The 257,971-nt window shown below is 34.1% G+C and overlaps 1 protein-coding gene across 1 annotated transcript; it reads right to left on the bottom strand.

The window, feature by feature from the left end:
- Positions 1–42,326: 42,326 nt before the first annotated feature.
- On the bottom strand, positions 42,327–186,768 carry LOC120613179 (IQ domain-containing protein M-like). The gene is made up of 6 exons (XM_039875771.1): positions 186,741–186,768; positions 101,920–102,002; positions 99,851–100,118; positions 69,459–69,552; positions 65,251–65,339; positions 42,327–42,496 (listed from the first exon to the last, which is right to left on the bottom strand). The coding sequence occupies exons 1-6, from the start codon at positions 186,766–186,768 to the stop codon at positions 42,327–42,329; spliced, it is 732 nt and encodes a 243-aa protein (XP_039731705.1).
- Between the last annotated feature and the right edge of the window lie 71,203 nt (positions 186,769–257,971).

Here is a 257,971-nt window from a genome sequence, read left to right as displayed (position 1 = left end):
TAATTAACCCCAAGATTCTTGAATTCATTACAATGGTCCATACTTTTATTTAATTCAGCAGGATATTGAGAGCTATCTTAATTACCAAAGTCCAAAATATGAAAAGAGGTGAGTGATCAAAGAAAACTGCTGCCTCTTTAAGTCAAATATATAACAACTAAAATGTTATTAATATAAAGGTATTAGAAGCATGCTGTGGTAAATTGATTGCACTGATGGCCCATTAATGCCTCCTTATATCCCTGTTTTTGCAATATGATTTTATAGCTCTGCCCCTCAAGAGATGGAAGTCTATTTACCCACCTATGAGACTGGGCTGGCCTTGTGAATGCTTTACCAATAGAATTCTATGGAAATGATGCTGTGACAATTCTTAGCATGTGCCCCAAGAAGCTTTACACAGGTCCATTCTTTTGGAATCCTACATCATTATGAGAACAAGCCGGCAATCCTCTAAAGGATGAGAGACCACATGAAGAAGAGACAAGTCATATGCAACTCGAATGAGTTGTACCCACTGAGTGATAGCTGAGTCTGGACTAGATCATCAAAATTACCTCAGGATGAATAATAGTAGTTGTTTTAAGCCACTCAATTTCATGATGTTATTATAGCAATAGAAAACATATACTTATGTTGATACCCAAAGGCTAATAAAATAACTGTCAAATTGATTTTTAAAAATATTTTTATTTCAGAGTAAATTATCTCTGTCAAGTAGTGACACTCATGTCACACACTTTATAAGATATTTTTTTTTTAAAAAAAACCTTGAGGTCTGTAAATGTCCTGTGTAATATGTTCTTATTTCAAGATGATCAATGACTAAATCCTTGTGGGATGAATATGTATGTCTTTAGTAGAGGACTCCATTTCTCTCCGCTCTGATACTATTGGTTATTATACCAAATACATACTAAATATATATTATGCCATTCAGTCGTATCTACAAGTGGCTTCTGCCTTTCTCACGCTTGCCCAAAATTCTTGATACAAGTTACAGCTCATAAATTTTGTCTTCTGAAATAAACATAAAAAGAATGATAGCCTTATAAAGAAATGCATTTTCTTAACAATTTATAGTAGAAAGAAAAGACATATTACTACAGGCTTTTCAGTTTAAACTGATATAACCATAAACCTGCTGTAACTCTAACTTCATGTCTCTTTAATCCAAGATCCAAACAGAAAAAGAATTAATTACCTAGGATGGAATAAATTATGACTAATATTAATTTTTAATTAAAAATATGAGAAAACTCCATTTCTTTGTGAGAAACTACTTATAAATGTCAATTTATTTTATTTTACTTGAACTCACTAGAATGAAACATCCCTTAAATGGCATAGAAATGGTTCCAATTCACCCCTTAGAATTCTAGGAAAAAATCCTAATGAAAAATTTTAATACAGATCATAAGTTAATAAATTATCAGAAGTAATAACTTTATAGAAATAAAGAGCATATATTAATTTATTGTATTTATAAAATAATGTAGTATAATAGTATACAGAATGGCTTTATTGAATTCTTTATATAAGTATTTGTTTACAAAGTTTTAAGAAAAATAAATACTATTTTATTTCTACCATGATATAACTGAAAATCTAATTTGTATTCATTTTCCATAAAGATATTGTGTTTAAAGGCAAGTCATTTAACTAGTTGTGGTAGCTCCTTTTAAGGAACATGGACTCACTTATTATGTGAAAATGATGACTGCTAAATACTAGATAAACGACCTAGTTTCTCCTCTGTTGCTTAAGGAATTCCTACCTGATAGAATGTCACTTCCTGACAAATAAGGAATATTGGGGAAATAGAGGATATTAAAAAGAAAAAGAGCTGCTTACACCATTCTATATAATGTAGGTAAAACCTGGAAGAGGAAAATAGAATGATTCTTAACTCCTAACTTCAATAGAACTGACAAGAGCAATAAAAATACCTCTACCACATAAAATCATTTTAAACAATATGACAATAGGGAATTTATTAATCTAAACAGAAGTTACTAATGTCTTCGTATTATATGATTCTAATTTTGCTAACCGTACAATAAGGACATTTTTATATTTTGATCAACACTTCTTATTCCATTTATACTAATAAACTGGCCTGATAAAATATCAAGCTAATGATATTGAATCAAAAGTTGCTAAACCAACTTTTTAGTCAAAACTGTGCCTTATGAGTACAACTTAACTGCAAGGTAGAGCCGAGAAAACAAACTGACAACTTGTCTTCCCTCTCACAAGTAAGTATACACATAATATCTCACAGTCAGGGGAAGAAAGACATCTTTTATCCTCAGATAAACAAACATAGGTAATTCTCTTTAGAACTAACCTCTAAAAGAATTAAGATCTCCAAATGAAGTTACATGTACAAAGATATTCTTTATTGTTTCATTTATAATGGGAGAAATTCAGTATAAATAGCTAAAGAGTGTTATATCCAATAAATAAATTATTGCAAAGTCATAAAAGTGATACTTATGAAGATTATATAATAAGAAAATGCTTATGATTTCAAAAATGATACATAAAATGAAGATATTAAATTATATGCATTATATGATTGCAACATTATTTTTTAATGACATATATAAATAAGGCCAGAAAGAAGCATGCCAAATATTATTTGTGACTGTGTTAATGCAGTGTTTCTGAATCAAGGGTGGTATCAGAAACACCTTAGAAGTATTTCCAAGGCACTCTTGCTCAGGTGCATCCCTCATAAGATTCCGATTCATGAAATCCTCTAATAAAATAGATGCAAATCCCTGACTGTACACTAGGTTGTAGAGAAAACTTTAGGTGGAAAGAAAAAAATATTATTTGCTTCTTGTTTTCTATTTTGTTCAGATTTTCTGAAACAGACGAATATACATTGTGTAATATAAAGAAAAATAAGTAAATCCATTATTATTAGTAGTAGTAGCAATTTACTTCTGACACACTTTCTCCTTCAATCCTCGAAATAATTTTATTGAACAAATGTTGCTATTCTGATTTTATATACTGATGCTGAGATAAATTAGGTGACTTCCCAAGATCATGAAGGTGTAATCAGCACAGTAAGAATTCAAAGCCTTCCTTGTTATGTGTGTGATAAAATCAAAAAGGACAAAATTATGTCATGACTTCAGAAAAGCTGGTATTGGCAGTCCCCATTCCTCAATGGTTAGGATAATTTGGGTGACAGGTTTTAGGTTTTTGTTCTTTTTCGGAACAGATACAGCCAGACCATTTATACTGACTCTATTACACAAATGTTCAACTTCATGAAGGGTACAAGAATGGGTTGTAAATAGATGAGATTTGGGAAATATAGTGTTACTATAAAATCTATGGAGGCTAAGTAATCTCCTCTTAGAGAATAAGTAGGAACTATGTTTTGTTTACCCTTCCAAATGTAATTTTTAAATTTACCTTCCTTCACAATGTCTTAATATAATTCTAATATGGAGAGAATTATCGTTTTTATAGATTCTTAGCCATTGAAGAGTCTCTATAAAATTATTTTAGAAAATATTAATGAAGATAAAAATGTGAGTCATTAGAGGCTAGACATAAAACCAGTTTTCACCAGAGAAGAGACCATCCCCTTTGTCCTTGAGCCACATTCTATGAAAGTCATTCTAAGAAAGACTGAGAAAAAGACTGAGGCTGAATAGCTGAATTTGACTTTTTTACTTGAAGTTTGACAAATCTATGATCAAGGTATCAAATCAATTAGTTTTCAGTGAGAAAAGAAATCATTAAGCAAGACTGTATGTGAGAAAAGATGCAATAAGTTAATTAATAAGTTAATCATGTCTAAACATTAGACACTGAGTTTGGCAAACATTTGAACAGGGAATTTCCTTTCGGCTGCTAATGCTTATATGGTAATATACATTAAACACTAAATCAGTTTTTAGAGTTTGGTTCAGATATTGCTACTAATTAGTTTTGGCTGATATTGAAGTATTTTGTATGCTCCATTTATAAAAGCACTGTTTGCCCATCTGTTCATAGGTTGAGAGTGATTAAAGGATACTTATTTTGGCTGTTGCAAAAGCCAAATACTTTTTAAGCTGCAAATATGTGACAAAACCAGTTCGGGTTGCCAAGTTCAGAAATACATTAAAAGGGATTTGTGATGCTTCCCTCCCTCAATTCCTCTTCCAACCTGCATTATCGAAAAGTAAATATCACTGCTTTCCTGATTAGACTGGCATGCCCGCTTTGTCTACATGCTTTGCAATTTAGTTATAATTTACACAATTTACTCTGATTTGGATCCTCTGCTACCAAGCTGTGTCAAGTGCTTTCATTTCCTGTATGTGCGGCCTTGAAGTAGAAACACGTGATGCTCTCGTGCTTTGAATGCAGGATTGGAAAGCAACTTGGGTAACGCATGAAACAAGTTTGTGGCCTACTTTAATCCCCTATATGAGATCTGCTCAGTTTGAAAGCAAGGCATTAAATTCAACATGGGTGCTACAGATTTTTAGGAACAGGGATATAATACATTTCCATGCATAATATTGTCTAAATATTATTTAATACTCCATTTCCAAATCTTCCAAAGAGTTTGGTACTTTCTGCTAGCAAAACGTGTTTACTTCAAAAATCAAAGTGGGAAATCCTCCTGAAGTGGAAGATAATACTACTTTAATTTAGACAAAATTTTTAAATTGTTTAAACATCTAAATAACATGTGTTCTGTTCTGTGCTTTCTACACTGTTTTTTGTATCCTGATCATTCCTCACAATGCTAGTCTGCCACAACACCCACCCCTGTGCCCTCGACCCCCGCCAAAAAAAAAAAAAAAGAGACTTCCTATTTTTTGCTGCTCCTAGTTCCACAGCAATCTTTTATTTTAAACTAGATCATATTAATGGGTGGAGGCTGACATTCTATTTAAAGAGTATTTGCCTTAAACAGTTTATTATCTGAAGTGCTCTAACTAGTACTTATCCGGAAATGTAAATGATATAAGGGACTGAGAGGATTTCTTCTTCCTGGCCTACACCTGATTTTCTTCCAAAGAAATTCTCCCAGCCCAGTATGTCATATCTACAGAAATATGAGTTTCCCCAACACTCTCTCAAAACAAAATAGAGATTTTAAAATTCCAAATTCAGTTAAAAAAAAAAACACAGTTACTCTTTCTCTCACTAATATAAAGAATCATTTTGGAAGAGCACTATTTACTAGGAATTAAACTGAAATGATCGTTTCACATAATAAAAAAGCAAAAGCAGAAAGGAAATACTATTTTTGTTCAAATTTAATTGATTCTGACTTTATGGTAACCTATGACATACTTTCAGGGAATTATTTTTAATTCAAACATTTAAAACTTCTTTTTATTATACCTACATGTTTTATCATTAGGGCACTGAAAAAAATTACTTTTGAAGACACTCAAAATGACTAGAGTGTTTATGCCAAAAGTGTAATGAAAGCTGATATTTCTATGGCACAGTGACCAGAATTGTCCATTTTTATGAGCTTATATTTGGAATATATATGGAATATAGGGAACATGATGAGTTGTCTACTTTTCCTCAATATACCAATTTATTTCTCTTGGGAAACCCTCTGCTCTCAACCTAAACTTCAGTCGGTTATGGAGGATTCTATGAGTTATCAGTTGGATGATATGTGAAGAATTAAAGAAATTAATAGGGGGGCCAAGAGCCAGAGTATATACAAAAAGAATGTCATCCCATCCCAAACTCATTTCCTTTATTTTAACTTTTTTTATTATTATTGTTTTATTATGTTTTACTAAACTGCTATACCAGAAAATGATACATAATATTTCTGAATTTCAGGAAGGCAATTTTCAAGGTTCTCATAAAATCTCTGTAAACAAAGTGGAGAAATATGGGCTGATAGGGTAGTCTTAAGTGATTAGGTGGATAATATTACTAGCTGAAATAAGAAATATAAGAGAAGACTTGGAGAGGGGAATACATAATTATTTCAGTTTTGAGAGATGATCATTGGTAACCAGTGAAGTTACCCACGAAGCAGTAGAAAGTTTGAGATAGGAGCTATAAATGGCTAGAAAGAAAAGTCATTACAAGGCAGGAAAAAGACCCCCAAAAAACTTAATTCATACATTGAACAAATATTCATTCATTTATTCACTCATACCTTCATTCATTCATTCATTCATTCATTCAATGTAAGATGATCTTCCAGCACTGAGGATACCCAAGTAAATAAAACAGAAAATTTCCTGTCCTCATGAACATATATTCTAATGAGAGAAACAGAAAATGATCACAGTAAACAAGTAAAGACTATATTAGAAGGCAATGTGTGCTATGGTAAAAAAATAAATGGTTGGGGAGTACTGGCAGGGGTGGAAGATGAAATTTTAAAGTATGTCATGGCAGGTATGAAATTATTGAAAAGGTAACCCGTGAGCTAATTTATCTGAGGTAAATATCACAAGGAGCTAAATCCAATGTTGACATGTGATAGCTCTACTTGAAAAGTTCTGCAGTTGGTTAATACATAGGATTGTACAAATAATTTCTTAGACCCATGAGGATAATTAGGTACAGTTCCTCCATCACTGTAGTTAGCACATCGCTTTATAATTATCTCTGAGTGTATCTCCCCTCCACACTTTAGATCCTCTGAGGTCAACTACTTTTCTTTGTACACTTGACAATATACAATAGATGAAGGGAATAAAGGGAATAAAGAAAAAGAAAAGGGGGAGATAAAAGAACAGAATGAGGACACATTAAACTAGATGAGATGGTCTCGGGGTTTGCTACTTTTGAGTTTTATTTATTTGCACTCCAGTTATGTGACTCTTTCAGGATTTGCCTTGGGCTGGTCATATCACCTGAGCTGGAAGGTCAGCCAGAATAATTCTCCAGGTGTGTGCGTGTGTGTGTGTGTGTGTGTGTGTGTGTGCACGCATGCGTGTGTTTGTAATAAGAGACCGTTCCTTTTGGTAAGAGCAGAAAGTAAGTCAATTACAAATACATGGAAGCCAGCCATTTTTCCTTACCACATGGTAAAAAAGTCTGTAATAAGAGGTATTAACCAAGTAGGGGCAAGCAGAGATTAAAAAGAAATGAAGGGAGAGTATATCCTGAAGACATTATTTGAGTCCGCTGAATCTGTTTTGCTGAGATGTTAAATGGACATGAAGCAAAGATGCCCACCATACTCTACATAACTGGAATCTCTGCTTATGTGGGCAACCGATTTAAGTACCATTTTGCTTAAGCTAATCTGAATTACTATTGTAATGAAGATATATACAATTCATTAGAATTACAATTCTAATGAAGATTTTATATATATATTTTATATATATATTTTATTTCCACTAATTTTATATATATATAATTTTATATATATAATTATATATATAATTATATATATATAAATTTATATATATATATAATAATTTTTTATATATATAATTTTATATATATATAATTTTATATATATATATATATAAAATTAGTGGAAATAAATCGAGGGACTTAATCTAAAAAGGGAAAATTGGTAACTAGGATGACTTCAAAAAGACAGAATCAGAACTAATGGGTACCAGCTCAAGGGAGATATGTGTTGAACTTCACACAGGAAACTGTCCGAAAATCAGGGCAGTCCTTAGGATTCAATAGGATGCTACTTGAAGGGATACATTAAAAATCCCTAGAATTTTCAAGTAGAGGCTATGTCAATACCGTGTTATAGAGGCAATTCACCCTTTGGATATAGGGTTTTAATAAAAATCTCTAAGGTTCATAAAATTTTGAGAATCTATAATTTTCCCAAGGCAAACACAGAAGCAGAAGTATCACTGGAGAAATATTATCCACTATAAATTTATTTTCAAAAAATGCTTAGGCTAGGTACTGACTCAGAAAAAAAAAAAAACTGTTCACACAAGATATCTAACAATAAACAAGCTAAAGTTTCATTAACAGGTAACAAAACTTTAGAAGAGACCAAAGAAAAGTAATTAGGTGGTAAATTGTAAAACTGTTTTGAGATCAAATAAGAGGATTTGACCCCTTCCCAGGAAAAGGTGGTGATGAACAAATACAGTGATTTTTAGAGATACAAAGGAAACGCTCAAGTACCTTCCTAAATCTCCAGACTGAAATGCGAACTTCATACTTAGATATACCAGTAAATGTACTATATTCTATTATATCAAAAAAGGAAAAATTTAGAATTGGTAGTGTAATTTTGCCTTCCAGTAATATATTAGTGAATCATAAACTGTTAACTACTATCCTTTCAGTTCCAGAATACTACAAAAGAGAAAGACGAAAGTATATAATTATTCTTCATCTGCATATTTACATGAACTATCTGGATGCTTGGAATCTTAAAGAACCTTTTGAAAAATAAAAAAGAAGAAACTTAAGTGTTCCAAGATGGTACACTTTACTTCATAGATGTTATATTTAAATAACATTTTTAACATCTAGAATTGAAACCATTAAATATCAAAAAGGTGAAAGGCTGATGACCAGCCTCTGAAATTATTACACTATAAATTTAATATTATGAATCAGCAATAGAATGTTTTTACTCTATGAATTAAAGTCCTGTCAGTTGTTCTATACTTCAAAATCAGTTGGTCATTTAAAAAAAATATATTATGTGCTTTAGAAACACAACAAAAGAAAAACTTATCACTGAAGTCATACTAGTCTGCAAGAGATTAACAGCTGACTGCAGAAACAGATCAAAAGAGAAAAAGCATTTTATTAAAGGAATGCAGTAGGTTATATAAAAGGAAAAAAGAGATGTTTGCACTATAGTTAGAGGCACCAAACAAATTCAAGTGGACCTCAAGGAAGACTGTTTATATAAAAATGAAATCTTTCTAACAGAAAATAAAAGTATAGTGTCAGAGTTAATAATGCAGTGGATCACAATGAATACAACTCCTGGCTCACAGTCTTCTTTTAGAGACGGAGAATGAACTCTGCATAAGCTAATGCATTACTTTCCTTTACCTAATAATATAAACCACTTTTGAGACTTTATAGTAAAGGTACCATATCAAAACAAGAGGAAAATGGGTCAGGCCTAAAGAAGTTAATGAAGAGATTTAAAAAAGTGATGCTAGCAAAAGACAAGATATCACCTTACTGTAAAACAGCATTTAATATTTACCTTTATGATAGTTAAAAAAATAAACATATATGCTATAATTTATGTACACATTTCATTCTTTAACTAAAAATTAAGCGTTATATATTTGGTTTAATTCTTTCTGGTTTAGAAGTTTTGTAAAGGTATTTTACTATAAAACACAGAAAACTCAGAAAAATGTTCCTTTGCCAATTCTAATTGAACTGAGATCGCTTGGCTTTTTTGAGCCAATTAACAAAACCCTCCTTTTCCTTAAAAAGTTTTAGGCTTTCATGACTATATTTTAATCTTAGAATGTCTAACGATCCTCTGAAACTCATGGAGTCCTAACAATTTCAAAATTTATTATTTAAATTGAAATGTTAAGGAAGTAGAACCTTTCTTCAGAAATTAAATAATTTTGTTTTATAAATGTTCACCTATGAAAATTATACTCTATAAATGTTGGACAAGAATGTGTATAAAATAATTACAGCAGAATTAGAAAATCAAGGCAATAAGAACATCTCTCATAAAAATACACAAATATACATATAAGAATAAAAAATAAAATCAACTAGCCATTGTGTGGGATTTGCAACCTAGCAAATTCATCATAAATGTGCTCGATTTGAGCATATAGCTCTTTATTTGATAATGCTGTTAATAAAAACTCATATGCACATTTCTGCACATACTTGTACATATTTGCACATATTTCTACACACTACTATATCAGCGTTTCCTCTCTTTCTAAATTCTGACATCTTCACAGTTGAAAAAACAAGAAGATAAACCAAAACAATATGTGAAAATTTGCCTTTTAAGTTTTATGATCATTGAAGATTAGCATAGAAATAATGATGACTGCCTTATCTACCACTACTTATCCATATAAGGCAACAGGTTCCATTCTCTACCAAGAATAGGAGTGGGTGCTCAAATCTGAAGTAATTCCAAATCAAGTGCAGCAGCAACATTTTTTAGTTGGCTTAACTTCCCATCCCCACCTTCTAACAGCCAAGTGACCGCCTCCTTAAAAACACTGCTGAGTGGGTGCATGAACCACTCCTATTTGCCAACTGAAGAGGGTTCCCGCAAAGCTGTGGGTATGTGTAAATGAATTCCAACATCTTTTTTTTTTTCCCCTATAACTAAGAACAGAGAGAGAAAAACAAACTTTTGTATTTACTGTAGTCAGGCAATGGTAATCTGTGTGTGACATTTTTATCCTCGAAATGCAAAAGTACTTCAGAAATTGGCCAGTACCTTATTGAAGTTGACTGATGACTCGATGGAAGGTTATAATATACTCTGCCTAATGCAGAATCTAAAGAAACCTCTAGCTGAAAATATATGAGAAATTCTTCTCTAACGAGAAAAATCCTTCAGCTTTAAAGAGTCCCAACATTTGGATTCTAAAGTATCATGGAACCTCTATGTTAGAAATGGTGCAGGATTTTAAGAAATAAGAAAATCATAATATTGTTTCATTTAAATATTTTCAATGAAATGTATCTGTATGTAACACATATAGTTTTATATTGTTCACTATTTTGCTTTATTTTCACATTGTTTTCTTTTCTTCTAAATTTCCCTCTCTCTTTCTCCAGTATTCTATTCTAGAAACACTTTTTAATCAGTAGAGCAATTCTTAGATTTACTAATTCATTAAGTTTCAGTCCACTTCTTTTAAGTAATTATCAGAAAGGCTGTTAAATTTAAGGTACAAACAGCCTAAAAGTAGCATGACTGAAGTTGAGGGTTGGATTCTAATCAAGTTCTGCTTTTTTTCTTTTTCCTTTTGTGACCTTGAGGAAGTCACTTCATCTTTTTGAATCTCTGTTTTCCCAAGTAGAATTTAAAAAGATGGAATCATGTTAACTCTAAACTTCCCTTGAGCCATCATTCTCTAGCATATTTAAGATCTCCCTGGAAAAATTAGCTAGATATCCCTACAAAACTTTTCCCACAGCTCTTTATGCTGCAACATATGGTAGACTGTAGAGGAAAATGTTTAGCATTAAGCCTAGCAGTCAGCCTGGCTCCAAGAAAATAACTAATAATAAACACTCATCTTTTAGACTATACAATTTTTTATCACTGAAAAGGCTGCACTAAATTTTAATTTAGTAACATCTACGAGGAAAAAATACTTCCCAATCAAACGAAGCAGGTAAAGAATATATAAAAAAAAGACAAAAAGATAAGCTGCTTTTCACACAATCAAATACTTTGGAAAATAGTTTACATGTGACAGTTGCTATTTTTTTCTTTAAGGTCTTTTTGTGGGAAGATTTTTGATAACAAATTCATTTCCTTAACACACAGGTGCTATTCAGATTTTCTATTTATTCCTATATCACTTTTGGTATGTTGTATTTTTTTTTAAGAATTTGTTCATTTCAACTTAATTGTTGAATGTAGTTGGCTGAAAGTTATTCATACATTCTCTTATCTTTTTAATGTCCATAGGATATATAGTAATGCCACCTCCCATTTTCAATATTGGTAATTTGTATTTTATCTCTTCTTTTTCATATTCAGTTTTATTAGGAACTTACAAATTTTACTAATCTTTTCAAAGAACCATCTTTCATCCTTATGAATTTGCTTTATTGTTTCTCATTTGTATTTAATTGCTTTTTGTTCTTATTTTTATAATGAATATTACAGGTGCACTTTAAATATATTCTACAGTTGTTGGATGTAGTCTTCTATAAATGTCAATTAGGTCAAATTAATTCATGGTTTGTTCAAATTTGCTGTATAGTATTTATTCTTTTTTTAAATTTTCCTATTACGAAAAGAGGCATGTTAAAAATTTCCAGTAATAATTATGGAGTCGTTCATTTCATTTTTTAATCCTGTCAATTTTTGATTTCTGTTGAAGCTGTATTACTAAAGCATACACATTTAGGATTATTATCTAATTCTAACTGACCACTTTATAATTATGAAATGTCTTCTTTATCTCTTTGATGTTATTATAACCACTTTACTACCCTTCTGCTAGCTTTTCATTATCATTCTCTATGCTTGTACTTCCAATTAATGTCTTTTTATAAGCATCTCTTATAGATGTTATAGTGTTGATTCTTGCCTTTTTATTCATTCTGAAAAGCTCTTACTTTTAATTGCAATGTTTATTCTGTATATTTAATATAAATGTTAATACAGTTTAGTTTAAGTCTACTATTTTTCTATTGCTGTTTATTCACACCATATAACCCTCTTTTCCTGTCTTTTTTTGAGTCAACCAAATCATTTCTGGTATTATATTTTAACATTTCTATTATTTTTCAGGCCTACCTTTTTATATTAGTGGTTGTTCTGGAAATTACAATATGTATTCTGAAATTAACAAACATTACTTAGAACTAATACTATTACACATAAAATGAAAGAGACTTGCAAGAGTATAACTCCATTTCTTTTGCCATTGCTGTCATATATATTTGCATCTCTTTAACTTATAAGTATCATAATAATGTCATAATTTTGTTTAAAATGGTCAATTTTAAATAAATTTTTAAAATACACATTCTGTTATATTGATCAACATATACTTTTTTATTTTCAATGTTCTTTCTTCTGTAGATTTGTTTCTATCAGATGTCATTTCCTTTCAGTGTAAAGAGCTGCCTTTAACATTTGTGAAGATCAGCTGTCAACAAATTCTCATTTCTTTAATTCGGCTGAAAATGTCTTTTTTCATTCTTAATGTTGTGGGATAGTTTCATTAGATATAGAATTATCAGTTGATTTTTTTCTTTCAACACTTTAAATATATAATTTTATTGCCTTCTGGTTTCCACCATTTCTGATGGAAAGACATCCATCATTCTTAGAACTGCAACCCTCTGCACAATGTATATTTTTGCCCTCTAGTTATTTCCAAGGTTTTTTCTTTGCTTTCACTTCTCTACTCTTTGACTTTGATGTGCCTCTGTAAGTGCGTGTATGTATTTACCTTCCTTAGAATGTGATGGTCTCACATATGTAAAGATGTTTTTCAGTAAATCTGGGGAAAATGCAGGCATTATTTCTTTGACTACTTTTTTTTGCCTCATTGTATTTTTATTTTTTTGCTCCTGAAATTCCAATTCACATATGGTAGGCCCCTTGATGTTAACTTACAAGTCACTCAGACTCTGTTCATTTTTTTTCTCAATTATTGTTTTCTCTTCTTCAGATTGGTCTCTTTTGATCTATAAGTTTAATGACTTTTTCCACTGCCTTCTCCAATATGTTATTCAACTCAGTCAATGAAATTTTCATATCGAATATTATATTTCTCAGTTCTAGAATTTTCATTTGATTTTTAAAATAGTTTCTATCTCTGCTCTGGGATCCCCTGTTATTATGGACATCTTTTTTCTTTTCTTTTCTTTTTTTAAGTACTTGAACATTTATACTAACCGCTTTTAAAGCCCTTTTCTGCTAATTTCAACATCTGGATAATTCTTTCTTTGATGTAAGCCAAATTTTCCTGTTTCTTAACATATCTAGCCTTTTATTCACTATAGACTAAACAATAAACATTGCAGAGACTCTGGATTCTGTTATTGTCCACGAAGGAAATTTTATACTTTTATTGTAGGTAATAGCTAAATTACTGATTTATCATCTTGAAGTTTTGAAGCCTGGTTTTATGCTTTTATTAGGATAAATCAGTTTGTTTTGAACTTATTACTAAGGTGAATCCCTTAGTCCTGGGATATAGTCTCTACTCCTTAGGTGCTAGCCTTTTAAACTTTCCATGGAAAGATTGATGTGTTTACTCAGTCCCTGTCGTTTGCATATAAACTCTAATTTTTATCTCCCTCCATGGCGAACAGCCACTGAAAACTCTGCCAAGGCTTTATATTTCATAAATATAAGGAAACTATCTTTTTCAGTCTGTCCTTAGCCCCTATATAGCAGGTGCTTAATGTCCATTGTTAGATGAATCCACTATGAAAGACTGAAAGAAAATTCTCCAAACAGGACAAGATACATATCTGCTTTTCTTTTTCCTCTGGAAATTGTTCATTTATTCAGTTATATTTTCTGAATATCTACTATATCCTAGGGATTTTCCAGGAACTATAAATAGACGTGTAGACAGAATCAACAATCCCTTCTCTCATGGAGCTTAAAATTTTAGTCAGGAATTGTTCTGACACACTTTTGCTTATTGCATACAGTGATGACTCTGTAATTAAAGAACCTAAGTTTAAATATAGCTCCATTACCACCTAGCTGGATGACCCTAAGTAAAATATTCAACCTTAGTTTTCTCATCAGTAATATAGTAATAATAAAATACGTACATCATTATGCTGTTATGGGAGTTAAATGAAAGTACCTCATACAAAGTAAAGCACATAATAAGCACAGAATGCGTGCTATTACTAAATTTATTATGAGACTAGCTCTTAGATAATATTCTATCTTAAATTAGATATTTATTTATTAGCCATTTAAATAATTGCATTGCATTGTTTCATAGTCAGATTTGGCCTAGATTCACCATGGACTGCAATTCCACAGTACGTGAATCTTAGAGTCTAATGGATTTGGGAATTCAGATCTTTTTTTCAAATTTTAGGAAATTAATATAGCACATATACCACATATTATGTAAAACTTGAGCAGAGTCTGGGGCAGTGTTCTGCCATCAAACACATTAACATTAGTTAATGTGTATGTGAAACATGAATATTCACATAAAGTGGGAAAAGCAAAAACTATGAATAATCATAATCAATCACTTGTCACCTGAGGTCAGGTTTTGATGCTAAATTTTAACATCACCTTAGGTGTTATCAACTTTCAGTTTCTGGAGCTTTCTGGATTTTCGAATTGTGGATAAAGGATATGGACCTTATACAGCCATGCATTTTAAGAAATTAAGAAGAGAAAAAAGAAGAATTTCAGGTAAGAAAAGGTAGCCTAGAAAATAGATTTAAATAAACCATTTTTTACTGGTGAGCTAGGTTTCCAAACTGATTGCTTTTAACAAACTTCAGTCTCCAAGGTTTACCCTTTTGCTATTTGCATCTATATGGCCTAGCACAGTGCTTTGATGAATTAATGAATGAATATATTACTTGTGTAAGAAAACACAAGTGTGAAAGCTGTTCTTTTCAGAAACTTCACTGTTAACTTCCCATAATCCTTTCTTTCGATCTCACTCTCCAATCTATCTCACAAAGTCAGCAATTTTTTACAAAAGTTTGTTGACAAATTTGCTTCATAAAGTAGCAAAGTAATCTTAAGAATTCTTCATAGAGTTATTGAAAGGCACTTACCATAGAGAAATGTGGTACATAGTTTCTTATAAACAAAAAAAAATCATGCAATATTGTTTACACTGCTTTTCCTAGCTACTATATAGTATACTTCCCAGTATATTAATTATTAATATACTGGGAAAAATAAGAATATTTATCTCTTTGTCTTAGTCAAAGTAAATGGTAATATTGAAAAAGATATATTAAAAACCTACACTTCTTTAAACCTAGAGACTTAAATTAGGATAAAACTAAAGCACATTAATTTATACTTTCCTGCTATTATATAAAAGATATACCTGGGTGGTGGCTCTGGTTCTGTCTGGGGAGATCTTTTCTCTTTTTTCATGAAGGTTTTCTACAATAAGAGAAAGAAGAGTTGACATAAGAAAATAACTTTATTGTCTGTAAATTTTAATTTTTTTGATGTTCTGTTATATTATCAGAGGAAGAAGAAACCATTCCATTATAATATATATTATAAGCTGAAACAATAAGATAAATTTGTAAGTACACTCAAAGAACTATGATGACGGAACGGCCTCCAGCATCTTGTGACTCTCAGGAATACAAGTCCTACTGATCATTTCAGTGAGCAAATACCATAAAAATCTATTACAGATAATAATTTATTTATTTACTTAGTTGTCCTATGTTATAAAAAGTTTACAAAATATACAGTATATATGAAAGAGGAAAACATGAATATCAGGGAAAATATGTATAGAACAAATTGAAGGGAAAATATGTATAGAACAATATCAAATATTTTCTAATATTTTTGATTGATACATGTTTATTTAATGTTTTGATGTTTATATCAAGCAAGAAATTTTTTTTTTACATTCTATTTTATTATTAGTTTCAAGTATATAGTACATTGGCTAGACATTCATATAGTTTATAAAATGATGCCCCTAATTACTCTTTCTCTCCTCTGGTTCTCCACCTAGCCATTATATTAATGATAACTGCATTCTCTATGCCATGCTCCCCATCCCTGTGACCATCTATCAACTACCAATTTGTACTTCTTTAACCCTTCACCCCTTCTCCCAGCCCCCCAAACCTCCCTCCCCTTTGGCCATCACCAGATTGTCCTCTATATTTAAGAGCCTGTTTTTGTTCTTTTAGTTTGTTCTTTTTGTTCCTTAGATTCCACAATCTAAGTAAAATCAGATGGTATTTATCTTTCTCTATCTGACTTGTTTCACTCAGCATAATAACCTCTAGGTCCTTCTATATTGTTGCAAATGGTAGGATTTGATTTTTTCAATGGCTAAGTAATATTCCATTGTAGATGATTGGATAATTTCTTTATCCAATCATCTGCTGATGGTCATTTAGTTTGCTTCCATATCTTGGCTATTGTAAATTGTGCTGCCATGAATATTGGGGTGCATATATCTTTATGAACTATTGTGCTGCCATGAATATTGGGGTGCATATATCTTTATGAACTATTGTTTTAGTTTTCTTTGAATAAATACCCAGAAGCACAATTGCTGGGTCAAAAGGTATATCCATGTTTAATTTTTTTGAGAAACTTCCATACTGTTTTCCATAGTGGCTGTACCAATTTGCAATCCCACCAACAATGTATAAGGGTTCCCTTTTCTCCGCATCCTCACCAACACTTGCTTTTTGATTTATTGATGATAGCCATTCTGACAGGAGTGAGGTGATATCTCACGGTGGTTTTAATTTGCATTTCTCTGATGATTAGCGACCTCAAGCATCTTTTCATATGTCTATTAGCCATCTGTATTTCCTCTTTAGAGAAGTATCTGTTCAGGTCTTCTGCCCATTTTTTAATTGGATTGTTTTTTGTTGTTGAGTTGTATGAGTTCTTTATATATTTTGGATACTAACCCCTTATCAGATGTATCATTAGCGAATACCTGCTTCCATTTGGTCAGTTGTCTTTTTTTTTTGTTAGTGGTTTCCTTTGCTGTACAAAAACTTTTTAGTTTGATGTAGTCTCATTTGTTTATTTTTTCTTTGGTTTCTCTTGCCTGGGGAGATATATCCAAAAAGAAACTTCTTCTACAAGTTTTATGGCTTCGGTTCTTACATTTAAATCTTCAATCCCTTTTGAGTCTATTCTTGTATATGGTGTAAGAAGGTGGTCTAGCTTTTTTTTTTTTTTTTATGTATCTGTCCAATTTTCCCAGCACCATTTATTGAAGAGACTGCCTTTACCCCACTGTATATTCTTGCCTCCTTTGTCATTTATTAAGTGAGAGTATAAGTGTGGATTTATTTCTGGGCTCTTTATTCTGTTCCATTGATCAATATATCTGTTTTTATGCCAGTATCATGCGGTTTGATTATGGCAGCCTTTTAGTATAGTTTGATATCAGGTAGTGTGATACCTCCAACTTTGTTCTTCTTTCTCAAGATTGCCATGGCTATTTCAGGTCTTTTATGGTTCCATATAAGTTTTACGATTATTGGTTCCATCTCTCTGAAAAATGCCACTGGTATTTTGATAGAGATTGCATTGAATCTATAGATTGCTTTGGGTAATATGGCCATTTTAATGATGCTGATTCTTCCTACCCATGAGCACCAAATATGCTTCCATTTATTTGTATCTTCTTCAATTTCCTTTTTCAAAGTTTTATAATTTTCTGAGAACAAGTCTTTTACCTCCTTGGTTAATTTGATTCCCAGGTATTTTATTGTTTTTGATGCAATTATAAATGAGATGGTGTTCTTAATTTCTCCTTCCTAAAGTTCATCATTGGTGTATAAAATTACCACTGATATCTGAATATCAATTTTGTATCTTGCTACTTTACTGAATTCATTGATCATTTCTAACAGTCGTTTGGTGGAATCTTTAGGGTTCTCTATGTATAGTATCATGTCTTTCTTCATTTCTTGATGTGTCACACAGATTTGGCTCTCAGATTTCTGGCTATCCAAGCGGTATGAACTGAATTGTGTTCCCCAAAATCCATATGTTGAAGCCCCAAATCACCAATGTGGCTATATTTGGAAATAAGGCTTTTTAGGAGGTAATTAAGATTAAAGGAGGTCATAGGATAGAAGCCCTACCCAAAAGGACTGGTGGCCTTATAAGGAGAGGAAGAGATGCCAGGGGCATATGTGAACAGAGAAAAGGCCAAGTGAGGACAGAGAAAGAAGAAGCCATCTATAAGCCAAAGAGAGAGAGGCCTCAGGAGAAACTAATTTTGCTAGCGTCTTGATCTTGGACTTCCAGCCCCCAGTACTGAGAAAATTAATTTCTGTTGTATATGTCACACATTCTATGGTATTTCACAATGGCAGGCCTACAAAGTAATACATAAAGTAATGAAGAAAACATAGTAGTTCTAACATTTACAATGTCTATAACATAAGCAAACTTATTTTTTCTGAAAAATTTCTTCCATGAATTCTTCAAAAAAAGTCTGGTATAATGTAATAGTCAGCTTTAAGAGCGTCTCTTCAAAATCACATCATAGTGCTTAATTGGATTTTAAAATACAATCCTTCAGTGTTAGTCAACAGTAGAAAGAACAATTCAGGAAGATATTCTACAAGATTTTAGAATAACTGGATCATTGCATCTGTGTGGCCAGAGATAATCCAAATGTTAAACTGATACCTAGAGACACTGATGGATTATATATCCACTTTGAAATCTGTCAAGACAAGTATTTAGCATAAAACAGCTTTGGAAAAATACGGTCTCAAAACAGAGGAATTTGAGGTAATCTTGATAAATCAGTAAAAGTTTAATGGATTTTGGATTGTTGCTGCTGTCTTCTCCCTCAGAATGTATAAGAAGTCACTAACAGAAAGTGTCTAGGATATTGATATATGGTATGCTGATGATACCCAAGGAAAATGTTTACTTTTGTTTTGTTTTTTAACTTACAATTATGCTTTTAACCACTATTTGACAATTGAAGCCAAAGAAGTCTCTTACATAAAATCTCAGAATATATAAAGGCTTCTTTTGTATATGATAATTTATATTTCATGCCATTTATTTTTAAGATCAAAGATTAACTTTTCTTCATAGTTATGTTAGAATGTGACAATAATGTAGAATGTAGATTAGAATGTAGGTGATGATAAAACATGAAGCAAGACCTATATTTTAAACATTGTTCTCAAGATGTTCCACAACACAACAGATATAAGGCTACAAAAATACTAATGGCTACAAAACTTAATTTTTAACCTGTATATTTCATTCTTTTGCACAAAACAATGTGCTTGGCTTGAAACCCACTGTCCTTATATGATACTATATTTACCCTTACCAGCTTAATTTTTTAAAACTGCTTCCTTCTTGGCCAGACTAACTGAATTAGTATGTTCTCCATGATGAAGGGTGTCAAATGTGAAGGCTGCTAAGTAAAACAGTCTCAGACAGACATTCCTGAGGACTTTTCTTACTAATATGTTCTGATTTTTTTCAGTTACCCTCTTAAAACTTCATTGCCTTTGCAACCTCCATTGTGTTTCTTTCTTCCTAGGTAACAGAATTAGAAACTTTTCCTTTTTTCTTTTTTGTCTCTTTTTTGAAAAAGTCAATAGCCATTCTTTTTTTTTTTTTTAAGCGTTCCTAGTTTTTTTCTAATTCCTAGCTTTCTACATACTAATATAAACAAATCTTAAATCCATTGTGGCTTGGTGTTTCAACTCCATTTTCTCTCAAAAATCTTTCCTCTCGGCTAGCATCTGCTTCTTAAACTTCTTCAAGATCCTGGGCTGTCTGTTACAATGCATCGTAAGTGACACATTCTTAATACTTGGCTGAAGATGTAAGTCATTTATTAAAACCTTGTATAAAAAAATTTTCAATTTTTTTAACAACCTGCGTGGAATTATTTCAGACCACTTTTCAGATTCCTTTCCCCCACATCTTTGATCAAATTCTACAATTTAACTGGTATTAAGGTTACCTCTGATAATTTACACAATATTATCACAATTCAAGTTTCTTTTTAGAAGCAGCTGTCTAATCCATCAATTCCTCTCTTTTTTCCAAATCTCATTTAGAATTTCTTTTTTTTGTTTTGTTTTGATAATGCGGCTAATTTCTTTCATAGTTTAATGATTAAATTCTCTCAGTGATTAACCACAGCTGAACTATGCAAGAAAGCCTTTAATTTTTATCTTAATGCAAGATATATTTCTATGTAACTACTATTAGTGTGAAATTCTGGAAAACGTTTGCTATAAAAAGGTAATCTATACCTGGCATATTACACCCCCAATACTTATTACCAAATTCAGTTAAAGGGTATTTTCTAAGCAGCAATGAATTTTCATAGTTTTAAACAACTTTGTAACCCTATCAGAAGCATATATAAACACACCATTAAAAGTAAAATGAAAGGTTTGTTTAAAAATAGGTAACTGTGAAGAGAAAATCATTAACAGCATATACGTGTAAACCTACAAATTATACATTAAAACATGTGAAATAAACTGAAATGCTTTTACTGCCAGGCTTAAACATTAACACTTGTGCTTCCTTAGCAGAAGTCAGTCATGTTACTAGCATCTTCTGTGAAATAGCAGTGAGCTGCATTCCTACACTGCTACTGCTTTTTGTAAAGAAATGGTTTAAACAAACAAACAAAAATGTCAATAATGTGCATACATGCAGAACCAGGAGACATCAAATGCACCATTCTGGGATTTTTCACAAGTCAAAATGTGCATTATTGAATCTTAGAGCTTCCAGGATCACCTGCAAACAATGGGAGGGTTTTCAAGCCATAGAACCAGCCTTAGGAAGTTGTGATAGGCCCAGGAAACCTATAGTTTCCAAAAATCTTCTCATAGAGCCAAGAAGTCTCTATTTTGGAAGATGCTCTCTAGGGTGGTATTTCCTTTACATTTCCTAAGAGAAGTGGATGGATCCCAAAGGTAATGTTGGCCACCAGTAATGGCCATAACCTCAGAGAGCCATTCGACTTTCGGATTAGAGGAGATTGAGAAGGCTACTCAACAAAACATAGGTTGTTCATTTACCAGTCACTAGACAAAGCTTATTTTAACCTCCAAGGGAAATCAGAACTATAGAAATTTTAAATGTAGAAATTGAAGCATAACATAGAAGATGATGCAAAGACTGATGAGAAGGAGGGAGCTCGACAGAGAAGTTTACATCCCAGCGTGTTCCTCTGAGTGTTGAAATCTGTTTGTAAAAGTTATAATAAGGCTGTTTTTTCCACAAATATGTCCATGGTAACAAATCATAGCATAATACTATAATAAATTTTAAAAACAAAAATGAAAGATATTTTAAATGTGTGGCTGAGCTGTCAAGTCAGAAGTGACAAGAAATGTTGAATTTACTGCTTTATGAGCTTTGGAGCCCATCTTTGCCTTGGGGATCATGTGGAAATTCCTGACAACCTAGAGCCTGGGTTTCAATGAACTATGAGCTGTACAGCTGGGAGACAAACACTAGAACACAGAGCATGAAGGAATATCAGCATTGAGAACACCCCTCAAAGAACCCGGGTACTGGAAGTATAGTATCATTGGAGGATAAGGCAGGATTTTAAATTGTCCCTGGAACTTACTGTTGCATTGCACACCTGAAACACTGGATTTTGTTAACCAACGTCACCATAATAAAAATAAATTAATTAATAAAAATAAAAATAAAAATGAATGAATTGTCCCTGGAGAGAGAAAGAAATAAATATGGAAAAAAAGAGACATTGTGAAACCATGTATGTCATGACCTTGGCTTTCGAGTGGAGAGGGAAAAAAATCCCCCCTAGTAATTTTTGATAGCAAGACCTCATTCACTACATGGATTCGGGGGTCTTAGTTCATACTATCTGCAGTGCTCCACAGCTCCCTCCCCAAAAGAAAGGCAAAGAAAAATTTAGACTAATGTAGACCCAGGTTAGTAGTGCTCTAGAGCACCTGGTAAAAGCAATTACCAATCATTTTTTGAAGAATACAGTTTAAATTTAGACAATTCTTACAATACCAAGAAAAATGAGCTCATAGTCAGAAAAGTCATTAAACACAAGAAACAATCGGTCGAGGAGTCAAAATAAATAATAAGTACACATTCAGAACCTTGAAGATGGCAATCCTATAATTAAGATATACAGAATGTAAAATAAGAATGAGCTTTCATTTTTATATGTTTAGAAAAATACGTTGAAGGAACTAAAAATTGTCAAAATTGACTAAGCTGATTTGGAAAATAATGACTAAACATTCTAAAAATAAAAAAAATATGATATCTGAAATTAGAAACTCAGGATGGCTTTGGCAATTTGGGGTCTTTTGAGCTTCCATATAAATCTGATGATTTTTTGTTCTATTTCTTTAAAAAATGCCGATGGGATTTTGATGGAGATTGCATTAAATCTCTATAACGCTTTAGGTAATATGGTCATTTTAACAATGTTGATTCTTCCAATTCAAGAACACAAAATATCTTTCCATTTCTTTGAATCTTCTTCAATTTCTTTTAATAGGATCTTATAGTTTTCATCATATAGATCCTTCGCATGTTTCATTAAAGATAGTCCTAAATATTTTATTCTTTTTGTTGCAATAGCAAAGAAAGTATTTTTTTCCACTTCTTTTTCTGACACTTCATTATTAGAGTATAGGAATGCTATGGATTTTTGAACATTGATTTTGTTTCCAGAAGCTTTATTGTATTTGCTTATTGTTTCTAATAGTGTTCTTGTGGAGTCCTTAGGATTTTCTATATAGGGAATCATGTCATCTACAAATAGCGACCATTTGACTTTTTCATTTCCTATTTGGATGTCTTTTATCTCTTTCTCTTGCCTGATTGCACTCTCTAGGTCCTCTGATGTTTATGGAGGTTCCTAAAAAAAAACTGAAAATTGATCTACTACCTGATTCAGCAATCCCTCTACTGGGTATTTACCCCAAAGACTTGAAAACCCATATCCGAAAAGATATTTGCACACTGATATTCATAGTAGTATTATTCACGGTGACCAGGACATAGAAGCAACTGAAATGTCCAATGATAGATGATTGGACAATTAAGCTGTGGCACATATATACAATGGAATATTACTCAGCTGTAAGAAGAAATGAAATACTGCCATTTGTGACATGTGGATGGACCTCGAGATAATTGTGCTAAGAGAAATAAGCCAGACAGAAAAAGTTGAAAACCACATGATATCACTTATATGTGGGGTATAAACCTAAAAGCAACAAACGAACAGGACAAACAAACAGAGACTCATGGACATGGACAATAGACTAGTGGTTATCAGAGGGCAGTGGAGAAGGAGGGAGGAGGGAGGTGGATGGGGTAAAAGGGGTCAAATATGTGGTGACAGAAAGAAATCTAACTATGGGAGAGGAATGCACAATACAAATTAGACTGTTAAATTGTCTAAATAAATAAATAAATAAATAAATGTTAAAAAAAAGAAATTAGAAACTTAATTAATAGCAAAAGAAAAGACTAGACACACAAATAAAGAGAGAACCAATAATCTAAAAGATAAATTGGTGGGGGGAAAGACTCAGGATATGGCAATGAGAAACTAAGAGATGACAAATATGAAAAGAAATAAAAAAGAAAGACAAAGAATGACAATTGAATGGAAGACTCACATATGTCTAAGTAGAATTTTATAAAGAGTTTTAATTAGAGTCTATAAACAAAGAATGGAAGACAGGCAGCATTTTGCAGAGATTTTTTTTCAGAATGTTGAAAGGCATTGATTTTCATATTTTAGGAAGACCAAGAAAACCTAAGTAGAATAAATAAAAACAAAGCCACATTTATACATCTCATAATAAAACAGAACAACAACAAAAAAAGAAATCCTTAGAAGTAGACAGAACAGAGACAAATTACTTACAAAGGCAAGACAAATGAATAAACATCTGATTTTTCAACAATAACAGTGGCAGCCAGAAAATAGGGGAATGATAAATTCAAAATGCTGAGAATATATGGTTAAAAAGGAGGAAAACATACACTATAAGCAGAAGTTTTCTGCTGATTGATCCTTACTAAAGATACTTCTAAAGGATATATACAGTTCAAGAAGGAAAATTATCCTATAGGTCTATGATGCTAGATATAATGGCAGGTAAAAAAATATATGTAAGCATATATATATAAACCTAAACAAACAATGAAGTATAAAATAAAATAACTCTGTCTAATTTCTAAGGTTAAAAAAAAGAGTGGGAACTAAACTCTAGTAGTTAAGGCAATCTAAGATTTCAGTATGAGGTAGAAAGAGGGTAAAGATAGTTTGAGTTAAATGTAGAATTAAAACCTACAGTTTAACCGCTTATAAAAAGTAAAAACAAGAATATAAATGCTAAACTAATACAAAGACAACTAGTAAAATGCCAAACTAGTACTAGGAAAAATGGAACGAGAGGGGAAAATGTGTCAATCAATTTCCAAAAAAGACAATAAAGGAGAAAAAGAAATAGATGAAATAGAAAGAATAAATAAAAAGCACAAAATAAAAAGGGCAGAAATGCATCTAAATACATTTTTTAAATGTAACTCTATAACGTTCACAAAGAAGAAGTAATGGTGCCCTGGAAAAAAGAAGTAATGGAGCGATGAAAAAAATTCTTAGCCTTATTTGTTATTAGGAAAATACAAATTAAAATCAGAAAGAAATATTTCATACCCGCCAAGTTGGCAAAGGTTAAAATTGTGACATATTTAGTGTCGCCAAATATATAAGGCAATGGGGACTCTCAAAACTGCTGCTGGGAATCGAAAACTGCTGTTGGCCTGGTAAAATTGAACTTATGCCCATTGGCCAGCATATCCATTCTACTCCAGGCTGCTTGTGGCTAGAGGCAAGCAATTATTCAGGTAGTCAATGATCGGTTACTGAGCTCCCATGCCCAGGCCTTGCCCACCTGCCTAAAGGGCTGAAATGACCAATATTCTGGCATCTATATAACTTGTTCTTGGTGCAACAGGGTGCAGTTTTATAATTGCTGCTGGGAATTCTTGCCCTAGAGAAACTCTTGCACCTATACTTCAGGGGACATGTAAAAGAATTAGAATTGCTCATAATAAGATATGAGTTTTAAGAAGCCAAATCTCTCTCAGCAAATAGATAATTAAATTATAATGTAATCATTCTATGGGATGTTGTGCATCAATGAAAATGAATAAATCATGGGGGGACCACATCAACATTTATGAAGATTGATGGATCTAGAGAATACAATGTTGAGCAGAAAGAGAGAGAAAACATTATGATTCCATATACATAAAATTAAAAAGAAGTAAAAGTGAAAAAAATACTAATTAGGGATATGTGTATATGTGCTAAAATTATAAAGAAAAGCAAGGAAAGGAAAAGACAAAATAGAGTTCTATTCCTAAAGCCTTGCAAGTATTTGTTTTAGTATTATTCTTTAATATATAGATATACAGATAGATGCATAGATATAAAATATACTGTTTTGTATAATTGCATGCGAACATAGAAATTTTAAAAATAATAAAGTAGAAAAATTCCTTAGCTTACGATAACTGCCTCTCCCCTCCAGAAAGAGAAGAATGTAAAGATTTCTGTTGAACCTTTGGGTTTCCCAGGTATATCACAACTTCCTAAAAGGTTACATGGCTTCAAATCTCTCCTGTGGTTTGTGTGTGTCCTTGGAAACTCTAAAATTCAAGAACATCAAGCAATGGAACACCTGTTGGAGGTATGAGCTTTTTTATTCTGAAGTTTTAAAGTGTATAAATCTGTAAATGCATGTGGTTGATTTTTTTTAATCAGCTAGCATTAAAAGTTCAAATATAGAAAATGAGTTTCTGTTTTACAATTTGGGGACATTTTAATCTCTTGTGTTTATATTAATGTTGAAGCTGATAACTATACACAAGGTGCTTATTTGATTTTGAATATGCATTTGTATTTAGGATAACCTCCCAGGTAGTTAATTTATTACTAAACAATTCAAGTATAAACTCAACAATATTTCAAAAATTTGAATTCAGTCCTTTTTATTTGTATATTAGTTTGGGACTTATTTGGATGCAAAAAAATTGTAAATGGTCAATTTATCATCATGAAATTTATACACTGTGTGGTAGATTGGAAATTGCATCACAGAACTAAATTGTTTTGACTAATAATTAGAATCTAGTATGTGCTTTATGTACATTTTTTTCCTCTCTTAACCAAGAATCTGTAAAATAGGTATTTTAATCCCCATTTTTTCTAAAGAAGTTGAGAAATTTAATATCTTTACCTTGATTACACAAGTAGGAGGTAGTTGGGATTCAGACTTAATATACTATTTTATTCAGAAGGTGAAATTGGTAATACACACAAAAAATTTTAATCTATGATAATAGAACACAGTGAACAAGACAGTATTGCAGTTGACTTTAGATATTTAATTGGTTGTCACTCAACAATATTGTTTTCCATTTTTATTTCTTTAGAAAAAATCCAATGATTTTGTAGGAAGTCAGTAGGAACTACTCATAATGAGATTTAGAATGGCCAATCAAACGTATCAGGATAAAAGGGTGCCTCAGCCCCTACCTACAACTTGACTAGCACTCCTCGTTTGGAGGACTTTTATAAGGAATTAGATAAAATAGTGCTTCTTAAACTTTAATGTGCTTATAAATCACTAAGACCTAATTCTTAGAGACTCAGAATGTACTTGGATGGATATGTCAGCTTATTGAAATTGTCCAGATTAATCCATTTGGGTGGAAGTTTTGTTATCAAAATATCTGGCATATTTCCCAGGCCAATTTTGACTTTCACTGTAATTCTATTTCATTATCTGAGAATGTGTTTCTGATATCTTTGATTGGTTATAATCTCACTCAACTTTCACAAAAAAAAAAAAAAAAATGTGTTCCTATCCCACTACATAGCTCTAAATTTAACATAGAATATCTGTGTTTCAGGTATTTGTCAGAAAAAAAAAAATTTTTTTACCTTGTATATCTTGTCACTTTTTATTAAAAGTTTACATAAAAGGTAAAATATTATGGGGAATTATTTAAAACAGTATTCCTCAAACTTTAATATGATTATAAATTACTACCGAGCTTGTTCAAATACAGATTCCGATTCAATGGATTTGGGGTAGGTCCTGAGATTCCACATTTGTAACCAGATTCCAGATGATAATGCTTGTGATCCATACAGTGGGAAGGACCTGAAGGATATTCCCCCACTCCTCAAGATATCCCAAAACTTGTCTCTGATTTAAACTAAACCTGCAGAGAAATGAACACTAGAACCATATTGCTTCCATATCACCCCACCACAACAACCCACACGCCTCCCCAAATCCTCCAACCCATAAAAGTGCTTTCACCAAATTTTGCTTTGGTCTTATAATCAAAATGAGGGTCAATATGTACAGTTGACCCTTGAACAATACTGGTCTGATTTGTGTAGGCCCACTTACAATACAGATTTTTTTCAATACTGTAAATATATTTTATCTTCTCTATGATTTTCTTAATAAGATTTTCTTTTCTCTAGCTTAATTTATTGTAAGAATGTATATATAATACATATAACATATTAATTATGTACTAATTTACCATTTAAGTTATTGATAAAGCTTCCAGTCAATGGTAGGGTATTAGTAGTTAAGTTTTTGTGGAGTCAAAAGTTATACTTGGATTTTCGACTGCTTGAAGGTCTAACCCCCATGTCATTCAAGGGTCAGCTGTAGTTTTCTGAAAGTATCTTTTTAGTACATTATATACCACATTTATTTTACAGTACCCTCTCCATAATCATCTGCTTTGTACATTTTTCTGGTTAGCTTTAATATTATGGAAATACTCTAAATCAAATAACTAACCATTATATCATCTTTTATTAGCTGCTAAGACTGCAGATAAATCTGTGGCTTTCATACAAATTTGAATACCTAACTAAATTTTAACTATCTTTTCTACTCTCTTTTCCATAAATGCTGATTTCTTAACTTATGTAGTATTTAATGTTGTATATATTTTTATAAGCTATCACAAATTCTTCATGAAAGGATTTTAATGAATTCTTTGATAAGTAATAAAGGTATTAATTATAGCTATAATTATTTGTATGTATATAATTACTATAAATTGCTATAATCAGCTCTTACTATAATCCAGTTATACTAAACCTAGTCCATATATGATTATCTAATTTTAATTGGTTATTAGTTTGTTTTTTCTTTGTGTACTTCTATTTGAGGTAGAAGGAACAGTAAAAATCTATGAAAAAATCCAAAACCAACACTTCTTTGGAAGATATTTTAGCAATATTTAATAAAAGACAGCTAAAAAGGGGGAGAGGCATACAAACAGTTCCACTTCAAGGAATTTATCCTAAGGAAATTAAGAATATGCACAAACATTAAACTACAAATATAGTGTACCATATTGCATTAAAGCTTTGCTCAATGGCCAAAATAACCAAAAATTGAGTTATATTCATAGATGAAATATTTCTGCCTTTGATTTAATGCTAAAGAAAATGTATTAATCAATAAGAAAAAATGTTCAGAATGGATTTTGAAAAGAAAAAAATAAAGTTATAAAGCATTTGTTGTTATAATAAGTATGATTGATTTCCTCCTTATTTTTGGCTCATCTAAGTTTTTTTCAAAATACTTGCATTGCAAGCATAATTTTAAAAAAATATTTTAACACATGGTAAAAGACAAACATTGTAAGACTATGGGATTATCATAAATATATGGTAACAGGTATAGGAAGAATAGAGGAAGTAAAATACAAAGACCTAAAATAATTTGAGATTTAAAAAGTTACTCCTGTGTTTGGTTCAGGGATAAAACCAGAATCAGATTAGGAATCAATTACTGAAGACAGAATCCAGAAACTGCCTCTTGTCACTGATAGAATCTCTGTCATTTGATAACTTTCTAACACAATAACTGAATGAGAGTAGGCGTAGCCTCCTGATTACTACCAACCAGGTTTCACCATCTGTAACCTAGTCATCAATACCAGGATCCACTATGACTCAAAGTTTTGAGTATGTGCCCCTGGAATGGGTCGTTCCTTTGCGGCTAGCCAATGAAAGCTGCCTTGCCTGCAGTCTCAAAAGGGGCCTTCTAATGAGAGTGTTGGAGGAGGTCAGAAAAAAGAAAAAGCGAAATCAACAAGAGAACTAACTGGCTGACAAAATGAGAGTGGTCAGTGATTCCAGATAAGAAGAATGGAGAAAAAGTCTATTTCAGAATAAATAATTAAAGACTGTACAGCTCTTTCTGGTCAATATAGAAAAAAATTAATTATAACAATGTTTATGCAGTGTCCTTATTATGTTTTCTTCTTCCTAATAATATCATGGCTGTGCTTTCCACTGCTTTGAGAACTTGGATCTCTTTTGTGTTCGTTTTAGAGGAAATGTCAAACAGCTTCTTATTCACTTATTCAGCAATATTTTCTGAACCTCTGCTTTATGATAGAAATTATTCTAGGCACTGGGGCTGTATCAGTGATCTAAAACACCTTCAGCCTGCGGAGCCAACATTTTAGTGAGGAAGGCCAGGAATAAACCAATAAAGGGCTACATAATGTACTGTTAGGTTAGAATATATGATAAAGTGGTGCTTTTTTAGGTCTCTCACAGGAGAAAAACTCTCACAGGAGGCACCATCTATCAGAGATGCATTATCACATCTGCCTGCTTCTGCTACTGGGAATCACATAAACATGGACCTTCCATAATTCTAGGATATCTTGCACCAAAAATCAAGAACAATGAATATACAATCATGATATTTTCCTATGCAATTAACAATATGTGCACGTATGTCCTTAACTCCATATCTTCCCCATCCATCTTCATTGACGACTACTACCACCATTATTACTAATACTAGTTCTACTTGTGGCTTAGAAATCCAAAAAGCTTTGCAAACCAACAAACTGTCCTTAATACATATGGAGGCAAAATTTAATTCAACCCGAGTTGAACCAACACACAAAGGCCTATATGGTAGATCTCATTCTCCCACTTTTTAAAAATATTCTTATGCTTTACTGAACAACATTAACATGTTTTGATTACAAGTTTGATTGCAGACCCACTTATCTTCTTACCTTTCTAAATTGCAAATTTTCTGAATTCCAAAATACATCTGGCCACAAGAATTTTGAATAAAGGATTACGGGTCTGTACAACCAATATAAACTACAAGTATTACTACTGTTGTTGCTTCTACTACAAAATATTGCCTTTGAGTAGCTCTATATTTGTTATTCTGAATACTTCTAACATCTTATTAGCCTAAAGTTATATAATAAAGAGAAAACTGTACCTAATCCATCTATAGTTTAATGAATACACATGACTTTTTAAACATTATTTAATGATCATTTAAAAAAAACCAAATTACAGCAAATCTAAGTCAATACAATATTAATAGTCACAGCAATATCCAAAGCCTTGACCATAACTTTGCATACCAGCACTTCCTATGTCCACTGGCCTTTTCTAGGTCTACTTATTATTACTACTAAAGTTTTCATTCATATTCAACATCTTTGGTGATTTTATTTGATGAAAACAAGCTAATTAGTGCTGAACCTTCCCTAGTTCATAAATTTATTCCTAAGAACATTAAAAGGAAGTCAAGGGAGACATGTTCAGTAACAGATGTTTGCCTTTTCTGGCTGCCTTTTTACAGTTTGTTCTCTTTCATTACTTTTTAAGAAATTTAGTTAATGTTCCCTTTACTAGGGAACAAGCGGACCTAGCTTCCCAGGAGGTTGGGGGAGGGGGGATTCCCCAGGGCGGGCACAGCCTGTTCACTCCCTGCACCTAATATCTGCTCAAATGCTCTCTGCATTCGACTTTTCATTCTTTCATCCAGGTTTTGGTAACATTCACACTCCAGCTTATCTCAGAAAGAATGCTTAGGCTGACTGGCAACTGTAGAACTAGAACTATAGTGGGTAGTACTACTAATGCAGATGGGCCTCATGCCCCTCAAATATCTTCCTCACATGAGAACACCTCAGAATAAAGGGTCAATATGATTCAGTAAAGAAAGACAGGTAAGTAGCTTCCAAAAGGAAATCCAGCGGGGTTTTTTTTTATAATAAAAGAAATGAGAAGTATAGGTTAAGATTTTTCTCTATAAAAGTAAACTTGATCCAAAAACACAAATTTAAAAGTAACCTATTTATTTACCTAACCCTCCACTTTAGAATATGACTTTGTGTGGGTGGGACTGTGATGTGGTTAAGGGTGATACACTGGTATATCTAAGTAACATTATATCCAAATCTTGCATTCTTCAAGAATGCTTTAAAAACTTCATAAGAATGTTGAATATAAGTCTTGACCGATTTATTGTGACTATACATATAATGGAATATTTTTCAGCCTTTTTAAAAGTAAGGAAATTCTGACACATGCTACAATATGGATGAACTTGAAAACATAATGCTAAGTAAGGTAAGTCAGTCACAAAAGGACAAATCAAAATCATAGAGATAGAAAGTAGAATGTTTGTCGCCAAGGCACGTGGGGAGAGAAGAACAGGGAGTTGGTATTTAATGCGTACAGAGTTTCAGTTTGGAAAGATGAAAAAGATGGATGCTGGTGATGGTTACATAGCAATGTGAGTGCACTTAATGCAACCAAATTGCATTTAAAAATAGTTAACAGGGAAACATACAGCAAAGTCCATTTGAGGACATGGCAAGAAAGCAGCTGTCTGCAAGCCAAGGAGAACGAGGCCCCAAGAGAAACCAGCACTGCTTGCACCTTGATCTTGGACTTCCAGCCTTTGGGACTTTGAGAAATAAATTTTTGTCATTAAAGCCACTCAATATGTGGTACTTAGTTATAGCACATACTGAGTGGCTTAAACAACAGAAATTTAATGCCAAGCACACTAATACAAATGACAAACCAAAAAGAAAAATAATATAGTGATATGAAAAGAAAAAAAGACAGAAAGGATGAAACAGACACACATTCATACCCAGAACAGAACACACAACAGATATAAGAAACCCAGACATATATAAAGATACTGTGAGACACGATGTTATAAAATAACATTTTGTGGTCTTTTAAGAAATTATTGCAAAAGATGTCAGAACCACAAGAGTTTCTTCTACTACTTACATAAAGACATCTTAGGACTTGCTTTGAGAATAAATGAACTTTAAAACCCTGATTCCATTTTCAAGCCACAGATTCCCATATCCCAGTTTAGAGGAACCTCATTCACAAACTCGTCAATGTATGGTCATAAAATTGCCCTTGGACTTTTTAGTCCTCTAATTGTCACACTCCTAACAGATGTCTTCATTCTCCACTGGCCTCCATTATATTTTCTTGATAGTCTAGGCACGATTAAAAAATTGCAATCACATTTGGGGCAAAGCATTGTGATGATTATTTGGGCTATTAGTGCTCTTTAAACAAAAATTAATATGTATATTTAAAAGTAAAAGTGATCAGCAAGTTTTACATAAGATATAACAGAATGAAAGCACTGCTTAAGAATAAAAGAATGAATTTCAAAAAAGAATCATTTAAAGAATAAAGTAGGTCCACAGTAAAATCGTAAATGTTATATCAAAATTAACCCAATAATTTGCCAGAAAAATGGTACTTCAACTCTATGTCCAGTTTTAAAAATACTTACAGTACAATATTCCCGAAATGATGATCCAGAGAAACTGTGAAAGCTGGATTCATGAGCCAAACGGGCAGACTTTAATGGCACAATTCTTCTCCAATCATAGAATGTTTTGTCTGTTAGAAATATCAATGTAGGTTAAAACAATATTTATCCAGGAAAAGTACACTGATCATACTGATTAATGTTACAAAGAGGAAAGTAAATCATCTTTATAGCCCAATTATTCTGTATCAAATCTCATCTTGTCATCTAATCAGAGAGAAATGAAGAAGTGATGGCATTGCAGAGAGAGTCTTCAATTAATTGGCTTCCTCATAATATAAAGCTATGGTGTTTTTATTGCGGACAGAGTGCCCATCAGAAAACTAATAGTTTCCTTCTTTTGACCCCCTTCTCTTCAAGAACATTGACTTCTTTCTTTAAAGGAGGCTTAAAGCAAAATCATAGGAAAATCTGCTCTCCTTGTTACATATGTACTTGAAAAGAAAATTCAGAATTATTATGAAGGCACAAGTTTTGAAACTGCAAAGTACTTAAGGTAAATAGGTTGAAGAGAAAAAGGTTAGCCAGCATATACCCATATATTTCTTCTGTCTCGGGCTGTTGTTAAACAGAATTTCTGCAAAAAACTTTTTTTTAATGATGAGGAGGAGATTTAAGATTTGTTTGTTTCTCAGCAATATCATTTTTAAAAGGGAAAATTTCAGTTTAATCCTGCCATCCAAATGAATCAAACTATTTTTACATTTCCATTTTTCTTTCTAGTACTTAATATACATGTATTCTTTCCTGACATTTTCATTTTAATAGAGTTATCCATAGACTGGTTTATTTCATATAAATTTGGAGAAAACTAAAAAGTAATAAATTCTTTTATTTCATTGCTTCAACTTATTTACAGGATCATAAGTTAAGTGTCCCAGAAAGAAGCAGAGTAGTAACATAAAATAATAAAAAAATTGATGCTATCTCAGAGACATCCTCATCAAATCATACATACAACCTACCCCATTTTAATTTTATATGTATTTTTTCTATTTCAGTCAAAAAGAGTCCCTGCTCTCTATCAAACAAGGAATATCTCTAGAAGAGGTTGCATGATAAATTGTATATTTCAATCACAATTCAATAAACAAATGGAATTCTTTAATGGAAGCAAATGTCAATAATGGAACATAATAGAAAAACTGAAAATATCAATATTCAAGAAGAGAATAGCAAAAAGCCATACATGTCATACTTTAATTGTGGACTTTTTTAAACTCAGGCAGATATAAAAGAATAGCATAAGAGTACTTAGATATGTATAAGCCCTCACATTTCTTATGAAGCTTTTAAGCTAATTTGAAGCACTCCTTGACTCACTAGCACTGTCTCTATCTGGCCCACCCACTTTCCTTAATTAACTTCTACAATAAGTGCTCTCAGATATTTTAAATAATTGGCTTCTTTTTCCAAACTCTTTTTTAAATGTATGAACTCTTCCAGGACAAGGACAATATCTTACTTGGAACTGCCCTGTGCTTCTAGTTCATTTGTAACGTGATCAAGGTAGTTACATAAACACTGTTGAACAAGAATTAGCTTCAGGCAAAAGGGACTCTTCCTGATCACTGAAGAGCCCAACCCAAAATGAAACTAAATTCTATACAACTTATTTTACCAGGAGAGCCCAGAGTATTTCATGTATTTTATCTTGTTTACCCACAAAACAAGACTCATGTAGTTGAGAAGGCCATGCATTATTTTCTCCAGTATATAGGTATCAGACTGAAAAATATAGCTATAACTTTTCCACTTCAGGAAGCAGTAAAGCCTCCACTAAAATCCTCAAGGTAATCATTCACACACTGATGTTATGCTAATGACTCCTCCTGAGAAGCCAGGCATAGAAGGTGACATGCCACAAATTCTGGTTTATTCTTCAAAGTCAGTCGAAAGTTATAAGCTGATAGTTTGAAGAAGACTGAAGTCATACATCAAACTAAATCTTAACAAAACCATCATGGAGCCAACAACCTTCACAGATAATGCCACAGAGAAATGATTCTGAATTCTAGGGATGTATTGGTGTAAGAGAGAGGGAGATGGGGGTGTGGGAAGGAAACAAGAGTAGGCTGTATAATGATAGATGAAAAAATAAGAAATCTTATCAGTAATTCCAGTTTATCAGCCAGCAGTATAGAATAAAATACTCCGAGATTAAACAAATCTGGTAAAAATGCAATATCAAAATTTAGAAAGAAACCAAAATGTTTCTATCAGGTTAACAAGGAGTTATTGCTAAATAGCTGCCAACTTTGAACATAAAAAATTCTCTTAAATAACTACCCATACTGATATCTTCCTGCTTTTCATTTTCTCAATACTTATTTAGACTCTTTTTGAAGAATATTACTATACCACTAGTTTATGTTATTTGTTGTCTTCTGTATATCTTACTCCCCACTATCTAGACTTAAAAGTCTTCCACTTGTTTTGTATTCCCTGCAAAAACTGAATACAATGCTGTGCCCCAAGCATATGTCCAATGTATGCTCCTGGACTCATGTGGCACTGATTGAAAGGCCAATCAGCAAAGCTGTTAAGAGCAAAAGACCCCATACAATGCAACTGACATAAATATCTAAAGGAATGGAAAAGCTTTAAAAACTGATTTTTAAATTCCACTTTTTATTTTTTAGAACCAAATATTTTTCACCAGACCATCTTCCCCTACTTTCTAGCATTATCTTGATGTTTTATACTGGTAATAGTCTTTAAATACATTTCATGGGCATGACGTTTTATTTCCTTTTTTTTTTTTTTCAAATGAATTTAGTTAACAATGAGCCAGTTATTACACAGGTGAGAGATATTTCTAAAATCTAATAGACATACTTGTTTTAGAAACTCAAATTACACAGATGACACAGAAAACTGATAAGGTTGTATACTACTGTGATATTGCCAAGAGAATGAGGAAAGAAAGAAGAGAAAGAGGAAGAAAGGAAAAATTCCTAGCTAGTTAAAACATTCATCCTTCTGCGATCTTTGTAGTGACAAAAATTTTCTCCATATCGCAAATGGATACATTTGTTCGAGTCACCTGAATATCAGTAAAAGATGCAAAAACAATAGAAATTTAAACTTCTCAAACATTCCATTTCAGAAACAAAATGTTCATGAGAAATAGTCTATGCAACTGCCTCCAACAGAGCCGAAGAAATCCAAATGCAAGTACAATGTATCTTTATGAGGACGTGATAGAGCCCAAGACACCACTGGGTTCAGTGGTCCTCTGTCCCTAGGGCCTCTTTTATGCCAAGTTTATTCTGTTTCTCTTTTATCAATTCCCTTGTAACAATTAATTCTTTGAGTTAATTGCACATGCAGTTTTAATCTGTAGGTAATTACAAACAATTAATAGTTAGGAGACAGAATTAGCAGTTCTTGGTTTGATTATCTATATAATTAAAAGGGGTGGTAAACTAGAGTTGACAAATAGCATCTTAATCACTTGAATAATCAAATCCCAGAAGCTTGCTGGGGCAGCTGAATTCCATCTGTTATATTAGTTCAAATTTTAGAATCAATTACTGAAATGTCCATTTAAATAAACTCATATTGATAATTTAGTCGAAAATGAACAATATGTATTATAAAAATTACTTAAACTATTTACCTTCTTTCATTTGTTTATAATGACCTGTTTCCAAAAGGATCCGATAAAAAAATATTCAACAGACTATGCATTATATCCACCAGTTAATATTTATGGCTCCCAAATATTATAAAACATCTCAGAAATATAAATAACTCCTTTTGTACTCAGCCTATTTAATACTTTTATTTAAGTGTGTGCTGAGTGACAGCAAATAAGACATACATTTAATCCTTTCTCTGACTGTCTGGTGGGACCAGTTGTTTGTAGATATAGGACAAATATTAAGAAGCAAGATAAGCTTAATGTGAGTTAAAAAAAACATATAAGAACTTCATTCTGTTTAGGATATAACACAAATCAGTGGCAGCACTGCTGCATAACATCTTTCTGAATTGCTAAGTATTTGAACAAGTTTGGCAGATGCTTCCAAACTAATAGTGAATAAAAAGCATTCTTAAAAAGTCATAATTTCTGGCTCAATACAGCTTGTTACCTTCAACTGTAAGGCAGCCCCATTGACAGCCCCAGTAAAATACTCTGACTATAAAGGAAAAGATGAAAATCTCAAGGTCACAAAAGATTAAGTCTAATCATTCACCAATTTGCAGATGCGAAAAAAAATGTATTTTTATTAGGATGGTGAAAGTGAATTGAGGAAAGCAATCAATGGCCTTTACATAATAATAAAACCCCCAGCCCACCTGAAAGATGTTAGAAAGAGACTTAATACCTCCCCAGGAAAATGTAAGTAAAAAAGAACAAAAAACATTTCTCCGTAGTATGGGTGCTATTTTTAAAAAGCCACTTCCTTCTCCAAACCATCATCTGTCACAGTCTACTTGAACACTACGACCCCAGGAAAACATCTAAGAAAGGAAGTAATCTTGATTGTAGCGCTGAGATTTGATATGGTCCTATTATTGTAAGCAAAGGGCTCTGAGCAGAGGGTAGGACTGGCAGGTCCAGACAACAATGCATAATGGGGGTTGTAATTTTTATGTTCTGAATAGCTAAAAATAATAAAGAATGAAGGAGTAGAATTAGAAAGGCCCTACTTCAACAGAGCCAAAGCCTTCCACATGGTTATTTGTAGGTTACTGGAGATTAAGCGGAAAAGTGGGCATTGACACCAGCTCATCAACTACAGAACTAAAAAAAAGTAACAGACGTACCCAAGTAAACAGAGCAGAGTTGAGAAAAATCCACGTTCTATTTGTAATTACTCACTTTGCATACACTGATTTCTCCCAGAGTAGACACACTAGGGCCTACTTTAGTCATGGCTATGCTGGTGAAAATTTTTGAGGACCTGGATTGCACAATAACCCTATGAGGTGGATGCTGAGCTCATCCCCAGTTGAACAGAGGAGAAAACAAATTAAATCACATGCCTAAAATTAGACAGCTAGTAAGTGGTTGTGCAAGCCCATGTAATGCTGAATTTCAAGGCCATATAACTGTGACACAAAAAGAAATGCTCCTGTGATAGACTGAAGAAACAATGGCCCCCAAGATACTCATGTGCCAAACACTGGAACCTGTAAATATTGATATGTTACAATAGGAGCTTTGCAGATGTGATTAGATTAAGACTTCTGAGAGGAGAAGATTATTCTGGATTATCCTGGTGGACCCTCTCAAGTGTCCCTCGAGAGAGGGAAACAGGGAGATTTGACTACAGGAGAAAAGAAAAAAATGTGATGACAGAAGCAAGAGATTGGAGTGATTTGAGGAAGAGGTCATGAGCCAAGGAATGCAAGCAGCCTTCCTTCGGAAGCTAGAAAAAAACAAGAAAATAGATCCTTCCCTAGAGTCTGAAGAAGGAATCAGTCCTGTGGACATCTTGACTTAGTCCAGTGAAATTGATTTTGGATTTCTGGCCTCTAGAACTATAAGAGAATAAATCTACATTGTTTTAAGCTCCTAGGTTTGCAGTAAATTGTTAGAGCAGCCATGGGAAAGTAATACCGTCTTCAATTCTGAAAATCTAGTAAAAGACTATAAGTCTTAAGTATTCTACTAGACCCAGAAAAAAATTTCAGGAAACTATTGGCATTCTCACTTTGTTATAACAAGTTAACTCTTTAAAGTAGAGACCAAAAGCAATAAGGAGGAAATAAACTAAGACTTTAAAAAATAATAATATTTGTAAGGGCAATAAAAATTAAAATAAGTTTTTAAAAAGGCAAGAAATATAAGGAAACAAAAAACAATGGCAGAATTAAAATGTACTTCAGCACTAGTAGGGATGTTAGAGACAGTACGGAATATCAAATGACTGGACTTGGCAAGCAGTCCTAGAATGCAGAATAAAGTATCCAAAGATGAAAATTATGAGAGAGAAGATTATAGATTAAAGAAGAGAAAAATAAATACCCATCAAATGAATCATACACATTAATGAAGATGAAACCAGAACAATTAGAAATAAAGAAAATGTACAATATTGAAAAATAATTTTCTGAGCTTAAAAAAAGATATGTATTCTCAGTATTGGGGCTCATTGTATTTTAGGAAAAATTCATTAATAGAGATTTGTATGCAAGTACATTCTGCAAAATTGCAGGAATAATAAAATTTAAATTATATGACTATGGAAAATTCATACATATTTAGAAAGAAAAAAATCTCAAAGGTGTAAAACTCAAATTTCTTCTAAGAAACAACAGGAAAAAAAAAAAATAGACGATAGAATGCCACCAACAGAATTTCCAGGGAAAAGAAAAGTTGCGAAACAGAAATTTTTTAACCAAATTGTCTTCAATGTATAAAGGCCAGACCAAAAAATCATTCTCAAATATACCAGTGCCCTGAAGATCTCAGAGAAATCATGAGTTTTTATTTAACAAACACTTATCTGAAGACCAAGACATGAATCAAAATTAAGTATAAACGAATTTAGAAATCATGATATGAGTACTAACATTCCTCCAGGAACCAGTGTACTCACTTCTAGTAGGACCACGTGAAGTCACATGGGTCCTGTAGCTGGGACTTAAAGCTTGGTCCTGCTAGACTCTATATCATAATTTCTTTTCTGCTTATTTTACTTTCCCAGGGACCGAACTAGTTGTTTCCTAGGGTATAAGCGAACTCACTCATAGTTCAGATGGAATGGAATCTTGTCCTATGATTATCAAAAACAATAATCAATAATCAATGTTTTTTCTCTCATGCGCTTACAATGGCTAAATGTTTGGAACATGTATCCAGAGACCCAGTAAACAAGAAAAAAATAATGGAGAACAACATAGCACCTATTTCATTTTCACGGAACCTAAATAATGACTTTTCTCCTTTTCAAAAATTCAAATTGAATCACCAGAATCATGAATTAGCCCCTCACAAAGTTTCTCTTTATGTCCTAGAACAACCTCTGAGTGTTTCTATGGAATTCTGTTGTTTAATATAATTTAATATAATGGCCTAGTGCCTTGGGTTTTACAGACTTTTTCTTTGACACAAGACCTTTTCAACAAAATAGTATTTGTCATCAGTTTGGTACTAGACATTTATAATTACTGTGTAATTATAAACAGATACATAAATCTTTGAATATAATTATGTAGCATAAAAGGTAAGGTTCGCTCTATGATGGCATCTTAGAATTAATACTATGACTAGGGCTGAAAAGAGAAGACTGATTTAATGTGGTGTGATTATTCTGAGGATAAATGTCTGGTTACAGGGAATATTTTGTACTAACAAATGCTTATACACATGGCTTTGTGTGTGAGTGAATGTGTGCTTGTGTGTGAAAGAGGTTGAAGGAGACACGCTCACACACACACAACTTGAATTGCTTTAAGTCATTAGTGTTTCAGTCTTCATTCTGGTAAACTCCCCATGCTGATTGTTTTGAACTGAACCACAGGTACAGTTTCCTTTTTGCCAAATGTCAAAACAGGTACACATTTTTAAATGTAATGCTTCTTAAATAGTAAAGTGTATGAAATTAGAAGTGCCCACATATAAAAATACTTGAGATCAAGATTATCTTTAGTGACTATCATCTGCATATCTCTGTAAGTTCAATTGTGTTTCTTAACAATCCCTGTCATATTACCAACAGAGGCAATAAAAGCTTCAGTAAAATTTCCATGACTAAAAAAATAAATAATTAATTAATTGATTAAATTAATACAATTTAATATAATTTAATTCTAAATTTAAATAATAATAATAATAATTTTTCCAGGTTTGTTGTGTACTGATGTTTGGACTATATGGATCTTACTTATTTCAGTCAAGGTTTTGATGTCCACACTCATGCACGCTTAGTGAATGAAAATATGAAAAAGATTTCTGGGAATACAATTTGTCAGTAAGAGAAGTCTTTTAAGTATTCATATTTTTATATAATATCAACTTCTAGGAATCTTTCATAAGGAAATAATCTGAAATATGCCAAAAGATTCTTTAACAAAGATATTTATTATAACACTATTTCTAATTGTGCAGAAAAGAGTTGACATAGCAAACTTGAGACTGCTATTCTTAGGAAGACAGCCTTGCAAAGTTGACCATTGGCTGGTATCTTGGAACTTGGCAGGTAAATAGTTCCCTACATCAATGGGAAACTTTCTCTAAAAGATAAGGGCATCTTACTATGCCCAGACTGTGCCAATAACATGGTTCATGCAGAATACTTGCTCTCCTAGAAATCGGAAATATTGGTACATGCTAAGGAAAGATTACTTTGGTGACCATGCCCCAATCAAAGCCTTGGGTTTTGAGTTCCTAATGAGTTCCCCCAATATACAACATTTTACACATGCCATGATTCATTACTAGAGGAATAACATGCATCCATGTGATGCCATGGATGAGGACTTTTGGAAGCTTGCTCCAGGTTTGTTCTGGACTTCACTCCCTGTGCCTTTTCCCTTTGCTGATTCTGTTTTGTATCCTTTCACTATAATAAACCTTAGCTGTAAATAAGACTGGATACTGAGTCCCATGGGTCCTCCTAGCAAATCACTGAAACTAGGCATGGTCTTTCTCTATGGGACCCACACACAATAACAACATTGGAAATAACATAAATGTCCAGTGATGGGGTATTGGTTAAGCAAATTATAGTACATACATACATTGAATTATTTTATAAAGACAAAAATTTTGTTTATGAAGTTCTTTACATAGCTATAATAAAGATAATTATAAATATTATATTCCTTATACTTTTTAATTATGAACAAAAATACATAAACAAAAGGACCAAATAAAAATTTGTCAAAATACTGAAAGTGATAGCTTCTGGTTTTGATCAAATTTCTGTCTGTATTCTATTTTTTTCTTTTGCTCCAAATGGGCTGAGTATGTGGTTCACAAACTCTAAGTACCAGACACACCTACGGCCGCCTTGAGAGGAAGATATCCTGATCGTTTTTTCCTCATACCACTTGCCATAGGACCTAACCCATGGTTTATTTGTGAAACCCATCTTGGTGCCTGAGCTTTAGAGGACTAAATTGGGAAGCAGTCCATGAAGCTGAAGCAAACACATTTGAGTTGGACATGAGTGGGTAAGTGAACTAAACTTGTTTGACCCAAACTCAGCCCATTTTGGTCTCTACACCACATGAAAATAATCTGACACAATCAAACCTTATATTTTAATAGTTTAAATGTTAATGATTGAAGAAAAGCGGGCTGTAGCGGAGAGGTTCAGCAACTTCTTCACTTTTCTCCGCAACAGGCTGATAATCCCAGTGCTGGGAAATCTGGATCCTAGAATGACTGCTGGGCTGAGGGGCTGGCTTTCCACAATGCCTTCACATACATGCTTGGTCCCTAAAGGAAATATGCACATGCCACTCTCTTTCAGTTATAAGAAGCCAAACATGAACATTTGACTTTCCAGAAGTTCTATAATGAAGATATATTTGCTTTGTAATATAAAAGGATGACTATGCTTTAGAAAACAAATCCTATCTACAAAATATTTCATCACAATTCTTTGGTGTTTTATTCACAGGTTATGCATGAACCAGAATTATTGTGCAAATTCTGGAATCAGCTGGCCTTTTTAGAAAACAAAAACAAGACTCTAATTCCCTAAGAAAGATTGTTAATTTTTAGTTATTTCCATCTGTCTTTGATGATTGGCTTGTCAGAAGATTGAAGTTCATTAATGTATCATTATCTTTAGTAAAAGCTCATTAAAGCAATACATTCATGGGAGGAAATAAGATTCTAGTGATAAAAACAAAAGGATAATTACAGAACAGATTTCAGCCCTGCTTATGTCTGTGTATTTATTCCAAATGTTTCATTCCACTCTTTTCTACTCCCCTAGTCATAGCTGGGAGAGAGCTAGCTTGTCACCTTGCAAGGTATAGACTATAGATAATAGGTGAGAACTTAATAAAATTACAGGCAGAATATGATAGAGAATTAAATTTTAAAAATAATGTAAGTTTAAAGAGATTCACAGAGACCTATAAAGCTATGGAAAATATCACAAACAAGATCAGTAAAATAAGCTAAAGACAAGAACTTCCCATTATTATGATCAACATCTTTTCAATCATCCTCAGAAAGGAAGCAAATATAAAATGTAAATTAATGCTTCTACTTGTGAAAAACATAAGTAAAAGTCTGAGTGGATGATGAAAATTCTGAATATCAATGTGCTAAATGTTATCTATTAAGCTCAGTAGCCATGTGGACCCTTTGCCATTATTACTAATAAATGAGAATTGACTGTACTAATAAAATAATTCACAGATGCTCTGTCTTCTTACTCCTACACATCGACAGATCAAATTCAACAAAACTGGTTCTTTCTAGAGACATAATATGTATTATTTTAGCAGCAACTTTAAGAATAATTAAGAACAAAATTAGGTTCATTTCTTAATTTATCTTGCTGGTTTTACTAACTACTATGTCTATATATGAGTCTCTTCTTTAGTTAAAATGCTCTACTTACCTTAACCTAAAAGAGTCCATCTTCACTCATTTGCCTATACCATGGTCTCTACCTTCGGTGGTTAATTTAATTTTATGTGTCAACTTCTCTAGGGCGCAGTGCCCAGATATTTGGTCAACATATCTGGATGTTGCTGTGCTGATATTTTTAGATGAGATTAATATTTGCATCTGCTTTGAGTAAAGCGGATCGCCCTCCATAATATGGGTGGGCCTCATCCAATCAGTTGAAGGCCTTAAAAATAAAAAAAAAGACTGACATTCCCAGAAAAAGAAATAATTATGCCAGCAAACTACCTTCAATTTAAGCTGCAACATCAACTTTTCCCTAGTCACCAGCCTTCCAGCCCACACTACAAATTTGAACTTGCTAGCCTCTATAATTGCATGAGTTATGCCTTAAAATAAATCTCTCCATACATTATGGGGTGAGGAAGGAAAGGGAGAGAGAGGAGGAGGGAGTGAGAGAGAAAGAGAGATTTTAAGGAATCATATATGGAGAGAGACAGAGAAGAAAAAATCTATCTAGATCTCTACATAAATATATAAATTGATAAATATATACATATAGGTAAATCTATATCTATCTATATCTACAGATAGATATGTATCTAAATTTATCTATAATGAGAAAGACAGAAAGAGAGAGAGAGAGAGATATCTTATCGATTCTGTTTCTCTGGAGAAACTTGACTACCGCACCTTCAAAACACATCCTAACCAGTCTCCACCTTCCCAAAGTGCACCAGCCTTTCAAGACCAAGCTGTAACTTCATCATCTTTTCCTCTTCATTCATAAAAGCATATTGGAATTAAAAAGAATGTGATTGGCATGAATACAAAAATAACTGTGAATCTACTCTAATATTTATTAAGTTAAATAATTTTCGAAGTTTTGTATTTTCGGTTTTAAAAAAATATGCCTTGCAATCACCTCACTGATATGATATGCCAACCTGAGAACTACTCGTCTCCATCACTGGGACAGAACATAACTCATGCTTGTGTTGTGGGTTATCTTTTGTGTGTTTTAACTCAACTACAAGACTATAACTTATTTATAAGACATGGCTGATGTCTAAAATTTGTTTGTATTCATATACACCTAGCATAAGCATTTTTTATGCTCAGTTTTCAAAATATTAAAAAATAAAACTTTAATTAGCATCTCCTTGCCTTCATAATTCAAATAACATTGCCACTTCCATTATGGACACTTACTACAAATGTCTTTATCCCTATAAAAGATGGAACTAAAAGTAATATAACAACTCTATTTTCATTTGAATGAAGACTCTATCAAAATATAATGAAAAATGAAGAATTTGAACAATTACTGGATATTAATTAATACTAGTAATTATTAATTTTTAGATGAGATAGTGATATTTTGGCTGTGCTTTAAAAAGAGATTCCTTAGATTTTATAACAAAATGGAAAAAATATTTATGAATGGATATCAAGGAATTTGTTTCAAATAATCTAAACTGAGAAGAGAACTGAATACTGGCCATGAGTTTATAATTGTTGAAACTGGGTGACGGGTACATGTGTATTATTTATTTTTGTATGTATTTATATTTTCCATAATAAAATGGTTTTTATCTATTTATTCCAAAATGCATAAACTTTCCCAATGCCAAGAAAAGTTTGAATTAAATAGCTAATCATTAGGAAAACAGAACAGGCCACAGAGCAAAACATGAATAACAATACTTTTCTATCTGGCAAGTTCTGTTTTGAAAAAGGAGGAATAGAGCTGGACATAAAGTGAAGGAAGCTCGGCTAAGTAAAATCCCCATCAAGTCCTTGCACTGTAGCTCTGCTGAAAATATTGTAAAATCCTAGGTCAGAACTTTCCTCTGTTAGAGCAGAGCATCAGATATTGTTTGTTATCTTCTCCGACTAGAATAGAAGCACGATGAAGTCAACTACTTCTGTTATGTTTACCAGTGTCTCTCTAGCAACGAGCAGAGTACACATAGTAGGTGCTCAAAAAATATTTGTCAGTGATTCCTGTATACAAAATATGCTGTCATCTGAACTACCAACAGAAAAACAGAAAAGAATTATAACTGAAAATAATAAAACTACTGTAATTTTGTTTATTTACTTATTATTTTCTTCTACATCAATTTAATTCTAATGTAAATTGTTTTTAAAAGACCTGTAGTATGAGAATCATAAACAGAATCCTATCTATTTTTAATTATGTACTATTTCAAAAACATTGAAAATTTTAAAAATATATAAATGCCATTATAAAAATTCATGTTCTACAGATTAATTTTAGAAAAATACTTTCATTCAGATACAATTAGATAAAAATTAGGGTAATTAAAATCATGAAAAACATAAGAATTCTTTTTAAAAGTCTGTTTTCTCTTTTTATAAATGAGAAATAAATAGTCTCATTTTTTAAAACACAATCAGAGAAAATGCATCAGTCATTTAAAGATTTCTCCATTTTTAACAAAATTTTGCCCAACAGAATAATTTTAGCCCAAAATTAGAAACCCAGAAAAAGAAAACTTTCCATTCAATTATCTTTATTCTATGCTTTAGACTTCTATTCCTTAAGTCAGATAAGCTTGCAAAATATTCTACAATATATGTTTAATTTACTACGGTCATGAATTATTAATTCCAACTTTTAAAACTTATGCCAGAGAAACTACCTTGGGTATAAAAAAGAGATTGCAAGTCTAGTTGGAATAGTCTTTTTAAAAAGGCAAATTTAAGAATAAGATCTTATTTTTTATGTTCTAAAAATTAGTGCAAAAGTCACTGTAAGTAAATTAACCAACATTAAAACTTGGACTATCTATGGACAAAGATAAATTTCAATGTGTATATTCAAGAAGAAATATTCCAAGCAGTGAGCACAGAGAAAAAAAATCACCCTCATAAAATGCTCTCACAGAGATTTGCTTTATAGGACTTATGGTATTAGTAATTACTATGATATTTAATAAATGGCACTTTGAAGAACTGCTTAAGCCCCAGTGAGTCTTCAAGTCAAACCACCTTGGCATTTATTTGTTTATAAGCAATAGAATTATAGCATATTTTGCCAGCATAGTTTTGCTACCTCATGTTTAAAAGATCCATATGTATGAAATGCCTGAAAGAAACATTCCTTATATACACTGTATTTCTCAGTGGACATAGCTTAGCACAAACTGATAAAAATGAAGGGTCATAAAATAGGAAATCGATTTTCATACCCATTGGTGTGTAATTGAATAGATTCTTTGAATAGTTGCTAAAAATTAATTCCGACTTAAAAGCAATGAAATATTTTACCTTTTGCAAAGCAGTCAGGAGTGACAAAAGTATTCTTTTCTCCCTTCTGCAAAGAAGGAAAATGCTGTGATCTCAACAGTTATTGCTTTCATCTATCTAAACTATAAACCCATCTCAGGCACTGCACAGGAAAATTTGGACCTCCTTCAAAGCTCAATCATCCAAATACATCAGAGATTCTCATTGGTTTTAAGTATATTTTAGAACACTAGAATATTGTTCCAGTATATTAAATTTGAAGAATGACTGACTTTGGTTTCCCTGTGAGTTAGGACACAGTAATAAATAGTTCTCCTTGATTTAGGATAGATTCAAAAATATATTCAGGGCACACAAACATGTCTACTGGTCCATAAAATTTGTATCACAGTTTGCTATCTGTATTCTTAATTAGGAATAATTAATGTGGTGGTTACCTAACAGAATTCACAAACAACATAGTACCTGCCCTTGAAGAGTTTATATTCAAGAGATTGGCATTCACTAAGAGTAACTACAAATAAGTGCTTGCCTTTTTATTTTCTTTTTTTTTTTCTCTTTTTTTAACTTTTGTTTTTTTAATCAAAGGTGTTATTTACCACAGCATTACTCGATCAGGCAAGCTACGATTACTAAAACATAGAGATAATAACATAGCATGGTTTTCTTCAGAGCCAAAGCAATTACACCTAGTATTTTAGTTCAATATATGGTTTCAGTTTTATTATCTACAAGCCCAACAGGTATTTATTTCATATTTACTAGGGACAGCTAAATACTGAGTGCTTACTATGTGCCAGGTATGTGCTTAGTGTTTCAAATACTAGATGAACAAGACATAGTCCCAGCCTTTGAGAAATGCATAGTCTAATAGGGAAAAGTAAATAAACACAATTCACTACTACTTTGTGGTAAGTGTTTAACAGATGCATGTCGTGAAAGCTCACTCAGAGATGAAGCAACTCTACCAGAGGAAGTTCAGGGATAGCTTCTCAGGTGATGAGCACTTGAACTGGATACTGAAGGATGATAGGTCTAGCAATGGGTGGAAGAGTTTCTGTTCCTCAGAGGCAGGCAGTAACAACAAAAGTGAGGAGTTAGGGCTCCAAGTTCCACATTCTCAGGGCACTCAAAGCCTCTTTGGAGATCCCTGAGACTTAAGTATGGAGCATTGTTTAGCCAGACGGAAGGGTGTAAGTGGGAGAACCCAGCCCAAATCTAGAAGTTGTCCATGATAATCCAGAGAGGCTGGTCAGGCAGGACAAAACTGGGTAGTCAGGAGCTTCTCAAGAAACCTAACACACTTTTTAACACTGTAGTCTCTTCGTAGCAGCTATAATTAGAGATGCCAAGTTCTTTAGTGAGTTATTAGCCTTTATATTCTTATTTTAAACCCTGAGTTTAAAGACTCTGCTTTCTGAGTATTGTATTTCCTAGCATAATTTTACAATAACTGGAGAGATGTTCAGGACTTACCCTTTGTATTTAATGGCCTCTCTGATGGTAAAGAGGTCTAGCTGTATGGTGACCAACCATCCCAGTTTGCCCAAGATGGCCTCTTTTTTAGCACTGAACGTCACAAACCCTGGGAACTTCCTTAGTCCAAGGCAAACTGGGCCAGTGGGTTACCCTAAGATTTCCCATTCCCAAGCCTCTAGCAAATTATGTACACAGCATTGCTTTTTCTAATATATCTATTCTTTTAAAAATCTATTATGAAATGCAACATACATAGAGAAAAGCACCAAAAAAAAAAAGGTATGGGTACAGCGTTTAATAAATAGTGAACTACTCAGTACCAGAAACCGTATATATGCCATCGCCCCAGAATCCTTCCTTCCAAAGTATTTTCCCTTCACCAAGAGCAACTATGTTCCTCATTTTTCTTATAAACATTTGTCTTTTTAAAATAAATTTACTAATAGTATTAAATTATAAAGCTTAGTTTTATCTTTTTATTTGAACTTGATCTACCAAAATACTTGTGTTTTGCTTTTAGTGCTCAACATTATTTTTATAAAACTTATCCATGCTATTGCATGCAGATGTAGCTTGTCCACTTTCTTGCTATATGTTCTTCCCTTGGATGCATTTACTATGATTTATTCATTATTGTGCTGTTGAAGACATTTGAATTATTTCGAGTTTGAGGTTACTATAGACTACACTGCTATGAGCATGCATATATGTGCATCCTGGTGCACGTATACCAGAGGTTCTCTAGGTCTGTACTAATGGAAGTGTGGTCCATGGATTAGCAGAATCCTCATCATCTGAAAGCTTGATAGAAATGCAGCTGCTCAGGTCTCAAACCAAACCTGCGGAATCAGAATCTCCATTTTTAATGAGATTCATTTGCACATTAAAGTCTGTGTGAGTAATATGAGGTACAAGGTGGGAAGCACTGCTCTAGAGCATATGCTAAGGTGTAGAATCACTGCAATTAAACTTCACTTGACAACAGCAGGGAATGAGAGCTTCTAGCCTTCCACAGCCTCACCGACACTTCGTACTGTCAATCTTTTACATCTGTAACAATCTGCTGGCTATAGTCAGGAATATTTCAGATTTTCTTCACATATTCCTAATCGTTAATACAGGTGAATTTCTTTTTATAAGTTTATAAGGGATTTTGATGTCCTTGTTTTAAATTTCCTTTTCTAGTCTTTTGTCTAGTTTTCTATTAAGTTGGTTTTTATTTTCTCTTTTGTTTGGAGAAATTTGTTATGTACACTAGGATTTGGAGAATTGTTGGTTATATAGGTATTAGAATTATTTCTCCCATTCTGTGACTTGTCTTTTTACTCTTTATGGTGCATTTGATGAACAGAAGTTCTTCATTTTGATATAGGTGAGTTATTCAGTTTTTTCATTTATGTTTGGTAACACCGTGCCTTAAGAAATCGTTTCATATTCCAAAGTACTGGATATATTTCTCTATATTGTCTGCTAAATTAAAAGACTCACATTTTTAACTTTTTTATTAAAATATAATTTATGCAGAAAATTGAAATAGAAATTCAGCTTAGTAAATTTTCACTAATGTCCTGGTAAACTACGACTGGATTAAGAACCAGAACATTTCTAGCAACCAGAAGCCCCTCTGACATTTTAGTCCAGTCACTACTCCCCAAGACTGAGCTCATATGAGAGAGTTGTCCAATTTCGCCTTTCTAGTATAATGTATTGAAAATTTCTTTTTTCCTACTCATGTAGTACCACTTCTTTAGTATATCAAACAAACTAACAGCCCCAGTCTGACCTGGTGATCATCTTCTCATAGCCCTTGCATTAGGGATGTCACCTTTCAGACCTCCTGCCAGCACTACTAGCAACTCCCTCTGCACATCTATCCTTTCCCAATGTGGACACCAGGCATTCCAGACCTCCCATCCACAGTAATATGCCCATTAGCCCTACACACCCTCATGTCTGTGTGCCTGCCCCTGGCTAAGGCTCCCGTGCAACCCAGAAGGTTGCTTCCCGCTTACCCAGTGACTGTGGATCAGCTCTGGCCCAGACACACAGTGAACTTCTCTGCCTTCAGCAGGCTACAGTTATACCTCCTCTAGTGAGGTCTGAATCCTAGCCCTCTGGTGAAAGACCCCCTCCAAGTTTTCCCATTCCTGGATATTCTCCCTCAGCCTTAGAGTGCCCTGTAACTATCTTACAACTCTTTTCTGATGGCTTAATAACTATATTAAACTTCCCTTGTTTAAATCACTATGTAGTATATGTCTCCTGCCACAAACCTAGTAGTGCCTGGAGTTATCAGAAGCTGGAACAGACAAGAAAGGATCACCTCTCAGGACTTCAGAGAGAGCCCGGCCCTATCAACACTTTGGGAAATGTTTTGGACTTCTAGCCTCCAGAACTGTGAGACAATAAATGTCTTGTTTTAAACTACTTGGTTGTGGTAATATGTATGGCAGCCCTAAAAAACTAATACATCCTACTACAATGTTATTTCTAATTTTATATCTTATTAGTTAGTAACTTTTGAAGAAGTTATAAGACTATCACTTAACATAAAAGTATACATAGGTAATAATCAGCTTTGTGTTAAACATTAATGTATGAGTTGTAATTCTTTCAGGAAGTCTTGCTTCCTGGCATTTGCTTTAGTTCCTCGAAATATTAGCGTGCCTTCTCATTTGTAATTTCTGGAGTAAAAAATACAGCTTTTGCCCCTTCTTTTGGAAATAGTCCAAAACCAATATTAAATATGAAAAATCAGAAAAACAAATTTCTTAGATGAAATAAAGAGACAACTATAACTCTGAAGCACATTATATGAGAAAGAGCTTCCACATAGAAATGAAAGTTAAATGAGACTGGAAGAAGAATTTAAAGACGCCCACAGTTGCAGATCTCAGACAAGGCAGAGAACAGCTCTCTAAAATAAGTAGCTACAACCTGAGGGCAAATCTCTTTGGGAAAAAAAAAATGGAACTAAGGTGCTTATTCTGATGGCAGAAGAACACTGGACCACCTTTTCACAAGGTCCCAAGAAGCTGGGAAGGTGGGACTCAATGAGAAATCACGCAAATGAGATATATTTTCAAGACTCAAACTCTTTGATGAGGGAGTAAATAAAGACAGATAGGAATGTGAGCTGTTCTTCAGAGTAGAAATAAAATGGCTGGGGAGAAGTAAAGGCAGAAAGAATTCATGCCCACACACAGCCCTGTGCCATTCACCTGGAGCACCGTCTGGGCACCACCATACACAAGCCTCCTGCAAGGGTCTGGTCCAGGAATAGATCATCATATTCAAAATGAGCAACAAAAACATTTTTTAAACATAACTGGCATAAAAGGCCCACGAAACTTCCAGACTCAAATAAAATAAAATGGAAAAGATGATACATATAAAGGGATGAATACCACAAGAAAAATGTTGCCAGAAAAAAAAAAGAAAAATATTGCCACAGACAATGCAAACATTTTGACCAAACACATTGTCTCAATGTTTTTGGAGGAGGAGAAAAGGTAATTGCTTCTATTAAAAAGACCCCCAATAAAGAGATATAAAAGCTGAAGGAAAATATAGTGAGACAATAGAAATAATCATTTGAGCTGTTGGATAAAAAAATTAAATCATTTGGAGAAATGAAGACAGACTATGGACTAGTCAATGAAAATAGGATTGATAGATATGGACGACATTTAACACAATAAAGAAGAAGTTTAAAAGAATTAAAAGAAAAATGATAGACACAGGAACTAGGCAAATGAAGAAAAGAAACAAATAGCACAAAAACATATTAAAGACATAGTTTAAGAAGCAATTACTGAAATAAAATAGAATTCAAATCTTCAAATTGAAGGGCATACTTTATATCAGGAAAGAATTTGTCACAGTATGATGTTCACTAAAACACATCTCAGAAATATTATTAGAATTCAAAAATACAGAATCCTTTGAATAGCCAAGCAAAAAGGACAATATATAAGAAGCAAAGCCCTAAGCTACAAGGTAATGGAGAAATGCCTACAAAATACTCAAAAATTAGTGTGACACAAATTTTTTATCCTAGTCTAAACGACACAAACAATAAATAATAAACCTAACCGAAAATTTGAGAGGGAAATAAAGTTGTAAATTATGTAAGTAGCTGATTTCAACATCTTTCATAGTCAAAGGGAAAGGTATCATTTCAAATTAGTAAATCACATTATCAAAAATAGGTATATTCAAAGTATGAAGGTATATACTAAGAGAAAAAACATATTTAATAAAGTTCGATGGTGGATAAAGGAGAGAAGAGGGAAAATTGTATATATTCTATTATTGTTCATGAGAGGGAGTCGGTCATAGTTATAAAGAAAATATATCTTCTCTTTATGAAATATGAACTGCTATGGGAATTGACCTCCTGTCGCAAACAACTAGAAAAGTAGATAAAAGATTTATTATAAATATATGGTAATTAGCAGAATGTGGTATTCTTCCAAGGCTACACAAGCAGATGTATGGAATGAAACAAGAGCACAGAAACAGACCTATGCATATGTGACATTTAGTATAAGACTGATGACAGATGTGGCCCTGAGGACCATTGGGTGAAGGAGGGACTTTTCAGTAAATATTTCTAGGAGAATTGAGTGTCTCTATGACAGGGAAGGGGTGGGAGGAGGCAGAATGGGGAAGGAAAGAAACTGGACCCTTCTCTTCCACCTTGTACAAAAATCAACTCCAATAAGATTAAAAACCTAAAAATAAACACAGAAACTATAATAATTTAGAAGACAATCATGTACGTTAGTTCAATGACCTCTAGGTAGCAAATAATTTCATGTTTTACAAACAAGATAAGAAAGAAATAGTCATAAAAGAAACATTGATAAATCCAATTGCTATATATTAAAAGACACGATTAAAGACTATATAAAGACAAGCTATGGAGCTGGAAAAAATTGGTTCAACACATGTAATTGACCAAGATGCAGTTTATGAAATTTTATAAAGAATTTTTACAACTCAATGAGAAAAAGGAGACAATTCAAAAGAAAATTGGGGGAAAAGTATTTGAACGGATTTTTAAAAAGAGGAAGTCCAGCTGGCTAAGAAACATGTGACTGAGAGTGCTCAATCTCATCAATAATCAGAGAAATGCAATTTAAAATTTAAAAATTTTAAAACAGTGAATCTTCACTGATTGGTACAAGTTTATGAGTTTAAAAATTCCAAGAGCTGAAAAGGATGGATGGGAAACAATGGGAGTGTTCATTCTCTCAAGTAGGAATGTGAATGAGTACCACCCTAGGGATACAGTTTGGCATTACTGAGAAGGTGAAGGTCCACCTAACCCACGAACCAGAAAATTGGCATATACCCTAGAGAAATCTTTACACATACACACCAGGAGACATGCACAATATGTTTCATAACAGTCCTAAAGTGAAAACAGCTCAAATGTCCATCAAGAATAAGCTAAAAACTTCACCATGTGTTCCTAAAATGGTATATTGTACAGCAGTGGACATGAACAGGTGGCAGTAGTCTGTAACTGCATGGACAAATTTTACAAGCAACACTGAGCAAAACCAGTAAGGCACAGGAAATAACACGCAGCATGATTTAGTTTATATAAATTTTAAGAATAGGCACAAATAATTCGCCATCACTCTAGGTGGTAAAACTAGAAAGAAGAGCATAGAAATTGTTAACACAAAACTAAAGCTAGTAGATAACTCTGAGGGGGAAATAAGAGTGATTTAATTGGAAAGAGCCAAGCTGGGAGGTTAGGGTGACAACTGGGTGTTGAGAATACTCTATTTTATGACCTGCACAGTATTTATACAGAGTTAGCTTTATAATTATGCATCACATCATACCAAGTTTTCATTTATTCAGTGATCTCTCTCAGTCTGTCATGATGTTTTTTATTCACTGTTTAATGTTGAGCTCCCTTGAACATGGGGACACTGGCTGGACTAGTGCCAAAGCTCACAGTTATGTGGGACGCGTGCACCACCCAGATCTTTGCTCCTGCACCCAAGCCATACCTGGGGCAGAGGGCAGCTGCAGTTACCTGGCAGTAGGTGGTGAAGACCCCATCCCTAGGGGACAGGGAGGGGGACAGGAGGTAAGACCAGTGAAGAACCAAAGCCTCCAAGCTTACAGCGCATGTTTGTTACCCTACCAGACTCAATTACAAATCACAAATTTAAAGGTAAAATTATTAAGAATTTCAGGATGGTGACCACAGAGCATTAAACTGCAAGTCCTGATCCCCTTCTGAGGGTGCTGTCCTTTGCGACTGTGGGGTCGCAGCCCATAAAGCCAGCCCTGCGCCATATCTAAATGTTTTCTGCACATTTCTGCATGTATATTATATTATGCAGGTGTACGTGTGAGGGATAGAAAAGAAGAGACCAGATCCCACTGTTATTTCCTCAGCAAGCTCCTGAGCCACGGTTCAGGGATAAGCAGAAGCAAAGCGAGATCTGAAGTGACTGTGCCGTTAACGTTTTAAACTGAATATCAGACTGAAACTTATTTACCAAAATGTTCAAATATCTGAATGTAGACCTGAGTGTTTAGTTGCTGTTTTATAAATTAAGTATTTATAATTAAGATCATGAGCAATTAATTCCACAGCACGCTAAGCAATTTGACATAATTGTCCTTGGCTATAATCCTGATGCCAAGAACCTCCTACTCACTGATAACAGTTCCTTCCTTTCCAGTCACTTGTAACTGAAAAAAATGTACTATGTTTGGTACATTTTTTTTTAGATCTAATAAAAGTAGATATAAATAGATTAAGCGATTTAATATATGATTTCATTCAGAAAGGAAACGGGATGGAAGTAAACCAAGTAGGTACTATGTTACCCTCATTTAATTCTTTCATAGTAATTATGAAAGGCAGATACAGATATCACATTCCTACTAAAACACACACACACACACACACACACACACACACTGACACACTGAGGTTAAGAAGGATAAATATTGTGACCAGGCTCATCCAGCTAGTAAGTTGATATAAAGTTCTGTCTGACTATAAACTTCTACGACCTTTCTTTGCTACTTCTTTTTCTCCTTTCTTTAAACATTACTGTCTATTTATTATGTGCCAAGGATTATCACAGAAATGAGTGAAGCAGACCCCAAAATCTTAGGCTGTGCTGTCAATACGGTAACATGTGGTTAGGAGCATTTGAAATGTAGCTAGTATGAATTGAGATGTGCTGTAAATTATATTATATCCCACATTTTGAAGATTTAGTAAAACTATGTTACTACTAAATTTTCATATGAATTCTATATTGAAATGATAAGCAATACATATATTATGTTAAAAAATATTTTAAAAATGTATTTCATCTATTTTTCTTTACTCATTTAATGTGACTTAGAAATTTTAAAGCTATACGTGTGTCTCACATTTTATTTCTATTGTATATCACTGGTGTCCTGTTAATCTTGCTTCAGGATATATAAATGAATTATCTACCTGTAATTTTAAAATGTTATGTTTCATGGTTATTTTGGATAAAAAAAAATCTACAATCTGCAATGGAATGAATCTTCCTGCCACCATCAATATTTATTGACTATATATAGTCAATCTCTTTCAGAAATTGACTTAACTAAAATAGCTAAACCCTGTTATTATTATTATTTTTTCCCTGACAGTGAACAATGAAAAGAGAAGTGCCTGGATTCAAGACACAGGTATTCTTGTCTTGAAAACAGTTTTTGTTTTTATTTTTTAACATCTTAAAAGTATCTCCTTAGAGACTTGTTGAACACTTTTAATATAACATGTATTCCTTTCAGCATGAAAATTTTTATTGTTTAGAATTTGGTACATTAAATATACTTTTCACATTTTCCTAAGAAAGGTCATGCAAGATGTATTTTTAGACAATAAAATACTTGCGTTTTTATGAAATGTCTATTAACGTGAGCCGTAGGAAATTATGTAAGAAAACTATATTTCCTATTATAGTGTTAGAACAATACAAACTAATTTATAATTCAGCATATAGGCTAATGCTCTAAAATTATAAGGATGCAATGATATTATTGATAAACTTGTAAGATTGATTAAAATGTAATTCTAAAAAAAAGTACAGTAGTGAATAACACCATATTTAGAGCATATGGAATCAGATGGACCAAAACTCTCAAAAATCACACAAATGTAAACTACCCTTTAGTTCATAACATTGTACGTACCACAAAATACTCCTTTTATGAGCCTATTCTATATTGGATCACTCTTTTTTATCTTGAAATATGGCCTTAAAATATCTAAATATTATAGTTAAGGAGCAAAATATTTATAGATATATGTAAGACAATATGAATACATATAAAGCAATACAATAAAATGGAACCAAAACTAAGAATCAGAAGTCTGATACTTGTGAGGCTTGAACTAGTTGCAAACTTTTTGATATTAATTTCTTCATTTGAAAGAGAGAGAAAGTTAGACTGGCCATGCCTAAGAATCCCATGAGAATCAAGGAGACAACATATAAAAAATAAACTTATTACCAGTAAAGTGTGATACAAGTTATGCTATTATATTAAAAACAAATTTATTCTGTTATTTTATTGTAAACACCAACACTTCAATTAATATTTTGAGTAGCCATTGTGACAAAAAGTAATAAAAAAATATTTTTGATATCTTAAATTTTGGCTTTTTCAAATCATTTTTGGAAACACCTGATATAAAATAATGATTGAAATTAATTCAGTAAATGAAAATATTTAAGAGGAAGTACTTGATGATTACAGTAGATCTGGGAAAACAGGTGACCATAAAATTACAAGGGCAAATAGTAACAGTCTAAATGTACACAAGGCAAGTATCATCTACTTCCCACTCCAGTTGTTGAGATATAGGAGATTTCTGCATAAAACTCAACGTATTTAGAATGTTTAGATTTATTAGTTTTAAAAGTCTGTTTTCTTCTTCCAAAATGTGTTGAGAATTTATCCCTCCCTTCCTTCCTTCATCTACCTTGACATAGGGTCGGAAGGCAGGAACAAAGAACATGGCTTTTCCTCCCTAGATATTGTTAGGAACTATACTGTGCACTCCCAAAATCCATGTTGAAGCCCTGCCCACAATGTGATGGTCTTTGGAGAGGGAGCCTTTGGGAGGTAATTAGACTGAGATGAGATCATGAAAGTGAGGCCCTCATGATGGGATTACTATACTTCTAAGAAAAGACCAGAGATGGAAATCTCCTTTCTACCTTCTACTCTCTTTCTTCTCCCTTCTCTCTCTCTCTTTCTGTCAGTCTGAATGCAACTGCTAAAGAAAGACCATGTGAAAAAAATAGCTAGAAGGCAGCCATCTGCAAGCCAAGAAGAAAGCTCTCTCAGAATCTGCTCGTGCTAGCACCAGATCATGTTGATCTCAGATTTCCAGCCTCCAGAATTGTGAGAGAATATTTCTTCTGTTTAAGCCAATTAATCTAATATGTTTTTTATGGCAGCCTTAGCTGGCTAGTTCACTGGATAACCCCAGCTGAGGCCCCAGGTGAAGAAGCTGAAGAGTTTGCTGCACTGGTACATGGGGGAGAATTCACCTACAATTATTGACAGAAAATGAAATGGACATTTATGTCCAAGTAATGAAATGAAACTATTATATAAGACTTAACTATAAAAAAGCTAAAATTTGTATAGCGGCTACATATTAAAAATAGGCAAAGGGAGCAAAACTGGAAGGAAATAAACCAAGTTGTTAGTCGTGGCTGCGAGAAGATGGTGGCATTAACAGATAATTTTTTCTCTTCTCCAAATGTTCTTTAATATGGTTATAGGTATTTTATAGAAGAAAAAACTAATACTTAAAAATTTGGTATTGATTTTAATACAATATGAGTCTAATGGCAAGAGTTTTGTTTATTCTAAGCAGTCTTCGCAGGGGAGCAAAAGCTATTTATAAAGTATTTGGGGGGATCCCATATATCTACCATTCTAATGGGGACTGCTTTCCGCAAAAAACTCTAATTAGATAATAATACCATATATAACAGTATTTAGAAAATCTCCATTTTTATGAATAAATGCTAAAGTGAAATCAAATAACAAATATCAAGGTCTCAAAGAAAGCGCTCAATCAGAGCAGGAAAATATAACAATTCATAGAAATTCATGAAATAGAAAGCGATGCACTATAGAGAAAATCAGTAAAACTAAAAGTTGATTTGGAAAAAAAGGAAACAATAAAGTTTACAGACTTTTAGCAGAACTGACCAAAAAATAAGAGGGAGAGAGAAAAAGAGGGAGTAAAAGATGAAATGAGGACTAGAGAGCCTAAATAACATTGAATATTAAGACAAAGATCAGTACAAATGTTATAATGGACAAATTTTTGGCAATACTTTTTGACAATTTAGATGAAGATAAAAATAGTTTCATCAGTCCTAATTTTATTAAAGACATTTAATCTATGATTTTAAAATTTCCCTATAATTTCCAGGCCAGCTGGCTTCACTAGTGACTTTCCCCAACATTTAAAAAAAAAGAAAAAAAGCACAACTTTACACAAATTATTCCAGACAACAATAAAACAGGAAATTTTTTGTGTTCATTATAATGTTAAATAATACAAAAAATAAATAAAATAGAATAAAATAAGGCAATTCATAGAAAAGTGATGACTATGCATCATGAAATAAGGTTTTCTATTAATCTAATTCTGGATACCTGGGGCCTGACAGTAAATGTACGCATGCATATACACAGGAAGAAAGGAAAAGAAGGAAGGAAGGAAAGCAGGGAGGGAGGAAGGGGGAGATAAGTGATGCCAATTTTTTGCTGTTTCTTTCTTTTTTTTTTTTTTTTTTTTTACTTGGAAAGTTCTAGGCTACCAGGAACAGGTATGCACCCTAAAAACAAACTACTCTAAAGAATATTAAACACCTATAGAATCAGGCTTACTTATATTTTCTGGTTTTATTCTTTTTATGCTTTCTTGCCAGTTCAGCCAGGTTTTTAATATGTAACTAGTTTTTTTAGGTGTTCTGTACCCAAAATTCTTTCCTTGCATACTTGTTCACCATATTTTCAGAAACACCGCACACGCACACGCGCACACACACATGCACACACACACACATTTTCATTTTGTATTTAAAGTGAAAACAGTGTATTTGAACTTCATGGATGAAAATATTCTAATAAATTAGATAACTTTACTCATCGAATAGAAAAAATAAATATGAAAATTGGTAAAACCCTTTTAAAAAATGAAATACTAGCATAGTTATTCATCCAACAAAATACAGTGAGCACCTACTACATGCCAGGCATGAGTCTGAGTCCAAGGGATCTGGTAGTAAAAAAAAAAAAAAAACTATCTAGTCCCCCTGTGGATGATTTTCATGGAGAGAGAAGACTAAAACAGGTCTTGTAAAATAGACAGTATAGTCCTGAGTCTCGTCTTCGAGAAATGCAATGCAATAAAGAGAAGAGATAAATGGTGGGGGGAGGTAGAGCTGCTATTATAATAGGTTGGTCAGGGATGACCTCGCTAATAAGAAAACAATCAAACTAAGCCCAAAAGTGAAGAAGTGATGCCTGTGACATCCAAGGGAAAGGGCTTTCCAGGCAAAAAGAACATGTAAAAAGTTCCTGAGTCGGACACATTAGGTTTGAAGTGTCTATTAAAACTCCAGGCAGAAATGCTGATGAAGCAATTGAAAGTGAGATGGAGTTCAGGAAAATAACCAAGAGGGAGATATAAATCTGGAGTCATCAGCATATGAATGGTATTGAAAGCTATAGATTGGATAAAATTACCACAGGAATGAATATAGCTAGAGAAGAAATCAAACAATCGATCACCAGGTCTTCAATAAACTCCCAACGGGAGTTTAAATTGTTGGAGTTTAGAAGGTAATCTGATTGAATGGTGGTACTCTTCAAAGTGAGATTTTGGAAATATTTCAAAGATCTCTAGGCCTTAAATATCAGAGAATACATGTAGTATGAGGGAAATCAAAATCATTGGGAAAAAAGAGCTCAAGGAATTGAGAAACCAATGTATTAGAGAGCTTATTCATTTGGATACCAAAATCACAGTCACTGTAAGACTAGTGCTGGAGAAAGTTGCAAGGATCTCGGGGCAGAATTCTTTAAGATATTACAGAATAGATACTAATCAATAAATCGCTGTAAGAAGGAGAGGGAATAGAGGATATCATTTGAATACATGAGATTTAAAGCTGGGAGTTTTAGGGATGAGAAAGGAGAAGGGCCTGGAAACAGCATGAGGAATAAGGGGGCCACACCCACATCTCTAGTCCCAGGGATGTGAGGCAGGAGAAGGAAAACCACTTGAGAGAGGAAGGAATGTCCCCAGAATTGGGACAGAGCACAGATTTCAATTCATCCAAAAAGGGGAAGGGAACACTTAGAACAGGTTAAGGATTTAGGATTTTTGCTGGTCACCGACTATGAGCTCGGTAAATGGGATTCAGGAGTGGAAATGGTGAGGAATGAAGTCCGAAAAAATGACATACAGAAGTATAAAGAGAGTGGGGTTTGGGTGATAAGAGATAACCTGGAAGTCCCAGGTTTCTTGTGGAGATTGATGTATGATTGAGTTAAAAGACATACTTAATGAGATTCCTCCTGAGGTTCTCAAGGCTATATGAATTCAGCAAGTAGATGGAGATAAAAAAAATCTTGCCAGAGGCTAGGGTCTGGTCCTCTTCTCTCTAGCCAATGAACATGTAGAGAGGTTTTAATACCTGAGAAAAACCCCTAGGGAAAAAGAAAATTTTCTAACCTTTCATCCCTTCATTGAGGGCAGTTTCATTCTTTCCTTGAGGATTACAGATGATGAAACCAAAGCCCAGAAAATTGAAGGGATTTGCAACAGACTGCACAGAGAGTTGATTCTTGTGTAGAGCAATGTGGATTTCTTTGACACATCTCCCCTCTTCCTAGAACTTCTTTTGAAAAAGTCTGTTAAAGGGTTTCCTCTACCACGGGCCTATTCTCTTAGAACCATGAAGATGAAGAAAAAGCTTTGTAATTACTGGTGAAAAGGTCACCTGAGGAATATAACTTTAAGAGTGACCTACCAAATTTATTGAAATAGAAGGTAAACAGGCAGATTCAAGGTCTAAAACACAGTGATGCTAACAATGATAATGGCAAAATTGTGGAATCCAGGAAAGGTCAAGGTGACTGTGTTTACAAAATAACAAACCACACTTCCTGAGTCTGTTACTGTGATACTGTAAGGCAGTGTTGTAATAAGGTGTGTCTTATGCTTCTGGTAGTATATACCCTTTAAGACAGGGTCAAAGCTAGATCTCCAACACCAGGTTTTCAAATCTGTTATGCTTTACTATTTATATTGAGGTTTGAAATGTAGCTAATAATCGTAGCTCAATTTTACTAAGCACCAGGATGTATGTTATATACTTTACAAGCAATATCTAAAAACTTAGAGGTTGGTATTATTATTATTCCCCATTTAACTAATGAGTCACAGAGTGATTCAGTAACTTGAATAAGGTTTCTCAGCTAGAAACTGGCAGAGCCAAAATTCTAATCTCACTAGAGTAACTAGAATAACTCTAGTGTCTTCACCCTTAATCACTGGGCTATACTGCTTTAAAAGGCAAAGCTTCAGGCAATATAAGATATATGCATAAATATATATATATTTATATATATATTTATATATGTATTTATATATATATATAACATATATATTATAATGTTATGTATAATAGTATATATGTCAAATGAAAAAAATCATGACTTTGTCTTAATTCTTATGTGTTAATTTTCTTTCTTTTTCCTTTTAATAAGAATAACTTATTTATTCTAAAAAAGAATTAGGCAATTTTAATTTAAGAGCTCAGTAAATTAACATACAACCCAGAGAAAACCACAAGTTCTATATTCTCACAATTTAAGCTACATTCTATTATTAAATAGACCTCAGTGACTGTATCAGACATTCGGTGAAGCTGTAACTTACTAAACTAAACAGAGTTATAACAATGATGTGGAGAAAAAACTTTGTTGTGCAAATTCTTAAACTATAGTCTTTAAATGAACTAAAAAAGTAATAAGCCTATAAAAAGAATTTAGTATTTTTTACCCAAGTCACAAAGCCAGGACTACACTTAGGTTATTAAAAAAAAATCAAAAAATTTCACATTTTACTTATAGTTTACATAAAATAAGTTGCTGGCCACAAGCCATCAGATATTTCTGCCTTTACAGAAAAATATTCCACTTATAAAAGAAGTGGTTTGGCTAAAAACAAAACAATAAAACAAAATCAACAAAGCAGTGATGAAATTCCCACTCTACTTGACTAAAAACACATTTTGTTTTAAGGAAAAAAAGAATAATTACCCTATAGCATTTGGAAATAATGATTTTTATTGTAATTTTTCATACCTTCAGCAAGTTCAACTTTCCAACTCCCCATGAAGTTACATGAGCATTGAGAGACTTACATCTTAAACTAATAACCTCCCCAACAACTTGGTTTTTAGCATATAAACTAAACTGTATAACATTTTCCTTATTTTTTGATATCTCTGAAGTCTATATATAATCAGAAAACAAGAACTAAAAAATAGTGTCTGGATCTATTCTTTTGCATTTTTACATTCATTGCTGTTATTACTATATTTTACTTTCCCCAATTCTTTTTTTCTTTTAGCAGTTATCATGTTTTAATCTGCTATGAAGAAACAGACACACAAATACATATAAAAGTATATTCCATTTAGATAGCTTCTCCTTTTAATTTACCTTCATTCATTCATTTATTCATTCATTCAACAAATGTTTATTAATGCCTAATATGTGCCAGTCACTGTTTATAGGGAGTCTTTAGTTTAAATGAAGTTATGCTGCTATTAGTAAATATTTCAGATATTTCAGCAGAACATTTTGCACAGATAGAACTTTCAGTAAATCTCAAAACATATCACGTAGGTGACTGCCCATTTCACCAGCCTTCCACTCACAATTTCACAATAACATGTAGCTAGTAACTGGGATTATCTCAACAAATATTTTAGAAAAGTCTTCTTTCTTTTCTTTAGCTCTAAACAAACAGTGGTCAAGCCCCTGTATACTAGGCTCTGGATATATGGAAAAGGAAGGCTTAAATAAATTTCGACATTCAGACTAAAGCCATGAGAATTCCTGAACCCTTCGATGAGTTAAGAAGCTCCTCCAAAAGAGGAAGACATATGTGATTTATCTGAGTTAGACAGTATTTTTAAATAGGGGCTTCCATCAACCCTTAGGATGATTCTGAAGAAACACTAAATGTCACAGAATTTGTAGAACTTTCATTTATGAGGTAGTTAAGGGATGGAAACTTCATCTTTCAAGGTTATCAGATTTCAAGATTTTTCTCTATTAAAATTATTTCATCCATTTACTTATGCCTAATGAAGAATTTCTGACAGCATTTACTTCTTCACATACATATTAGATTTTAGACTAAATTGAGATCTATACATTATTCTACTACCCTAGGAGCCTCAAATTATCAGATACAGCCTTAAAAGAGTTTAAGCTATGGAGCAATATAGCAATCAACATTTTTAAACATCTCTATTGCATGTGTTTAAGCTTCTGACATTATATTCACAAATATTAAAAGTTTTGTTGAATATTGGTTAGATTAATGAAAATATGTTTCATGAGCCTCCACTTGATGTTTGAATTCTTTAATAATCCAAACAAATAAAGTCTGGTAAAATTGTAGTTGGATGAAGGAAATTTTATTCAAGAGTGCCTTGAAAACCTAAGGCAAATTTTATTCTGTAAATTTTCAAATATTTCTTCTAAAATTAAAGTCCTACTCTATAAGAAGAGTTTTTTCTTAATAACAGCCTGAAGCTCAAAAACATGAGTAATGAGTAAAAAGGGAAAAGTACAAAATAGTTTCTTTGAATCAATATCCCCCTAGGTTTTCAAGAAACTCTCTCTTCCTAAGAGTTTCTCAATCACACTTAAGGGACTTTTTAAATAATTGTTTATATTTTATTTTGAAGAATATACATTTTTAAAAAATAATAACTCAACTATTGAGAAACTTTTAAAATTATAAGAATTTATCTTTATAACCTCATATCTTCAACATCCACACACATCAAAAATGTCCAGTCGCATAACAGACGATTATGGTTCATATATACAATGGAATATTACTCAGCCATTAAAAAAATGAAATCCTACCATTTGCAATGACATGGATAGACCTAGAGGTTATTATTTTGAGTGAAATTAGTCAAAGATAAATATCATATTATTTCACTTATATGCAGAATCTAAGGAACAAAAAGAACAAACTAATTAACAACATTCTCACAAATATAGTGGACAATTTAGTGACAGAGAGGTGGGAGGTGGGTTGGGGGCTGAGAGAATGAGGTGAAGGGTTAAAGAAGTACAAATTAGTAGTTGACAGTCACGGGGATGGGAAGCACCGCAGAAGGAATGCAGTTAGTATTAATGGGATGGCTAGGTGGAGGGCCGGGGAGGGAGGGAGCAAATGCAGAGACTATTTGATGAACTATATAGATGTCTAACCAGTGTACTGTATACTTGAAACTAATTTAAATTAATAAATTTTGAAAATATGTCCAGTCTCTCAAGTTCAAATGAAGGAGCTAAATATTAGTTATTAGTAGTTGTTTCTGAAATCTCTTTATCTTTTGACACAGCATTTAAAACGAACTATAAAGGAAGTGACTGTTCAATACTAGCTGCTTCATTTTGCATTTTAAATGAACGTAAAACAATGAAAATCACTGTGTTGCTACCAATACTTATGCAGTAAGACTCACCACTTTCTTTCAGAAACCTCATGGGAGAGACCGTGGGTCGTAAAGGGAAGCCAATGTTGGTGATGGAGAAGGCATATGAGTCCAACACTCTGTTGCAAAAACATAAAGTTAGAGCTTTGAGTGATTTAATAGTCCTTATTTTGAAATGCAAACTTTCAAGACTAATCTTATAGTATTAGATACTAATCATGGGGCAAAAACTGGTCTCCTATCAACAGAGACAACACCTGTTGCCCTGCAGAGTCAAATACACATCGTAGGCCCTCTATAAATACTTATTATTCAGTGAAGACAAAATAATACCAAATATTTTGCTGGCTTTGAGCATGTATAACAAATACGAACATTTGCTTTCTGAATGAAAAAAATCTTACAAAAATAAGAGAAATGAACATGCATCATATTTATTTCATCTGTTTTGTAAAAGATTTTAAAGTAACATGCTTTCCTATTATGACTTGGAGAGCTTCAACCAAGTTAAAGCCATATAATATGTAGAAACTTTAGAAAATATAAATAAGCAAAAAGAAGAAAATAAATTCCCCCAATTCATTATCCTGCAAACCTTAAATATTTCCTGTCACCCAGGCACTATTTTAAACCCTTTATATGTCTCATCACATTTAATCCTCACAACAAATGTCTGGGTATTTACTATTATTATACTTACTTTATAAATGAAGAAACTAAGATATTTAGGGATTAAGTAGTATACAGTTCATATTATTCCAGCTTCTTATTACTACTGTACACCATTTGTCATGATTAACATGTACAAACACAGTCTGTACCTTTTCTATGTTTATGTATACATAAATGTACTTAACTTTTTGGCTTATCTTTGCATTTTATAGCTGAATATCTTTCTTTATAAATGTACAAAAATGTGCATTGTTATTTTGGACCATAACATAGCATTCCATTGCATGGATTTAACATGCTGATGGTTTATTTGCCAATCTTCTGTTGCTGAATATTTGAATTGCTACCTTTTTTTTGTTATTTACACAATGATAAAAATCTTTGAGAATTCATATTTATGTGCATGTCCAATTATTTTCTCTTTTATTATTAATGCAAATGCCTAGAAATGAAATTGCTAATTCTAATGTTAGAGAAATATTTAGAATTTTAAGATACTTTGCCCATCAAAAAGTAGGGTCTATTAGGAAAGAAAGTGTGACTGTCCTGTTCAAAGTTTTACATTAGGCACACAGAAAGCACTCTATAAATAGTAAATAAATGACTGATTTATAAGATCCATTAGTCTAGCTGTCATTCACATGGTCATGCTCTTGCAGGTAGCCAAATAATTGAGGTATCTCAATATGATAAAATCATACTGCCAAGGGGAAGTATGAGAGGCTTAAGGATTCAGGCAGATTTGCACAACTCCATTTGAAATTCTAGAATTTACTTATATGTCACCAAGAATTGTGCCAAGATACACTGATAAGTTATACTTTATTTTACTTTCCTCTATCTGATCCATGGTTAAATATTATATAAATCTCCAACTTGAACTCTTAATAGCATTTTAAATGATTCCTTATTAATGAAAGTGGACCACCATTCATCCACTTAAGCAAAATATTTTACAAACATTAAGGTGAAATGGCAGAGTCATTTTAACACAGATGTGAAATGTCATGAGGGATTCTATCATTATTTTATAATATCTCATTCTGTTATTAAATTGATCAGAATAACCTAAATACAAATTGTTGTGTAACACATAGGAAACTCCCATGGGTCACAAAACTAGGGGAAGAAGTCTGGGCTCTCCTGCCTGAACCACAGAATGCATTTACAGAAACACAGCTTTCATACCTCCAAATGCACCAAATATATGCAAATATTACCAAATATTATCACCAAATATTAAAAATCCACTCTAATAAATGACTAAATAATAAATGAATTTCCTTGATGGAAAATTAACATTTAGAATACACTCAAAATTATCATTATTGTCATGAAGAGTTAATATATGATAATCTTTGAAGTTAAAAATCAAAGGTACATTGAAGAACTTCACTTCCTTAAAGTTAACTTTGACAATGCAGAAATATTCAATTTTGTTTTTCCTCTGCAGTTCAATCATAGAGCGATATGGGGCAGGGGGCAGGGAGAGAAATCAGACATTTATAAGATTCTATCACATTTCTTCATATGCTGTCCAAGGAAATTCCTTTTGTTTGGCCAATATTTTTATGGTCTAAGAATATTGGGTCATGTTAAGAATTAGTATCTTCCAAGGCCTCTTCAGGGGAATTTTAAGTAGCTTATACACAACTTCTTTCACAGGGGTCTAATTGTCTTGAACAGAACCTTCTGAGAGCTTCACAAAGAGTTGGCCAGTTCATGCTAATTAGCCCTAGAGCCCTCCCTGCATTGTTAGCTATCCCACCTGATTCTCGATTGACTCTATTTTCCTTTCTGTTACTTATATTCTCATTGCTAAGTTTCCTTATCTCGATTATGCAGTGAACTAGATTTCAATAAAAAATTCAGTCTAATGACATTTATCTGTCTAATTAAGCACGGGTTTTCTAAAACCCTGAGTCACCATGTCCCAGAACACTTATTTGTCTTTTCTTCTGCATTCCTGTCACATTTCTAATATTAATGAAATGGAGCTAAAGGCTATGGTAGGAAACAAGTTATTGCTGTAAAGTAGCTATAAAGACAAGGCAGCTCAGGTGGATAGAAGTTCAGGCTTTATGTACCCCTGGCTGTCACTGAAAGTACATGTATTTGCTCTTTTTAATTTCAAAGGGTGTTGATCGTCCTCATTAAGCAAGACAGGTTTTCATTTAAAAAAAAAGAAAGGAGAGGAGACGTTAGATTGTAGAGAGACCTCTATCTTCTACCAGTCGCAGAAAAAATAATTGTTTGGCAAATATTTAACTCTATTAAGACAGACATACTGAAAGATATTATATTTGATCAGATTTACTAATAAGTTTCCACTTGTCCCTAGGTCATTATTATTCTTCTTCCTTGGATTACCAGGTCCATCTAGATAGACCGAAAATGGCGGGTTTTCAAATTAACTTTTCTAGCTATTAAAAGCTTATTTGAAATTCTAAACTATTTTGGTTAAGTTGCTATATTAATTGCTCTTTTAACAGCTACCACTCCACTAAACCAATCTGGGTCTTGGGTTAAATTAAGTAAAGGCAGAAAGGAAATTTTTATAAACTGGTAAATTACCAATACAATCATTTCTTTTCCTTTGCATTTCATATCTTCCCCTACTATGGATAAAACCAAACTCTTGGTATTAAAACTCTACATATATTCCACTCTTCCAAATTCAATTATCGTATGACACTTAAGCCAAGAAAGTGGTTACTTCTGAGCATGAATCTTCTAATGTTAAGCACGATTTGTAGCATTAATGTTGGAAAGTCAATGACATTCTGTATAGCCATGGCAACATTTTCTCAAATTTCTCTTATTTATAATTGTGCAATTACCCCAAATTTCTGACCATGTTATAATAATGAATTAATGTAAAACAAGGCACTGAAAAAATACATGTTAACAGAGCAGTATTTACATTCTACAAGTATAAATATTCCTACAAAAAATGCTGATGGGTCTTTAGAGGATCTATCTATAGCTTTAGGGCCAACAGTTACAAACACAATTGTAAAATTATCTTGAAGAGGATGATGCTATTTAGTGGAATAATTTAACAAATTAACTGACCCATCTCCCCACACCTTTGGAAAGCAGAAGCGATGCTCAAAATTCCTGCCTTCCAACTCCGTTCTGTAGGATCAGCCTCATCTTTAGTTAGAAAAAAAGATTCTTTAAATTATTAAATTAAAAAAGAAAAATTATAACTTAAGTCTGCTCCATTATTGCTACAGATAAGTTATTAAAATCCCAAACTTATGTAATATTATCATAAAATATGGCATTTTTCTTGAGAAAGCTAGAAATTGGATTTGAGCTTATGCACTGTAAAACCCAGATGGTTTGCTTAACTACTCAGACATCTTCCAGTTCAAAAGTTAATTGAACTGAGAACTGAAATTTCGATAATTGATATGCTTTGAGGGACTCAAGCTGAAGGATAAATTAGCCTTATGCATGGGGTGTTAATAGCCTTGAGAAACCACAGCAATTGGTCAGAAAATGTTGTCCACATAGAAAATATATTTTTTTTTTCTATAGGTTAGCTTATTGTACATTACCTGGACTTCTTCTTATGGTACTGTTGCTTTTCTTTCTCCATTTTTTTACTCACTGATTCAATATTAGTCACTATTTTACCCAGTTTAACTTGTTCTGAAATTTTAAAAAACAAAGCTTTAATTGTATACTCTTAGTTTTCAAGTTATAAGTGCATTTTCCAAATTAAATTGCAAATCACAGACTTTTTAATAACAAGAATTAGAATATTTTTTTCAAAAAAACTACTAACACAAAGGTACTCTGAAAACACATTTGAGTGGTTTTTCTTTACCCCATGCTCCTCAGATATTTTGCAATTACTAAAATTTAGGACCAAAAGTATAGAGTAAATGAACTGCATATATCAAGGAGAAGATAGCTCCCAGAGAAATGTCTGCAAAAACACAGCACATACCAATGAGTACAAACAGCCTCATTCACACACATCAGCACTATTATCATCCCTATCATCATAAAGCTTAGTTTTTATAGGAGAGTCTGCTATTTTAAAATAATTTAGCGATCATTAGTTAATGTAAATAGGAACACAGAGTACTCCAGAAAATTCGTCCATTCGATAGAAAGACTGAATGCCAGAAAAGGCAAAGGTTCTGCTTTAAAAAAGGAAAAAAAAAAAGTCTAGTTCTTAGAGTCTGAAGAGACATAAATATTTTTTTAAAATACCTATTACTTTCTATTTTTGTACAGGTAATGAGACTAACATATAGTTTGAAACATTACAACAAAATATTGTTGTTTATCAAGCACCTGCTAGCTACTAGCTCAGGTATATTAAAGATATATTATAGATACATAGAACATATGAAATGAAACCCTCTGTTTGAGAATTATTTACAAACCAATGGTGTCTCAATGCTACAGATAGAAAAGCACAGTTGACTGCATTATGTAATTTAGATTTAAAACATATAGAACATTAAAATTTTGTAGAAATAGAAAACACAACATTAATAATTGTTGACTCTTACCAGGTGTGCTAGCATTTCCTATGTATCATCTTACAGTTAAGCTTCATAACTATTTTTGTTTTGTTTTGTTTTTTAGCAAAGTACTGTGAGTATTTCCTTTCATATATAAGGAAAACAGATTACCCAAGATCCTATAAGTCTAAAGGTACAGAACCCAGGCGTGAACCTGGATGCCTCTGGCTGTAGGTTCACACTTCATCACTCTGCCCTCCTGCACCGACCACCCTCCCCACCCCCAGAGTTCATGGGGACTCGTGTACCTAATCGGGGAAAGAGAATAATTTCTGCCTTGCTTATTTTGGAAGGTGGCTATAGAGCTCAAAAGATGTACTTTATGTAAAGACACATGATAGGCTGAGAAATATCAAATTAAGGTGAAGTAGAAAAAGAATTTATAAGTTTGAGTCTTAAAAAAAATCTTTTGAAAACATTTACCATATGCCTAGTATGCTAATTGCTGTATATGGATTATATTTTATTCTCACAACCACCACATAAATAAGGTACTATTTTTATCTCTATTTTACAGATGAGGACACCGAAGCAGAAAAATAGAAGTTAACTTTCTCAAGATTATATAGCAAGCAACAGGCAGAGTCAGTCTTCAAATAAAGGCAGGCCATCCCTGAAGCTTGCATTCTTAATCCCGATGACACTCAATATGCGTATTTGTTTGTTTGTTTAAGGAATATTTACTTAGTAAAAATAACTATGCTAACTTCTAGAGAGTGTTATACTCCGCCTCCATCATTATTCTTTTTGATGCTCATAATGCCAAAACTGGCCAGTCAGCCCCTGTACCATTTTGACATATCTCCATTATTTTTGAACACTCCTTTCTTTCTGCCACAATAAGAGTTCTAGGCTTGCTTTGTCCTGTCCTTGTCCCAGAGCTAGAATCAGGTCTTCAAGAAGTGGTGGTTATTATCACTTCTAAAATTACCTTTCTTCCCATTCTCTAGTGTTTCCAAATCAGTAGATTCTAGCTAGATTTATGTTAAAAATTCTCAATATTCTCTCCAGAGCTCTTAATCTTTCATATGTTCCATCTCTTTGTGTTTTATAAATTTCTTAAGACACTGTTTCTAGTTTACTAATTCTATCATCAGCTCCATTAAGTCTGTATTTAAAATTTATTAAATTTCTTATTTAAATTATTATATATTTATTTCTGGAAGTTCCTTTGGTTCTTTATTAAATTTTCCTGAACATTTTTATAGTATCTAGTTTATTCATAAATATATATTTTTTACTTTTACTTTTTAAATATATTAAGCATACATCTATATCAGAAAACTCTAATGTCTATGGTCTTTGTAAATCTAATTTCATTTTGGGGAAGCTGAATTGCTTAAATCTTTCACTCACAATAGCTAATTTCTTTTTGACTTCTTTAAAATTGTAAAGTCATATTCCATAAGAATAAGAATTATTTGCAAGCTGGGATTAAGATCTATTCCTCAAGAAATAATTTGTTTTTCCTCCAGGCAGTTGAGAAAACTTTCAACTCATAATAACATTAAACTAATTTCCCACTTAGAGATTTCTGACACACCAGTAATATGGATCCTTGTGGTTATTAATTATAAAAAGAAATTTCTTTTTTTTTTCTTCTCTCAGAGCCAAGGCTGACATACTCAGGTTTCTTTGCCACGTCTTTACAAAGCAATTCTTTATATTTTTCTGGTTTAGTCTTTCATTGATGTCATTAGCTTTTGAGGGGACTCAGATTTGGAGAGTTTCAGACCTGATTTCCTATCTTGAATGTGTAAGGTCCAGTGAAAAATGAAAACTCAAGGCCACTAGAAATATGCAGAAACTTCCAGAAAGAGAAGCTGGGCTCTGCTCTGAGTCTTTCTTTAGATTTATTCTGTGTTTTCCATTTTGGATTTTCAGGTCTCTATAAAAATATGTTGAATGAAGGAATGCTTGAAATATTTTCCACTATTTTGCTAGTCATTCACAAGTCAAGACTCAACTCAGGGGACAATATTTGGTCTCAAAATTGAAACAATTTGCAACACTCATAATACCTAACACATTCATCAAATATTTGTCACATACATGAATTAATAAATAAAATATTTAACATCTCTTATTCAGTTACAAAACATTTTTAATATCACTACTTTATGTATGCTAGTGACATGGATTAATTTCTTTCAATTTTTTTTCTCAGATAGATATATATTCCTCCTTCAACTGACCCCAATTCTTCCTCACCCTTCATAAAGAACTCTTCTTTCTCCCCTTCTCCGCCCCACCCCAAAAAAACCTATAGTAGTTCTAAATCAGATGGCCAAAAGCAGTCTATCTTAAATATAATTGTTAAACTGAACCAATGTAAGTTATTAGGAAGAAGTTTTCTAGAATTTAGAGGAGTTGTTTAAAATATAGTTGGAATGCAATATTATATTAGTTTCAGGTGTACAATATAGTGATTCAGCATTTATATGCCTTACAATGTGACCACCATACTAAACCTAATAATCATCTGCCACAGTGCTAACTTATCACAATATTATTGACTATATTCCCCTTTACCTTTTTCACCTATTTCCACAAATCCCTCTCCTCTGGCCACCATCATTTTGATCTCTGTTTTATGAGTGTATTTTTCTTGTGTTTTATTTGTTTGTTTGCTTTGGGTTTTTAGATTCCACATTTAAGTTAAACCATATGGTATTTGTCTTTCTCTGTCTGACTTATTCCATTTAAGACCTGGAAGGTATTATGTTAAGTAGAATTTAGAATTTTAATAATTCAGCAATTGGATACCATACAAAGGAGTATGTTCCCTATTACAGGTATCTCCCAGGAGAGATTAGATAGGAACTTTCTAGAGAGCATTATAGACAGGAATTTATATCATGAAAATAGATGGGCTAGAAAAGCTTTAAGGTCTCTTCTACACAGAGAAAACATGTAAGTTCTTCATGGAGGTTAAATCCAGATCCTTTACATACAGAAAATGATATTTTAGAATTTGTAGGTTAAGTGATTATAAAATACTCTTTTCATCTTTTTCTCTTTTTTAAGACACACTATTTAAATTGTATTCAATTTCGTATGAATTACAACGAAATTTAAAACTTAATGTTTCCAATTTATAGACAGATTCATTAGTCAAGAATGACAGATTGCAATTTACTGACATTTCACATTCTAGTGTGTGGGCTGGCTAGATGTCAGATGATTTTCTACTGTTGGAATTTCCAGCACATGGTTGTTATATAGAATGCCAATTCCTCACTAGATTGTGAACTCTTTCATGGGCTCTTGAGGACAAGAATTGTGTTTTCATCTGTCATCCACTTATTCAATCATTCATTCAACAAATATTTACTGAATGCCTATAATATGACAGGTAGTCTGCTAGGCACCAGGGTTGTGAGAAATAACCTGGGAGTTATGAAGACTATATTCTAGGAAATAAAATTAACCAAATAATGAAATAATCATACAAATTCAGTAATTCCAGTTGCATTGCTATGAAAATTTATTTTCATTATCTAATAAATTTAAGAGAAGGAATGAAACACAATTTTTAGCTGTTGTAATCAGGAGGCATTGTGGGACAATTTAGTGGAAAAATGGAAGTGGGAGCAAGATTTCACTAGTCTGAAGGAATAAAGTAGAGATAATCAGTGTAGACTCTTTCAAGAGGAATAGTTTGAAAGGAAGGAAAGAGATGAAATGATCACTATCAGAACATAAATTGGAAAAAAGATGTTTTTGTCTCAATACATTTTAAGATGGGAAAGCCTTTAGGATTCTTATATATTATCAGAAAAGTGAATGAAAATGGGGAGGGGGGCGGCGGACAAGGGGAAGGGAAGCAAATAACACATAATAAATAAGAGAGGTTCCTGGCAGAGAAGGGTAAGGGATAGAATAAAATTTTAGCCATGACCGAGAGAAAAGAGGTATTATCTTCTAAAAGCAAAAAGTAGATAAATTTTCAAGTGGCTGTTTATAAGTTTCCAGTGAGTTCACCACGAACACCTTTATTTTCTCCATGAAGTAGGATGTGAGGTCTTTCACTGAGAGAATGAAATAGAAGTTTGCTAAGGGTTTCCAGGAGAATGGCAAAGATTTGAAATAGTAAGAGAGGTGGATAAAAGACTGAACCAAGGTCAAATGAAAGGTTTTACCTTTGATTACCTCTTAATGCAGTGATCTTCATAGCTAACACTTAACAACAAAACAAAACCTTCTCTTGCTACTGTTCAATTTCTCTTCATTTTGTAGCAAAATGTTGACACTGGTTGTCTACAAGACTGTTTGCACTTCCTCACCGCATTTACTCGTCATTCCAGCACCCACAGTCATCACTCTGATCAAGGATACAATGACTCCCATGGCATCACACCTACTGGACAAATCTCTGTCTGCTTTGTATTGCGCCTTCAGCAATGCTCAATAACTACGGTGATTCTCTTGTAAAAGGATTATGTGACAATTTTCTCTTGGTTTTTCTTCTATGAAAACCAGGATGCTCATTTTCCATCTCCTTCGCCAACTCTCCCTCTTCTTTTAGACTTCTAAAGGATGACGTGCCTTGGGCCTATATCATAAGCTTTTTTAAATTAACTTCCCTTGCTCCTCAGGACATTTCATCCAGTTTCTTGGATAAATTATGTCCATATACCAATGATGTGAATTTTATTCTCCAACCTACACCTGTCCTTAAAATTTCAGACTCATGTATACAATCGTCTTACATGTGAACTTGCATGTTAATAAGTATGTCAAATATAATGTATTTAAAGAGACTCTTGATTTTCTTTTCCAAAAGCTATTCTTTCATGTCTTTCTCATGTCGGTAACTGACATCACCATATGGTTCAAACCAGAAACTCATTACTTATCACCAAAATAAATCTCAAATTTATCCATTTATTCCCATTTTCACTAATATCACAATTGCCGCAAAAATGCTACATAACAAACCAAACCAAAACTCAAAAACTGTGGCTACATTTCAATGATTTTCACAAATCTAAGCCTTTCCTCGGGTTTGCTAGTCCTGATCCATCTGACAGAAAAACACTGGTGTACATCCCTAGTCAACCAGTCTTAATCTTTCCCTTAAACAAAATTAAAACAGGTGTCTGGAGATGATTCTCCATGAATATTTTCATGTTTCTGCTTTGTCAGGGATTTCTAAGCAAGGAATTCTGGCACATGGGTTAAGGATATTTGAATAGCAAACAAGCCATTAAAATTATAGACCTCAGGAGAGATTTAGAGGCACCTTCCCTGGAGCCATTTATTTACATTCTGAAGAATAATAGACATAAGGACCTTCGTTTTACCTCCTCTTCCCAGAATGTATTTGCTCACATTTATAAAGCACTTGTTCTCCCTCCCCTCATTCTCATTCTTGTTTTCCCCATCTCTCTAGCCCTCCCTTCCCCTTAGCCTCTCCTCTCCTCTCTCTCTCCCTTTTCCTGCCCACTCTGGAGGGGAAAACAGGAAGGTGTATCAAAAGTCCTAAATAAACTCCAAAATTAACAATTTCAGAGTTCCTCTTCTGTAGTACTAACTTCCTGTATGTGTAGGTAACATCTGCCCTCACTGTGTTGCCCCAAAGGGAATCGAATCATAAGGAAAACTGAGGTAAGATGCTCTCTGAATAATTAAAAGTCTATCTCTGACCCAGAAACCTCATGCTTCTTATCAGAATAACTATGTATGGGTGGATGGACAGATAAATATGTACATAAATACATATATACATACATTCTTAAATATATAAAATTTAACATAAGAACTAGCACACTCCTTTTCTTTCATAGATGACCCACATGGAGGTGAATAAAGAACTGATTCCAGATGCTTGAGTCTTGTTTATCTGGCCCCTCATAGTTGCTTTCTAAACTTAAGCATTTTTGAGTTCTCACCCTCTTCTCTGGGCGACTCCTGATGTCTCAAATGCATTGCTTTTGTCGCCGCTCTGTAAGCCTAGCTCTGTCCCGTCACCACCCTCCACATCTGTTCTCCGTGATCCCCTAATACTGTGGAAGGAAGACCATTTTCTGCACTATTCTCCTCTAGCTCATAGCTGAGAACTTACAAAATCCTCTAATACTAACCATTCTGTTGACTATCTCTCAGGACAAGGGGTTTCAGAAATAACTTACTGAAAACACTTATTCCTCCTGGAAAAGTGTCATACCAGAGAGTGTGACGTACTTAACGGTGAGCAGCGAGGGCAACTGGGTCAACAGCCCGAGCTTGCTGCTCCACTTCTGGCCTTGGGTAAACCACTTAGCCTCTCTGAGCTGTAGTTTCCTCATTCTTAAAATTGGGGAATGAAACTTCTAAGCTTTATAAATTAGATTATAATATCTTAAATAAGTTATAAACTAACCACAGAAAGCACTGAGTTTATAAGGAAATAGGGAACTGTTGCTGTTATCATCAATATTTTCATCGTTTTTTTTTTTTGCTTTTCACTGAGATACAACATAAATTCATAAGCACTCGCTTTATGTAGCAGGGCTCCTGTAGTCACTAAAGACATCACTGGAACTCATCTTTCCTTTCCATTGTCTTTTCTAGAGAATCAAGGAAATTTGGTAATAACTCCAAATCCCTCTGAACATGCTTCCCAAAAGTGAGATATACAAATATCTAAACTGAGTTTCAGATGCAAGTAAACACATTAGGACACTCAAACCTCAAACATAGTCTCTGAATCAGATTTTGAGAACTCAGAGAACTCATTTGACCTTAGCTGTGGTACTGTCTGAAGAAACCTAGGAATGGAGCAATCCTCAGAGGTGGGTGACAGATACAAATGCAAATCAATCTAAAACTAAGTATATTCACATGTTATGGGGAGGAGGATACCAGCATTCGTGGAGAAGCCTGAAATAACCACAGCCCTTTATCAGAACCATTTAGTAATCTTGATATGTCGAGGAGGATTTTCATTTATAATTTTATTTCTCATCGCAGATATTCGTGGAGTGAGAAGGGTGCAATTATAAGGGCAGGGTTGCTAAACATAGAAGGTGGTAACTTTAAGGCATTAGAAGTGATTGCAAAGAAAGACTGTTTTTATTTATTAATTTTTTTGTAGCATTAATCATGTTACATCTTGCAATGGTGCTGTCATTTTTCTTGCGTGCACAGACTGAATTACTGAACAGTGCTATGCAATGTGTCTCACACGCTCTGGCACTTCCATTTCATACTTCACAGTTTTAGTGTCACTTTGAGGTTTGAAATGTTTCACAGTTATTTGCTATATGTGGGCGCCAAAAAAAAAAAAAAAGTCTATATCACTGAAAAAGATACTGTAAGAATATAGTTGGAATCAGATGGGAATTTCTGTCCCATTAACATTCAGAACTCTTTCAAGAATCAATTTATTTTTTATCGAAATCTAATTTATGTTTTATAGATGCATGGGTGTGTACTATTATTTTGCTCACCACATACAGTTCTTATAAAGTTAAATATAAACTTTTATTGATGTAGATAAGATTCCATAATTAGAATGAAATTGAAAACAGCATACATCTTTTCTAGCCTACAATTTCCCATATGCTCTAACATAACAAACCCAAAAGCCTCAATCCAATCACCTGATCTAATCCAGTATAAATATTGAGTGAATTTCTATGTATATATCTTGACAAATGGTTCAGTTTAATGTGTTAAAGTCAATCTATTTAAAGATAGAATGACTTAGATTTGCTATAAATATAATATGCATGCATTAAGATTGATCAGATATTGAACAATATATTGATCTACATCTACAAATAGTGACAGGCATTTTATCATCAATTTTTGTAAAGCATTAACAAAGATAACTTTCTATTTCTGACTATAAATTCTTACTGACGACCCCCTTGCTTCACGCAAACCCATAGTATTATGGCATTTGACCACCAAAACACTACATGTATTTTTTTATTGACATAATCTCTCCAGTAGCCGACCAAAAGTTAAATAAATAAATAATGATAAACATGTTAAGATGCAAAAATAAAGGAAGCTTTTCACACAAGAGCAGTATCTAGAATAAGCACCTGGCACAAATTAAGCATTAAGTAAAGATTTATAATCTTCCTCTCTTTGTCTTTCCAACTGCACAAGATGCCTCCTCAATTTTAAACGTCTGGTTTGTTTCATTACAAATAAAAACTGAGAGTCACTGGTAAGCATGAAGAGAAAGCAAAAAAAAAAAAAAAAAAAGCAACTAAGCAAATGCAGATGGAAATTCAAGTAGTGACATGTTTAGGTATGCTCTAGTTTTTAATATCTGAAATTATTTTCTACTGACACTTTAAAATAATTTTTTTCTGGTAGGAAGAGGGAATTTATGTTTACAATGTAACAGTCTGGAAGATTACTAGACAATAAGAGAGTAACTATTTCATCTAGCATTTAATAGAGAAACAAATAATAACTAATTATGCTGATATGTTGCCCCCACTACTAAAACTTCAAAGGGCCTACTCTGGTTTTAAATATTTCAACAGGCATCCAAGGTAATCCAGAAAGTGGGTGTGCAAAGGCAGGACCAACCTCCACAAAATGGACAATAGACACAAGAAAAGCTGATCAAGACAGAATGCTACATGGTCTGTTTTGTGTTCCCAACTTATAAACTCTAACTTGATAAGGACACATTAAAAATGAAAACTGTCTCTATTTATTACATTTTACATTCTCAACTTTCTCTTGCACACAATTACATGCTTAGCACAACCAAAAAAAAAAAAACTTTAAACACACAACTTCTTTATTGTTAAGATAAAAGTAAGCACTAGAAAGCAATAATGTTACACTATTAAAAAGGTTTTAACTTAATTTGGTTACTTATATTAGCTACTTGTGTGGGACATTTTGATATGGATTTGCCATAGTCCCAAAGTACCAAAACTTTATCAATCTCATGAAATTAACAAAAAATTCTCAAATTAACTGTAATTCATGTTACAGTTAACATTAACACTTCCCAGTGGTATGTTTAGAAGTGCATGGGGTGAGGAGGGGCGTGGAGGTAGAAGAAATGGATCATGAAATACATGCAAAACTTCATTACTATCATGACTTCCAAAAAAAGGTAGCAAGTGTTGGTTTAGACAGTAGGCCAAGGTCTCTATGATCTCTAAAGAGAGGATAGGGCCTTCAGTCAATTGTGTTTCATTTATATTTTAATTGGTTATAAACATGTTGCTCTGTTTATCCTTTCTCTTAGATGCTGTGGGTTAACAAAAGCTACAAAATGTTGCTCTGGGCCAACAATAGAATTAGTGAATACTACCTTATGCAGAATAGGAAGTTATTTTAATATTTAGAAAGTAATCGTTAGGAATATTTTTGTGAATGCCAAAGGCAAAATAAGTGTTAAAGAGAAAATTGGACTAATGGTCAACTGTGGAGTAGCTGAGACAGTTCTAATTAAAATGTTAAGAAATGAGAGAATTCATGAGATCTTAACATTCTCTAGAACCTTTTCTCTGTATCTCAACTCCACTCACTACTTTCTATAATAAGAATGCTTTCCTCATGTGTAAGCACAGAGAGGCATATTTTCAAATGTAAAAAGTTAGAGTCTCCAATTTTCCAATTTTTTTGCACACTACTATCACTATAAAAAATTGGGGGCAGGTGTTCTAATAAATATATAGTTGTTTATAAATTATATTCTACTTTATTAACATATCTTGTATAGTATACTATAATGTATAGTACATTATAAAATAAACAAAAATAGACATACAATTAGAAGATATAGAAAAAATATAAATAGGCTTCTTCTTAGATAATCAGATATCATCTTTCTCGACCCTTGGAGTAAGCATTCCCTGTGATGATACCAATGGATTAGATCAGTGTTGGCAAGCCATCATGGCCAGGGCCAAAGTCAGCCCATCTAGTACCTGTTTCTGTAAATAAAGTTTTATTGGAGCACAGCCATGCCCACATGTTCACTCATTGTCTGGCTGCTTTCGCCTTATAAAAGCAGAGATGTGACAGAGTCTATATAGCCCCCAAAGTGAAAATTATTTACTATATGACCCTTTACAGAAAAGTTTTTCCGACTCTCAGATTAAGATTAATTTCAAAGTGCCTAAGAAGGGATAGTTCTGCAGACAGCAATAAAACCGAGCATGTGAGATGGAGGGAAAGGAAAAAGGCAGAAGCAACAAATCAGCTAGTGATGCCAACCAAGTTGCAAAACAGGCGTAGGACAGGAACTGCCTAGCAGGATAAAACTATTACAGGCTGACTACAATATTGTGGAGTATGAGAACAGAACTTAAATCCTGGAGAAAATGAAACAGAAATCAAAAGGCACAGAGGCCCATAGGTTGTTAGTTGGTTTGTTTTTTAACTGAAATTTCTCATGACATCTCAGTCAGAGGATAGATATTTCTCTCCACATCAGCATATCTTTAGTTGGCATACTTTTTATATTTATTTCAGTACTTTCCTTAAATCAAAAAAGAGGCCTAGGAAATATTTAAGATATCAATGGGCAAAAATTATTTAACATGAAAAATGAATAGCACAGACTCCATCTCAGTAACTCTCTCTCAAACACACACATGCACAAACACAGAATTCTAGTATGGGTACCCTCTAGCAAATATAATAATATTCTTTTTAGATATGACAGAGGGTTTGCTTAAATATGCTACTAAAAATAATTGGAATGTGGAGAGTCGAGGCTGTCAAGTCTCCAATAATCTCTCTTTTTTTCTGAACTTTTATTATACTTAAAAGTCAATACCAAAGATGCTAGCATTTAGTTATTCTCCAATATTAGTTTTGACTTTTTCGAGTGGAGAGACGAGAAATTAATAAAAGTGTCTGGTACATTTTTATATGCCTCATGTCAACTGGCATGGGCATGTGGTAATATGCTCAATAAACAATTATTGATATCTGAGAGGTTATCTGCAAAATTAGTGACTACTACTTTATGCAGAATAAAATGTTATTTTTATTCTGTTGTTGCATGTCAGATTTGACTTTCCCATTGCTTTTTATTACAAAATTGAATATTCTTTAAAAAAGTTTCAAGATGAAATAGAAGAAAACAGGACTAGGAGTTTGTAAATTTGGTTCCAGTCACCACTGATGGACAAACTAGCTTTACTGATGCGTAAATCACTGAATCTCCTGTTTCTCTTTCAGCATAATGATGAGTTAGAGCAATTGACAGCTAATATCCTATTTAGCTCTAAAAGCCTATGTGACAAAATCACATTAAGGGTATATCGAATCTTTTTAAACTATGTTATATGAGTCAGAGATTGCAAAATGGCGGCTGGAGGGCCAAATCCAGAGGCAGACACACAGATTTGGGAGGAATACAATGTTCAAGAAATGTTGAATCAATGTGTGTCTGCGTGGTGTACTTTCTCTAGTTTTACACAGACGTCATTCTTCTCATTGATGACACTAGCGATTGCAAAGTTATCTGCTGATCTTAGATTAGCATTTAAATTTGTAACTCATGATTTAAAGGAATTATAATTCTATTGTAATTTCAATACCTAGATTGATTATCTTGTACATGAAAAACAGAAGTGCTATTGTTACTAAACAGAACTTTAGGATACATGAGACGGTACTAAGGTGCTACCAATATCCTTGAAGTCCTTTTCTTTCAGAATGCAATGTAGTGCAGTGACAAAAATCACTGAATTTTAGATTTAAAAAAAAACACACACACAAGAAAACTTGGGTTCTGGTCTTCTCTTTACTGCTAATAAGACCTTTGACCTTTGATGGCAATTCACTGAGGCTCTCTAGACCTCTGCTTCCTTATTCGTAAAATGGAAATGGGTGGTTAAACTAAATTGTTTCTGATGTGCATTTTATCTCTACAACTCGGCAATCTATGACAACAGGCAATTTCATTGTTTTGACCCTATTTCATAGAACTCTGTGACAGCTACAGGCCTTTAGAAAAACCAGACGTATTTAAGCTAAAGTGAGGAAAAGATATAGGAACACATTAGACCAACAGAATCAAAATGTAGCATTAGATGAGCAAAAGGAGTGCCCATTTCCTGAAATGTGCAAAGCACTAAATTAAATAACGGAAAAGCCCGAACTAAAACAGAGCCAACAGGGACTTAAAATTCTTTAGCAGTGATGCAAAAGTCTAATGGTAATAACATTAGACTATGAATTTAAAACGTCGTGTTGCGGTGCCTGCTGTGTCATTTATTTGTGTTTTTAGTTTCTTATTTAACCACATTGAGCCTCAAATTCTTTATTTGCTAAAAAGAGGGAATAACAATGCTCTGAAACTACAAATATATGTGCATAGAGTTTATGCATTTACACTTATTATTTATGCATAGGCACTTAGGGTTTGGAAGATGATTGTCATGAGTTCCTTACTGCTGAAGAGGCAATGCACAATGGGTCCTGAAGCCCCCCTGACAATGGTATCGGTTCCACAAATGCCAGGCTCTGGTCGCTCTTTGCTCTTTACTCAGTCTGTTTTTCAGGGTTGTCTTTGCAGTGAGCAACCTTGAGAAGTAAAGTAACGGCACCACCTCATGCCTCATCTCATCCAAGACAAAGAGCACACTTACTCTAAAAACCATCTATTTCCCAAGCTCAAATCTCTCAGCCGTAACACAAACCCACTACACACATAGGATGCCCCTGAGCCTTTCCACATGGCCCCCATGGGACGTGGAACAAAGAGAACTGACAGGGACATAAAGCTCAGCCTGCATGCTACCCAGTGAGTAATGAAGTCCTTGTCTCTGACAGGTCCTACTCTGTGTCTTCTGCTTGCAACCACAAAACTGTGGTAGGCTAGCTTTATAGCTTGTTCATAGGGGGAAATCCCAGACCCTTCACAGGCCCTGTGAAGATGCTTAGTATATGTATGATTGCTCATGAAAGCCATTTTGGGTATCTCATGTATTTCATTACCTTTTCTTAGTAGAAATCAAAGATAAGTGCCTTACCTATTCTTAGTAGAATAAATAGTCCTATATTTTAATCTAGAACCAGGAAAAGAATTCGTGGGGTGTTTGTGATCCTCTTTCTTCCTGGTTCTCACAAATTGTCATCTGTTAATCAGTTCACCACACTTCCATCAGCATCCAATCCTGCCAACCACTCAACATTACTGATGACAAATGCCAGCACCTCACCTCTTTTTTCTTTCCCACATTCAAAGCTAAAATCCTATGGCCTCTCTACTAAGGTTCTCAATCTTAGATCTGCCACACTAATATAAAGCAAGTTATTACAATATTATCTAGGACCAAAACCCAAAATATGTTTTCTTTGTGAAAACTTTGCAAATGATACTTCTGTGTCTTAATTGCATTTAAAATTGTTACAGAAAATAAGTAGAGCTGAAAAGACCGTAAAATTGCTTAGGATTGCAGACGAAACTTGGGAGATTTAAGTGCCACCTCCAGTATATTTTGTCAGAATGTAAATATAATTGCAGGTGCTTAGAAAAAAGAGATAAGTACAACAATAAAAATCTTACAAGCTGAACGCCAGGAAAGCAATAACACTTCTATTATAAGCCATTTTATGTGATAATTGCCTTTTGAGAAATAGGGATAGGGATATTATCACTAACAGAAAGGCTTTAAAGAAATGCAAATTCCTGATTAGGATCATTTTCAAATGAAGTAAACAGCTATTTGTAAATGATTACTTCTTTCTTTGTTTTCTCACCAGCTCTTAGCTCTCCTCACATTTCGTACCATTATTTGTCTTAGGTAAAATATCTCAAACATCTTGACATTCTTTCTCACCTCGAATTAGGAGTCATATTTTTCCCATGCCTAAGTCTATGTGAAAGGACAAAGGATGTTCACCAAACCATGTTGTTTGTCCTCCAGTGGATTTGGCATTCTTTTTGTTGTTTACCCACGTAGACTTGCCAATGGTCTTAACCACCAGACAGAACATTTGCATCCAATCACAAAGCTCTGGACTGCAAAGCTGACCAGTTTTGTGACTCCTTGCAGAAGCAGAAACCAAGGTGAAATAGAGGATGGAAATTGGCCCAGCTTCTAATTAAGATACTTCTGCTAAAAACCCTATTTTATTATATTTGATGCCAACAATGTTTGTCACAGTTGTTCCCATAGCAATTTATTAAGAAGTTAATGTTTTATTAACTCTTTAAAACCAGAGGATACACTCGGGCACCAACATAGCTTGAACACATTCATGTAAAACTAGAACATTAGTTTTCAGGTAACCGCCAGGTACATGTATCATACTATTTTAGATTCCATACCAAATGTAATGTTTGAATATGATCTGTTGATTGAAGAGGAGAGAAATAAGGGAGGGAACACAGTGGATCCATTCATATTTCCAAGAAAATATTCTTTTTGCAAACATACTTTGTAACTGTTTTACACTGATAGACAATCATTAGCTTTTCTATATTAGCATATACATTCTCATGGGTCTTTCAATGAGTCATTAATAATGTGCCTAGTAGTTTATAGTTCACATCATGTTTTCACACCAAAATTTTATTTGGTCTTCCAGCAATAGAGTCCACAGGTATTTTTATCATCTCCATTCTCCAAAATAAGAAACTGAGGATCCAATATGTTAAATAATTTGGCCAGGATCATGTAGCAAGGGAAACAGAACTTGATTTTTTATTTTGGTTTCTAAATCTCAGCTTATTTCTCAAGCAGATGTAGAGGGTTTATCAAGTGTGACAAGTTTATTAGACTCCCATTATCATTCAGGTACAGACCATCATTCTGGACCATGTTCACAGTATGGATTCAAGGTGTTCTTGTTCCCCATCCTCTCCAGCCACAGAAGCTGCTCCTTTAAGCAGTGAAAATATTTCTTCATAGACAGGATGTTTATACCAGGGCTACAAACACAGGAACAAATCTAGGAAGATGTGAACTCCACTCTAGTTTCAAGAAAATAAAACTTGGAGGCCAACCAAAAAAGGAGTGCAGCTTCTAGTTACAGTGAAAATCAATACTTGAAAAACATTCTTTTTTCAAAGGAAAGAGTGACTCAAATCTGTAGATCTGGATGATTAAAATTTGTATAGGAAATAAATGATTAGAAAAGTCATATACTCATTTGATTTTACTGCTGATGAAATAAAACTTTTTTTAAGTATAATTATGCCTATAAGTAAATACAATCAGGTTTGAGCAAATTGAAGTTCCAGCTATTGTGATTTTTTTTTTATTTCAAAAGGCAAAAGCATGTGTATAAATTAAAATCAGGCTTTATTTAAAAGCCAGGCAAAGAAATGCTTAGGGCAGTATGAACCCAAGGCCTGGTAATTCTATCATTGGATTCTAGAATTGTAAACACATAGTGTAATTGCTAAATTCTAACTACTCATGTAATTTTATCTGAGAAACTGTCTAGGAACACAAACAATACCTTTATGGCCATTTTGGGGCAATTCATTATTGTTGGTCCAGTAGAGCAATCATTCCCTCATCTCTTTTCTACAGAAACAGTCGTTTCTTCCCCATATTCTTGTTGCTCTTCACATTCAAGGAAACCACCTTGCCCCAACTAATGAATGTGGTTATCATTTGAAAGGATTTTCTGGATAGATGTAGGAAGTCATCATTTTTCACAATAAAAAGGAAAAGAAAAAATAAGCAACTGCCAAAGCTCATTCCAAATTCTAACCTTTAAAATATCCATGTCACACTTGCTGTCTTTTCATTTTTAGTAGCAAAAATATATTCATTTCCTGGGATTTCTTGAGCACTCCGATCCATAGCACAATAGCTCCCCCTCAGATGTCATTTCTTTTCTGGTAAAATTTCTAAAATGCATCAGGTCTTTGTGGCTTTGGTCAGGCAGGAACATAAAAGCAGTAGCCATAGTCAAATAGTTCATTACTGATCCAGAAAAGCAATCGGTGGCGAACTACCTGGAGGCCACTGCTTCCTGGCATTCTCTGTCTTCACTCACAGGATGCCTCTGTGAGGACCTACTGAAAACACCAGTCACTTGGAAACAACTTTGAAAGACCCACGAAGGCATGTACTCGCCACATGACATAAATGACAACGGCATCGTTCTTGTTATTATCTAAGAATGAGGTTGGACCCTTTAAATGATACTTTTTTTCCCCTGAAAAATTATAGTTCTTCATGAAAATAGAACAGCCTCTCACAGCAGCAAGGATTAGATCAGTTTTATGAGGCCCAGTGAGATATAGAGAAGAAAAGGGACTTGCTCGAGGTACACAATAATTTAAGAAAAGATTTAGTACCACTTCCACATGCTCAGAGCACTTGGAAGAGCCTCATTCCTCCAAGCACCCTGAAGTGCTCCTAACGCCGCTGAGAAAAAGGAAGTAGCATCCTGCATGGGTGGAAAGAGTGCCAGCTTTAGAGTTAAAAAGACCTTAAATCCTGGTCCTGCCATTTACTCTCCATGACAGCAAGTTGGGCATGTCTCTCTCTGAGCCTGGTTTCCTTACATGTAGAATGCCACCAACAATCTCTCTATCTTGTAAGACTTTGGATAACGTAGTTTAACATGCTGCCTAATAAGTAGTAGATGTTCAATATGTGCTTTTTTTTTTTTTTTGCTCCTCTATGCTATTCTCCATTAATTGACTTCCAATAGGACAGCAGAAGCATTTTCAGTTTCTTAAAATCAAAAATCTGCTTGTAGAGCTGTATAGAGATTTCCAAACTTTCACTGAGAAATAAAAGAAAAAAAAGAAAAAAAGTAAAGGTCATTTATTTACAGAGCTATGACCATGTATCTCAGCCTATTTTTGAATTCTACTTAACAGCCAGGCTTAGTGGCTTAGTGTAGCTGGAAACCAAGAACTTAAATAGAAACTACCATCGACTCAATCACATGTTAAGTACTTATGAGTACCTATTAAACGTGCGATGATTACATGTTATATGTCTTCATAAATGTCTCTACAGTGACTACATGTAGTGTTGTTTGTTTTTTAATTCATCCTTAGTATAGTCAGAATGCTCACTAAACTTTTGGAATGGTTAAAAAATAAAATGTCTCTAAACTAATGTTTTGATTCATTAAGTGCACTGGGATCAAAACCAGATGGATTTGGCAACAGGCTTGTTCCCCTGGTTCTCAGGCTGCTTCAGAGCAGTGCCAGCTCAGAGAGGGGATGATCAATGTCACACATTCCACACTTCAGGCACTAATAGATCCTTGGCTCCAGGTTTCCCAGTGTTCGGAGAGAATGCCAGAACACACATGCTGTGACAGAATCATTTTAGATGCATCCATGCAGGCCAGAAAAATGAGTAACTGCCTTGGGCACTGAATAGCTCAGGCAACAGCTGTTTTACACCGGACAGTAATTATAATTGATCTCTTTATTCTGTACAGTAACCATCACAGTACACACACACACACATACACACACACATGCACACACAGAGTCTTCTTAAGGAGTAACACAGAGATCAACACCTTATAACAAAGTGTCCACTCAATGGTACATGAAATAGTTCAAAAAGCTAATTAGGCTTTAAACTTAATTAGTGACACACACACACACACACACACACACACACACACACACACACATTTACACTCACACTCCCTTCATTCCATTATTCAATCAACATTTATAGAATATCTTTCAGGTTCTAAATGAGCCCATCATTCTGCTGTTTAGGCACATATGGATATGAGCAAGATAAGACTCCTGCTTTCTAAAAGTTTACCTTCTAGCAGGGAATACAGATCAATACACAGGCAAACCAATCTGATGGAAAATGTTCTTGGAGCTACAAATAGTAGAAGTACCAATTGTCCCTCTAAAATTGTAATAAGAACATGGTCCACTCATCTTGAAAGACTGCTAAAGTCTCATGAAGCTACTGCCCAAGCTATCCTTAAGGTGCCTGCTTACTCAACATCTCTGTAGTAGAGAGCTATGAAGAGGGTTTTTTGCTTTTAAAATATTTGGCCTGAAAAACAACTTATCCTGGTATGTTCCAATACAAACTAACTGACTAGGTCAGGGAACAAATAAGTGGCCTCATCAGAGGAAACAGAAATTTTTGACAATATTGACCTTTCTAATAATAATAGTAACTAGCAAAATAACTGACATTAACTAGTTGATAATAGGATTATCTTCTACTGAACTTCACTAAAAGATAAAATTATAGAAGCTAGAATATATTGTTCTTATAAATACAAGAATATTTTTTGCTTACTACAGTAAGTCCTGCTTTTTTTCTACCTGATTCTTTCCCTCACAAAAAAGATGACTTATTCAGGGTTGCCTGTCCCATGTGGCCCCTTTTCCTCAGACCATTTTTGCCTGTAGATTCTGCTAAGAGGTTGGACCTAAATGGCCATAATGGTGCCTTATTACCATCACTCCTGTCCTGACGGTGGCTTTGGGATTACCTAACCCAACCTTGGCCCATCATATCCCTCTCCCAGAAATAGAAATACTGAGAGAATTAGATATGTGGAGTGAAGTCAAAAGTTCACGTCAACTTAGAAGTCAAGGCGACCGTGCTGGTCTGTGTGTAAGAGGAGAAGATACCAGTGTGGGAGGAAAGGCAGGGGAGAGCAGTGCCATCGGAGAAGCAGGATGAGCGACCAAGTGGTCTTCAAAAGAACGAGAGAGCAGCCTCAACTCTCGTGGATTTTCAGTTCTTACGAGACCCAGCTGTGTTTTATGTCTCTATTCTTTGTATTAGGTGAGGTCTGAAACTTAAGTTCCCTTTACTTTGAGCTACACTGAGTGGGTCATTGTCCTGTGCACTCCACCAACATGTAAGGACAAATGCGGTTCCTAATTTTAAAACTGATTCAAAGTGGCCCACTTTCATCACCTTCCCTCTATTCTGATAGTCGACTTTTTCTCTGAATTCTTTCAGAAACATTTATTGAATATCTGCAAGGCTGATGTACAGGCTATAAAAAGCTGAACGAAGCCACAGTCTCCCCTTGAGGAGCTATTTGTGATCACGTTCACATCCTGGTCCCGTTCACTACCAATAGCTGCTACTCGATGAGCTCAACTTGAAACATCTTACTCTCGAATATCCACCTTCTATTTCTTCAGGTTCTTTGCCATCACTAACAATTTTTGAACCCTACCAGGACCTGTGATGTATTGATACTACCACCTTTTCACTCTCATTTGTCACCTTTATATCTTAGCCAGCTTAAATTCCAAAGTCAATCCTTATGATCTCTCTCTTTTATAGACTATCAATTCCATTGTCCCTCCCTTATTTTGTCATTATTATCTTCATTTGAGAAGACACAAAACCCTAGCTGAATCTAAGTCTCTGCCTATTCTGTGGTATTTGCATCCCACATAACTGATGTCATGGGAGAAAACAAAAATGTGACTGGCCTTATTTAACATTCATCAGCATGAACCCAAGCAGACCTTAAAGTTATCTAGTAATCATAGGACAGCTCCTTAGTCTGTTCACATTCCTTTATGTATTTCGTATCTGCTACTCTCACTCCGAACCTTGGATACCTCCCCTGCCCTTACTGTCAGCTGATATCCTTACTTTCAATTTCTCTGAGAAAACAAAAGCAATCAAAAGAGACTGCCAAAGCTACCCTACTGACAGCATCTGTATCTATATACTCTGTGTGCCCTCTCATTATTTCAGGTGGAAATAATCCACATTCCAATCTAAGGCTAACTCCTCTACTTGTGCAACAGTTCTCATCCACTCTCACCTTGAGACATTGTTCCCCAGCAATTCTCCCCTCTCCTTCCTTCGTTAGTGATTTCCCCTCTCCTCCTGATTGTTCTGATCAGAAATGTTATCATTTCTCCCATCTTAAAACAAACCAACAAAAGAAAACTACTGTCTGATCTCATCTCCTCCAACAGGCACCCAATTTCTGTGTTCTCCTGTATCACACCCTGAAATAGTTCTTATCCTTGTCTAATTTCTCTATGCCCTTTCTCTTTGAATCACCACTCTACCAAAACAGCAGGTGTGAAATCATCATTGACCTTCACATTGCAAAGTTCAATGTCAATTTTCAGTATTCCTCTTACTTGATTTATAAGCAGAATTTGACTCAGTTAATCAATCACTCCTTTGTCCTTGAAATACCCTCTTCACTCAGTTTTCAGAACATCTCTGTCTCCTGTTTTGGGTTTTGTTTTTCCTTCCTCACTTACTGCTTCTTTTTCAGTCATCTTTACTAGATTCTCTTCATTTCCCTTGCCTCTAAATACTCCATGGTCTGGTTCTTTGATTTCTCTAACTCCTATGGCCGTATTACATAGCCTCTGAGCATTAAATACTATATATAAGCTGAGGCATCACAAAGTGATATCTGAGCCTAGTCCTCTGCCCTAAACTCCAAAGCCAGATACCAACTTTCTATTCAACATCTCACCTAAATGTCTAACAGACATCTCAGACTTTATGTGACTATAGCTGAACTCCTGGTCATAAGAATCAAATCTATTCCTCCCATAGATGTCTCCACATTGGTTAATGGCAATTACGTCCTCAGTAACTTGGGGCAAAAACATTTAAGTTTTGAATTTTTTTTTAACATAACCTTCAACAGTATTTGCTGAGGAATTGATCATCTTTTACTCTTCTCTTTCTCTCCAATTACGTCCAATAACCAACTCATCAGTAAACCCTGTTGAAAGTTCTACCTTCAGAACAAACTCAAAACCTAAATATTTGCCATCACCCTAATCCAAGCCACCATCCTACTGTATCTACTTTATAACAGTAGCCTCTGATTTTCCTGCTTCCAACTTTGCCTCTCTATCAATAGTGAATTCAGATATTGTGGGGACTAAAACTTCTAAAACTTGTAGAACCATACTAAAGTAGTATCTGTAAAAGCATAAATGCAAAATGAAATGTGAATGTGAATATTTAGAATTAGAGATTATCACCTCAAATTACAAATTCTAAAAAACTGACAAATAATCACATTACAAAATATAGAAAAAATAAATGTTTTTGTTAACTATCAGACACACCTCTATAATCCTTTTTCCTACTTGTTTGTCTGTATACTCTTTGGTTACCTCTTCATGCAAAGAGGATTTTATATTTTCCAAAAAAAGAATAGAAATATAATTTAGTCCTTTTTCTTCAATGGTGAGTAATTAAGATGCATAAAACACCTAACTTTACCTTTTTTATCTTATAAGCCCTGAGGAAACATTGAGGAATTTTAGGGAAAAAAAGAAAGTGTAGGATTAACAAATATCCTACAAAAATCACTCTTACACAACTTTATTTATAGACTAAGTCAGGATGAGACCAAAAGCAGAGCGACAAGTTAGGGGAGCACACAAATAATGTAGTCTCAAAATGACAAAAGACTTTCTCTTACTAGCAAAAGGGTTACTGTTTTAACAACATTCTTTAGCTTATGTGGAAGTCAATGAAAACACCATTTCAAAATAATAAATAGAGAAGTCAATGGAGTTAGCTTCTGCTTATTTCTTTTATATAAACGTTTCAATCTCAGAAATGTGTTGTCTCAGAAAGACAATAAGTTCAGCCTCAAACATATAAAATGAATATTACTTGATTCACTAATTTGCATATGATGATTATATTTGTGCCTGAAAACAGTTAAATTATCACAAATGTTAGTAGTCAGGGTTAACCAACTTCTACACAGTAGGACAAACATAATTATGGGTTCCTTGGCTACATATAAATCGCTGAGAGGAAGGAAGTGTTCTATGGCTTTCACTTTTGTTTAATGTCCCAAAGCGCCTAGTATTGCTAGGAGGAAAGTACATGCCACTCAATAAAAGATTTAATTACCTTAATACCTAATTTATGGCTTTCTTTTCAAACCCTCCAAAAAGGTATTGGCAAACTCTTTAAGTAGTTTATAACGTCCACTCTTAGTGGCCTCTGATAGAATTTATATCATTGGGGAGCACACATATGTATACTTTCTCTTAGTTTGGAGATACAAGATACATGAGGGCATGGCTAGACAGAGAAGTCCCTGGCTTTCCTTTGTGAGAGGAAAAGGCCTGTCTTACTGCACCCCTTTCGTCCCTCTGATTAGGAAAGTCAGGCCAGGCTTAGTTTCTCCAGCTGCCAGCATGGAACAAGCAGGTACACTCTCCTCTGCTCTACAAGGTTTAGTTACAGGGCATGGGCTGCATTGTTCAGAGGGCAGGAGTAGCAGGGCTGCTGCTGGCAAGTTCTGCCTACGGCTGGGAGAACAAGCTTAATTCTGGGAGAGGATTAGGATTAACAAGCCACAGGGCTACTTTTCCAGAGCAATACTTTCTCATCAGCTTTCTCTACTGCAAGATGAACGTTTGACTCTCATTTACCCAATTCCTGTGTCTTATTTCTCAATTCAATTGGCTCCAAACTCAAAGGGAAAAGGCAGTGTTACTTATTAACCCCAGTCCCCACCGCCACCAAAAAACAAAACAAATAAAAACAAAGAACCTAAAATATCTATAATTTCTGCTAAACTGAAAGGTCCATGAAGGCAGAAACCACAGTACACAGTACTTCTGGTTCAAGTTGGAGCTTAATATAACTACTGAATATATCAATGAGGAAATGAAAGTTGAAACAACTAGCCTATTGATCACACTGCTGCACTCGTTATAAGAAGGAAGAATAGTTTTTAAATAATGTCCACGATTGAAACTTACTTTTAGAAGTACACTGTATTAGTTTTTATCATAACAAATTACCAAAAACTTGATGACTTAAAACAACAAAAATTTATCCTTTCACAGTTTTAGAGGCCAGAAGTCTAAAATCGAGGTGTCAGCAGGACACCTTAAGTAAAAATTTTCCTACAATTACTGGATAAGGAATATTTTTCCATCAGACTACCAGTGAAAACCAAAAGAACTAAATTAGTTTAAAGAAATAGAAGAAACTAATGAATGAGAAAACTGGAACTTGCATCTAGGGAGTTGAAGTCATGCTGTCTTCTCAAATAGGGGGAATCCACGGGTTTACATACACTGGAAAGTCCAGGTAAATTTGTCTTCAGCAAAGCTTCAATCAGAGATTTAAACCATGTCCTCAACACTTGATTTCTCTGCATCATTCAACTCATCCTTTTTTCAGCTCATTGTTAACTTTATTCTAGAATTCTGTGCTGAGTTCTCTGCTACTTCCAAGCTCCCATCACCTTTGCTGGTTTAAACCCATTCATTCCACCTATAACTATGGCCAGGAAAATAATCTCTTCTCATTGGCTATGCCTGAATCACATGCCAATCCTGAAGCTAGGGATTGGGGTGACAGCCCTCCCCAAATTGCACAAACTCAAAGTAGGAGGACTGTTTCTCCAAAGTCAAATACTTTGACTTTAGCAGAGGTAAGGTTAAAGGATGAGAAGCCAAAAACAACAAATGTTCACTGAAGAAGGTTTTCACTATATACAGGAAACAATTTCTAGGAAGCGACTGCTCTCGCTTTACTTTTTCAAAGATGTTAGCATTGCTTACTTGTACACAAAGTTTACGTATAAATGACCTCAGAAAGACCCTAGCCCACCATAAAATATTTCATTAACCTCTTAACTCTTCTCTGCCTGTGTTCTTCGTCAACAGCAAAACATGTAACAAATGTACTTAATCAGAAAAGTCACTACTCTAAACTTAAAATTTGTTATTCCCTAAATTGTCCTTGGGGCTAATAATAAAGTTAGTAAAAGGCAGATGGTAAAAACATTGCCTTTCAATTGTCTCTAAATCCTTTAGAATATCCATATTTTAGATATTATCAGTTTATTAAAAGTTAATGAACTTGGTGGCTGCTTCAAAGTACTAAACCACGTTACTTTGAGTCTCCATCCTGCATCATATTTCGGAGTTTACCAGGTCAGTACAAAAAGAGGAAAAGCATAAAAAGAAATGATTATGTTCAAGACATTTGTCACTCAGATATTCCATTAACTTGCTAATTTTAAAAATTGTTTCCTTTCTTTCTTTAAGAGCACAGGTAAAAAAAAGAAAATTCTTGACAAGAAATTGAAAGAAACAGCAATCTGAAACAGGAAGAAACAGAGAAGCAGAGAAGCAGTTGCAAAACATTCTGTGTGATGATCTCTAAAGACATTATCCCAAATTAATTCCCTCACTTAGAAATTCCTCAATTAGAGTCTGTTTTTATACATGGAGGAAGATTAGTATGTTTCAAGTTCCAAAGCTTCAAAAATCAAATTATTTTGGAATACCAAATTCAATATAATTTCCCATTTCTTTAAAAAATAAAATCCTAAAAAATAATAAAAATAAAATTCTAGTTTTCACATCTCATAAATTGTTATGAAACCTGGTTTTAAATTCTTATGCCTAATATTGTGGGAACGTGTAAAAACAGTTTTAATATGTTTGTTAATATTATATGTACATTTTAAATCATTAAAATATAAAAAAGAAGATTTTATAAACATTGTTGATCAAAATACTATTTGGTAGATTGTCACCACTGTGAGCCAAAAAATAAACAGCACAAAGTCATTTTTTCTCATAGATTTCTCCCGTGCTTTCTAGCCACATAATTATTTTAAAGCATTATTAAAATTCATTACGCTTTCAGTTTATATTTAAAGAAAAAGATTTGTGATTTGGAGACCAAAGAATACACACATACACACATATATAACATACTTTCCAAACTAGATAAGGAAAAATCCAATATCAACCCTAAATGTATTTGCTTGACATGAATAAAATCTCATGGAGTTTAATTAAAATCTGTTTTCAAATATAAATAAATAGAGACCAAAGTACTTTTTGTTCCAAAGAAAATGCATAAGTAGATGAATACTATATATTATATAGAAACTATAAACTAATATTTAATATATATTACAAAAACTGATTTTTATATGTGATTTCTAGTCATCAATTTTCATAAATTGTCATCAGCTGACCATGGAAACAGGTTAAGCAGTACTGAAGAATATCTATACATCTATACTCAAAGAGGAAATCATTTCATATTTTTTTCTGATTTTGCTCTGTTAAGAAAAATATGAGTGTGCATTAAATGCAATCACAAAATAAACATATTTACGAAAGATATTTGATATTGTAATTGATACAGTGTATTTTTAAAAGTTGATATCCTTGGATCAAATTTAAGAAATGTTTGACCCGTTCTCACATAAAATGTTCAGCCTTTGAAAGATAGTTAATGCAACTGAATTGTCAATGCAGCATGAGCAAGAGGTATATATACTACACATGCAGGACTCACTTTCCATTCTAATCTCACAAACTTTAATCAAGTTCTGGAATTAATGCCGCTGATATCTTAGATCATGCTTTCATTCACACTCAAGTGAATATTGGGAATATGTTTAAAAAATTGATCCGAGTTACAGACTTAATCTATACTTTTTTAAGATAAGAACTTTGAGAAATAAATTGCAATTTTAATTCAAATATAAACTCTAAGATCAGCACTTTGCAGCTCTCTGGTGGGACACATGCAAAATCTCCTAGTAAAATATCTCTGAGTTCAATGGAGCCTATAGCAGGATTTTCAGGAGGACCACTGTCCTCCCTGCAGTCTTGATAAAACTTTCACTCCTTTCTTATACCCCACCCCCAACATCCCTGGCCTTGCAGTTACAAACTGCTGGAGAGAACAATCCTAAAAAAGAAACTATCACCAGAACAGATGACCCACCTTCTCTAAGAGACCCTCAAAACTAGCCTTCTCTCTTTCTGACGTTTACCATAATCTCCATAGACCCTCATTCATTCTTTCTGGAATCACCTCCCTAAACTCTTCACTGTGCTCTAAGACAACCCTGAGGCCACGGACCAGTACAGGTCCATGACCTATTAGGAACTGGGCCACACAGCAGGAGTTGAGCGGCAGGCAAGCGAGCAAAGCTTCGTCTGTATTTGCAGCCGCTCCCCAGCACGAGCTCCTTTTCAGATCATCAGACATTAGATTCTCATAGCAGCACTGGTCTCTGGTGCCAAAAAGGTTGGGAACCACTGCTCTAAGAAACTGCAGATCTTTCATCAGCTAAATTGATATTCTAGCTATGTTCTCTATATGTTCCCCCTACCTTCATGTTCTAACAACCCTATCATCTGAAGGACACAGCTTCTTCAGTAGCTCTCTCATGCAACTATTTCTTCACCCCCACCCCCGTCCCATGCCTAGGTTAAAGATAAAGCCAATCTTTTCTTTCATTCTTATTGACAGTTCCCGACCATTTCTTTTTTCTCTGAAAAAAGAGAAGGACATTTTGTTTTTCACAGCAGACTATTATATTTTCATATTCCATGCACTGCCACACTTTCTAAAATGGTTATTTTTACCCTTCTCCTCCCTCCTCAAAATACCAATACTTCCCACCTCATCCTCAAGTGAAAACCTCACTTCTAATTTCACTAAAAAAAATAGAAGCAATCCTACCACCTAATCTACCAAATAGACTGTGTCTATGCGCATGTCCCCGTCCTCCTCCAGAGACAATGGGTGAGCTTTCCTTGCTCCTCTCTAAGGGGTCCCTCCTCCTTGAATGAAGTATGTGTAACATATTTCGCACTCCCCTGATTTCTCTCTAACTGTTCATTTTCTACCTCCTTTGCTAGGTTCTTCTTTTCTTGCCCTCTAAAGTCTGGAAACCCCTGAGTCCTTGGATTTTTTTTTATCTTCATCTACGTTTACTACATAGATTGTCTTCGCTAAGTCTATAATTGTAAATAAAATATACGATAGCCACTCACCAACTGCAGCTATTGAACACATGAAATGTGGCTAGACCAATTTCTAAAATTTGGAAACTTAATACGAAAAGAATGTAAAATATCTCATTAATTTTTAGATTGATGAAATGACATTTTAGATTTATCAGGTGAAATACAGCTATCATTTAAGTTGATTTTAGTTGTTTCTTTTTTATTTAATGTGGCTACTAGAACAATATCCAGTGACAACATTTGTGGCTTATACTATATTTCTATTGGACAATACTGATCTGTACATTAATAACTACAGCCTTTCCTACAAGACCACTTATATAACAGACTACCCCATCAGATATTTTTATTTGTATGTATAATAGGCATCTCAAAAACATTGTGTCCAACTATCAGCTCTGGATTTGTGCCCATTCAAAACTGCATCTCCCTCTCTTCTCTATCTCAGAGAACGGCAATTCTCATCTTCCAGTTCATCAGGTCTAAAAATTCAGAATCGTCCTTCCTTGACTCTTCCTTTCCCTAGTGCTCCACACCAGATCTTTCAGCAAGTACTAACAACTGACCATCAAAACATTTTTAAGGGAGTATTTTAAGGAAGTGAGCTCTGGGGACAGGAATGAGTAGGGAAAATAAAATAAGGAAGAAGAGAGAACTAGTGTAAGAATCCTTTGGGGGTTGGCCATCACTACATGAACTAGTTGCTCAACTGTTTGAGACCTTCTGAGAAGCTTTATAGAATGTAAATGAGAACCTACTACTCAGGTAAAGAAAGGAGGAGACATTTATCCATCACCTTTCATCTTCCCCTCCCATGTGTCATGCTAAGCCTGTTCCTCTGGGTGTCCCAAGCCAGGAAGGAGTTTTGGGGGATGCCTGGAGAAAAACAGCAGAAACTAAAGTAAAAAGTGAGGATTTCAGGTAGAGTATGAAAGGTGTTTGCCACAATGCTCAGGAAAGTAGACTGTGCACATCTCTTCCCAACTTCTGTAATAAATAAGTGTTGGTAGAACAAATGCATGAACACAATTTCAGTATAACAATGACTCCCAACAGCAATCTTCACCCACCTTTCTTGGAAGTGCCAGATCTCCATTTCCAACCTCCTCATGGTTATCTCCATCTACATGTCTACTTAACAGGTCTAAAACTAAATTCATTATTTTCCCCATCTCTTTCTCCAACTGCCTCAAATCTGCTTCTCCTTCACATTTCTATCTCTACTTAATGATATCTGTTCAGTTTTTCAGTCTAGAAAACTCAATATTGTTCTTTAGGAATTCTTTGATCATCTAAATTGAGGATAACCCGGTTAAAGACTGTAGACCGATTTTTGCAGCATTTCTCAAAGCTTTTAATGCTCAATATGAATCAAGATATGAATGCATTTTTTCAAATTTATCTAACCAAAAACACTTTTGTCAAGATGAATCATTCAGGATCAGTGTTCTGAAGACTACACTTTGAGAAATGCCACTGTAACATCCCTCCTCCACACTTCAGGTTCACCACTGCTCTGACTTAGCCCCCTGCCATCTCTTACATGGACCATCTTTTTGCTGGAAAGCCTCCTACTTATCTCTGCTGCCATTCTCTCTATGGCCTCTGCTACCAGTTTTACTTTTCTAACAGAAAGATTTGGTCACACCTCACTCCTTTCCTACCCCCAGATTTAAAATCTCCATAGGCTTTCCAGTTTATGCATAAACTCAAGTCCTAGGCCATGTGTTATATTTCCTTCAAAATCTAGCTATGCTCATCTTCTCAACTTTGTCTTACCACACCTCCCCTTTCCCCAAACCTATCACATTCTCTTGGACTTTAATATTTTGCTGCTACCACTCAACATGTCCTCTCTGGTTCCCACCCAACCTCTAACAAATGTCTGCTTAAAACCAGTTTCTGATGAGATCTCTTCTATGGAATTTTTGTTCTGCCACTTGGTGGGTTATTTCTCAGCGTTTCTTAATGCTTTGCACTTAACCTCTATTACAGCCATTATCACGCTGTAAGATAAGAAACTACCCAAGTGTTTATCCCCACCATTGCTCTCTGAGCCTTTTAATCTTTGTTTCTCCAACTCCTAACATAGTGCCTGGCACAGAGCAGTCACTGAATGAAAAGGAAATCAAATCAATATATAACGTAATAATCAATAAGAAGAATATAAATGTCAATGAAGCTATGAAAGCTATAACAAGAAATGTTTTTTGATTTCAGCCATTAATCTCAAGAAAACAATGCCACTTTGCTTAAATAGACCTTCTTGCTCCACCTTACCAAGTTTCTGATAGAGAATAAGCCTTTACTACAATTTGTCTCAAAGGAAAACTTTACAGTTTCCAAAAATCCTTTTAGGGTTTTGGGGGAACACACTCACAAATAGCTTGCCTACCCTACCTACCCTACCTTCCCTACCTACCCTACCTATCATGAGCTTTTGATTTCTCTAGTAACAGTGAACTAAATAGTTTCTGAGGACTTGTTCCAGAAGGAATATCACTCTGTTAGAAGACACGTCTAATTTTGTTCTTTTAAATTCTTATTTCCCATTAGGCTGCTCTCCTCAATTTCAGTGGCCCCAGAAGTTAATAGCTCTTTCAATTATGTTCTTCTATCTTTTACTGTTAAAATTTTAAATTTGGGATTCTCTCTGAACAAGGAAATTCCATTACGAGCACACCAGAAGCAAACAGTTTTCCCTGTTTGTTTTCTGAACTTCTTTGCTCCATCGAAAACTCACCTTTTGCAAGTAGATCCATTGATTCCTTGAATTTCTCTTTTACATTAAAAATGTGTGGCTCCTTGAAAGAAGATCGTTGTGGGGGCTCCTCAAAATGTTCACTTTTGGAAACATCTTTGGGGAAACGAATGTTTTTCTGTACTGTCTGAAGTTCTTGGATGACATCAAGAGTTTCCTTTTTTTTAATCTCCAAAGGTATATATTTGCTAGTTTTTGGTTTTTGATGTTTATTTCTAAAAACATTTATAGAAGTACCTTGAACTTTATTCTGTAAATAAAACAAAAATAAATTTAATTAAATTTAATTGTCATATTGTCAAATAAAATTATATCTACTAAATACATTTTACAAAGTACCTTACTGCATAAGACATTTACCATAAAGCACAAAACAATACTCAAATAAAGCAGATGTTATCCTATACAGTTCTTAAAAAGTCCTCACAAGAGTGAGGGTTACATTCCATTTCAAAAAATGTAAATTTTAAAATAGTAATTTTCTCAAGTGTGATATTTTCAAATTCAGCTTTAACGTATATCTTAAAATAGAAGTTTTTAAATAGATATACAAGAATTTAATTATTTTCAACTATATTTGAAGAATTTTCAAATGTTCATAAAATGCTAACACCCTCAAAATTCTTTCTATGTTGAACCATAAACAACTGCTTATGCATGGAGGTAGGTTCTAAAAAAAAGGATATTAATAATCAAATATGTATTTCAGATCATTTCGATCACTTAAAGGCTTCTTAATTCTGACTACTTTGAACAACAGAAATATCATAGAGTCCCAGATCTCTGACAGGTAATTGTCCAAACAATTATATTTGTTCTAGTCTAGTCATTGTCTGGCCCATAGATAGAGCTATTATTCCCTCCCCACTTACCCCCCACCTCAAAAAAAGGTTTAGACATATTCAAATTGTTTGCAACTCAAGAGGCCAATAAGGAAGTTTTAGTGTGGTAATATCAGGTCTTGTCAAGCAACCAAAGATGAAACATTATGTTGTTATTAGATTAAATTCAAAAAGCAAGTCAAGATTCTAAAGCACATCTATCTAACTCTGAAGGCTGTGAAATTTTCTTCTCATGTGTCTACTAGTAAAATCAATATAATTTAAATGTATGTTTTGGTTAGAGGAAAAAATTAGTTAAGCAATGTTAATAATGTTGATTAAAGAATAAAAACACCTGTAGCCAGTCTCAGCATAGTGGACCATTCAAAAGAAATATAGGCATAAAAATTATAATCCCCCTTCCTCCCTCAGTAACCATGGAAAAATATTTAAAATCTTCATTTAAAATTCTAGTTGTTTTTTTTTTCCCCCAAAGGGAATAGGATAGTGTGGTACACAGTAAACCATCCTAAGATTCCCTTCCCTTACCTATCACCTCCAAGTTCCATTTGTCACAATAACTGCTGCTCCCCCAAATTTCCTATCTCCTCTGTAGATGCTATCCTCCAAAATTTCATTCTCTGCTCGCACTCCTCTTTCCCTCCTTTTCCTTTTTACTCCTTCTTCTCGCACCTTCAAACTCTGTGCCATTCAGCTAATATTTATTGGGCCAAGCACAATGCTTGTTGCCAAAGACATAACATTCCAAAAAGACAGTTGCTGCCCTCCAAGAGCTATGAGACTGGGAAAACAGTTCTAATGCAAAGCGATATGGAAGAAGATATAGGTAAGCATGTCATGCTGGGGGCATAGAGGAGACATCTCACAGTATATGTTCTACTTTAGCTTTGCCTAATAGTGTTTAAAGAAGGATATTCACTTGAGATATTTAATCCAAATATTCCTGCTATCATTAATCAAAAGAAAACATTAAAAATTGGATTAAGTGTGCAAATTAAATATATATATATATTATTAAATAATCTGTATAGCAGAAAAATCTTATTTTTAAATGCAATCTGAAATCAATTCTTACAGCTAGTAAGGATTTCATTTTCTCTCTATTCTATTCAAAATCTATTAGGGTTCATGCAATCCTTTGGAATAATCATTGTAGTATGTAAAAATAGTTATTAGTTTCCTGAAAAACAGATAAATGCAAGCATTAACCTCATTTATCTTCTCATAATGTTGGGCAATGAGAGTTTTTGCTTCTTGAAAAAAATCTTGCTTGGTGATCTCTAATACAGGACCTAAAAGAAAAACAGAGAAACTTTTTTTATGTGGTTAATGTACTTTCTTAATCAAAATTGTTAAAACTATGAAATTAAAATTTGAGGGCAATTATTAAACTTGCAGGACATTGTAAAAAGTGAATTTTAGAAGTGCATATTATAAGTGAATTCAAAATAAATTAATGTGATGCTCCTTTAATGTAATAATTTGCTTTAAAAAATATCATCTTACAATGGTCAGAGTGATAGATTATCCTAAATTGTTAAAGTCCAGGGACACCAAAGAAAACACACGAAAATGAAATCTCTGAAAGTGCTTTAAATGTTACTGTACAGAAGACATGACAATGTGATTTGGGCACAAAAATCATTAACAAGTCTATCTGTGTTTTCTATACTTGATGACTAATCTATATGGCTACACATTTCTTTATTTACCTTACAACTTGTTTATAAAATTATAACTTTAAGATAAAACTCAATAGGTTTATTAAATAGGAATAGCATTCCTATTTAATAAAATATACAAACCTACAAATGAGTAATATATCTCATTTATGTTTTCCTAAGATTCTTAATTTATTGTTTTTATCCAGAGCTATGTACAGAATTCTATAGCACGTACATAAAATACAAAAAAAATCATCCTCATGTAGTCTTGTCTAGGATTTCCTCTTTATATATTTCCTTTATTAGTAGCTGATTCTGACATTTATAAGTGTTTTTTGGCTTTCTCCTCTTAACTTAGACTCAGTAAAACTAAAATATATAACCTATTTAAATTAGCTTTTTATTCTGGCCAATGTGCTCCCCATTTCTATAACTCTACCTCCTTTAGTATTCTTAGAATCAAGATTTTCTCTCCTTTTCACCCACTCAAATTTTAAGCAATTTAAAACTCCATCTTCCTGAGAATCAAAACCATAATGAGATAGTGTCTTAATCCATTCAGGGTGGTATAACAAAATACCACAGACTGGGTAGCTTATAAACAAGAATTTATTTCTCACAATTCTTAAGTCTGGAAGTCTGAGATCATGGTGTCAGCATAGTCAGGTGAGGTCCCTCTCCTGGGTTGCAGACTTTAGTTGTACCTTGAGGTGGTAGAAGGGATTAGGGAGCTTTGCAGGATCTCTTTTATAAGAGCACTAATCCCATCATTAGGGCTCCACCCTCATGACCTAATCACCTCAAAGGCCCCCACCTCCTAATGTCATTATTACTTTTGGGGGTTAGGATTTCAACATACAAATTATGGAGGAACACAAACATTCACACTATAGCAGATACCCATCAGAATAGCTAAAATTAAAAAGACTAATAACAGGCATCGTTGGCAAGGCTGTGGAGCTACTGGGAACCTTGATGCATTATTAGTGGAAATGTAAAATAGGATAATCAGTTTGGAAAAGAGAGGTCACATTCTTATAAAAGTAAATATACACTAACTATCGTGTAACCCAGCTATTCCACTCCTGGGTATTTACCAAAAAGAATGAAACATATATTAATAAAAGACTTGTATGAGAATGTTTATAGCAGTTTTACTCATAAGAGTTCCAAATTGGATACAGCCCAGATGCATATCAACAAGGGAATGGTAAACAAACTTCGGTATAGCATTTATACAATGCAATACAACTTGGCAATGAAAAAAAAAAAAAAGCCAAATATTTACATGCACAACATGGGTGAATCTCAAAGACATGATGCCAAAGATTCTTACACAAAAATTCACATACTGTATGGTTCCACTTATATCAAGTTCTAGAGCAAACAAAGGTAATATATGGGACAAAAAAATAAATAAATAAAACAGCAGTGATTCTTTTTTTGCTGAGAGATGGCACAGACTAAGAAGAGACAAGAAGATAATTTTTGGGGTGATGGTAATGTTCTATAACTTGATATGCAGTGGACTGCACAGGTATATATAATTATCGTAAATCCACGAATGTACACCTAAGATTTCTGCACTCCATTGTAGTACTTTTTATGTCAAAAGAAGAAAAACTACAAACACTGAACTCTGACTACTGATATGCATGTTGATTAATGGATGAACATGAGATAAATTAAGTACAGTAAAATATTAATGGTAAAAACTGAGTAGTAGGAATTTGGGTATTGATGAATTTTTTCAAGCTTGTATGTTTGGAAGTTTCATAATAAAATATTGGAGCAAACTCTCTCTCTCTTCATTCCTTCACAAAATGTCTGCTTGCTTTTTACCCTATGGACTTGTGAGCCCAGGCAGCTATTACCTTGGGGCAATGATGTCTTAAGGAATGAATCCCAGGGGAGACAATAGCAATAAAGGAGAGGACTGTTGGACTCTAGCTCACCTTAAAGTTCTGGGTTAGGAGAGGAAGCATCTACTAAAGGTATGCCATCACTGGACATTGGAGCTGTCCCTCTGCAGTTATTCTAGAAAGAACAACATCTCTTGTTCTCCAGCATCTTCCTTCCACACTTAGCTGTGGAAAGGGCCATAACTCATTACCAAACTCCAATCTCCCTGTCCTCCCACATTTGTTACAGTATCTCCCTGCAGTCAGAGCTGTCCACATATTTCTAAGGATATCACTTGGTGGCTTTTTCTTCTTCTTTCCAATAAAAAAATAATTGTCAAGACTTGATGCACATGCTTCCAGAGAAGTATGCATATTCTTTGTACAGATTGGAGCACAGTCGCATGTGAATCATAAAGAGGTTCCTATAAATTTCACCACTTAGAGCTATAAAATGTACTGTCCTCAAATGGAAGAGACAGAAGTTCAGGGTTTAAAATTGTCTGTTTCATCAAGTTTCAACTAAAATCTAAATCTACTTTGTGGAGTCACTAACTAGACCACTGACTTCCTACAGAAAAGTTAGTGAGCTATTCCAAAGTGTGACTCCACAACTTACCTTTGTTTTCCTCCTTTCTTTTGACTAATCAAATGTCTCTTATAATTACTTATAATCATTATAATCTTATAACCATTAGTCAGACACATGGCAGTCAATATAATTTATTAGTATAGGAAATGACTGTCACTGGTTTTTGATAAAAATGTAGCTTTATAAAAAATCATCCCATTTCATTCCAGACAAGACCTTAGAGATGATTCAGCCTTCATTTACAGCAGAGCTCTGAGATGCAGAGGGCCCAAGGGCCTTCTAAAATCACACAGCCATGCTGGGAGACTGCACAGATGCTGGACTCCTGAATCACTTACTACTTTTTTCTGTACATCTGCTTCTTTTCCTGATGCCATGCACTCCCTGTGAGTACTGGAGACTCCTCTGTTTGGTTGGTTACCCTAGTGAAATAGTTGTATTTCACAAACACTTTCTGCTATAGACTGAATATATGTTCCCCTAAAATTCATATGTTGAAACCTAATGCCCAACGTGATAATATTAGGAGGTGGGGCCTTTGGAAGGTGAGTAGGTCATGATTGGGATTAGTGACCTTATAAAAGAGACCCCAGAAACCTAACCTAAGTGGTCTCTTCCACTAATGTGAGCCTACTGTGAGAAGACACCCATTAATGAGGATGCAGGTCCTCACCAGCCACCAAACCGTTGGCACCATGACTTTTGATTTCCAAGTCTCCAAATTGTGAGAATTAAATTTCTGTTGTTTATAAGCCATCCAGATTACATTTTGTTACAGTCATCTGAATGGACTAAGGTACTTTCATTTCAAGCCAGCAATCCTGCACTCTAGGTGTAATTTAATGTGCTAATGGAGTTGTTCTCATTTTCCACTTCATAACTAAAAATTAGCCTTTGACAGAGGATTTAAATTCTTGAGATAGCATATTCTTCCTAGCTGGGCTCTTGTTGACCAGTATGTCTGATTTTCCCCATCCCCAAAAGCCACTTGTCATCTGTGATCTGTGAAGGATCTACTGTACACTCTGACAATACTAACGGTCTTCTTGGAGCCTGCAAGTATATTCCAACTTGTGCACAGACAGCCACAGTGAACCCACAGACTTAGGTCACAATGTTCTTGAATAAATCAAGGTCTGGAATTTTATTAAAGGGGTAAAGAAAGTCAGCCACCACTAAAGAGAACAATCACACATGATACTGAAATGGTTCCACTCAAGGCATATTGACATATTGACTCCAAGACAGCGGTCTTGAGCCCTCATTGTCATTGAAGGTGCTGAGGCAGCCATTCTGATATTCTCCCATAACTAAAAATCAGTCTTGGAACAATAGAGTTAAATTCTTCAAGTAGCGCATATTAATTCATATCTCAATGCCTTAGAAAAGACAAAGCTAGAGTCTGTTCTTTATTTTTATAATTTCCGAGAATATATGTATTTCAACAAATGAGTCTAAAATTACAAGAAATTAAACAACTTTGACATTAAGAGTCCATCCATTTAATAATCTTCGAGGCTTCTGTTTCTTTGTTCACAACAGATTAAGCATATAAGCATGCAGCTTTTATACATTTAAGTTCACATTATAATTTCAATTATTAAGAGGAAGTTATCAAGGTCTGTTCTTTCTCTATTAAAAAAACAATAATTAAGGCTTTGTTTATTTGAAAATATGATATCCATAGCCTATAGAGTGACTTTTAAGAACTCTCATTTCTAAGTCACACTATTTTGATCTTGAATTCCAGTTTGCTCATGAGTCTTATTTTATTGTCATAAGCCTTTATTTATTTATAAAATGAAGATAATAATAATAACCTATCTCACACAGAGTTGTTGTAAGGATGAAATCGAACTTGGTTATAAAGCACAACACCTATCACATAATAAGCTTTCAATAAATGTGAGCAATTATTATTACTGTGGATATTGTTTATTACTATCATTGGGTTAACAGTGTTTATATAATTGATTTCATTAGTTGATCCTCATTTCTTCAATAGCTCAAAGATAAATTTCAACTGCCTAAATTAGTTTGAATTAATCTGGTCTTATTATAGTTCTTTTTATCAGAAATGAATTAATTAATAGGTTTGCAAGTAATAAAAATCTCTTCAAATCTGGAGTTCTTTCAAATTACTAAATCCCCAAAAATGAATAAAATATCATTATATGTAATAACAAATATTCTATAATAAAATTTATGAAGAGGTTGAAATAGTTATATTAAATTTATCTAAAACATGAGTGCAAATATTAGCATTTGGAGGGGAGATGAAAATGAATCTCTAATGCCAAATAATTTCACTAGCCTAAAACATTTTCTTACATTTTGTATATTTTTTTAAAACTCGCTCATCGTATATCATCAGTTTAATGCTATTATAATTGATAGTTTATAAAACTTGAGATTTCTCTTAATGCTTTAGAGGTTTTGTATAATTGTCTAAGAAACCTCTGAACTGAAGACACCAGAAGATGATCTAATTATGGAAACTATGACAGGAAATGAGCCATTGGCCATCTTTTGACTGTAATCACTGAGCAAGTCTTTAATGCATCTAAAAAGACCTAGGGACTAACAAATATTTTTTGTTTGTTTGTTTTTATAACCATAACAAAAATAACTGACCTTATTCAGAGTGTTTCAATCCTTCCTACAAACAGACTACATTCTTCAGAGACTTGACAAAAATTTACCAAGATGATATCCTGAACAAAGATGTACGGCCACATGACTAAGGCCATTCTTGCCCATATGAATTAGAGTAAGTGCCTAACTGACGGCTTGATTTCACAGGTCTCAGAAAAGCTCTTCCTCAAAACTCAATGACACAGTTCGGTGTACGTTCATTAAGCACCTACTAAGTCCCAGATGCTGTTTTGGTGCTAAATGTGCTGAAATAAATAAAACACTCAGTATTCTTGTCTTCCAGGTGCTTAGAGCTTAGTGCCAGAAAAAAAAAAAAAACTGTAAACAAATGCCATGACATTCAGTAAGATTCCTGCTGTGACAGAGGCCAAAATAAATCACCAACACCCTCTACTGTCAACTCACTAATGTATGAATTTCCTGTTTAAGATATAAGGCTTCATATTGTATTATTAAAGATAAGATTTGAAACAGAAATATCCACAGAGAAATAACAGTGAATTGAATCCACACTGAGACAGTGGTTTTAAAATTGTGCATCATCAATTCCCCTTGCCTTGGGTGTACTTCCTTCTTTCAATCAGAGCAGCTCGGACCTTATCTGATTTACACAATTGAGTCTTCCTAAGTGTTATTTTGTAGGAAAAATTCCTTGGCTAAAGATAACACACACACACACCAAACAAGTTAAAAGCAAATAAGCAAATATTGACATATTACTGCTCGTGCAGAAAGATTTAAAAGCAGGTTCAGATGAAGGGAAGGGTTAGGAGACTGGAAAGGCTGAGAGGGAAGAAGCAGCAGAGGGGAGCTGGAACTAAAATCATTTAATTAGTTCTAGGTCAAGTTATTATGGAAGTGGGAAAGGGAATAGAAAGCTCTTTGAACAAAACCTTCAAATAAAATAGTTTAAGTTCAATTGCATTACATGTAATTGCAGAAAACAATTCATTTCTCATTTCTTTTCAAAGAGAAAGAAAAAAGCAAAACCTAAATTTCAAGTGGTATATTCCTATCATCTTCTAAAACCTATATTCAACATTTTTGTTTTTCACAACACATTCTGCATTAAGACCCAACTCTTCACTTCCAACTTACAGGCATTCAGTTGACTGGTCTCTTATAGACATACTTTTCCTCACTTCCCCCTTGGTCCTCTTTAGCAAAATATTTTATCCTCTTTGCAACAATAAATAATGAATGAGTTTCCTACATACCTCAAAGACATTTTACAGTATACGCCTCCCAAAATTTCTCTATGTTAATATTTCTCAGACTGGGGCTAGGTTTCTAAAGAAGTAGGGGAATTCCAGGCTCATAGTATCAAGACTTCAGATATAATTTAAGTAATTATGGGCATAATCCAAAGGCAAAATGAAACTAGAGAACATTCCTTCTTCACTTCATAGATCTTCCTCCCTTTCTACCCTCTCCATCTGAAAAAATGTGCTGTATTATCCAGATAGAAAGAAAATTAAAGAGATCCACACAGTGCTCTATTGGTAGTCCTGGACAGAAGTCAGATAGTCTGTACCTTGTACTGCCTGGAGTCACAAGAGCTAAGGGGAAGAAGCAGAACAGGAAATCTTAATAATCCCAGCACTTCATGAAATATTATGTTTCTTAGTCATGCTACCTAAGCCTAAATTTAAGATTACCTGTACTGTTGGTAAGTCTAAATGAGCCCTAAAAGAAATATAAAGTGAACTTCATATTATAAAATTTTCTAGTAGTCATATTTTAAAAGTGAAAAAAGGTGAAATTAATTTCAATAACATATAACAATTGTCATGGAATACTTTATTTAAACAAAATAAATCCAAGTATCATTTCAACATTAATATTAAAAATTAATGAGATATTTTACATTTTTTGTACTGTCTTCAAAGTCTTCTATGTATTTTGTACTTATGAACATCTCAATTAAGATGTTAAATTTTTATCGGAAATAATTAGTTGGTATCTATATTTTATAAAATGCCCACTTGAAAAAATAGATTCACATATCCAAGTTGCTCCAAACATGCTTAAAAGTTTTCTAATAGCTGAATTATCAGTTTTTATATTGAAATTTAAATAAATTAAAATTAGAGATTGAGTTCCTTAGTTTCACTTGCCACGTTTTGAGCACTGAATCACCATATATGGCTAGTGGATACCATATTGGACAGCATAGTAAGTTAAAAGTTGCTATAGATCTCTCCAAAGTTGGTTATATTTAAATAAAGGGAATGAGATAAATTTTGACAAGGTATGCCAATAAATTTAATGCTCTGAGGATTAATAATTAAGAGAAAAGTGTCCTTATACCCACTGAAGTGTTGTGCATTGTGCATTGAGTTGTTAGTCCAGTGCAGGTACTCACATTCTGCTTTATTGGACATAGCCTCAGCAGTGGCAATGATGCGTAGTTAGGCTGATCTTCTATGTGGAAGGCTTGGCTCCAAGTCCCTAAACATAATTATATTAATTCAGTTATTATTTATTTTCAGCTATTTCTTTAACTCACTCATATAGAAATAAGATGAATGTTTGACATTTTTTATACATCACTCCTCGACATCACTCCTCTTCAATGTATTCCCTCCAAAAAAACTGTAATAACAACTAGCACTCACTAGGGCCCTGTGTTTTAACAAATACTTGTATAAATATTATCTTACTGGTTCCAAACAACCGGACAGAAATTATCGTCCCACCTTTGGCAGATGTGGAAACTGAACCTTGAAAAAGTGAAATAACTTGTTAATGTAAGCAATTTAGTGGCACTTACAGGACTCAAATTCAGATCTTTGGGCCCAAGTCCCCACACAGGCCCATCTGATTTCAGTTTTCCCACTAATATCTTACTCATACCTGGCACATATCTCACACACTGATGTCTTAAGTTTATACACTTGGCTTAGGTTTATGCTGGCCATCTACTCAGAGTGCCCTGTTCTCACATCTATGTTTATTAATATCCTATTTATCCTTAAAGCATAGGTTCGAATCCTACCTCCTCAGTTTTTCTAAGTAATTTGTTCCTACCTTAAATACAGTAGTTATTTCATCCATGCCTCTCACTTGAAACTTATATGCTTCTGTATAAAAAGCTAAAAGATGGAGTGATAGATATAAATAGAAGTCTTACATTCCCGATTAGACTCCAAATACCTTGAAAACCAAACTATATACCAGTGGTTCCTAACCCTGGATGACTATGAGAATTGCCAGGGTGGAGGGATTAGAGTGGGACCTAGGCATCTACATTTTTTTGTTTCCCAAAATACTTAAATGTTTCGATGGAGGAGTGAACCCCTGCCTTTTGCCTCGAACTTCATGAGTCTCAGCTCAGTGCATCACATTTTGGAGGTGCTTGATAAAGGGCTGATTAACAGGTTGGTTGAGCTGAGCTCTTCCTCCTCATTTGACATTGTGATTACATCCAGCTGTACCAATGCACACTACTGTGTGATCACATGGCTTTATAACTGGAAATGGAATATTAAATGATATTCAAAGCCCCCGTGGAGCCTCTTGTTCTAACGCTCTAAGTATAATTGTTCGGTTAGCTGACTAGGCCATCACACTGTGGTATTCAAGGTCTGTTAAATATTTTGAGGATTATTTAAGTAAATCCATAAACCAGCTTTGCCCTATGAAAGTCATGACTCTGTAGCCATACACTCTTAAATAAAAGGTTATAACACTTATCCTAGGCCATTATCCAGAGAGAGGGAAAACTACTGCAGTTACAGTTTTAAAATAACAAATCTGGAACATTTAAAAATGATTAATTCTCAAATTGTCAGCTTTACACCATAGGCAAGAGCATAGAACCATGTACCTCATCTGCCTAGTTCTACAAATGACCTAGGATAAATTAAAATGCTGCACTTCCCTTAGCAATTAACAATCAGAACTTATCTTCTGGTCTGGCTTAATTACTGTCTTCTTTCCATTTAAATGTAAGGGAAAAAAAAGATATTTGTGCTCTATCATTTTCTTTAATCTCCGTAAGAAATGGACTCTTCTCTGAGGTACTTGGCTCCTCCACCTTAATTCAATGTGCCAGGAGTGTCAGCTTGCATTAAATTGGCTGGCAAACAAGACATCCCACTGTCCTTTAAATGCAGAAAACTAGCCAAGTATCCTAAGGAATACTGGTATGGTAATGCCCCTGCAAACCCAAGATGATGGGGACAATTCTGAGACAGGAGTTGGGGGTGGAAGAACGCCCTGGAGGATGGAATTGCTTAGAGATGAGCACTCTGACACAAAATATCAGTAGATAGGGTCCTTCTCCACTTTAAGTCCCCAGGAGACAGTTATGGATGCTGAGTCCCTCCTGGTGCATCTATCAATTGACAAGTGTATATATGGTATCTGAATTGTATAAAGAGCATACCATATTATTTTGGAAGAAAAATACAAAAGCACAAGACAATTTTTCAATAAAATACAAACAACTATATATGAGATGTCATAAGAAAGTCTGTGAGCTTTGTGAAGTAAGTGGCAGAAACCCATGAGTTCAAATAAAGATGAGATCACTGAGAGCTGATCAAATGACCTAGAAAAGGGTTCAGGAGAGACTGAAGTATACCTGGAATGGTGGGTGCTGGAGTAATAGTGAAATTTCCAATAACTGGTTTGGCACGGGCATCAACCAGTTAGAACTGGATACTGGCCAGCACGCCCTATGGTACTGAATATCAGTCCTGAATGGGTCGGATTGGCTGATTTAAGAGGAACAGAGAAGCAGGCAAGTGAGAGAAACATCTCAAGCAAATGCAAGGAGGTGAGAACGCATGGGATGAGAGAGACAGCAAGCAGTGGCTCTATTGGTTTCAAACAGAGGACTGGCTTTTACGCTGCTAAAATAGGCAAAAACCACTGAAAGTTTCTGAACAGGGCACTAACTAATATAACCAGTGCCTGGAATGTAACTTGCACAAAGGCAAGGACTTTGTTTTTTGTATTCTCAGAGCCTGGCATGGAAAATATTTCAAAAACTATCTGTGGAATGAGTAATTATGGCAACAGCATCTGGACAGGGGTGCTCTACCTTCCCATGTCTCCATGGACACATTTGTGAAAAAGTTCTTTCACCTTGTCTCCTTCAATAGATGCAATTTAAAGCTCTTCTAAATCAGGTTACAGGAATGCTAAGGATTTCTAATTCTGTTTCTATACAGATAAAAGGCAAACAAAAGTGGAAACAGTATTCTCCTACTTTATATCCTTAGCTTGTCCTTCCTAAAGCAAGTGACTGATAAGACTTTATCATGGTCTCCTATATAATTCAGTATCCTGGTGAGAAATAACTGCCCTATGCTATTGAGCAGGACTTGGGGAAACAGGTCATAGTCCGGGCACCTAGACAAAGAGTTCAGCAGTTTATATAAGAGTGAATGAGAGAAAATCTTCATTTTTCTACCCGAATTTTTTACCCACTGTCCCTTTACCCAAATCCTCCTAACCATCAGTCAGTCACACATTAACCTCCTTACCATACTGCTGTATTAAAAACTTTACCTATATCCACCAAGTTGCTCAAGCCATAAGTTTTTGAATCCATCTATATTGTTACCTGCCACATACACTTTAACTTCAAAATATATCTGCTCCTTCTCATCTTTTCTCTCCCAGCCATAATCATTTCATTCTTGGAATGCTAAAGCAGCCTGCTAACTGCTCTCTTGATTTCTACTCTCACTCTGTTCCATTTTATTCTCTGTACAACAGAAAGAGTCATCTTGTTAAATGTGAATCAGATCATATAATTTCTCTTCCATGACTTCCAACTGCATTTAGAATAAGATCTAGCCTCTCGGCCTAAGCTCTACTCTCTCCCAAAACTGAGTACAAACAGATGCAAGTAGAAGACTGGTGTCTCTCGGCTCCAGAACTGAACCAAGGTGCTTGCTTTGACTTCTCTTCACCTTAGTTTCCTCATTTGCAAAATAAAATTGTTGAGCAAAAAGACCTCAAAGACCCCATCAGTTTCTAAAACTATTATTCCATTGATTTTGGATGAAATGCTAACTGGCTCTAAATCACAAAAGCCAACTGCATGGTTAAGAATTCTTGCCTCTTTCCTGTTCCTTTCCACTCTCTACTGAGGAGCAGAATATCCTAAGCCTGACTTTTTCCAGTTATGTTCCTAGTTGCAATCCTCCTCATGTGCCTCTCAACCGTTAGCCACCATTGCCTCCCTCTCAGGATTTGTCCTTATGCTATTTCCATCCTCTGATAAGTGTGAGCTCTCCTCCACTTTTTCTCCTCTAAGTCAACAAGCATCTTTAGGTCATTTTTCGCATTTGCTTCCTGACTAATTTCTCTCTGTCAAGTCTCCTGTCCCTCTGACCACAGCAGATATGCTAGCACCAAACAATAAGAATGAGAAGAGAAAATGTAGAGCAGGTAAAGAAAACAAGACAGAGCAAGTCCTAACTAGGTCCAATTTAACAGGGCCAATATTAGGCATCTATTAATCAGTACAAAGGTATACCAGATGACAGAGAAATAAAAATTTATAATTGCATATAATTAAAATTGTAAATCGAATTAGTGGGAGGGCCATAAAAGAGTTGGAAAGAAGATACTCCATGAATTCATGAGCATTAATATCAGGTAAGCTGGGACTCTGTGGCCATGTGCAACATGGCAAACAAATGCAGCAACACTCCTCTCCTGATGCAGGAACCGCCCTCTGATTCTCTAATTAACTTGTGTTGATACATTCCTCAGAGCTGGGAAGTGGGAAGGAAAGAACATAATTGAATCATTAGGCTATTCCTCCAGCAGACACAAACATCAGAGTCTCAGAGCACCATGGAGAGCGCTAACTTGGATAACAGTCCCGATTCAGCCATTGCCGAAGCATGTGATCTGGGCCAAACCACTTAACCTCCCTGAATCCCACCTCCTCGTCTACAAGTGAAGGATTTTAGAAGGAGAAATAATTTTTTAAAGAGAAGCTTCTATTATGTTTAAAGGAATTCTTTCTCAGAGGTCAATGAGAACAACAGATGAAGCCTGGCTGTTCCCCGCACCATTACATCATGCCCACCCACCCCAACCCCAACACTCCAGGCTCAGAGAAGCCCAGTTCATGATCTCACAGTCGCCCTCTGGATGTAAAATTCTACTATTTCATGAAATAAATGTTATATTTTATTTTCTAGTGGGCATGCATGGACACTAATACTAATAAAGAGATCCCAAATATCCCTGGTGTTACATAAAATATGTAAATCACAAAAGAAAGCTGTTAATTTCATTTCAGTTCTCAAGCCATTAAAAAAAAAAAGATGCTAAACTGAGAAGACTCTCACATTATACTTCAAAATTCTTTCAAATACCTTTTAGCTAACATATACTGATTTTTTTCACCTTTGCCTCAATGTGTAAAAGAAAATTGGTCCTTCTGAGAAATATCCAATTAGCTATGGGGTTTTTCTGTGATCTTTGTTGTAGAGATATATGAAGTAGGACTCAGCAATATGTGAACATGTGCATTAAAGGCCACTGAGAATCAAAGGTTATCAATGAGAGATGACAGGCTGGTGTTGGTGAAATAAGACTATCACTCCACAGTGGTTAAATGGAGTAATCTGGGGGGAAAGGAAAGCAATCCATGTCACATGGAGCCAGATCTTAGTAAAGATATCACCTATTAGAGGGAATTGAAATACTGATTTTAGTCTCTATATCTTCTAAAATTACAAGCACAAACATAACATATACAATATGAATAACTTTTACAAATCAATGAAAAATAAAAGTAGGCAAATGATTTCAATAGACACTTTGCAAAGGGGATTTCCCTATGAGAAATCAGCCTGTGAAAGGACACTCAAATATCTATCACTGGTCATCAAGGAAACAAAACTACAACCACCACAGACCCAAACAAATGGCTTTAACAAAATACTAAGTGTTGATGAGAATATAGAGCTACTGAAATATTTATACACTGCCTGTTGGAGTGTACATTGGTAATCCTTGGGAAACTATTTGGCAGTATTGTCAAAAACTAAATCTATACCTATGACTCAATCCTCCACTCCCAACAAACAGATGCTTTATAATGTGTACTGAAATACACATACAAGAATTATAGCAGCACTATTTTGCAACAGCTAAAAACTAGAAGCGATTCAAAAACAGGCAAAACGCATTAATGGCAATAGAAAACAAGGTAATGGTGACCTTTGGGGAAGGGTATAGTGTCTGAGAGGAAAGGCTCGCAGTATTTCGGTAATGTTCTAATTCTTATTTGGATGATGGTTAAACGGGCATGTTCACTCTGTGAACATTCAGAGAGCTGTACACTTATGAGTTGTTCAACTTTCTAGTTCTCTGTAATAGTTATTTATTTATATTTAACAATAAATTTTAATTTCTAATTATTAGTTTTTCAAAGTAACATTAAAATCTAAAAATACTACCCTCATAATTACAGTTTCATTTCTGGTTTTTTTTCACTCTTCCTCAAAAGAAACATGCAGCACGAGTTTTGCTAAATCTAACAATATCTGTGCTAGATCGCAAGTCCCACTAGGGAAGGAATTTTTTTTTTTAATTTCTTTTATGTCTTCCATAAGACTGAGCACATGGCTAGCCAAGCAATTAGTACCCCATAAAAAGCATGTGATTTGAATTCCTGCAAGGAAGTCCTGAATTAATACAATCTGCTTAGTTTTCACAGAGTTCCTAATATTTATTTAGAAATCTCTTTACTACTAAATTTTCCATGTAACTTGTGATTTTTTTAGTGTGGCTAATGAACTTTGTTCATTTAATTTTAAGCACCTAGTTATCTTTATAGAAAAACCATAATTATCCAAATGAGTAAAGGAGCTAATTACTTTGGCCCAAAAGCAGTGGTTATCACACACGCGCGCGTGCACACACACACACACACACACACACACACACACACACTGGTTTCAGAAAAGCCACATTTTTCTAGTCTATTTCTATTTTTATTCCACATTTTTCTCACCTCAAATCCCCCTTCAGCTTTTGAATTCAATCATAAGATGCTGACAGAAAGGGGAAGCAATGGAAGCAATAGCAAGAGTAGGGCTTTTCGTCAATAAAGTGTTAAAAATATTTAAATATTATAAATTTTATCTTGGGGAAATTTTGGCTAGAAACATATCAGTTAGAACACATGTGTCTAAGAACAAAAAAAAGGCAATAGGAGCTTATTTCTTAAGCACTTTATTAAATTAGAAATACTTTCAAAATATGGAGATTCCCATATCAATACACGCAGTTATATCTTCAATGATAATTGTGGCATGTTGTGACTCTGTTTTTCTTGTGATTTTTCACAGATTAAAACAATATTGTTATAAAAGCACATTCAGCTATTAATCACACATGCCTTAAATAGAAGCTATTAACATTTTATAAATAACAATAGAGTGAAAACTTGATTTATAAAGCAGTTCCTGCTGAGATGTTTGAGATATATAAACAATTAAAGACAACAATGAAAATACCATAAAGTTAATTACCACGCAGTTAATAAAACAAATTAAAGGCCAAAACTGTTAAACTTTTGCAATGGAATTTTGCTGTGCTCAGAAATACTAATTGATACTAAAGAGCTAGATTTAGGAATTTGAGCAAAATCATGAAATATTATATATCCTGGCATCTATTTTAAGATTTCTCATTTCTGAATGACCTTGTAAAAACTAGCTAATATTTATAGGCTGTGAAATGGTTTTTAAAAGTTTATATTTATATTTAAGAAAAAATTTCAAGTAATATAATTTTTTAAGTTAAAATTAGAAGCAATCACAGGAATTGTCTCCTTGTTAGCATCTCATTTTACAGATGAGGAAACAGCAGCGTGGGATTTAAGTGATTTGTTCAACTCAACACTGGGTCTGTGAATGAACTGGAACCAGACTAAGGTCTCCTGACTCCTGATAAAGCATAATTTCCTCTGACAAAGTGCCTTTCAGGAAACAGTATTTCCCTTCCATGAAATCTTTCATGCCTTTACTTTCTACCTCCTCTTTGAATTAGTCCTTTTTTTTCCCTCCTTTGTTCTAATGGAGACAAATTAAAATCATGGCAAAAAGCAAAGACCCTCATCTCAAGTGGGCCTGGGTTTGAGCCCAAGCTTCTCTACTCCCTAGTCATCAATCTTAGGATTCAAGGGATCAATTGGTCTCAGCTCACCTGGTTTTAAAACTGAAGATCCTAAGTTCCTGCAGCCACCTCAGTCCCAGACAAATTAGGACACCTTAAGCTTGAGCATTTTGTCTGTAAGATATGGATAATAATCATCCTTACACCTCATAGTGCTGCTCCTGCAAGACCGATAGAATAAATGTATGAAAACTCTTAGCGTAGTGCTTACGCCTCACCTATAGTAAGTACTCATTTCCATATTTGTCACTTCCTCTTGGGTCTCTTTCCGTGATGGAGATTCGAAAGTCCTTTAAAGCAGAGGTGATATGAAAAGGTGAGAGAGAATGAGTTTTCTTAGAAACAGGGCAAGTGGCAGACTTGAAGAGGGTGGAAACAGCATAGAAAGAGACTATTAAGAGAGGCCACATGGGTAAACATAATCAAACAAGAAATGAGGGAATTCTAGAACCATAACTTATATGGAAGGGGTCAGTAATAAGTTATACTTTTGAGTCTATAAATATATGTGGATTATTTTTACTTTATGTAAAGTAAAAAGAAGAAGAGTACGGGATAATAGATATAATATTTTGTCCACTATATGAGATAACTTTAGAAACATGGAGAATCCTCGAAAGAACTAAAAATGTCTGCAATTACCACATCACTGACGCATGCAGTACCACATCTAACACTCATATATTTCTAGAGGGAAAAAAAAAATCCCTGAAAGGAATAATACATTGAACAACAAACAACAAAGCAACTATCTTTTTCTCACCCACAACTGATTGAAAGCTTTTCCCTAAGAAATGAGATAGGCATAAATAAGGGAGAGATATACTTTCAGTCATGGTCAAGAATGAGAAAAAGATAATAAATGGAGAGTGGTAATAGGACTAAAGCTGTGTATACTGTCCCAGCTCCCAGATGCTGGCAGAGGCAACCTGGAGTTCAGTTCCAGTGGGATACCCAGACCTCAGTATAATCCTCCTGTGAGGAAGGAGACCACCAGGGGCAGGCCCTGCTAAAAACCGTTGAATGAGAGAAGGCAATAAAACAGCATTCAATGTTTCTTGGGGTCACAAGGGCTTATCATAAGTTTCATACACTGGGAGGCAAAATTGTCTCAAACAGAACCTGGCCACACCAGCCACTAGTTTAGAGACAAGACTTGAAATATCATCAATATCACAGGGGTAGGAGCCCCAAGGAACCAATATAACATCTGTTACTGGAATGGTAAACCCTATGGGAACTACAATACTATGAATCATAAAGCAACAGTCTGACCAACAACTGTTTGCGAAACTAACAGGAAAGCAGACATCCTGAACACAAGGACTGTTGATTATGGTAGATAAGATACAAGATAGAATCAGTAACCAATCACATATAGCTAAAGAGTAACTCAGCTAACACCAACGGAAATTCCTTTCTTCTATTCATGTAATGATTTCCCTTCCTTTTCTCATAAATATTCCTTGCCTTCACCCTGTAATCAAGACATTATTTGGATTTCTGTCTGAATCTGTGCTCCACAAATCATAATTCTTTTGGATCTCAAATAAATGCTTGTTGCTCTCATTTTTGGCTTTTTATTTATAGGTTAACAAAATCAATAATAAAGATAATTTTTAAAAGTGTCCTCCTGAATAACTCAGTGATTAATGGGTAGATAGAAATGGAAATTATGAAATATTTACAATGGGGAGTGATGAAAACACAACAAATTAAACCTGTGGGATACAGGCAAGATAGTAGGGAGAAGTAAATTTAATGCCTTACAAGTATTTATTAAAACAAAATAAGTAGTATTTAAAATAAACATTTAACTTTAAAAAATATGAAGAAAAAAATTATTACATTTGAAGAAAGTAGAAGAAACTAACAGCAATACGAGCTAAAATGAACGGACTAGAAAACAACTGCAAAAAAATGAAACAGTAGAGACTGTCCACAAAATCAAAAGCAAGTCTTTTGTAAATATTGACAAAATATACAAGCCTCTAGGTACCACAAGAAAGAAAAAAGAAAAAGAGAAAAAAAAAAGAAAGAAAGATAGGGGGAGGGGAAAAATGAGGGAGAAACAAATAAGCAATATTATGAATAAAAAAAAAATACTGAAGAGGATGGGGAGAGAAGTCTAGATTGGCTAGGGCACTGGATGGACTAAACAGGCCCAGGTAAGGCAAGACAATGAGGAAGTCTAGAACATTCAAGAGCAGAATGAAGGCACTGCGTCCCACATGGAAGAAGGAATCACAGAGAATAAGAAAAAAGAGAAGAGCAGGAAACATACTAAAGTGAGAGGCAAGTGAAGAGCAGCATAAGGTAACCATATGCTAGCTCTTCATGTGTTTGCCTTTCTAAATAAAAAGGTAGCATTACATAAAATAAAATCAATTTAGAATAAAATGACTTTATTAAGAACTATTATACAAGATTAAAATAATGTAACAGAAGGCTGAAAGTGATTTAATTGTTCTTTTAAACATCCAAATAGCTCATTAAGAGAAATCAAGGTATTCATTAAGAAAGTACAGCTGATCTTCCTCCAGAGAAGAACCCCTAATGAAACCTAAGATCTGGTTCCAGATATAAGTATAAAACACTGATTATTTTATTTTTATTAAATAAAAATCATATAAAAACTACCAATGAACTCAGTGTGTTGTTTCTGTATATTTTTGTATGCATGCATTTATTTATATTGGACATATTGCTGAGATACATCAAAACAGGATTAAGTAAAATTGTGAAGCAAGTCAAAAAAAAATAAAAATCAGTGCATGCCTAGATATTCTTCCAGAAATGTCCATCCCCTTGGAGATATCTTTTTCCTTCATAGGGCTCTCAGACTATGCCCAAAGGCCTTTCTTTGTATTTTAACAAGAGAAAATACATCAAGATATTGATCACTTTGCCTTTACAGAATAATACGACTTTAAGGATATTAGCAGACAAAGAATTTTGTTGTCGTTGTAAAACAATCTTGCCCAGTTTCCCTAAAATCACAAAATATCAAATCACCATTATTCAGTCAATTTCTGGCACCAACAATGCCTTTATATAGGCCAGGATGTGAAAATGAGTGTTTGGAACCAAACAAATAACATACATAATTCAGCTCTTTTTTCACACATGACTTTAATGCTCAACATTAAAAAAAAAAAAAGAAAATTATAACCATCTTCCTTAACCATGGACCTAGTCATGTTCTTCTTTTCATTAAAGGGTCAGTGCTTATGAAATAATATAATGCTAAATAACCCAAATCCACAAGTCCAGCTCTAAATTCCAATGCTCTCATTTATGCATAGTCAGCAAGCTTCTCTTTTCCTATTCCCACCACTAGCACCCCGTGCTCTCCTCCTTCCTCAGTTTTGTGTATGCTTATGCTGAATCTAAAACAAAAACAAACTCTAGATACCAATGGGTGGTTGCCAGAGATGGGAGGCGGGGAGTGTGCCATAGGAACGAAGGTGGTCAAAAGGTACAAACTTCCAGTTATAAAACGAACAAGTCATGGGGATACAATGCACAGCATGTAACTATTGTTAAAATTGTAGATTGAAAAGCTGTTGAGAGAGTAGATGTTAAAAATTCTCATCATGAGAAAAACTGTGTAACTATGTATGATGATGGATGTTAACTAGATTTATTGTGATCATTTCACGATATACAAATATTGAATCATTATGCTGTACACCTGAAACTAATATAATGTTACATGTTAATTATATCTCAATTTAAAAAAAAAAGAATAGAGTTAAGATACAGTTAAGACAATTTTAAGTAAAATATAAAAAAAACTTCAAGATTTTTTCTTAAATTGTATCAAACAGCTTAAACAACATGACAGGAGACGTTGGTCATTGATGGGGAAATTTAGATCTATGTGAGTTACAAAGTAATGAACAGAACAAGATGATAGTCAGAGAACAATCCTTCTAAGTCAGCCTCACAAGCTTCTCTTCGATGACAAGGTGGATGGAGGAAGGGGGCTTAAGTAACACCAGGGTCCATTCTGGAGAAAAAAAGTTATCTTCTTCCAGTCTTCATATACAAATCACCTCTAAATCACAGCTTTGTACTTCATGACAAACTGTAGCAAGCTTCTGATAAAAAGAGTTATCAAGCATTTTATTTTATCCTCTGTGAGGTAGTACTACAGAGCTAATTGAAAAGGACATTCGTACTTGCACAGTCTCTTCATAAAACATGAGCACTGAAGACAAAGGTTGCAATATCTCTATATTTTAAAGCCATCTCGTGTAGCCTCTGCTCATCTGGCCCACTCTATTAGGCAGTCAACGCCAGTGGGAGAATTATATTTAATTGCTTTTTTATTTTACAAATTTTAGGTAGTTTCACATGAAGAATTAGAAAATACAATTTATAATAATAAGCCTATTCAACTGTAATGCAGGGATAAGGCTCTTCATAGATATATACAACCTGTAACAGACAAATTCTCAAATACTTTTTTATTTAAATAATCTTTCTTAATTACTTTTATTCGGGGTTCCCAGAGATGTTAACCCCTTTGCCATGTAGCAATTTTCAGTAGCAGCTTTAGTAAAAATGTTAAATTTAAATACATTTGTACATTATGTGCGCGTACACACACACACACACACACACACACACACGGCCAGGTCCATTTTCTGGTAACACTATCTGAAATTGAATAACAAGGTTATCGAGTATATTCTGTGACTGAGATTTAAATATAACATCATCTAATTTAATATCAGCCTCTATCCTAAAAATATGGTGCTTCCTATTTATACAGAGTTATCACTATCACTGTCATCATTGGAAAGCAATAACATGAACAATATATTATGCTGCTGGTGTGCAGTATAGATAGCATGACTGACGACTTCAGAAAGAACAAATGGAAAACACTGCAATATTTGCAGAGCGTTATATTTTTCCATGTTGAGTTGAGGGTATGTATGAAAATACATGGAAGAGGTGGGATTGTTAAGAGGTTTCTAAAGGAGGGAAAGTGGCTTGGAAAAGATGGGGTGCTCTTCCCCTAAATGGGAACATCAGAGAAAAACTCAGAAAGGTCGTGAAATAAGAATAATTGGTGTGTGACACTCCCAGGGTATGATCTTGGCTATGCTAAACCCTTTAAATCATAATTCTATTGAGGATCCACAATAATACTCTGCAATTATTGTTAATCATCTCAGTTTCTTAGATGAGGACATGGGGGTTTGGAGAGGTCCAATAACTTGTTCAAGGACAAGTAGCTATACCTGTCAGAGCCAGGATTCAAGCCAGGATCCTCTAACTTAAAAACTCGATGAACACAAACTCCCACAGAACGATGCCAGGCCTGAAAAATCAGGAACGATTTTTAATTTGAAAGAATCTCTGCATCAAGGAAAAGAAGTTTAGAGCAGAAAGTACTTGGTGGGGTTGGTGGTAACGGAAGATTGTGCCCTCTTTGCCCTCTTTGTCAAAGAAGAAATGCATTTTCTTTAAAAAAAAAAAAAAAAAGTCCAACTTTATCTTGTGACCAGAGTGCCTGATTCCAGAACTTTGGGAATTTTAAATGAGGATGCTGCAGAAAGAGGCACTACAGACATTCAAGCTGGAAAAACCTTTATGTCTTATGAGTAGTTTCTTAACAAAAATAAGTCTCAAGCCAAATATCTCTGGTCAGCGATGGTTTCAATTATTTACCTAAAATTGTATTCTTAAGTTTTCACTACTGAGCCTTAGCTCAAACTCAATAGAGGTATTGCTTTAACATTTGTCTCAAACTGAATATTACACAAATAAGAGAAGAACACAGAAAGGGGGACATAAAGTGATATTGGGTCTTTCATCAACTTAGAAAATGACAAAAAAGAGTGCTGCTAACAGCTGTTAAACATAGGGAGAAAATGTTTTCCTCCACCTAACTACTTCAAAACTAGTTTAAGTATATTAAAAGTACCAAAAAAATGTATTTCTCCATGAAATAGCCTTATACAATTTAGATTATGACTAAACACTTATGCATTTTATGTGCTGGAAAGTGCTGGGATGAAGGAGACAAAGAATGAAGATGACATTGTTTTTGAAGTAGGAAACAGTAGATACTGACTAAGATAAGGCGGTATGAGAATTACAAGAGAGAAATCAAAGTAATTTTGAAGATAAGAAGAAAAATGATAAAAGCTCTGTGTTTATCGCTATTTTTATATTTCTATGATTTACTTAAAAAATCACAGAGCATTAACTATTTTGAACCATTACCCCATAACTGGCAGAATTATCATGAAGGAACTTAGCTTAACAAATATGTTTAATGAAAGTGGTCCCCATAGGTACAGTAGTTTGTTCTCAGGTTTGCAAGTCAAGAAACTCACTTTCTAATTTTTACATTTAGTATCATTCCTGCTAGTATTTCCACATTAACAGAAAAACACTGTAAAAAAAAAAAAGAGAGATTAGAGATTACTAATAATAGTAATCATATTTGTTGTTACTTTAACTAGGGCTAATTGAAATAGTTTTATGTAGTGATCTTATTAACCAAAATAAATATTAGGTTTCAAAATAATATGTAAGGAACGATCATATTTTGTAAAAAATACAAATAAATTTGCAATGCAGTTTCATGATCTTTTTATTTTTATTTTATAATTTTCATAAAAACTATATGCATTACTCATGTAACTTTTAAAAGAGGGAATAGAAAATAGTAAAATCTAATGAAATGATTTTCATTAACCAAAATCATCTATCATCAAAATGGCAATTTATCAATTTCTTATAGTAAGCATCAAAAAGATCTTCGTTGAGATATGCATTGCTCAGACACTACTGTCATAATATTAAACTGGATGCCATCTTGCCTGAGAAACCTTGGCACACATAGATTTTTGTGGTTTTATTGAAATTCTTATTCTGTAATTGATTTTTCAAAGATCCATAAACTATCATTACCTTTACTCATTTCAAAACATCTCCATAATACATTTTTCTTTCATTATAATTAGTTATATTTTAGTATGGTTTGTTCCTGGTGTCATATTTAGCTCCTGCCATTTCAAAATTACACTAGATGTTTCTTTAAACAGCAAATTCCATCCACGTGTAGTGCTAGCATCAGTCTCAGAGGGTTACTATTTCCTGAACTTCACTATAGTTTCAACAGTGCATTTTGTGAGAGAGCCTGTGGTCTTCTCCCCACTGATTATGTTGGTTAGAGTGGAAATTGCAGTATTGTTAAGGCATATTTTAGCTTGGACTATGAAATGGTCTGTTGAACCGTGTTATCATCTTTGCTGATCATTAGTCTTAGTCATTAAAATGACAAGTTAAACTGGCTTTTGAAGAATTGCAATCTTTATGTTTAAACATTTTTTGGAAAAATAAGAAGAGAATGAATGGGAATATAGGAGAGACCATGGATGCATTAAAAAAAAAGAGGGACAAAATAAAATGGCCTTTTACAAATGCGTATGTACTAAGGAGATCTGTTTAAGAGTTTAGGCATTTACTACTTTTAACTTATATATCTGGCCTAATTTTAGTTATATGGGCCTAGAAAAGTCTATATAAAATAAGTGTGACTATTAGTCCCAAATCTCAAGGAAAGTTACAGCCCTGATATAGGCAATTTTATCACCTAAGCTCCTAGAAAGATAACTCAACAGGAGATGAGGTTCCTTTTATGCATCTTGCATTTCGTTTGAAATTAAACTTTTATTTCATGCAAAAAAAAAATGTGATTGGTAGATTAAACTGTTAGTAATCATGCCTTCAGCAGGAACATAATTTCACAATAATAATTTCTACAATTTGGAAAATGGATTAACTGAAACACCAGAAGGCAGTGACCTTGCCTACTTCATAATCTCTGTAGTGACAAAACTGAAAAATTTACTCTAGATGAATCATTTATAATGAATCATTTGATTTTCTAGCCTGTCTTTAGATTATTACAGGCATGATAAATTATACCAGTAACAATCAACAGTTAACAAGAAAAAAAATTCTAAGTAGAGATATTATACCAATATCATTGCGTCATTTAAAAAATTTCTGGACAAGTGAATTTTAAAGTTAAAATAAAATCTTATTTAAGATCAGTTTTCTGAACAGCCATATACCCCTTGGGAACTTGAATATCGGCTGCCAAGAGTTCCAACATGTAGAATTCAGACTGTGACATTTATGTCTATAATGGGATTACCCCAATGTTTTTGCCACTCCAAATCAGGCTAAGGTTACTCCCACAACAGGAGCACTTAAACAGAGACCAAGAATCACTAAGGAAACACTGAGATTTAGCAATTGAATCACTTATTTACTGAAGGCATAAGGTATGTGAATCTTCTGTGGTATTACTTGGCACTAAGAGTTAGGAACAAAACAGCTGACAGACTTGAGCATTTGGGTGCTTTATGTAACTTACTCACCAGGACAATTGAATTCTTTGTAGCATCTGAGATTAAATTTAGAAAAGTATTTATGGATAATTTAAACTATTTAGGGTATTACATTTAGATCAACACTTTAGAAGGGATCAATTAAAGAGTACGTAACCATACTGAAGATTTATGCACCTAATGACAGAACTTCAAACTACAAAGCAAAAGACTGATAGAACGGCAGAGAGAAATAGAAAAATTCACAATTATAATTAGAGACTTCAATATTCCTCTCAATAATTGATAGACAAAGTAGAATTAGTAAGGACAAAGGAAGCAAATAACACAATCAAACAATTTGATCTAATTAACGTTTATAGAATAAAAAGAATAGCGTATTAAACCTGAAGTAAGCAAAATAAAAGACAGGGCAGAATAGAAATCAACTAAAGAGAAAACAAAAACGATAGAAAAAAATAAACTCAAAAGATAGTTCTTTGAGGAAATTGATAAAATTGTAAACTTCTGGCCAGATGAGGGGAAAAAAAGAGTGGAGATACAAATTAAAAACATCAGTAATTAAAGAAGCCACATTAATATACATTCTACAGAAAGTAAAATAATAAGGGTATATCGTCCACAATTATATGCCCATAAATTCAACAACTTAGATAAAATAGTATCCTTGAAAGACACAAACTACCAAAGCTCACTCAAGAAGAAATTGATAACCTGAAAAGCTTTATATTTATTTTCAAAACTGAATGAGTAGTTAGAACTTTTCCACAAAGAAAACTCCAGGCCCAGATGGCTTTCCTGGAAAATTCTACCAAATTTTTAAGGAAGACATATCAGATCTATATCAACTCTTTCAGCAAACTGCAGAAAGCAAAAATATCTCCAAACTTCTCTATGAGTCAAGAATTAAGAGAAAACCAGGCAGATACATTCCAAGAGAAATAAAATAAAACCTACGGAAAATATCCCTTACAAACATAGATGTCAAAATTCTCCACAAAATTTTAGTAAATTACATTCAATAATATATAAAAAGGAAAACACATCATGACAAAGTGAGGTTTATTCCAGTAATACAAGATTAGTTTAACAATCAAATATTAATAAATGTAATTTACCAATCAACAAACTAAAAGAGGAAAACCATGATTATTTCAATAGATTCTTTAAAATTTTTTTGACAAAATCCAACATCCATTTTTAGTAGTAGTAGCAGTAATAATAACAATATCACCAGCCTATAAATAGAATGGGATTTTTGACCCAATAAAAAGTTTCTATGAAAAATCTACAGCTGAATGACAAAAGACTGAACAATTTTCACCCAAGTCCAGGAACAAGGCAAGAATTCTTGCTTTCATCACTTCTCTACTGCGTTGTATTGAAGGTTCTTGTCAGTGCAATAAGGTCAAATAAAGTGAAATGAAAGTCATCCAGATTGGAAAAGAAAATTGCCTTTGCTTGTCCAATGCTCTTTCTACCATGCCTCGAACTTTATAATTTATATTTTCTCTCTTAACATATATTAAATATATAATTGTAAAAGAATTCTATAATTAAGTTAAAATTAGAACAAGAATATTCATCAGTAATTATATATTTTCTGCGAAGAACACAGTTGTTTTTGTCAGATGACCGACGGAACTTATGTTAAATACATTGAGCATCGCTGTGTGCCAAGAACACTCAAAGCAACCACTTTGAAATCTGCTGTTTTTAAAAATGTCCTATTCAATTTTCATCTTAGAATTATCATTGAAATATATGGCCCTGTCAAACATTAATGCCTTATCACAGGAGGCAAGTAAAATGCAGGCAAAGAAAAAGGTTAAAGACAAAGACTGCCTTAAAATAATTATGTCATGCTTAAATGTCATACTATCTCTGAAAGATTCCTCTTATTACAAGCTAATTAATTTATTCACTTTCGTTGTGAAAGTTTTCTCTTCAAAGTACTCCACTGTAGAGTGGAATTCCTTTCTTATTTTATTTGGGAGACAATACTTATAGACTAATAAAATCCTTTAATCCTTCTATATTTATTTACTGATTGGTTGGTTGGTTACTTAATTCAGGCTTCCTCTTATAGCAATGCTCTGAAACATATTATGTTCAAATCTATTTATAATTTTATAATGAATTACACTGTCTTTCCTAAGTCGTGCATGTGTGTGTGTGATTTCTAGCACTCAATGTAGCTTCACATTTGCTCATAAATATACCTTTGATGAATAGGAAGGCACGAATTCTTGAGATTGATAATGAATTGTTATAACAATATAGTTGTATTGCCTTTATTAAAAGTTAGTCACGTGAAAAGATTTTTTAACCTCTAATGGAGTAGCTTTGGAGGAATCTTAATTTAAAAGGGAAACAATCATATTTTCTTCTAGTAGGATGATCACATGTTCCACTTCAATGAATTCAGGCTTTGTTTGCACCTATTATTCCAATTCTGTCCAGTTTAGAATTTGTTCTGATAAAAGTATCCTAGTTTGGATGATCAACTACATGGTCGACCTATCTTTTAGAGAGTTTACTCTGAAATTTAGGAAACATTCATATCTTTTTATCTAATAATCCTTCAAGAAATCTATTCAAAGGAAACAATCACAGACACGGAGATGTGCATTTGTATACAAATATGTCCATTATGGGTTTACTTATAATTACAAAAATGTAAACTACTTAAAGGCCAACAAAAAAGAATAATTGTTAAATAAGTAATGAATGTTAAATAAATTGGATATTATGCAGCACTTAAACATTATGTTTCTATAAATCGTTGATGTAGAAATGATCAAAATATAATTTTGATAGAAAAAATAAAGTACAAAATGCATTCATTGTGCAACCCCTACTCTATTATACATATGCCATATAAATATGCAAAATAGTGAACAGTTATCTAGATAATGATTATGAATAATATTTTCCTTCGAATTTTTTTGCATGTTTTCAAATTTTCTTTAATAACATCACTTTTATAATTAGAAAAGTGTAAACATTGCTACAAGGACATAAAGGAGAGAATCAGAATGAGGAAAGATCTACTACTTTGGAGTTTTGGCAGTGGAAAGACCAGTTTGGGTAAATAAATGAAGCATGAAGCAAGAGGCATCTTTAAAAATCACATAACATTGGCTAGTAACATAGGTCATTTTCTGTGCTATTATCCTTTTCAGGTGTTACTAATTTAAACAATAATTCCAACAGAAAAAGTATCTAAAACTGACATAGTATATAGTCTTACATAAACTTAAAACAGCCCTCTGTCACCTTAAGTACTACACTGTGGGCACTTTAAAAAGAAACATTTTTTTTTAAATGAAACATATTTTTAAAATAGTAACTAAGATCAAGAAAATAAACTTGAATGTTAAGTGAAGAACACTTAAAGAAACTGGGAGTGTTTATCCTAGGGAAGTGAAGGTTTTGCTTCATTTAGTGAAGATATAGCTAATGGTCAGAGCTAAGCAAGGATGAAGTGGGGTCTCTCATAAGGCAGTGAGTCCCCCTTCCAAACCACGTAGAAATCGCTATCTGCTAAAAACGTGAAAGGTCACTGTGAAAACGAACCCACGACGACTTTGGAATCTGCTTGTGAAGATATCCTTCTTAATCCTAGAGAGAGATGCTAGGCATTAGATGGGTATTTAGACTAACTTTTCTCTAATGACCCCTCTGAATTTGACATGATGTGTTAGTATTTCTGAGATACGATCCACATTGCTCACATTTAGTTTTACATTAAACTCTAGGACAAACCTGATCTTCTAGTCAGTGATTATTCTTAGCTACTTCACTGATTATTATCTCTCATGCTAGAGATGGAGGGGGTAGAGTTTATTTAAATGAGTTGACTCTTACACATATTAAAAAATGAAAGACTACATGTAAGAGTTTAATACTGCTGGCCAAAGTGGTAAACTGGTATTATGTATGTGCTTCCTTACTCACTTCATTCCTATTATCTATTTCCCTCTGCATTAGGTATTTTCTGTTTGTTAACTAAACATGTTATTAAGCATTTATAATATAATTGTCATCTCAGCTTCTCTGAAATACCAAATCTGTAGCATGATAATGCTGAGCTCATCAATCCTGACTTCGGATTTTATCACTATTGAATATGTATTTTACAAATGACTATTCCTTTGCCCTGTTCTATCATGACTTCCAAGATAAATGTCATTCATGCTAAGAGATTGAACCATAAATATACCTAGGCTTCATTATTATAGATTTCTGGTTAAGTTCCTCATTCAGAAAATTTATTTATAGAAAATAGACTTCATTGACCAGGTAAGAATTTGCTTTTTTGGTTATTATAATTGTGGTAAAAAAAAAAAAAAGAAAAGAAAAGAAAAAGAAACCACATAATGTAAAATTTGCCATCTCAACCATTTTTAAGTGTACACAGTTCAGTAGTGTTAAGTATATTCACATTATTGTGAAACAGATCTCCAAAACTTTTTCATCTGGGAAAGCTAAAACTCTATACCCATTAAACAACAATTGCCCCTTTCCCCCTCCTCAACTGTCCCTGGCAACCATCATTCTACTTTGTTTTCAAGAATTTTCTTTTTGTATATATTTTCCCCAATTTTCTTTTATTTCTAATGTATTTGTGAAAACAAGAAGAAAATGTAGACTAATATTTCAGCTCACATCTGTTTTTTAAAACATCATAGTCATTCTTCAAATGACTGTCATAGTATATATTATTTTAATGCTACTACAGCTATAAAAGCAATTTGAACAGTAATGGGCATATTTTCCTATCATATCTAGAAAGTGATTGTTAGAAAACAAATCTAAGAGGCCTTTAAGCAGTTTCTCTCCTTAGTTTTGTTCAAATATAGCAAGAGTATAATTAGCAGGACAAGCTGCCTAACTCTGCAATATATGTCACCTCCTCACATCACAAAAATGCAGCAGCAACAAGCTTTGCAGTAAAATAAAAATCTCTACTAAATTACATCCAGAAAGATGAAGTAAAAGACATCCAATTTTCTTTCTCCCAGGAGGAAAGTATGTATAAAAGAGAGGTCAGGAAAAAAAAAAAATTAATTTAGCAAGTTAAGATGCGACGATAATGAGACATTTATTTTTCTCACCACCAAGTAATCACTTCCACATTACTGGACAGCTTTGTAGGTTTGACTGCTTCACTGCCACTTAAAGATTCTGAAAATAAGCCAAGATGTTTCTTATGTTCTTTCTGTACAAAACAAAACAAAACAAAACACCAAGAAGTCACTTTGGTAATGCAGCAACTCAAGTATTTCACTTTACTTTTCTGTCTTTGTGAGTGTTTAATAAATTATTCTACCCCTAAATTCAAAGTTTCTAAGAGACAGACCTCTTGACAATATCCATGTTGTTGAAATGGTTAAATGCAAAATCTTCTCTGAAATAATTATCTGATTGAAAATTGCATCTCCAAAAACAAATCCCTCAAGATATGACCCAGAATATGTATTTCTCAGACCAAGAATACCTGAAATTTTTAAGATCTAAAGAGAGAAAGCTAGTAATAACATAGCAAGTCATGCATCATAGCTCAGCAGACCCTCAAATCTGCTGATACAGAGACAATAAGAAAAGGGATCTCCAAAACTACTGAAACCAATGAATCAAAAATAAAACCATCATCTCTTCATCCCTGATCTCATAGTGTTCTTTTCAGGAGTTCCATTTTTCAGGACAGACCATAGACTTAGTATGTGTTATACAGGGCTTTTAACCAAGTTAATGATTCCAATTTTCCGATTCATTGCAGTTACATCTTAAATAACACTTTGCTTGCACAAGTTGAAAAAGTAGTATATTATATAGCTACAAGTTCCTCCCACTCAACCTATTTTAAGTTCTGATATCAGCCAAGATTATGTTGTTCACCACAAAACAGTATCTATCATAATTTTAAATTCCTATTTTTAAAAAAATATTCATTAATTGAAGGTTTAAAAGCACCCTAAGTGAAGGCACTGGTCTAGGGAGTGTAGGTGAAACAAAGTTGATGACTATCCCCACCCTCAGTCAGTTTTTAATCAACTCTGAATGACAGGTATAAAGAAAATGACTATATTTTGGGTGCCAAATCGATTATTCAAACTAGGGCGCTTTGAGAGTAAGAGGGGTGCTCTTAAAAATTAAGCCAGAAAAATAGACCTAAACGACTCTGTTCCAGGAAAACTGAAACAAATAGTCACCTTAGCTATGGTATATACAATGTTTTGCAATTAATTGTTTTTCAAAAAAAATCTTATTTTTTTTTTCCTGCTATGAGATAAAACCTAGCTATGAGATAAAAAACGTTATTCCCATTTTAGATGGGAAAGATTAAGGCTCAGAAAAACTAAATGATTTACCTAAGGTCACCTAGCTAACAAATGATGGGTATAAGTGAGCTGAGGTTTTTTCACCTCAAATCTATTGTCTTTCCGCTATAACACACTGCCTCTCATCAATAACTGTAACCAAGAGATACATAGCTAAATTCTATAATCACAAATTGTAGAAAGCATGGTTCTTCTGATTATAATACACATATAGAGATTTAGGGAGAAAATATTGATAAGTTTGACAGTATTATTGTTTTCATGATAAAATTTATATTGATAAATGAGAGCAGATTACTAAAACTATAGGATGTAAAGTTGACATGCAAAAATAAAAACTAAAACAATTTCAAATAAAATCAGAATGTAAAGAGGGACGTCTTCATCGCCATTATTATTCCAAATTGTCTTGTAAGTTGTAACGAATAAATGCTGGATAAGAAGAGATCAATTTTTTTTTTTTGATAATAAGATGGTGCAATAATAGTTACAATGACTGGAATTTTTAAAAATTGGTGAGATGGCTAGATTTAAGATAAATGTTTTAAAACTCAGTAATATTTCTGAATTCTGGCAATAAACTCCCCTTGCTATCAGTCCCAGCCTCCTCCAGACCACCTCTCATTCTGTATAGATTTCTCCCCAGTTATATGAGAGTTTTACAATCTTGAACAGAATACCTAGCATCCCAGTCTGAAGTATCTGGTTGTCCTCCAAATTCCAGAGCTATCATCAGAACAATAATTTCCACAATCTGGCCCCTTGCTTCCTCCTTTAAACTCATCTTCTTCCACTTTCACCATTGCACGCTTTGCTCACTTTGTTTTAGCTACAATGGCCTCTTTGTTTGTCAAATATGACAAACGTGCCACTAACTCAGGGCCTTCAAATATTCTGCTTGGAAGGCTGTTCCCAGATATCTGTTTAGCTCACAGGTCACCTTCTTCAGGTACCTACAAAGATTACTTTGTTAGAGATACCTTCCCTGAAAATAAATAAAAAATAAAAGGAATTTTTAGCCCCCACTCAACATGGATTGCAAACATCTAACTGCTTTATTTTCTCATGACACTCACACATCACCACCTAATACATATTTTTTTTATTTATCTGCTTATTGTATTTCTCCCTATATCAGAATGGAAAATCCAAGGAGGCAGAGACTGTTTTGTTAACTGTTGTTAACTTATATATGTGGAACATTGGTTAAATGAATAAATGGATAGATACTTTAATGAATGAATTAATCAAAGTGGATACAATAAAATAATGAAAAAATAGAGAAGAGTTAGTAGATATGAAGAGTAAATAAAATGATTTAATGTAGAGATAAATTTTATCTAAAAATAGAACAGAAAAAAAGCATTCAGAGCTATAATAAATGATAATTTTCCAATTACTCATTATCCAGGTAGAAAAATAATATAATAATTTTTCTAATCATGGGAATAAACTAACATCATACTTTTTTCCAGCAACAGCCAGAAGACAATGGAGCGAAGAATAGCTTTTCTAAGGGAAAGAGAGTATGACCTTAAGATTTTTATACCCATTCAACTTTTTCTTTGAGATCCAGGCAACTAATTTTATTAAACACACAAAATCATATGAAATATAATTTCTACAATCGCTTTATGAAAATTGAAATCCTGACAATTAAGAAATGGATAAAATAAGGGACTCAGAAATGGAAAGCAAGAATGAATAGATAAATGTTGGTGGACACTGAATCATTTTAAATAAATCTACTTAAACAACTAATATAATTTGTTTGAAAATATAATTTGCATGTTTTAAACTTTGACAAAGAAAAATAATATAACCACCAAAGTGGAAAGATTTGTGGAGAGTTGGTTAGAAGTAAAAATAGTAATTATTTACTCATAAATCACATTAGGGAGAGAATTTATATTATCTTGAAAATTGAAACTGAATTTTTAAATAACCCAAACAACTTATTTATCCTTCATAATATTTTTTCTAACCTTATATCTTTTAGAAAAATCTTTTACAAAATTTTTTCTGTAATTGCTAGAAAGTATATATTTAGGCTTTGTGGGTCACATACAATTTCTTTTGTATTTGTACTTCCTTGTTTCTTTTCTAAATTTTAAAAATGTAAAAACAAACCTTAGCACCCAAGCTGTACAAAAACAGGCGATGGGCTGAATTTAGCATGCTTGCTGTATGTAGTTTGTTGACTCCTAGCTAAAAGTGAGGTAACACTGAGCAAAATTTCCATTGTTCTTTCATTTTCATTCTAGAACCTTTTGAGTTTATTAAATTTAAGTAAAATTGTAGTGTTTTATATTTCAAAATTATTTAATAATATATAGGACTTCTACATTTGACAAAGATGTACCCAACAGTTATAATTCACAATGTTTGACATCCAATCAAATCTTATCAAGCATGCAAAGAACCAGGTCGATATGATCCATAATGAAAAAATGAAAAAGAAAGCGGAATCAAAACCAACCCAGAAGTTACACACATGATAAAATTTGTAGACAAGAACATTAGCATCATTATGACGACTATATTCCATATGTTCAAATAGCTAGTCAAAAGATTGGGTATGTTAAGCAAAAATGTGGAAGATATTTAAAATACTCAAAGCTAACTTCTAGAGATGAAGACTAGAATGTCTAAGGTAAAAAATATACTATATGGGATTAACAAAGATAATAAACACTATAAGAAGAAAATTAGTAAACTTGAAAGTATACTAATAAAAATTATACAAAATGAAACACAGAAAGAAAAAAGACTGGAAAAAATAAAGTACCAGTGAGTTGTGGGAATGCTCAAAGTGGACCTACAACTTATTGATGTACTGTTAATCATCTGTTTAATTGAATCCTTGGAAAAGAGAGAGAAAAACATTTTAAGATATGATGGCTAAAAATTTTCCAAATTTGATGAAAACTATATAACCACAGATCCAAGAATTTCAATAAATCCCAAGCACCTAAATAAATGAATGAATGAATGAATGAATGAATGAATGAATAACTGCAACCAGTGATAAAGAGAAAATCTTAAAAGCAGCCGAGGAAAAAGACATATTACATGCAGGAAAACAAAGATATAAATTGAACCAAAAAAAAAAGCCAAAAGGGAATGGAGTCACATTTTTAAAGTATTGAAAGAAAAGGACTGTCAACCTAGAATTCTAAACCCAGGAAAAATATCTTTCAAAAGCAAAGGTATACACCTATTAGAATGGCTAAAATCCAGAATACTGAAAACAACAAATACTGGCAAGGACATGGAGCAACAGAAACACTTACACATTGCTGGTAAGAATGCAAAATGGTACAGCCACTTTGGAAAACAATTTTGCAGTTTCTTACAAAATTAATTATACTCTTACCATATGACCTAGTCATCATGCTCCTTATTATGTACTTAAAGAAGTTCAAAACTTATGTGCATACAAAAATATACACAAGAATGTTTATAGCAGCTTTATTCATAATTGTCACAATTTGGAAGTAATCAAGGGATCCTTCATAGATGGCAGGGTAAGTACAAATGGTACCAATAAACAATGAAATATTACTCAGTGCTAAAGAGAGCTACTGAGTGATAAAAAGTCATGAAAAAACCTTAAATGCATATTACTACTGCATAATTCCAACTATATGAAAAAGACAAAACTATGGAGACAATAAAGATCAGTGGTTGCCAGAGTGTCAGCGGGCAGGGGGAAAGGAGTAGGTGGGAAGAAATGAATAGGCAGAGTACAGAGAATGTTTTTTTAGGGCAGTGAGAATGCTCTGTATGATATAATAAAGTTAATAGATATTGTTATACATTTTTCCAAATCCACAGAATGAATAATACCAAGAGTGAACCCTAAGATAAACTATGGACTTTGGGTGATTATGATGTATTAATGTATATTCATCCTTGGTAAAATAAATAAATAGATAGATAGATAGATAGATAGATAGATAGATAGATAGATAATGAATAAATAAAAACGAAAATTAAAATGTACCACTGGTGAGTGACGCTTATAGTAAGGAACGGCTATGCATGTGTGGGTGCAGAAGGTATACAGAAAATCTGTCTCATCTCCTCAATTTTATTGTAAATGTAAACTGCTCTAAAAAAAGAGACTTAAGAAAAAAAGGCATTATTTACTAATAGCAAATAAACACATAAGAAGATGCTCAACATCATTAGTCATTAGGGAAGTGCAAATCAAAACCATAGCAGATACCACTTCACACTCACTAGAACAGCTATAATCAAAGAGACAAACAATAAATTTGGTCGGTTAGGGTGTGGAGAAATAGGAGCCCTCATACACTGCTAGTAGTACTGTAAAATGTTGTCCCTACTTTGGAAAATCATTTATCAGTTTCTCAAAATGTTAAACATAAAATAACCATATCACCCAGCAATTCAACTCCTAGATATCTACCTAGGCAAAATTAAAATATGTTCACATTAAGACTTATGCAGAAATGTTCATAGAAGCATTATTTGCAGTAGCTAAAATGTGGGGGAAAAATGTTCATCAACTGATGAATGGATAAACAAAACGTGCTTACACTCATATAATAGAATTCTACTTAGTATTAAAATGAGAAACAAAGTACTAAAACTTGCCTCATGAAAATATGTCAAAAACATTATTGAACAGAAGAAGCCAGACACAAATAAACACATATTATATGATCCCAGCTATGTGAAATGCTCAGAAAAAAAAAACAAATCATTAGTGACAGAAAGTAAATGTAGTGATTGCATATGGCTGGAGGCACTGCAAATGGGCATGGTATTTCTTTTCTGGGGTGATGAAAATGTTCTAAAATTAGACTGTGGGAATGACTCCACAACTCTGTAAATATACTAAAAGTCATTAAATTGTATACTTAAAATGGATTGATTTTACGGTATCTTAATTGAACCTTACTAAAGCTATTTGAAAATATAAAAATGAAATAAAAACCTTTTTGAGACATATAAACACAGAACTTATCACCAGCAAATCTGCACTGTAACAAATCTTAAAGGAAAGCCTTCAGGCAGATTGAAAGCAATATCATATAGAAACATGAATTCAAATACAGGAATGAAAAGCACAGAAAATGGTAACTATGTGAGTAAATATAAAAGACTTTTTAATCGTTATTAAAATCTCCTTAAAAGGTAATTGTTTAAAGCAAAAATAATAATATACTGTGGCATATAAAACGTACTATAGAAGTAAAATTTATAACAATAGCACAAAGGCCAGGAGAAAAGAACTAGAAGCAAAGTTATAAGTTACCTATATTATTCATGAAGTAGTATGCTATCATGGAAAGGAAGAATGTGTTAAGTTAAAGGGTATACTATAAATCCAAAGCAATAACTAGAATAACACAACAAAGAGTTATAGCTGATAAACCAATAAAGGAAGAAAATGGAATAAAACTCAAAATTAATTAAAAACACAATAGAAACAAAGAAAAATAGAACAAAAATATATGGAAAAGATAGAAAACAACATGACGATAGAGTTAAACCCAAATATATCAATAATAACATTAAGTATAAATGATATCAATACTCCCAATTTAAAGGCAGAGATTGTCCTATTGGGTAAAAATCAAAAAAACAACCATAAGCTACCTATAAGAAACCCATTTAAAATATAAAAACGAATTAAAAGAAAAAGGGAAAAAAGATATATCATGCTAACACTAGTCAAAATAATGCTGAAATAGTTATGTTAATATCAGACAATGTAGATTTTATAGGGAAAAATATTAGCAGAGATAAAGTCATTTCATAGTAATAAAGAAGTCAATTTATCAAGAGGACTTACCAGTCCTTAACACTTATGAACCTAAAAACACAACTTCAGAATATGTTAAGCAAGAATAGAACTAGAAGGAAAAATCAACAAAATCAGAACTACAGTTAGAGATTTCAACACATATATATTAGTAATTAATAGAATTCATAAAATGGTAGAAAAGGATATAGAACACTTGAACAATACTATCAGCAAACAATATGATTGACATTTACATACTGTTTCAGGCTGAATACACATCCTATTCAAATGCATCTGGAGCAATTATTGAGGTAGGTCACATTTTGGGGAATAAAACAATTCTCAATAAATTCGAAAGAATACAAATTATATAAGGTATGTTCTTTGACAAAAATAGCACTAAATTAGAAAGCAATAAGAGAAACATAGAACACAACAACAAAAATATAGAAAACTCCCAAATGTTTGGAAACTAAGCAACACTCTTCTAAATACTCAAGGGTCAAATAAGAAATCAAGAGAAAAAATTAGAAAACATTCTGAACTGAATAAAGAGGACAATATATTATACTAAAATTTGTGAGATTTAGTTAAAGTAGGACCTACAGAGAAATATATAGCACTAAATGCACATGTATTAGGTAAAAAGAAAGTTCTCAAAACAATGTCCTCAGTTTCCAGCTTAAAAAAAAAAATTAGAAAATCAATAATGAATTAAATCCACAGTAAGCAAGAAAAAATAATAAAAATCAAAGTAAAAATCAGTGATACAGAAAACTGAAAAAAATAAAAATTAATGAAATCTGAAGCTGGTTCTTTGAGAAGATTGATGAAATTGATAAACTTCTAGCTAGATTGATTAACAAAAAAAAGAGATAAGACACAATTTACTAATATCAGAATTGAGGGACGTGACGGCACTAAATTTTGACAGAAATTAAAGGAATAAGAGAACATTATCAAAAACTTTATGCCGATAAATTAAACAATTTAGATAAAATAGACAAATACTTTGAAAGGCAGAAACTACTAAAATTTCCCCAAGGAAAAAAATTGCCAAGTCAATGGGATAAAAGTCTATTAAAGAAGTCAAACTTATAGTTAAAAAATTTCCCCAAAACTCTTGGCTCAGATGACTTCACTGGTGGGGTTTGTGAATACCAGGAAATAGAGACCATCTTAGAGTCTATCAAATGTATAGTGTATGATTCCATTTTAATAAAAGTATTTCTATCTGAATATCTGTCACTCGATCTGGCTATCCATCCATCTGTAATGCAGAGAATGACCATTTATTAATGGAGGCTATTTCTAAGTGGGGATTTGGGGAAATTTTTTTAAGTTTTCTTCTTTGTAACTTTATATGGAATGAGTATGTATCATTTTTATAAAACATTCTGTTAGAATAATAAAATCTTTTTTTAGGAAATAATATAGGTTGAAAACTCAAATTAGCATAATGTCACAAAGATCAATGAACAAGAATATTTCAAGAAGGAATATGTGGAAGGAATATGTGATCAACAGTGGTAAATTCAGCAGAAAGTTCAATAGGCAAGAATGCTGAGAAAAAGCCACTTGGTTTAATAATTGGTAGACCAGTATGGCTTCCACAAAGTACAGATGGAAAAGCCAGATTACAAGATGTTAAGCAGTGAGTGAGTCAACGAGACAGTGGAGAAAATGGCTTAAACCATTTATTTGAGAAATTAGAGTCTAAAAGGATTGTATCTATCTATACCATAGTGTAGCTGTGGAGAAACTGGAAAACAGTTACACCTTTTGTCTGAAAAAAATAAATAAATAACTGGGACACATAAGGAAAGCCAGCTAATCAATTTATATAATTGTTGGAGAATATTGATGGAGAGGATAATATCAGGCCAACATTCACAAAAGGAGAGAATGGATTTGTGTCCTTATGAGATAGGAGACAATTCTAGCTTCAAGAAGACAAGTGGGGTTATACTTGTCCTGAAAGTGAGTGAAGTATTTTTTCCTACAAAATAAAGTTGCTAAAATGGACAAGAAAAAAGACATCTTAAAAGCTGTCAAACATAAAGAATAATGTGATCAAATTAGCCTTACTGTATCATTAAGACTGTATATTCTTTACAAGAGTGCTTTGCATACATTACCCAAATAACTTAAATCTGCTTTCCAAAATCTATCTATAGAATTTTAAATTGTTCTTTAAATATGTTAGTGTAGATGCAATGGAAATCACATCCTCCATCATCCTTAAGAATAATTCTCCTCTGGTTTCACTTTTTAAACAAGGAAATTAGCAAGCTCATTTCAGTAAGTGTAAAAATTCTCAGATGTATCAGAGTAAAATTTATAACCTGTAGACATTTTTAAGATAATTTTTAAATCACCAAGCTATATTTAGACTCCTTTAATAGAAACAAAACTCCTGAATGACTAGTAAATTTATATTATTTATCAATGAAGATACCCACTGTCATATTATCATTTACCTGTTTGAATAAATCAGACTTTACCAGTTATATTTTCCACAAGGAAATTTTTCAATGCAAGCATACCTTGGAGCTGAATTGAAAAGCAGCAGTGATTCCAATGGTTCTGTCTACTGGTTTTCTGCTGGAAACTGAAGGAAGAGAACCAATTGAATCTTTTGAGTCTTCTCTTTATTCTCCATATTGTTCACTGGCAAAACTTCCATCCGATCCCTGGGCTCTTAGCTCCAACCTGGCATGTGTCCTCAGCATATTTATCTGGGTTCATACCCTTAGTATACCTAGTTTTAAAATACAGAAATGAATCATTGTATCAGTATATACATATCTTCATTAAAGAGAGGCTGTAGTGATCAGCATTTTAGTCAATAAGTCATGATATATTGCTTTCTGGTAATCGATATCTCTCAAGCAAATATCTGCTCAAATTTATCAATCACATGACACAGAAAAGGGCAAGAATTTGATCAAGAAATAAACATCTTAATTACATATGAATGTTAGAAAGTGTCTTTATTACTAAAAAGCAAAAAAAAAAAAGGTACTGTAAAAAAGAGCCATTGATTAAAAAAAAATACCTCATCAAACCAATATGGTCCTTTGTACCAATTATTCCTATATAACTATATTACCTTAGACTAATCATCCTAACAGTGTCAATTTAATCATTCAGGAAATGCATAATTTGATATTTGGTAAAATTCAATTTTTATTTCATCTATACGGTTTAATATTATGAGTAATTTTGTATTGCCTGCCTTCAATAAACAAAAAAAATTGGATCGCTTTCTCCAGCAAGTTGAAGAACATAAAGTAAAACTTCAGATCAACAAAAGGGGAATAGAGAGGCGCATGCAATAAAATGTCCAAAGTAAAACATTTCAGGTATAGCTGGATATAGGGGCTTGAAAATTTCATCAGGACTCCTTATCTTTCTTTTTATCTCTCAGGCTATATCTATGTTGTCTCCAACTCCAGCAAGATCCCTATATACAGTGAAAAGATAGCTTCCAACAATTCTAGGTTCACATTGTCAGAACTCAGTATACTCTGATTGTCTTAATTTTAGCAAAGGCCTATGGATAAATTATCATTGGATCTGAAGGCCTTGAGTTGGGCCACATGTCCATCCCTGAACAAAATCACAATGTTCTCTTTGGTCAGAAGTAGGTTATATCCTTCCCTGAAGATATATCCAAACCACATGGACTGAAAATATATGTCATGTAGTTCTTTAAGGAACATCAGAGAAATCGTAATAAAAGATGTTAAAAAGAATATCTGGTACCCGAAAATTGGATTTTCATTATCCAAGGCGAACAGCCACATCATACACAGATCAAACTATAATATTTACAAAAACACTGTGATACCACTATCCTTTCATTTTGGAGTATCTGGAATTCATGTGCTAAAATACTCATCAGAGACTACTATGTTCCTAGCTGATAAAACCTGTCAGTATAAAGAAACCAGGTTCCTTACCAAAACCTTCTGTGCTAAACATTATGAACCTGAAGGAAGTGGAAAAAAAAAAAAAAAAAAGAGAGAGAGAGAGAAAAGCTCGTTCAGTGTCAAACCTATTTGCTGCACTGGCCCAATGAATAGAATTTATAGCAGATATAAAAGTATCTAATACAAACAAAAAGTAATACAAAACACCTATAGTCAAATTTCCTTCTGTCACCATATATTTGACCCCTTTTATCTTTAGCTATCACCCTCCCTTCCCACCTTTGCCTTTAGTTGGTGAATACACAATGCAATATACATATAATGTATTATTAAACTGTACATCTGAAACCTATATAATTTTATTAACCAATGTCACCCCAATGAATTTAATAAAAAAGATACATTTTAAGTGTTTACTCAAAGGGTTAAATCTAGAAATGTAATATATTTTTAGTGTATGTGTAAATGTGCATATAAAAGTTGTATACTCAAAAAAAAGTAATATAAAACAAAGAGAAAACAAAAACAATAACTCTTGCTGATTAAATCAGAAAATTAGTTTAGGAAGAGGTTTGCTACTATGATGACTCACTCCTTCACCCCTCTAATTCTTAAATCTGAGACCTCTGATTCCCCAACTACAAGTTGAGTCCAGCACCAAGATTTCAAATCCTGAAGAATTTAAGGTCTCTAGATCAGCAATTCTGTATTGATTCAGACTTGCTGTTGGCCCCTTATTGACTTTGTTCCGTGAACCTAATAACTGAATTCCTGCTGCATTCTTCAAAATAAAAACCACATTGTATTCCAGTTCCAAGGCTTCCTTACTCCTGAGTCTCTTTTTTCTGTATGACCCCAACCCTGAACCACTGCCCTTTCATCCATTTATTCTTTCAACAAATTTTTATTGAATACCGGCTAGTTTCTACACTTGTGCTCGATGCCATGAATACAGACATCATCATTGTCCTCATGTTGCAACTATTGCCTATCCCCAGGCGCTTGTGATCCCATACTTTCCCCACCCATTGGGGGGTAAGAGTACACCTCCTCTCTATGTACCATAATAGAATTATTTAGAAATTAATAAATAATTGTGTTCGTGTATTCTTTAACACCCCAGGGCAAAATTGAGAATAAAAATTACCCAGCTATTACTCTAAGGGGAACTTCCTGGTGCCAAAAAGGTTGGGGACCACTGGGATAAGATGCTTTTGACTAATGCCAGAAGATCCGTGGCTCCCTCTTATTCCCTTTGGTATGATTCTGATGTTCACCTATCTCCCGCTGATAATTTCTCTTCAACCTTCTAGACGTGGACCTCACTCTTACCACTGAGGATGCCCTTTTGGTATTCAAATTACAGTCCTCATTTGCCCAGTCAGTTCTGCAACTAAGAAATGAACACTGTGCTCTTTACCATAAGGGAATTTGAGATGTTAGAAAGAAGAAAGCTATCTATTGTCCATGTAAGTGGATGAGAATAGACTAGTTACACTGAATTGATACTGAATACCAAGCTACAACTTATAATAATACTTGATATACAGTACTTTAAAGATCTAGAAAGGACATTCACACATATTATCTCAGCTGGAAATCTCAAAGAACCTCACTAAAGTGTTAGCAAGTTGCAAGCAAAAAGGAAACAGAAACCCAACTAGAGGGCTTATGCAAGCATATTCAACAAAAATCGATAATGGCAAGGTCTATCATATTTTTGGAGGCTATTAAAAAGCTTAACTGTATGATATTCTCATAAATGCTCCCCTCTATTAATTACAAATATCATGTCATTGTTCTTTGTATAAAGAAGAAAACACATTAAAAGGGCCAGCTTTACCTTGCACCTCTCCCCTGACTCCCAAACCTATACCCTCTCCCCAGTTTTCTTCATCACTTTACTGTCCTGCCCTACATTTTTATCTCTAAAGCATCATGTGTTCTCCTGCCACAGGATCTCTGCACTTGCTCTTCCTTCTGCAAAGCTCCTTCATGAATGCTCAACTGTTAATCCCTACTCTACCTTCCCATCTCAGCTCAAGCTTCTTCAGGAAATGTTGCTAGCACCCATAGAACTGTGTTTTCTTCCTTCAGAGCTTTTATCACAGTTGTAGCTATACTTTCAATATGAATATATTTTTTAAAAGCTATCCATGTTTCTCAATGAGACTGTAAACTTATCAAGAGGACAAACTATTTTTACTGAATCTACTTACTGCTTACATAAAATATCTCCCAGGAACCCATTGCCTTTTCAGGGGTTGGCATTTGTTAGTCGGTGAGAGCAAAGTCTCTGGAGTCAAAAAGACCTAGCTTCAAATCCCATCTCTAATATTTACTACCCAATATAACTTTGGGTTGGTTACCTACCTTAAATCTTTAGTAATTAAATCTTAAATCTTAGTTTCTTCATTGTTATATTAGGAATAATCACCTAACCTAACCATACCATAGATTAATTGTGGAGATTTAAAAAGCACATAGTAGGCAAACATACATGTGCATTTCTTTCTTAAAGCTCACCACCATTCAAGTATGCATTTCATATTTGGAAAAAAGTGAATGATACTTTGAATTAAAGAGTCTAGCCAATAAAAAACACAAGTATAACCTCTCCTATGAATCATGTACGTAAAAAGATAAACTAAAGTAAAATGTGTTCTCTGATGCTAGAAACCCTGAAGTTTGAAACCCTGAAGAATGATTAACTCATATGATATAACTTATTAGGGTAATTGGACAATGATAGTCTGGTACCTAATTTAAAGGATAAATTAAGATTAAGTGGGAGGGTCCTTTCATAATTAAGGATGGAATTTTCCCTAGAGTATAGGCTGAAATAATAATATAATATCAAAAATGGCAGTGAAACAGCACATCTCAGCAACTATAAATTCCACTCTGAGATAACGCAGGGGTCAGGCCACATGCCAAGGAAAAACATACACTTGTGCACACCCTCTAATATCAATTAAACAGACGCCAATTCTAGCATTGGTGCTAATAAAGTCTGATGACTTGAGGTAACTCAGTTGTCTAATTTTAATGGTCTTTATCTTTTAAATTAATCATCTCAATATTAAAATGAAGACAAATGTTTTGAATCTATACTAAATATTCTCTTATATGTTATATCATTGACTTTATTTTAGAAAGAGCAATGGTTATTTTAGATCATCAAACCTTCAGTAATTAAAAAGCGAAGTAATATAAAGTGCAAGTAATTTTGTTTAGACACCAAAAATTCCAATAAAACGGTAATGAGATGTATTGGCAATGAATTGGTAATGAGAGGTATGCTTCATATTTTATTACATAGAAATAGCTTTTGTAGGTAACACTATTGATAAATTTTATCACTGTCTTTTGTTATTTTTCTCCATCTGTATTTCATTGACTCTAGTTATCTTCTTTTTTTTAACCTAGAAAAATATTTAATGTGCATTTTGCAGTCATGCTGTTGAATTCCTGAGAATTCTAGAAGGTTCATTGCACATCAGGAACATAACCATCCTACATATGATGTCCTTATTTTACACCACGGGGATGTTTAGACGAAGAGCCTATCATAGAATAAGAAGCAAAACTCAAGAATCCCATTAGATCACTTGGAAACTGTCATTACTGCAAACAGTACATATTTAAATTATCACACTGGAATCCTAAACCTTAAACGCAACACAGAGATTAAGCATTAGTAGAAAAATAAAAATGGGTTGACAACTAAAGTTGTTTTTCTTTCCACAACATGAAGAGAGTGTGTATACACTGACATCGAGAACAGGATAACCAGAGACTAAACTGATGAAAATAGGATGCCAACCAAACTCAACTTTCTGCCAAGGGTTTTCCCCAAGAGGTGAATAACATTTTCCATAAGTCTGGTTATTGCAGAATTGGTTTGGTAATGAAATACTCTTAGCAATTTTTGAATGTATGATTTAACATTTCTGTTCTCTACTGAATAGTACGGGTTGCATTAACATCAGAGGGAAGCCCACAGTTATTATTCAATTAAAAGATTAACATTTTTTAAATTACTTGAGAAAATTTAACCATATGTAATTATGAAAATATGTATTTTTAAACATTTGATAGTGTAAGACTATTAATACAATTACAATGTAATTCCACAAAAATTAAAATTAAATATAATGTATTATGTAGTGCTAATTATAGAGTATTATAATTAAAAATGATACTATAATGTTCATAAAATTAGAGGTTTGGGCCAGTTCATCACTGGAAGGTTAGAGAACCATAGGAAGGAAATAGATTTTTAAAAATATTTTTGTTTAATTGTTCCCAAAATGCATCATAGGTGAATTTCAAATGATAGAAAATTTTAACATATCAGTACTCTCTGCTTTCATCTTTGACCCATCATCAGTTACTTTCTTTTTATTATTATTGGTACTCAATGTATATATAAACAGAAGCTATAACTGTCTGCCATGCTCACTGTTTTTATTTCATTAGATCATTTCCAGAGATTAGAAAGCAAACAATCAAACCAAATTATGAAAAATACAAATGATGCTGCAAAATCACAGTAAGTCAGGCAGTAACACAACTGACTGGTCTCCAAAGCTTTCAGAAGTTTCAACTCAGGCGTAAAAACAGGCTCTACACTGGGCCACATGTATTTCAGCCATGAAGCAATGTTCATATGCAAGAGACTATCCCAAATAGATATATAAATTTTCTGTATCCTTGACTGGGCATCTGTGACTTTGGAAAATTAAATTTCACATTCATTACTTATGAGGTCAGCACAAATCCCTTGATGGAATTTCAGCCTAATGAAGACGTGTTAAGAGAGGTTTGCATTTCCTTACTAGTTCACAGAAACATTTCCCTAATATAAAAAGTAGATATCCAGTATAAAAAGCTTGTATAAAAAGAAACTAGTATAAAATGGTACCTTCTGACTGAGGACGGCATTTATACCCTAGATCATCTAGAAAAATTCAAATTTGTTTTCCTTTTGTAGTTTTGAGTTCTAAGTGTTCAAGGTCAGAGCTATGTCAAGGTTTCTTCCTCGCCAAAAACAGAAGCAAGAGACAGTATAGTTTCCTTTTTTACCCTTTACTTAGGCACCTCCTTCCCCATTGTCAGTTCTTCTGCTTTACTCCTTCTAGTGACTCTTTCCTCTAATGTCAGCAGCTTCTAACTCACTCCTATCCTTTGCTATTTCATAACTATAAGAATCAGGCACAATTGTTTTAAGTGAAAGTCACTTAAAGCATATATTGTTTTAAATGTGGATATTACGATTTGGTTTTTAATTTTTCCACTTTTGCCAGAACACAGATTTGCCACAAAACTTTCACATGCTCTGTTCTAATACTTGCAGTTATGGTTTCACGCTAATGGGATTTAAGATGTAGTCATTCAACAGATATTGACTGAGGCTGCGCAGTATTCAGTCTATGGCAGAATCTATAAGGAATAAAGGGAGGTGGGGGGAATCTATAAAATTCTAAAACCTGCTTTCAATGCTCCTAAAATTCTTTAAACACCAAAAACGGGCAAAAGCCTAAACATTTAAATAACAAGACAACATTCAAAATGCAATCTATTAAGGCTGGATAGCAGCTGAGCAAGAACATTTACCTTTCTCCCCCTCAAATTTTCCATGAATGAGGGAGTTCAGTATAAAATGAAATGAAATCTTAAAATCTAGAAAGGGAGTATAACAAAAACTGAATGAGGCAGAAAAACAGAGTTCAATGGATTTAGAAAAGACAAGACAAAGATTGATTTATTATGATGACAATATGTAAAGACAAAGCCTGGGATGGCAGATGAGGGCTGCACAAAATGTGGGTCTGTTTTGCCCAAGGGAGAACTGAGAAAGTTTCTAACACAGCCAGAGGTGTGGAAGGCAAGAATAGGCTGTATAGCACTATTGAGGACATCTGAATAAAGAACTGAGTAGTCAACTGCTGAGTAAGTCCCTCCTACTTTCACTTTTAGACAACTGGCAGAAATACCATATGCCACAGCCCATCTCTAAAGAATTTAAATGATTTTTCTTGGAAGGGCTATACTCCAAAGGAAAACACCAGACTGTCTACTATTTAGTGCACATCTTAAATTCAAGCCTATCTACCAGTCAACATGCCTACTCAAGTATACACACATAGTTTATACTGAACTCTCTCATTCATGGAAAATAGAGGTACACAATGGCAAAGGAAAGCTATGCCAATGAGTTATAATAATCAAACTTCCCCATTAATAAGTAAAAATGAATAACAACATATTACCATACATTTGAGGAAAATCAATAACACAAGAAAAAATCTAAGAAATATTGCATCTGAATAATAAAAACAAGCTTCCAGGGGTAGGGGAGTAATTAGAGAATAAGATTTTAAGAAAAATTAAAAAGAATAATTATTAAAATTAAAATTCAATGAAAGAGCTATAAGATAAAGTCAAGAGAATAATGGAGTAAAAAGATAAATTAAAAAGTTAAGATACATGTAGCTAGATATAGATATAAATGTAGACATTTCAGCCTTTATTGTTCTTTAGTAAACAATGTACAATTTACAGGATACAACTTTTTTAACTGCAAAATATACAAAGAGGCACACAACTCATAATCAAAAGAATATATATTCAATAGAAGCAAGATAAAATAGCTGAAGAGATAGAGTATTCCGAAGATAAATGGAAACTAAAAAAGAACTAAAGGAAAATTCTAAAACAGTTTCTGAAATGTAAAAATTCTTTAGATGGACTTAACTTCAGATTGCACACTGTAGAAAGAAAGAGTACTAAACTGAAAGAAAGGCCAGAAGTGATAACGTTTAAACTGGGCATAGATAAAGAACAGATGGATAACATTTGAATATATTTTGAACATAACCTTTTACTCTCGAAACTATCTAGATTAGGATTTTGATAAATTATATGATCACTGTAGCTATTACATATGAAGTTGTAGCTTCTGACCTTCTAGATTTGATTTTGCAAAACTGGCATGATGAGATCATTTATTTCCTCATAGATAATACATCTATAATGAAGATAAAAACTCAAAAGTGGTAGGTGGCGTCTGGACTCTTGTATAACTGTCAGTAACCCATGGGTGTGATTAACCACGAATATGTTAGCTTGCTTTTCTACTCACATATGCTGTTCTATAAGCAGAACAAGCTTAACAATTCCTAAAATAAATAGATTGTATTTCTGAGGATTTACAATCTAGAACAAGCTTTAAAAAAAAAAATAGAAACACCTGCTTAAGCTAAAATATTTTTCAAGCCTACCAAGGACACAACTACATTGCATTATCCCTTCCACATAGCAAAACAAAGAGAAAAAATATATCTCTGAAATATCTCTTTCAATCGACAGTTATAGAATTTCTTTACTTAATGATTCTGAGATCTCCTCTTTGCTTCTGACAATAATTAGTCTGATAACCCTGATTATTTATTCCCTGAAGTTTGAAATATAAATAGTTTAATTAAATTGCTTTCCTCTAATTAACGGAAGTTTAATGAACAACGTTTAATTGAATTAAGCATGTGTTTAATTGTTTAAACATTAAACAACTATTTAATGAATAAAATATAATAGTATATATGTTTTACAGTATTATTCTAATACAGCTTGTCTGATTTTAAGGGTCTATATTCTCTTTCCCAAAATATTAAGATATATATTACCCAAAACATAACACAAATTACAAGCAAAAATACAAAGCCATTTCTCCTTACTACTCAATAATATTAACATAAAGTTCTTTATTATAGAAAAAGAACTGGCCCACAATGTCTAGTTTGTCTTTGTCATTTTCCACTTTTCTTTCTTCACTCTTCCACCTCTTGCATCTCTTCTTCACAATCACAGGCATTCGGTGCCCTCGTACCACCTTTGGATGTCACAGGTGAGTCCATTTTAGCATCTTCTGCTCAGGCTTGCCTTACACTTGCCTTACGCTGAACCCCAAGGGCTGCACTTCCCTTTTCTCTCTTCCTGTCCCCCATTAAACCTTCCATGAACTAGAGAAAAGCAATTTAATTAAACTAAGTTGGATTATAAATGATTAATTAATAGAGTACTTAACTCTCCCTGGGATATTTTTATTTTAAAAGAAGACACTATAATCTAAGGGAATCTGTAATGGGCAGACTTTGAAACTGTTCAAAAAAGTAAGGAGAACTATTTAGGCTTCTTTCACAGAGATATATTTTGATAGACAGGCTTTCTGAGGGTCCCTTCAATTATCCCTGTTGGTGGCCCCCTACTTGGCCTCAGTTCCTGATTAAGAGAATAAAATGTTGGTTGAAATACGCTTTTCCAGTTTAATCAATGAGCAGCAAAGTAGTCTCAAAGGAGGGCATTTGACTTTGAAACAGACTGCAGAAGTTGAAGGATAGTTTACTGCTCCTCCAGGTGAACTGAGAAATACAAATGCTGCTTTTAACTTGGAGTCAGATTCCCAAGGGCCATTCTTGAATGCCAAAGATCACCATAACAAATGTCAAATCCTTTGCCATTTGAAAATGACCTCACCAGTACTCTTTGTGGATTAATTATGTGTTTTTTAACTTTTAATTGGTGGAGGGAATGAGCACCTGAAATATATGATATAACTCCATATTGTAAAGATGCAAATGAGAACATAATGGCAGAGGAGCCTCTAAAAACTTCATGGTAAAATTCAGCTTCCCATCTCGTTTATCCCGTCTTCTAGATCATGTACACACACACACACACACACACACACACACACACACACACACACACACACCCTCAGTGATAGTTAAAACTTCTATTCTCCAAATATGACTTATAGAGCATCCTCTTAAAGTGTAGCTACATATTATCTAAAAATTTTTAATAACATTGATAATTAAAATGCTGACATATCTTCATTGTTGGTAAAATAGTTTAGAAGTAATAATAACTCCTTTTTTGTTTTGATTTATACTTAACCAGGTATAAAACACACAGAGAAGAAATTGTTTACTCTGTGTCTCGGTTTGACTGATGTAAGTTGAAGCTGATCCTCCACTCTGGCTAACTATAAACTTTGCCTTCCCCTACAACAAAGTGGCAATTCATACCTCTCTGGTCATGATAAAAGCCTCTAGCATTTTACTTTGTCCTAAGAGTTGCAAAAAACAGCAACTTGATCCTGGTTCAGAGTCAACTGCATTAATGTTCCAGAATTCAAAGCATCTTTCTACAGAAATCTCAAGGAATACTTAACCCTTTGTAAACTTTTTCACTGTATTAAAATATTATACCTTGTCTTAATTTTCAAAATTCATAAAGGTGGCTAGATTGAAAAGTACCACACAAGAAAGACATGGTTGTAATATCTACAGGAAAAACAACAAATTTTAATTGATATATTTTTCCTTTTAGCCCCCCACCAAAAAAATCCCTCTTCACAACTAAGGAAGCTTTCTACACCAGAACCTGTGTAGTTTAAGATCTGTCTTCTAAAAGTATCTCATTCAAAAGTATAGCTTCCCATTGATAGGTACATTTGAACAGAGTGTTTCAGGGCAAGATGGCTGTCTAAGCTGGCCTCTTTTTAAAGACATGAATCCACAAGAATGGAAAGAAGCAAAGAGGAGACAATGGCAACTAAATTTTGGAAGGTGGCAAGCAGGTGCGCAAGTAGTAATTGAATTGCCACACTCAGGAATGCTCAATCTGACGTGAGCAGTAGGAAAAGCTAAAAACTAACTAGTTATACAACAGATTCCCCAAAATGTTCAGCAACTGGTAGCACCAGTTTCTCTAGAAGTGGAGATGAAGCGGGGTAGCCAGGTGGGAACCTAAAATGAAAAGGACTGGATAAAAGCTACTTGAGAATTCGTTAAATTCCCCTTCTCTACTTGGTGAGTATTGTCCCTCACCCCTGCCCGCTTCCGTCTCCACCAATCCCACTGAAATCTGAAAAGGGTAAAACAAAGTATTTAAATTGGGGGTATAGGAAGCAATTAAGGACGTGAGAATCCTACTGAAAACAAGGGGATTAAGTAATTGTACATATAGAATGTCAAGTATTGAGCCATCCTCTTTCTACCCCACACAGCCTCCTAGAACCGGAAGACTGACACCTAGAACTTTTCCCACCAGAAAGGAAATTAGAACACATTTCTCTAGGGAATTTGATAAACCTAATCAACAGCCTACACAGGGCTTTCACAGTAAAGCTCACATTTGACTTTGCTGAAATGCTCATAGCTTCCAATGACTTTTTATTCACCTATTTAGGGAAGATAGGCCAAAACAACTTATTTAAAAAGTAACTTGAAGGACACAGAGATCATCAGGATTTTTTTTTTTTAAAGCAGAGCAATAAGCCAAGATAGCTATGATACCAAAGACTAAAAATGCCACAAATAAGGAACTTTCAAAAAACAACCAAAAAAAGAACTTTTAGAAACTAAAAAGCATGATAGAAGAAATTTAAAAATCAACATAAGAGTTAGAAGATAAAAATCACAGAAATCTCTCAGAAAGTAGATTAAAAAGACAAAGAGATTTAGAGAGAGAGAAAGGGAAAGGGAGGGAGAGAGAGGGAGGGAGACAGAGGGAGGAGAGGAGAGGGAGGAAGAGAGAGAGAGAGAGAGGAGGGGGGGAGAGAGAGAGAAAGAGAGAGAGAGAGAGAGATGAAGGTAGGAGACCAGTTTAGGAAGTTCAACAACTGGAAAGCAGATTTCCAGGCAAAGAAAACAGGAGAGAAAATCATCAGTAATATAATTCAAGAATATTTCTTCATCTTTCCAACCAAACCAATTGAAGTTTGAGAAAGAATTGAGCTGGGCACGCTTCAGGATAGTTTCTCTATGGCTTAATTTTATGTACAACACACATCTAGATGGTACCAAATCTCTGAGCCGAATAGAGGATTTTTTACTTTAATTACTAGAATCTTGTCCGAATCACCTTTATACTGAGCTGGAGAAAACTGATCCATCTCTCAATAAGAAATATCTTTAAATAATTCTTTCATTGGTTAGTCCTCAATAATGTTTTTCCTCTCCTTAGAAAAACAAAGAAACCAGCAGGTGTCAAAATTATTATTCTACAGTCTTTAGCACAGATTGCCTCTTGGATTTCTTACAACCTGACAAAGTACAAAATCTGCTCTGGCCCATTTAGAACCCCAAAACTTCATTACAAACCTCCCAGGAATTGAAAATCTGCAATTCATTAGGAACATGCTGGGGTCCACAGGCTTCACAAGCACATGAAAGAGTCGCCTTCATGGTAGGAGGCAGCTGAAAAGAACCTTCTGAATTCAGATTGACATTTCTAAAAATAAACAGGAGACCCTTTTGATAAGCTGAAGATACAGAAAATGAGACAGAGTCTAGGTCCTATAATCAGAATAAAATCGTTTACACATTAACCAAACTTCTCAAATAGAATTGTTTTAAAATCACAAGACATTCTAAGAGGAAATATTGAAGTGCACATTACCATCAGATCCTGATCAAATAATTTCACTCCAAAATGATAATTTATGTTATTTCCATATGAGAAATTATGTTGGAAATCTATAACTTCCTCCATTTGAAAACAAGAAATTTGCTATTCTATACTGGAAACGGTTCTAGAAAACGATGATCTATCACCAGAATTGTATTCACAACCTGTTCTGAAAGAATAACCCAATCTTTATCAAGAAAATTATCTTAAGTTTAAAGAGTAAATAGTCGAGATGGACAAAGTGATGTTTTTACATTTAATCAGTCTAAAAGTATAGACCGATAATATTTTTGAGTATGTTTTTAGAACTCCATGACAGCTTTTTCGTAACAAATCACAGGTATGAACCAGGTGTCCAGAATGGTTATTCTAACAATCACTATCTACCTCTGTTCCATCTCACTTAGGAACAGTTAAGAATTATTTCTCGGAATAATTTCTTTGATATATCTCTTTGGTCTATCATTAGCATTTGATTTAATAGGCAGAGACCATCAAATATAAAAAATGTAGAATGCTCACATGCATCTTATACATTACCACTTTAAAATCTGAATCATATTACTACAATTTAAATCTGAGATTTTTCTCATGCCTCATTCAATATGTATCTTTCAAGAAATTAAATATGTCTGTGACCAAGTACACTCTAAAATTCCATATCTAAAAACATGATTTAGAGATAGAGTTGATTTTTAAAAGAAAGCAACAAAAACAATAGTGCCCTACTTTTGGAAAATAGCATATTTTTTTTCTCTTTGTAAGAAGCCTTTCAAAGAAGCATTGGTCTCTGTTGACAATAGTATTTACAGCTCAGCATTAACATTTGCTATATTTAATTTGGCAAAATTCTTCAACTTTTAAAGAGAAATTTTTAAATAGCCCAAATAAGTGAGTCAGCTTACAAAGGTACATGGGAATGTGGTGTATAACTGACGTGGCATGAGGATGCAATACTACTTAAAATTAGACATTGGCCAGAGTGACTTAATTGTTTTTTATATACAATACGGTATATTCAGAACCTACATCTTAAATTTTTTTTTTCTTCTGAGGCCATTTGCTCTCTTTCCTACAAGGCAAAGAACTCTAAGAACTAAGAACATTCTCCTGTCTTATAAAACAGAAAATATTGTTGACTATATACCTCAATTTCTCTAAGCAAAAAGTAAAAAAAAACACTATAATTTTGTCAAATCCTAATAAAATTTGTTTGGATGAATTCCATGAGAAAAAAAATGTATCTTTCAGAATAAGTTAAAAGCATTAAAAAAATGAATTGGTACTATTTAACTACTTACCTTTTTGCCTTAGCTCCAAGAAACTTCTAAAAAATTCACTGCCACGAAGTTATAATGATCTTGGTTGTTTAATAATACTTAATCCCTGTATACATCCTTTATTTATTTTATCTTCATCCAGCTTATATTGTTTTAAATTTTTAAAATCAATTCCAAGTAATGAATAACAAATAGTTCTCTAGATCCTGTCAACCCTGTGATGATTTCCTACTTCTTACATATGCCTGTCTTCATTTGATAGCAAAAGCATTCAGGAGTCAGAATATTTCTTTGTGATGTACTAGATGGTAATTGTCTACTATTGTCACACTGCTTATGCTAAGGTGAGCTTTTTTTTATTTCAAACAGGAGCTCAGGCTAAGCTCCTTTGTAAAGAACACCAAATCTGACCACAGAAGATAGTAAAAGGCTTCATAAAAAGACTACTTTTAACATGTTAGATTTAAAAGAATCAATACAAGTTGACTGAAGGATGAACATTCCTTATTTTTTCATTTCCTAAAATATTTAACATCATATAACAGTATAAAAATAGTTGTCTATGATGATTAAAACTCCAGTGTTTATAAATGCCAAGTATTAAACTAGATCAAAAGACTTTATCATTCTCAATGTTGTATTCAAATGCAACATCAAATGCAAAACTATCAAATGTTGCACAGTTGCCAGACCTAGAATACCAAAATAACATTGCAGCTATCTCCAATGGGTTATCTCATCTTGGCTGGGCTTAATGGCAAACAGACTATATACTGTGATTTGCACCTTATTTTAATACATGCTATGATATCTTCAGGATGAGGAACTTATCTTAGGTTATTCTTCTCTCCTGTATCATCAATGTCAAATAGCAGTCCTAAATCAGGAGTAATTCTTCCCCCTGGGGACCTTTGGCAATTCTGGAGACATTTTTTAGTTGTCACAACTGGGAGGGGCAGAGGGTAGTTGCTACTGGCTACTTCCAATGCACAATAGTGCTCTCTAACCACCACCATCCCCTACAACAAAGAATTATTCAGCCCAAAATGACAATACCATGGAGATTGAGAGAGTTGCTTCAAGGACTAACGCTCAAAAACTCCTGCTGATGTGCTGCTATGCCTCGGCTGCAATAAGGAACTTCAATAAGGAAGGAGAAAAGAAAACTCAGGATGACACATAACTGCTTCTACGGTAAATTCGACTCTGGAATTTATCTTACATTTTAGCATTCAAAACTCGTATTCATTAAATTTTCATTCTAGTCACATCTTTTCATTCATTTAAGAATCTTCTTCAAGCCACTCCAGATAAATGCTAGAATATTCCTCTGGATAATTAAAATTAAGTACAATTTTTACTCAGGATCACATCTATACTAAACAAAAGCTCAAAGAGAAGCTAAACTGAATACATTTTATCAATCACTAGTTCTTCAATGTTGTCCCTTTAAACTATTTAACTTTCACTCTCCAAATGAAGGTGGTTGTACACCTGTAATTTTCATGTTTTTATTATAATTCTTGCAGTTTTTGAAACTTCAGCACTGATCCATGAAGAGAGATGTTTAAAAATACAAATCAGATGTCCTCACTGTGTTAAAACAGTGTCACAATAGAAATAATAGAAATCGAATTTCTTCAATCAGATGCTTTCTACAAAGTACTAAATAGCTAGACAAACTTTATGCCTCAAATTTATATGCTTCGAAGCTATTCGATTATAAAATAAGCACTAACAAATGGGAAACCTTGTCCATTGCAAGGCTTATAAATTAAAGTCACCAAAGTAAGTTAACTGCATTTTCAGTGGGTGCAGATTTATCATCAGAATCCTGATAATCATGCAACCACTGGAAAAAGCAATGTGTTTTCCATGACCTTGGACATAATTCACCAGCAACACTGACTTGTAACTTTTACTATTAGGTCATGCTAGGCACACTCTAAAAAAGATTTCAGGATTTTTGAACTTCTGAATGAACATGTATGTGTTCATCTGGTGATTTTTTTTTTTTTTTGACATTAGAATTTAGTATAAAAGCCTCCAAACTTTCACTTTTTCAGCTATTATCTCTCACATCTGGAAATTTCTTTTAGTTTAATTCCCCACACCAAACTGGTAATAAAGCAAGCAAGAATGTCATCAAAATTGAGATGAAGTCAGAGAAGCTTTCAAGCATTCCTTTCTGTAAGTAGTTTTGTTTTGATGTCCACAAGTGGAGAAAGGCCTGGCTCCCACAAAGGTCTCCAAGAAGGGGAAAGTGATTAAGAGATGCTGATATCCTTCTAGGCTTTTCAGAGATTAATTGAAAGTATAGCAAATCCCTTCAACATAAGATGGATGACATGGCATAGTTGTTGCAACGACTGGCAACAATTCAAGGTATATTCACCAAACTTGCACCTTGGCTTACAAGTTTAGAATGACAGAGAATAGAAATGATTAGATTTTTTTAAATATTTAGAGATTTTTTTTTTGTCTTATGACAATAGGCCAAGTATCCAGAAGATAAAATGCCGAAAAAAATACACTAGTTGAGGAATAGTTTAAAATTGAAAGACTGGATTAGAATTATGATTGGACTCCTTCCCAGCTTCTTTTGTGATCCTGAAATTTCTGTATTATTGCAATAAAATAGAATTTGGAGTTTTATTCTATCTCGATCACACATAATCTTTTCTGGAGAGGGAAATCCTTCTCGGAATTGGCAAGCCCTTGAACAGGCAATTCTTTTGGGACAACCAGGAGGAAAACCAGGTGCAGCACAGGCTATATGTGAATGAAAGGAGGAAAATAGATCCAGAGCCCTATGAATCTGATGACCAAGAATTGTCAAATGTCATCAGAGCCCAGGCCTGATGCCTCCCAGTTTGCAGAAAGTCTAGGCAAAGAAATTGCAACAGTATGAGTTAGATCAGGCTTCCTCTGGCCTCACAGCACCTTGTCCTTCTGCTGAGTGGCCTGCAGAGCCTTGCAGTAAGTAAAACAGGCATCCTTCAGTGCTGTTCAATAGTAGCAGCAGACTTGGTAGCAACAGAAGATGGATAAACTTTCTCAGGTCAAGAAGAACTCTACTTCCTTGAAGTTGTCCAGCCAGAGGATGGATCTGAACTCTGGCATCTGTGATTCTGGAAGAGAATACTGGCATGAAAACCATGCTCTCCTAAGTATGGATTTTGCTTGTTTATACCTGCTGCAAAGATATGCCGTATATATCTTTATAAATTTCCTCAAAGGCAACAAAGCACTATCAATTTTTAAGCATTTTAAAGTATTTATTATATTTTAATACCTTTGAGATAATTTAAAAAGAAGTATATGGTAGAATACAAAAAAAGAGGGAATCAGAACAGAGGGTAAACTGGGAAATAATAATATGACAAAATAAAAATTTATATCTAGTGGTTTACTTAAAAATAACATCAAAAACATGTAGTCTTTATACAAAGAGTATAAAAAAGGTTGAACACAAGGGTATCTATCAATGGAAGTCATTATAGTAAGGGACTAAATGAGAACAATTGAATTATTCCAATAGATCCTGAAAAATGCATTTAAAAAATGGCATCCATGATGATATATACTTTTAAAGCTTTTAGTAAAATAAGAATAAAAAGAGATGTCCTCAACGTGATCAAAATATGTTTCAAATGAACACAAAGCAAATGTTTTTAACGATGAAACACCATACTCATTCTTATAAAAAATGGAAGTTATCGAATCTTCCCTTATTCTTTTGTAAAAATCATTTCAAATAAAAGAGAAAGACTGAATTAAAAAATAATTATAATTGGACAATTACTCTTTAAGTATTTGAGAAAAAAGTTCTACTTCATACCATAAAATACTCATACACACAAAAAAGTTCAGAAGCAATAAAGTTTTATATGTAGAGATCCAATAACATATTTTAAAAATTATAATATTTTTATCTTGAGATGTTCTTTCTAAACATGAACTGAAGAAATCGAAGAAGATACAAAGAAATGGAAAGCTATTCCGTGTTCTTGGATTGGAAGAATCAACATATTTAAAATGACTCTATTACCTAAAGCACTACACAGATTTAATGCAATCCCCATCAAAATCCCATCGGCGCTTTTTAAAGAAATAGAACAAAAAATCTTCAGATTTGTATGGAAGCACAAAAGACCCCGAACTACCAAAGCCATCCTGAGAAAAAAGAACGAGGCTGGAAGCATCACTCTGCCCGACTTCAGATTATACTACAAAGAGACAGTAATCAAAAGAGCATGGTATTGACAGCAAAACAGACACATGGACAAGTGGAACAGCATCAAGAGTCCAGAAGTAAACCCATATTTATATGGGCAAATAACTTTTGACAAAAAAAGCCAAAAACATACACTGGAGAAAGTAAAGCCTATTCAATAAATGGTGCTGGGAAAACTGGAAAGCCACCTGCAAAAGAATGAAACTAGACTATTGTATGTCACCACACATCAAAATTAACTAAAATGGATTAAGGACTTGAATATAAGACCTGAAGCAATAAAATGCATAGAAGAAAACGTAGGAATTAAACTCAAGGACCTTGGACTTAAAGAGGATTTTATGAATTTGACCTCAAAAGCAAGGGAAGTAAAAGCTAAAATAAATGAATGGGACTACCTCAAACTAAAAAGGTTTTGCTCAGCAAAAGAAGTCATCAACAAGGTAAAGAGACAACCATTCACACGAGAAAATATATTTGCAAGCAATGCCTCCAATAAGGGCCTAATATACAAAATATACAAAGAACTCATACAACTCAATAACAACAAAAAAGTAAATGATCTATTCAAAAAATGGGCAGAGGATCTGAACAGACACTTCTCCCTAGAGGACATAAGGAGAAAAAGGACATGTGGAGAAAAAGGAACCCTCGTACACTGCTGGTGGGATTGCTAATTGGTACAGCCACTATGGAAAACAGTATGGAGGTTCCTCAAAAAACTAAGAATTGATTTATCATACGATCCAGCAATCTCTCTACTGGGTATTTACCCCAAAGACTTGAAAACTCATATCCGAAAAGATATTTGCACACCGATGTCCATAGCAGCATTACTCACAGTGGCCAGGACATGGAAGCAATCGAAGTGTCCTACGATAGATGATTGGCTAAAGAAGGTGTGGTCCATATCTACAATGGAATATTACTCAGCCATAAGAAGAGATGAAATACCACCATTTGCGACAACATGGATGGACCTTGAGATAATTGTGCTAAGCGAAATAAGCCAGACAGAAAAAGTTGAAAATCACATGATATCACTTATATGTGGGATATAAACCTAAAAGCAACAAATGAGCAAGACAAACAAACAGAGATTCATAACACGGACTATAGACTAGTGCTTACCAGAGGGTAGGGGGTGGGGTGAGAGGGGAGATAGATGGGGTAAAGGGGTCAAATATGTGGTGACAGAAAGAAATCTAGCTATGGGAGGTGAACACACAGTGTAAACATATATATGCCTTACTGTTAAAGAAAACAGCTGAAACTTATTGGATTTTGTTAACCAATGTCACCATAAAAAATAAATAAATAAATTTAAATAAATAAATAATGAAAAGATGATATAACTTAAATCTTTAATTGCAACTACTAGAAACTATATTTTAATATTTTAGAAGAATACTTACTGATGTAGAAAATACATATTACAATAAAAAGAAATTATGTCTAATATAAAAATTTTTGTTTAAATGAACGTGAACTGAAACTGAGAAACGTAAAGAATACTATTCGAAGATTTTACAAGTAAAAATTATAACTTTTTTCAAGAAAATACACCATAAATAAAATTAAAAGAAATTTTTGAGAAACACATTTGTAATATAGATGACAAAGGGTTAATATCTTTAGCCAATATAATATACTTTATATCAATCTAAAAAGATGAACTCGTTTTTTAAAAAATCAGAAAAAATCCAAAAAATCAAAAAACACAAAAAACAATTCATAAAAGAAATGCGAATGGCCAATAACCATAAGAAAAGATGTTCCTTGGATCTCACTAATGATCAAAAGATAACAATCAACAAAACAATCTGATAATCACGTATCTGTTAACAAATAGTATAGTATGACTGCTAATGTCCAGTGTTGGGCAGAGGAGAAATTAGGGACCCCACTGCTGATGGGGATATAAAATGGAACTTTTCTGGAAAGGAATCTGGCATTCTATATCAAATTCAAAATATGCATGGTTTCCAAACTTTGCAATTCTTCTGCTAGGAATGTTTCTGACTAACTAATGTAATAAGCATTCTAACAGAGATATTCCTGAAAGAACTAGTTAAAACATGACATTTTTTTAAAATTCTATTTTATTTTTCTCAGCTTTATTGAGATATTGACATACAACGTATATAAGTTTAACATGTACAATGTGATGATTAGATACATGTACATATTGCAAAATGATAATCATGATAAGGTTAGTTAATATCTCCTATCTGTTCACTTAATTACAATTTGTGTGTGTGTGGTGATAACATTTAAGATCTACTCTCTTAAAAACTTTCAAGTATGTAACACAGTTCTGTTAATCACAGTCACCATGTTATGTGAAACAATGGCATATTTAAAACAATATAAATGTCCTTCAATTTATTGGTCAAATTATGCTGTTTCCATACTATAAAGTGTTATTCATTTGTTTAGAAAATTAAGTAGGTCGACATTTAGAAAGCTGTCACTTGATTAAAGTAGGCTACAAAATAATTATTAATAATATATATAATTGATGTCACTAAATGCCTTTTATTTGTTTGGGATTTTTTTTAATGCATTTTTTAAGTCTGGAAAGGTGTAACTCAAAAAAAAGAAGAAAAAAAAGAGTTTGGAAACATAAAAATCAAGGTTTATAAATATGGTTATCTATGAATGGCTGGATTATGAATTTTTTTTATTTTATTTTTGTTTCCATATTTCCTGATTTTTCTTTAATGGATATAATTTATTTAAATTTCTCATAATGAAAGAATCTATATTAAAATATCTATCTTTTTTAATAGACTCAAACATTAAATATAGAAAGCCGATTTGTTTTTATAGCAGAATACTGTTTTTTGCGTTATAACAAAATACGTCAACCTTCCTGGAGTTATTTTTTCATATTTAGATAATTGATTAGTCATGCCAAATAATCTAAAATCAAAGGATATAACTAACACAAAATACTTGATCTAGGCTTATAATTTTAGCTTTTTCAAAGTAAAATTATAAGTTTCTTCACAGGTAAATTTGTTTTTTAAGTAACAGAAATGACTCATTGTGAGTATCCAACACATGCCATTGATTGGCTCATTTTCTAACAATGTAGAAAAATGCCATTTCTACTGACACTAAAATATGATGGCAGATTACTTATTTCCTGGGTGAATTATAACTATAGAAAAAGAAAATAAACAGGAGGAAAATAAAGAACCTTGAAGTTGTCCATATCAAGAATTTTGTGTAAATTTGGAAGATAACAGGTTCTTCTGTCCATAGATGATAGTTGGATATTTCTGCAATTCATTTTTAAAGTCTTAAATCATGTTCTGGTAGCACTGTCTCAAAACAAGTTTGTTATTTTAGTCTCCATATTCATTGAGTCTTTCTTTAAAGAATGCCAAATCCAGCACCAGCTGGCCCATTGGGAACAACACGAGGCTAATAACAGATATTTCTTTTTGAACTGTTAACAGATACTAAAAGGATCGAGTTGAACTTATCTAACCCTGTTAAGCTGGAATAAAGGATTACCATCAAAAGTTTTAATTGCACAGTAAAAATTTAAAACATTCTCATTTTCTTTCCCATAAATGCTTATCTCTTTTAAGTGTTCTGGTTTTTCTTAAACATTAATTGTAGATAATGTGCCTACCAATTCTGTTGTTCTCTTCTTCCTGGCTCTTTCTCATATTGTCTAGATATGACAAACATTTATCTATGTTTCACTAATGAAAACATTAGTGAAACATAGATAAAAATAGGTACAGCAGCATAGCTTGTGGTACCCAAGACTCAAACCTACCTTTCTTACCTACCTTCCTGGACTCTCGCAATATTAAAGAAATTCATAGAGATTCAATTTAATGGAGAGAAAAAAGCAAATGCATATGATTGTTAGATTGCTAAGGAGAAAATAAATTAGCCCAACCACTCTACAGGGCAATGCATGCCAATGCTCTTTGAAATCTTCATGCCCTTTGATCAAGTAATTCCCCAGAACTATTCATATTCAACGAGGTTCAGCACAACATTATTTGAGTCACAATAGACTCATTCATTTGCTAGATCTTTTCTAACTTTGATCAGGTGGTACTCTCAGCCAGAAATGATAGTGTTAGACCCACAGTAGACTAAGCAAACACTTCAGCCTAATGATTTCCGGTGGTTCTCAACCATGGTCTCAAGGGTTGTTTGGATATGTGAAAGAGTGTCCGATGGTCCTAATGAGGAGTGCAAGAAAGCTGCATGCCTTCAATGCCTGAATTATCTTCACATAACAAAGATTTGCCCAAAATGCTAGTAATAGAAATTGGTGCTCTGCCGGATGCCCTCTTCAAGGCCAACGTTTCCCACTCCACAGTTGCTGGCAATATCGTGTGCTTATTTTCACAGTTACGTACCTCTTTGGGCATTGCCCTCTGCTGTAGAGAACCACCCTGCCCAGAGTTAATTTATCTCCCAGAAGGAACTCATAGGTGATGTCTGGCTGATGAAGGATACAAAGTCCTTACTCAACTTGGAACAACGTGAAACAACTGTATAGGGCCTTCTTATTCCAATAGCTCACTGCAGGATTGGCTGAGAGGACCAGTTGCTATCCTACTGTAGGTCAGCTGCCCAACCTTGCCTTTCTAACTTCATCACAGGAGTGTATCTTTTGAACACATACCAGTAAAACTTCTGCACTCAACTCTTCCTCTCAGAGTCTATTTCCACAGAACCTGATAATGACAATTTCCACTGACTACACTGCTTTAGCCACCCCCTCATTTTCTAGATGAGTAAAGAGGGCCTAGAAAAGGTAAAAATAGTGTTCAAGATAGAGTAGCTAGTTCAGCACTCATTACACACAGCTATGCATATTAAAAACTGAGTAGCTTGAGAAAATGAAAGAAAATGGAAAATATGTTAAAATATTTATTGTGGAAAACAATAAGTACCCAAGTAGAAAAAAGCAGAATATCAAAAGGCATTTAGATTTGACAATACGAAGAATTTTTAAATAATGATAGAGCCTGGGAATCAGTATTACTAGTTCATTGCAATGACAGAAATCAAAAGAAGACTGCTAAAATATTTTGTTTGGGGGAAGATTAATTCTGGATTCCCTAACTACTATCAGGCTGCCCAGACTATTCGTACTTTGTCTTCATTGTGATACAGCCAACAATAATCATTAGAAATTTTCATCTTAAAAGCAAACAGCTGTTAAGATACAGAGATTATGCTTTGAGGTAAGAGTGAATAAACATAAACCAGTAAATTGAATCTTCTTAATTTACAGCCCTTGTTTCTCTTTTCTCAGAAAAAGTAGGGTAGTTCTAGACGCTCACTGTTCACCAAAGAAATCTTCTTATCCCCAGTATTCTCGTCTAAGCCATTTGTCAATCTTGAAAGACAGCTCTCTACCATGGCCAATTCTCTCACTATTATTTTAGCATAGTTCTTAAGTACAGTATTATTATATGTTTAACCTGAAACTTTTCTACTTACATCTTTGTTGTGTCTCAAGTGCAGAAATTTCTCCTATTATTGTCAAGAATCATGTAGAAAGAATCATGAAATTGCTAAAAGTTCCAATGTGATGTTAACCACATCTTTCCTCCACACATATAAAAAAGAAAAAAGAAAATATATAGGTTTTGAAAGATTTTTTAACGTAACCCCATACTCAGAATGCAAAAGTTGAAATTTACTGACTTTTTATCATTTGCATAAAAGAAAAATTGCCTGTATCACACTGGCTTTCTTAATTTTCTCACACTCAAAATTACTATTTAAAAAGGCAAGGAATACAGAAGATTGAATGAATGGAATTATTACCAAATGAATGTGATCAAGATAATTTTCCCCCAAAGTCTCATTTGAAAAGAATTTGATATTTTAATGTGAAAACTCACGGAAGTCCTTTGCATTTTACTAAGCATCTCAAAATATTGTGTCAAATATTTAACATCTATTTTAAAACATTTTGAGAAGTACTTTTACTCTATACATGTCCAAAAACAATCTTGAAAAGAAAATTTTTTCTAATGTAAAAAACTTCCTGCTTTTTAAAGACTAAGAGGTAACAGGAATAAAAGAGTAGGCTCCTGTTTATTAGCTCATGATATAAAAGAATTTTGTCAGGAGAATTAGCTTCAGGAGAAGTACTGACTAGAATTTACTATTAATGATTTTCTCATTGTCTTGGTCATCTACATGAAGTACAGTAGAAAAGAGGCAAACATTAGGACTTACTCTTTGAAAGGTGCATAATGTCAGGAGTCATTGCTAGATCCCGCCTTGTTACATAAACTCTGGTTTTCATCAAAGAACATCATGATATTACTTTGTTCATCCTCTGATTTAGCGGCCACACTCTCTTCATATTGCATAGAACAATCATATGTTTAGTTAAATTTGGAAAAAGTAATAAGCATTCCACATTTTGGGGGTAGCAATATGGGCCTCCTCCTGTGTTAAACTTGTCCCAGTTTATAGCTAAGTTGACAATTGAAAGGCTAAAAGAGAGAAGTCAGGACAGCTTGACTTTGTTGGTTTCCCATTTGTACAGCTTGCAATCTCTCTATTTCATCGAGGTAACAGGGCACCATAACAGGAACAGATTGTTCCATCAGCAGAACAAAAATTGAACCGGCAGCAGCTTTCTCCAAAACTATGACTGTTTTCCAAATGTGTATGCTCTAGTTAGGGCTAAGGTTACTTATTCAAATTCTAATAGAAGTTATGGTGGCCACTCACTTTCTAAGTTGCTGTTCTTTTCTCTCCTGTCTAAAATATCTGGTCATATTCCTATATCTTTTTTTCTCGAGTGTTAGGTTCTGAACCAAGTATCATTTTGTATCTGTGTGAATTAATCACTCTGTTTAGCTTGGCATCATTCCATAAACACTCACACATTTAGAAAATAACATTTTCTCGATATCCTTATAATTATGATTTAGTTCTTCTCTACTAGGTCACTTTTAAGTCCAGTTCTAGGATCAAGGCAACAAAAAGACTAGAAACCATTAAATAATAAAAATAGCTTTCTGGTAGATTTTTTCTATTAAATCTCTATTAAATCATCTCTGGCTTTCCATTGTCCTCACGATGAAATCATAACTAATTTGGCTTACAAGCTCTCTACCATCTGCCTTCTGCTTACTCTTCCAAAGCTTCATTTCCCCCCTTGAACTGTAGTCTCAGCTTCAGTAAACTTCCGCCCATTCTGAAGGTATCACGCTCCTTTTTGCCTTGGAGTCTGCAATACACTTCTCTCTGTCTAAGGACTCTTGCTACTAGCACTCCCATACCTTTGGCCTGCCTCCTTCTCCTCCTTCTCCTACTCTTTCTCCTCCTTCTCCTTTTTCTTCTCTCTCTCTCAGATTTAGTGTGAAAAGAAATGAATGCTTTACATGTTACTATTTCAAGGAAGATGATCAGTGGTCCCAAAAGGTTTAATGGAAGAGGCCAATAAAAAGATTTACATATTTTTCAATTTCTTAGTAAGATAATATTGTAACCCAGACTGCAATAGAAAGAAATCTCCCTGAAGAGAGCTTCTATTTATTAAGTGGATTGATTTTGCTCTTGGTAAGTCCCTTGGTTTGGAAAACTATTCTCGTTTTCAAGACGATTTCAAAAGAAGAAGTAGAAGTAAACAAAACTAAACAAGAAGGCAGCAGAAAGATAGGCAGATCTGAGTGAAAGCTCTGCATGGGATAAAGTGATCATAGATGGAGAGAGAAGAAAAGCATGTACTGTGAAGGAAAAAAAATATATATATATGTATATATATATATATCTCCAGACATTTGTCAATGTCAATGTCTAATAGTATTAGTGCTGCCACTGAAAACCTTATTTGTCTCAAAACATCTCCTTTACAAGAACATTCTTGTGAAGGTGCAAATATAAATTTTAAGAGAACTGACAAAGAATTATTTGCATGTAATGAACTTAGTAGTGAAGTTAATATGACTTGCTTTGTGAATATGCCAGGCAGGGAACAGAGCCCCAATGTAAGAAATAGAGGTCTAGATGGGAAACCCCCCTTAGAGGCCATGACCACTTGTGCTAGGGCTATCAAACAGGGGACCACAGATAGGTACTTGTTTGAGAACTCTTTGTTATAGGATAGTAAAGAGATGGGGGCTCACACTAGAAAGTTAATCAATGTAGGTTCTTTCATTGATATTTGGACTTACTATTAAAAAAAGTTAGTTGACTTAAACAGTATGTTTAGTGGCTTTGCATAGCACTGATCTAAAGCACAATCTACAAATCATAAAAAAAGAACTAAACATAATAGAAAGGACTATAAAAGCAAGAAGATGATTACTAAATTAAAATTTTGTGTCTGTCAATTCTATTTAAGATCAAGCTGGCCTTAAATTATATGCATAACTGCATTCTTTATTCTCTCTTACCTCTGGCATACTAGACCTATGTATAATACTAACTAGGTAAATGAGGAAAAATCTCTTCATTCAGAAAACATAGATAAGATATTAACATTATTTTACAATGAAGTGGTTACACTAGGTCAGTGATTCTCAACTGAAGATGATTTTACCCACTAGGCAGCATTTGGCAATATCAAGAAATTTTTGATTGTCACAGCTAGGACCAGGTATATACTACTGAAATGTAGGGAGTAGAGTCCAGGGATACATGGTCAACATCCTGTGATGCACAGGACTGCCCATGCTATCCCACCCCACCCCAAACAAAGCATTATTCAGTCCAAAATGTCAAAAGTCCTGAAGCTGAGAAACCCTGTACTAGATGATCTCTAATGTCCCTTTCTTCTTTAACACTCTCCAATTCTTTATTTTGATGTTCACAGGAATTGTATTCATTTTAGTAATAATGACAAGTGGACAAAAGTGACATCTTTATCTAATGTCAATTTTTGCAGTGAAATATATTTAAGCTATGAAGAAAATAGGGAATACAATTTCAGTACAAATTCAAAAATTGAAATGGTTATAATGCTCAGAAAAGTTCCATAATGTTGATAATTTATTCTAATTAAATTTTTAAAAATTAACAAGAGGACAATTGCCAGAATCTTCTGCCTAAAAGGACTTATTTTTCTCTATCAGCTATTTGTTTAGTCCAGTTGTATAAGAAGTTAAGAAACATTCAAGAAATCTAGATTCAGCACCTCTGTCCTGATCTATTACAGAGCCTTAAGCGGGGTTCTGTATTCTGGATTTTTGTATGTTTGTTTTCACTGGAAAATAGAAATACCACTTGAAGGCTATAGCCAAGAATGTTTGGCACAAAAATAAAATCGTTTATTATATTTCTTGAGGCCTTTAAACTTTTCTGCAGTTAAAAAAAATTACTATTATGAAATCGGTTTTACTGACATTCTATGTGAGTACGCTGCAAATTCTTTAACTCTAAATAGAATGAATATTCTTTTTAGATATGTTTTATACTATATGGCAAATTTTCTTTTTTATTAAGTTAAAACACTAATTCAAAAGAATATATATATCTTATTGCATATAAAAATTATGCCCTGATGATTTCTAATGCTTGCTTGCTTAATGATATTATTGTGCCTATAAGATTCAGCAGAAGTCAGATTTGGGGCCACTCTGCTTTGGTGAAAGAAAAGACTGATTCTCACAAAAGATGTCAATTGTGTCCCTGAAATTACATCCTTCTATTTGATCTGTTCCAGCTTTCTCAGCTGGCACGTGCATACTTGGAAAAACTCAAGTTTCCAGGATGGTCTTTTGTCTTCGGCCCTGATATTCAGAAAGAAGTGATCTTGTCTCTGCACCTTCCACCATAGTTTCGTCGAGTGGCTCCAAAAGCACTTATTCCCGAATATTTGGATATCACTCTGAAGTACTCGTCAAAAGCAAAAGATCTTTTATGTTCATAGACATAAACAGATAGGGTTTTGTAATCCTCACATAAATATTAATGACTACATGGTAAGCATCAGAGGCAAAATGGGCAATCAGGATTATTATTTAAATTTAAACGTGCAGGATAGAAATCTCAAGGCCATCCGTAGAAATTGCAGACTAGATCTCAAAAGTCAATATGGATAACTGGAATGGTAACAGATATTTTCCAAATGTATGAGGATGAGTAATGAAATCAAAATAAAACAATACTGGCATACTTACAAAGCAAGTAACTTTATTTTGACTCATTGATAGAATATACGGTGGTAAGAGCAAAGTCTCTAAAGTCCCAGCTATGCCTATGATATACGTCAGTAACTTACTCTGTACATTTTGATTTCCTCATCTGTAAAACAGGATTTTAAAAGTACTGTACTTACCATAGGGAATATAGTAAATAATATTTTAATAACTATGTATGGTACTGGGGGATATTAGACTTATTGGGGGATCCCTTTGTAAATTAAATAAATGTCTAATCACTACACTATACCTGAAACTAACATAATATTGAATGTCAACTGTAATTTAATAAAAAAAAAAAATACGATACTAACTTTATATTAGTGTGAATATCGAATGAATCCGCACATTGTGTTTGTCTAGTGCCTGATACAGAACATACACTTAATATATATTGACTATTATTCAGGAAAATGATATAGAAATTATTCAGAGGTCTAGACCAGAGGTTGATCAACCCACAAGACAAATTCAGGTGACCGCCTGTTTTATAAACTACTTTCCTGAAACATAGCTATGACCCACTTATTTATGTATTGTCTAGGGCTGCTCTCGCCCTACAACAGCAAGACTGAGTCCTTGTGACAGAGACCCCGTGGCCTAAAAGTCTAAAATACTATCTAGACCTTCACTGTTTCTAAGAATCTGTTGCCCTGGGAACAAAGACAATAAGCTGATAATCAGAGAGAAGGAGAGCACTACTCGCCTCTGCTTATACATGTCGAAAGCTTTTTGCAAGTTATTCCCCTAAAGGGCTTTGATTTGAAAGAGAAAGTGGGGACCAGACTGCTGAAGGAGAGAGAACAAACACATCTTACAAGGTTAAGGGGAAAAAAGCTGTTCTTCTTCAAAACTGGGTTCTTGCGATTGAAAGCCACTGTCATCATGGTCGTTGTCTTTTTTAGGGATTTTAAATAAGATCATTTTGAAAGTGTTCTTAAGAGACAATACAGAGTTGTAGTTACAAGCACAAACACTGAAGTTAGGTTTCTTGGGTGCAAGTCCTGGTTCTGCCATTAACAGGCAGTGTGGACTTGACAAATTAATTAATCTCTATAGTAAGGATTAAATAAATTACAAAAAGCATCTCCTACTTAACATCAGTAAACTATTTCTAAAAACTAAATGTTGCATGCATAAATGTTCACCAGACCTCATTATTTTTAATCAGAAAATCCCTATGTGTGTCCCACCTCACACACCCCAGCCACTACTTACACATACCCACAAACCGCTATATCCTGACTCCACAGTAACCAGTTACCTTCCTTTCCTGTTCCATACTGATTTTTACATGGTGATTTTTTTTCTTAAAGGAACTACCACTACAATGCATATCTTTTAAAAATCTAAGTTCTTTTTATTCCTTCAGGCAGGCACATTTTCTAGGTCCCAGGTTTCATTTTCTAAATCTCTCAATTTACTTAAGGAGAAGAATATCAAGGAAAGGTATTATTAATTACAAGAGACAGGATTACTCCTTGCATATAACTAGAACGTGGGATTGTTTTGTCATTTATGCCAATCAATCTGAATTACCAAATTAAAACAATGTTATGATGGCAAAAGCTGATTTTAGAATTCTATTATAGCTTATTTTGAATAGAATCATGAAAGTAAAATAAACACATGAATATATATACTAATTCTGAATTATATACATCCTTAATTCATATGTGGTTATGTGAGTTTGACTGTCTTATACACAAAAAGGAAAGATCATATTTATTTTAAACGATAACTCAGAATATATCATGCAATAGCTCTTTATGTTGTAATCATTCACATATTCAGAAAAATATATCTTTTTGGAGACAAGCATATTTAAATTAAATGTCTACATTACAACTAGAGCATTTATAGCAAATACAAAGCTAAGTCATAAGTAATTAAAAGAAAATCTAAGTTTCTTGTTTCTGAGTTGTTTCAAACTCTGCTAAAGGGCTTTTATTTCTTTTCATTCCTCCAAATAATCTTTTGATGCATCTGCTGATAGATATAGCAAACTTATTTTATATTTCTAATTTCACTTCAGGCTTGACCATGATTTTTTTTTTTTTTTCTGTTTCTCTTGAATATTACTCTAGCTCACTGGTACTAATTCTTTGAACAATAATCCAATTATGCAATTCTCATTTTTTTTATGTGTAGAAAAATGTAATGGGATGTAATTTGTCTAACTGTATGCATTTACAAAACCTGACATTTCATAACATCTCTATAGCAGGGGTTACTCTGCTCCTCTTCAGAATAATAGTTTCCCTCTGTATTTGGTAGAAGCTCCTTTTCTTACAGGTGAGAAGTCTCTCACGTACATTCAAGATCAAAGGACATTGGATAAGACATACAAAAATACACAGGCCAACTTTCCAGGATGAAATGTAAGTGGTCCCATCTTTGTTGCCTGAATCACTCTTTCTCTGTCCTCTCTCTTTTCCATGAGATCAGGAGTATTGCCCATCAAATCTTACCTGGGTAGGCACCTTTTTCTTCAGCCCCGATTTCTATCAGTCAAGATAGGTAGTCAACAGTTGGCAGTAAGTATTTTAGCAACTCACTTGGATTAATCAAAATGCTGTTGTTTCCATTCTTACAGCTATTAGCAAGACACTTTCATATCTGAGCAGGGTTTTGTCTGCACCCTTCACTGTGAGAAACCCAGTGGTTCTGAAACATCTGGTCTTAAGAGCCTTTTATGCTCTTTAAAATTATCGCACATCCCAAAGACTTCTGTTTCTCTGGGTCATATCTATTGATATTTATCATACTAAAAATTAAAACTGAGAATATTTTAAAACACAATAAAACACAAGCATAAATTCCATTAGCCACCACAGCAATGGCATTGCCACTGTGCACTTTTAGAGAAAGATTACTAGAAACTTTAAAAATGCTCTCATACCTAAAGATTTTGACACTTCTTCCATCATGCACAAAAAGGGTCTTTTTTTTTTTTCAAGAAATCCTCAGGACTAAATATAAACACTAAAATTACTTTCTACATACACTCCTTTTCCTAATGTATCTTGAGGAATTACAGGCAAATTATGATGCTTGAAAAATCCTAGTAAGGCTATAAACTAAAACACTTCCCTCATGAATAGCTACTTCCCAAAAGCTTAAAGGCCACCTGCAAGAATCTCTCCAAATCCAGCTCTAATTCAATTCGCTAATATCCATCAAGACAGACATTTCTGAAAATCCTCATCCATATTCCATGTGACAATCCTCTAACAAAGGCATCAACCATTGATCCTAAGTTTAGGCCTGCTCCCAATATTCCCATGTCTGGGGTAACAGTATATCCGGTGACGGTAGTTCCTTGGCCCACCACCTTCTCTTCCTACTCACTGCTTTTTCTTGCTATGTATGGGGCCTTGGAAACATTCATATGCATACTCCAACTCACAAAGCCAACTTTCATTTGCACCTCTCCAGACAATCACGCTGTGGTCACCCCTTGGACTTAGGGGTGCACATACCAGTAGCATAATCTGCCCTTAGGACACTCAAGGTGAAGATGACCATGTTGGCTCTGGGAGCAGGCTCCCGGTCATTTGGACAAGGAGCTCCAGGATAACCTAAGTGTAGTCTAGAGTAGAGGGCACAGGCTCTGGTTAGGCACACGCCCTGGTTCTGCAGCCTTCTCACCCTGTGGGAAGGGCCCACAGGAGAGGACCAGAGAGGAGTCCTGCAAACCTTGAGGCCCTAAGTCTGTGCCTGATTGCCCAGCTTCAAGAATACTCTTGCTAAAGAGCAGTGGTTCTGCTTCCATGCTTGGGATAGTGGTTGTACATATATATTGCACAAGGATCGTGAAAATCCTGGAGAAGTTCCCCCAAATTAACCAAAGCATCCTTAAAGCCCTGGTCACTTTTAAAGACCATATTTTGGTAATTATAGCTCTCAACCAACTAATTAGTGGACACTAGAACTTCTCAAAATTTCCTTCAGTTTTTCTGAGGTTCACTGAAAGGTTGCCCCATATATGTCCAAAAATTCATGTCATTGGAATCACCACTCTGATTCCAATGGATCAATTTCCACCACCCCAGAAGCCATGAAGAGAGGCTCTGCTCTTCATACTGTTATGTCATTGGAACACCAAGGTTCAAGACAAGGGCACTGACTGCAGATTCCTAATACTTTCAACCTTTGGGATCTAAGATTTATTCTGAGGTCCTTGTGGAACAGAATGACATCCTAGCCAATTCTGTGTCACATTTTGTCACCTGAGTCCCTAAACAGTTCTGTCTATGCCTCAAATTTCAACAACAACAAAAAAAGCTCTTGTATAGTTCCACAAATTTCTGGGTTACTCTTTTCTGACTACAAAGCTCAAACTCAACACCACACATTGAAATAGGGGAAGACATCATGCCACCAATCCATTCATTCAAACCGCTCATGTATCTTAGAAGACAAAATCTGTACACATGTTGGATGTACATAGATATAAGGTTCAAGGGATGACATAAATAAAAGACATGTGTTCTGTTACAAAGGTATTAATGAGCGCAGTTTGAAGCCTGGCTATTTAAATAATTTAACATGTGTTGACTAAAAATAAACAAAAACCTTTTCCAAATATATTAGAGATAAATAATAAAAGTCTAATATAATATGTAAGAGTTTGTAAGTGGACAAAATAATAAACTTTAGTGAGATAGTAAAATTTAAAAATATTTTAATATTTTTCCTGAGGAATTGGTTGTATAATGAAATGATAAAACTGCTAGATATACTGAGTAGATTCAATGCTTATATTTTCAGAATTTGAAAATGGTTCATGAAAATCTACTTTTTATTAAAACATTAAATTATTTTAAATGCAAAGATTTAGTTGATAGACATTATGTATGTTGTATTTCTTATTGTTAAAGTCAATATATTAAAAGTGGTACAAAAATAACAATGGCAACATCCAGACCAAGAAAACATATGTGCCTCAACATGTGAGTAAATACAAGAATCTTTTCTTTCTGTTGCAAAATGCATTAAGCACCTGTTTTCCACACAGCATATTTTACAAAAACAAAGTTTTCACTTTGGTTTTTCTTTTTACTTTGTAAAATAAAACAGTGACTTTACTACACCCAAAATAAAGATTAAAAAAAATTATGGTTTTTAAAATTGTGTGGCTATTTCATTTTTCACTTTTCTTGTATAGACACTGTTGAGGGATGTGATTTTTCGATGTGCACTTATGGTAATAGGCAAATTGTACAGCTTAACAGAAATTTTCCATTTTTCCTCTTCCTCATGGTCATTTAATCCATTTTAATCCATTTTCTTTTAATGGGCTCCACAAGTTCATGTAAAAGAAGTAGATCCAAAACGTTTATGGCCAGGACTTTTCTGGAATTTCTGTGCTGTTCTCCGTATGATGGCTTGACCTTTCTAATAATGAAAGTGGCCAACCTGTTAAAAGGTGACCAACTGCTGTAACCTATTTGTTATTTCACCATAAATGACACTGTTGAATTTTTGGCCCTAGTCAAAGGGCTAAAAGTTAATCAGTGTTGTAATTTAGTTTTCTCTGATTCAGAACTGGTGATTTATTGCTGATTACTGTACTTACCCTGACACACATTATATGAAATGGCTCTAGGTTTTAATTACCATATTGATTCCAATGTACTAACTATCAGGAATCATCCTATAAAGAACATTTAGTCTAGTACATCTAATGTAAAAGAGACTCAAAACTTTATTATATTTTCTTCTAATTAACTGGGGTTTTTTTTAATTGTAAATATGGGAAGGAGATGGGAGTCTTGCATAATTTGAATCAGAGAACTATCCAAAAGTGATTTAAATTGGTATCAGTAAGTTGTATGTCATTTTATGGTTGTATGCTAATGTATCTGTTTCATTCTTTTACTGTATTGAAAATATCAAATTTTGTCCTCCCCTACTGCAAAGAAGGATCTGCAAGATTTCTTTACATCCTAGCCAAGAATCAGGAGAGCGACAAAGAGTAAAGGTTCTAGAAGAGAAAATGGATGTTAGGGTATGGATACGAGAGAATTCATCTAGAGAGACAAGATTAAATAAAAAAAATGGCCAGGCTCCACTGGTAATATATGCCCATGGGGCTAGGAAGGCAGGTAGGTTAATTCCTTCATTCCTTTCTGCTCTCCTTAACAGTAGTGAGATCTATATCAACACCGAGGATGTCCTAGCCTCCTTGAGTCCCTCTCCATTTTTTACCTCACAGCATCTTCCCCGGTACATGTAATCTTGTCTCATGTAAGCATGTGCTTCTGAAGGTTTTGGCTACATGTGGGCCAGAGTGTTTGCAGGGGAAGTTTATATCCCTAGATTTATGGTGTCTAGAGCACAAAAATATGTAGAAAAGGAAGAAATTCTCTCCTTGTCACAGATTTTAAGCAATTTGGTAATGCTATGCCTTGGTATTATTTTCTTTGTGTTTCTTGATCTTGGGGTTCATTGAACTTGGTTCTATGAATTTATAGTTTTTATCAAAATTGGAAACATTTAGGCCATTGTTTCTGTGTCTCTTTTTATCACTGTCCAATTTTATTTGCATTATATTAGTTAAAGTTACCTTCAGCTCAGTGATGCTGTTTCTATCTTTTTTGGTGGCAAATTTTGGGTAGTGAGGAGGTTAGTCTTTTTTCTCTTTGTATTTCATCTTGGATAGTTTCTATTGCTATATCTTCAAGTCCACTAATCTTTTCTTTTGAAAATTCCAAATCATTCTTTATCTCTTATAGTATATTTTTTTCATTTCAGACTTATTATATTTTATGTACAGAAATCCAATTTGAATCTTTTTTATATTTTCTATCTACCTAGCAAGTTCAATCTTTATGTAGCTTCTTGAATATATGCAATATAGCTATAACTGTTTTTAACGTGTTTCTCTACCATTAATTTATCATCTGGGTCATTTCTGAATCAGTTTGATTAACTGACTTTTCTCTTTACTATGGGCTATATTTTCCTGCTGCTTCTTTGCATGCCTGGGATTTTTGATTGCATAAACAGGGATTGTGAAGTTTACCTTCTTGGCCCTAGTTGAAGGGCTAAAAATGGGTGCTGTATATATTTGTGTTCCTTTAAACAAACATAAGTTTTGTTTAAAATGCAGTAGAATTGCTGGGAAACTGACTCTTTAATGCATTCTTTTAAGTTTTGTTAGGCATCACTAGAATAAACTTTAATCTAGGACAGGAGTCAACAAATTATGGCCTGTAGGCCAAATACAGGACCCAGACTATTTTTGTATAATCCATGAGCTAAGAATACTTTTTTAATTTTTAAAAGGGTTGGAAAGGAAAAGAAGAAAAAGAAGGAGAAAAAGGAGGAGGAAAAGACAAAAATAAGAAGAAAAAGAAGAGGAGGGGGAATAGGAGAAGGAGAAAGAGGAGGGGAAGAGAGAAGAATCAACAGAAGCCCTATGTCATACACAAACTCTAAAATATTTACTATCTGACCTTTTATAGAAAAAGTTTGCCAATCTCTAGTCTAGGACTAATCTTGCCCCATTCTGGAGGCAATACCCTGATGAATTTACAAGAATTACAAGGCTTTCTCTGCTGGCTGGTAAGAACATAAACTATTCCTGTTCTGTACAATATGTGCAGGTTGTTTTCTCTTCTCCCCTTGGTTGTTTTTTTCCCTGGCCTCGACTAGTCCTATCACATGCATATTCTGGTACTACTCAGCTGAAAACTCAAGGGGGACCCACCACATATCTCTGGAGCTCTCTCTCAGTGCAGCGCTCTGTATTCTTGTGCTCTGTTTTATGAATTCTAGCCTTGTTGGCCTTCTCTGAATCTCAGCTACACTTCTCAACTCAAGGAGACTGCTGGACTCCCCTTGTCAGCACTGCAGCCAAGAAATGCTCTCCAGACAGGAAATTGGGTGTATTGTAGTTTTTTCATAGTTGTCTCATCCTATAGTCTCTCGAAATCACAGTCCTGCACTGCCTGATGTCCAATGTCTGAAAACCACTGTTTCATATGTTTTGTCTAGTTACTCCATTGTGGCTACAAGTGAAAGTCTCTATTATTCTCCTTCAAAACATTGATTCTCCTAGTTGAAGAATATTCAGAGATTGCAAGTCAAGTGCTAAAGAGAAAAGAGTAGCTACTATTTTATTCTTTGTAGCTACTTACTTGTGTGCTATTATTTTCTCAGTGCTATGAAGTCAAAAAACAAAAATCAATTGACTGATGATATCTGTAACTTTTATCTATAATGTCCAATTTTAAATTTCCTGTTTGTTAAAGTAGCATTAACATTCTCACTGAATTCTTTTATAAGTAAACATCATAAAATTTGATCTTAAAAAAAGTATTCTAATAAAATATTTTTTATATATTGGTGTTCTGTGAAAATTTGTAAGTAAAAAGAAGGTTCCAATGCAAAACAAATTTTTGAAAACTGTTGAAATAGAAATAATTTTAGTTTTGTGGAGTTAATACCTAAAAAGATCTCCAAAGACTCAAAGTAGCCAAGCCCAGGTCAAAGTTCACCAAATGGGTAAGAAACTCTAAATTCCAACACTAAAACAGAAATTACTGTAGCTTATTATCTTTCAAGTACAAATATCCTTATCTCTAGAACTGTTGTTTGGTTTAAAAATTCTTCATAGTATTTCTTCTGGCTACCCAATAGCTTATCATGTTTAATTACATGCAATACATGGTATTCTTTGACATGGTGTTTGAAAATATCTAGATATTCTTGATCTTCTGTAGGATTTCATGCATTTGGCCTCCTAGCCCAACTTTCACCATTTTTTTTCAAGATAGGCCTAGACCACTAAAGACTTAATCTTTACCAGAATTAACATTTGTCCCGTACTCTTCGTGGCCTTTCTGTCCACCAACAATGAAATGAACAGCATGCAATTACACACAGAGGTTGATTTACAGTGTCAATAAATTTGCTATCTCCAGGGAACTCCTGACTACAAAATTATTATCTAATTAAATTAAAGGGTGAAAGCACAAGAGCCTTCCTAATTCAGGTCACAATAAACCCAGCAAGGAACAGAGCAATGGCAGTCCATGAAATATCTCACCAGACCAAAAAATATATATATCCTTAGGTCCCTGGCTTCTCTTATTACATAACCCTACGGCCCTTAGTGCATTCTGGGCTTATAATTTTTACTTTCTTACTATGAAGATGTTATGTCCAAAACAATTCATCAAAACATGAATAATTAAATTTCCATATGAAAAGTTTATTCAAAATAGTTTTGCTGGCCGTCACTATAGAAGAGACATTTCTTCAGATATGGAAATTCTGAAAGCTCTGTTTTAAAATGTTAATTTAAAAACTCAAAATCTAAACCTTTAACTATGTACATTAATTTATATGCTTTATAGTCTCTAAGTATGAAGTATATTTACAAAGAAGCTTTGTTCTTGACTTGTTTTACAACAGAGATATTACAAAGATGCAGTACTGTTCTGATAAAAATCACAAACACAATTTTCATAAGGAAATACATGAAAATCTAATCAAGTATTAACAAAGGAGAGAAAAAATATAAAGTGAAGTAATGTATTTAAAAGAAGGACTTAAAATTATAAATTATTTAAAACTTAATACATGGAATAAACCTAATTCTTTGAGGAATTTTTATTTTAAAACTTTGCTACTACACTCTGATGAAGCAAAGCAATGGAAAGCCAAGGAAATTGCAGTACTACTATGCACATAATACAGATTTGCGTTAGTATTCACTAATAAAATTTAATATATATGTAGTGTATATATATATATATATACATATATGTATGTATGTATGTGTGTGTATATATACATACATATGTATATGTATGTATGTATATATACACATACATATATATACACAAATATATATATATATATATATATATATATATATCTCAGAATGATAAACAGTTTACTTGCTGAAAGCAGCCAAACAAATTTCTCCACAATATTTAGTTCTCAAAAATTTCTAGAGACATCAAGCAGAGGAAATTTTTGAAAATTAATCACAACATCTAACTCAGAACCTGTATCATTTATGGCCCTTAACAAATAAAAAATAAATAGAATAGAATGAATTTGCCAGTTGTGCTAGAAAAAAAAAATGGCAACATATTCTTTCATAGGGGTTATCACTAATAGTTACCTAGAACATCTTTATTATCAGGTGAGAATTTTCTGAAAAGCATGTATGAGTACACTACATTTTTGAAGGTGAACAGCTTCTAGCAATCAATTTTGTATAACAGGTTTAATGGCTCTATGTTTGTCTGTCTGCTCGTGATTTAAAAAGCATATAGCCCAATTCCAAGTATAACAGAGTATTTATAAATGCTCTTGAGAGGATTTGTCTGGCAATAATTTGTAACATCTTGAAAAAGAGAAATTATTGACTCAAGCAGTCTTCCTCAGGATCATCATAATCATAAACCACTCACGAGAAGTACCTAGATCAGTGCCTAGTAGAAAAGAGATATTCAATAAACGTAATTTCCACGCCCCCCTCCCTTGCTCCTTCCCTACCATACCCTGCACAGTAGTTTCCCTGTGGTGTTTCAGGAGCCTTAGCCAGAGACGGAGTAGGATGAGGGGGAGGTCAAGCAGACTGACCTTGTGTGTGAACAGTTCTATTTTTATCTGCCTTACACATTGGCAGCCGGTTAAGAGTTCGTTTGAATAAAAGGTTCTAATTCCACTACCAGGAGAAAAAGATATCATTCAGAAGTAAAATTCTGTCCCAGTATTCTCTTTTCAGGGTGATCTCATGTCCTCCTATAGCTCCTATTACCTTCCACACAATGAATGATGCCCGGATCTCTATTTCAACTCCTTCAGCTCCATTATTCCCAATATCCAATCAGTCACATGAATCATAAATAGGTCTACCTCCATTCCCAATCCACTCCACTCCTACAACCTCTGCTTTATTTCAGGTGAAGATTATTTTTTGTGTTGACAAGTAGAAGAGGATAGAGTAGAGTAGAGTTGAGTAGAGTAGAACAGAATAGAATAGAAGGGTCATTCCAGCAGTTATGAAGGTTAGTACCAAGGGCGGAAGTCCAAACAGGAGGTGATGAAGACTTAAATTTCAAAGTGGCAATGAGAGAGAAAGGGTGAATGTGAAAGAAAGACACTACACGGGAAGATCCAAAAGATTTGTTAACTGAGGGAAGAGAGAAAGCAAGGAGTCTATGTGACTTTAAAATTTCTAGGCTAAGTAACTTAGAAAATATCTGCAGAGAGGAGATTGCAGAATAAAGTCAAGTCATTAAAGAAGATGCAGAAGATGAAATGAGAAGAACCAGAACTTCACAGCAATAAAAATCAAAATAGCAATGCATATTATTATGAAGTACATAGTTTACAATTTATAATTATAGTATTAATAAAATTTTGTTAATAGTTACTATTTCTGCAAAAAAATGTAAAGGCCATTGAGGAATGATTAATAACATGAAATAATGTAGACATTAAAAAGACATAAAAACAGAGGAATGTTCACCAGATTTGCCAACAAGGATACCACCAGGGACTCAGACAGAGGAGTGGAAATGAAAGCAAGTCTACAAGAAACTGACAGCATGAATAGGTGGTCAGAAAGGTAGGCAATAATAAATTATAAAAAGTATGACAGAGAAAGGAAGATTGGGGAAGGAAGATATTAGGATAAGATTCTTGTTTAAAGGGATTATGAGTCATGTAAATTTTACATTTCAGAATAGAAAAGAACCATCCATTTTGTAAAGCAGAAAAATTTGCCTTCAGTGTTTCCTTTATAAACAAGTCACAATAGAAGACAGCAAGCTCCCATATCCAAGGAGATATTTAGAGAAATTTGCACTAATGTGACACAACCATATTCCAGCTACTTGGGGCTTTTGGATATCTGTTTCTGAGTCACTAGCCAAGAGGGCAAAGGCAGGGAATTACAATGATATCTACCACCTTACTAAACAACACATATAATGTCACAAGTCTGCTACCTTTCAAGATAATGTTTTCTTTCATACTTTCAACTTAACATTTTAACATCTTTTTCAAAAAAAAATAAATTCTATATGAAGTTATTTGATGACATCAAATATTTAGAATATGGCATCCATCAAATAATCTATATTAAGTCAAATGTTAGCACAAACTTTAATCACCAAAATGGCCAAATGACTGACAGCATATCTGATGTTCAACATTTATGAAGTTATCTCCTAAAAGAATTTACACTCTAAAAATCAGCAAAAGTCTAAATGAAATTAGAACAAAGGGTAATAATCCCAAACACATGCAGTTTACCAACTCGGCCTCACCATTTCATAAATAGAGGGTGCTTGAAACCTGTCCTTTGGTTCATAATAATAGCCTGCCAAGAGCTTCTAAAGCAAGTAGGAAGGAGTGGGAGAGTGAATTTGTGATCTGAGGAGGAGATACTGTATATTTGGAAAATTCCATTTAAATAACCCAGTTGTAACAAATCCCCTTCCCGGTTCCCCATTTTAGGAGACTAAAAAGCAGTAATTAGAATGGGTGGGCTGAGAAAGTCAACTAAACACAGATTGACAGATAGGCCTACAAGAAGAGGCATCCCATGAACTTCATTATTCCAACAATAATGTCTCCATTTACATAGCAAAGTGGGTATATTATGTTCAGCAAAGCTTTTCAATAAGCAGAAACATGCTGCTAAAAGAATAGACCGCTACCACAAAGAACTTCTAATTTAAAGATACAAAAACCAGTATGGCAATTATTTCTATAATCCCCACAGAAAACAGTGAAATAGTTTTTTCATGAGCCTTGCAAATCACAACCATAATGACTTAACATGTATAGTCCTATATGCATCAACTGTTTCTCAGAAGAAGGCCAGGAACTTGGAAATACAAGTTCTTACATTAGAACTAAAGAAAACTGGACATGGAATAGCTTTATACCAAAGTAAAATTCCTTAGAAATTCTAAAAGCAGATCTCAAGGAGTAACCATATGTATCCCCGCATCTTGTTATACTGTTCATATGGTTATTCTTAGAATTGTCTTGCCCGTTCCACATCCATACAATGATCAAAGAAACTCAGTGATTGAGAATGATCATTGTAACATAACAAACAGAGACTCATGGACACGGACAGTGGATTAGTGGTTACCAGAAGGAAGGGGGGTGGGAGGGAGGTAGATAGGGGTAAAGGGGGTCAAATATTTGGTGACAGAAAGAAATCTAATTTTGGGTGATGAACACACTATATATATATATGTGTGTGTGTGGATATGTATACATATGACATACTGTTGAATTGCACACTTGAAACTTATTTGATTTTATTAATGTCATCCAGATAATTTTTAATATGTGTGTGTATATTTTATTTGTTTTTTTTTTCTTTCTGATTCTGAACTGAAGAGAATTCTCAAAAGAAAATTTTTCTCTCTATAAACAGTCACTGAATAAGGTTAACACTGCCTATGTAACTGCACTATTTCCAACCAATTTGTAACACATACCCTTAATAAATCAAAAAGTTCGGATGTACTGTCTGAAGCCAAAAATGTAGGCATGGGTACCTTGCAATTAAGCATGCGCCTTTGATGGGTGTTAGTTTTCTCATATGTCAAACAGACAGATTGAACCAGACAGGTTCAAATCCTGGCTCCACTACTTAATTTTCATAAACTTGAACAAATGACTTAACTTCTCTATGCCTCATTTCCCTCAACTGTAAAATGAAGAATGATAATAGTACCTACCTCATGAAATGAATTAATACATGAAAGCAGCTAAAACTGTACCTGTCTGGTAGTAATTGCTCAATAAATGTTCTCTATGGTGATCAAGAGAACACTTGAAAATTCCTCCCAGCTCCCAGACCTGTGATTGCATGAAAAATATATGCCACATGTGCCATGTTGGCTTCACTTAAGAATTAAATATTAGAATCAAAAAGAAAATAATTTTGATGAAATATCACTTTCTAAATATTTGGTGCCATTCTATGGAAAAGACTAAACAAATTAGAGTGTCTATAACGTATTTTTAATCAGTACCTTCTGATCATAATTATACTCTTAAAATCAAATATTATTTCCATCAGAAAAAAAAAGTACTCAGAGCCATATATGAGGTTTCTTTTTCTTCCTCACCACTCTACTCTTTGTGATTTCTATCTGTTTTCTGAGTGTCCATAACTGTGGATTACCAGAGTGATTTAAAAGAGTATAAAATGGTAGGTTCTATAAATGGTTATTAATGAAGAGGTCTTCATTAAGAATGTCTATAAAGGAATTAAGGTAAAGCACCTATAAGGGCCCCAGCACTTTTAGGGGGAAAAAAAACAGTTTTTATGCATTTCAAATTAACTCACATTAATATGCAATAATAAGTATCTATGAAAAAATTAAGCCAGTTCTAGAAACCACAGATACATAAATAAATAGTCTCTTCCCTCAAGAGGCTTATAGTTTAGTGAGAAGACAGTCACATAAACCAACAATTACAATAAAGTGACGAGAGGTATTAGAAGTATGTAGGAGTACCGTGGGGACATGAAAGAAAGAGAACCAATGTCTGCCTGGACGTGCCAGGCAAAAAATTCACAAAAGAAAAATAATAGAAAAGAGAATTTCTCACCCTGGGAAAGATGAGAGGGCATTCCAGAAAAAGGGAAAGGTATCTGCCCAAACCTGGAGGCATGAAAGAGCACTGCCTGTTTGACATACTACGGAGACTGGTATTGCTAAAGGGTGAAATTTAGATGGAGAATCAGAGCTGGGAGAGAAAACTGATGTGGTTTGTGCGAAACAGATCAATCATGCCTGGCTACAAAATTCAGACTTTATTCTTCTACAGGTGATACACAAAGAACTATGATAAAGGACCAATACTAAACGATTTCAAGTTTGGAAAGGTCACTGTAGCCACAAAACAAGCCTGGATTAGAGGACAGGCAGAGTAAGAACCCCAGGCTGGAGGTGATGAGTGCCTAAAATAAAGCAGTAGTCACAGGAAATAGAAATGAGGGAATGCTTCAACACTTATTTAGGAACATAAATTTACAAAATTTGGTAATTTGATGTAGATCTGAGAAAGAGGCAGGAAACAAGAATAATGCCAAAGTTTCTATCTTGATTAAACCAGGTGAAAGTGCAGGGCAGGAAGAGGAAGTATATGACTCTGGGTTAGGACACGTGAGGTGTCTGTAGAATTTCCAGGTGCAGATGTTGAATCTGCAGGTCAGCAGTGAGATTTGGACTAAAGATAGAGATCTGGATGTGAAAAGACCCCCCCCCAAAAAAAAAATGAGTTTGCCCAGCTAGAATGCAGATGATATGAAAAGGGACCAAGGAGTCAGTCATATAAGTGGTGAGCAGAGGCAGCAGAGTTCTTAAGGAGAGGCTGGAAGTCACAGAGACCATGGCAAGGAGGAGTGAGTGGTCATGGATTTGATAACTAAAGAGTCATTAGTGAGTCTGAAGAAAGTAGGGAGAGGTAGAAGCTGGGTTTCACAGAATGAGGATCAAATAGGAAGTGAGCAAGTAAGTGAGAGTAAGCAGACCCAGCTCTCTGTGACTAACACATGCAGCTTATTTTATACAAATTGCAAATACACAGCGACACTTTCAGCCCACTTGTTAAAACTATGCTGGTCCTAAGTAGATGTTTAAGGTAAGCTACTATGTATGTGATGTGACATTAAAGATGACAGGAAGCTCCCTATTTCCCTGCAAAGACCTTTCCATCAATTGACTAATGCCTGAAAATCTGACAGAAGACAAAGTCTTTCATAGAATAATTATAAACCAACTCAAAATGTAAATTCCTCTATTAGATGTAAAACAGACAAATTCAATTTTATCTGAAAATTACCCTACCTGACTCTCTGAGAAGAGATTTGGGCAGAGCAAGGTGTCAGGAAGAATCTCAGAGAGTAGACAGAAAGAAGGGCCTGAAAGTATTGAGAACAAATTTTACCTGGTCCAAAATTATATTTAGTGCTGCTCCCATCTTCCATGGTGTTAGAAGTCATATTGTCATACACACAAGGAGTCAGATTCTAACCATTGGGAGAAGAATTATCTCCTCTGGTTGCAGAAGGAGAGAATTACCCTGATTAATAATTTTGCATTGTCTAAATGCTAGGTAGCTTTAAATAAAAAGTCTACCCTTATTCCCCAACCCACATAATCATTTTCAGCTTCTATCTAATCATCTTGACACTTCATTTGGTTTTAAGGGTTTTTTTAAAATATATCTTTAGCATTAGCTAATTTTTTAATTGCCAAGAAACGTTCTTAAAATCTATTATGGGTATTATCATATAGAACTATTAAGCTTGAACATATATATTAACTTTCAGATATTTCTGAAACCTGTCATAGTCTTAACTTTTTAAAATACTCTACTACTTTCATGAGCCTTCTAAAAAAACCACTTATCAGAGCCATTTAGAAAGAAATATGACATTAAGAGGAGGTAAAAATTTTCCATACATTATACTATGATTTAGTAGTGCTCTCCCATTAAGTCTAAATCGGTCTTCCAACCAGTGTGAAATAATTGTGATTTATTTGAGCAGGATGGTAAAAGTCTATTAAAACAATAACTTGAAAATAGTCTTCATAGGTAACTTGGCACTCATCAAAGAGATTAAAACAGGAAATTCACAGAAAGCTGTGTGACTATCTGTATCAGGAAATAAGCAACCAAAGCTATCTAATTCTTCAGTCACAGAGAAGTCCACTCTCCGCGGGCCTTTAAGAACTAGGGGAATCTTGGAAGCAGATCATTGGAAGTGGATGTCTCAAAGCCTATGCCTAGTGCAGATCATGAACCGTCATCATAGACCAGCTCTGCATTTAAAAAATGAAATGTTATGGTTGGACAAGGAAAATGAAAAGAACAGCTTTAAATTCTTTAAAATAATATACAGCAAAGTTGCTTACAACACAGCTTGCTGGTAAACAGATTTAGACATTCTGAAGATTAAACTGATGTCCCCCAAATCATCACAGACACATTAATTAAAGCCCAGGAAGACACAAGCTGTAAGGAGAAATTTCACTCTCTCACAGCTCTTCACACTCTCTCACAGCTCTTCACAAGGTAAAGTTATGTTCGGTACTTGAATCCAGCAATGACTTCCATCAGAGGTCCTCCTTTTCTATTGCTGTACACCTACCTTATGATCAAACTTCTCAAAGGAGAGTTCTATCCTCACTGTCTACTTTTTTTTCAGCCCAAAGACATTCTTCAATTCACTGCCTCAACAACCCATGAAACTACTCTAGTTAAGATAGCCAATAATCTTCCAGTTACTAAATCCAACTCTATTTTTAGTCTTCACTTTTCCCGGCCTTCTGCAACATTTTCTGTTCGATGGTATTACTGCTGACTGTCTCCTCCATTGCTCTTCTGAAACCCCGTAATTCCCTCTTCTCCTCCCTCTCTGACCATATTCCCTCATACTTCCTAACTGACCTCCACCTCTTCTCCTAGCAATGTCCATGTTTACGCATTGGCCCTCTTCTCCATTCACACCATCCTCTCTCCTTTTATGGTCTCAGCTACCATCTACAAGCCCATGAGTTTTAAATCTTCATCTCCAGCCCCAGTCTCTACCAAGATCCAGACAAATGTCAACCTTTATGTTTCACAGGTTCTTTTTACATTCCATGACAAAAATTCATTTTAGTTTTGCCCTACCCCCATTTCATTTTAAAAACTATTCTAATTTCCTTATTTCAATTAATACTCCAATGTTAATGATACTCCAAATGTAAAAACCTTGGCATTTCTGTGCTTCCTCCTTTTCTCTCACCCCTGACAGCCTGATGAGTCACCAAAACTTATTAGTTCTATCACAGAAATGCTTCACAAGAAGAACTTCTCTCCTCTGCCTTAGACCAACCACTCTTTATCTGTCAAATAGATTGATGAATTAACATCTTCCAGCCAGCAATTTCTCCCCACCCTGCGAGCATTCTCATAACCAATCCTAAAAGCAACTGCTGATCCTGTCACTCCCCAAGGTAAGAACCTCCATGGCTCCACCTCAACTGCCTTCAGATGAAACTTCTTAAACAGGCATACAAGACCTTCAGTCTGGCCCCAACCTACTCTCCGGTCTTAACCACCGAAGCTCTTCTCACAAAGGATATACATGTAGTCATCTAGGATTTCTCATTTACTCCTTCTGAAATCTTAAATGTCCTCACTGAATGAACAACTTACTGACTACCTTAATTCAACATTATATAATTCTTCACCTCACTGAAATTTCTAGTCCCTCCATAAAAATCCCTCCCCACTTATTTCCAATCTAGTAACTGCCTTTGAGTCAAAGGTCTGTCCTTCGACTCCTGTTATGTTCTCAATATTTCATCATCTCTCTTGCCCTCCTGCTCTTCTTACTCATCCTACAAAACTCAACTCTGGATCAATCCAAATATAAGAATTATTCACAACTATCCATCAGGGGTAATCACCTTTATCAGTTCTTTTCTCAGAAATAAGCCCATTTGATTGTATGAAAATAGTTTCTAATAGCAGTGGGTGTCATTCTGCTCCAAGAGAAACTGGTGAAACGGATGACACTCAGAATATTCTCTAAAGCTGCCACAGATTTAGAGCTTTTAGGTGGGAAATTTTGCAGATACATTCTTTGTCCAGGAAAAGCTTTGTCTTGGTCAATTTTGAGCCCCAAATCAGGATTGTAGTAAAGTAGGAGCATAATCTGTGGCTCTCTTTCCAGTCAGCCTACATGCAAGTCTCATTGGATCAAATCCCATTTACTGGCCTTTTCAGATAAGTTTCTGACTAATTAACTGATTGAAACTGAGAGTGACTGAATAATTGAAGAAAGTTATATTCTTCTTTTTATTCTCTGGTATGAATAGGAAAAACATTATTTTCTGAATAAAATAACAAATTAACATACAGAGAGGAAGGACTGGATTACTTTCTATTTTGTGGAATCGTATTCTGCTTTTAACATCCATTAACAACTTCACCCAACATGCAGTAGGCCAACCTGGGTCCCAAGTGGGAATCCAAGCTGATGGGCAACTCTTAGAGAAAAAGGCAGAGAAGAACCTGGGTTCAGCTTGGAGCCTTTCTTGGAGTGAACCCAAAATTAAAAAGTGTTAGTACGTTCAAGATTCTGTTCAAATAAGAACAGAAAAAGCCTCGGAGTAAGCACAAGGAATAATAAAGAGAACAAGCACTTGATACAAAACACTTCAGGGACAAAACAGAAGCAAACCTGTTGTAAGCAATAGAAAACAAGTGTCAAGAAGGAAGCTGGGGCCCTCCGACCCAAGTTTCGACGGCTGGGATTCAAGAGTCAGAATCAGGCAGTGGGAAGACCCCGTCCCTTTTTTAGGTGGGCAGCTTGGAAAATTCAAGTGTGGCCTCAGAAACTATGTCTTATATTCACTGTACCATGCAACCTCTGCTTGGAAACTGTTCTGACAAGGGCTTTGCAGTTCTCAGTCATCTGTATTTATGTGGATTACCAAAAGGACCATTTCCTTGCCTCCTCTGGGGATGTCAAAATTTGTTGTTGTTGTTGTTGTTGTTGTTATTATTGTTTTTCCCTAGCAAATAGTACATGAATCCCAAATCACAGTCACCAAAGGACTCTCCCTTTTCTTTGTCCTGCCAACATCGCTATTAGCCTGTTGGCCAATGTGGAAGGAAGGAAGGAAGGAAGGAAGAATAGAAGGGAAGAAGAAGGAAGGAAGGAAGGAAGGAAGAAGGAAGGAAGGAAGGAAGAAAAGAAGGAAGGAGAGGGAGTGGAGGGAGGAGGGAGGGAGGGAGGGAAGAGAAGAGAAGAGAAGAGAAGAGAAGAGAAAAGAGAAGAAAAGAAAAGAAAAGAAAAGAAAAGAAAAGAAAAGAAAAGAAAAGAAAAGAAAAGAAAAGAAAAGAAAAGAAAAGAAAAGGAAGAAAGAAAGAAAGTAGTAGTCTTACTTTCATTTAGAAATATTCTGAAAGGTCCAGTTGTAGTCTCCCTTTAGAAGGCCTGAGATGCATCCTTCTGGAGAGAGAGAAGAAGGGGAGGTAGGGTAACAGAGGGACCACCATCATGCCAGAGGAGGAGGAAAAAAGGAAGTCATTTATTTGACTCATTTTCCTGGCAGCATTAAATTATGATTCTTGGAAACTTTTGGCAGGAAAGTGGGAGGAAGGATTTCAAGAATTCACAGAATTATTATTATTTTTTTTTTACAGAAGCAGGGGAAGGGGGACGTACAGTGCATCTCGTCCAGTTCTACCACCTCATAGATCTGTAAAATGAAGAAAAGGAAAGAGGAAAGAGGCTAATACTGACTGCAATCTCAGTGTGTGACAATTACTTTATTTGTCACTTCATTTATTTTTTTTTAAAAAAGCATGAAGTCATGATAGATCTATTTACAAAGATGGAAATTAAGATCAGCAAAGTTATACGTTTTCTAAGGGCAAAAGCTAGTAAATAAAAGAGTCAAGATTCAATCCAAATTTTTCTGGATCCAAAGCCCCTTTCCACAAAGAGGTACTGGAAGATTAAAAGATTGTTCTGAGCCATGTAACCAGTTAAGGGAAGGCAGCTAGGTCTCCTGACTCTCAGCCTGGTAGTTGCTGTAACAATGAAATTTCATTTTTTAACTGAAGACAGATGACACTGTGAATTAAATTCCCCATTCATTCAACGTAGGAAACATCTGTCATTTTTGCCTCCCAAGCACTATTCTTCCCTACCTTCCCTCCAGCCCCTGCTTCACATCTGTCCCAAATTCACCATTGTAATGGACTGGTCACTGATGCTCACTTCACAATTTCACTTCTCATTTCCTCCCTTCAGAAAGTATCTGTCCTTTCTTTTATACCCTGAGGATCTAGGTGTTTTCTTATGGAACTGATACATTCATTTAAGGAATGTTAACTAATAAAGGCATAGTGCTTTAATGTACTTTAACCACTCAATCAATAGAAATTTCTCGAGCACCTATAAGGTACTCAGCACTGTGCTAGGGCTCAGGAGAGATGAAAGTTGAAAACGAAAGAATTCAAACACTATTCCTCACTTGAAGTTGCTTACCTAATAATATTCATGAAGTCAGACACACTGGCATCCAATAACCTACTCGATATTCACTCCTCGGTGAACTCCTAGAAGTGCCTCAGACTCAACGTTTTCTCCTTTCCCCAGGAAAACCCACCTCTCCTTCTGCATACCTGAAAACCTACATATTTATTTTGTTAATGAACACCATCCCACCAATAACGTGGACACTACATCTCCGCCCTTTACTCAACCAATCAGTTGTCTAGCCCTGTCAATTCCAGCTCAGCTATGGCAATTAACCATCCCAGGCTTCCTTTTCTCACTGCTGCTACGACAGTCATGCTTCGATCATCTCCCCATCTGACAGTTACAGCCATCTCCTCCACTAGAGTCTCCTCGCCCTCCGAGTCATCCTACAGGTGCACGGGTTTAGTTTAATCTCCCTTAAGGACATCTCTGTCCATATTGCTCCTCTGTCAAAAACATGAATGGTTCTCCATTTCCCAAAGAAGTCTAAATTCCTTGGCCTGGCACTCAAAGCCCTTCATAATTGGCCAGTCCTACCTTTCCAGTCCTAGCTCCAATTAAACTGCCCTTGACAGACTTTGTTAGACTGCGTTCATTGAGCCAATTACTGTTTCTTATAAGACTTCCTGCTCCCATGCCTCTCCCTGTCCTTTACCCTGGTAAGTCTTTTATTGCTCCTCCTCCCAGATCTCCAAATAGTATCCGTTCCTCAAGGGCCCAAGACTACCTCTACCACGAAGCTGTGAGAAGCCACTGCTCTGTCTCTAAATGCTCACATGACTTTATCTGATTATCGAAAAAGATATTGATATCAACCTCTACCTTGTGTTAAAGATAATAGTGTATACATCTCATCCTTCCACTGGCCTGTAAACTCCTTAAAATAAAAGACTAACGTTTAACAAAGGGATAGTCAAAGTGCTTTGGTGGCAGAGAGAAATTAAATATCACTTTCTATCTGGGAAAGTCAGGGACAAAAACAAAGAAGGGGTAATCTTTGAACTGAACCTTAAAGACTGAAGCAATTTGAATATAGGAAAATTAAAAGGTCTGTTCATGACAAAAGGGAATCTTGGAATAAGGTCAACTTATAAATGGTATTTATGAGGAAAAGAAAGTTGACCAGTTTGGTTTAGAGCTCAGAGTGTCTCATAAAGCACCATCAGAATACTTTTAAGTGCAAATTTTTAACTTGCATAGCCCTTATGCACATAACTTAGACGAGCACCTCAGAGGAAGCACGCTTTGACCAGTCGTCTATAGTACAGATGTTGTGCTTCTTGCACTTTTCAAGGTTCGTCAGAAGGAAAGAAAGGCAGCAAAAATGGCCAGTACCTCCTGACATTGTTACCTAGTAACCTGGCAGCCAAAGAATCATTGTAGCCTGCTAGAGGAAATACTGAGCAAAGAATAATAATCCCATTGATGAGAAGATGCAAAAAGACCTAAGCTGATCTTAATCTATACCTGAAAATGAATCTATTATTAAGCCTATACAGTGGGATATGAAGTCAATACTTATATTGCCACATAATTTTTTTTTTTACTAGGCAAATAATTTAATGATATAAGACACGAGAATTGTCTTTGGTTGCATTATGAATATTGGGAATCTTTACAAAACAGTTTTAAAATGTCTACCATGCTTTAAAAGCATGTATACTGCTTCACTGCATTTTGCACTCCTATAATTTCAAAGAAAATGAATAAAGAAGAAAAGTTTTCTAATCACTTGGAAAATTCTGTTGAGGAAATTCAATCATATTTTTATCCAACAAATATTTATTACATCTTCCTGTCTGACAAGCATTTTTTCTAGGCACTGTAAATGCAACAATGAACAAAACAGACAAAATTTCCTGCCCTCATAGGGTTTGCATTACAGTGTAGGGAGATAAACAATAAACAAAATTAAAACAATAAACAAAATTAATAAAATGTATGTAGTTATTAGATGGTGGTAAGTGCTACAGAGGAAACTAAAATGGAAAAGAGGAAAGGAATAGTAATTCCAAACAGGATAATCAGGGAAGTCCTCACAGAGAAAGGGACAGTAGAACAAAAAAGATTTGGAAACACGAAGCAAAACACTCATGTGATTATCAGAGGGAAAAGCATTCCGGACAGAGCCAACGGCAACTATAAAAATCCTGAAGTGGGAGCAGGTAATAGAGGAAGGGCAAGGAGGTCACACGATGATGGCTCCTGTCATTGGGCATGAGACAGTAGGGAGGGAGGCTCCTGGTACAGTAGAGGAAGTTAACACAGATGGGAATATGTAGTTTAGACTGGTGGGATTGGGAGTGGAGAAACCGAGGTAGTATACTGATATGGAATGACTCTATAATATAGCCACAGGGAAGAGTTGGCCTCACACAGGAAGCAAGGGTGTCACCTAAAATGAAACTCCAGCCCTCCTGCAGAAAAAGCCACAGCAACTGGGAAGCAGGTTGATCACCGGGGAGAGTGGCAGCCCCAGCAGTGTGAGGACTGGAGGCTTTGACCATCACAACTAGAGAGGCTCCCCGACTCTCCCACGCCAGTTTCTTCCTACTGCCTGTAGACCTCATGGAAATGACACAAACCCAAACAAACAAGGGTTTTGCAAGAGGTCGACCCTAACACGTAATCTACATGCTTCATCTTTGGAATGGCTGGTTAAGTTATTTCTGATCGTTAAATCTTTCCCAAACTTTTTGTAGAAGTACAGAAAGACAATTTGAGTTGAAGATTATCTGTTCCATATAGTAGATATTTCCAGAAATACTAAGGGAAAAGGAGTATACCAATAAAAAGCAGTAAACCTAATTTAAGAACTTGCGGGACCCTGAGTGAGGGCTCTACCTGACCCAAGTAAGATATATTTAAAAAGTCTAAACAAACTCTGATTTAACAAATACTTTTATAATCAGTTGCTTAATTGAATGGTATTCTTCTAGTATGTCCTGATAAACAAATAATAGATCATAAATTTAACTTCATATCTTAACCCCACTATTATAAGCATTTAACTCATTAAATATTTTTAAGACAGAGAACAAAGAACAAATTATTAAAGTCCATTACCGAGTGTTAAAAATAAGCTGTCTAAAGCCCATTAAAACACATATCTTGAGTGCTCCTTCATTTCAAAAAGTTGGAAAACAAAAAATGAAAAACTTTGCCTCACTAAAAATATCCATACCAAATTGCAAATATGTATAGGAAAGTCATCATTTAAGAGCCAAGCAAACTCCTTTAGAATACCTGAAACCAATAATAACAATAATTATCATTCACTTGAAAGCTCTGAGCCTAGCATGACTTCTATATTTATGTGAGCTTAAGTGATCCTATTTGATTGTCTCATTTCACAGTCAAGCAATGTCATATACAGTGATGTTATCAACTTCAGGAAAACATATAACTGTTGTAACAGGATATCTTAAACCTGCTAAATTAGTGGTTTGTCACTAATTTGCTATAGTACTAATTTTATCAAACTACAAATGCCTTGTAGCAATCCACCTGAATATACCAAGATTAAAATCTAGGCCTTTTCTTCAACAACACTGCCACCTTCTGTTCAGTGTGGAATGTACTTTTATTTCTATGGCTTCAAGAATGGTGAACTTGGATTCATGTATACTTAAAATTGAAAGAAATATTCTGTAGATGAAAAAACTGAAGCCAAAAGGGATTAAGCCACTTGCCCAATGTCCTACAGCCATTTTTCCCAAATTGGAACTCACAAATTATCGATGCTCTTCTGTTCTCTTTCCATCAACATATCTATCATCCAGAGTAGAGATGTTTTATCAAGAGCTTGATAATGGTTTCCTCCAATCACGGGATTTGCTTATTCACATTGCATAAATTGTTTACCATGAGCAAACCCTATATTTTCAATTTTAAAAGGCATGTGTCTGTTTAGTGCATGGCCTTTAATTGAAAAATTATTCAGTTTCAAAAGGTCTATATTTTTCAGTATGTGCCTTGAATAAAAAAATTTTCTGAGGCCAGAAAAGCAGGTGATAGCTTAAAACTTTTCTTTTACTCTCCTCCATTTTCTTCTCCTTAGTTATTAAACCTTTTGTCAAATAGGGCACAAAACCAATGCTAAGTGAAAGGTTCTAGAAAAAACAAGGGACAAGAAAAACATCATACATATTTAGGAGTGATTAAACAAGAATTAAACAAGAATTGTGTTGGTGAAACTTTATAAGTTTAGTAAACCTACAGATATATTTTAAAGTGAACAATTTTAAACTTACACTTTTATTTATTATTTTGAAGTTTTCTACCAACTTAAATGTCTCATTTAGCTAGGTTGGATGTAAAGAGAATTAGCATTTCTGCCATAAACGCCACTTAGTGATTCTAACATATATTTGTTCGCATTTTGTTAAGGACTTTTGAATATATCCTCATGAAGGACATTGATCTGTAGTCTTCTTGTAATGTTGTCTAGATTTGATATTAGGGTAATGTTGGCCTCATAAAATGAGTTTAGCCTTACTAGGAATATTCCCTTCTTATATGTTTTATAGAATGTGCCAGTAAAATTATCTGGGCCTGAAGTTTCCTTCAAAGCAGGGTTTCTATTTATGAATTCAAGTTCTTTAATATAGATCTATTCTTATTTTCAATTTTTTTTAGTTCATTTTGGTAATTAATGTCTTTCAAGAATTTGTCCGTTTTATCTAAGTTGCCACATTTATTAGCATAAAGTTGTTTATAAATGTCCTCTATTATCTTCTCAAAGTCTACAGGACCTGTAGCAATATCTCTTCTTTCAATGTTGATATTGGTGATTTATCTTGCTTTTTTATGATTGGTCTGGTCAGATTTTTATCAATGATATCAGTCTTTTTCAAGAACCAGTCTTTGATTTTATCTATTTTATCTAATGTTTGTCTGATTTTTATGTCACTAATTTCTTCTATTTATTATTTTCTTTCTTCTACTCACTTTGTTTTTCTAGCTTTTAATGGTGGAGGTGGAGATCAATGAATTTAGACATTTCTTTTCTAATATAGATATTAAAAGATATAACTAGATCTCTAAGCCCTGTTTTAGCAGCATTTTACAAATTTTGATAAATTGTTTTCATTATTTCAGTTCTATTTTCTAATTTCCCTTGTTTTTCTTCTTGGACTCATGTGTTTTTTAGAGCATATTGTTTAATTTCCAAATATTTCAGGATTCTCAAGATTCTTTTGTTAATAATAACTTATTTAACTCAGTTGTGGTCATAGAACTGCATGATTTTAATTTTTTGAAAGCAGTTAAGGATTCTCTTATAGTTCAGGATATGATCTATCTTAGAGAATGCTCCATGTGCACTTGAAAAGAATGGATATTTGACACTCTTTAGATGAATTTCTAATAATGATACTTAGATTAAGTCTGTTTACTTATTTTTTTATATCTACCAACTCAATATTCAAACATACATTTACTTTTTAAATTCTGTTACAATGATTTTTATATCATTGGACTCACCCTGGGATGTTACCAAATTACAGCTGAATATCATTGGAAATTTGTTCTAAAATATAAGATCAGTAAAAAATAAAACGTAAAACTAAAAATTATTCATACTTTTAGAAAGTAGCATAAAATTGAACTCGTATAGTGGTCAATGCATTTTGCCTTAAAAGTTTAATTAGCCTAAGTTTCATGGAAAAAAAAATTAAAGAGGCTTTGCCCCCAAACCATGGATTATTATGATACTTTGCTTCATTTTCCTAAAGGCGGTTGATCCTTAATGTCTTTATTTATGCTTTGGTTTTTTGCATAGTATACTCCATAAAATCAAGACTGTAAATAAGGATTAAAAATTGGTGGGCTCCTCTGACATAGTGTAGAAACTGAGCTAGGTATCCCACTGAAAACATCTTCATTTCCCCATCACAAGTTCTGCTCATTACCCTCCCATTCTACTCAACAATCATACAGGAGGGCCTAGAAATATTGGCAAATACACATTCTCCTTTCCTAGTATTTAAAGCTAAAAGCTTTGAGAGTTCTTAACAGTCCAGAAGTCTACAGCTAAGTTACTTTTCCATCTCATCCTTCCTCACCAGTGCACACGGACTATACCTTCTAGAATATTGAATCTATCATTAAATAGCTGAAGAAACCATCATTAATTGAGAAAGGAGTCAAAGTAAAGCAGCAGCATATCATCAATAAATTATGAACTCTGGACATGAACAAAAGAATTGTGCCTGGATTTGCATCCTAGGTCTTTCATTTAGGAATTGTGTGACATGATACAGTATTTAAGCCAACTTTCTCATTGTAAATTAAGCGGTATAAATGTTTCATAGACACATATAGCACAATGCATGGTACACAATAGGTGATTAATAGTGATTCTCTTCTAACCACCCTCCAGCCCACCAGTCTAATCCTACAAATGGATATAATTTGTTGGTGTTTAAGGACATCTCTGTCATACAGTTCATCTTCCAGAGTATAAAAATAAACATCAGAAAGAGTAACTATATTTCCCAGATTTAAGCAATGCATTGTGACCATCTCACAGTACCTAAAGGCACTCGATTTTTGGTAGAATTATCTGAATTCTATAATTTGTGCTCCTGAGCCCTATAGTCTTCATTGCTCCTTCAGCAGCCAATCAGATTGCTTACTGAGCAATTTAGACTTACTATAGTTGCAAAAGTGACAGTAGTCAGTTAATATAAATTAAGGCTCAAAAGACAAATGTGCTTCACGGTAGTAAGAACCAGAAAGTGTTTATTTCTAGAACTTTAATGACATTATAACCAAATTATTGACACACAAATGAATCCTTACTGAACTGAGGTATAAGAATATTCCAGATATACCTCATGTGTGATCACACCTACAGGCACGTCTTTATTTCTAATGGAAAGGTTACCATCTAACATTGTGCCAAGATTTTACCTCCTAATATATAATGAGGGACATATTTTGACAACTGATTGGAGATTAATAGAAATTGTGATTGGTTCTTACCAGCAATTTAAAGGAAAAAACAAACACAGTAAAGATCCATAAGATAATTTGCAACAGCTTTTTGCCATCCATTATTTCACAGCTGAGGGAAAAATAAAAAACTTCTAAAACTTCAAGATTTCTCAGTACAGAGATAATTGCTTTTTGTTGAAATTGGCATGTCCTAATTAATAGAAATAGTTTGGAGTAATTATGACTTACCATGTAAAGCTATAGAGAAATTATCAGCTTTCGAACTATTAAAATATAGTAAAATATACTTAACACCAAAACTCTACTGAATATAATTTGTTTTCTGGGCGTTGAAGAGCTTCAGAATCTTGGGCTTTTAGGTCATTGTTATGAAAGCAATGGGCATTAGATTACTCATAAAGAAAAAACTGGAGACTGTACAGTAGCTCCATTTATTTAATCATGGTGCCTGCCTGTCAGCAGTCCCTAATACTAAAACTGCCCAGGCCCACAGCCTCCGCACAGTGGCGGCCCAAGGAAGCTATGTTTTGAATTTAAGGCAGCACCTGCTAACTGGACCAGTGATCATTTGACCTATAAGAAGTAGATCCACAGTCTAGCCAGCAATCTATAATGTGCTTTGACATGAATAAAATATCAGCCTCTATCTTAGGAAATTTAAACTTGTTGGGAAAAAAAACAACCACTATTACAGCTGTCAGAGAAAGCCAGTGAAGTTTCATAAAAAATGTGGGATGGAGGAAACTGTGAAAGCCAAATCTATGAGTAAGCCAGAATTATGAGTAAGTAGAATATAAAAGGTAGAGAAAAGATATATAAGAAAATGGAGGGTTAAGAATACAGTCAAGAGAGGAGAATGGAGCAGACATATGAAAAGTAACTACATTAATAGCAGAGCCCTTGACTCAAAATCGATAGACTCGGTTGCTCAAATCTCTGGAGCTGCCTGGGATTCTGAGCCGACATATAGTTCTGGTTTCCTCTTGATTCTCATACCTTGCTTGTGTTCTCCCCTCGCCCTAAATTACCTGATGTAAATTAATTGAGTTCCAAATATTTTCAATCAAATCATTGTATGAGAATAAAAAGATTGCAATGTCTACTGTTTCCATGGCATTTTTAATTGTCTTGAATAAGCCTCTGATGGTAATTTATTTCTTATTGATCTTTTTCTCATAAAAGATTAGTAAAGTAATAGTAATAAAGTTTAATTACTGGTTTTTTGGATTTCAAGTAGCACGTAGATGCTCTGTGATGTAACTTTCAGGAGAAGGGCAGATTGAATTGGAAATATGAATTTAGATTGAGATGAAGGTTAAACTTTCCATGTAGAGCAAAACCAGCTTCACAAATGTACTATTGCTATAACTATTTTGAAAAATTCCAGTACTATTCAGGTCATATATCCCTAAGAAAGAAAGAAAGAAAGAAAGAAAGAAAGGAAATTCACATTGACTTTTGTGTATAACTGTATATTAAGTTCACAAATCCCTAACTCCAATGTACAAAATAAAAATAGAGAAATCTAATTAAATTATATACAGATAGAATACTCAGATTGCCAATTTTAATAAATAAATCAAGTAAAATAAATAAAACAGAAATGCCAAGAGAGAAGAAGAGCAGGAGAGAAAGAAAGAACTATAGAGAGGAAATTCTAGAGATTAAAGTTATGATCCCGAATCTAGATACAAATACACTTTAGACTCCACAAGGAAAATGGGGTAAGTAGACCTAGAGAAAAGACAGGCTGAAAAATAAAAAAAAAAAAGACTAATACTCCATTCATCCTTTACCCTTTCAGATTTCTTTATGAATGACGCAATAAAAAATTGTGTTCTTTAGTCCAATGTTATAACAGATAGCCTATAAAGAGAAATCAAAGGAACATTTGTGGTCAATGTCGAAAGTAGGAAGTATTTTATTTAGGGAACCCTAATTACATTTTTGTTAAATTATGTTATACACTTATGTGTTTGTTTATGGTATTCTTTTATTATTATTATTATTATTATTATTATTATTATTATTATGACATTGGTTAATGAAGTCCAGTAAGTTTCAGGTGTACAATTCAACAGTAAGGCATATCTATTGCATTTGCCATCCATAGTTAGATTTCTTTCTGTCGCTACATATTTGACCCCTTTTACCCCATCTACCTATAGTATACTAATTTTTTTAAAAAAATTTTCACTACAACTGGAGGTTCCCATGTGGCTTTGGTTTTTTCAGATTATCCTATTTCCCCAAAATATGTGATGTTTAGTAATATATGTTAATACCAAGTGAAAGTACCTCAAAGTTATATGTAGCTAGTTGTGACTAACTCAGATTTTGACTCTAGCCTGTCTTCACCATTCTCTCTTCACATTGGAGTCCAAGGTCATTCCACAGGAAGATGTCACTGACAGGCCTTGCCCATCTCACTTCCATAACCATCATTATGACCAAATCTCAAAATGTAGTGTTAAGAAACATAAATGGATGCTAGACACAGGCTTTAGTGGAACATAACCACCACCTCTTGTGCTTATTATAAGGAAATGTATTCTATAGCCTAGTAAATAAGTCAACATTCTAACTTTTGGAAGGTGCAAGTTGGGGGCCACACGCATATGTGCTATGTGTGTAATACTTAAAGAAGACTTCAAGATCTTCCCTGGAAATATACACAGAGCTTTTAAAAGTTTAAGGCAGGGGGAAAGTGAACTCAAAGCTTTTCTTCATGTAGAAACATTGCATTATTACATTTGTTTTGAGAAGTCAAAGATTTTACCACAGTTAGAGAAACATTATTTTTATGCATTGCCTAAAGGTGACTCTATAAAGTGCCAAGTGTTCGTGTCATTTCAAAAGTTAAAAGTTTTTGTAATCTATTATAAAGTTTAAATGACAGGGCAAATAAATTTTTTAATGGCAAAGGAGAGAAAAACTGAATTCACTTTTTTGGGAACCTATTAAGTTAAAGTGATTTTTAGCACACTCTGCATTCTCCTTGCTTCAAAGAGAAATAATAATTCAGAGACCAGCCCTTTTATATTCCTCAGAGAGGCATAAAGAACAATGACTGAAATGACTTTGAGAGGAGAAAAATAACTGACAGCCAGCCAAGGGAATAGATACTGCTGTGAAGAAAGGACTTGGAAAAAATATATCTTGGGAAAAGGACATAAAAGTGTAGTGGAAAATGAGGAAACAAGCACAGAAGAATGAATGTGTCGGGGGAAATCAGAAATACTACAAAAGTTTTGCATTCAAAACATAAAATATAATGGGCACAATATTGGCCAGAAATAAACTCTCAGAAAAAAACTTACATTACTTCTAGTGCCTATAAAATATGTTCATATTATGAAATTCTATTTATTAGTCTACTCATTATTTCCAAATCTAGCATGACTAAATTAATTGTCACACTTGTTCTATTTATCACTGATTCTTAGTTACTAAAAACTCCAATTTGCATTTTATTAAGAAAAAATAATTAAATGGGGAACTAAGTCTGGATTCCTTTAATAAAATGCACTTGCTTTCTTTTTCCATTGCACTGCAAGATTTCTTCCAAGAGCAAATTATCAAGCCTTGTGAGTTTTGTTTTGTTTTTGTTTTTGTTTTTTTAATTTAATGTAATAGCCAATGCCAATTAAAAAATTGGAGGTTAATTAGCTACACTCCTCTAAAACACATTTCTCCTTTTTTCATGAGGTAATAAACTGAGAACAGCAAATATCGAGCACAAGTTTCGTAAAACACAATCTTAACAAGCCTTATTACATATACTAACAGGAACCACAAAACTCAGCCCAATAATACAGTTAATCTTTTACTAATTGTAAAGTAAGTATACCCCCATTGGAATGGTTTCTTTTTTTACTCAAAACCTTACAGTGCAGGTGCTTATTTGCAGCATTAAAAGCCAGCACACTGCATAAATCCTGAGAGGCACCATTAATTTTGTGGCCCACATAAATGTGCCCCCTGGAGTTGCGCAGTATATAGGCTATTTGGCAGTATATGAGACCCTAGCAGTATTTATATTCACCATAGTCACTTTTCCTACAGGCCTTTATCATGCACGTCAGTTTCGAAGAATAACAGCAATAAAATATATTACTTATTATCAAATCTGATTCTGTCTTTGTCATCTATGTTCCAGTAAGATGCTATGAAAAAAACACCAGCTTTTCTTCAGACGCATTGAGTTTAAATCTCAAACCTGCCACTCACTAGCCATGAGACTTTATGAAAGTCATCTAGCCCCACCCAAGGCCTTACTCATGTCTCATAGCATAGCCATCTCTCACAGGATTGTTATAGGTACTGAACGTAAAAACACAGGTAAACTTCCTAACATAGAAAACATACCCAGTACATATTAGTTGTTGTTATCATGCCACCAACATATTCAAACTTACACACTTGGAATATAAAAAATTCCAAAAGCTAAAGGGTTCAGAATTTGCATAGGGACTCAGGTAAAAATTATGCCCCTGATTAGATAATTGTCATAATAGCATTCATGGTATTACATATTTTTATATGTGCACATTAAAGTTATGTCATAGAGATTGGTACACTTTCATATGCACATACACAAATCATTCTCTATAACACATAAATTTAAATAAAGAGACATTAATAAATTTAACAATAGTTATTAAAAGGTTATCTTCAATTGTGAAAATACAACCAGAGGCTCAGATACCTTTACAATGGATAGGTAAGTTCCACCAAACAGTCAGAAAACAGATATTCTAATCTTATGCAAATTGTTTCATTAACTTAAAAGGGAAGTGGTGGTGCCCAACTCATTTAATAAAGTTGACAATAACCGTGATACAAAAACTAAAAAATTTTAAGATAGTATATTATAGATTAATCTCACTTATGAGCATGGATACAAAATTCTAAATAAAATATTATCAGTTCAAATCCAGCAGTGTGTTTTTTAGAAATGTGACCATGTTTTATTTGTAACAGTAATGCAAGGATGAATAAGTGTGATAAAAATATTTTGTGATTTTTAGCCACATTAATTAATAGCTTAAAAGAGAAAAGTTATGTGATCATCTCGATAGACAAAAGGGGGGAAAGCATTAGATAACATCCTACCCACAACCGAAAACAAAAACAAAACAAAAAGTCTTAGAAAAATAGCTCTAGAAAAAAAACTTCATTAACCTGAAAAGGATATGTACCAAAAACTTAAGAGTTGATATTATATCTACTAAGGGGAAATCTGAAACATTCCCTTAAATGTCAAATATAAGACAAGGATATTATTATCACTGGTTCTATTCAGCCATGTCCTGAAAGTCCTAACCATTGCAATAAAATAAAAATAAAACAAAAGATTTAAGGATTGGAAGAGAATAAGCATAAGTGTCATTACATTATGATTAACATGATTTTGAACCTAGAAAACCCTATGAGAATCTATAGACAAATTATAATAAGAGTTAAGCAGAATTGTGAGGTGAAGAAAAAAGTAATATATAAAATCTATAGTATTCCCACATATCAGAAACAATTAGAAAATATAGTTTTCAACAGACTCCATTTACAAGAGTAACAAAAACTAAAAATTCATAGAAAAATTTTTAAATTAGTTTGCCCTTATATGGAGAAAACCTAAAAAACATTATTTAAAGTTAGAAAAGGATGGCAAAAATAAAAGAAAAAAATCCAACCAGAATGATTTTCATTTTACTCAAATTCATACATAAATTAATGTAATTCCAATTAAAATTCCAAAAGAGATTTCTGTAGAATTTGAAAAACTGATCTAAAACTTACTTAGAAAAGCAATGGAACAATAAAAGCTGAGGAGGTTCTGAAAACTAAAAACAACCTGGAATGACTTGACAGAGTAGTAAGAAAACAACACATTATAAAACTCTAATAATTAAGACAATGAGATCTTGGCAAATTAGCCCAATGAGAGAAAAAAAAAAAACTCAGAAAAAGACTATTCAATAAACAATTGTGGACAATTATTTAAACATATTGAAAATTAATACGTTTTGGCTACCATATGCAAAAATCTCTGCGGTATAAAAGACAAAAAAATTGAAAAACAACTTAAGACATTTATAAGGAGTGGCAATCTTTATGTCTTTAGGGTAGAAAAAGATTTCTAAAACAGGGTACCAAAACAGTAAAAAAATATTTACACTACAGACTACATTTAAAAAATAAAACTTAAGTACAACAAAAGACAGCTAAACATGAAAAGAAAATCTATAAACTAGAAGATATAACAGATAGAGACACCAATGGATAGTATTCATAATTTACCAAAAACTCTGAAAAATAAGAGAAAAAAAGCTAAAAAAAAAATGGCCAAAGGATAGAAAGATATAAGTCAAAAAGAAGGAAACATAAATGGCTAATGAACAAATTAAAAGATGTTCATCTCAACCAGTAATCTAGAAAATATAAATTAAAACCACAATGTGAGACCATTTCACACCCATCAGGTTAGCAATAAATTTAACTATGACAGTACCAGGTTTGGGCAAGAATATGGAGCAATGAACTCTCATAAACTGTTGTTGGAGTTATAAATTGGCAAACCTTGAAGAAAAATTTGATAATATTTAATAAAATTGACTATAAATATGTTTTTCAATCTCAGCAATTCCACTCCCTAGCACATATCCTAGAGAAACTGTTACAGGGGGATAACCAAAGACACCTATATGCCATGTCCTTTGTACACTATTTATGATAGCAAAATATTAAAAAATAACCCATATGTCTATCAACAGAAGAATGAATTTTAAAATTGTTATGTAGTTAAACTGGAACAATATTTTTATTATATTAGTCTTTATGTTTTTCTGTATATGTTTGATATTTCTATTTTTAAAAATAAACAGGGAGAGGATGGAGTAGTCATATTTGCAAAAGGAAATACTTTTAAATATTTCAAATCTATGAGCCATGCTAGAAATTGCCCAAAAAAGTCATTATACGATAAATTCACAAAGACCTCAAAGGCATCAGAATGCATAATTTATAAGGAACAGTTCTAATTGAACTCACCTATGTTTGTAACATGACAGAATAATAGATCTGGTGGGTCAAGAGGAAGAGATAAATGCAATACCCCAAATTTAGCAAGACTGTGCCATAATGTATTCTCATCAAAAAATAGGAAGCGGGGAGTAAATGAAAGGGGGATGGAACAGTCTAGACCTAGACTTGAGCCAGTAGAATAAAAGTATATAGCACACAAGAAGATTGATAACTCTTCTTTCTTAAAGACCATTATCAACCTTTGAGAACAAAACTAGAGGCAATTCTAAGTTCATATGTCTCTCAGCTTCAGTGGTAAATAAAGACCCAAAGACCTTAAATGTGCAGTTGACATCTATCCAAGAAGGCGTGAGAAGAGTTCTGTCACATGGGGATGCATTTATTAAATTAAGAAAGTAGTCAAAACCAATCTAATATTTTAAGAGAGTACACTAAAAGAGGAGTATATCTAACAATGAAAATTAATGTTTTATATGTCAATGATAAAAATAGCTGAAGTTCTAACAAAGAAGCACAGTTCATAGTGCATCATATGAAAAACCAACTTCGGCAAGGAAAGTGATCATTTTCCATGAAGCAATTAGTTCTATGAGAGACAGTTAGGATAGTTAGGGACAAACCAGCTTCCCACAGCTGCATCTCCAATGCTGTATGAGGAGGCAAATCCACTATAGTGACCAATCATGTGGGTGACCAGCCAGATGGTCTCACACGCTGGGACTGATCAGTTGAGAGTAGAAATCAATTTAGAGGTCAGCTTGGACATCAAATTGATGTTTAAACATCAACATGTCATTGTGATCTAAAAATCAATTACAATAACAGGATACAGAAATAGGAGCCCTGCTCCAGTGTGTCCACCTCCACCTCCACCTCCATCACTTAAAAGACATGTGGAAGTATGAAGATGGGCAGAGCGATTATTCCAAATCAAGAAAGTATGCCTATGAGAAAAATTATTTTAAAATCCATATTATGAGAGAATTTCAGCTAGTCATTTCATACATACGAAAGGCCTTCCCCAGAATGTGGCTCCTACTGCTCTCTATCTTAGGAAAAACAAAATGAGTTTAGCTGTGCAACATGAGATGTTTAGATCAAAAATTAAAATTAATTTTCTCACAGACAGCAGTCCATAAACTTTAGAATGGGTCTGTATGAGAAGTTGTAGAATTTCCTTTTAAGGAAGCATTCTTCAATTAAAAAAAAAAAATTTATATCGCTCTGGATAATTTTCTCAAGATTTTTCTAGGTCTTGAAATAAGAATCTTCTAGAAATACCCTCCACTTATGAAAAATTACTAAAAACTATTTGAGAAAATATTTTAAGAGAAAAAAAGTCATTATAAATTAAGTACTTGGCAAAGTAAACTGCATTGTGCAAAGAAAGTGTTTTACCTTAAATTATACATCCACATTTTAAAAGATCAGCATTAACGCTTTTAAAACAGCTAATCCTTCACAAATATATATATAATTTCAGAAACCATCTGCCCACCAGTCATACTTCCTTTGTTACTTCTCTGTGTTTTCTTAACTACTTCATTAATATTTGCGTCAGAGTAGGACCTTACTTTCATAAGAGCACAGATGTTCAATCGATGTTTATAATATTACATAATTGTTGAAATTACACTGAACAAAAAACACATATGTACTTCTGAGGAGTTTGCATGCTGAAGGTGTGAGCATTCTCAGAATCAGAAATATGTGTGTATTCAACACTGTAATTACTGGTGTTTCTCCGTTCTCTAGTATCTGCCTTTTATCTGAGGAATGGGCTCAATTCTTTCCCCTTCTCAAGTAGAGTAGCAAAGAGAAGAGGGAGAGAGAAATATGTGTGTGTAAAGGGTGAGATGGTGCCTCTGTGTGTGATTCTATTCTTGGGCTCTTAAAGGAACCAGGGCAGGTCATCGCTGCATATACATACTCAAATTGCAATGGAGGGGTTTTTCCCAGCTGAGATTGTGGTAGAGCACAAAGCATCCTGATGCCATAGACTAAGAATAAATTAAAGTAGGAAAAGTGCTCTGAGTATAGGAGTTCATCTATCTTTGTAACTTGAAGAGTCAAAAAGCAAGAAGACTAAATTTTGCCTTTAATCAGAACAGAAAATAGTGACACCACTAAGAATTCTGATAGGCTTCCTCTCCTTTCCTCCTTGCCAAGGCTGAGCCTGAGCTGAGGAACAACTGTCCCCACTAGGATAAGACTGAGAAAAAGAGCCTGTATCACTTAGATTTTATCAACAGCAAACAAAAGAAACTGCCTCTAGCTAGCTTAAGAGGAAAAAATGGAATGTTTAACCATAACATGAGGTTACTACTAGAATTAAAGAAAAAGCAGGAGGAAAAAAAGATTTTTATTAAAAAAAAAAAACTAAAATCCAGGAAGCTCTAGGAATTTAGGAACATACAATTCCTTCACAACTACCACAACCACCAACCCCCTATCATAAGGAACAAGTTCCAGTTCTACTTAGTTGTCCTGTGTCGCTCAGGAAAAAAATTCAAATCAAGGAGAAAGAACCCAATCTGGAATTTGTGCTCACCCCCTCAGACAAGAGTTGAATGGGAACCTTGCTTGACAGTCTAACTAATATTGAGTTTATCATGGTAGGAGTCCTTCACCCAAAGAAAACTTAAGTTGTTATTAGGAGAAGTAGGAATGGATAATAGGCGGACGAAATCAAAATATAAGCACTAACTAACCAGAGCAGGGGGCTAGCTAACAAGATGGGGAGAATTAGGGGCATGTGCATAAATTCACCGGTCGGTTCCAGAGACAGTGGGTTTACTTGACCTCTTTCTGATGACTCTTAGCAATCTAGAACATTCTTTAGAATGCAAGAATTTTGCTTGTCTATCATTCTGCTTTCGGCTACTTATATTTCGGCTACCTATCATCCTCCCGCCAAAAATCTCACTTCAATGATAGATTAAGAGAGGTTTCTTCATCCCACATTCCCCCTTCAATGAAAGCATACATAACATTTTAAATATTATCTCCTCATAAATTCACTCATTTATTCATTTGGCAACATCTGTCTTTGACCAGGAAGTGCCACTTAGAACTACAATTATTTGGGCCTATAGCAACCATATCCTTGAGGTACAACTCAAGTAGTTCTGTGTATACAGAACCATGTCTAAAAACTCCTTGAAGTTAAACATGGTTGTGTTAGACTTGGAGGTACTTCATCAACTCAAGACCCAACCAAACATCACACCAAAAGTGAGAGTTCTAAGGTATTCAAAACAATAAAACACTTGAAATTTTTAAAAACGACAACTCTAGAGGTTAATACACATTTATGACACTCTCAACTGTGCCCCAAATTAAATACCTTTATAAAAGGTGCATTATTAGGTCATTGTTTGAATGTAAGTATAGATGTCAGCACTATTTATACAGTCATTTGGTTTCAAGTGGCACCTACCTCACACAGACCACCCCATTCTTATTTTTTCTGGCTCCTGTTTCTTCATAGGAAATGAATGGAGATGCACGCCTACACACACATATACAGGTATTTATACATTCACCGATATAACAGCCAGCATGTTCCTACACTTGAGGTGAAGACCCCATAGATGCAGCAGATAAAATGACTCACATAGTAATAAAATCCTCCTTACCTTTTCTGAGCATAAAGAGCATAAAGCAGTCAAAGAAAAAAAGGAACAAAAACATGCAGGGACTTGGCAAAGAGCTAAAAATAACAAAGGCTAAAAATAACAAGGAAAATGTTGAAGAGAAAATTATAAAAGTGTTGTTCAAAGGGAGAAAAATTTTCCAACACCAGAGGAAAGACACATTTCTTCCTTAGGTGTCCAAATCTGAGTGAGGTAGCCAAGCAAATATGATGAGCTATACCTCAGCTTATAGCAGCTGAGAATGCAGTGAAATCTGGGCAGACTGCCAGCTAGAAAGTCCACTCTGGACTAGGAAAATAGATATTTTTAATTAAACCATGATACTTTTAAATATCTACAATAATCCAAAGAGGCCAACAAATAGTTAATATGGAGAACACGAATTTAATGAAAAGATAGGCAGAATTTCAGTTATCTAACACTCAAATATGCTTATTGCATATAAAAGTGTATCAAATTTAAATTAGATTTTTTAAAAAGTATAATCTGCCACACTGTTATTTTTTAAGCTTAATCACAGAAAATCTATAGCGTGAATGCTTTAGATTCCACATTCTAATGTATTCAGACATTTAGAGTCGCAAATGTTTCAAAACTGTGCCAAAAAGATACCAGCTATTTTTAATTTGGAAGAGCTATGAAGCTCTATATTTCCTTAGCCTCAGACTCTTGACCACCACGAATAAAAATTGTCCGAAAACATTAGAGCAGTTGCAGGAAGGATGTCAAAGGTCACCCCTTCCTTCCGAGATGATGCTGTTGATTAGGTATAGGAAGAACAGGGAGCGTAGTGGTCCTACCATCAGGGTGTAATTTGCCCTAAGTGAGGACAGCATGTTGAGAGACCAAAGCGGACAACGTGTGTACTTTAATTCATATTAAGGACCTATTTCATGGCTCAAATAATTTCTTTCTCCAGAACCCCTTTTACACCTGAAAATTTTTTTCTGGAAGATGTTGATTGTCTGCTCCCTGACACTGAGTTGTTAGTCAAATCCGATTAAGAATGTGGCTCCCAATGTAGGAACTGGCTTTAACTAGGTAATATGCAGAAATACTATATGTCACTCAAATCTATGCTTTTCTGCTTTTCCTTGTTTATTTTCTTTTTATTGTAATAAAATATGAAATTGTCATTTTAATCATTTATAAGTCTATAATTCGGTGGTAATAATTACAATATCCAGTGTTGTACAATCACCACCATATCAATTTCCAAAACTTTTTTATCGTCCTAACCAGGAACTCTGTACTCATTAAGCGATACCTTCCTCATTTCCCTTTCCCCACCCTCTGGTAGCCTCTAATCTATGTCTGTTTATGAATTTTCCTACTCTATATATTTCACATAAGTGGGACTATACAATATTTGTCCTTTGGTGCCTGGCTTATTTCATTTGCTGTAATGTTTTTAAGGTTTGTCCATGTTGTAGCATGTAAAACAATTTCATTCTTTTTTATGCCTGAATAATGTTCTAATGTAGGAATATACCACATTTTGTTTATTGTTTCATCAGTTGATATATATTTGAGTTGTTTCTATTTTTTGGCTGTTGGGAATAATGCTACAATAAATACTGGTGTGCATGTGTCCGTTTGAGTTCCTGTATTCAATTCATTTGGCTTTATACCTAGGAGTAAAACTGCTGGGTCATATAGTCGTATAGTAATTCTGTATAACTTTTTGAGGGCTTACTAAAGTGTTTTCCACAGCAGCTGTACCATTTACATTCCCACCAGCACTTTTTTTTCCTTTTTTTAAGTAACTTTTTTTAAAGCCTTAGAATAGCCCAAAAGAGAAGGAAGGAATAAGGAACTGGCTTGTATCTCAAAGAGCCAGCCCGTGTAATCCTTCATTTTGTCATGCTGTACTGCTGACTTTTATAAATGGGCTGTAAAAAGGCCCTCATTTTAACACTTGGCCTTATTTTTATTTTTTTCTATTACACAGATGTATAATTAAGTACATATTTCTTCTTTTGGTTCACTAGCCCCTATTATTTCCATTTTCCATGCTAGGGTTGTGGGAAAGCATTATTTTGGTTGGATGGAAAGAAACAAGTCCAAGGCCTATTATTAGTTACCCTACATATATGCCAGGAGTTGTTCTCTGTTCCCCTAAATACCCAGATCCTTCCACCTCAACGGATTGTGGTTACCCTTTCTAGTCTTTTTCCTCCTTTAACAAGTTTTCTCATGTCATTTCCCAGAGCAATTGCAGGCTGCTCTTCCTGCTTGTGGCAGATTGATTGTCTCATTTAGTGATGTGGTTTTGCTTTGCCTGTAGAAAGAATTTCTTCTGCATTAATCTTTTGTCTTAAAATTTCAGGAATAATTCCAGTACATATACAATTTAATGGTTACTAGGAATGTGAACTGCACATGATTACAATCAAAAGGACCACAGATGACATTTTCGAAAACTGCACTCTATACGTCTTTTTTGGCCTGTTATGTGCCCCCAAGCAAAGGAGTTTCAGCTGAGTTTTTTAAAGTCCTCAGAGAGCAAGAACCTCGCTAGAGGACACATTCTCAGTGTGCAGCCAAAAGTAAATCCTTTTCTCATATCACCAATCTAGTCAAGGGGCAGATAGGGATCACAAAGTTTTTCTTGAAGATGAAGGAAATGAGGTATTCTCCTTGGGTGAAAAATTTAACAGGTTCCAAACTATCTCGGTAATCAGTCAAGATAAATAATGTCTTAATACAATACTTTTTAAAAATAAGAATTAATGCAAAAATATACATAAACAATATATCAAATTTTTAAATAAAGATAAGATTAGTATTACTGTTTTTCCTTTTGTCTCTGGCTTCAAAGGGTTCAATACAGTACTAGTGGTTAGAAAGGTTTTTATTATGACAAAAGAAAAGCAGAATGACTTTAACATTTCTTTGGTTCCATTATTGCACTTCCTCAAATTTCTGTCCCACAGAAATCACTCACACTGAGTCCCGGACAAAACTTGTGACCCAAATAAAGTTTATCCTCAATGGATTCCATCTCTTTCTTTTTCCTCACTCCCCGCCCCACCCCCCCACCCAGGTACCCAATGATCTCACACTGCCCCTCTGATTTACAAGGGCCTCTCACTTGGGCACTGTGGCTAGACCTACTGTCCCCCAAAATAGGCCAAACTGCACCTCTCATAGCCTTTGTGTAGCCCCAAAGCAAAAGGAAGCTGCCCCAAAAGAAAAAAAAAAAGTTTGACATCAAAAAAGGGCCAAAGATTATTGAAAGAGAAATTAGTCTGAAATAGAATCATACAATTTCACAATAAGACTACCAAACCAGCAAGTCACCAAACCAATTATTATTTTAGTAATAAAGGAACAAGCCCAACAAGGTTAAAAATGACTATGCAACAAGTTACATTAGAAGTATAGCAAAGATGAGAACGCAGGTCCATGCGCCTGCCTACAAAATTGAAAGAATTAATCTTTACATTTTTGATATTTGTAGCAGAACATAAAAAAATTCAGACACCATAGAGATGTTAAACTACTCAATTTCTTTGAGTTTACTGCATAATCACCATCATTAATGGTTCCAAATATTTATCCAGGGATGATTTTGTGTCTGCAGTACTATGCTAAAAACTTGAAGTCTAGGTGTAGGAGGTGAAACTTCAAATAATCATTCAATAACAAAAAAGAAGAGAGCTCATGGAGAAAATAAAATAGGCAAACACAAAAGGGGAGAATGAGCAAAATAAGCAATATGCAGGTTCACTACAATAAAAAATTTTTAAAGAACCAGCATTTAAGTGGGTTTTAAAATTTGATTTTTAGAAAACTTTTTCAAATATTTCAATAATCAGGATATCATCAAAGTTTGGTCCAGGAATGTAGGTGTATTTTCTAAGGAGCACAACAGTCCTCCCTTATCCTCAGGCGGTATATTCTAAGATCCCTACTGGATATCTGAAACCACAGATAGTACCAAGCCCTATGTATACTGTTTTTTCCTATACATGCATATCTATGATAAAGTTTAATTTATAAATTAGGCACAGTAAGAGATTAACAACAATAACTAAAAGTAAAATAGAACAATTATAACAATATATTATAATAAAAGTAATGTAAATGTGGTCTCTTTCTCTCTCTCAAAATATTTTATTGTACCGTACTCACCTTTTCACTCAAAAGAAGTACTTTTCAGCTTCTCTTTGTCGTATCTGAAGTGTCAGCATCACTACTTTTGTGCTTTGGGCTATTATTAAGTAAAACAAGGGTCACCATGACAATACCATGACAATCTGATAACCAGCCAGCTATGAAGTGACTAACGGTCACGGAGCATCCACGGGCGGTCACGGAGCGTCCACGGAGCGTCCACGGAGTATCCACAGGCAGTCGCAAAGCATCTTGGGTCATGGAGCGTCGGGCGTCTACGGCGTAAAGACGTAAAGGGTTGAGTCGCACTGTTGGGCGGTACTGAGCAGAATTTACGAGAATTCATCATGTTACTCAGAACGGCGTATAATTTAAAACTTATGAATTCTTTATTTCTGGAATTTTCTTATTTAATATTTTTTGAACATGCTTGACCATGGGTAATTGAAACTGAAGAAAGAGAAATGGCGAAAAGGAAAACAGTGGTTAAGGTATGTTCCATGTACCGAAAAGTTATCACTGCTTCAGACTTTTTTCCCTTCTAAGCAGTTTCTTATTACTTTCTAATATGAGATATAAAATATGTTTATGTACATCAAAGTCAACTAAAAAACAAACACCAACCATTATCTAGAAAACACGTCACTTCACTGGACTACAATACACTTGGCGGGAAAAATGGAGTAGCCCCAATTCTGTGGTAAAAAACATGCCAAATGCAGTTTACGAATTAGGGAACGGGGAATAGGCGTGATTCTTACTTTTCTGAGGTTCTTTTCTGAAAATGACTACTCTGAATTCAGGAATTTGAATTGACTTTTTTTTCTTACTGTAATATTGGTGATGTTTTTTTCTCTTTATTCAATTGGTTGCCTATTTTATGTGAACTGTCAAAAGCCTAAATATTCTTTAACAATCAGACGTTTTCTATTTTAAAAAGCTTAAAACATTTAGAAGTAAACACTCTTCATATACTTGTCCCAAATTATACTTCTAAATTTAATATGATGATAATTGTTGAAGGCATCTCGTGATATGTAATAAACTAAAACAATGCCATGACCTGTGGAGAACTCTAAACCAATATGTGATGCATACATTGAACTCCACCTCCCCACCCCTCCACCCCTGCCCCCGCCCCCCCCCACCTCACTCCTGCCCTGACTCCTCACACCCCCTTCAAAATTTGCCAAGATATTTTCTTCCCATTCTGCTGTTTCACCACATTTTCAAAGTTCCCAGAAAGTCTACATTTCTTTCCAGAATTCAGCCAGTGAATTACAAAGCAATTGTCATGTCACCAAACGCTTTGTTTTACAGTTTTATGCAGCTTATTTGTCCTAGCTGCTATTTAGTAGTTTCCTTGATAGTAATGTCACCTGTGTTTCCTCAATTGCAAGTCTAACATTAATGCTTATGTATGTCCAGTTTCCACATTGTTACTAGAAAGGTGACAACACCAGGTAGATGCTATATAACAAGGACTGTTTTAGCCTTTTTAGCAGAGGATGTCACATACCAGCTTCAAAACATCACATTAAGCTTGGGAATATATTTTATCATTCAACTTTCAAATATTTGATTTTTCACTTGGTGGGCAGGCATTACTAATTAATATTATTGGTAAACACTAGGCAGGTGACGAGGTGGAACTAAATGTACTATAGCTACGTAAAACAGTGCTTCAATAACAAGAGCACCTGAGACATTATTGCAAAATCGCTTCACATTTCATTGCTCATTTAAAGCAAAAATGTTAAAAGATGGCTCAATGATGGTTCATTCACAATCAATATTCTCTAGAGTGTACTCTAATAAACACTAATTGTGAGGCCAGGTCGATCATAAATTAAACGGACTAAAAGCATTCTATAAAATTAAAATAAAAAGTTTTATACCATGGCTGATATGCTGGGTAATTCTTATTCAAACAAAATGTTCCTGAAAGTTTTCTTCTAGATACTTAGTTTAGAAATTAAATATTGGAGCATTTAAGTGGTCCTGTCTGATAACATTTATTCATGCTTATATAAAATGAGAATAAGTAAATCAAATAAGAAAATACTTAGACATAAAGGATTTAGTTTTTCAGTCTTTGAATGTAGCATATTGTAAATATATTGGTCTCCATTCAGACCAAAGCTGAAGAAATGTTAAATGAAGTGAAAGTAATAATAATCTTGTAATTATGATTATCATGCTTGAGTTTATGGAAGCTAAAAGTAGATATCAGGATATTTATCCTAAATATTTTAAATTTATTAATGGTACTCTTCTCATTAACTTACTTTCTTCAAAAAAATAATTTATGGTGAGTTGGACAAGACCTTACATAGCAAATTTCACAAAATTAAGTAAAATGATAGGAACTACAGTGCTAATAAAGTTTTACTATACCAGCAGGAAACTTACACAGGAGAATCTATCTCCTTGGCCACATCTGACCCAATAGATGCCAACTGCAGCCTGGCCCAGAACTTATATTTGAGGATCTGGGAAAAGACTTCTGGCCTGTAACGATGTTTTGTCCTAGACAGAGACTGATTAAGCCAATCAGACCTCTCTCAGGATTCTGAATACAAGACATGTATAAAGTGTCAATAATTGATAGTAAGGGTAAAACCCAAGAGACAATATTAAACCAAAATTATAGGGCAGTAAAAGTCATGCATTAGCAATTCAAGTAATTTCATTTAATGCCAAATAAAATGATTCCACCTAGTTCCATCACCCAGACCCCACAATAATCTTGTCACTTTTTTCTAGTATATTGTAGGAAATTGAATTTTCTCATGTCCATGTCTGATTCAGTCATCCTCACTGCCACCTGGCTTCTAACCATTGCTTTCAGCTAAATAGAGATTTCTATTTGCTACTGTCCCCAGACTGGAACTCCCTCTGCCTTTATGCCACCAAACACCCTTAACCTAAGATTAATACATATAACATATTTACTGAAGACTGAGGAAAATGGAGGGCAATTACAATTGTAAATAAGTTTAAACTGAATGTTCAGTACCAATTTATCTAGCAATTCGTTGGCCATTTCTGCTATCGGTAATGTCATTAGCCATTTCTCTTGGTAGGCCTTGTCTTTTCACCATTCCATAGAGGCCCCTTTCTCTTCCGTCTCATGTTCATAAGAGTTCAAGGCAGGTAAAGTAAAGTAAGAGAAGGAAAGCAAGTATAGGAATAGCTTCTGCTTTCACAAAGAAATTTTTCTTTAAACACATGGCTTTGTCAGTCTTTCATTTCCCATTTTTTTTTTCATTGTTAAAGCTACTGTTAAGAAAAATTATATATGTGTATGCGTGCGATGTGAAACAGTAACTGATTTTGTCCTTGTCTTCCAGTCAATATGGGACTGTGAGCACTAAAACAAACCAGGGAGTGTCTCCCCCTTCCAGAGAACACAACTGATCTCTCGTTCTAGCCTCTGTTGCCAGGTAGGATGTCAGCCTAGTACTGTTAGATCTCCCGACCTTTCAAGAAAGCCAGAAATCCAGTGTATAAAAATTTTCCTAATTTTTAAAATTCTGGGTACTACTTTAATTTTTCTTTAAATACCACGTAAGCTAAATAAAATTCATGCCGTGTCAAATCCAGCCACAGGTAGACCCTGTATTTCATCTTCCTTTCTAGGGTTCCTATCCACTATTTCAGTTGCCAATGGACAACTCTAAAATTCCAATTTTGAATATTTAACTAACAGTTTTAAGTAGATGAGGAAAGGAGAATTTACTAAATGCATCTTATGGGTCCTGAGCAAAGGAATGTGGCTGGGTCTTGAGAACATTGGGTCAAGGAACTCAAATCCCATCAGAACTTTTCAGGTGTAGTGGCTACTTTTCTCTGTACAGCTGCTTCATCTCTCTGTCTCTGTCTGTCTCATGCCCACTCTGATTGATTTACTCATATCTTCTGCCTACACAGAAGTAGCCATGGAAAGCACCAAGCTTTTCATTTCACAAGATTAGGTTCCTAAATAGACCTAGCCATTTCTTTCTCAATTTCCAAAATTCTCAGGAAAGAATTCTGATTGTTCCAGGTTGAGTCAAGTGACCAGCCTTGAACCAATCAAATGTGACCACCAAAATGGGATCTCATTACAAGTGATATGTAATGTATAGAGCACATTGTACAGAAAAAAAAAAGAATGAAAGAAAAAGAAAAAGAAATGTTGCTATGCAAGCACATACACACAAACACACACTACCTTATAAACCTTTAGATAATAGCACAAAGGAGCCTACAATTAAATGCTCGAATGTGTGATACAAGCAACTTCAGCTATAAGACTTACTTAAAGATTTAGTGTAACTCTAAGTTAGTAGAGGAAAACTTTCTGAAGGCTGAGTGATATGAGTTGTCCTCTGATGGGTATGTAAGATTTTGTTTGATTGCAGAGAGCCAAAGACTCAAAACGCTGAGCAGTCACAAATGGAGACAGACATTCAAATCAATTCAATAAAACTTTGTTAGAGGCCTGCGCTGTACAAAGGATTGTACAAAAAACAAAGAACCAAAGATGATCAAGAGGGCTATGGAATAGTATGACCATTCTGACTTGTGCCTGCCTGGTTGAAAAATGAGCTCAAGTAAAAAATTTTCATCAATATTGAGGAAGTATTATATAGAATATTATTATACTCAGCTCTGACTCTTACTCATTTTATCAACTTGAATAAAAGCATTTAAAGTATGCTTACAAACTCTTACAAACCAAGGATACAAATTTCAGAAAGTTTTATAAATTAAAAATACTTCCAAATATTAAAATAATAGATCAAAACTGGCATAATAAATTTAATAGGAATTGATATGAAGTACTGCACTAAGGATCAAAATGAAAACTGCTTTGAGGTTCAGAATGTGGCAGATCTGGTAAAAAAAAAAAAAAGTCATGTTGGGGCAAAAAAAATCGATCTTTTGTTAACTACAGCATTGGTATAAGCCAATCTCTGACAAGGCACTAACATATCAGATGCAATTTTTAGCAGAATTAATAGAATTATTGTGTACAGAACACAAGCAGTGCCACTGCTGGATTTGATTACATTCAGATGATCCCATTCAATTCTGGATTCCACATTTAAGGGGCACATTAACAAATATTTCCAAGGAAGGAGACGAAAAAGTGGGAGGGTCTGGAAACCATATCATAAAGAATAACTGAAGAGATCTAGAGGTGGGTCAAAAAAAAAGCAAGAAAAGAATTTCATGAGAAGAGGAACTTCAACTAACTCTGAGGGTCTGTAGCAGATGGAACAAGTACCAATGGAAGGAAGTTACTAAGAAAGAGTGTTAGGTTTGCTTTGAAAAACAAGCCAGCAATGTCTGCTCTCCCACAAAAAAGAAAATTGGATTACCTTTTAAAATAGTGACCTGGATAAATATCTGCCAGTGACCTGTGGATCATATCCCTGTAGTGAGGAGGAGGTTGGGCTTAATGACCTAATAATCTCTTCCAATATTCTATATTCCATTCTTTTACTTTTCTTTATGTATTTACTTATAAAAGTGGGGGAAAGGGGATCCTTTAGCCAAGCTGAATAAAGAGCCAGCCCATGCCCTTCTTCTTCAACTCATTTAGAATTTGAAAACTATCATCAGCTTGGACAAGATGTTTGGCAAAGTTATTTTCTTCTAAAACCCTCAAATTAAATTTATCCAGAAAATAGATGTAACAATATCAGTTCATGGACTACTACTTTAGGTTAGAGTGAACCTGGGGGAGCCAAATGTAAGCAATTTTTGCCTGAAGATCAAAACAGTAGCAGTGTCTGCAGCTCACTTCAGGACAAAATGAACACTACTACATGCTCTTCTATAGAACTTTTATATGCTGCTGATGAGACAGACTCTTCAAGTAGAAGCAGGACTTGAGTACCAGTTATGTTGTTTGCTGGCTGCTATTAAATTAATTTTGGCAAGTCATTAGACTGTCTGAAGCCCAATTTTTTATTTTGAAAGTGAAGCTATTAATGCAATAATACTTTTAAGAAATGTGTAGAAATTAAACTAGATAATACATATGAAAATATTCATAAAACTATAAATATTAGCTATTACATGCAGAGGAAAAAAACAGTATACCATCAATTACAAATTTCTGCAGCTGGGATTTCTTGCATTGAAACATTCTTAATGTTCCATAAAATTCCTGCTTCCTCTTGCAAAGTTGCCTGGTTTTACTACACTGAGTCACATTTTAAAGATATAACCATTCCTTAATTATAGTTGTTTTCTATATTATAAGATTAACTGTTACACTTTAGCACTGAGTTTAGCAGCTGGCTCAACTTTAATACTTTTTTACTCAGACCACACACTATGACATAATATCCTTTCATTTTATCCCAGTGTTTCATGCTAATTTTATACTTCTTAATTGTCCTTTACAGTATTTCTCTTTTTTAAAAAAAATTATAGGATCAAATAAAATATATTCTGGAACCAGGGTCTACCACACGATCAGAACTTCAGCTTCTCCTAATGAGTCACTCAACAATTTTATGAAAGGTAAACTTTTATAAAATCAAATAAAATTGTTCAACACCAAAGCTGACATTTTAATCTAAATTATTTATAAAGCAGAAGGGAAGGATTAGATGTTGCTGAAACAAAAGGATTTTTCACTTGTAGTATTTTAAATAATTTTACATGCACAGTATGTTTTTAAAAGTTTACCGATCCCACATTTAGTAATAAACTTCATAGGATGTCTGGCAGAAATTCTCTGCCACAACAGTTTACATCAACCATCTGTGTCTGCAAGAAGCTTCCAGATATTCTGCCACCTGATTCACTGTCCCAGCTCTTCTCACTTCTATTCACAGGCTTCTTTTTATTTTCATCATATACCATATCTGCCCTGAGAGGAAGAAAATATTACCAAAACAGTACAGTGTTACATATTTCTGAAATCAAAATAAGACTGAAGAACTTTCAATGACCTAGTCCATGTGCAGTAGATGGACCAAGCTCTTGCTCTTAGTAATGAGGATACGTCAGCACCAGAAAACATTTACAGACGGCAGGGGGCGGGGGTGGGGGAGGGGGGAGTCTTTAGAGATGGTTTAGTTCACTGCCTTCCTGAGACAAACAAGGAAACTGAGGCCCAGAAAGTCAGAGGTTTGCCTGAGGTGCCGCAGACTAATGTCAGTGAGCAGGGAAGGGAACTTGGAATGCTGCTGAGCCCCTGCCGGTGCCTTTCGCAACACAACACGCAGATTCAGCATCCCTACATGACCAGCGACTTCGTCAATTCTGGACCCAAAGAGCAGCCTCTCAATTAGCATTGTTGCTTTGGAGATCAGACCTACCTAATGAGGAGAAATTTTCCAAATAGTTAAATGCTGGCTGCCCTCGGCCGGTATCCTCAAACTCTTTTTTTTTTTTTTAATCGAGATATAATTGACATATAACATTATATTAGTTTCAGGTGTATAACATAATGATTCAATATTTGTATATATTGCAAAATGATTACCACAATAAATCTGGTTAACATCGTTTACCACACATAGTTACAATTTTTCCTTGTGATGAGAACTTTTAAGATTTACTCTCTTAGTAATTTTTAAATATACAATCAATATAGCATTAACTATGGTCACTATGTGATACATTATTATATTTCCGGGACTTAGTTTTATAACTGGAAGTTTGTACCTTTGATCCCCTTCACCCGTTTTGCCCAACCCTCCCCTCTACCACCTCTTGCAACTACCCGCCGTTACGTTACCAGTGGATTGAGAGAAGAGTAAAATGTGTGAAGGGAATCAATTGTATAATGATGGGTGATAATTAGCTTACAGTGGTGGACAACATTATGTAGTGTGTACAAACATCAAAATATAGACCTGACATATATATATTCTTGTATATCTATTTTACCATAATAAAAAGATTATACTGAAGAGAGACCAAAAAAAAAAAAATTTAGCCACAATGAAAAAAATGCAGCAATGGTTGTAATAATTCCAAATTAAATGAATTCAAACGCAGTAAAGAAAATTGGGGAAAGTGCTAGTTAGCTAATGAATAATTTTACAAAATGTCAAAAGCAGCTGACAAGAAAATAGTAATATTAATTAATACCAACTGGCTTCTCAAAAAATAACTAGCAGCCCCTCTCAGGAAATATGATTTCTGGGTCACAGTTCACAGATTCATGTGGCATTTGGAGTAAGTCCTGCATCTCTCAACAGTCTGGACTGTGAAGAGCCCTCAGATGGAGCAATGATCTCACTGAGCATAAATCGTGCCAGGCCTTGGTTAACTTCCCCATCTTGTACCATCTCCCAAAAACTGTGAAGTATAACACATTAATGTCTCAGGAGGCAGTGGTGGGGGCAAATTTAGCTTTTCTGTGTTAAAATGTTAACGTTGAGTATTTGAGTGTAAATGTTAAAAGAGAACAATCGGGACTTTTCAGAGCAAAGTGATTATCTTTTTTAATAACTTCTTTAATTATAAAAGCAATGCCTATTTATTTCATAGATTGTAGAGATGTTAGACAAGCACCTGGAAAAGAAATTAAATCCACCAATAATCCCCTTCTTCCTGAAATGACTACTATAACAATGGATCATGAAATCTGCAATATGGATATTGTACCAGGACCGTGATGACAGAGCTAGTGGGAAAGGGGGAACTGGCTGAGCCAGATGTACCATGATGTTCAGGGCAAGAATTAAAAGAGTAAAAACATTTTAAGAAAACTTTATGGATTATTTTGACAAAAACTACATAGAACACTGTAAGAGATTTTCACACCCTTACTGTCACACTCATCCAGCTCATAGGGGCAAAGACTGAGATGTTTACCTTTGCATCCTTGGCACCCAGCACACCTCAAAGGAAGGACAAAAGGAAATCCTTGCTGTCTCTCACCTGGAGGACTTGCCTGTGTGAGAAACAGCTTGAATGCACGTCAGTGAAGCAGAATGTCTATCCTTGGAGTTTTTCCACTTAAGATTCATAGTCTATATCATTTTTGTTTTCTCAGTCCAAGGCATCTTAATAAATGTCTGTCGTTAAAGCCCTCAGTTTTAGATGACATCTCTGTCTTTAAGGTATTCTGCAGAGTCCTCCCTGCAACTGAGTATCATATCCATCACATACTCCCTATTCTAAGTGAGAAAATCACAAACATACTCCAAAGTTGAGACATATGTGTTCAACCATTTTCTCACGAAATATTAACATACAATGAGAAAATAATAGCGGTCAAGTCCAGTTTAATGAAGTGAACTTGTATGTTATACGCCAGCAACTGTCCTAGGTATGAGTGTATAAAAATAAAGACATTCTCCCGGCTCTTGAAAATCTCAGTGTGAACAGGAGGATAGGCACAGAAATTATTTTTGTACAACGTGTTAAGTGCAAGTATCTCTGGTACATGGAAGACGAAAGAAGGGCACTGTACTAACTTCCTTCAATGAACTTTCCCTTATTTACAAAACTTATTCTCAGTTTCTTTGGTTTTGGAGTTTGGGGTTAGGAATTATTTTTAATTCAATTAGCACGTCTTTTGTATAATAGGCATTGGATTGCTCTATTGTCTCAATTCTCAACAACCCTGTGAGATTAACATTACTTCCACATTTTAAGGATGAAGAAACTGAAACCCAGAGATTAACTTGCCCCAAATCATAGAACTAGTAAGATGGCAAAAGTTAATAGTCAAATAATAATCTGTCTCCAAAATTCATTCTCTTTCCCCAGAAACCTAATGCTCTCAGGTAAATGCAGCGGACCATGATTAGAATGGTAACCACCACTGTTTGAAAAAGTGGTAAGTATGAATTCGGATGCAATATCACAGTCCTTAAACAATGTTCTTTTTCCTTAGGATTATCTTTATCTGGGACCAATTAAGTGCTCACTATTAATTCAGTCTCTTGCATTCCATTTCTTAATATGTACCCATGTTACAAAGGTAGTTCGTTTTTGGGATATAAAAATCAAGTAATTACAGAAATACGCTGTTTGCTTTGATTACATTATCTCCCTTAATTAACAATCTCCAATGAATTTATCATTGCCTTTAAGAAAGATTTCTATCCAAAACATAAACCCTGACATTCAAGGCCCTGTCATAATTTCTCTCACCTTCGCTATATGAAGTCTGTCTTTACAAAGCCCATTTTGAGCCCACTTCTTCCTTAGATAAAATTATTTATCAAGAACATCTCACTTACCATACACTGCCCAATAAGAACAAAGTTCCAATACATGAACATTTGAATTATTGATGACAATATGGGAAAACAATTTTATTTGATAATGTTACCAAATGACAAAAATGCTGTCATTTTCATTTGAGCCATCTAATTTAACCAATTTAAGAGGGGAAAAAATGAAACTTTATTTAAAATTTAATTGTGTTGTATTCTGTCTCCAAACTGAAGAATTTTTAAGTTTCTATCTCTTAGGATCAAGTTAAAATTATATATTTTTTTTTAATTTGGATAAAACAATAATGTTACAGCTACCATGATTTTGAGTTGATCCACAGTTTAATTATTAAAAAAAACTTTTTACAAAGCCTTATATGTATACCGTAGAACATTAGAAAATGCAGATAAGCAAAATTCAAGTTGAAATACCATGTCTCTACCACCAACACTAGTCTTAACCCTTTAGTGTATATCCATGTTTTGTGTGAGGATATTTTTCTCTACATTTATTTTTTGAATATTCAGATGAAAGAAACAGTTGTCTTCTTTTTACTACTAAACGAAATCTATTAACCATATTTTGTGTCTGTGTTAATGAGAAAGTAAACTCTGTTGTAAAGAGAACACACAGGAGGGAGCAGATGAGCAAAAGAGATAGAGCCTTGAACTTCTAAGGAAGTACAAAGTCATTTGAGGGCGAATTGCTCTCTCTTAGAGATAACTTCATGACCATCCATGGACTCTTAGCTATAAAGTTGCAGGCTATTACTACAGATAGACTAGGGAAAAAAAAAATGTCCAAATTGCTTCTCAACCAAAATGGAAATGTTTTTCCAAACACTGGAGAGCAGGAAGAAGCACGGAAAAAAATTGGGAGCATCAAGTCTAAAGTAGAAAAGGAAACTATTCATTCTATAGTTTCAGTTTTTAAATGGCAATGAAATTGGCATTTCCTTTCGCCTGATCCTCTTCTAAGTACCTTACATGTATTAACGGTTATACTCATATAAACCCAATGAGATCAATACTATCATGTGTCCTTTCACAGATGAGGAAAATGAGGCACAGAAATGCTGACACAGCTAGTTAATAAAGGAGTCAGTAATCAAATTCTGGCAATCTGGCTCCATAGCCTGATCTCTAACAACTACTTTATTCTGCCTCAAACAGAGGAATGGGAAGAAGAAAATGCCTGCAGGAAAGTATCTTAGATGTAGCCAGTGAAGCACAATTCCCCAAACTAAGCAGGCAACTTAAAAGGGCAAAGCCTACAACCATTTGTTAGGGAACTTCCCTGAATAATTTTACAGATAACGTCATCTTTGCAAGCCTGCAGCTCTCAAACACAGCTCTGACTCCTCCATAGTACAAATCTCCCACAAACATTTGGTCCAAGAAAAGCCTTCCTCATTTAAATATTATCAATAATTAAAATGTGCCACCATGAGGTCATTATTAAGGTACTGCATTTAAAAAGAAGAGGGAGGGGAGAAAATGTCAGGGTCAAAAAAAGTTACACATGAAACTCAAACAACAGATAAATATAACCACGGAGCCAATCAAAATTATGACCAAAACTCTCTATGACATCAAAAAATATATATTAAGGAAGTTATAAAGATTTTTATACAATAAAAATTTAAAGAAAAGATGTAAGAGTTTAGAAAAGTTGGCAAGATACCAGAAAGAGATGACCTTAGGAAAGAAATAAAAAAAGAAAATGAACCACACAGAAATGAAGACTCATTTTGAGACAATAAGCATGCTGCTGGAAACACAGTAAGGGACATGAAAGACAGGAATAAGATAAGTGAAAAAAAAAGAAAAGAAAGAATAGACAGTAAATGGCTAATAGTAAAGATGAAGGAGATTCACAATAGGTGTTCGGTGTTTCTGAATAAGACAAATTAAAATTATAAACAGTTGTTAGTCAAAAAGAACAAAGAATAACTCAAAGAAGATTTAAAACTAAAGATTTAAAGATACACTCTGTTTAGGAAAATGAATACACAAAGCTTATCACTCAAACATATCCAAGTAAAATTAAAGGACTTCATATAAAGAATCCTTTAGGCGTTGAGGCACGAAAGATCAAGCCAGATATAAGGGGAAAATTCAGAATCAACTTAGACTTCTCAGCAACATTCAACACAAATGCATAATTGGGAAATACCTGAAAAATCTTAAAGAAAGCAAAAGTAACCCAAGGATTTAATCCCAAACTAAATAAGCCTTAAATATAAAAATAACAGAAAACATTTTGGACTTTCAAAAACTTGAAGAATACATTTCTCCCTGAATCTTTCTGAAATATGTTATTAGAGAACAAACTGCAACCAACCAAGAGATGAATAGAGAACCTCCAATAAAAGGAACTGACTATAAACATTGACTCTAGACATAGGACTAAAACCAAAATAAGTCTAAAACTGGGGGCTGGTATAATTATGCTGATGGACAAACGTCATGCATTGTCCCCTTCTTCCTCTGTCACAAGATCCCTGATTTTTAGCTGGGCATATGGCTTCATTTCCCTGACACCCTTGCAGTTTATCGTGGCCTTATAATTTAAGTACTAGGCCATAGGATGTACACAGAATTAGTATGGGAAACTTCCAAAAAGTGTCCTTAAAGGGAAAGGTTAGGCTTTTCTTTGTTTCTTCCTCCTTGCTGACTGGAATCCAGTGTTTTGGCTAGAGCTCCAACAGTCATCTTGGACTCTAAAGTAACCTTGGAAATGGAAAGTCATAGTGAAGCAATGAGGTGGAAAGAGCATGAATCACTCATATTGTAGAATATTATACAAGCTCTGGACCTGCTGCCTTCATGGGAGAGAGACATAAACCTCAATTCTGTTTACCACATCATTACTTTTTGTTTATTATTCTCAGCTTAACTTAGTTCTAATCAATACAGTTTGCTTTGTCCTGCTATCATATCTTACACCAAAATAAATTCCAGAGGTCTCGAATATTTAAATGCTAAAAGCAAAACAAAAACAAAGTATGAAAAGAAAAAACAAGAGAATTGCTTTTTATAATTTTGAAGTAAGGCCTTTCTAAATATAACACAAAACCTAGAGAACAGAATATGAAAGATTTATAAATTCAAATACATAAAAATGCTGCACAGAAAAAAAAACAAAACACTGTAACAAGGTTAAAAGACAAACGGGTAAAATATTTGCAACATGTTTTGCATTAGATTATGGCTAAATTCTACTCTATACGTTTGTCAGTAACACGAAACAACGCAATAGAGAAGCTGGCAATGATTATAAACAGATTTTACAAAAGGAAATGAATAACTTAAACATATGAAAAGATGCTCAGTCTTATTTATACGAGAAATACAAGTTAAAGCTACTAAGAAATATTATTTCCTACCTATCAGATTGACAAAAATATAAAACTTTGATAATATATTCTTTGGGCAAGGTTTTGAAAACAAGGTAGTTACATATTACCAAGTGTACATTGATACAATTTACACTGAGAGCAGTTTGACAATATATATCATAATTACAAGTGCACATACCTTTGACCCAGAAATTCCACTTCAGAAATGTATCTTACAATAATACATGTGAATATTTGTCAAATAATGCATGTCCGAGAATGTTCATTGCTGCATTATTTGGAAAGATTGGAAAGGACCTAAATGTGCATCAATAGGAACTTGCTAAATATAATACAGTATATTTATACACTGGAAACCTATGCATCTCTTAAAAGGAGATCTCTATGAACTGATATGAAATGAAAAGAGATACATTATTGGGTGAGGGAATGCAGAAAAATGAGTATTATAGTTCCTTTTGTGTTTGAAAAGCTATATATATATATAGTGTGTGTATATATATATATATATGTTTAAATAATAAAAATCTTTTAAAATATATATAAGAAACCCATAATACAAGTTGCCTCCAGGGAGAAAAATCTGGAAGAATCTGGCTAGGAGAGAAATAGATGAGGCTTACTCTTAAAATTCACACCTCTGTACATGTTTTTAATATTGCAAAATGTCCATATATTATCTATTCAAATTAATTATTTAACTAGTTTTATATGAAATAGAAGGAAAAGGAAAGTCTCATGCAATACAAGTTATAAAAGTTATAGTTTATAATCTCCATTTATACATGCCATCCAAGCCTAACACAAATGTTTGAAAATGATATTTAGACTTTCAATCTCAGGTGGCATTCCAGATAAAAGTCAAAAGATTTATATTAGGTAGCTCTATAGAAGACCAAATATTAAAACAATTTGTTAATAATTGAAACTTGAGATAAAGGATGATGTTTATTTCATTACATAGAAGCAATAGTTGCAGCTATCACAAAATAGGCTCAGTGTTGTTATATTTAAAGAAAATCAGTAAATTCCATGAGAGCCAATTCTTTGTCTTGTTACTGGCCATCCTCGGAGCCTGTGACAGGACCTAACACAGAATAGGGCCTCAACAAATATTTACAGAATAAATTAAAATATTAAATAGAATTATAACAACAACAACAAAAATGTAATGTTATAACGTACCATTGAAATTCACTGTAAATGGCTTTGCCTTAGTTAGAATTAATCCAAGTTTCTGCTGTTCTGACTTTTATGGTGTCTAGGGTCTCATGACTTTTTACCTGTCATATTTGCTGTACTGTAGGCTCCGAAAAACAAACTGTAAGATTTACAGTTTCTGGGGCAAATTTTCATGTTGTGGCACTTGCTCTCTTTTCACACACACACACTCACACTCTTCTCAATTTTACTGTTGTTAGGCTGCTCATTTTTCATACCAGCTGCTCCTCCCACCTGCTCCCCCAAAACATAATGTAAAGCCTCCATCTGATGCACAGAAGGGACACCAACGAAGATAAGGGTGAATTTCCGAGGATGGTTCTATTCTCGAGTGAGGCAGAGGGTGTTGAAGGAGCTCCAAAGCTAGGTAGCAGGCAGAGAATATGATTTCATTTCAGACACAAAAAGAGAAATGCTCTGGCATCCATCAAAAAGAAGAGGAAGTTTTGATCTTTGGGGAGGATTTTTCCTTTTGGCTGAAGTTCAAAATCCAAGTCCTTTCTTAGTATGAAGGCATTTATTAGGTGAAGACTTTAGTCTCTTCTCAGAAAGCCAGGAGAGTCCTGATAAGAAATCGTCCCTTAATTTCAGTAACTTGATTTTCAACTTGTGATGAGGTTTAATACAGACATTATATGCATATTTCTCATCACATAAATTGACTCAAAGAAACTGGGCACACTGAGGTCCTTAGAGAATATGATGAGAACGTACTTATTTTTTCTAGAGAACTTTCAAAAGTTGCCCATAGTAAAGTATATTTGTTAAGTTTCAAACTGAAGTATGGAACTGAAATGTAATTCATGTATTTTTTTTTAATTTTTAATTAAGATGAGTTACTGATATAAAATTATGGGATCTGCTTCTTGTTTTGCTTTCCTGGGAGTATAGCTTATTTTTGTTGAATTAAATTATTTTTATTTTAATTGCAACTCATCTGTTATGGGACTTTAAAGTAGAAGAGAAGAAAGAAGACCAGTCAAGTCAGTGACAATGGCAGGAGGAGCCATTGCTAAAAATGAAAGCAGAAACTGGGAGAAACCAGAGTAAGTACTGAGAACCAGAGGCAAAAGCTGTGGTAGAAAATCAGGTTGTCATGGAGTAAATAGTGTAAGCTTCTACAGAGCTGAAGCCTAGGGCCCAGCCAAATGAAGATAATAATATGAAATGAATTCTATTAAAAAGTGAAGTGGATATAAGCATCGAGATGTTTATTCAAGTGCAGCACCACCAAGTGGAAGAAAAAGGAACTACGATGGTATATCCAAGCCTGACTCTTGAGAGTTTTATTCATACATTATCCAATTAATATTAATGACATTCTCTGTGCAGAACCCTTCACTGAGTACTAGAGTGAACAAAACAAACATGGTCTCTAACCTCACAGAGCTTACATTATGGCAGGGTCATGGGGAAGATCAAATAAATAAGTACCTGATTAAAAAGCAAGCAAAAAAATTATTTAAGATGATAATAGTACAATAGAGGAAACAAGAAGGATGCTGAGAGGTAGAACAGGGGAGCGGACTTATTTTAGAAAGGGGCCAAGAAAGGCTGCCTGAAGTGACATTGAACTGAGGCGTGAAGGATGAGAAGAAGCCAGCCATGAAAAAAATGGAGGAAGAAATTTCTAGGCAAAGTTCCAGAGATAAGAAACACTGAACACTATTTAAAGAACTGCAAGAAAATCCATGTGACTGTAAACTGGTCCTCCTCCTGCAGGTACCCTCTCCATCACGGTTTATCCCTCAGCTCACAAGCAACCTGAAATCATAGCTGCCTGGAGTATCAAAATTATTTCTCTTCTTTCATTTCTCTTGAGAAAAACTGTCTAAATCATGACCTCAAGCTGGTGATAAAGAAAAAGGAAATTTTCTTCAAAAGTTGTTTTTTGTTTTGTTTTGTTTTAGTATAATGCTATACTTCAAATACTGAAAAACACCGGGAGGTTGTCTAATGAATGCATATGCATGTGTATGTGTCTATACAAAGGCTCACCCACCTAACTCAGAATTGCTGGCCCTGTTTACGAGGTTACCATGGCATCCATCTGCAGAGCACACAGCTCACTTACCATCTGGCTGGGTTTCCCTGGTAGGTCTCAGTGGGGAGAGGTCTCTTTAGGGAACTGCACAGCTAGAGAGAGTCAGCAGGCAGCCTAGAGCTGATGAGAGAACAAAAAGTGCAAGATTAAATTAATCGTGTGGTCTGAAGTCTACTCCTCCCTTGTATTCATTGGTTGTAATGCTAATATTTGGAGAATAAGTTATTTTATACATGAAAAATGTTTGAATCTTAGTCCACAAAATAGGAATATAAGAAATGTCACATTTCTTTCTTTCCTTTCTATAAACCTAAATAAAACTCAATCTGTCTCACCAGGAAATTCGATTTCATTCATTAAAGGTTTCTTTTCTTCCTACTCACTTCTACTTCGAACTCAAGGTCATGTAAAGGTCTCCATCCTGGGCTCATTTAGAGAGGTCAGAAATGACTTTTTTTTTTTTTTTTTTGAGGGCTCTGGAACAGCATCACCTAGATTTTCATCTTGATTCTGTCACTTAGTGGTGTGTGACATTGGTTGACTTAATCTTTCTGTTGATTAATGGAGATAAAGATAGTAACTTCCCTCATATGGTTATTGGATGGTCAGATGAGTTAATATATACAAGGTTCTTAGGATAATGTCTGGCCCTGAAGCATGCAGTAAATATTTATCACCATCATTGTTATCATTTTTACATGATGTGAAAGTTTCTGGGACTTTCCTCCAGTAACTGATTCACTCTGGTTATCAGAGATCCCACCATCCTAGCCCAAAAGGTTTCCTCAGATCCCAAGGCTCTGCTGCTTCCTGCTGAAAGCACCTAAGCTTCTGAAACGTTGTCCTCACCCAGGACAACACCCTGGAATGAGCCACAAGCCCCCACCAACGTTTCCGCTGTTCCCCAAGAATCTCTCTGCAAGCTCCTCCCCATTTTCTCTCTTATGATTCTTGAAAGACTTTTCTCCCTCTGAGAACACCAGCAAAAGGTCTTAAGTGGTTTTAGCCCTAACAACAATAAAACTAAGCTTCAGAAATGAGCAGAAACCTCAAGCAATTTTTGCTGCTTGAAAAAAAGGCTAGCTAGCAACTTGAGAAGCGGTCAGAGAAATGAGATAATACAGAAAGAATAAACAGGAATCTTCCTGCCACACTGATTCTGTAATGTTTGCTTGGGTGAATTAGATCCACTGTTTTTTTTTTCTCTTTTACTTTACAATGGTTACTTGACCTCCTTAAATCTCAGTTTCCTCATATAAAATCAGGATAATAACAGAACCTATCTCACAGGGATGATGTGTAGATTTACTGAAACATGTATACAGCTTGGCAAAATGCCCAGCACAGAGTCAGCCCTCAGCAAACACTAGTCCCCTCCTTCTACTTTCCCTTTTCTGTAAAGAGACCACCACCTGTCTTTCTTTCTGACTCAAAAGTCTCATGAAAAATTGCTCCTTTGAGCTTAAGCAAAGGTGTGGTCTCAAGAAGACAACAATTAAATGTAATTCGGTTACTGAGGAAGAAAGGGGGTTGAGGTTTTAACCTTTTCCGCAGAACACATTAGACTGGATTTGATTTTATTAAACAAATGGTTTGTCTACTATTTATCTTATTAGTCAGTTTTGAGGAAGTAGCAAGTATTGCCTAGGGACTCTAGAGCTTCAAACCTGAACATTTGTAAACTTAGAAGTGAGGGAAGGGGGAAGGTACAGTGGCCTCTAACCAAAGGATAAATATCAGGCCACAAGGGAAAGAAAATATACAGTTTTCTATATTCAGAATTCTGCCTGGAATGAGCCCTGTTCCTGCATGGGAAAACAAAGTAAAATAATGCAAATCATTAATAGTGTCAACAATTCAATAGATATTTGAATCCACTCTGCTCGAATATGTCAATAAAACTTGTAAGCAATACTTCTTGCCTTATGACAATTAACTATATCTTTCAATGACAGGATTTATCTAAAACTAGAGAGTTCAATTCAACCAGTGTCCATCATGCCCCTATTACATGCCTTCATGTTAAAAGTCCTTGCAGTGACAAGGAATCAATCTTCTCTCTACTAAGTCAACTCTGAAAGGTCCACTCTAAACGACCAAACAAGAGTTCAGGAATAATGTGCTATTCACATAACTTTGGTGATATTACACAGAATTCACTGTTTCTGTTCCACTTACAGCTGGTTTGAGACCGTTACATTGATGAGTGAGAAGATGGCTGATGAGGTCATGATGCTCAAAAGCCTAAAAGGCTCTTCAAAGGAAGAGCCAACGCTTTGATAACCCAAGCTCAGGCAGCAAAAGGGCTGTGGAAGCTTAGAGTACATAGAGAACTGAAGACAGGCATGAACTGAAGACTTCAAGAAACAGGTAACTGGTAACCTGTGTGATAACAAATGCTGAGGGAAAACCAGAGTCTTATTGACCATGAGGGTCTAGGTAGCAGAGCAGAGAAGGAGCAACTGTAAATGGTAGTGTTTAATTTTGGTTTCCATTTGTTTGTTGTCAGTATGTAGAAAAGCCATTGGTTTCTGTGTGCTGATCTTGTATTCTGTGACCTTACTGAACTCACTTATTAAGACCAAGAGTGGTTGGTTGGTTGGTTTTAGATTTCTTGGGATTGTCTACGTGGACAATCACATCATCTGCAGTTAAAGATGGTTTTATTTCTCCTTACAAAGTCTGCATGTATTTTATTTCTTTTTCTAGCCTTATTTCACTGACTAGGACTTCAGACACCATATTACTAAGAATAGTGAGAGTAGACATCTTTAACTTGTTTCTGATCCTAGAGGGAAAGTATTTTGTCGTTCACCATTAAGTCTGATGATAGCTATAGGTTTTTGTTGATGCTCTTTTTGGGTTAATGAAGTTCTGTATTTCTCGTATACTGAGAGTTTTATCATGAATGAGTGCTGAATTTTGCCAAATGCTTTTTCTGTAAATTGGTATAGTCGTGTGATTTTTCTTCTTTAGTCAGTTGATATCGTTTCTTACATTGATTGAGTTTCAAATGTTGAACCAACCTTGTGTATCTGGAAAAAAATTCTACTTGATTGTAACATATTGTTCCTTTTATACATGGTTGTATTTAATTTGCTAACATTTTGTTGAAGATTTTTAAACTTAAGTTCATGAGAGTTACTGGTCTGTAGTTGTTGTTTGGGGACATTTGTGTAGTTTTTGTTATCAGGGTAAAACTGGCCTCATAAAACGAATTGGGGCATGTTTCCTTCTCTACTATTTTCTGGAAGATATTGTATAAAATTTGTGTTAATTTTTTGAATGTCTGATAAAACTCTCCAATAAAGCCATCTCGCCATGGATATTTATTTATTTTTTAAGCATTTCGAAATAATAAAATCAATTTCTTTAATTGTATGTCTATTCAGGTTATCTGTTTCATCTTGGCTGAGTTTTTGGTAGATTGTTGAATTTATGAGTACAAAGTTGTTCACACTTGTCCCTTATTAGCCTTTTAATGATACAGGATCTATAATTATATTTCCATCATTAAAAATATTGACTTAGCCTAAAGTGTATTATTTTTAGAACTCTATAGGAGTGCATTTTTTCTATTTTCATTAACAATAATGACTTAGTTTAGTCAGCTTTAAAAATCCTCATTTCCTTCTTTCTCTAATTTCTATTTCTTATCAATATATGAAATTCCTTAGAATTCTGCCTTGGAAGATTTCTGGTGCAACTGTAGAAATGTTTATCATGAGATGTGTCCCTTGCCCTGTAATAACACCAAGAGGTGGGAGTCACTTATATATTCTTGCAAATATTTCAGAATTTTATTTTTATTTGGAGAAGGAAAATCAATTCAGATGTAAGATCTTGTGGGGACGACTCTGGTTTGTCTGAATATTTAACATATGCCTCCATTTAATATGTAGATTACAGTACATCTATGAAAAGAATCTAAACGAATTGCCAGTCAGTAATTACTAAAAATGTAGTTGAAGTCGTAGCATTAGTAGCCTGGAATTAATGTCTATTTCTTGATCAAGTCATTACAATTTAGTTAAATAAAATTTATTTCTTTAACGCAAAAAAAAAATTTGTGACGTGTTTCATCTCTATTTTTTTATCATTCTTACTAGAAGTTTATCAGTTTTATTGATTTTTCAAATAACCAGTTTTTTGCTTTATTAATTTTCTCTGTTTTATTTTGAATTCTACTTATTTCTGCTACCTTGATACCTGCTATCCATTCCTCTGCTTCCTTTGAGTTTATTTTTATCTTATCTTTCTGATTTATTGTGATAGGAACTTAGGATTATTAATTCGAGCTCTTTCCTCTTCTCTAATGTAAGCATTGAGTCCTCTCAGCACTGCTTTAGCTACATCCTACAGATTTTGATATACTATGCTTTTACTTTCATTCAGTTTTATGTATTTTTAAATTTCCTCTGAGATTTTCTCTTGACCCATGTATTATTTAGAAGTATATTGTTTCATTTCTAAGTGCTTGGAGATATTCTTGTTGTCCTTCTGTTAGTGATCTCTAACATTATATTATGGTCAGAAAACATATTCTATGTGATTTCAATTCTTTAAATTGCTTAACATTTATTTTATGGTCCAGGATATGGTCTATGGTCTATCTATAGTGCTTGAAAAGAATGTATAATCTGTTTTTGTTGAATGGGGTGTTCGGTAAATGTCAACTGGATCTTCTTGTTTGATGGTATTGTTCAGTTCTATACCCTTGATAACATCCTGTCTAGTACTTGCATTAGTTGTTGAGAGTGTGATGTTGGTGTCCCCAATTATAAGCAATCTATGTTTTAACAAGTCCTCCAAGTGTTTCTGAGAACCACTGGCCCAGAGGAGAGTAACTCAATAAAGTTAGCTGAGGTGAATAAAACGTCACTATTTTATTAAATATAAATTAGACATTTTTAATGAACTTGATACTGTTTTTCAGTGAGTACAAAAAATTGTTACATGTTAGAAAGGTGGGATACAAAGTAAACTCTCACCCTAATTATTTTTCCATGTATAATTAAAGTAAGCAATTAGTTGTGCCACAACTACCTCCATGGGGACAGGTTAACCACAGCAGTACTGCACATAGGAAGAGTATGCAGGAAACTCTGGAGTTTTAACCAAAGCTAAGATTTATTTTTAAAGCAAAATTTTAAACTGAAGTGAAATCAGCTTAACACATTAATTCATCATTTCTGATACTGGTCAGTTTATGTGTGCATTCACTTAATGCATATTTATTGATCTCCTCATATGATTGAAGAATGATATCAGGCACTAAAAATAGAGCAGAGAACAAGACATAGAGTTCATTATATACACAAGTAATTATTTTAATTATAATCATAATAGATATTAGCAAAAAAAAAAAATACTAAGATAGCACATAATAGTAGACCTAGTCTGGTCCAAGGAGATAAGAGAAGTTTTCCTGATAACCTGAAGAGTATTCTGACATTTAAAGGATGAGTTAGCCTTGGCCTAATTAAAAGGAAGGAAATGAGCTTAAAAAATCAAGGAAACTCAATTTACCAAAAACTAAAACAGATATTTTGGCCTTATACTGGAGGTAGAAGTAAAGACACACTAGCAATAAAATCCAGGGTGATGATAGGGACTAAAGTAAGTAGCCATAGACCTGAAGTGATCTGTGTAGAGATCACAGCTTCTAGCCAATTCAAGTGCACCTCAACAAGTCAGGGAGACTGAGATTCTATGAAATCACAGTAGCTTCCTTTTTTACCAAACCCTACTATGCTCTGGGAACAATACCAGGAACCTTCTGAACATTTACTCCTGTAATTTCTTGGATCTGCATCAACATAGTTTTGTTTTACTAGGATTAAGGCCATGTGAGGCCAAATATATTTAAAAGGTGAATGAGAAACAATCAAATTCTACATTTGGAGATCCTTTATTAACCCCTGGGCATTGGGGAGGATAAGAAAATAACCCAGAGATAGGAAAGAAAATTAAAATTTGTCAAGTGCAAGATAAAAATAAACATATGTACCAGGCACTAAACTGAGAACCGTCTATCTCTTCTAAGCTTCACAATAACCCTAGAAAATGAGCTTTAATTTTCTCATTTTAAGATGTAGAAAGCAAGACTCAGAAAAGCGAAGTAACTTTCTCATGGCAAAAGTTGATAAATAGCCAAGTCAAAGCTGAATCCAGGGTCTTGTGTGAAAAGCTGGGCCAATTTGCACTTGGAGCTGCTTCCTTGAGAGCTGTGCTCCATCCCAGGGACACTTGTCTCATTTTTCTTTTATTCTCATTGCTTCTTTTCCTTGACATCCTAGTCAGCCCCGAGGTTTATTCTAATCCTCCCACCCCCATCCCTGCCTCTCTCTGGCTCTCCTTATTATCTCCACTAAACTCCTTCTGGAATACTCAATAACCAAAGCAAAAATTCCCCTTCAATCTGAAAAACCTGAAAGGCTACTTAATAAGTCTAATGTCAAGAATTCATAATGCCAGGGAAGTCCAAATCCATTATTTTACCTTCCTTTCTTTATCATAGTGATGCAGACAGAATTTTAGGACTTGGAGTCTACAGGAAACACTTTTAGCTCTGCTACTGATATATTACTCTGTTTCAAGATCTTATTGCTATTGTATTGGTATGATTTTATTTGGATTTTAATATGACTTTGGGGGAATGTGAGGTCTGTAAAATATATTTATGTAACTGCAATAAAAGAATTGAGATGACTGTGAAGGGAACAAACGAGAACAAAACACCGAAAGATTCTGGGAATTACTGTGGATATTCTATTTCTCTTATCTAGTATGGAATTCATATAGGAACAATTTCCTAAAGTACACAGATAAAAATTGAAAAGCCACAATATAATTTCAATGGGGAATAAGATTGTGTGTTATGGGATTTTTTTCTTTTCTGGACAAATAAGATATATATATGCTCCAGAAAACTATGTTTTTCAGGTTCTAGTACACACATTAATAGTGACTTTAGATTCTAATCAGTTGTGAAACATACAACCATAATTCATCTAGGTTGCAAAGGGAACCATCAGGTAGAATTAATGTAAAAACATGTGAATATCATTTTCAAGATGAATAGTTTAGTATGATAAAAAAAAACAACTGAAATTCTGTGAAGCTTGTGTATTTTTTTTTTCATCTCTAGAACAAAGCACCAATCAACATTAGTTTAAAATTGCTGGATTTTAAATGTTGTTTCAAAGAATTTTTTTTTTTTAAATTCTTCAGATGAACAAATATTATACAAACATTAGCACTAGGTTGGTCACTGCCCAGGCAAGCAGAGAATCCTGGAGGGTTTGAGTAAAAGGAATAGAACGCCAGCCACACTTACTCAGGTAGCTGCTTTGCAATGCTAGCAGAGCTTTATATTGTTGAGAAGTAGAGTGAAGTGTCTGGTTTCCTATGTAGCATATAGTTTTGAATCTCTACATTGGACTTAGGGCATAGATTTGTATCCTTAGACAGAAAAAGCTGCCAACAGAAATATTAGCCTGACTCCTAAGCAGCCTAAATTTAAAAGCTCACTCAGTGAAAATGAACAGGTTAGGGAATATCCTCTATTCCTGGATTAGAAAAACCACAGGAGAAAGGCTATGCACTGCTCTTAGAAAAAACTCTAAGATTTGACCTCTTTTTCTCTGGTACCACCAACTTCAGGTAGATATTCAAATGGATGAACCAAAACTGAACAATTGATTCAGTTACTACCCTAGCCTCCTGAATGTGCATGTTTGCATATGTGTGTGTGCATGTGTGTCTGTTTTGATACTTAAGCAGAGAAGGACTCTTGTTACCCTTAATCAAGTAGCAGACATGCTCAAAGCCTGATCCTGATATACATAAACCGTGTCAGTACCCACTTCCTCCTACCAACTCTCAGATACGTTTATCTTGATAACCACCTCAATGTCCACACATGTATCCAATCAACATGGGAACAAATATGTAAAGCCAATGTGATTTAGCAAATATGTACTGACCACTTATATGCTATGAGCACACATGTCCTAGACATCGGCCCTGGAGATACAAAGATGAATAAAACACAAGCTATAACTTTAGGAGCTCATAATGAATCTAGGGCTTAAAATATTTCACCAGCTAAGGAATAAGGAAAGAAATAAGGTGGACACTTCAGGTGGCATAAACCACATGAGTCATGGAAGCAAGTCATGTAAGAGGAAAATGGTAAAGCACATAATAGTCAAGTTGGTCTTACTTTATCTATGAGCAATTAGGAGTCATTTAAAGGTTTTTATGGTTTTTGTTTAGGCAGAAGAAATGACAGCACCAGATCCATGTTTTAGAGATATAACTCTAGCAGCACTGCGGAAAAAGGATTGGTGTGGAGAGGTAAATGGGAAGCAGAGGGAGAAGTTAGAAGGCTATTTTCATAGTGAAGACATAATATAAAAGGGAATCACAGGTGGAAATTAGGCAATTTTTAAGAAACGTAATTTACAAAATCAATTCTAAAAGAGATAGAAAACCGAAAGAAAAATTAAGATAGAATAGAAAACATTGTCTAAGAGTCACGACTATTCCCGCATCAATGCGCACGCGCACGCACACCACCACCACCACCTCACCAACTCACCACCACCACCACCACCACACGCAAAACCACCGCCTACAAAACACCTTATTCAGATTATTTCATAGGCGAATTCAATCAAATTTTTAAAGACAATTCCAGTGCTACTTAAACTATTTTAGAGTATAGCCATAAGGTACATATAAATAAAACATTGCAGTAATACCTAAACCTGACCGAGATAGCACACAAAAAAATATAAAACTACAGATGAGCATTTCAAGAATGTCGAATGTAAATTACCTAATTAAAATATCAGCAAAGAGAATGCAGAATTATATTAAATGAACAAGCATAATTCTAGAAATAAAATGTATATATTTAGTCATATATATGTTTGCTATTAGGAAATTATCAACGATCATCTCCAAATATACTGCAAAGGCATTTAATAAAATTTGGCATCCACTTGTTTATGAATTTTATTAATGGCCTATTTTTCTACTGGGTTATAAGTCTTTTTTTATTAATTTGTAGAGTTCATATGGGAAAAATATTCATTTGTAGGAGTGCTTTATATATTCTAATGCAGTTCCTCTGCAGCAAATGTTTTTCTTTTTCCCCAGAGTGTGGTTTGTCTTTTAATTCTCTTTATGATTTCTTTTGAGGAACAGAGGATTTTAATTTCAGTCTAATCAAATATATTAATATTTTCCATTTTGTTTTTTATTATTTAATCTCAGCATCATTCTCTAAAACTTCTGAAAAACTTTTATGCTTCAACATTTGATCTTAATAAAATTAAGCTTTTAATAAAATATATGGACACTTCCTTAACATAATAAAATATAAACACCCAGTTCCAAAGCTAGTATTGTGCTTAATGAGGAAACACAAGAAGCATCTAATTAGAGGCAAAAACAAGACAAAGATGTCCTTCAACCCACCACTATTCAACATTTTGCTATACATATTAGCCAAAGCAATTAGAGAAGAGAAAGATAAATAAAGTATATATATTGGAAAGGAAGAGGTTAAATTACTTTGTATATGATGGAATCATATACCTTGAGAACCTAGGAGAATTCACTAAAAAGCTATCATGAATAAGAAAATTCATGAAAGTGACTAAATGCAAGATTAATATTCAGAAGTCAATAGTCCATTTACAAAACCAATAACAATTAGAAAGCCGAGCCATTTTACAATAAAAGCGTACTTTTTTTAAAAGTGCAAAATCTACATGATTAATTGTTTTAAATGCTATGAAGGCCTAAAAGAAGGCTTGAACAACTGGAAAGTTGTATTCTTTGACAGCAAGATTCAATATCATAAAGATGATATAACTGTAAATATAACAATCCTTCTAAAATATCAAAACAATTGTTTTAAACTAGATGGGCTGACTCTAAAGTTCAGATGAGAAATATACACAAAAATAGATAGGATAATTCTGAAAAAGAAGAAGAAAATGCGAAGGCTAGCCCTAAAGATATTAAAATGCACATATATAATAATATAAAAATAATTAAAAGTAAGATATTGAAGTATAACTAAGCAGACATAGCAACTGAACAGAAAAAAAATGCCAGAAAGAGGTCCAAACGTATGTAAGAATTTCTTATTTAATAAAGTCTTTATTTCAAATTGGCAGGGAAAAGATAGCACTGAAAACACTGGGGGAAATGGCCAACAGACGTGATGTCACCAGAAAGGCAAAATAGGAGACCCCAGCCTCTGTTCTCTGACAAAGACCAATAATTAGACAGATTTCCATGAATAAAAACAGCTCTGAGAGAGCTCTAGAGTCCACTTAAGAAACTTCATCAACACTGTGGAACCTGAGAATAGCCACACATTAAGGGAAGGAAGATGTCTCATATGTCTGCATCATCCCATCCCCACACTGGCATTCCTCAGCACTAAAAGAAAAACTCCGCAGCTAGAAAGAGTTCCCCTTGCTGGGCAAGATGAGCAGAATGAATCAGCTTCTCCAGCATTTCAAGGTACTGTACAAAAGTCCCACTTTGGTTTCACCCTACCCAGACCAGCAAAGCTGAGATGTATAGAGAAAGGAACAAGAAAGAAAAGCAGGCGATACCAATAGTATTCACACAGCAGAAACAATCACAATTCCCAGTGATATAATCTGCAGACAAACCCAGCAGCTTTTGCTATTGAAGCATGCTGCCAGCCTGATACTTGTCACTGGCCTCCACTGCTGTGCACGAACCAGGGGGAGATTATGCAGTCATGGGAGAGCAGGTCAACATCCAGGGTCACTGAACCTGTTTGTTGGCCTGGATCAGGACCTGTCTGCTGTCACTGGCCTGAAACATTGCATTCACCTATAGCTGTTCCCTCCAGCTATGTACCTGCATACCCGTGCCAGACCCCCATCATCAGCCTCCATTGCCATATGCTCGTGGTGAGACCCAGTAGCCGCAGGAATACATGCCAACATCAGTGTGCCTGAAGTTGACCCTGGTCCCTGCTACCTGCTCTGGCCTCCACCACTACATGTGTGTCTGCAGCCAGCCCCTGCCACTACACAGATAACTGTAGCTGGCCCCTGCAACCAAGTAGGCGCACACCACTGGCTCTAGCCACCACTGCGGCCTCGACCTTAGGTGCTGGACCTGGAGGCAATACCGAGGACCCCCATAGCTCTTGCAGCCACTGCAAACCATCTTTAAAGACCACACAGTTATGGATGCTATGGACCCCAGCAGTCTGAGTCAAAAAGATATCACATCCCCTCAGATCCAGTGCCACCACACATCCCTGCACCACTGGACCCAAGGTCACAGCATGCTCCAACATGCCCAACCTGCAGGTGAAAGTCTTCCCTTACCAAAGTCAGTCCATAAAGTCTAGAAGAGGTGATTGCTTCTTCAAGTATGCAAACACCTTGCCAAGGTTGCAGGGATCATAAAGAATCAGGGAAATATGACTTCACTAAAGCAATATGGAAACCTCTTGTAACTGGCCCCAAAGAAATGGAGATCTGGGAATTGCCTGACAAAGAATTCAAAATAATTATGTGAAAGATGCTCAGAGAGCTATAAGAGAACACAGATAAACAATTTAATGATACCAGGAAATGATACAAGAACAAAATGAAAAACAAATCAACAAAAAGATAGAAAACATTTTTAAAAATCAAACAAATTTTGGAGCTGAAAAATACAATGACTGAATTGAATAATTCAATAGAGAGCTTCAAAAGCCAACTTGATCAAGCAGAAGAAAAAATTGGTGAGTTCAAAAACAGATCCATTGAAATTATCAATCAGAGGAGCAGAAAGAATACAACAAAAAGGAATGAAGAAAGTCTATGAGATTCATGGGGCAACATTAAAAGAAACAAAGAATTAATCACTGAAGTCCCAAAAGGAAAAGAAGAAAAGGAAAGAAAACTTATTTAAAGAAATAATGGCTGGGAACTTTCCAAACCTGGGAAGAAATTTGGACATCTAAGTTTACGAAGCTCATAAGTTACCATGAAATTTAAATCCAAAACAATGTTTCCCAAGACATAATAAAAATGTCTAAAATCAAAGACAAAGAGAAAATTTTTAAAGCAGCAAAAGGGGAAAAATTCTCTTACACAGGAAACCCCCATAAAACTCTCAGCAGAGACATTGCACGCAAGAGATATGAGATGAAATAGTTAAATTGCTGAAAGTTATAAACTGCCAACCAAGAGAATACTACAGAACTTGAGGGAGTTCTTTGCCATTGGACCTACCTTACAAGAAATGCTGAAAGAGTTCTTTAAACTGTAATGACAGGGCACTAGTTTGTTTGTTTTTGTTTTTTGCCTCACCACAGAAACTTTAATAGGTAAACATATCTTATAATGTTATAGTTGGGGAGAATACAAAGAGATGGTTGTCAGCTGAAAATATGTGAAAATATACAACACACTGGTAAAGGTAGGTATAGCTTTATATACCTATATAGTCAGATTCAGAATATTTTAATACTGTAACATGGCAATGTGTTAATTACTCAGCTCTAGTACAAAGGTTAAAGGACAAAAGAATTAAAAATATCTATAGCTATAATAATTTGTTAATGAGTATACGATATTAAAAGATGTAAATTATAACATCAAAGACACAAAAGGGAAGAGTAAAAGTATAATTTTTGTGCAATCAGAGTTAAATAATTATCAATATAAAATAGACTGTTATATCTATAAAATGTTTTACATAAGCTTTATGGTAACCAGAATGCAAAAATCTACAGTAGACTCACAGATGATAAAGAGAAAAAAATTAAAGCATGTCATTATGGAAAATTATCAGTTCACAAAGGAAGGCAGCAAGAGACAAAGAAATAAGAAAATTACAAAACATCTAGAAAACAATAATATGGCATTAGCAAGTTCTTTCCTATCAATAATTACTCTAAATGTAAATGGAATTAATTCTCCAATCAAAAGACACAGAGCAGCTAGACAGATTAAAAAAAAAAAATAAGACGCAACTCTATGCTGCCTACAAGAGACTCACTTCAGCTTTAAGAATGCACACAACCCTTAAAACTTAATTTTAAAAAAAAGAAAGACAAGAAAAAGAATGCACACAGTCTCAAACTGAAAGGATGGAAACACATTTCACACAAGTGGAAACCAGAAACAAGCAAGAGTAACTATACTTATATCAGACAAAGTGGACTTTAAGCCAAAATGATAAAAAGGCAAAGTAAGTCAAATAATGATAAAGCAGTCAATTCATCAAAAGATAAAACAATCATAAATATATATGCACCCAACATTGGAAAAACAAAACATATTAAACAAATACAGAACTGGAGGGACAAAACAAAAAACAAACAAACAAAAAAACCAATAATGGTAAGGAATTTCAATACCATCACTTTCAAAACTATATAGATCATCCAGACAGAAAATAAATACAGAAATGTTTGACTTGAACCATGCTGTAGACCAAGTAGACCTTAAAAGACACATAAAGAAAGTCTTCCCAAGGCAACATAATTCACATTCTTCTCAAGTGCACACAGAACATTCTCCAGTGTAGAACGCATGATAGTTAACAAAACATCTAAAAAAAAAAAAAAGTCTTAGTAAATTTAAGAAGACAGAAATCATGCTAAGTATCTTTTCTTGCCACAATGGCATGAAACTAGAAATTGGTAACAAGAAGAATGCTGGAAAAAATCACAAATGTGTGACAACTAAACAGCATAATCCTAAACAAAAATGGATCAAAGAAGAACTCAAAACGGAAATCAAAAAATATCTTGAAACAAATGAAAAGAGAAACACAACATACTAAAACCAATGAAATGATGCAAAAACAGTTCCGAGAGGAACTGTTACAATAAATGTGTGCATTAAGAAAAAAAGAGAGAGAAAGATCTCAATTAGACAACTTGACACCTGAAGGAACTAGAAAAAGAACAAACTGAGCCCAAAGTTAACAGAAGGCACGAAATAACAAAGATTAGAGCCAAAATAAATGAAATAGAAACCAGAAAAACAATAGAAAAGATCCATGAAACTGAGCTGGTTTTTTGAAAAGGTAAACAAAATTAACAAATCTTGACTAAGAGAGAGAAGACTCAAATAAAATCAGGAGTGAAAGAGGTGACATTATGATGGATACCACAGAAACACAAAAATTATACATAGAGTTTTAAGAAACTACTATGAACAATTGTACACCAACAAATTGGATAATCTAGAAGAAATAGAAGAATTCCTAGAAACATACAACCTACCAACTAAATCATGAAGAAAGAGAAAATATGAAGAGGTCAATAACAAGTAAGGAGATTAAATAAGTAATCAGAAATCTCCCAAGAAAGACAAGTCATGGACCAGATTGCTTCACTGGTGAATTCTACCCAAAGTTTAAAGAAGAGTTAATACCAGTCTTTCTCAAACTCTGCCAAAAAAAAACTGAAGAAAATACTACCAAAGTTGTTTCATAAGGCCAGTGTTACCCTAACAACAATGCCAGATAAGGAGACTACAAAAAAAAAAACTACAGACCAATATCCTTGATGAATATAGATGGAAAATTTCTCAACAAAATATTAGCAAACCAAATTCAACAATACATTAAAAGGAGCATACAGCATGATCAAGTGAGATTTATCCCTGAGATGCAAGAATGGTTTGATATATGCAAATCATTAAATGTGATACACTACATTGATAGAATGAAATATAAATATCATATGATCATCTCAGTAAATGTAGAAAAAGCATTTGACAAACTATAGCATCTTTTTATCATAAAAACAGTCAACAAATCGGGTATAGAAGAAACATATTTCAACATAACAAAGGCCATATATGACACTCTCCCAGCTAACATCATACTCAACAGTAAAAGGCTAAAAGTTTTTCCTTTAAATAAATAAGACAACAGTACCTATTATTACCACTCCTTTTTTGTCATAGTGATGGATGTTCTTAACCAGAGAAATTAGGCAAGAAAAAATAAATAAATAAAAGATCTCAGAATTGTAAAAGAAGACATAAAGTTGTTTGGCAGGGTTTTTTTGTTTTGTTTTGTTTTTGACAGATGACATGATTTTATATATAGAAAATCCTAAAGACTACCAAAAAATAAAAAGTTAGATCAAATCAACGAATTCAGAAAAGTTGCAGTATATAAAATTAACATAGTTTTTCAGTAGTATAATTTGTACACAAACAACAAATTATCTGAAAAATAAATTTAAAAGATCTCATTTACAATAGCATCAACAATAAAATACTTAAGAATAAACTTAACCAAGGAGGTGAAAGATTCGTACACTGAAAACTAGAACACTCTGATGAAAGAAATTGAAGAAGACATAAACAAATGGAAAAATAAGAATATATTTTTGTAAATTGAAAGAATCAATATTGTTAAAATATGTATGGTACCACCAAAATAAAGACTCCTCCAATAGCCAAATCAATCCTGAGAAAGTGAACAAAGCTGGAGGCATCATACTTGCTGATTTCAAACTATACTGCAAAGCTATAGTAATCAAAACAGTATGGTAGCAACATAAAAATAGATACATAGACTAATGAAAAAGAATTGAGAGCCCATAAATAAGCCCCTAAATGAACAGTCAACTAATATTTGACAAGGAAGCCAAGAATCCTCAGTGGAAAAAGGATAGTCTCTTCAATAAATGGTACTAGGAAAATTGGATATTCATATGCAAAAGAATGAAATTAGACCGCTATCTTATACCACTCATAAAAATTAACTCTAAATGGATTAAAGAATTAAATGAATTAAAGAACTGAAACAATAAAACTAGAAGAAAACTTGGGGAAAAATGTCCTTGACGTTGGTCTTAGCAATGATTTTTTTTGATATGACACTTAAAGCACAAGCAACAAAAGCAAAACTGAACAAGTAGAGTAAATCAAACTAAAAAGCTTCTTCACAGCAAAAGAAACCATAGGAAAATGTAAAAGCAAATAATCCAATTTAAAAATGGGAAAAGAACTGAATGGACATTTTTTCAAAGATGACGTGCAGATGGCCAACAGGTACATGAAAAGATGCTCAACATTACTAATTATCAGGGAAATGCAAATCAAAATTTAACTAAAAAAACAAATCAAATGTATAAAAATATATTTTGCATAAAATATATAAATTAAAATTTAAAATGTATAAGAAATGTCAAAATGAGGAAAACCTTTTTAAGTATAACTATAACCCAGAGCTAATTTTTAAAATGACTAAAAGATTCAAGTGCATAAAAATAAAAAACTTCTTCTTAAGGGGAAAAAAAAAAAACCACTATAAATAAGACCAAAGTAAAAGGTTTGCAACAACTAAAATCAGACAAAGGGCTAATTTTCTTATTTAAGGCTAATTTTCTTATTTAAAACATCAACAACCAGAAGAAAAATATGGGCAAAGAAAAAACATAAAGAATTTTTTTTTAAAAATTAATACAAATAATTCTTAAATATATTTGTCGAATGCAAAATATCACACATTATGCTTTAAGAAGATATTAAATTAAAATTACATTGGAGAGCTTCAAAATACACGAAGCAAAAACTAACAGAACTAAAAAGAGAGACAAATCTACAATTTGTAAATAGAGATGTAAACACACCTTTTGCAATAATTGCTAGAACACTACACAGAAGACTGGTAAAGATATAGAAGTCTTGAACAACACTATCAACCAGTGTGCATTAATTGATGTTTATAAACCACTATACTGAAAACCAGCAGAATAGACACTCTTTTCAAGTGCGCTTGGAATATTCACCAAAATATATCATATATTGGGCCACAGAACAAGTCTCAAAAAATTTTTATGGAAATTATACACATTTTCTGACCAAAAATGCATTAAATTAAAAATCAAAATCAGATATTTGGGGAAAATCCCTAAATACTTGGAAATTAAACAACACACTTATAAATCACCAAAGGGCCAAAGAAGAAATCACAAAGGGAATTAGAAAACATACTTAACATAATAAAAATAAAACTATAATTTATCAAAATTTGTGGCAGGTAGCTAAAGTAGTGCTTAGAAGGAAAATTATAGGTATTTTAAATGCTTATATCATAAAAAGGAAAGTACAAAAGCCTAAAATTATTATCTAAGTGTCCATCTTAAGATGCTAGAAAAGGAAGAGCATATTAAGCTGAAAGTAGATGGAAGAAAATAATAAAAATAAAAATAGTAATCATAGTGTAGAAAAGAGGAAAACAATAGAAAAAATCAATATTCCCAAAATTTGACTCTCCAGAAAAAAATAATAAAAATTAATAAATTTCTGGTTAAACTGTTCAAAAAAAGAGAGAAAACACAAATTACCAATATCAAAAATTAAATGTTCTACAGACATTAAACAAATAATAAGGGAATATTGCTAACAACTTGGGCCAAAAAATTCAACAACTTCAATGAGATGGAGAAATTCTTTGAAGGTTACAAACTACTAAAGCTCACTGGTATATCAAAGCTTAGTGGCCTAGATTATTTCACTAATTTTATGAAACAGTTAAGGCAGAAATGATACCAATTCTCTACAAACTCTTCCAGAATGTGGAAGAATACAGTCAGCACCCGATGTCTCTGAATAGAAAGTGTGCCTCCAGCTTCCCACTGTTTCAGAAAGCGGCTCTCATACTCTTATGAAAGCTAACAGATCGAACTGCCAGTGAACATAGATTAAGTGAAAAGAAAGAATAGAAAATACTTACAAATATCCTCTGCCTATTTTGCCTTATACAGTTTGAAATCACCACTTCCAAACAGCTTCTTCACTGTGTGCTTCGATAAATGTTTTTTAAGGTACCTCATTTGAGATTCTGACCTCAGGTGACCTACCATCCCAGCTCCAGGGGACTTTCCCTGTCATATAACTGAAAAGTCCTGCATCCTGGAATACTTCTCAGTCCCAGGAAAACCAAAATAATGGCCACCCTTACTGACCCTAAACTGCATTGCTCTGTAAACCCAAACTTTACTCTAAGCTCTCAAAGAAATTCTGCTTCTTTCACTTTGCTTCTTCCTTCACTCCTACAATTTCCAATCAAAAGAGAATTTAATTTTAAGGAATAAAATATGGGCATGATGATATCATTCTTATCCTTGTTTTACAACTCCAGCCCCTTTTGTTTTCAAATACTATTTAACATAAATTTAAAAACAAAGGAAAAAATCTATGAGGGCGATTTTTACATCACAAAACTTAGAATTCAAAGAATTTTTTTTCCTGTGAATTTAAGAAATTTAACAAAAGGCATCAGGAAGATTGTAATTACAAGGTAATTGCATTCCGTTGCATTCAGCCCTGAAGGTATGGCTGTATTTACCTGTCATTTACACCAGATGGCAGACATGAGTACTATGTCTTTGCTTCTGCCTTGGTAAGATTCTGAATTGAGTTAGGTTTTTCTCAGTTCAAAGTCATAAATCAGAAATGTCCTTAGAGTGACCTATGGATGTAAATTACCAGAATTTATCATCTGCTGTTACATATGTGGGATCTTTCCTGATGTCCTGCCTCAGAGAGTCATTTATTAAGTGTGTTCAAAAGGAACTTTTTCCTTTGAGGCCCCACAATGTGGTCACTGCAGTAGAAAGCCTGTTTCCCATACTTAATGGCATACTACTCTCTGGGTAAGGAACAGAGATGAAGAACACTTGAGAGATATGAGAAGGAGCAAAAGGAAGGGGCTGGATAATACTTTCCATGTCTTAACATCTGTTACAATCTCTACAACAAATATATAAATTGAAAGACACAAAAAATACAGCATCTTAAAAACTTCCAATCTCTCTTGACTTTCTAAGTCATCAGCTTTGAGTAATATTGATCTTTACCTGTTCTTGGAACAAATTTATAAGGTTGCTCCTTTCTAGTTGTTATATTATAGAGCTATAGTGTTATATTATGCGGCTGTAGCATAATTTTTTCACATTACCCCGAGAAATGCAAAGAAAAGATAGCTTTTTTATTTTTCTATTATCTTGCTAATCTAGCTTACCAACCTTTCACCCTCCTTATGGGCAAAGGAAAACTTTAAATTTGCTGAGAAATAATACCTAGTCACTTCTTATTAAGCAATCTGCTTTCAGTTTGCAATAGTTCTCAGGTTAAACTCAGTCTTTTAGAATTCTCCCCCTCCCTCCCCTTCTTTCTCCTCCCCAACGTGGCATCATGGGATGGGATAAAGAAAACATCACCCTTCAAGACCTTGGAGTGTGACAAGAGAAAAATTCTGAGATGTCCTAAATTAAATGACAGCAGCCCAGAGAGTGAGAGAAAAAAAAAGACAAGGATAATTAGCCAGTTAACAGCTGTGGGCCAACTAACAAAAGGCTAAATGCATGTTGGAGCTCTGAATCAACTTCTGGGTGGCTCTCTAGAGAAATAACTGACCACCAGACCACTGCATCATGCTTATGCATGAACTTTCAGAATTGTTACCCCAAACAAATCAAAGCTAGTAAATATTTCTTCCTCATGGATTGCGCATCTATCTTAGAACTGCCCCCGCTTCACCTTTCCCCACTGCTCTTATCCATAGCCAATGTAAATGCTTTCAAAACAGCTTAAAGTATACGAGAGTGCATCAACTTCAGGATGGCAGATGTGTTGTCTTTCCCATCTAGCCCTGCTGTTGGTGGTTTAGACTCCACGCCCCAGGACCTGATCCTTTTTCTGGCTAGCATATGTCTCAATAAACCCTATCTTTCAGGAAAGCTTTCAACTGTGAAAGTTTTTGTTTAACAGATGTTCCCCTAGTCCTTGCTGGCCTCGAAGATAAGGGTGTGTTTTATGCACCTGGTTGAACTCACCCTGCTGACATCCAAAGCTGACATTCATGCTCCCTCCATTCCCTTGGGGGTTCAGCAACCCTCTCTCCTGAGTTAGCAACACCAGCCCCCAGCTCTTTTCTCAGCTGAACATCCTTCCTGAGATGGTGCTTTGATTCCCAGGCCAAATAGTCCACTCTGCAGTCTTTGGTTCAAGATGCCCTCACCCCCATTGCAGCTACATTCCTGGTAAGATTACCAGCCATCCTCGCCCTCTACAGGATAAGCCAGGACATCCAGATGCTGTCCACTCATATCAGAGGTAAGGGAGTCTCTAAGAAGCCAAAGTCAGGTTCTTCCTCTGCCTAACCAAGTCATGCCCTGAATTTTACCAGGTTGTAGCTGCTCTTGAGGTACCAAAATGGGAAAAAAGCCAAGGACCCCACTGAACTTGACTTCAACTTCTGTAGTATTCTCTCTCTCTCTCTCTCTCTCTCTCTCTCTCTCTCTCTCCCTCCTCCTCCTCCTTCTTCCTCCCTCCCTCCTCCCTCCTTCTTTCTCAGGTTTTAGAAGGACTCAGAGAACTCATGCCACATCCTGGATGTTTGACTGCTTCCCTGACTCCCTCCTCCTTGCCTCTTGTCATTGTCCAGCTGCCACATATGAAAGGACAAGCTTACACCTCCTTGTCTCCCTGCCTTGGACTTTTCAGTATCGTTTCCAATTCTGGGGTCCATTAAACCTCACTGCTTGGCCATTAGGTGTAATTCTAACTTTAGAGCTACTTTTTTCTAAAAGTCCTGAGTCTTGGTATATAACAGTTAGGTCTTTGGAATTTAGAAATCTCATCTCTCTGTCCAAAAACCCGTACTTTCAAGACCTTTGCCCCCTGACCTAAGGTAGTAAAAAATTGTAGTGTTACCTCGTGGTTCTATCTGATATCACTTTTCTTTCCTTGGAGCACTAAACCTCATAGTTTAGCCTACCCTCTTGGTTGAGGTTAAAAGGGAATAATATTTAGAAATAAATATTAATCATTTTTCAAATATTATCACTGAAATAGAGGCTAAGAACTCCATGTGCAAAGTGTTTAAAATAGGACTTGGCTCATAAGCACAGCTATTACTGTGACCATGGAGGTGATCTATACTCTGGCGGTGCCCTGGTAACACGTGATTCTCTGTTCTTTTCTCTAACACAGAAATAATTCCATCACAATGAGATTTAGAAGAAGTAAGATGCATATTTTAGAAATAAATAGGCCACTCTAAGGAAGGCTGTTGCCCTGTGGAATTTGGGAGGTGAAAAGATAAAAAATAGAGTATGCTCCAAGAAAGGAGTGTGTTTTCAGCAAAGAAGGCTGTAACGATGCAGAAGTGGGAAGGTCTGTATTATATTAGAGCCACAATGGGTAGTTACAAAGGTGGTCCTAGATGATTGGCACGTGAGGTCACTTTGATCGACATTTAGCTGTCATATAGCTCCCTGCCTAGTGCGCATGTGCTTAACCAGAATTCAGTCTGTTATAATTAAATTCATGAATTTCCAGGCATAGGCATGATATTATAATGATGGTATAATGAGGTTGAGGTTATGGGCAGGTTAGGGTAGTACTTTCTGCACATATATTTGTGGTCTGTTTAGCCAGGAGTTTTTATGGCCTTTGTGCTATAGGATTTGGGTTAATTTATAACATTAAAGGGGGTAGTGTTTCTGGGAGGTCTTTAAGGAAGGTCTTCAAGGGAGATTTCTATGGTTACAGAGCTGGGCTTTCACTCAAGTCACTCATGCCTGCCTGACTACCTAACATCATCATTATCAATATTATTACTGAATGTAAAGTAAAAATAGACCTGTATGCCAGAAATATAGAAACAAAGCAAATTATTATGGTGGGATCAATTATTATAAAAGCGTACTACTATGACACAAAATACATTTGAATTTCTATGTTTAAAAATGTTAAAGATATAGGAGGTAAGAGAAAAACTTAAACATAAAATCAGAATATACTTTGTGTTGGGTTTATGAAAGAAGGTTGAGTGCCCGACTTAACATCTAAAACAAGTAACCTCCTGTTTTTCATGTTTTATTTTAATTGGATGGTTAATAAATGTTGTACTTAAAAATTATACCAACACATTTTTCTCCCAAATCAACCTGAACAAAGTCAATTGCCTCACCTCAGAAAATAAGGGACAATATGGAACGTGAAGGATGTTAAAGTAGCTACAACTGGCAGCTAAACCAAAATCATTGTAAAAGAAAATTCTCGATAGAAAATCATTGGCTCCTCATGGTGGAGCCATTTTGGTGGGAAGAACAAAGAGGAGCTACACTGTTAATGATGGTTAATAGAAAGTTGCTTCAGCTACAAGTTTTATGGTCAAACTTTCAAGATGAAACATGCGCATTGTTTCTGTTTTCTCTCACTGTGACAGTGCTAGTGCTGGTCCATTAAGCAGACAGGCTCGTGTGTGAATCTGCTGGGTGAGGCAGTATTAACCTCTTTGACATTGGTTTTACTAACCCAGTGGCTCTTGTGTGTTCAGTTAATGTGGATTTCATGTTAATATTTTTAACCTTCCAAAGGACATGCTTATAGGTGCCATCTAACCTTTGAGAATAATTACACTCTTTGCTACAAAGTACCTACTATCCTAGAAAATCAATAGGACAATCCAAATGTATAAGATTAAAGTAAAAAATCAATATAGTAGGAGGAAAAAGTATAGTCTCCAGCCATTTAGATATTCCAAAGTTATATTATTTTAAAACACCATAACCATTTGGAGCCTACTTTTTCAAGTTTTGGATTTCATAAAAGCCCTCATGGTTTCATTGTTATGACATCTTTAGTCATCACTTAACAAACTGGAATGTCTCAAAGGATTTCTTGGAGCCACAAAGTATAAAACAGGATCAAGAACCATAGCAGTGGCCAGTAATTTATCACCTGCAGTACTCTCCCAGAAGCGTGGCCAGATGCCCTTGGAAGACAAAATACACAAGAAGTGCCATTTCCCACAGCCCATGACTCTTCACAGAAGATTCTAGTCAGGCTTGAATGCTTGCTGTGTTTCTAACTGTTACCTTCAAACAGTGGTTTTCAAGGTGTGCTCCACAGGGCCCAGACATTCTCCCACAGTGCCTCATCGGCCACTGTGAAGAGCCAGAAGGACTAGGTTTATGGATCAGGCTTCTAGTTATTCTGAGAAATGGGCTTTTCTGTTTTAAAAACATTTCTAAAGCCACTATCTAAAGCAAGTTTCTCCCCAGACTCTCCAAATTAGCGTGAACCAGGAGTGCATGTTTTGAAATTGGGGTATAAAAACGACTAGAACAGACCACATGTAAAATATATTAATACAGTTTATTTTGAAAATAAAAATTATAACTAGAATACACACAAGGTGCTTGGTGTAGTAATTCTTCATCCTGAACACACACTTGAATGACTGGAAAACAGAAAAGAAAACAAAAAGCCAAGGACCCAACCGAAAATTTTCCAATTTAATTGGTCTGGAATGGAGTCCAGGAATTAGTATTTTTTAAAGTTTCCCAGGTGATTCTAATGTGCAGTGGGGATCAATAACCACAGTATTACAAATACGCAGAGAAAGAGATAATACACATACATGCAGAGAGCAGAGTAGCAAAGGTAATTCATACTGAATCCTGCAGCTCCCAGATATGCAGAAGGTCCTCCAAGCACCGGCTTCACATGAAGCCCACTGAAGCAGCAGCTCTTATTCCTAAATGTTAATGGAAGCACTTTTTATCCCTGTGTCTCTGTCTGAATACATTATCATTCTCTTTGTCATAGTATTTTCAGAATTTAAAATCTTAAGACACCACAGTCTGGAATCTTTAGACTCCAATTCAATAGGTCTATACTACAGCCTAGAAATCTGTATATTCAAAACCACCCCAGGTGATGCTTATGATGTGGCTGGCAGGAAAAACCTGCTCTAGAATCAAAATTGCTGAAATAGTCTCTTAGTGCCAATCTTACAATTTTACCCAGTCTCAATCCATCACACACATCATTTCTAGAACAATCTTGTCATTTCCTAGATCCATGATGCCAATTCTATGCTGCCTAGAATAGCCTGCCTACATGGTCTTAAGTCAATTAATTAATTAGTTAGTTAATTAATTTATGTGTTTTTGTTTGAGCTCCATTTCCCACTGGGAGTACAGGAACTAGGACTGGAAATAGAGGGGATCTGTCTGGTCTTGAGTCCACAGAACATGGAGGTTAGGAAAACCCAAAAACAATAACAGAACCATGATAATGAAGGAACAAAGCCATATTCAGAAGTGAAGCAGGCAATATAACTGAAAAACCGATTTGAAGCGTCCTGGACTATGAGGCCTGCTTGTGGACCTACTGGGAAGAAGCCACAACAACAAACAGTAACAAGACATTTTTGTGTGCTTGCTGCTGAGTGCTTTACATATATTATCTTATTTAATCCACATAGTATATGAGGTACATACTACTGTTGACCCAGTTTACATAGGAGAAGACATAGATGTGAAAATAAGTAACTTGTCCAAATGACACATAATAGTGCAGTAATATAGCCCCAGGCCAGGCAGGCTTTGAACCACTGAGCAAAGAACCAGCAAGCAGGTTCGGAAAGGAATCTGAGGTCTTTTATCAAGTCCTCCTCTGCTTCCAAGGAACAAGTGACCTACAGAAATGCCTATACTTAGACTAGAATCTAGTGTCCCTGGGAGATGCCCTAGGTATCCTCTCATGCTTGTTCCTGAACCCATTTGTTGAGAATTCTTGTTTAATGTTGTTGATTTTTTTTTTTAAATCTGGTGAACAGAAGTGTGTGTTAACTGGATACAATTTACTTAAAAGTGACTATTGCCAAGCGTGAGATGTTTATTAGAATCATCTTCATCGCCTGACAATTACAAGGCCAGAATTCTGGTACCTAACTGAGATTCTACGTTCTGTTTCACATTAGTTTTTCATCACGATTCTGAGAAATGAAGCCATTCTCTTAGGTGTATATCTTACAGTAAGAGGTTCAAGCAAAATGATAATGAAAACCAAACCAAAACAAAACAAAAAACCTGCTGTCTATTTTTCCAAGGAATGTAAAAGGAAATCCTTTAAGAAATAGACCAAAATATAAGGCATAGAAGAAAACAAATGTATGGGAGCTGAACACTAAGATTTGCCTCATTGCAAGCTGAGTGACTCAGATTAATGACTCCCCTCTCTGAACTATGTTGCTTGATCCTTAAAGTATTTAGTATTACCTAAAACAAGGGTCAACAAACCATAACCACAGGCCAAGTCCAGCCCCCTTGGACTGTTTTTTTAAGGCCCTCCTTCCAAACAAGAGTAATTTTTTAAGAGGTTGTAAAAAACAAACAAACAAACAAACAACAACAACAACAACAAACAGAAGAAGAGGCAGAAGATTCAACAGAGATCCAAAGTGGCCTCTGAAACCTAGTACCTGTACTATCTTACCCTTTATAGAAAACCTTTACTAACCCTGAACTAAAACCGAGGTGATACTATCTTGCCCAGTTTATCATAAACAACAAAGCCAAGATGAGGTGCAGAATCTATATTTTAAAGCAGGCCTCTCACTAGCTAATTGATTAACTCCCAAGCAGCCTCACCACACTTTAAATTCAAATTTGTTCTTCAGCAAAATTCCAAATGCCCATGTGGTCCCTAACAAATGGGAGAAATCTCAAAGATTCATTCTGCGAAGGGCAGAGGTTGACTCCATGAAGAAACTATGTAAGTTATTGCCAAGCATGGTGTAGCACAGAAGTCTTAAAAAGACTTAAAGTCTTAAAAAAAGGAAAGAGAGAGGATGTGGAATCCATTGTCCTCCAAAATGTCACACAGAAGGATAAACAAATAAAACAATTTAAACCTTGTGTTATTTTGGAGGGGAGGGGTCAAGATGGGGTGAGCTGAACCCTCATTTGAACTTCCCCAGGCAGAGCAGCCACAAGAGCTCCTTGGAAGCCAGTTTAAAAACCACTGATGAGGAGAAAAGAAATGGACTTGGATTTTGAGGGTCTTCATAGAATTCCAGCTCAGCCAGGTACTACTCACGAACTTAAGCAAGTCTCATTCCCTCTTTAAACCAGTTCTCAGTTTTAAAAGGCGATCTATGTATCTTCTAGAATTGTTTTAGACTAGCATTAATGTGTATAAAATAATGTATATATGACCACAAAGAATATTCTTTGTACATGCATATATCATATTGATTATACATACCTTTATTTGTTCAAACTTTGAAATATGTATTTTATAGTTTTATATAATTTTATATAAATACAAATAATTTGTATACATTATATGTATTTCAAAATTTGAATGAAATGAAATTAGCTTACAATAACATGGTAAAAAGCATGATAGAAATGCTGTATAAGGAGGCAGCTCTATTATAAAGTCTGAAACAGTGCCTCTACCCACCTCCTCACACCTTCCAGTTCAGAGGTTCATACCAGCCACAGGGAAATTGGCTTCCATCCAAGAGGAGGGAGAAGAAAACAAAAACAATTCCACTGTAAAACAGAAAGGAAAATGAGTCTGACAGATTTATTCCTTTCTGCATTTCCTGTTGCTGCTTCTCAAGGCTGGCTTTCAAAAGCAAGACTTTGTCCCAAGAGAACCACCCCTACAGTGGGGCAGCCCTCTCTGAGAAAATTCTGCCTCTCCCTCTTCATTTCTCGATTTTTTTTTTTTTTTTCAATTCTGGAGCCAAAACAAGCCCCAGGTGTCCTTTGTATCCAATACTAACATGTAATAGTCTCTTTCCTCTGTTTGTATAAGACTTTAGAAAAGAAAGAGGTGAAAGACGTCTAAGTCCCAAGGATAGCGAAGGGAACCCAGAAGTACTCCCAGAGGGACGAAGTGAGCCACGTGATGTTTTCAGAACAAACAGAAATAATGACAGACTAACACTTTCAGAAAACTAGGACTGTTTTCATTCATGTGTCTGTTTAAAAATGTATGTTTTGTAAGTACATGTAAGTGATACCCCAAAGAGAGATTCAGGAGATTGGAGATAGGCACGCACATAAATGCAGACTCAAGCAAAGGATGAAATGATTCCGTGGGGGCGGAATGGTGAACTAATGTATATTACATGTCAAAATGTCTGCCAATTGGGTATGCTCTTATGAAGAATTAATGTTTCACTCACATTCAATACAGTTGACTTGCTCCAGCTGAAATGGACCTAGATAGCTATTTATTATCTGAATAGCTTTAACACAGTATTCTCTACCCTGCAGCTGAAGTTATTGAGTCTAACATGTGGTATTCATTAGTTGAAATCCTGGAGTGTAATTGTCTAGATTTTAGGCATAAAGCTTTGCAATAAAATTTTGCATTTAAAAAAAAACATTTATTTGGAATATATGTTCTGCCACCAACATAGTAGAAACAATGCCAGTTTTCTTTTCTTCTAGCCTAAAATCTACATTTCATATGCTTCTTGGTAGGCAATTACATTCAGAAAAATTAGAATCACTTTTGCAAATAAATTTTGAATAATATTTAGGATATCCTTCAGGAAAATTATTTAAGAAAAGAACTCAATCCCTCTTCAAGTATGAAATAGTAATTTCTATGCCTTAAGCATTTAATTCCCTCCCACTTTTTTCTTTCTCCTCCTCTTTCCGAATTCCCCACCTCACCCTCTTATGTGAGAATTATAATTATACAGGGAGAAAACAATGTTAAAAAGCTATAAAATAACTTGTTAAACTTTGTTAATTAGCAGAATATTTTATCTCTTTCTCATATAACTTAGGTTTTATAATGTTTTTATTTATTATTTATTTTCACAGTGATGAAATTATAATGTCAAGGGCCTAAGAGAAATCTAGAGACATTTTTAAGAGGGAGGTGTAAGGAACAGTTTTCTTTCTTCCCTAAGCACTTTTACTTCCAAAACAGAAAAGTTTTGGATTCTCAATTTTTTTATGACAAACAAAATATTTAAAATAGATCTTCAGTATTTAAAGACCTTATTTAACACTTTACTACCACCAATTCCACAACAATCTAAGGAAGATGTCATAGCAAATAACCTAGAGTTTCAAATCATGACACATATCTACGTGTGACTAAAAATAATACATTGTTTTCTGTTTTTTTATCTGTTTTTTATTTCTAGTAAACTAATACATATACATACTTTGAAAAGTGAAATAGTATATGCAAAATAATGAAGTTAGACCCTTACTTTATACCATATACAAAAATTAACCCAAATGTATCTAAGACCGAAAGTAAGAAATAAAACTATAAAACTCTCAGGAAAAACAACAACAACAAAAAAAAAAACAGGCAAAAACCTTCATGGTATTGGATTTGGCAATGATTTCTTTGATATGACACCAAAACACAGACTACAAAAAGGCAAATAGATAAAAATGAATTACATCAAAATTAAAAACTGCGCATCAAAGCTCATGACCAACGAAAGTAATTCACAGTATGGGAAAAAATTTTTGCCTGATAAGGGATTAATGTCTATAACATAATGAACTCCTATATCTCAACAATAACAGCAATATTATCTGATTAAAAATGGGCAAAGGACTTAAATTGATATTTTATCAAAGACGATACACAAATTGCCAACAAGCATATGAAAGATATCCAACATGGCTAATCATTAGGGAAATGCAAATCAAAACCACAATGAAATATCACCTCATAATTATTAGGATGGATACTATAAAAAACAAAAAAAACATGAAATGTTAGCAAGGATGTTAGCAAGAGCAATTGGAACTCCTATGCACTGTTGGGAATATAAAATGCTACAGCTGCCATGGAAAATAGTGCGGCGAGTCTTCAAAAAATTAAAAATAGAATTACCATATCATCCAGCGATATATATTCACTTTTGGGTATAGATCCAGAAGAATTGAAAGCAGAGACTCAAAGAGATATTTGTATACTCATGTTCATAAGCAACATATTTCACAATAACCAAGAGCTGGAAACAACCCAAATGTCTGAAATATCCAAACAATAGATGAATGGATAAACAAAATGTGGTAGATACACACTGTGGAATATTATTCAGTCTTAAAAAGGAAGGAAATTCCGCCACTTGCTACAACATAGATGAATCTTGAAGACATTATGCTAAGTAAAATAAGCCAGACACAAAAGGACAAATATTGTATGATTCCAC

The sequence above is a fragment of the Pteropus medius genome, unplaced genomic scaffold (genome assembly GCF_902729225.1).
Source record: "Pteropus medius unplaced genomic scaffold, Ma_sr-lr_union100, whole genome shotgun sequence".
In the NCBI taxonomy this organism is placed as follows: Eukaryota; Metazoa; Chordata; class Mammalia; order Chiroptera; family Pteropodidae; genus Pteropus; species Pteropus medius.
Note: the sequence above shows the minus strand (reverse complement) of the source record. Positions and strands in the feature narration are given on the sequence as shown.

Excerpts from the sequence above, each read along its gene's own strand:
- LOC120613179 (XM_039875771.1), bottom strand. The coding sequence starts at position 186,768 with ATGGACATTGCTAGGAGAAGAGGTGGAG. Across the intron at positions 100,119-101,919 it reads ATTATGAGAAGATAAATGAG|AATAAAGTTCAAGGTACTTC; the intron begins GTTAATGCTTGC and ends TTTTATTTACAG. Across the intron at positions 69,553-99,850 it reads AATGGATCTACTTGCAAAAG|AACAAGTTAAACTGGGTAAA; the intron begins GTGAGTTTTCGA and ends TTAAAATTTCAG.